The sequence below is a fragment of the Callithrix jacchus genome, chromosome 21, assembly GCF_049354715.1.
Source record: "Callithrix jacchus isolate 240 chromosome 21, calJac240_pri, whole genome shotgun sequence".
Classification (NCBI taxonomy): Eukaryota; Metazoa; Chordata; class Mammalia; order Primates; family Cebidae; genus Callithrix; species Callithrix jacchus.
This window is the reverse complement of record NC_133522.1, coordinates 38673609-38961966: the sequence shown is the minus strand read 5'-3', so window position 1 is coordinate 38961966 and position 288358 is coordinate 38673609. Positions and strand designations below refer to the sequence as shown.

The 288358-nt window shown below is 40.9% G+C and overlaps 4 protein-coding genes, 1 long non-coding RNA gene and 2 other non-coding genes across 62 annotated transcripts; 5 read left to right on the top strand and 2 right to left on the bottom strand.

The window, feature by feature from the left end:
- Positions 1-54224: 54224 nt before the first annotated feature.
- LOC118149997 (small nucleolar RNA SNORA70) lies at positions 54225-54359 on the top strand. The gene has a single exon (XR_004737766.1). It is a non-coding gene; the product is annotated as a small nucleolar RNA SNORA70 (small nucleolar RNA).
- Positions 54360-68938: 14579 nt separating this feature from the next.
- On the bottom strand, positions 68939-116464 carry LOC128930367 (uncharacterized). 5 transcript variants are annotated; one of them, XR_013530560.1, is made up of 6 exons: positions 116327-116464; positions 112255-112314; positions 111351-111465; positions 110076-110124; positions 104652-104741; positions 68939-69067 (listed from the first exon to the last, which is right to left on the bottom strand). XR_013530560.1 is itself a non-coding variant. In XM_078358499.1 (5 exons), exons 3-5 carry the CDS (start codon positions 111372-111374, stop codon positions 96648-96650), a joined length of 384 nt encoding a protein of 127 aa, XP_078214625.1. In that variant the 5' UTR covers positions 111375-111465; positions 112255-112314; positions 116327-116464; the 3' UTR covers positions 93969-96647. The 5 variants fall into 5 exon arrangements, 1 of the variants encoding a protein (XP_078214625.1); XR_008478327.2 differs by lacking the exon at positions 68939-69067 and adding an exon at positions 93969-96917; XR_013530561.1 differs by lacking the exon at positions 110076-110124.
- EPCIP (exosomal polycystin 1 interacting protein) lies at positions 78686-104152 on the top strand. 3 transcript variants are annotated; one of them, XM_017967130.4, is made up of 3 exons: positions 78686-78780; positions 93167-93345; positions 99324-104152. In XM_017967130.4, the coding sequence occupies exon 3, from the start codon at positions 99388-99390 to the stop codon at positions 100045-100047; it is 660 nt and encodes a 219-aa protein (XP_017822619.1). In that variant the 5' UTR covers positions 78686-78780; positions 93167-93345; positions 99324-99387; the 3' UTR covers positions 100048-104152. The 3 variants fall into 3 exon arrangements, with proteins under 3 accessions (XP_017822619.1, XP_078214624.1, XP_008984841.1); XM_078358498.1 differs by having other exon boundaries at positions 93151-93345; XM_008986593.5 differs by lacking the exon at positions 93167-93345.
- A 4056-nt stretch (positions 116465-120520) lies between the features above and the next one.
- Positions 120521-159474, top strand: PAXBP1 (PAX3 and PAX7 binding protein 1). Its single transcript, XM_002761372.6, has 18 exons — positions 120521-120922; positions 122655-122783; positions 128300-128476; positions 130147-130368; positions 131212-131315; positions 132348-132565; positions 133077-133266; positions 137303-137426; positions 141299-141398; positions 141486-141601; positions 143890-144089; positions 146874-147018; positions 147571-147692; positions 148728-148804; positions 149481-149547; positions 154190-154336; positions 155728-155882; positions 158307-159474. Exons 1-18 carry the CDS (start codon positions 120580-120582, stop codon positions 158422-158424), a joined length of 2754 nt encoding a protein of 917 aa, XP_002761418.1. The 5' UTR covers positions 120521-120579; the 3' UTR covers positions 158425-159474.
- A 1426-nt stretch (positions 159475-160900) lies between these two features.
- LOC144580636 (uncharacterized) lies at positions 160901-165236 on the bottom strand. The gene is made up of 2 exons (XR_013530559.1): positions 165011-165236; positions 160901-160938 (listed from the first exon to the last, which is right to left on the bottom strand). It is a non-coding gene; the product is annotated as an uncharacterized LOC144580636 (long non-coding RNA).
- On the top strand, positions 165148-253356 carry SYNJ1 (synaptojanin 1). Of its 50 annotated transcripts, none has more exons than XM_078358471.1 (33): positions 165148-165561; positions 166602-166747; positions 189745-189831; positions 191306-191573; positions 195431-195656; positions 196381-196464; positions 199583-199644; positions 200863-200959; positions 202103-202272; positions 204216-204297; positions 206567-206719; positions 209512-209668; positions 211942-211965; positions 214942-215133; positions 217934-218018; positions 222098-222238; positions 222534-222726; positions 223284-223442; positions 224906-225062; positions 225662-225779; positions 225880-226095; positions 229700-229778; positions 232713-232875; positions 235866-236075; positions 236691-236837; positions 237479-237517; positions 239021-239068; positions 240332-240367; positions 240498-240568; positions 242376-242484; positions 243037-243254; positions 247179-247199; positions 250311-253356. In XM_078358471.1, the coding sequence occupies exons 1-32, from the start codon at positions 165479-165481 to the stop codon at positions 247194-247196; spliced, it is 4038 nt and encodes a 1345-aa protein (XP_078214597.1). In that variant the 5' UTR covers positions 165148-165478; the 3' UTR covers positions 247197-247199; positions 250311-253356. The 50 variants fall into 50 exon arrangements, with proteins under 50 accessions (XP_078214597.1, XP_078214596.1, XP_078214595.1 ...); XM_078358470.1 differs by having other exon boundaries at positions 247176-247199; XM_078358469.1 differs by having other exon boundaries at positions 209503-209668.
- A 413-nt stretch (positions 253357-253769) lies between these two features.
- On the top strand, positions 253770-269648 carry CFAP298 (cilia and flagella associated protein 298). The gene is made up of 7 exons (XR_144559.6): positions 253770-256348; positions 260266-260433; positions 262560-262627; positions 265922-266080; positions 266915-267046; positions 267795-267890; positions 268186-269648. It is a non-coding gene; the product is annotated as a cilia and flagella associated protein 298 (transcript).
- The last annotated feature ends 18710 nt before the right edge of the window (positions 269649-288358 follow it).

Genomic DNA, 288358 nt, shown 5'->3' with positions numbered 1-288358 from the left:
CAAAGGACAACAGTTCATTCACAGGTAAAGTCAAAGACAGACCTTAGCGCCTGTGACAGGAATGCACCTACAACACACACTTAGATGCAGCTCTGGGAACGACACATCAGTGGATGACACACTATTCTGAACGACAAGTTGTGGTTCCCAGCCTGAGCAGTCAAGGGAGAAACAGCAGCAGGGATTATGGAAGGTGACTCAGCTGTGCTGTACCCATCTACAGCCAAAACAGTATTGCATTCAGCCCCGATTTTTTGGGCCACCATATGGTTTCTGCACATTTCCTCCAAGCTTCAGTGCATATCACCAAATTGATTTTCCAGGATTTAGGACTTTCAGTGCTAAAACCAGGATAATCCCAAGCAATCTGAGATGATTGGTCACCCTACCAACAAGGAACAATTGTAGCTTGGAGGGCAGGAAGAAAAGAACTTAGAGCTCGCTCCCTGATGTAGGCTGGCTTCATCCCTTAACCAGAGCACCCAGGACCTGTCAGGTGGCTTTCGCTCTGTCTCCATGTTCCAGTAACTGCTCTTTCCCTCTGCACTTCAGGCCCAAGGATTATAACAAAGCTCTGCTCTTTCTAGATCCAGAAAGCTTCACTGTCCTTAGTGATTCCTCTAGACCCTACCCACTCTTAACTTGTAATTAATTATTAAATCAATTATTATTTATATTTTATAAATTTTATTATAATAATTATATTGTTTATATGTTATAATATTTATATATAATATATACTTTCATATATAGATGAAATATAATATATTCTATATATATTATATATCATATATATTAGATATATTTATAATATATTATAATATATCTAATATAATGTTATATAATTATAAATATATATTAGTAAATATAGCATAGTTATATAACATATATAATTTTATATAATTATACTTACATAAATAACATAAATAATTAAGTATTTATATAAGTGATATAAATAATATATGTTATTTATATAAGTATAATTATATAACTAATTGTATAATTATATAATTTATATAAGTATAATTTTATAATTAGCAGGGTACTTATATAATTAATAAGATAATTCAGTATATAAGTTATAATTAATTTATATGAATGCATAAATACTTATAAATTATAAATATAATTTATGTATAATTAACTATGATATAAATTTCATAAAATATGCAACTTACATATTTTATACAACACAATATATATTTATATAATTAATTATAATAAATGTAAATAATATATATTATATAATATATATGTTATACATTGCATATATTATGCATTATAATTAATAATTATTAAATTAAATAATAAATAATTATACTATTCGTAAATAATTACTTCATTAAAATTTTCTCAAATTACTCCCTATTAGTGGGAGACCTATTTTTTGCTAGGTCCCTGACTGACACAATCATGAGTTCTGGGAGTAGCCCCGGGGAACCAGGCCCTCAGAAGGCAATTTGAAGGTTGAGGTAGTCACGTGGTGTGCTGGAGTCAGCCAGCGCTGGCTCACAAGAGCTGATCCTACACATCTCTTTCCAACTACATGTTCAGTGAAATTACGTTTAGATTGAAATCAGTCATATGCCACAGAGATTTGCAAATTCTACCAATTAGGGCTTTTTTCTTTTCTCTTGTTTTGTTTTTCTTTGTTTCCCCCCTCCCTCTCTTTCTCCCTTCTTTCCTTCTTTATCTTCCCCCTTTCTTTTTAAGAATCAGTTGTTTAACACTTCCTAGCAAGCCAGTAGTTGCTCATCTATTTGCATTGCCCAGTGACACCTATCTTGCCAAGGGGAGATGGCACACAGGTCATCTGTGGCACACTGTGATGTGTTATTACTCAAATTATGAACAGTGCTGGTATGAGATAAAGTGCAAGTTGAGGGCAAAGTGTAGAGAGACTTCGATCCTATGGTGATTCTAAACATTTGGGAGCCAGCTGGCTTCTGATGGTCCTGGGGCACATACTTCGGGGAATGGCCAATTGAGAATGTGAGTGGGAAATCAGAAGCCATTGATGGCAGTTTGGAATATGTGCTTTACCACGTGTAATCACAGGGCAGGAATAGCTGATTGTAAGGGTTGCAGGGCTGCCTCACCAATTAAGTGAACAGCCCCATCGGGTCTCATTGCTAAGGAAAAGACACACTGGTGGGGAAAGAGCAGACCCCTGAGACATGAGACGGGGACATCAGGCTTAAAACTCTGGAACCCCCAGTTCTCCTGAATCGCTCCCTTTGCCTGTAAGAGCAGTTCTGCCTTATCACACCAACCCATCTACAGGACAGCTTCCTCTCTTCGAAGCCTTTCAATGCCTTCACTTGGGCGCAGTTATCACAAGGGCTAATGCTAGTTCTCTGCAGTATTCACACACACACACCCCTGACCCTTCATTGCTTCCATGGCCAAAAAAGAACCATCTCACGCCAGTTAGAATGGCGATCATTAAAAAATCTGGAGACAACAGATGCTGGAGAGGATGTGGAGAAAAAGGAACACTTTTACACTGTTGGTGGGAGTGTAAATTAGTTCAACCATTGTGGAAGACAGTGTGGCGATTCCTCAAGGCCTTAGAAATAGAAATTCCATTTGACCCAGCAATCCCATTACTGGGTATATATCCAAAAGACTATAAATCGTTCTACTATAAGGACACATGTACACGAATGTCATTGCAGCACTGTTTACAATAGCAAAGACCTGGAATCAACCCAAATGCCCATTGATAATAGACTGGATTGGAAAAATGTGGCACATATACACCATGGAATATTATGCAGCAATCAGAAATGATGAGTTCGTGTCGTTTGTAGGGACATGGATGAATCTGGAGAACATCATCCTCAGCAAACTGACACAAGAACAGAAAATGAAACACCGCATATTCTCACTCATAGGTGGGTGATGAAAAATGAGAACACATGGACACAGAAAGGGGAGTACTAAACACTGGGGTCTATTGGGGGGAAAAGGGGAGGGCCAGTGGGAGGGGGAGGTGGGGAGGGATAGCCTGGGGAGAAATGCCAAATGTGGGTGAAGGGGAGAAGAAAAGCAAAGCACACTGCCATGTGTGTACCTACGCAACTGTTTTGCATGCTCTGCTCATGTACCCCAAAACCTATAATCCAATAAAAAATTAAAAAAAAAAAAAAAGAAAAAAGAACTAGATTCCAACATAGCACTGGGAAGAACCTAGCTAATGAAAAATTCATAGTATTTCATCCATTATAATCAGCACGAGTCTGAGGAATAGGTATAGAACTTGATTCTAAATTGTTAGACCAAGAAGAAAAAAAATACAAGGTAGCCGGGTGCAGTGGCTCATGCCTGCAATCCCAATACGTTGGGAGGCCAAGGCAGGAGGATCACTTGATCCCAGGAGTTCAAAACCAGCCTGGGCAACACCGTGCAAGCCTTTCTTTAAAAAAGGAAATTAGCCAGCTGGGGTGACTTGCACCTGTTGTCCCAGCTACCTGGGAGGCTGAGGTGGGAGGATCGCTTGAGCCTGAGAGGTTGAAGCTGCAGTGGGCCATGTTCATGCCACTGCACTGGGTGACAAAGCAAGGCTTTAGTATAGCTTGAAGTTAGCAGTATAATGCCTCTAGCCTTTTTTTTTTTTTTTTTTTTTTTTTGCTTAGGCCTGCTTTGGCTATTCTCAATCCCTTTCTTTACCCCCAAACAGTTTAGTGTATGTTTCCCAAGAACACGGCATGGAGATTCTCCGACATAATCATAGTACAATTAACCAAACACAGAAAAATGTAATGTTAATATGATGCTAGTATCTAATATATAGCCCATATTTAATTCTTGCCAATCATCCTAAAAATATCCTTTATGACATTTGTTCCCTGATCCAGACTCCAACCCTTATCATGTTTTGCAGCTTGTTGCCCTGTCTCTTTAGTGTCTGTTAATCTGGAAAAGTTATTAGCCTTTCTCTGTCTTTCATGACATAACGTTCTTAAAGCGTGCAGGCCAGTGGGTTTGCAGACTACTCCACGATGTGGATTCGAGCTGCTTAATTGTGCATTTGGTGGGTGTATTACATAAGCAAAGTTGTGTCCTTCTCAGTGCATCATAGCAGGAGCCACATGATGTCAGTTTGTCCCATTTTGAGTGGTGTCGACTTTGATCACTTGTGTGGGATGGTGTCTGCCAAGTGTCTTCACCCGATGACCATAATTCCCTTTGTAATTAATAAATAATCTGTGGAGAAATACTTTCAGAGAATTTAACACCTTGTTCATCTTCAAACTCTCATCCACTAGTTTTCACATCCATCAGTGATTCTTGTCTTCATCCCCAAGCCTTATTGCCACGTCAGTCTTGGAGCAATTCACCTTCCCCAGTGAAAAGTTCTTCTGCCACTTGCCCCTGGGGGAGGAAATCACTGCTCCCGTTTAACATTTGATTCATGTATGGATACAGGACCCACCCCCTCATCTGCTCTAGGAGAACTAAGTTGGTGGGATTAATCCAATCTTTGTTAACGGGCATCACAGAAGAAAGGAAAGATGAGTGTCTGATACAATTCATCAGAAGCCACCTTTCTCCCGTCACCTGGGACTGCCTGACTTGGACCACCCTCTCTAGACTCTTCAATATGACATTCTAGAGAGAAAGAAAAGGTCCCTGATCTGGAGGAACTTCAGTCCCAGCAGAGCTTTCCACTGTTCTTCAATGACAACAGTGGGCTTCAGTCCTTTTAAGGAAGGTCCCCAGATCCATGGGGTCCAGCCTCACTCTAAAGCCCTCCACAGTATATTGACTATCTTGACTGGGAATGTTCCTGCCCCATATGCACATGCAGTATGTGTGCGATGTCCATGTATTGTGTACGGGCTGGGAGAAAATGGGGAGAAGCCACCTTATAACCAAGGACTTAAAGTGAGAATTTAACACAAATAGCTGTTAACTAGTCACAAATTTGTTTAAAAGTTAACTGGAAGGTCACAGACAGATGGAAGTAGCACTACAAGAAGCAGCACCACTCTTAGGGCTGGCAGAAGCAAAGGGCAGAGGCATTTCTGAAATGTATAATTTAACGACTGAGGAGAAGAAACTCAGACCTCAGAGGAAGGGGCACTGCCCAACTGCTGATATTTCTGGGCTAGCAAGAGGGACTTTGGCCATGTGTGGTGGCTCACATGTGTATTCCCATCACTTTGGGAAGCCATGGTGGGTGGATCACAAGTTCAAGAGATTGAGACCATCCTGGACAACCTTGTGAAACCCCGTCTCTAATTAAAAAAAAAAAAAAAAAAAAAAACTTAGATGGGCATGGTGGTGGCACATGCCTGTAGTCCCAGCTACCCAGGTGGCTGAGACAGGAGAATTATTTGAACCCAAAAGGCAGAGGTTTCAATGAGCTGAGATCGCGCCACTGCACTCCAGCCAGGCAACAGAGAGAGACTCAGTCTCAAAAACAAACAAACAAATAAATAAAAGACGGACCTCGTGGGGCTGAAATTCAGTTCTGTGAGGAAGATGCTTCTGCCAGCTTGTGCTGGTTCTCAAGGTGGGGGAGTGGAACAATGAGGTAGGATCTGTAACAGTTGGAAAATCCGCTCACTGGATGCAGCTCCTGCCATGTGAAGGAACTACTCCTGCTGGGGCGAAGAAGCTTGCCTGGGTGATGCACAGCGGGACAGGAAGCAAACAAGAAGGAGCAGGTTCTTTTTTTCTACTCCAACATTTTAGCTTCTCTTCAGTGCACCCTCTTAGCAGAACCTAACACAGAGCCTGCAGGGAAAGTGGATATGTGGTTCGTAAAATCACTGCTCCAATCCAATAACACAGAGCAGAATTTAGAAGGGCGAGTCTGGAGCTGAAAAACAACAATAAATAGCACACCTTAAAATTTAAAATGACAGTGCCCCTCAAAAGGATATAGCCCATGTGGATTTACAGTGGGTACAAAATAGCAAGAAAGATGGTCTCTCAGGAAAATAGTTTTATTTTCTATATGGCCGTCTTGAAGGGTGGACTCCCATCTGAATGGAGGCCAGGACAGACGTAGATAAGTTGGGTGTGGCCAACTCTTACTCAAGCCTCTGTTTGAGCAGCTTTGGGGAAGAGGAAGGGAGGGAGGTCGAGCTGAGGATAGTATGTTTCATGTCAAAAGACAATCCCATGAAAACAACCCAAGCATCCATCAACAGATGAATTCATACAGAAAATGTGGCATATCCATACAATGGAATATTATTTAGCCATGGAAAGAAAGTTCTGGGCCTGCTACAACATGTAACATGTTGAAAATATTATACAAAGTGAAATAAGCCAGGCACAAAAGGACAAATGTTGTATGATTGTATTATTCCACTTGTATGACATATGTAGAATAGGTATGTTTCTAGACAGATAAAGTAGGTTAGAGGCTACCAGTGGCTTGGAAGAGGAAGAATGGGGAGTTAGTGGCTAATGGTTTTAGGGGATTCCCTCTGCTTTCCGCTCCAGCTCTTTAAACCCTCTTATAAGCATTATTCCCTATATCGAATGTCTTTCTACATTTCAGGGTCCTATACTGATCCAGGTCCCCACTTTGAGTGGGACAGTGACACTGCCCGTTTGTTTAGAGTAGTTCATATATTCACAATGACTCACCCTTCATTTTAACTTATTTGCCCTCCTCAGAGGCTCATAGTCTTCCCTTGCACCTCCCCGGCTCAAACATTTGTCTCAGTAATAATGTCATTCCCTGAGCCTCAGTTTCCTCATTTAGAAAATGAGGATAATAACCCCTGATGTGCAGAGTTGTCCTGAAGATAAAATGAGTTATTATCCCATGGAAAAGCTGTGTGATGGATGCATAAAATGTTAGATCCACAAAAACTTGATCAATAAGCATGACTTCCATGAGCTGGTGAAGAAATGACAGTATTTGCCTACTTTTAAAAGAAACCTGTGTTTATATGTATTGGTATAAATGCTATACATTCATCTATATATTTTTCAAAATATGTGTGCAATAATATATACAAAGATCTAGAAATTCTAAATGCAGGGTGATTGCTTAAATGTCAAGTTTAAGTCACAACACAAGGTCTGCAAAGTGTGGTCATAATCATTTAAGACATTATGACTCACTCAATATTTATATTTCCGAAGTAATTTATTTTATAGCAACCACTAATAGTCAAATGAAAAACTTTTAAAATTCAAGATAAAGTTTCCGTGGCCAAGTCCACGCTCTGATCAGCAGCCATTCTCTCATTAACACTTGTGGCCCCACCGATTTCTGCTCTCATTTGCACTGTGTAAAAGGCCTCTGACAGCCTCCTTTCCACTCTGTTCAAACAAAACAATAGTCTTTGGAGCAAAGAAGGAAATTTGTAGCAGGTGAAAGTTTAGTTTTAATGATGGAGACACCAAATTGTTTTTAAACTTGAAATATATAAAAGACTCCAAACCCACTTTAGTGTTTCATTTCTCACAATTACCTCATTATAGTTTACCCAGTATTTTACTTTGAGTCCCAGGATCTTTGAAAGAAATTCCAAAACTAACCTTTGCACATACGTAGCTTATTAGCAACAGAAAAACTACTTTTCTCTCTGACTGTGAATTTTTTTCCTTTCCAGAACATAAAATAGAGACATAAACTTATAGGGCTTAGAGGTTGTGACCAGCGACATTTTCACATTTTCTTGAGGAAAGAAAATCTAGCTTGAGAGGGTAAAAGAAAAAAAGAAAGCGTAAAATTTGTCATTTGTATCTATATGCAGCAAAGGAGCTATTAGTCACTGATGAGCTGCTGATATCAGAATCCCAAGGTTGTTGTCGTTTCTCTTCATGCCCTGCAACCATTGAATCAGGTTATTTAATTGGTGTATAAAAAATCACCTTAACACAGTTCATGGTCACCTTTCCCTGAAATCTTCGTGACAAAGGATTTGTGAAAACTTTTCTAAACAAACATAAATCTCGCCAGTGTTCAGCTATAGATAGGAAGAAGAAGAATGGCAATGTTCATATACAGAATCCCTTTTTGTGAGACCTCTTTCCTACTGAAACCCAGAGGTAGCATGAGGGATAGAAAGACCAGATACGACCTGGCAAGGATGGTAACAGAGGATATTTGTCAGGGTAAATTACCCAACCTGCAGTAGCAAATATCTCCCAAACCTCTGTTGCTTAACACATTACCAGTTTGTTTCTACTTGTGCCACAATCCATTTCGGATCGAGACGTTCCCTCCCAAGCAGTAACTCAGGATCCCAGACTCCTTTCATCTTGTAATTGCACCAATTTTAACACGTGGCCTACACACCTGCTGTGAAACAGAACGCCTGTGGAAAGCAGACATTCAATTGTCTAAGTTTGGTCAGGGTGCATATTTCTTTGGCTAAACTAGTTTTATTGCCCCGTCTAAACACAAGGGGTCTGGAAAATTAGTGAAAACTGTACATGAGAAAGGGTCAGTGAGTCTGCTAGAATAGTAAAGTGATCTTGGTTGGAGGAGGTTCTAAAAACTGGACTCCTGGATCCCAGAACACAGTATAACACCAATGAGTTGCACTCACCTTAACAAAACGAGTTACTCTTCAGTTTGGCTCAACAAATTCTATTCACTCCCAGTGATATGGTTTGGCTGTGTCCCCACCCAAATCTCATCATGAATTGTAGTTCCCATAATACCCACAGGTCATGGGAGTGACCCAGTGGAAGATAACTGAATCAGGGCAGCGGTTACCCCCATGCTGCTATTCTTATGATCGTGAATGAGTTCTCACAGGATCTGATGGTTTTATAAGGGGCTCTTCCCCCTTTTGCTCAGCACTTCTCCTTCCTGTGACCATGTGAAGAAGGATATGTTTGCTTCCCCTTCCGCCATGATTGTAAGGTTCCTCCCCAGCCATGCAGAACTGTGAGTTAAACCTCTTTCCTTTATAAATTACCCAGTCTCAAGCAGTTCTTTATAGCCACATGAGAATGAACTAATATACCTGTTTATTCTGACATGTCCCTCATTTTACATGATTAGACATGAATGCATTAAATCTGTAAGTATTCTCTAAAATTTAGCAAAGTCCAATGCATTATCAAGTACCATTAAAAAATGACCAAGCTGGCCTGACATAGGTGCCAGTTGAGGATGAGGGCTGAGTTTTGCTGCTTTTGCTGTCACCAGAAGGTAGGATATGACTGACACTCAATGTTTGTTGAACAAGTTAATTAATGAGCAATGTTGCTGACATATTTAAATCTCAATTTTTGAAAATCTGTATCTATCCTAGGCTGCTCCCGTAATCGTTTTCCAATTTTCCATCCTAACTCCTTTCACAGTTCTAGCCTAAAGGCTTTGCCTCCTCTGTGGAGATGCTATAGAACAGTGAGTGATAAGCCACACAACTAGATATCGCATCCTGCAAATGACCCCTCCCACCATCACCAACACTGTTTCCAACCAGAAGAAGATGAACTTATCCACTGATTATTGACCCATCAAAAAAATTCTTGACCATGCAATGACTTAACCTCCTTCCCTCCAGCTAAGACTTAGTAAGCCATGAGCATGGGAGCCTGATTGATCTCGTTCCAATGATACTAACTTTAGACTTCATTTGCTCATTTAATCCTCATGCTGACACCAAGAAGAGGCAAGTTTACAGATGAGGAAAAGGAGGCACATAGCTGTTGAGTAACTTGAACAAGATCATACAGCCTGGAAATGCAAGAACCGGGGTTTGAACTCTATAGTAATTATATATGGGCCAGGCATGGTGCCTCACACTTAGAATCCCAGCACTTTGGGAGGCTGAGGCAGGCAGGTCACTTAACTCAGGAGTTCGAGAGCAGTCTGGGTAACATGGTGAAACCCCATCTGTACTAAAAACACAAAAATTAGCCAGGCATGATGGTGTATGCCTGTAAGTCCCAGCTACTTGGGAGGCTGAGGCAGGAGAATCACTTGAACCTCAGAGGTGGGGTTGCAGTAAGCCTAGATCCTGCCACTGCACTCCAGCCTGGGCAACAGAGTGAGACTTCCTGTCCATGTGTATATTTAATTTCACAAGGCCAAGAGGGATAGGGTGAAATTCAAATTTAGTTGGGTCAAGCATTAATTTTAAGAAGATTCTTACCTGAAGGGGGTGGGCCAAGATCCGATTTCTAGAGTTCTGAGCAGAAATAGCTTTTGCCAAGTAAAGCACATTTTCAGCCATGGAGCCTGGAGAAATGACTAGCAGCATCCAGGTGGGGAGCAGATTCACCCACCTGCCATCAGGGCTCCAGGGCTGTGCTCCAGAGTCACCTTTTCCTAAAGGCCTCAAGGATGTCCTAGAGGAAGAGAAGGAAGTTAGGTCCAAGGCTGGTTCTGCTCACCATCAGAACAGGAGACCTTTGCTATGCTGTTCTTAGTACTTCTTTCTGGCCAGAAAGGAGCATCTAGATATCTTCTAGGCTGAGATTTCCTGGTCCACCAGACACAGCAGGGCTAACAGAAGCCAGGCTGACAGTGGAGGAGGAGAGAAAAGGAAAATGCAAAACACTCACCCCTAGCTCCCTAAAGAAAAAAATGGGCCAGGCAGGGTGGCTGTAATCCCAGCACTTTGAGAAACTGAGGGAGGAGGACTGCTCGAGGCCAAGAGTTCAGGACTAGCCTAGACAACATAGCAAGATCCCACCTCTACAAAAAATTTTAAAATTAGTCAGGTGTGGTAGTGTATACCTGTAGTTCCAGCTACTCAGGAGGCTGAGGTGAGAGGATCATTTGGGCCCCAGGAGTTTGAAGCTGCAGTGAGCCAGGATTGCACCACTGCACGGTAGTCCGGGTGGCAGCACAAGATCCATGAAAGAAAGAAAAGAAGAAAGAAAAAAAGAGAGAGAGAAGGAAGGAAGGAAGGAAGGAAGGAAGGAAGGAAGGAAGGAAGGAAGGAAGGAAAGAAGGGAGGGAGGGAGGGAGGGAAGGAGGGAGGGATGAGAGAAAGGAAGAAAGAGAGAAAGAGAAAGAAAGAAGAAAGGAAAGATAAAAAGAAGGAAGAAGGAAGGAAGAAGAAAAAAGAAAGAAGGAGGAAGGAAAAAAGAAAAGAGAAAAAAGAAGGAAGGAAGGGAGGGAGGGAGGAAGGGAAGGAAAGAGAGAGAAAGAAGAAAGGAAAGATAAAGGGAAGGAAGAAAGAAGAGAGGAAAAGAAAGAAAATACAAAGAAGAAGGGAGGAAGGAAAGGAAGGGAGGAAAGAAAATACAAATAGTGTAAAATTTTGAAATTTTTATCCAAGTGAGATAACATTAAGTCGACTGAAGACTGTTCTTTACAGGAGACACCTACCACATTAGTATTCAGGTGATTTGTGCTCACTCAGACACACACCAAAGCCCTCAGTCCCCCAGGCCTGAGACTTGCAGCCGTCAAGCATCCAGTAGCAGCAACACGTGGGAAGCAGAACTGATGTCTCAGAAGGAAATGCCCATTAGACAGAAAAGAGAGCCACAGTGTGAGTCCACCGAGCTAACTGACACTGGAGTTGTACAGCTTTGTAAATTCTTTTTGAAGAATTTACAGAAGGCAGATGGTGCTCACCTTGAGACAGGTTAGAGAGAGTGATCACAGTCTCCCTTGAAAGGAAACAGGAAAGTTGTCAAACTGATGGCAAAAACGAACCACCCGACAGTGCACGAACTGCATCTGGGGCTCGTGGTTAGGACATCCTGGAGCAGAGAGGAGCAGGGGCAAAGAGAAAATCCCCAAGCCTGCACAAGTCCACGATCAATGTCCTTAAGCTGAACCGTGCTCATTTTAATGCTAAAAAACACACCCCTGGATAGAGACTTAAGATGCTAATGAGACATGGGACGTATGTGCTGGTGTGTACAGCAGTAGTGCAAGGGCACCCCCACAGCATCTTAACAACAATGCCCATTCCCACCCTTCCTGAGTAATCATGTAAGTCTCCTATAAAGGGAGCTCCCCCAGCGTCAGTGGGTGCTGTCAGCCTGCTCCAACCCAGCTATCGAAGTGTACTTTCGCTTTGCAGCAAACTCCCTTACCTACTGTCACTTTGGACTCGCTCTCAAATTCTTTTGTGCAGTGAAGTCAAGAGCCTGAACCCACCCACCAACCACAACCTCACAGATGTGGGTTTCTCCTTCCTGGGTACTACACAGCCATAAATGCAACTTGCTCCCTCTCGTCCATCTCCAGTCTCCTCCTCTTGCGCCTGATAGCTTTGACATGGGTTGGTCTGGTTAATGTGTTAGCTTTTCCCCTTTACCAAAACACCTAGCAGATAACTCTTGTAGACAGGGACCCACTGTGCTGAGCCCCATGAGCCCCTGGCATTCTTTTCCTGCATTCTGTGCAGTCCAGGAATGAAGGCGGCATTCCACTTCTACTGTTAATGATGAAGAAGACAATCGCAGATTTGGAAACAAATCATCGGCATTTTGGTGGCAGCTCACCAACACCACAGTTCACTGTCAGCATTTCGGTGGAAGAGAGTTTGGTATACATGGGTTTGCTCATCTGATCAGGTTATGAAACCCCACACTTTTCCAGGAACTAACAGACAGACTGAAACAGGTGCACAGCCAGCCAGCTGTCCCCAAGCCAGCCTCCCTGTGGTGATATCTCAGAGCGAGACCTTTGGGTATCATAGTGACCTCTGGGCTCTGACCATGTTGAGAAGCTATTAGTTAAACCTCTGCTAAAAGAGCAACAACTTCTCTGTGAGAAAAGCAGGAGAATCATTCACATTTTCCCTCAGAAATGGGAGCAATTGTTGCGTCTAGAAATGGAAACCAGGAAGTAATGGAAAAAGTTTTTCAATGAAAGATGCTTATCAAATCCTGGGTCAAAACAAGGAAGGATGCTAAGATTTGCAAATGCAATGTAATTAGTGTGACCACATCCTCCCCCCACCTCAGATGTCTTTTTTCTGTGGTGGATTAATTGGTCCTCCACACCCTTAAAAAGAAACATGCAGGTTTTGAGCCAGCACATGTTCTAAAGATCTTATTAGAACACATCGTGGGAATTTGCAATAATGTGTAGACGTTTTGTATCACCCAATACACACACACCCACGTGTGGACAAAAACACACCCTCCTTTGTGAGCTATTGAAGGGAGACAAGCATTGCTTGATCCACCCAAACTCCCACTTGTCTTGGAACTGCCCTCCAAATTCCTGGGGTACCCATGGGATCTGCCATGTTCTTACCTTCCCAGACCTGTCAGCCTCAGATGCTTCTCCCAGGGTTGGCTCCTGACCCACCTGGACCTGTGCCTCCCGGTCCCAAGATGTACAGACCTGGGACATAAAGAGTTGGCTCATAAGTCTCAACAGCCATAGCTACGAGGTGTGACAACAGCATAGATGCTGTTATCTACATGAGGTAGACAATGGCTTACAGCTAGACAGAAGCAACACGTGGAGACAAGAGGCAGAGAGAGGTTCTTGATAGCTTTGGAGACCCTGGATGCAGGTGCTCCTGAGGCCAAGCTCTGTCCCCTCCTGCACCTTGATTGGGCAACAGTTCCTTAGATTTGATGAGATTTTCCAGGTTTCTATCTATTTTTCTGTATGGCCTGCAAGCAAAGCATTCACATTTTTTAATGGTTGAAAAAAATCAAGGCCGGGCGCGGTGGCTCAAGCCTGTAATCCCAGCACTTTGGGAGGCCGAGGCGGGTGGATCACGAGGTCAACAGATCGAGACCATTTTGGTCAACAAGGTGAAACCCCGTCTCTACTAAAAATACAAAAAATTATCTGGGTATGGTGGTGCGTGCCTGTAATCCCAGCTACTCAGGAGGCTGAGGCAGGAGAATTGCCTGAACCAAGGAGGCAGAGGTTGTGGTGAGCCGATATTGCGCCATTGCACTCCAGCCTGGGTAACAAGAGCAAAACTCCATCTCAAAAAGAAGAAAAAAATCAAAAGAGTAAAATGTTTTGTGACGTGTAAAAATTATGTGATATTCAAATAAAGTTTGATTGGAACAGAGTCATGCTGATTTGTTTATATATTGCTGTGGTCGCTTTTGTGTTACAATGGTAGAATGGAGTAGTTGTGCCAGAGACCCTAAAAATGCTAGAAAAGCATAAAATATTTGACTCTTTACAGAAATCGAACTGGCTCTTTATAGAAACAAGAGACTGATCCTAAAGTCAGCAACAATGAAGGGCCTTTCAAGAAGCCATAAAATGACATCAGCTCTTTGAAATGTCACTCATTGCTGCGAGATCTCTAGCACTTGTGTATTTGGGAAGAGGTTCTAACTCCATTATCCTTTAGGAAAAGAAAAGAAGAAGGGAACACATAGAAGCCACCTCCAGCCTTTATACACACAGAAGATCCTCAGCTATCTGTATGTGTAAAATGAGGGAAGACCAAGGCCTGCCTCCCCTCCCTCTCAATGCAGTCCAGAAACTATGTAGTCAAGACTTATATCGTTCCAGGAACAGGAAACTCACTCTACAGCCTTGTGAAGAAACTGATTCCATCTTCGGACACTTCTTTTTTTTTTTTTGAGACGAAGTTTCGGTCTTGTTACCCAGGCTGGAGTGCAATGGCGTGATCTCGGCTCACCGCAACCTCCGCCTCCTGGGTTCAGGCAATTCTCCTGCCTCAGCCTCCCGAGTAGCTGGGATCGGACACTTCTTTATAATAAACCCCAAATCTCTCTCCTTAGAACTTGTACCTAGTGACTCTGTTTGCTTCTCTTGAGGTCATCAATATCAAATCTACCTTCCTCGTGACAGTCTTTCAAATATTAAGAGACACTGTCATATGAAATACTGTCTGTCATATGTTTGTTGTCTCAATTTTTCATCCCAGTCCTTACAGCTGTGTCTCTTGTAACACAGGGTCTTATTCCCCTGAGCATTCCAGCTCCTCTTCTCCGAACGTATTCCTTTCCTTTCACATCCCCCTTCAGATGCATCCCTTAGCACTGGATGTCACACTCTGATCTACACAAAGGAGAGGAAGACCATCACTGCCCCTTCTTCTAGATGTTGTCTGCTGACTTCCACTGATAGCTTTGAGTCACAATTTAACTTAAGAAGTTACAATGGCCTGGGTGTCCATTGGAAGAGTGTGATGTTAAGGTCCTAAATAGTTCCCAAGCGTGGACTGCAGTGTAAGTGCATCTTGCACCTAGAGAAAAGGCAGCCTGGAATAGAATTCTCTTAGGTAGGTAAAGAGAACAAAAGACTAGGGCTCCTCCATAGCAATTTATGGGGTACGCCTAATTTTATACCTGCTAGAGGTAGAGGAAAGATGCCCCTGATCCCCTATTTGTTTATATATTGCTGTGGTTGCTTTTGTGATACAGTGGCAGAACTGAGCAGTTGTGGACCAAACACTCATTGGACCAAACACTTTTCCTATTTGTTAGAAATCCTTTTGCAATCCCCTAGGCAGGCAAATAGCCAACCAGTAAAATCTATAATTGTCAGAGGTGTTTGAACCAGATTGGCTCCATCTTAAACAGGGGCTGGGTAAAATGAGGCTGAGACCTACTGGGCATCAAGGTTGCTGAAGCCCTTTGCAGTACAAGAACATATCTGTGGGAGGTATCTGAAATTTTAATCCCCTAACTTTGCACAGGTTTTTAAAGCAGGTGACAAACAAATATTCACCCTTGGGTGCAATTAGGTCATCAGGCTACAGTCAGTGGGGCATTGTTGAGACCAGATCTTCTCTTCCATTAATTCATGGTGTTATGTATTACTGTGGGTATTCTTTAGGAAAGCACATAGCCTGTTTGTTCCATTTTGTTTGGTTTGGTTTGCTTTAAGGCAGGCTGGCCTAAATGATCTCCACAGTCATTTCTGGTTCTCAGACTCTGCTTCTGTGATTCCTCTTCTGTCTCTGCTGTCTGTGGGGACTTGTACTTGCAAAAGCCTTCCAGACAAGTTCTCTGGCTGGGGCATAAATGCAATTGTCAGGAGGGAGCATCACACAGGTCGTGCTGGATTCTGTCCTGGCCTGTTTCAGCAAAGCTGGCCGCCGGTACTTATCCACCTCCACTGCGGCATTTATCTACACAGTGAAAATCTTGCTCCAGGAAGTAATGTTGAATCCCACAGAGGCTTGTCCCTGGGACTCATCAGGGGACAAAGACAGAGCCACATAATCCATGTGGAAATAAAAAAGAGTAAGCAGCATAGACACTATGGCCACTGAGAAAATGACAAAAATAAAGATCATTATGTGCATCTGGTTTTCCAGGGGAAAGAAATGGAAATAAAGCCTTAAGTCTTTAATAAGGCTAGAAATTAAAACTGGGATTAACAACAACACGAAGCATTTATACGAAGCTGTCCATGACATTCCTGCTTAGGTTTTGCTGGCCTGGTTTCTGGAACATTTTCTATCTTGTTCATATTTATCACCAACGTTTTCTTTAGTTGAAAAAATGTGACTGCCCACTGGTTTCAGGTCCACAGCCTTCTCTCTAGACATACTAGACCTGCTTCAAGATGATACTTCTTTAAAACCAATTATTCAACACCATTTTCATGAGGTTTCTATAGAGATAGGGGAGTATGTATTGCTGAATCTCAATGAAGTTTTGAGGTCTGGGTTTGCCCTGCGATACACAGAGAAAACAGCTTCCCAAGAGAGCTGACTGTGGGCCACACATCTTAGGCCTGGGAAGGAGGAGGGGAGGATGGTCTACCCCCACAATCAGACACCCCAGAATCTTCTACCAGAGATGCAGTGGACATCAGTGCCTATCCAGGAGGCTGTGTTAAAATGTAACTGTGCCATTTGGTTGAACTGTGTGTCCCCTGTGCCCCCACACCCCCGCCGCCAAATACACTGGAATCTTCACCCCTGGGACCTCAGAATGTGATCTTGTTTTTGAACAGGGTCTCTGTAGACCTCATCAAGTTAAAATGGGCTCATTAGTGTGGGTCCTAACCCTATATGACTGGTGTCCTTATAACAAAGGACAATTTGAACACAGAGGCAGACATTCACAGAGGGAAGGTGATGTGAAGGCACACAGAGAAACTATATGAAGACCTAGGATGGAGTGACACATCTTTAAGACAAGGAACATCAAAGATGGCCAGCAACCCCCAGAAGCTGGGAGCGAGGCCTGGGACAGATCTGCCCTCACAGCCTCGGGAGGAACCTACCATGCCAACACCTTGATTTTAGACTTCTGGCCTCCAGAACTGTGAGAGAGTCAATTTCCATTGTTTAAGCCGCTCCATCTGTGATGCTTTGTTACATAGTCCTAGGAAACTAATACACTGACATTTCAACAAATTATTGGTGCCTTAACTGTTATCATCTAGCAAAGAAAGAATTTTAAAGGACTGAGAAATGTGTCGAGAGGGAAGGCTGGTAAGATGCAGAGAGGAGTTGGTGATAGCAAAGAGCATATCAGAGGGGAGTGCTGCCACCAGGGCTGTAGGAAATCCAAGACTCACTTGAGGGCACTAAGACTTCAAGGAGTTGGGGGCAGAGCCAACACCAGAGGTCAAGAAGGTGTTAAAGATAAGCTCTTCTGGCTGGGTGCAGTGGCTCATGCCTGTAATCCTAGCACTTTGGGAGGCCAAGGCAGGTGGATCATTTGAGATCAGGAGTTAGACACCAGCTAAAAATACAAAAATTAGCTGGGTGTGGTGGCACATGCCTGTAATCCTAGCAAATTGGGAGGCTGAGGCAGGGGAATCACTTGAACCCTGGAGGCAGATGTTGCAGTGAGCCAAGATGGCACCACTGCACTCTAGCCTGAGCAACAGAATGAGACTCCATCTCAAAAAAAAGAAGAGAAAAAGAAAAAGGATAAGCTCTCCTTATCTAACAGTTTGCTGAGGTTTAGGACCACAGGATTTATCCATGTTTGAACTAGTGGCTAATTACAGATTCTCACAATTAAACATGCCTAGCAGCACAAGATTGTCTGAGCTCTTCACCCAGGACATTAACCATTAACAAGACCCATGGCTGAATCTTCTATTAGCTCCTGTTGCATGCCAATCAAGGCTGCCGAGTCTGGTCAGGTGTTGTTATACCTTAGCTGCAAGGGATCCTAAGATATGGTTGCAGACAGACTGGCGCTGTACAAAATGTGAAAAGCCTGGCTATAGAAACTGGTCCTGCTCCAGGACAACCCCTGCCAAAAAAGATGAAAGCTGTGTTCAGCCCCCTTCTGTTTCTTAGCCCATTTTTACTTTATTTTTCTTCTTTCCCATGTGCTTCCCTGGCCTGCTCTACTCCTTTCCAATTCAGCCCCTTCAGGAGTGTAGCCCCAACCCAACATGGCATGGCAGATCCCAGCAAACAGAACATTTCAGAGTACAGAAAGTGGGTGCAATGGTGCACTGCACTAATGAGAATTAAGTTGAGCTGCAAAAAAAAAAAAGAAAAAGACATAAAACAAGAGATGAAACAAGACTGTACTAGAGAGGTCATAAGTAGGCAGTCTGGGGAAATGCTACTCCGCAGGGTCAAGAACTCTCTTCCTCACTGCTCCACACTGAACAGCTCCAAAGTTATCTCTTTGTTCCAGGACAGTGCCAGAACTCCAACCAACACGATTACAGTCCAGCCATGAGGAAAGGGAAGAGGGCAGAAGAGGGGCATGTTTCCCCTTTAAGTACTCTTTAAGGACAGCTCCCAGAAGTTGCCACACCACAGCAGCTGTGTCCCACGATCTAGAACGTAGTCACACCCAACCACTAGGCCGGCTGGAAACGCTGCATTCAGTGTAGTTCAAACACGTGTTGTCCAAGAGTCAACCGTATTTCCATACTAAACCCACATTTCGCTTATGATAAGAAAAAACACAGAGAACACCAAAAAATAGATTATCTTCCAACTATCAAGACTTGGCAAAAAAAATAATAATAAGCACGGTATTATCTATTCCTGGAAAGATTTGGGGAAGTGAGTACTTTCATTCCTTGCTGGTAGAAATATGAATTGTTCATATTTCCTTTCTGAAGGGCCATTTGCTAATATATATCAAAAGCTATAAAATGTGTGTATGTGTAGACCTAGCAGTTACACTTCTAGGAATTTATTTTTTGAAGATTTATTCTAAGGAAACCATTAAAAACATATATAGAAACTTATGTAAGGATGTTCCTAGAACTTTATTTGCATTAGCAAAGCACTGGAAATGTCCGACTGTCCCATTATAGAGAATTGATAAAGAAAGGGTATTCCATTCTATGGCTAGCAGTTACACTTCTAGGAATTTATTTTTTGAAGATTTATTCTAAGGAAACCATTAAAATCATATATAGAAACTTATATAAGGATGTTCATAGAACTTTATTTGCATTAGCAAAGCACTGGAAATGTCCAACTGTCCCATTATACAGAATTGATAAAGAAAGGATATTCCATTCTATGGAATGCTATGTGGCCTTTAAAACTCAAGCTGCAGGATCATATTTGTCTGTGACATATTGCTAACTAGATTAGGCTACAAAACTGTAACTTTAATGTGTTCGATCAGCTGTGATATTACTGCAAAACAAAACATCCCAAGACTCAGTGGCTTCCCACAAACTCTCGCGCTCATGGTATGCAGATTGCCCGCAGTTCCACTGATTCAGGCTGGGCTCAGTTGGGTGCCTCTTCTTCAAGCTGGAGGTAGTTGGGCTGGCCTCTACGCTGCAGATTGGGTTAGGGTCTATTCCCTTTTTCTCATTCACAACTACGTTTAAAGCTTCTGCTTCATTATATGCCCAAGCATTCCATTAGCCAGAGCAAGTCACATGGCCACACCTTGCATCAATAAGTCAGGAAAATATTTGCTGCTGCCGTAAGTGCAAGGAATGGCCAAGCAGCATAGCAAAGGGCACAGACACAAGGGGGTAAGGAATCTGAAATGAGATTGCTGTCAAGGCCGTTTTAAAAACAAATAATTTAATGCCTGCCTCTTTTATTTATGAAAGAATCTTTTTTTTTTTTAGACGGAGTTTCGCTCTTGTGCTAGAGTGCAATGGTGCCATCTCGGCTCACCACAACCTCCACCTCCTGGGTTCAGGCAATTCTCCTGCCTGAGCCTCCTGAGTAGCTGGGATTACAGGCACGCACCACCATGCCCAGCTAATGTTTTGTATTTTTAGTAGAGATGGGGTTTCACCATGTTGACCAGGATGGTCTGGATCTCTTGACCTTGTGATCCACCCACCTAGGCCTCCCAAAGTGCTGGGATTACAGGCTTGAGCCACCGTGCCTGGCCTCTGAAAGAATCTTTTTAATAAGGAATGTGTTTGGCAATGACAGAAATCTGGACTACATCTTAACTCAGGAAAATGTTAATTTTTCTCATGAAACAAGAAGGCCAGAGGCAGGCTGACTGACAAGGTCATCAGGGAGGCAGGCTCTTCCTGTTACCCTGATGCCCATCATTAGCATGTGGCCTTCATCCTTAAGTCGCAGGAAGTCTGACCTTCAGGTGTGTGTGCCGCTCCCCAACCCTCGAATTTTTTGGCAGCAACACTTTTGTTTACACGAATTAATATATAAAGTTTGCCTCTACCTTGGTGAGCACAAAGAGATGCTCAGAATTGGACATTTTCATTCTCATTTCTTTTTAAAGAAATGTTAATAAATACCAGGCTTCCAGAATTAATAATAAGAACTGTTAAGCAATGCATTACCTAGAATCACCTAACATTTTTACCCAAATCTGATGCCAAATTTTCTGAATGCGTTACCCAAACCATTGGTTTCCCCTTGTAGCAATCGCAGCACAACCACTACACAATAATCATGGTTATCATAGAGGTCAGCCACAAGCAGTCCTTCTTCAAAAACAAAACACAACAGAAGGATATATCCAATATGCTTGTAATGGAGTTCAGGACACATTACCCAGAATATGGCACCTCGACATTTGGGAAAACAGCAGAAGCAGGAAGATCTCTCCCACCTTCCTCCCAAGCCCCTGCCCTTCTCCCATGAAGAAGAGTCATAAAACTTAGGAAGGATTTTCTGACCCTTTCCTAGAGCCAATCACAGGACCCTCATTCAAGGGGTGCCTCCTCTATATCTGCAGGAAAAGAACATTCATATCTCTGAAGACACAGGAACACAGAGATGATTCTGAATAGGGCTTATTAAGTTCCTCAAGTTTATTACCAGTAGGTCATAATTTTCAGTCCAATCATACTTCTCCATGACTATCCAATTCTTCATCAAACTTGGCATAAAACAACACAGGTTTGACTGGGCATGGTGGCTCGTGCCTGTAATCCCAGCACTTTGGGAAGCCGAGGTGGGTGGATCACCTGAGGTCAGGAGTTCAAGACCAACCTCACCAATATAGTGAAACCCCATCTCTAATAAAAATACTAAAATTAGCTGGGCATGGTGGCACATGCCTGTAATCCCAGCTACTCGGTAGGCTGAGGCAGAAGAATTGCTTGAACCTGGAAAGGTGGAGGTTGCAGTGAGCCGAGATTGTGCACCATTGCACTCCAGCCTGGGTAACAGAACAACACTCCATCTCAAAAAAAAAAAAAAAAAAAAGGTTTACCCATTTCTTTGGGTCATTTCCTTATGAATGCTCCTATGTAAACTTATATTAAATAAATCTGTATGCTTTTGTTTTGTGGGTCTGTCTTTTTTTTCTTTTCATAGCGGTCCCAGCTATGAACCTAGCAGTAGGTGAGAAAAGGTATTTATCTTCCCCCACGTTTGTGATTTTATTCCTTGCTTGAAAGGACCTAGCTAAATGCCGCTTGTGGTATAGCTGAAACAGAGAAGAAACCCATCAGAGGTGGGCAGCCAAGCAGGGGTGCAGACATAATTTGTTTCCAGCCATTTGGGCTGTCAAGTTAAGGAAGCTGATGGTGGTGAGTGTCTCCTTCGCAGAACCAGCAAGTTTTTCGAGGTGCTCCGGGGACTCTGCATAGGGGAGGTGGTCCCGAAGATTGGAAACTCTTGCATTGACTTGAATTTAGTATTGCTTTTGACTGGTTTTTACCACTATGATCATCATCATTCCCTAGTTTACCTTTTAAAAGAAAGTTAATGCCATCTAGGAACCAACAGTCAGGATAAAACCTTAGAATTTTGCTTTTTGTGCTGATAATCTGAGGGGGAAAACAGCTATTTACATTTTCCATTCGTTTGTTAATGCAGGAGCTCATCCTCCTGCAATACAGTGCTCTCTCTTTCTCTCTTCTATGCTGCCAATACTTCTTCATGATGTAAAATATCCACATCTTAAGTCTACTGCTTTGTCACTTAATGACAAATGTGAACCCAGGGCAAGATATGAGAAAATTTCCCTATTTTCCAGAAAATTCCCTCAGGCCCCAATTCCAATCAATCAGCACTATTGTAATTACCATAGATTGTACCTATTTATTTCACCAATGTTAGTATTGCCTGTTATTGTATTCATTTTACCAGAATTTTGTATTAATAGAATTTAAAAAACAAATTCTTTTGTACTTAGCTTCTTGTGCTCAATATAATGTTTTTCAAATTAATTCATGATGTTGCTTGTATTAGTAATATGTTGCTTTTGATTGGTGAGTAGTAATCCATTGCAAAAATATGCCAATTAGCTTATTGATTCTCTTGTGTTTTTAGTGTGGGGTTACTATGAATAAAGCTATCATGTACATTTTTGGACACATCTTTTTTGTGGGCATTTTTCTTTGCTATATACCTAGGAGTGGATTTTCTGGGTCATAACATGGGCACACATTCAACTAAGATTATGCTAGTTTATACTCCTGCGAACATGGTACAGTTGTCATTGAAACCATCCTCACAAAGAATTACATGCTAGGCTCACAAAAATTACATGCCGGGCTCCTGACAGAACTGTAGTCATAATTAAGCATCAATAAGGGTGTCCACTGGCCACTTCCTTGTAGCTGCTTTCTAACCAAAAGTCATGTCGCACTAGATGTAACCACTTGCCCATGCTGTATCATTCCCACAGATGGGATTTCTGACCTTACAATCATATAGCTTTTGTTTAAAAATTGCTTCAGAGGTTTTTCAGATTCTGATTGCCAGCAAAATTGCTGATGCCAACCAGTTTGAAGACCCACAAAGAGGAAGCGAATTAGCATGGGAATACTGTCTCTTCATCTCTCATTACCACGACTTCACCCTGCTTTCTTCAACCAATCAACAGCCCCCACGCCTCAGACTACTCCAAACCTCTTAAAATCCCTATCTCCAAGTTCCTCAAGGCGGCAGATTTGACATGTCCTCTTGTCTCCTCCTTTGGCTGCCCTGCAATTACCGAACTCTCATCTGCAGTGTCTCAGTATATGGACTCTGCCCAGCGCCTCAGATATGGGCTTGCTATGCACTGGGCAAAAATCCCTACTATGCCAACACTTGGTATTATCAGTCTTTCTTCAGTTTTAGACATTCTGGTGAGTGCATTGCCGTAGCTTATTGCAGTTTTAATTTGCGTTTACTTCTTGCCGAATGATGTTGACCGTCTTTTCATGTTTCTTAGCTGCTCAAGTATCTTTCTTTGAAAAGTGGTTACTCAAATTTTTTGTCCATTTTTAATGAATTGTTTTTTATTACTCATATATAGAAATGTTCAAATATATTCTAGGTGAAGTCCGTGTGTGTGTGTGTGTGTGTGTGTGTGTGTGTGTGTGTGTGTTGAATATTTTCTCCCAGTCTGTGGCTTGGCTTTTCAGTTTCTTAACAATGTTTCTTTTGATGAAAAGTATCTAATTTTGATGAGGCCCAATATGAAAACAGTTTCTTTTAATTGTTAACACTTCTTTTTGATTTTCTAAGAAATTTTTGCCTGTCCCCAATAGTGAAGATATTCTCTCTTGTCTTTAATTTTTTTTTTTTTTTTGAGACTGTGTCTTGCTCTGTTGTCCAGGCTAGAGTGCAATGGCACGATCTCAGCTCACTGCAACCTCCACTTCCTGGGTTCCAATGATTCTCCTCCCTCAGCCTCCCAAGTAGCTGGAATCACAGACACCCACCACCACGCCCAACTAATTTTTGTGTTTTTAGTAGAGATGGGGTTTCACCATGTTGGCCAGGCTGGTCTCAAACTCCTGACCTCAAGTGATCCACCCACCTCAGCCTCCCAAAGTGCTGGGATTACAGGCATGAGCCACCACACTCAGCCTGTCTTTAATTTTAATTTTGTTAATTTATATTTGTGGTATGATGTAGAACCTAAGGTTAATTTTTTATGTCAATATCTCATTTTTCTACCATTTCTCCCTGCCGTTTGCTGACATGTGATTTGTTTTTGTTCTCACGTTAAATTTCTATGGCATTTTTGTCAAAAATAAATTCGCCATGGGGCTACATGTTGTCCTGTGGGTCTATTTCGAGACTCACTGGTTTATTGTTTTTATCCTTATACTTGGGAAATAATCCTGACCCCCCTCATGGATTAAGTGCACCCCTTGGCTTAAGACATCCTGAAAGCTAAGAAAAAGTTCATTGAGTTGCTGGCTAGGGCAGAATGGGAGCAAGTTATGCCTCAATATACCCCGTCCTTATTAACCTTTAACCAGAATTCTTTCCCGAGGAGTTAGCAGAAACCAGCCGTGAAAAACAAGAAATGGACATCTCATTCCTTTATCACCTTTGGCCAGTCATCTGAGGCTGCAGTCAGACTCCCCCCACACCACCACCCCCATCACACACCCCCTTTTCAGTTGTGACATTGACAGTCACCAGGTTCGCAGCACCTCCTTTCCTGATAAGAAGCCACCAGCCATGCTGGTTCCGGGCAGTTGACAGAGGATGCACAGTGACAGCGTTTCTGTCCTCTGCTTCACCTTTTGATGTCATGGGGCTGAAAACTTGACCCTTAAATCATGCTAATGGTGCCATTCTTTCTGTACATGTGACACACAGAGAGGCACACAACTCAGTTGTACATGTGCGTGTTTCTTTTGTGCATATTCAGCACTCCCCGTGCAGCTTAGTAAATATGTATATTCAGCCACCTCACTCAGCATAAATTCCTGTTCCTTTCACTCCTCCCTTGAAGCGCTGTTTTTCCAGCATCTGCCAGAGTCTCTGTTCCCTGCCTGCAGGTTGTGACACCTTTCAGGAATAAAGTTCTCCATTTTAAATGTATACAACATTATGACTATATTGGTCAACATACCAATACCACTCTGTCTTGATTCCTATAGCTTTTTAATAAGTGATATGGTTTGGCTGTGTCCCCACCCAAATCTCAACTTGAATTGTGTCTCCCAGAATTCCCATGTTTTGTGAGAGGGACCCAGGGAAGGTAATTGAATCATGGGAGCCAGTCCTTCCCGTGTTATGATAGTGGATAAATCTCATGAATTCTGATAGGTTTATCAGGGGTTTCCACTTTTGCTTCGTCCTCATTTTCTCTTGCTGCCACCATGTAAGAAGTGTCTTTCACCTCCCACCATGATTCTGAGGCCTCCCCAGCCACATGGAACTATAAGTCCAATTAAACCTCTTTTTCTTCCCAGTCTTGGATCTGTCCTTATCAGCAGCATAAAAATGGACTAATACAGTAAATTGGTACCTTTAGAGTGGGGGCATTGCTGAAAAGATACCCAAAAATGTGGAAGTGACTTTGGAACTCGGTGACAGGAAGAAATTGGAAGTTTGGAGGGCTTGGAAGAAAACAGGAAAATGTAGGAAAGTTTGGAACTTCCTAGAGACTTGTTGAATGGCTTTGCACAAAATGCTGATGGCAATATGGATGACAAAAGCCAGGCTGAGGCAGTCTCAAATGGAGATGAGAAACTTATTGGGAACTGGAGCAAGGGTGACTCTTGTTATGTTTCAGCAGAGATTGGTGGCCTTCTGCCCCTGCCCTAGAGATTTGTGGAACTTTGAACTTGAGAGAAATGATTTAGGGCATCTGCAAGAAGAAACATCTAAGCAGCAAAGCATTCAAGAGGTGACTTGGGTGCTGTTAAAGGCAGTACGTTTTATGAGGGAAGCAGAGCATAAAAGTTCTGAAAATGTGCAGCCTGACTATGCAACAGAAAAGAAAACCCCATTTTCTGGGGAGAAATTCAAGCTGGCTGCAGAAATTTGCATTAAGTAGCAAGGAGCCTAATGTTAATCCCCAAGACCATGGGGAAAATGTCTCCAGGCCATGTCAGAGATCTTCATGGCAGCACCTCCCATGATAGGCCTGGAGATTCAGAAGGAAAAAGTGGTTTTGTTGCCCAGCCCAAGGTCCCAATGCTGTGTGCAGCCTAGGGACTTGGTGCCTTGTGTCCCAGCCTCTCCAGCCATGGATGAAAGGGGCCAATGTATCATCTCAGGCTGTGGCTTCAGAGGGTGGAAGCCCCATGCCTTGGCAGCTTCCACGTGGTCTTGAGCCTGTGGGTACACAGAAGTCAAGAACTGAGGTTTGAGAACCTCCACCTACATTTCAGAGGACATATGGAAATGCCTGGATGCCCAGGCAAAAGTTTTCTGCAGGGGCGGGGCTCTCATGGAGAACCTCTGCTAAGGCAGTGTGGAAGGGAAATGTGGGATGGGAGCCCCCACACAGAGTCCCTACTGGGGCACTGCCTAGTGAAGCTGTGAGAAGAGGGTTGCCGTCCTCCAGAACCCCAAATGGTAGATCCACCAACAGCTTGCACCACGCACCTGGAAAAGCCACAAACAATGCCAGCCCATAAAAGCAGCCAGGAGGGAGGCTGTACCCTGCAAAGCCACAGGGGTGGAACTGCCCAAGACCATGGCAACCCACCTCATGCATCAGCGTGACCTGGATATGAGACCTGGAATCAAAGGAGATCATTTTGGAGCTTTAAGATTTGACTGCCCCTCTGGATTTTGGACTTGCACGGGCCCTGTAATCCCTTTGTTTTGGCCAATTTCTTCCATTTGGAACAGCTATATTTACCCAATACCTGTATCCTTATTGTATCTAGGAAATAACTAACTTGCTTTTGATTTTACAGGCTCATAAGCAGAAGCGACTTGCCTTGTCTCAGATGAGACTTTGGACTATGAACTTTTAGGTTAATGCTGAAATGAGTTAAGGCTTTGGGGGACCGTTGGGAAGGCACGATTGGTTTTGAAATGTGAGGACATGAGATTTGGAGGGGCCAGGGTCAGAATGATATGGTTTGACTATGTCCCCACCCAAATCTGAACTTGAATTGTATCTCCCAGAATTCCTGTGTGTTGTGGGAGGGACCCAGGGGTAAGTAATCGAATCATGGGAGCTGGTCTTTCCCGTGCTATTCTCGTGATAGTGAATAAATCTCATGAGATCTAATGGGTTTATCAGAGGATTTTGCTTTTGCTACTTCCTCATTTTCTCTTGCTGCCACCATGTAAGAAGTGCCTTTTGCCTCCTACCACGATTCTGAGCCCCCCAGCTGTGTGGAACTGTAAGTCCAATTAAACCTCTTTTTCTTCTCAGTCTCAGGTATGTCTTTATCAGCAGTGTGAAAACAAACTAGAACAGTAACTCTTCAAATCAGCTAGTATAACTTTGCTCTTCTTTTTCCATAGTTGTTGTGGCTATTTTAGATCCTTTGTATATATATTCTAGAATCAGCATGTCTATTTCTACAGTTGGATTGGGATTACATTGAATCTACAGATAAATATGAGGAAAGCTGACATCTTAACATTCTAAGTTGTCCAATGCATGAACATGGCATATCTCTCCATTTATTGAAAACTTCTTTAATTTTTTCCAACAATATTTTATAAATTCTCATGTAGTTACCTTGCATCTCTCTCACTCAATTTAAATGTATTCTGAATATATGATACTTATACTATTTTAAGTAGTACATTTTAATTTTGTTCTCTCACTGTTTGTTACCTGTATATAGAAATACATTTCAATCTTTGTACATTGACCTTTTATTCCCCAACCTTGCTGAATTTATTTTTAAAATTCTAGTAGTTTGTTTGTAGTTTCCTTTGGACGGTTCATGTACACAATGATGTCATTTGTGAATAAAGAGAGTTTCACTCCCTCCTTTCAGATTTTTAGGCCTTTAATTTCTTCTTCTTGCCTTATTGCACTGGCTTTGCCCTCTATTACATTGTTGAGTAGAAGTGATGAGCAAGGGCATTCTTGCCTTCACTGTAGGGGAAAAGCATTCAATATTTAACCATTAAATATTATTTCAGTTCTGTGTTTGGTAGATAGCCCTTATTAGAGAGGAAATTTCCTTGTATTTCTAGTTTGCTGAGAGCTTTTTGTCATTGTTTTGGATTGCTTTTTGTTTGCTTTTTAAAAATCCTGGATGGATGTTGAATTTCACTGAGGGATTCCCTTGCATTTATTGAGATGGTACATTTTTCTTCCTTAAGATATTATTGTTTTTTGAATGTTCGACCAATATTCCATACCTGTTATAAACCCACTTTGCCAAGATACATTCTTCTTTTTATACATTGCTGTACTCTATTTGCCAATATTTTGTCTAGGGTTTTGGTAAATTTCAGGAACTAGTCTAATGTGAACAACGAACTGTTCTCATTGTGTCAAAAGGAAGGTCTTCACATCCAAATTCAATAGCTTCATTGTTGCCATACAAGCCTTTCATGAAATATGGATTTTTTTAACCTCTCATTTTTACTCTTCCTTGTGAAAAACTTTTTTAAAAAAGTAAAACTGAATCGAATTTGCCACGGCACAAATAAAAACGTATGACTGTAGACATTTTCTGTGAAATAAGGATTGTCTAAAAACTACAACAAAAACAAAGTCTATTTGAATTAGCAAAGTCAGACCAAACCAGATCCTACTGTCACTAACTGAGTGATGCTGAGAAACCTGGCTGTTGTTCCCTGTAACGACACTTGTCTTTAGCAATGTGCAAATCCCACAATGACCAATTTTATCCTGGGATTAAGAATCATCCTTTTATAACTTGGGAATGAAAATTGTCTATAAAATATGTGACTTGATTTTGAGAGAGGATGAATCCCCAGAATCTCTCAAAAATCCTCAGAAATTGTCTCCTGATGCCACCCCCAATTCCCACCCCAGGTCCAGCCCACCCACATCGTTTGGTCTTCAAGTTAAGCCAATGATTGTGTGCAAGAGTAGACTTAGCTCAGACCATCTTCCTGTGCAAAAGTAGAGTCCCCTCCCCCACATCAGGGAATTCCAGTCATACAAGACCCCAGTAGCCATTCCCTGAGAAGCCATTTCCTGACATGTCCCCCAGAAATGCTTGGAAAATTGGGTGAAGTTCTCATCTCACTCAGCCCCAAAGTAACCTACCTTAGGAAATGAAGTCTCCCAAAACTGCTCATAAGAGCAAGGACTGTCCAAGGCCAAACTTCTCCTCTGGACTGACCTGGGGTGGAACCTGCTCCCAGACAACCTGCATCTAAAGCCATTCCTCCACATTTACCCTCCGGCAACACTGGTTCTAGGCTCTGTGGGGTGGAGGTGGTAGCCTCTGTGCCCGTCTCCAGCCTTTCCTAAGAGCAATCCCTGAGTCCTTGGATAAACCACCCTTACTTTCCACTCACACTCCCTTTGTCTTTCTCACAGTTTCTTGAGTTTGTATTTGGCATTTGCATCCAAAAGAGGCTTGGCTAGGTCAGGGGAAGTCACCGTGTATAAAAGTGAGGGAAACAAAGTGCTGTAAGTTCCCTGCATGAAACAGGGTACAGGAAAGCCATGGAGGAGAACGCACCAAGCCAAACATGGGACAGGTCAAGACTTCACAACCAGGTGACCCACCAACTGTGCAGGAGCGGAGAAAACGGAATCACCTTCAGCGTGGAAAGCTGGTAGAGGATGCTCTTGAAGACGGTTTCAAGCCATGCAGTGAGGCTGGAGGGTGTGGGTCCGCAGGTCTGGCCAAGAATAAGAATATGGCACAGTATGTGGTTCCCGATGAGTTGGAGCATCAGTAACAAAAGAGCAATGACTCAGGTACAGTGTTTCCAAAGGCAGAGGAGAGAGGCTTGCGGGTCACCTAAGGCTTGTTTCAGCCCCAAATGGATGAAATTCCCGTGGAAACTGCCAACTCCAATCCTCACATGTGGTAATCACTGTCATTCCTTGTCATTCCAGGCCTTGTTTTAGAAGCTGAGTGCCTGTAAGTGAGTCAGTCAAGGTGCCTGCCCTCGAGGAGTTCATATCCATTCTATTGTTTTTTTTTAAGACAGAGTTTCACTCTTGTTGCCCAGGCTGGAGTGCAATGGTGTGATCTTGGCTCACTGCAACCTCTGCCTCCTGGGTTCAAGCAATTCTCCTGCCTCAGCCTGCCAAGTAGCTGGGATTAGAGGCATGTGCCACCACGCCCAGCTAATTTTGTATTTTTAATAGAGATACAGTTTCTCCATGTTGGTCAGGCTGGTCTTGAACTCCCAACCTCAGGTGAACTGCCTGCCTCGGCCTCCCAAAGTGCTGGGATTACAGGTGTGAGCCACCACGCTTGGCCACATCCATTCTATTAACTGCGCACCTATTGCATGCTAAGCACTCTTCTAAACACTGCACTTGAATTCATTCCTTCACTCCTCAGAGGAACCCTGTGAGGCAGGCTCTGGTATGGGCTCCACTGTATTGTTGGCAAAAGAGGTTCTGAGAGACAAGGCCACAGGACACAGCTGGTAAGTGGTGAGGGTAGGACCAGCAGCTGCCTGGCTCTAGAGCCTGAGGCCTTGGCCTCCATGCAGGCAGGTGTAACCGTCTACACTCATCCCGCATCCAGCCCTTAACACACACACACATTGTTCTGCTGGAAATGCTCCTGGGCCCTGGGGTACAGTAAGAAAGGAACCCTCAGACCAGCAGAGATGCAGCCACGTTTGGCTCTCGACAGGCAGGAGCTCTGAAGAAGGAACCACTCACGCAGCAAGATGTGGGCCCAAAGAGAAAAGCGGTCTCAAGAGGAAACCACAAGGATGGAGGCCAGAGCCGGGGCAGGGACACAAGACTCTCGTGGCCCTGAGTGGCTCTGAGACCAGGCCCTGGAGGGATGGAAATCAGGGGTAGTGATAGGGGAGGTGAGGCTGGTTAGTGGAGAGGGGGTGGGAGGAAGTACAGGACACACTGTACCTAGCACAGTATCTGTCACCTGTTGTGGGGAGTGGAGAGGGAAGGAGGAGGCTAAAAGGCCAAGGTGAAGACAGATTGTGAGACTTTCAATCCTCGTTAGAAGTTCAGATTTTTGTTGTCAATGCGAAGTCATTAATGGTTTAATCAGGGAAGTGATAAGTGGTACATGACAATCTGTTTCTGTGTTACACAGATAGATAGATGGTAGACAGTAGAGATAGATAGACGGTAGACAGTAGAGATAGACAGACGGTAGACAGTAGGGATAGATAGACGGTAGACAGTAGGGCTAGATAGACGGTACACAGTAGAGATAGATAGACGGTAGACAGTAGAGATAGATAGACGGTAGACAGTAGGGATAGATAGACGGTAGACAGTAGAGATAGATAGACGGTAGACAGTAGAGATAGACAGACGGTAGACAGTAGAGATAGACAGACGGTAGACAGTAGAGATAGATAGACGGTAGACAGTAGAGATAGATAGACGGTAGACAGTAGGGATAGATAGACGGTAGACAGTAGAGATAGATAGACGGTAGACAGTAGAGATAGATAGACGGTAGACAGTAGAGATAGACAGACGGTAGACAGTAGGGATAGATAGACGGTAGACAGTAGGGCTAGATAGACGGTACACAGTAGAGATAGATAGACGGTAGACAGTAGAGATAGATAGACGGTAGACAGTAGAGATAGATAGACGGTAGACAGTAGAGATAGATAGATGGTAGACAGTAGAGATAGACGGTAGACAGTAGAGATAGATAGACGGTAGACAGTAGAGATAGATAGACGGTAGACAGTAGACATAGATAGACGGTAGACAGTAGAGATAGATAGACGGTAGACAGTAGAGATAGATAGATGATAGACAGATAGGCAGAGATGGCAGAGTAGATAAGTTATAGATAGATAGTAGATACAGATAGGCAGATAGATAGAGACGATAGGTAGATAAGCATGATAAATAGAGATAGATGATAGAGAGTGATGTGTATCCTTCCATTTCCACACTGCTACAAAGAAATACCCGAGACTGGATAATTTATCAAGGAAAAATATTTAATTGACTCACACTTCTGCATAACTGGGGAGACCTCAGGAAACTTACAATCATGGTGAAGGAGGAGAAGCAGGCAACCTTCTTCACAAGGAGGCAGGAAAGAGAGAGCAGGAGGAACTGCAAACACTGAAACTCACTCACTGTCATGAGAACAGCATGGGGGAAACTGCCCTCGAGATCCAGTTGTCTCCCACCAGGTCCCTCCCTCGACATTGGGGATTATAGGGATTACAATTTGAGATGAGATTTGGGTAGGAACCCATGGCCCAAGTATATCAGATAGATTAGATAGATAGATAGATAGATAGATAGATAGATAGATAGATAGGGAGATAGATGTAGCAATGATAGAGATAGATATGATGGATGGATGGATAGAGAGAGAGAGAGAGAGATTAGATTGAGTGAGGTAGAGGTGAAGGTACAGAGAGGTGGAAATGGGAATGGGGATGGAGATGGGAATGGGGAGAAGGGATAAAGATAGGGATATATATTTCCAGGTGGGGTGTAGAGGGATTAGAGGTGTAGGAGGCACTAGGAGTGGGCAGAGACCAGAATTATATGTCACATTTCTCCTCCTCCCACTGTTCTGCAAATACCTTGGGCCAAAGTGTCTCTAGTGATCCTGGCTAACTTTGCAGGCTGGTGGTCATTGGATGAAGGACACGCAGGAGACAAGCCCTGGGCTGAAAGAACAGCTACTCCTCCTGATGGCTGCTCAACACCCAGGCTTCAGATCCCCTGACGGGACCTGCTGAGCACATTGTCACTAATCTCTGCAGCAAAGTTCCTCCCTGAAAATTAGGGGTTTTGTTTCTGTGTATTGCCTCCGGCAGTCTTGTCCAAATTGGCCTCAGTTTCCACCCCTCATCGTGACCACCTGTTGGGTCTAAATGTTATTAGGAGAGGACAAATCCCGCAGGTAGCTGCCACCTCACCCACAATGGCAGTTGTTCGGAAAGCCAGGCTCCTGCTGCGAGGGGCCAAGCCACCCTGGGAGGGAAATGACCAAGGTCAATGTTGGGGACGCAGCATCTGCAGTGAGGCATTTGCCCATTCTCCTCCTGTGGTCATTGTTACTTTCCACTGACCAGCTGCCTGCAGGCTCCAGGCACAGCCGCCATTCAGCGGAGATTAATGCCTGAAATGAGCCACACCTCTGAACAATTGCTTCCTATGAGAGGGACAGCACTGAATGGCCAGGGAGCCCCATTGATGACTGTTATAAAAGAGGTGAAGGCTTGCAGGGAGCGAAAGAAAAGTTTAACACGGCCCCTCAAACCTAGCTCCAATTCTTCCTTCTCTCTCCTCTTTTCCCTTCTGATTGCCCATTTTGGCCACATTGCCTTCATCCAGAATCCTCTTTTCTGTACAGGACTTGGGCAGCAAGCTTAAAATTTGTGAATTTGCTACTGTAAGTCATATTGCTGTGTGCCGATCGCATTAATACTATCATCTGTGCAACTTTCCGACTTGACAATTAGTTACTATCATTCACACTGTGCAATCAGCTGTTAAATCCTCATTTATGCTCATTTGAATATGAATGTGCTGTTCAGTAACATGTTAGATTGCCATGTTTACAAATATACTCCAGGTATTTAGAAATTTAGATGATGCAAAACATACTGTTTAAGTTACGCTCTGTGCCAGTTTAAATAACTTAAGCCTATTTATCAGTTACTTAGCAATTCTTCTCACATACTTCTGTTTTCCTCTGTCCTGCTCTTCCCAACCAAAACTAAAATATACCCCCTTTTTGCTTGTTTTTTCGTTGCTGTATTAAACTAATCATCTTCAGATGGGACTTAATTAGCAGTCACCTCAACGTGGGCCTTCTTTTCTAATTCCTGCTGATCTAATTCCTCACTCTTTTAGAAGCAGATGAAACAGCAAATAGGAAAAAGAAAGAAAAAAACGATCTCTGCAGCTGCAGTGTTAAATATTGACTTCTAACCCAGTCGTTGAAAACAAATGATTTGTATGTAGCTTAGAAAGGAGAGAAGACAAAAATTTTTAATGAAAGTAAAACTAAAGAGGGCAAGGTACTCGTGATGGTAAACTCCTGGAAGGAAAGCAGTGTGAATGCAGAGCAGAGCTTCTCAACCCTGAGCGTGCACCTCAATCACCTGGGGATCCTATGACTCGTACACACTGATTTAGTGCCCGTCGTGCACTGACTGAGCTGCTATGTGTCTAACCATCTCTCAGGTGCTGAGAATTTGGCGGCAATGTGGCTGCCAGCCTGGGTACCACACTGGGCAGTCCAACTCTAAAGTGTGCATCATCCAGCTCCGCTGGAAACAAGAAAAAGTAAAACAAAATAAAACACCTATCATACATCTACCTTCAACTATTATTTTTACAATAAAAACACACTTTTCCACTAAGAGATTTAAAAATCAAGCTTGACAATTTCACTTCTGAGCATTAATCCCAAAGAACTGAACTCAGAGCCTTGAAGAGATATTTATGCAACATGTTCATAGCAGCATTATTCACAAGAGCCAAGAAACGGAAGCAATCCAAGTTATTATCCAGTGATGGGTGGGTGGAAAAACGAAATGGGGGTAGACATCCATACAATGGAATATTACTCAGCTGGGCGAAGGAAGGAAATTCTGAGACATGCTATAACATGGATGGGACTTAGAAATATTATGTTGAGTGAAATTTGCCGATCACAGAAGGATAAATACTGTATGAATCCACTTATAGGAGATCCCTGGAGTAATTAAGTTCATAGAGACAGAAGCCAGGGGCTGGGTAGAAGGGGAACTGGGGAGTTGTTTAATGGATATAGAGTTTCACTCTTGCAAGATGAAAAAGTTCAGGAGATGGGTTACACAACAATGTAAACGTACTTGGCACTACTGAATGGTACATTTTAAAATGGTTAGGACGGGAAATTTTATGTTACGTTCCTGTATTTTGCCACCATTTTTCTCAACATTTATAAAATAAATTAGACAAAAATTGGTTTTAGGGACGTTGTAAAAAAACATTTTTTTTCTGCAAAGAAAGCTATATGTTATCCAATTCTTCTCAATTCTTCAAGGAGCTGGTCAGATATCACCAGCTCTGGCAGTAGTCAGGAAATAATTAATCCATGTCTCTTCATAGTCTCACATCTTTTTATGGAAACTCCATGCCAGGCTGGGCATGGTGGCTCACACCTGTGATCCTAGCACTTCGGGAGCCCAAGGCAGGTGGATCACTTGAGGCCAGGAGTTCAAGACCAGCTTGGACAACATAGGGATACCCTGTTTCTACAAATAATTGAGAAATTGATTGGGTTGGTACACACTAGGGCTCCCAACTACTCAGTAGGCTGAGGCCCAAGCATCGCTTGAACTGGGAGGTGGAGGTTGCAGTGAGCTGAGATGACACCATTGCACTCCAGCCTGCATAACAAAGCAAGATTCTGTCTCAAATAAAAAAAGGTTTTAAAAAGAAACTCTGTTCTGCTCATTATAACATTCTAGTTGATGTTCGGATTCCATGTGACTGTCTCCACGTCCCTCCCTACAGCATGAGGTTTTGAGGACAGTGGCTCCATGTCTTGCAGAGCTGCAGTCTGCTGTCAGCTGTCTTACCTCAGGCCGTCTTCTCTCCTTTTTCTTGACACAGTCCTAGATTTGCTCGGTGAGTCTCCTTCTCCACTCATTCATGTTGGCACCAGCCTGAGGATTAAGCCAGTACCGGAGAAAGACAGAGTCAAAGGACCTACAGAGGCAGAGCCAGACCTAGGCCACCCTCACTTTAGATGTCCCGCCATGTGAAATATAAAGTGACCTCAACACGCCAGCTGGTTGAGGAGGAAATTTCTGTTTCTTACAGCCAAAACCACCTTAACTGAAACCTTAATCTTAAAAGATTAAGATTAAAACCACCTTAATCTTCTACCTGTATTTTCCAGGTAGAAGATCTTCTGAAATTTGCCAGATTGACTTTGAGTAGGAAGATGGGGCTGGTTCACGGTGCCCAGAGACTCAGCAGGCAGTGTGACAACTGTCCCCATGCTAAACAACATCACACAGGAAACGGTATTTCCAAGGAGAAAGGTAACGGTGTTTGGGGGATTTTGTTTGCTTGCTGGATTTTTAAAAGGATTTTCTAAGGGCTACTTTTCCCAGAAAACATTTAAAATGCTTTTCCGTTTACAAATTTTTATTTAGTTTTACCTTTTTACAAACCTGTGTCTTCTAAGAGCAAGATTCGGGAATAGGCGGTAACAGCGGCTGGAGCTTCCTGAGCACTTACTCACGCTCTTATGCTCAGTTAATCCTCATGACAGCCCTTGGGTGATACTACCTTCATTCTCCCTTTACAAATAAAGAAATAGAGGCACAAACAGTTGAAATTGCTTGTCCAAGGCCACATAGATAATAACACCCAAGGCTGGGACTGGAACCTGAGCAGTCAGCTCCCACCATTATACTCTGCAGCTATGCTCTGGTGAGGTGCACTGCAGCATTCTATATAGAAAAGTCTTCTTAAAACCATTACAACCTCCTTAAGACTTAAATCACGTTAACCTGCTACTCAATGCCCTTCAGTGGATTCCAATGGATGTTCTCGATGATATCAAAGTGATTATATACACAGCCCCTGTCATTTCCAGCCCTGCCCAGCTCCTACTGACCTTCTCTCAGCTCTTCTAAGACGTTCTGCTTTTTCCATCCCAGAGCCTTTGCATGCGCTTCTCCACCTGCTCCAACACACACACCACACACGCACACACACATACACACATATACGCACACATGCACACACGCACACGTGCACACACGCACACATATGCACGCACATGCACGCACACATACACGCACATGCACATATGCGCACACACGAATATAGACAATGCACACATGCATGCACGTGCACACATATACACACATGTGCACACGCATGCATCCACGCACAGGCACACACGTACATACCACACACTCCTTGGTTCTCGATAACTTCTACTTATCCTTCAAGTCTCATTTTAATGTTTTATTTCTTCAGAGAGGTCTTCGCTGACCATCAGTCTAAATTAGTCCCCCATTAGACCCTCTCCTCGCCATCTTTGTCATAGCATTTATCAGAATTTTTCACTTCATTGGTCTGTGTGGTTATGTGCTTTGTCTCTGTCCTTCCCAAGGCGAGGATCAGCTGCAGGTGTGTGATCTCCTGCCTCATTGTCACCACTGTATCCTGAGTGACAGGCACATTGTAGCAAATAGCAGGGAAATTGTTGGGGAATGGGGGAAGCAACGTTGAAAGGAAAAGAAAGTATTGGAGGGAAGGAAGGGAGGTGAAACTGGGAGAGCATCGGAAGGAAGGAAGGTACTGCAAGGCTCGTAGGAGTCGCCAGGCATTATTCCCCACTCCAACAAGCAAGAGTCGCTGATGGAACAATAGCTAGCTTGTCTCTTTGCTTCATTCTTCTTTCTTTCTATACCTTTCTTCCTATTTCTTTATTCTTTTTTTGTTTTTGTTTATTTTATTTATTTATTTTTGAGACAGAGTCTCACTTTGTCACCAGGCTGGAGTGCAGTGGTGCAATCTTGGCTCACTGCAGCCTCCGCCTCCTGGGTCAAATCGATTCTGCTGCCTCAGCCTCCCGAGTAGCTGGGACTAGGTGTGTGCCACCATGCCCAGCTAATTTTTGTATTTTCAGTAGAAAATGGATTTCACCATGTTGGCCAAGATGGTCTCCATCTCCTGACCTTGTGATCTGCTGGCCTTCGCCTCCCAAAGTGCTCGGGGATTACAGGTGTGAGCCACCACGCCTGGCCTTTGTTTGTTCATTTGTTTGTTTTGTTTTGTTTTTTTGAGACAGAGTCTCCCTTTGTTGCCCAGCCTGGAGTGCAGTGGTACAATCTCAGCTGACTGCGGCCTCCACCTCCTGGGTTCCAGTAATTCTCCTACCTCAGCCTCCTGAGTTGCTGGGATTACAGGTGTGCACCACCACACCCAGCTAATTTTTGTATTTAGTAGAGACAGGGTTTTGCCATGTTAGCCAGGCTAGTCTTGAACTCCTGACCTCAGGTGATCCATCCTCCTCAGCTTCCCAAAGTGCTAGGATTACACGCATAAGCCACTGTGCCCAACTTAGAGGTGTGACCACTGCGTCTGGCTATTCCTTTTTGAATTTCCATAAAACAAGAGTAAATGATGAAATAAAACTGGCAATTAAAAATTAAATTATCCTTAAATTTTAAGGTAAAATATGTGCTGGGCCAAGACGATACTTTTATCATTGTTGGATAGAGAGCCACGGGGCTCTCTCTTCACTCATTCTCTTCCTCTTCACTAAGATGTATCCGTCGATATCATGTGCATGAGCCTTCACAATCACCTCTACCTTTCAGTGCAGTAACACCAACCAAGCTACTATGCTAGAATTGAGCATATAACTTTTAGAAAATCCACAAGGCAAATTGGTGAATTTCTCACTTCTAGGATTAAGTGTCTGTCAAGAAATCAGCATGAGGTCAAGAGAGTTATAGCTCAAACACTTTCTTTTGAATAAATTAAGAGACAGCTAGTGAGAAAACTATGATGGCTTAAAAATACCCAAGCAACCAGAAAACCATTAAAGGTGAGAATCACCAAAATATAATCTGGGGAAGCAACAGAAATTCTAGCTCTTTAAGCCATTTTGAAAGAGACAACATCAATTCATTTTGGAACATGTCTAACTACTCAGTAAATGTGATTCTCATCAGCAAATTGTCTTAAAATTTATTTTGTAGAGCATTACATTGGTAATTCTAACTAAGATGATATTGACCAACAACATTCTAGCTATACCACTGAGGCCGTATATTCAAGTTTCCCGAAATTGGAAAGCACAAGTCGCTTTAAATCTGGAACAACTAGTGAATGTCCTGTGTCTTTTTTTGTTTGACAAGCTTTCAAAATCATTTCACTCCTGGGGCCCATTGCCACCTGATGTGGCAATGAAACTGATGAAAGGAAGGAAGAAGGGAAGGAAGAGAAGGAGCAACAAAGAGAGAGGGAAGCTGTGCTTCTAAATTAGCAGGATCCTTCAGCAGCGCTTCCTCGAAATTAAACATTTAGTCTTCAGTGCCCCCGTTACTTACATGTTTTGGGGAAGTTTCCACTTGGAACTGCCTTTTCCATAGTTGTTCTACCTTGTAGCAGGCGCACAGATTAGGCCATCCCTTACCTGTGTATCACATACCACGAAAGTTTAGGGTTTGAAGGGATTTTAGGGTTTAGCAAGTGTTTATTTTTTGGTTAAGGAAGCTGCAATTCAGATAATTAATTTAAGACACTTAGCAAACTCACAGAAGTGAGAAAAGGGACCCACTTTGACATTATTCAAAGTTATTCTATTCTTTTTTTCTGCATCCAAGTATATCAGCTGTTGTCATTCTTTCTTATTAGATTCTCTCATTCATTTATTCCACAAGTATTTACTCCGTGCCTAGAAAGTGACAGCTATTGCTGAGATGGCAGTGTACAAAACAGACAAAATTCTCTACCCTCGTGGAGCCCATGACCAGGGATTCAGTGTGATTTAAATTCCTGAATCTCTTTTCCATTCAGAGGTTGCTGTTTTAACAATTCTCAGGAACCACTTAATTAAAATCAAAAGCGTTGAGCAAATCACTTACAGGATTAAGTGGCCATCGAGAAATTATGTCCTACTGACATCACTTGATGAGTATGGAAATTACAAATATGAGTCCACTCTTTCGATCACAAAGGGAAATGGAAGCAGTGTCCATTCAATTTTTAAAGAGAGAGAGAAATTAAACCTCATGAAAAAGTAATGTCCCAACATAACATCCAGATTCGTCAGCCACCGCTCCTGAAACAGAGGGCAAGACTCAGAAGTAAGACAAAAGACAAACCAAAAGCATTTTTACAGGCTTTACATACAGGATAAGAAAACATTAAACTCTTGGCAAACATCCTAGCAGCTTGCAAAACAAAACCACTCCCTGACTGTAAGTATTTAGCCCACAGCTGTTGGAAATGAAGAATATCAAAATACGCAAATGTAAGAATTCATGCACGGGCATCAAAGAAGCAAAGCTCCAGGGAAACTCCAGGGTTGAAGTCAGACTAGGATGGATCACTGGAGCACTGGAGAAGAGGCAGGAAAGGGAGGTCTGGATCATGCAGAAGACCAAGCCACAGCCGCAGCTCTGGGCTGTGTTTATCAGCCTCCTATACCATCATATGGGAAACTTATCTCCATCATTCAGAAATGCATTTTAATAGCACACAAAGCCTGCTTCAGCTGCTCCATTTTCGCATGGTGCCTCAGTTTACTCAGTAATGAAGTCATAAAAACATAGACAGGGCTCCCTTTTTGCTTTGTCTTTTTTTCTTTTAATCAAATCTCATATTTAATGTACAAGTAAAAATAGTTAATTTTGAAAAGCAAAACAATCTTGTTTATAAAGAAAAAGCATTGTATACTTTTGAGAAGCCAATGTTCTGACACTTCATAAATCCCTTTATTTCTTGCTTTAAGTAAAAACACCACATTCCAGCCATAAAAGAGAGACACATTCATGAATGGGGCCAACCCTTGTGTGGCCTTATTAATGATGGTTATGAAGATGAAGTCATAACTTAGATAAATTATTTGTGATGTGTTTTATTTTTGAATTTTACAAATTTGGTGGAATTTGACCATGTTAGTTTAATAATTTCAACCAACAATTACTAAAAATAATATAGAGGGAACCTGTACTATGCCTAGAGGTGAGAGGCATGTCCCTGGATTTGGTCCTTTCAGATATAGTGACACAGAAAGGCACCGAAACTAAAGAAGGCATGGAAAGATGATGCAGAGGGCAACTGAGTTAACCAACACATGAAATGCAAGAATAAACATGCTTCTCTTACATCACCACTTTATTCAAATAATTCAAGAGACTTTTGTAAGCATTAGGAAATTGGTCCCTAAAATAGCATGCGTTTCTTAGGTTAAAAAAAAAAAGAAAGGGAGAAATTGGAAGATATATTGTAAATTGCTCTGATGAGAACCAACAGGACATACTCTAGTTTCAAGGCATGAGAGCTACAGGCTACAAGAAGCTGAATTAGTACAAGTGATAGTGACAGGAGGAAGCCAAATGCCTATGCAGATAGGGGCAGGTCCCTGGTTAAATCCCACCTCCAAGCTGAAGACAGTTTAAAGCCTAAAAGCCAAGCTACAAGTCAAATCCACAGACTGGATTGAGAACCTGTCTTCCTGTTTGGCATGCTTTTCTCTGATCGATCCCTACCTTTCAACTATTTTACATATGTATCCTTTCCTAATTGGCTTTCTGCACTGCTGTGCTTGCCTTTGAGTGGTGCTTTTGCGTTAGTCTTTCTTTGCCTACTCACAAACAAATCAGCACACACTCCCCTATTCTGAGACCATAAAAGCCCTGGACTCAGCCACACTAGGAGAGAGAAACCACCTGACTGCTGGGGTGGGGGACCATCCCCTGTGTCCATCTCTGCTGATTCCATCAATCATATAATCAATAAAATTATTCTCCACCCATCTTCACCCTTCAATTGTCAGTGTATCCTCATTCTTCTTGGACACAGGACAAGAATTCAGAAACTGCCCAATGCAGGCAAGCTATAATGTAAGCAGAGGCTTGGGGCCAAGTGAGGCCTGGGTTGCAGGGCATTGCTGGCCATGGAGGTCCTTGGTTGGCAAAGTGGCCCAGAAAAATCCTGTGTCATATCTGGGGGCTCCCCAGGGATTTGTTAGAAGGGCAAGTGAGTGCAAATCTATGACCCATCACTTCTTTTTTCCCTAGGCTTCTTGTCCTCAGACTTTTTCTGCAGACAGATAAAGCATTTTCCCAAAATAGCACCCACTGTCAGCATGAAGCAGTTAAGATCAGTCACCATTCTTATCCTATTGGCAGTTAGATGTACCTCTTCAGAGGGGGACAAATGTCTAGGCAGATATGGATGGGTCTACAGTGAAACCCAACCTTCAAGTGAAAGTTTAAAGCCTGAAAGCTAACCTACAAGTCAAACCCACAGACTGGATTGAGAACCTGTCTTGCCATTTGGTACACTTTCCTCTGATTGGTCCCCACCCTTCACTATTTTACATATACTTACCTTTTCCTAATTGGTTTTCTACATTGCTGTGTCCACCTTTGCATGGTGCCTTTGCTTTAGCCTTTCTTTGCATACTCACAAACCAATCAGCACACACTCCCCTATTCTGAGCCCATAAAAGTCCCAGCCTCAGCCACACTGGGAGAGAGAAATCACCCAACTGCAGGGGTGAGGGACCACCCACTATGTTACCTCTCTACTGAAAGCTGTTCCATCACTCAGTAAAATTCATCTTCACCCATCCTCACCCTTCAATTGTCAGTATATCCTTATTCTTCTTGAATGTGAGACAAGCGCTTAGAAACCACCAAACTCAGGTACAAGCTTTACCACACAGGCAGGCCAAGTGGTCAGGCCCAGGGTTAAGTGAGTCCTGCATAGGGGGGCATGGCTGGCCAGGGAAGTCCCTAGTTGGCAAAGTGGCCAAGAAAAATCCTGCATCACAAGTAAATATGGCCTCCCTGCCCCACTGCATTCCTGCCCCTGAAAAGCAGCTGACAGGATTAGCATTATATGATAGGTTTCCAGAGGACAGTTTAACTTCATATGTGAAAACATATATATCCTTTGACCTAACAATTCCTCTTTTAAGTCTTTTATCTTAAACAGCTAACCAGAGAAGTACACCAAAGGTATTTGTACAAGACACTGATTTCACCTTCCTTTCTAACAAGAAAAAATGGGCACCCCCCACCAAATGGCCCACCAAGGGAATTATCTATATGATGAACTCTGATGTGATCTTTAAAAAGGAACATGGGCCAGGTGTGGTGGTTCATGCCTGCAATCCCTGCACTTGGGGAGGCTGAGGCGGGTGGATCATCTGAGGTCAGGAATTTGAGACCAGCCTGGCCAACATGATGAAATCCTGTCTCTGCTAAAAATATAAAAAATTAGCTGGACATGATGGCAAGTGCCTATTATCCCAGCTACTCAGGAGGCTGAGGCAGGAGAATTACTCGAACCCAGGAGGCACAGGTTGTAGTGAGCTGAGATTGTGCAACTGCACTTCAGCCTAGGCATAAGGGCAAAACTTCATCTCAAAAAAAAAAGAGGGGGAGAAAGAGAGAGAGAGGAAGATATAGAGTCAATAAAATGAGAAGAACCCTTCATGACAGATTGTTGGTTAAAATAAGCGATTTATAAAATGGTATGCATAGGTGGCAGAGGGTGGATGATGAGAAATTAATTAATGGGTACATTATTGCTTATACACTAAAAGCCTCGATTTCACCACTACACAGTCTACCTATACAACAAAATTCCACTTGCACCCCGTAATTCACACAAATACAATAAAATGGTATGCATGATACGGTACCATTGTTTCTGGACAAGATGTACAAATGCAGAGACATCCGGAAAAGCAGTCTCCTGCTTACCGGCAATGGTATTGCTCAGTGGTGAATTTAGGATGACTTTGACTTTGATCCTTGCTCTAGCCAGTGTTGCTTGAACATCCTACAAGAGGAGCTGCGGACTTCATCTGGTGCTGTGAAGAGGCCTCTAGGATGAAGCTGACAGAACTTGAGAAGTCCTGGGGAGCCCCAGCATTGCGACCAGCAGAGGTCCCAGGGATGGGCTGACTGGAGGGCGGGCAGAAATGCTTAAATGATGTGGAAGCAAAGAGAGAGCCCAAGCAGTTTTACAGCAAGAGAAAGGACTGTGACGAAGCAGAGTTTCCAGGTGATTAAGCTGAGTCCTCCCTGAGGCTGCACGGGATTGCGTGTCCCATTATTATTCATGAAATTCTTGCCATCATGGAACTCAGTGGTCTGTTGGAAAAGCCTGGCTAACTGGTTTGTGGTTTTTGTTCTGTTTTGGGGTGTGTGTGTTTGTTTTTGTTTTTGTTTTGGTCAGCTGGGATCTGTTGGGGAAAAGCAAATACCAAGCTAACTTTCTCAAGGAATACCATAGTCATTGGAGGTGGGGGAGAAATTGTTCCACAGAACATGTGAAATAAATCATCAAGGTCCACACATAGGCTGCAGACTATCTTGATTGGCAGTTGCATTCAACACAGTGAAATACAGTACGTTTTTCTTTCCTACAAAATGGTGCAAAAGAGGTAAAGGGTAATGAGTCTCTTCACATAACAGGAATCTAGCAGTATAGAGTGAGTGTAGAATGTCCTGCAATGGTTCCATTCAGTGTTGAGATCCTCATATACCAAAGATATAACTACCAGAACGTATAGAAGCTCTAATCCTGCAAAAGTTTCTGGCAAAAGAGGGAGAATAAGAAGCATTTTTGGCCTAAGTTTTAGTTTGCCTGGTTAAAATTCTCTATAGAGTAGGGGGAGCTAGCAACAGAAATCAATAATATTCAAAGAATTTTTATAGTGTTGGTCCAGCAGAGAAATATTGCTCAGTACTTGAATAACATATTTTGCATTACCTAAATCCAAAAAAAGGATTATAAAAATATAGCCAAAACACTTATTTTCTTTTCCATAAGACTCTGCTTGATAGAAATACTTATTAAAAGGAAAATGTCTTCAAACTGATTGCCCAAAATGGCTGGAGTTCACATGTCTGGGAAAATGACATGCGAACATTCAGAGGACGGACTTTCCTACTTGATCATTTTAACGGTGGTCACTTGAAAACTTCACACTAGATTTGTACACTGTACCAAATCAAAAATTAAACAGCCAAAAGAAATAAAAATCAAAACCATTGTGCAAAACCACGCTGCAGCAAAGAGCCCTCAAACATGTGAGGCTGTTTAAACATTTTAGAACATCTCAAAGTGAAAACAAACTTCTCTGCTCAAATCTAGTAAGCGAATTTTTGATGTTACGGCACAGATTTTCTCTCATGCACTTTGAGTTAACACAGAGATACAACTTAAGACAATAAGCATGGCTGGCTTCTCCTGTTTGGGATTCTTAAATCGTAAGAAATACAGCACGCTGGCTGTTTACTCTGTTTGAATTAACAGCAATGTACATATAGAATGTTGTTAAGATCAAGTCATTCTATGACCATTTGCTGCTTAAAATTTTTCCATTTAACAGAATCCATACACTGGTCATGTTTAAAATGAGACTTTTCTGTGACCAGAATAAAAAGAGTATTTGTGTAATCTTCAAAGTGTTTAGTTTGTATTAAAGCTAAATCCAGAGGCTCTGAAACCTGAGGGGCTCTCGATGTGGATTTTTGTTCTGGTTCACACACCTTGAGACAAAGGCTCATAGTCAAGATGTGGAGGAAAAGACGTTTTTTTGTGTGTGTGGGATGTGGGGCAAATTTATTCCTGAGGCAGCCTGGAATGGGCGTCAGAAAATGGATAGAGTGTCTTCTTGGAGAAAGGGCCTCTAAGTAAACTCCGCTGCCATTCAAAAGATTTGCTCTGACACTTAACAAGTGGTGTAGGAAGAAAGGAAAATCTGTTGTCAGGTTTGGGGTGTTTATCAGCTCCCCTCGAGACACTTGACCTAATGCTGCGGTCCCCCTAATCCGCTGATCTGCATGCGGTGGCCTCACACGCCTCAGCCCACAACTGCCGGCAAAATTGCCTGGAACACTTATCCCAACACATTGATCCCTCAGTATATTGTGTGCCGCTCACCTACTCCCCCTCCTCCCCTCCCGCCCCCCTTTTGCGACTCCCCCGAAATTTAATTCTGCTCACAAATTGTGAAATAAGTTGTTTGGGCTGGATTTGTCGAGTGAATTGTCCCACTAATGAAACAGTCTGTTCATTATACAGTGGTAGGACAGAGGATTTAGCGCTCCCATACCCCGGGACCCAGGCAGGTTCACGTTTTTAGACTGACAGTTGACAAAGGAATGAATAGCTCTCTCCTGTCAAATCAGGCTTACAAACAGCTTGGCATACAAACAGTTACTGCTTGCATGCATGAGGATTTAGGGTCCCCGTCTGCTAATGCCCCAGATTTGTAAGTACAAATTGGTTAGTCTTCAAACTGTTTGCAAAAGGAATAAAATGACCAAAAATTAGTTTGTTTTAGCCTTTTTCCCTCCCCTCCCCACTCCTGCAAGTGAAACATTAAAAAAAGGAAGAAAGAAAAGGATAAAATAGTGTGTAATGGTCTCATGGAATATTGCTGGGTTTTTACTTAAGGCATCAAATTAGGCAGAACCATTGTTTGGCAGGAAACATTCTGTTCTGCTCGGACACCCTGCTTCTCAAAAAGCAGCTGAAAATCTAATGGAATTAATTTCAGATGTGTGATTTTCAAAAACAGGGAGGAGAGGGGAAAGGGGAGAGATCAGAAACATTGATTTCTATTCATCTTAGTACCTGTTGCTTAAAACAGGTTACAATAACTCGTGTCCTTTTGACGGTACCGGTCGTTGGTCGTTTACAATGGGTCACTGAGATTTCTGAAAGTTTCGTCGGCAGTTATGTGTAAATTAGATAAAAACCATTTTATTTTTTCTTGTTGGTTTGTCATTTGTATTACTAAAGTAAACTAATACAAAAATCACTGAGAGAGAATGCTCTGTAGGAAGGAAGGATAATACTTCCACCATGCGATTTCTCGATGTGATAATATTTAGTCTGGGTTAGGTTAAATAACTCTTTGCTGTATTATAACTGAGGCACAGCGGTAGACAGGGACAAGAGTGACAGCATATATTTTTATTGATTTCTAGAGAACAAATGAAAAAGGCAATAGACAATAATTTTTTCAACCTCAAGCATGACCCAAAGTCTTTGAATTAAGAGCTCTTTTCTTCTTCATAAAGTACATTCCCAGGGTAACCAAACTCCTTGACAAACTAGGAGTTGCTCTCCTATTTCAGTGAGTTCGTGATCATGTCTTTCTACGCACGCTAACAACAATTTTTTAAAATCAGACCTTTTGGAAACTTTGCAAGTAGCAGTTATGAGTGAATTCCAACATTCCTTAAAACCTTTTCTCCTATCAGTGTTTAAGTCTTGCAGGGGTAATTTGCAGCATTAAGTGTTCCAAACAATAAGCATAATCTTAATGCATAAGCGTACAAAGTCAATGACAGTCGGCTATTGGAAATCTGAATAAAGCAAGAGCGTTAGACTACGAGAGAGAATAAGTGGGACAGCCTTCGTCCCAGATATGATTGAATCGTTTTTTTATGACGTCGTCCAAGCCTATAGAATGTTCTGCACCTGTGAGTCCTTATGCCAAAATTGGTCATTTAAATCTGAGGATGGGAATGGGAGAGAAAGTTACAAACAACTCCATAGCAAACAACACCGCGGCTGCCCACAGAACAGATCCAAGTGGTCTCTCTCCATTTTCCATTTCTCCTTACCACTCCCAGAACTTTGCAAACATCTTCCTCTAAAATTCATTCCTTTCCCATCAAACCTAAATTTTTTTTTTTTTTTTTTTTGCTACATCATCATATTTTGGGCATGTCAAAGACAGAGGCCAGGAATGATGAAAAACTTCAGCTTAAGAAAATGTATGTGTTTGGTGAGATCTTTTTGGAGAAATATGCTTCGAGAAGTGGCATTTTCCTATGGATTATACAGTGCAGTGATTCCCTTACAAGGGAAAGCCATAGAAAATGCAGGGGTTTCAATAATCAGGTCATCTGTTTGGGGCAGACTTCTCCATACAATCCACAAGATTATAAAGAACGCAGAGGGGAGTGAGACTAAAGCCGACCCAAGTTCCATGCAAGAGTTGACGAGAAATGAATCAATACTTTGGGCTCTTTATTGTCTCACTCCTTATGAGAAAAAAAAGGCTGCTGATGGAAAGCATTGTTTAATAGCATGCTATAGGCTAAAATACAAAGCTTTCCAGCTCTAGAAAAGAGCTGAGGCTAAAGCAAGCTAGCAAGCTGCATCATTAGTGGGAAGGGATGGGCGTGGCGCACAGGTCTCTGTGGAAGGAAATGCTGTTGACCTACATGCATAGATTTTCATGCTGGTAAAGCCTCAGCCTCCCCGTGACTATGGGCAGGTCTCTTAACCACTTTGAGCTTCCCCACCCCATCTGTAAAATGGGGAGAACAGTATCTCAGGCTAATACTGTAATGGATAATTTATGTGTCACACAATGCCTAGTCCAGCAATCAAATATATGTAAATATTTTCCTTACTAAAAAATATACAAATAAGTAGAGGCCAAGCACGTTGGCTCATGCCTGTAATCTCAGAACTATGGGAGACTGAGGCAGGCAATCCCTTGAGCCAAGGAGTTTGAGACCACTCTGGGCAACATGGTAAAAGCCCTTCTCCACAAAAAAATAGAAAGAGTAACCAGTCATGGTGATAAGTGTCTGTAGTCCAAGCCACTTGGGAGGCTGAAGTGGGAGGATCAGCTGAGCCCGGGGAAGTTGAGACTGCAGTAAGCCCTGATTGTCCCACGACACTCCAGCCTTCGCGATCCTGTCTCAAAAAAATAAAAAAGGAATATGTGTGTGTGTGTGTGTGTGAGCGCGCACATATATACATTCTTATGAGGTTTCTAAGCAATTGCAACTGGCTGAAGCAGAAAAACATAGTGTTCTATGACGCATCTAAAAAGCCCAGTTGAAAACTGAGGGTAACGGTTGTGGCTGAATGAGCTACCCGATCAGTAAACCTCAGGCTGATGTTGCATTCCCCACTGCCGCTTAATTCACCTAAGATCAGGTCTGGATGTCAATCTCCCTTATCTTACAGATGAGGAAGCTGAGGTCCAAATTAACATAACGTGGGGTTAAAACTCAGGCAGCCAGATCACCAGTTAAGTAATGTTCTTCCCCTTCAGCACATTCATTTTAAAGGAAATGCTGTAATGCTGTAAACTGGCTTATCTTTGACACATATTCTTGTTTCATTTGTATGAAATGGGGCATTTGTGTGGGTTCAGTGAGTTTTCTGAACTGACATTAAGGAAGTACTTTTTGCCTTGTAGGCATGTTTATGAATCTATGTATTAAGATCTATTTTAGAAATTGATTACCAAGTCTACCTTTCTTCCAGTTAAATCCCCAGGTAGTAGTTACTGTTGTTTTGTTACTTATGAAGTCAAATAAGCAGAAAAAAAAACCTATTTGTTATTTTATATCATCTTTTAAAATATAACATCAAAAATACATCTTTCAGCTGGGTGCAGCGGCTCACACCTGTAATCCCAGTACTTTGGGAGGCCAAGGCAGGTGGATCATGAGGTCAGGAATTCAAGACCATCCTGGCCAAGATGGTGAAACCCAATCTCAACTAAATATACAAAAAATTAGCCAGGCTAATTACAGGTGTTGGTGTGCACCTGTAATCCCAGCTACTTGGGAGGCTGAGGCAGAAAACTGCTTGAACCCAGGAGGTTGCAGTGAGCTGAGATCATACCACCACACTCCAGCCTGGGCAACAGAGCGAGACTCTGTCTCAAAAAAAACAATACGTTTTTCACATTAAAAGATCTATTGATTTGAGAAAATTGTACTTAAACCATGGCCCCAGGGTGAAATGAATGGCGAGCAGAAATGCCAATTACAGCAGATGGGAGGAGAAGCATACTTGCCTTAACTTACACAGGTTTTCCAGGATTCCCTAAGGCCCCCCCAGAAACCTCTAGAAGATATTTGTTTTCTTTCCCTTCTAGGAAGGCTGCCAGAATCCCTTCACCCAGAGCACCCGTTCGACATAAAGCACCAGAGAGGCCAAGAAGGCTGCCACTACCAGGCAGCGCTCAGGGTAGGACAGTGGCCGCTCACATCTTGGCTACATATTGCTTTATTCAGCATTTGTGGCACCCCGGTGTGATAAAGATGATCTTTTAGAGGAAGGGATCCAGAAAGAGAAGTCTAAAGCCTCCAAGATGAATTTCATCATTTTACCCAGTACAAGCCCGTGGCAGATCTATACAAAGAGCCGCCATTCTCTAACTAAAAATGGGTGCTCTAAGAACTATGTGAAAAGGAATGTAATGTAGAGGTTGGACCAAAAAGAAAAGAGGCTGTGCAGTCAGGGGACATGGTTTTGGATTTCATTTTAGCTACTTATAAGCTGTATGAACTCAGCTCAGTTGTTTAGTTTACTGACTTATTGATTTATTTAATTCTCCATCTAGAAGATGGAGGTAATAATAACATCTCCCTCATGAGGCTGAGAGTAAAAATTCAATAAGCAAACACATATAACACACGCATGCAGTACTTACAGCACAGTCAGTGCGGTTCATAAGTGTTAGCTGCTGTCACTGGATATTCACAAGATCCTCTAGCGAATGTTCCCGAGTGTTCAAAGTGTGGGCTTTGGACCAGAAGAAAGGACATCAACTTGTCAGCAATACAGACTCTCGGACCTCGTCCCAGAACTGCTGAATCAGAATCTGCACGTCCGTACAGCACTCCGATGATTCGTGCCCCCATGAAAGTTGGAGGAATGCTGACTTAGAACACACGCTCCAGACCTGTCCCTGGAAGCTTTGGCTGGGTGGCACTGAAATGAATGCTGAAGTCTTCAGCTAGGATCTCCCATATGCTAACACACTACTCAGTAGTGTGGGCTGCCAGGCTGGTTATTTAATGAGTTTTATGATACATTAAATCTTCCAGACCTCACGGCAATTTGACCATTAAAGAAATAACTTTTTTTAAGGTAGCCCAAAACAAGCCAACTCAAGCGAATAATGGGATTAGCGCCGTGATATTGAAATCAGAGTCAGACCACGTGAGTCCCTCTCCATCAATCACGGCTGCTGTCCTCACAGCTGATTGTGGCACATTGTTTCATCAAATTAAACACCAAAGGGATGTTGTAAAGGCAGCATACGGTCCTCTTTCAAAAGTAGTTAGCCTGGCATTGCACAAGTGGCCTCATGGTGGCTCCCCTGAAAACTTCTAAATCAACATATTGAGGGTATTTGCTTTTGCAGAACAATGACTCATAAAAGTGGTTGCTTTTAATTGCAGGCTTGCTGCCGTTGTAGTCGGAAGCAAGGCCAGGATGTGGGATGGGAAGGAAAGTAGATGGACTCATGATGAGAGGAAGGAAATTAACTGCCATCTTTTCCTGTTCTCCCATCCCAGAGGCAGTGACCACAGAGGAGAGACGCCTCCCACCTGGATGGATGCTGAGCGCTTAGAAATTGACTTTCTGGTGTATACAGAGTCCTATAGTCCCAGAATTTTGGGAGGCGGAGGTGGAAGAATTGCTGGAGGCCAGGAGTTTGAGGCTGCAATGAGCTTAAGACTAGCCTGGGCAACATAGCGAGGCCCTGTCTCTATAAAAATAATTTTAATAAAAAGTTTGCTGGGTATACAGACATGTACCTGTAGTCCTAGCTGCTTGGAAGGCTGACATGAGAGGCTGAGTTCAGGAGTTCAAGATTGCACTACTTCAGCCTGGGTGACAAAGCAAGACCCTGACTCAAAAAAAGGCGAGGGAGAAAAGAAAAGAAAGGAATAGACTTTTCTCCCTCTCTATCAGGCAAAAGCAGAATGGGGACAGTTTTAGAATCAAGGCAAGAATAATGACATGTGGCTAGAAGACCTGCTGAAGGGGAGAGGATGTTCTCAGGAGAGGTGGAGGACAGAGCTTCATAGAGGAGCCAGTGAAGGGCAGCTGCGTCAGCCTCTGGTGGCTCCAGTAGGACCCTCATCATTTATGATGCTTCAGTTAGATGACACTGGAAGGTGAGGCCAGCCCAAGTCTGACTTTCAAGAGAAAGTCATTAGGAAATATTAGGAGTGATGTCTGGTTGCTATTTTGTATGTATGTGGCTGACCTTTCCTCCATGAATGTGATGGATTAGCCCACGTGATAGCAAACCTCCCAGCACCCCTGTGAGCTCAGCATGGAAGGAATAAGGTCACAGGTAGCAGGTCACCTGAACCATATTCCCGTCTTCCAACTCCAACAGGTTGTTCCACCCTGCCCTCAAAGTGCCCCCAAAATAAGAGGACTTGACCAGCCATGGTGCAGGAGTGAAGATTGCCACAAGTCACCTCCCACCCTCTGGTTTGTATGTGACCCTTTGTCACTTCTGACCACACTGTGCTGCCACTCCTAGGGAGCACCCCTAAGTCCCTAGCCCACTTCTATCTCTGCTCAGAGGTAAACACAATTAAGAGAGCTAAGGGGACATTTGAATTACAGCCTGAATAAAGATATTATTATTGGCTGGGTGCAGTGGCTCATGCCTGTAATCCCAGCACTTTGGGAGGCCAAGGCAGAAGGATCACTTGAGCTCAGGAGTTCAAGATCACCCTGGGCAACGTGGTGAAACCCAGCCTCTACTAAAATAAAATTTTAAAAATTAGCTGGGCATGGTGGCAGGTGCTTGTAATCCCAGATACATGAGAGGCTGAGGCACAAGAATTGCTTGAACCCAGGAGGCAGAGGTTGCAGTGAGCTGAGTTGGCACCGCTGCAATCCAGCCTGGGCAACAGAGCAAGACTCTGTCTCAAAAAGTAAAATTACATAAAAGATATTACTATCGTTATACAACAGCAAGATGTGACTTTCATTTTTCAAAATCTACTGAAGGGGATAAAAATAAAAGTGAAAGTCTTGTCAGCTGATCCCATTACCAACCTTTCCCTTCTCTCCAAGAGTAGCCACTGGTGCTGACACGTTTTCTACCCTGAAAGGGGTCTTAGATGGTGCCTGGTCAGCTTCCCAGTGGATACAGGAATCTCCTCAGCAGCACTGATAACGGCTGGGCTCAGTGGCTCACACCATTTTGGGAGGCCAAGGTGGGTAGATCATAAGGTCAAGAGATTGAGACCACCCTGGCCAACATAGTGAAGCCCCATCTCTACTAAAAATACAAAAATTAGTTGGATGTGGTGGTGCACACCTGTAGTCCCAGCTACTTGGGAGACTGAGGCAGGAGAATCACTTGAACCTGGAAGGCAGAGGTTGTGGTGAGCCGAGGTGGAGCCACTACACTCCAGCCTGATGACAGAGCAAGACTCCGTCTCAAAACAAACAACCAGCACTGAGAATGAACCAAAATGCCTTTGTAAAAATCATACTAGTGATAATACTTCAGAAATAACACAGCCTTTTACCTTGAGAGTTGGGAGATACTGGTTTTCACCCTAATTCATTAAACTCTGGTAGGATAATACAGTATCGTAGGGGTGCTATTTTACCCTTCATAAAATAGACATGAGTTCTACCACGTAGAAGCCTCAGAAAACTTCCAGTGATGATGGTGGAAGGCAGGCACGTTACATGGCTGGAGTAGGAACAGGAGAGAGAGGAGGAAGGTGCTGTACACATCTTTTGTTTTTTGTTTTTTTGAGTCAGAGTTTCGCTCTTGTATACCAGGCTGGAGTGCAACGGTGTGATCTTGGCTCACTGCAACCTCCACCTCCCAGGTTCAAGTGATTCTCCTGCCTCAGCCTCCCAAATAGCTGGGATTATAAGCGCTTACCACCTCACTCAGCTAACTTTTTTTTGTATTTTTAACAGAGATGGGTTCTCACCATGTTGGCCAGGCTGGATTCAAACTCCTGACCTCAAGTGATCCACCTGCCTCGGCACCCCAAACTACTGGGATTACAGGAGTGAGCCACCATGCCCGGCCAGTGCTATGCACTTTTAAACAACCAGATCTCACCAGAACTCACTATCCTGAGGACAGCATTGAAGGGGTGGTGTTAAACCACTGATGAGAATTCATGAGCCAATCACCTCCCACCAGGCCACACCTTCAACATTGGGAACCTCCTTCCTAGCAGTGTGCAAAAAGCAATACATCACTAGGTAGCCAGGACAATTCAACCCACGAGTAGCAATAGAAGTGACCTCAAAATTTCAAGTTATTTTTCTTAACCAAAGGAAAACTTTAAAACTTCAAATAGAGGAAGTTGTGTCAACAATCACTAAGGTCATTATCTGCTGAAGAGATTATTGGTAAAAGGAAGATTTTATAAGAAATGGAACTCATCTACTGGTCTGATTAAGAAAATTCACCATGGAAAGACTTCACCAGAGAAGTGAGAGAAGTATTTCATTCCTGCCTGAATAACAGGGCCATTTTAATGGAAAACACGTGTGCCACAGAGTGGAGAGCGAGTTCATCCAAGGCAACACTTAGATCATGTCCTTAGCAGTGGCAGGACCAGGTGGCTTCTGGTACAGGACTCACGGGGGTTGGCCACGTAATTAGTCTGTGCTCACATTGCTATGAAGAAATACCTGATCTGCAGCCAGTTAAGCTGACCAAGTTTCTTTCCTCATGGGGGCCCAGTGTGCAGTGGCTGCAAACAGCAGCTTCCTTGGTAGTGTACGCAGCCTGTTTCTTTTATGGGTTGCTCTAAGGGACCTTGGTGACCAGCCTTTCAGATGTATGTTCATGTCTCTGACCTCGCACCTGCCCCAGTGTAGGCTCCAAATAGGTGTGCGAGGTGCCTCTGGAAGGCCCCAGGGCACTGTGGCCAGTGTTCACATGGCACCATAGATATTATGTCCCTCTGCACCAAGCTGCAGAACAAGGAGCACGTGATTGAGCCCCTGTGCAGGGCCAAGTTCAAGTTCCCTGGCCACCAGAAGATTCACATCTCAAAGAAGTGGGGCTTCACCGAGTTCAATGCTGATGACTTTGAAGACACGGTGGCTGAGAAGTGGCTCATCCCAGATGGCTGTGGGGTCAAGTACATCCCCAGGTGTGGCCCTCTGGACAAGTGGCGGGCCCTACACTCATGAGGGCTTCCACAGTGCTGCCCCCTCTTAATACTCACCAGTAAATCCTACTTCCTATTAAAAAAAAAAAAAAACACCAGAGACTGGATAATTTACAAAGAAAAAAGTTTTGACTGGCTCACAGGAAACATGATGCTGGCATCTGTCAGTTTCTGCAGAGGCCTCAGAAAACTTCTAATGATGGTGGGTGGTGGAAAGCAGGTGGATTACACACTGGAGTAGGAACGAGAGAGAGGGGAGGTGCTGCACACGTTTAAACAAGTGGATCCCACTAGAACTCACTATCCTGAGGACAGCATCCTGGGGCTGGTGCTAAACCATTTATGAGAATTCATGAGCACCCATGATCCAGTCACGTCCCACCAGGCCACACCTCCAGCAGTGGGGATTACAATTTGACATGAGATTGGGTGCAGACACAGCTTCAAACCATATCAGTGATCGTGTACGATCTTAACCACTGAGCTAAAATAATGGCTACATGTAACCAATGTAAATGACCTTAATAAACTCATAACCCTGCTGTTTGGGCCACCTTGCGATCTGCTGTAGCTGAAGCATACCAACCAACCAACCTGCTGCGGGAAGGTGAGACTCAAAACACACACCTGTGGTGAGTTATTTTTTGATATCAATTTAAAGCCCAAACACTGATGTGATTTGGTCCTCTTTAGAGCTGGGCTTCATCAGGCACTCTCCCGGTTAATTAGCTGAGCTGTAAGATGTTGCTAATAGCTACCCATCTTGTAAACATGTTGAGCAGGCCCTGCCCCTGAAGAGCCCACACTGTTAAGTGATATCTCAGCTGGGGCTGGCAGAGCCCATCTTCCCACCAGGGAGCAGTCGCAAGGTGTGCAGCCTCCGCTCAGCATCAAAACATCATGCTCTGAGAGCTTCTCACTTGGTTGTCGTTCCCCTAGAGGTGACTGCCTTTTGGTATTAATGATAATAATGAGAAGGAGACTAAAAACTGAAGAGGAGAGGAGGAGTGGGAGAAGGAACTTGCCTTTACATTCACTAGAGAGACTAGAGGTGGTGAGATTGCAGACATTCTGCTTTCTTCCCAAGGTAAACAGAGACATCAACCCTTGCAGAGAAGAACATCTCTGTGAGTGTTCCATAGTCTGCTGAGATGGCTGACTGGCTGCTCTCTGGCTAGCTACCAAAACTAAAACCCCAGCAATGGATGATGAAAAACAGTTTCGCAAAACAGCCCTCAGGTAGGAAACTGCAAAGGCAGAAGAAGGAATGAATGAGGAAGTGGAGGGGCCACACCGCAGCAGCTGTGTTTGCTAACTTGATGTTTGAATTCTTTTGCAGGATTATGTCCAATCTTAGGTATTCAGAGGCATATCAGGGAAGCTGACAGTATAAAGACAGAAGGATTCTGGAGTTAGGGTGAGCAACCATCCTAGTTTTCTCTGACTCTCCCGGTTTTAGTACTGAAAGTCCTTGTCCAAGAAACTGGATTTGCCAAGTCCCAGGCAAATCAAGATGGTTGGCACCCTGCCTAGAGTCACAGAAGTGCATGGTTGAAAGAGACCCTGGACCCTCATCCAATGTCTTCATTTTTGGCCCAGGGAGGTCAAAGAGGCAACGCGGCACAGCGCTCAATGTCTTCTGTATAAATCAGGAATAAAACTGACTGCTTTTCTCCTTTTTTTTTCTTTTTTTCTGAGGCAGGGTCTCACTCTGTTACCCAGGCTGGAGTGGAGTGCAGTGGCACAATCATGGCTCACTGTAGCCGTGACCTCCCAGGGCTCAGGTTATCCTCCCATCTCAGGCCCCCAAGTAGCTGGGACTACAGGTGCGCCACCACACCCTGCTGATTTTTGTATTTTTTCATAGAGGTGGGGTTTTGTCATGTTGCTCAGGCTGGTCTTGAACTCAGCATATATGTTATAAACAGAATTCCTCTGATATTAAGGATAATATATGAGGGCCTACAGTCCTAGGGGCTTGGGGTTTATGGGTGAAGCTTTATATCACTTAGATGCTCTGTGGTCCTTAAACTAGCTAGCACTTGAAAATGGTACTATCATACATATCTTCAAATATGTATATTTGACAGTGGACAATAAAAAAGAATAAATCACATAGCTTCAAAAATAATGTCAAATACAGCTTCGGACTTTAAAACACATTTTAGAGGAAAAAATTAACTGTTATACAGAGTTAATCGTAATAAAGCAACTTCTTAGGGTTGACAGCAGATCAAAAGTAAGCTTAAAAGGAATATATGGTGTTTAATGTTTATGTACAAATTTAGTGGTCTGAGAAATAACTTTCCAATTGCACTGCCACTCTGTATTGGATGTGATACTAAGATAATGATGGAATATGTTCCTTTTATGGATACAAGAGGTCTATTACCATAAAGAATCAATTAAATCTGTGACTATATCAAGAAAAACAGTGCACAAAATACTAATGCTACAGAAAATGTGTCTCAGCCGGGTTAACAGATGGGTGAAGCGTGAAGCCAGATAAACTCTGCTTCTTTTGGCTTAGTCTTTATATCTCCCTAGAACTATGACTAATCCTCTTTATTTGAACAGCTTCAAAGACTCTAATTTGACACACATGGCATGCATACAACAGACACACTTTTAGTTCCTGCCAGCAGGTAATTAGAAGCCACAAAAAGGTATGTCTTGATAAAGAATTGCCTCGCTGCCCAAGCCACCACTTCAGTTGATCCAACAGAAATTCATCCTGTTACAGACCACTGCTCAGAGGCAGAGGAGGTCTGGTTTGCAGAAGATAAAAAAATCCCCCAGCCAATCAGACTTGAAATTGACCAATTTCATCCCATTATACTTGTGTATGGAAAAAGCCTGTTAATTTTTGTATAAGTAACTTTGTAACTGGGTACTTTACTTAGTCATATTGTTTCCAACAGCTTTTCAATTGATTTTTATGGATTTTATAGGTAGATAATTATACAATATGCAAATAATTTTCTCCCCATATTTATGGCTTTTTTTCCTCCTATCTGATTGCATTGGCTAGTATCCTACAACAGTATTGAAAAATAGTTTCCCTGGTGATCAGTTATATCTTTAATAATGGAAAAAAATGGTTTTAGCATTTGGACATTTAGCATCATGATGGTTTTTCAATTAATATGTGCATACATGTTTATGTGTTAATTTATTGTGTCCAGAATCTATTGCTAGTTGAAACTTTTAAAATGAAGAAATAATTGTAAATTTTTGACAAAAAAGCTCTTTGGGTCACAAAAATGTAATTATGGGGTTTTTCTTCCATTATCTATTAATATAGTAAATTATAATAATATATTTCATAATAGCAAGCCATCCTTGCATTCCTATGATTTTTGCATTTTAATAAACTTCTAAATTCTATGTGCTAGTATTTTCTTTTAGAACTGTACTTAAGGACATACAGTATAAAGAAATAATCAGGGCCAGGTGCAGTGGCTCACACCTGTAATCCCAGCACTTTGGGAGGCCAAGGCAGGCAGATTGACTGAGCTCAAGTTTGAGACCAGCCTGGGCAACATGGTGAAACCCCATCTCTACTAAAATACAAAGAATTAGCCCAGCGTGGTGGCATGCACCTGTAGTCCCAGCTACTTGGGAAGCTGAGGCAGGAGAATTGCTTGAACCCAGGAGGCACAGGTTGCAGAGAGCCAAGATCACACCACTGCACTCCAGACTGGGCGACAGAGTAAGATTCTGTCTCAAAAATAAAATAAAATAATCAGAATTCTCCCTGTCTGTACTGGCATTTCTATATTCTTTGGCTCTGTAGGAAAGTTGCTGATGCTAATACACCTCTCGGGTTTATTGCTGTAAACAAGTAATAATAATAATAGCTCACACTTCTTATAGCATGTATTGGATAAAAGATGATGATCTGGCCGGGCGCGGTGGCTCAAGCCTGCAATCCCAGCACTTTGGAAGGCTGAGGCGGGTGGATCACGAGGTCAAGAGATCGAGACCCCGTCTCTACTAAAATTACAAAAAATTAGCTGGGCACGGCGGTGCGTGCCTGTAATCCCAGCTGCTAGGGAGGCTGAGGCAGGAGAATTGCCTGAACCCAGGAGGCGGAGGTTGCGGTGAGCCGAGATCGCGCCATTGCACTCCAGCCTGGGTAACAAGAGCGAAACTCCGTCTCAAAAAAAAAAAAAGATGATGATCTAAGAGCCTGTTGCATAATGCTTTCAATCCTCAGAACAACCCTGTGAGGCAAGTACTATCATTATTATCATCATCATTATCTGCACTTTTCAGACAGGGAAACTGAGGTTGTTCAAGGTCACATAGGTAGTATAAGTCACAAAGTCCAGGCAATCTGGCATGACAGTCTGTGTTCTGATTTCCTAAGTCACTCGTTTATTGCACCTGCAACATGTATTTACTCACCTCCTCGTATTTTGAAGATTCTTCACAATATTTTCCTTTTAAAAAGCTTTGATGAATATCTAGGTCTCTGTGGTAGTTCTAAAATGTTTGTATATATTTATTCCAGGCACTATTCCCTTACAGCTCTCTCCTCAACCTTTCAACATTTCTGTCCAACATGCTGTGATCCAATATGTCAGGCTGAGGGAACATTAAGCTGAGCCCAAGACACTAGCCTAGTCTGATGGCATCCTGGCAGATTCTGTGTGGATGCTCCTGGAAAGGCAAAGACTTAGTAACAAAGGAGAATGAAGCATCCATGTCAGTTGGATGACCAAGCTGTTGAAATGACGCTACCCAACATGACATGCCATGTCTGGAAAAGAAGGAAAACTAGCTAGACTAAGATGTACAGCAAGACATAGTGCCTGGCTAGCAGAAGGCACAAGAAAATCATCGAGTGCCAACTATAGGTAGAGTGTGAGAAAGGGGCAGCGTCTGGGAGGTGCTTTTCACACTCTATGTCTTTTCCTTTGCCCTAGACCCCCTGTGGCATTCTTCAGGGGTTAGCCTTTGGTTTCTCCTGTTGCCTGGTTTTCATTAGCCTCCTGAAGCCCCTTCGTGTGAGTTGTAGTGTCAGGTGTGAAGGTGATAAAAAGAAGGCACCCTGTCAATATTTTGGGGAAGGAGTTTTGTGAATGGGCCTGATGAGCTGAGGTTGGGGGCTGAGGAGGGTGGAAGGAATGTTTCCTCTATAATCCTGCATTCAATCACTGGCGCTGAGGACAGCAGAGGCTCCTCCAGCCTCCCAAGGGCTGATTTCATTTGGCAAGCCCAGCCCTCTTTTGTCAGCCTCCCAAGGAGGTCCCACCCCTCCATGCTCCACACAAGGTTCACTTTCCAAGTGTCATGGATGAAACGGTCAGAACATGGGCTTGGCACTGCTGGGCTCAGCCTCTCTCTGCCACCAGCACTGGCCCTTCCCTCATAGGCCTTTGTGACTCTCTGAATCTATAATTTCAAGAACTTTTATATTTAGTGTTCTCAAAGCAAGTGCAACCTGGTGGAATGTGTTTCTATATACAGAATTTTTCTAAGAAAATTATGATTCCATTCAAGAACCAAAGAGCACCACATCACGCACAGCAATATGAAATGATATTGCTGAGGTACTGAGATGAAAGGAAACCTATCAATGACTTTGGTTTTTTCCTTCTCTTCCAGTCCTTAAGTATTATGGCTATCTAATTTTACACAATAATCAAAGCAAAGGTGAATTTTTTGGTACTTTTTTTCAGCCAAGTACTGTTTTTGATATTGCTATGTTGCTTTCAAAATAATTATGTCAATGCTAGATACTTATATTCTTGTTCCTTTATTCACATTTACCCTGTTGCTGGACACAAATAGAAAGGAATGTCATACCGCAGGATCAGCCCTGGAATCAGAAAACCTCAGCTCTGTTCTGCTTCTATTCCAACAGCATGAGCTGGGTACCTTAACCACGCCGAACACATTTCTTCATCTATGAAGCGATGATCACAACCGCACCTACCTCCCAGGGCCACCGTAAAATCCAAGGAAAGGATACACGTGACAGCTCCTTCTGAACGGCAGAGCTAGACAAGTGGTAGTTATTACCATCTTGTTTCCAAGTTTTCAATGCTAAAAATAAAGATTATAGTGAACATTTTCAAACACAGAGCATTCAACTTCCTTTAGAAGCTTGGCTTAGGATAGATTCCAAAACACAGGACTATTTGATCAAAAAAAAAAAAAAACATTTTTATGGTTCTCGGATCAGAAGTACTACCTGCTTTCCAAAGAGCTGAACCAACTTACATTGTAACTGGCTACATATGGATGTTGCACTTTGCTGAGACCTCACCAGCGTAGCGAAATTTCATTTTAAAATATGTTGGCTAATTATGTAAGTTGTGGCCATTTGCATTGTTTAACTATCGGTGAAGTCTGAACAGGTTTTAAGACCATTTTAAAATAACACTAATTTCCCAAGGTATGGAGAAGAAGACCATAACATGTGGAGAAACAACTTGACCTTTATATACTTATTCCAGGCACCACTTTAAAATGACACTTAAGTACCAAAGTGTTTGCGCAACTCTGTAGTCAGCGAGCGCTCCAAAACCAAGAACCCAACTTCCATCTTTTGTCCTGAAACATATCTGGCAAGATCTGGGGCCCAATCCTGCCTCTTCGATTCTTTTCTGTAGTGTGGATATTAATTAGCTTGTGAAGGCAAGTTACAGAGCTGGGGATTGACATTTTACCACTGAAACACGGAGGCTTAGGGGGCTAGACTTCAACTAACAGACTAGTCAACAAATATGTATTAGGTGTAATTAAGCACTTACTAAAGCATGGCTTCTATTCTCAAAGAAATACTAAGACAAAAGGGTTAACAACAGGAAACCATCATAGAACACGGAACATACTCGAGAACCTGGTGCTGGTGCCTCCCAGCAACCCGGCAGTCAGGAAATGAAGAAATCATGTTGCCTGGAGTGAGATGGAAAGTCTTCAGAGAACAGATAATAAATTGCTCTGCCGGCCAGGCGCAGTGGTTTACACTTATAATCCCAGCACTTTGGGAAGCCGAGGACGGTGGATCACCTGAGGTCAGGAGTTCAAGACCAGCCTGGTCAACAGGGGGAAGCATGTCTCTACTAAAAATATAAAAAATTAGCCAGGTGTGGTAGCATGCACCTGTAGTCCCAGTGACTTGGGAGGCTGAGGCACAAGAATCACTTGAACCCAGGAGGCAGAGGTTTCTGTGAGCCAAAATTGCACCACTGCACTCCAGCCTGGGCAACAGAGTGAGACTCTGTCTCAAAAAGAAAAAAAAATTGCTCTGCCTTGGATCAGGGCAGCAGAACAGACAAGAGGAGTCACCTAAAGTCAGGTCACCTAAAGTCTTTAGTACCCAGTTGCTGTGAAGAATTTAAAATTGTGACAACTTTTTGGTCATGCATAGAGAAAAATATTGGTATAGAAATGTTGACAATTGTACCTGGGAATGGAAGTTGGGGGGATTATAATATCTTTCTCTCTACGTATATTATTTATTTATTTATAGAGATAGAGTCTTACTCTGTCACCTGGGCTGGAATACAGTGGCATGATCATAGCTCACTGCAGCCTTGAACTCCTGGGCTCAGGAGATTGTTCCACCTCAGCCTCCTGAATAGCTAGGACTACAGGCCCATACCACAATGCCAGGCCAGCTTTTCAATTTTTTTCTGTAGAGACCCAGCTTCACTATGTTGCCGAGGCTGGTTTCAAACTCCTGGCCTCAAGCGATCCTCCCACTTCAACCCCCCAAAGTGCTGGGATTACAGATGTGAGCCATTGTGCCTGATCTATATTTTTTATGATAACCATAGATGACTCAAATGATAAAGGAGTATGATAAAATAGGAAGTAATATTATGGGATAACTCAGAAAGCTAACTGCCATGTAAAACATTTTAATTAGAAAATGTATTTTGAGATCCAAAAATTTAAAAGTACAACCCCTTTATACAAAAAGGGGTTGGCAGTGTCATGTTTTATGATCCGCTATGATTATACAGCAATCCGTGCTTCTTCCCTACCCACCAAGTACTTCTCTGTACCTACTGAGAGGCTAGAATGATTTTTTGAACATTTGTCTCCATGCATATCTACCCATAAAAAGAGTCAATACTAAAAGAGGTCTTCTGGGAAGCTGGGGGGTGGAGGGATGTTTGTTTTTTAATTATTCATTTGGTGCAAAAGTTACTGTGGTTTTGCAATTACTTGTAATGGTGCAATGACATAAAGGGAGCATCTTGTAAACTGAAGAGACCTAGAGCAGCACCGCCTACTAGTCACATGCTTTCCAAGGCGAGTGGATAAAGGAAGAAGGAAAGAAAGCTCCATTTCAAATTCTAAATTAGGTTTCAAGATACTCCTTAGGAAAGGCATCCGCTTCGGGTGTGTTTTCACTGAAGTGCTTGCGTGCTGGGAACACCTTCCTCCTATTTCATCCGCTCGCTTCCCTAGTTCTTAGCCACAAGGCTCAGGGGACCCTCAGCACCTCTCCTTTCACCAGGTAAGTAGAAGCTGGTACCACGTCTTAGGTGGCTCCTTGGGTCAGGAGCAGGTGCTGCGAGCTCCGGGCGCCCCCTGGGGGACATTGGCTGCCTTGCTGGAGAGCCTGCACATCTGGTCGGTGTGCAGAGAAACACTGCCATCTAGTGGAAGAGAAAGCGACGCTCTCATTTAAGCTAATGGTGTGTAACCATGGATTGAATGTTTACAGAGCCATCTCACTATTGGGCTGATCACATTTAAACTTTCCCAGGAACGTTTTTGTTGCTGTTGTTTTTGTTTGTTTGTTTGTTTGTTTGTTTGTTTGTTTGTTTGTTTGTTTGTTTTTGAGGTGGAGTCTGGCTCTGTCGCCCAGGCTGGAGGGCAGTGATGCCATCTTGGCTCACTGTAACTTTTGCCTCCCGTGTTCAAGTGATTCTCCTTCCTCAGCCTCCTGAGTAGCTGGGATTACAGGTGCCCACCACCACAACCAGCTAAATTTTGTATTTTTAGTAGAGACTCTGATCACTATACATTATATGCATCGAAATATCACTATGTGCCTCATAAATATGTACGATTATCACATGTAAATTTAAATACATATAGCAATAATTCTAAAACCAAGAGATTTTAAAATTAAATGGAAACAGTGGCTAAGAGTAACTAAGGCAATCTTGAAGAACACTTCCGGTACTATTAAAATGGTTAAAAGACCCTGCCAGGCGTGGTGACTTACGCCTGTAATCCCAGCACTTTGGGAGGCAGAGGTGGATTGATCACTAGAGTTCAAGACAAGCCGGGCCAACATAGTGAAACCCCATCTCTACTAAAAATACAAAAAAAAAAAAAAATTATCCAGGCATGGTGGCATATACTTGTAATCCCAGCTACTCGGGAGGCTAAGGCACTCTTGCCTCACTTGAACACAGGAGGAGGAGGTGGCAGTGAGCAGAGATCGCACCATTGCACTCTAGCCTGAGCAACAAGAGAGAAACTCCACCTCAAAAACAAAACAAAAGGAAACAAAACAAAAAAAACCTATCATAAAACTATAGTGGTCAAGACAGTAAGGTATTGGTGCCAGAATGGACAAACCAATAGAACAGAATTGTGAGTCAAGAAACAGATCACGTAGATACAGTCAGCCAATTTGTAAGAAACTGATAATCAGACAATTAAATTTGTTTAAAATATTGACCTCTAACTCTCACCAAACATGACAATCAATTCCAGACAGATCTTAGGTTAAATGTGTTGGGTTAAACCACATGAAATTGCTATTTTTAAAGTTGACTATTAGTAATTTCATATAGTTTAATTTAATAAAACAGTAAAACTTTTGTAATAGAGCATGGAAAAATATTTTCATGAAATTGAAGTAGCCAAAGGTTTGTTTAATCAACAGATAAAATGTGATAATCATAGAGAAAAAAAATAAGTAAATTAGAATACGTTAAGATGAAAAACTTTTGTTCATCAAAAGACAGTGTTAAGAGTGAAAAGTTAAACCACAGAGTGGGAGAATACATATAAAATACGTATATTCAACAAAGGACTCATTCAGATTATATAGGGAAGCCCTACAAAATGATTTATATTAAATGTCAGACAACCCAAAGGAAAAAAATGGGCAGAATTATGAGCAATTGTGTCACTACACGAAGAAGATAGCCTTCAAATTGTTATTAAGAAAATGTCACCAAGGACCACAATTGTGTACACAAGAATGACTAAAATGAAGAAGACACTATCAAGTGTCAGCAAGAGTGAGGAACAACTGGGACCCTCACGAACAACTGGGACCCTCACATACTACTGGCGGGAGTGTAAAATGGTCCACCCACCTTAGAAAACTGTTAAGCAATATCTACTCAAGCAGAGACATATGTACATTTTCAGCAATTTCAATCTTGGATGTATACTCAACAGAATGTATGTACATGTTCACCGAAACATATTTATGAGAATGTTCATGGGTTCCCTATTTGTAATCGTTAAAAAAAAAAAAAAAAAAAAAAAAAAAAACTAGATACAACCTACATGCCCATCAATAGAATGGGGCCAGGTACAGTGACTCATGGCTCATGCCTATAATCCCAGCACTTCCACTCAAGGTGGAAGGATCACTTGAGCCCAGGAGTTCAAGACAAGCCTGGGCAACATAGCAAGATCCCATCTATTCAAAATATACACAGGCTCAAAATTTAAAAGCATTCATGTACTTCTTGGTTTTTTAAAAATAGTCCTTTAATTTTACAGTATTTTCCTTTTATGTCTTTCCCCCATTAAAAAACTGCACTGTACAGGACTCTTCTCCTGCCAAAACAAACAGCATATTATTGCAGCTGTAACATTTATGTCTTTGCCACAATAACTGGTTTTCTGCAGTAATTTTGCTATTATGCTATGATTTTTATTGGAAAATATATTATGGCCATCTTAATTTTCTTAGCCAGTTTAACACATTTACAGCCTTTCTGCTTTTGCAAAGTGGTATTTCAAATACTGAAGAATAACTTTTTTTAATCCTATAAATCCTGGGTGACATTTAAGCCATAAATTTCATTTCTGAATAATCAAATCACAACATTACTCCAACTGTTTTATCACCTACAGCCAGTAAAGTTCCATGAGTTTGTAAAAACATTATTTTGGGCAAGTCACACAAGGGGTAGTTTAATTATCTGAAAGTTCCAGAGTTTGCTATTTTTCACCCAATAATTTTTTTTTTCTTCTGAGACAGAGTCTCACTGTGTTGCCCAGGCTGAAGTACAGTGACACAATCTTGGCTCACTGCAAACTTTGCCTCCAGGGTTCAAGAGATTCTCCTGCCCCAGCCTTTCAAGTAGATGGGATTACAGGCGCCCACCACCACGCCTGGCTAATTTTTGTCTTTTTAGCAGAAACAGAGTTTCACCATGTTGGCCAGGCTGGCCTTGAACTCCTGACTTCATGATCTGCCGTCCTCCACCTTCAAAAGTGCTGGGATTACAGGTGTGAACCACCAAGCCCAGTCTCGTCTCCAGTATTCTTGAAGAGGTTTATAACACCAAATCTCAGATTTGATGGCTTGTTGGGAGAAATCAAGGAATAAGGAAGAGGTTGAATGAGGAATGCAGGTGACCTTTCTCGCCATCCTTTTGCCTAGCGAGCCCCCTTCTCACCAAGACAAGAGGCTGGTTTTTGTTTCTGTTTTCATCACATCAAACTCTGGCTCATAACAAAAGCAGTCAGTCTCCTGTTGCTGCTTCATGGATTGCGCCTCTAACAGGCATTAGCTTTTTGTTGGTGGTGGTGTTAATAGTCTGAAATTTCTAGTGGTAATGGGATGGAGTGTAAGCATTCACTCCAAGACAGTGACAGTCAGGAAAGTCTAACAACACAAGTGTTACTGGTAAACCCTAGGGACGTGAGAATCCAGCACCACCAGCAGGTGGAGGACTTGATCAGAAATGCACAGGCCTTGGGGCCTGTATGGAGCTGCCTGCTCAGCTATGGTTTGAAGCAGAATCTGCGGCCATGTTCATGGTCCGGATAGTTTGGCAAATGTCAGGGTGTGGGTATTTAGATGAGGCGCAACGCTAACTGGAGGTGTGGGACATAAGTGAAAGATGGCACCAGGAGGTTGAAACTGTCCCTCGAACTGAGTCCTACAGGCACCCTCCCTTGGCTGATGGAGTCCCAGTTATTCCTGTGCACCCTTGTCGTCTTCCGAGCCAGGGCTCTCTCCCCAGCTAGATGGCTGATGCCCCAGAACACGCCATATGTGAAACTGTCAGTGGATTGCAGCCACCGGTCCTTTCGTAGGCAGCTAGCAGATCCCCAGCTTAGCGGAAGACACAGGTTTGGTAGATTCAGGATCTAAGCCCAGCAAGTTCCCGCATCACTGTCTCTCCACCCGGATACGTAACAACCTATTACAGCGGTTGTTTCAATACCAGGGCCAGTTCGTCTCCCAGGTCTCCTGAGAGTCCTCTCCCTCTTAGACATATATTTTACACACTGAGCTCTTTGCTCAGTCAGGGTTAACAAGCAAATCTGGGGAGGAAGGGTGAATCGTCTCCCTCTGCTTCAGCCGGGACATCCATCTTCTTCTGCTCTTGGACATCAGCTCTCCAGCTTCTCGGGCCTTTGGGCTCAGACCTAGAATCACATCATTGGTTCCTCTGGGTCTTAGACTTTTGGGCTTGAACTGAAACTATACCATTGGCTTTCCTGGACCTTCAATGTGCAAATGGCAGACGGAGGGATTTCTCAGTCTCCCTAAGTATGTGAGCTAATTCTGTACATCTATACATAGCCTATCGGTCTGTTTCTCTAATACATTTCCTTTCTGACTTCAATTACTTCTCCTCTAACAGCTTTAATGAGGCATAATTCAAATGCTACCCAATTCACCCATATAAAGTGCAAACTTCATTGGTTTTGGTATATTCAGAGAATTGTGTAACCATCACCACAATCAATTTTAGAAACTTTTCATCGCCCCAAAAATAAACCTCTTGCCCATTAGCAGTCATTCCCCATTTCATCCCGCCTCCAGCCCTAGGCAACCACCAATCTACTTTCTGTCTCTATGGATTTTCCTATTCTGGATATTTTATATAAATGGAATTGTACAATATGTGGTGTTTTCGGACTGGATTTTTGTGCTTAGACACTGTTTCGAGGTTTGTCCATGTTGCAGTATGTATCGATACATCATTCTTTGTCAGTGCTGAATAATATTCCATTGTGTGGATATATCACATTTTATTTATCCATTCATCAGTTGATGGACATGGGTTGTCACCACTGTTGGGTTATGATGAATTACATTGCTATGAACATTCATGTACAAGTTTTTGTGTGAACATGCATTTCCCTTCTCTTGGATATATACCTCACAGTGGAATTGCCCAGTCATATGGTAACTCTGTCTTCTACCTTTCGAGGAACTGTCAGACTGTTTTCCAAAGTGGTTGCATCATCTATTACAGGTTGAACATCCCTAATCTTAAATTTTAACATCTAAAATACCCCAAAATCTGAAACTTTTTAAGAACCAACATGATGTCACAAATGGATGATTTCTCATCTGACCTCATGCAATGGGTGTGGGAAGTAAAAACAGTTCCTCTTTAAAGCTTCCTTTCTTGTTAAAGAATAAATTTGCTAATAACTCTTTGTTAAGCCCTATCTTATGTAGCTGTTAAACATACCATGCTTACAGGCAAGTAGCATATTCGGTATCCTTGTACTTTAACCAAGATATCTAAGCTGGATGTGCTTACAGGCATGTCCCAGCTCGCAGCCTATGCTCCTCACCTCTTTAGAAAAGTTTTAAGTTGTTAGCCAATCGGGTTTGAGTTTAGATTGTGAGGTCTGGCTCCAGCCAATGGAAATCAGACACAGCAGTAAGGACAACCCAAATGCCTAAGGGATAAATAGGTGCGCGTTTTCTTGCTCATTATACTCTCCTGGCAAGATGGCAAGCCAGGGTACCCTTCTGCAGTCCAGGAAGTAAAAATGGCTTTGCTAAGAGATCCTTTGCTTCATTGCTAATTTTTCTTTGCAGCACAGAGCATCTGTTCCTACAACGGGTCACAGTCAAAATGCAGGTGCACAATGATGAGGATACCATTGTTAATGCAGAAAAATAGCCTCTAGACAACAAGATGAAAATGTATGATGGACTCATTGAACGACTAGAGCATTCATAACAGAACAAGAAATCATGTCAGGTTTCTAAGTCAAAGAGAGACTTCTAGACAAGGACAATTTATGCTTGACATTTATGCTTTAATGAGGCAGATGATTCTGGAGGAAACATCTTTAAAAGCCATGGGCAGCAGAATGCCTCCCAAGCCCCAGAATGCCCACTTCCTGGTCTCTCAATTGCTTCTGAAGTTTCTTCTCACCTACAAAAATAAAATACAGTGCACAATAACCTTTTAATCAAAACATAGCATCGTAGGTGGAGACAGGAAACCTGCTGTTGTTTGTTGCTGCTGGATGCGGCTAGTCCAGGAACGCTACTGAGCAGCTTGGTTGCCCTGAACGCATTACGTTTTCACTGTATTGATGGCATGCCATGTTTTCTACTGGTCAGTACTCATGTGTGAATAAGTGTAAGAAAATTATCCTTTATATATATACATATATATGCGTATATATATACACATATATATATACATATATATTTTTTTTTTTTTGAGCCAGAGTCTCGCTGTATCACCCAGGCTAGAGTGCAGTGGTGCAATCTTGGCTCACTGCAACCTCCACCGCCTGGGTTCAAGCAATTCTTCTGCCTCAGCTTCCTGAGTAGCTGGAACTACAGGTGCACATCATCACGCCCAGCTAATTTTTGTATTTTTAGTAGAGATGGGGTTTCACCATGTTGGCCAGGATGGTCTCAATTTCTTGACCTCATGATCCTCCCACCTCAGCCTCCCAAAGTGCTGGGATTACAGGCGTGAGCCACCACGTCTGGCCTGGTTTTATATTTTTTAATTTATTAATCCCGTATAGACTTAATTCAACATATAGTGACAATCTATATTTGGATTTTCCTCCAAATTCATAGCCAGTGATTCCAGATTATTGCTGAGTAATCCTTAACTCCTCAGTAATGCGTATTTCCTTCTCTTATGTATCAATTGAAAACAAAATTTTTTAGACACAAGGTCTCACCGTGTTGCCCAGGCCAGCCTCAAGCTCTTGGGCTCCAGTGATTTCCCAAATAGCTGAGGCTGCAGGTGTGCACCACTGCCTGCATTCCAGTCTGTCTGCGTTTGTGTCAGTACCACACAATTTTAATGACTGTCACTTTGGTTTTTGCATTTTAGGGGTTTTTTTTGTTTTGTTTTGGGGTTTTTGGGTTTTTTTCATACAGAGCCTTGCTCTGTCGCCCAGACTGGAGAAAAGTGGTGGATCTCAGCTCAGTGTAACCAGATTTCAGTGCTTCAGCCTCCCGAGTAGCTGGGATAACAGGTGTGTGCCACCAGGCCGAGCCAATTTGTGTATTTTTAGTAAAGAAGGGGTTTGGCCATGTTAGCCAGGCTGGTCTCGAACTCCTGGCCTCAAGTGATCCACCCACCTCAGCCTCCCAAATTATTATTTTGTTTAATTAAGTCAAACGACTAATCCCCTTTATCATTCTTCATTTTTTGGATGTTTTCTTTATTATCTCATTGAACTTCAGAACTTGCTTCAACTCCTTCTATGCTTGTATCAATTTCCATTGAATTTCTAAAATCCCTATTGAATTAGCTCTTTAAATTAATGTGAGAGAAGTTGTTATTTCTGGCTGAGTGCAGTGGCTCATACCTATAATCCCAGCACTTTGGGAGGCTGAGGCAGGCAGATTGCTTGAGCCCAGGAGTCTGAGACGACTATGGGCGAAATAGCAAAACTCTGTCTCTACAAAAAAAATATACAAAAATCAGCCGGGCACGGTTGTACACACCTGTGGTCCCAGATACTTGGGAGGCTAAAATGGGAGAATTGCTTGAGCCGAGGAGGTAGAGGCTACAGTGAGCTGAGATAGCACCACTGTACTCCAGCCTGGGTGACAGAGTGAGACCCTGTCTCAAAAAAAAAAAAGTTATTATTTCTACATGTAATTATTACGCCTTGCTGTATCTGCAGGAGAAATTTCAAACTACAGTTTGCAGTACTTGATTATTTGTTCACTTCATGGGTTAAAGAAGGAATAATCAAAACATTTCTGAGGCTTTGGGTCTAAGAGACTTTGGGGCTAAGAAAGCTTCATAGGAGCCAAAAGAGTGTTGCTAAGGGTTATCGGAAAGAAGACAGAAGATTTTGCAGCATTGCTCTTCAGGGAGGGAAGACAGCCAATGTCTTAAAATTTCCAGGAGATTCAGCCATCCATAAGAAATTATTTTACATACTAGAGCTCTCCAAAAATGAGAATAGCTGCCACGTGAGGGAGCAAGCCTTTCACCTCTGGCTGCATTCAAACTGAGGATAGATGACCTGTAAGTGACAATAAGACAGCCATCTTATTTCTAATAGTGTGTGTTGAGTTTATTCTCCAAGCAGCGGTGACTTTCATATAACTGAAAGAAGTGACTAGAACTCACAAAGAAGAGCAGGGTTAAGGACAACACTTTAGAAAGAAAGAAAGGAGAAATAGGCCGGGTACAGTGGCTCTCACCTGTAATCCCAGCACTTTGGGAAGCCAAGGCAGGTGGATCACTTGAAGTCAGGAGTTCAAGGCAAGCCTGGCCAACATGGTGAAACCCATCTCTCCTAAAAATACAAAAATTAGCTGGTGGTGTTTGCCTGTAATCCCAGCTGCTCAGGAGGCTGAGGCAGGAGAATCACTTGAACCCGGGAAGTGGAGGTTGCAGTGAACTGAGATGGCACCACTGCACTAAGCGACAGAAGGAGACTCCATCTATTAAAAAAGATAAAGGAGAAACAACAGCCCAAAGGAGAGAGGGAAGGAGAGAGAGAGAAAGAGGGGAGGGCTGTGACCAGTAAAATAATATAAGCACCAGGAAAAAGTTACAGAATCATGGGTGACAATGAGGGACCAGTGGATGGTTGGCTAATAGGCAGGTACCACAGAGAAGGGAAGTACAGTAAGGCCAAGCAAGTCATTAGAGGACTTGGAGAATGAAGTTCCCGTAGATCTAGGCAACAATAAAATGATAGCTAAGTGGCACTAGAGGGTCAAGTGATGGTTTATGCGTTTCAGAATGAGGAAGTCATGCACATCTGAGTCCAAAGAGCAGACAGCAGGGATTAAGAGAAAGTCCAGGAGATTCCTGACATTTAATATCTATGGTTCTTACCATTTGTCGTCGACCTCTACGATCCAAACCATGCTGTAATGTTTACATTTTGCCAAGGCACACACAGGAATCACATCTGCTGAGAAACGGCTGCACAAAAGTGAGTCACTTATTTGGAGAGCATGCCTAGCTGGCTGCCCAACATCTGTGTCATATCATGTCTTTGTTATTCTCTGCTAATCTCCGTACATTCTGTAACTATCATGAAGTGATAGGGACCCCCTGCTTTTTAGATTCAGATTCAGTGCATGGGTAACGTCTCCACTAAGATGATGTATGATGACGAGTGTAGTCCTTTAAAAACCATCTAAGGGACTGAAGATATCACTTTGATGCTTCAGGTATTCTTCCTATTATTTTATGGAGGTAACTCCATAGGAGGGGTACTCTGAAAAGCCGAATTTTCAAAGCTCTAAGGATATGTTTCTTAAAACTATCAAAATCAAGATTCTGCTTGTTGGAAGAGGTGAGGCCATCTCTAGAGAAGAAACGCAGGAGTTGGGAAGGGCTGTTCTTAGCTCACAGGTAGAAAAATTTATTTTCGAATCTGGAGAGAATAAAGAATGTGGCTTAGCCTGATTTCCCCAGAGAGTAGAACATACATATATGCAAGCGCTTTACTGGGAACTGCCATCCCTATAAAGTAAGAGTGAGGGAAAGGGAAGCAGCAAGAGGCAGTACAAGGTAGGTTATTGCTTGATTCCATGAACCACCTGAGAAGTCACATAGCGCACGTCTCAGGACTGCCTGTCTGGGGTGAGAAAGGAGGGGGCATTTATCCATCAGCCTGAATCCCCCATTGGTCAAAGGATCACTCCATGGAGGCATTAACTCCCCGAAACTTCAAGTTGCACCCATGAGACTACTAAGGAGTGTTTGCAGTGTCTGTCTCAGGCTGCAGAGATGACAGAGAAGGCTTCGGATGGGAGGTGAGAGGTGCTTTAAAGTTGGTTCTACATGCAGCTGGTCGACTCATGGCAGAAATGCCACTACAGTGGCGGCTGGAATCAAACGGGTGTGGCTGAAAGGAGCTGAGGCGGTGCTTACAAGGTGTCTGATCCAAGATGTTGGTGGTTTAAGAAGTATATGGGTGTGAGCAGGATGGGTCTGGTTCCTGGCTCCTCTTAGATGCAAGGCCTTCTCACGAAACTGGGGATGCTGTGACAGGAGTGAGTATCTGATACGAGTGGAGAAGTATCACAGCCACTCGGCCGGAAACGGCGGGAGGACTTCCACGATCACATCCGAGTTCTCAGGAAGCCGAATATCAGGAATTCTTAACTCTCTGCATTTTCTCCATGAGTGCCTGCAACCTAGAGTGGATGCTGAGAAAGCCGACCATGGGAGGACCCCGAGTGGACTGGCGTGGAGAGGAGGGCAAAGGTCATAGGTAGGGGCCACCTCAGTAGGGGTCAGGATGCAGCAGGGCAGGGAGCAGAGGGTGGATGGAAGAGGTAAAGCCAGAGGCTCTGTGAGGATGGAGCAGGGAGAAGGAACACACGCAGAGCCCTGTGCAAGGTCTGGAGCACAGCGAGGCCATGAGGTGAGGACATGAGCGCTGATATCCTGCAGCCAGCTGAGAATACAGATGTTGAAGTTGCCGAAGAAGGAAGGGGAATGGAAGTTGGGAAGGACAGAGAGACCCTGACATGACTCCTGAAGCTGTCCAGGATGGAAGAAACAGTAATGGAAGACGCTGATAGTGATTTGGAGGCAGTTAAGTAGGGGATGGTAGAGAGTCCAGAGGAAAATGCATGAAGAGAGGGGGTCAGAAACAGTGGAATCTGAGGCCTTGTGGTAAAAGATTTTTTCCCTTTTTCAGAGACAGGGTCTTACTCTGTCACCCAGGCTGGAGTGTGCTGTGCAATCTTGGCTCACTGCAGCCTTGACCTCCTGGGCTCAAGAGATCCTCTAGCCTCAGCCTCCTGAGTAGCTGGGACTATAAGTGGGCACCTCTACACCTCACTAATTTTTTATTTTTTGCAGAAACAGGGTCTCATTATGAGACCCAGGCTGGTCTCAAACTCCTACCTTCAAGTTCTCCTCCCACCTCAGCCTCCCAAAGTGCTGGAATTACAGATGTGAGCTACCATGCCTAGCTCAAGGCAAAAGATTTTAAAGAACACCTGTTAATGAACAATCAAAGCAATTGCTAAGTTTGAAAACAAAGAAAGATTTGCTTCATGGCAGACTTCACCAGACGGTATTTCTGCAAATCAGTTTCAAGGGAGCGGGGGTGTAGATTTTCACCTTAATACCCTGGATATTATCTGAACGTGCTATCAGAAACCTGCATTGGTTTTATGATGAAAATAAAAGGAAGAAAGAAAACAAAATTGGTCAAGGACAAAGCTAGAATTCAATCGCATCATGAACAAACACTTGTCCACCACCCGTTGGCTCCACAGCTGAACAAAACAGGCAGTCTGAGGTGTGGCTTTATTAACCTTCCCAGTACTCATTGCTGCTAAATCAACTTAAACTATGTGACCCAGTTAACACAAAGAGCCAGTGGAAGTAAATGCTTTAAAAAAACAGGGAGATATAAAACCTTGGGTAAATGTTTAACACGCCATACGCAGAGATCCAGCCACATTCCATCAGCAGCTGCATGTTTGGCCTTCAAGTTTCCAGGGAAGTACCTGGCTCTTCACACTATTTCCTTCAGACAGGAATCCCACTAAGCAAGAGGTCCTGGAAGGCATTGGGTCATAAATAGAGAAAGTGACAAAAGGTAATCAATGTAATAGCTACCATTACCGATGCCTTCTCTGTGCTCAGTTCACACTAAATACCTTGTGCTGTTTATCTCAGTTAGTTGTTAAAATAAAGGAGTAGAAAACAATATTAGTAAACTCCTGCTTACCTTGTGTTTTAGGCCATTCTCGCCTTGCTATAAAGAAAGACTGGACAGGGAAAATGTGACACATATACACCATGGAATATTATGCAGCCATCAAAAATGATGAGTTCATGTTCTCTGTAGGGACATGGATGAACCTGGAGACCATCATTCTCAGCAAACTGACACAAGAACAAAAAATGAAATACCGCATGTTCTCACTTATAGACAGGCGTTGAACAATGAGAACACATGGACACAGGGAGGGGAGCACTACACACTGGGGTCTGTTAGGGGGAATAGGGGAGGGACAGCGAGGGGTGGGGAGTTGGGGAGAGATAGCATGGGGATAAATGCCAGATATAGGTGAAGGGGAGGAAGGCAGCAAATCACACTGCCATGTGTGTACCTATGCAACTATCTTGCATGTTCTTCACATGTACCCCGAAACCTAAAATGCAATAAAAAAAAAAAAGAAATACCTGAGACCGAGTAATTTCTAAAGAAAAGAAGTTTAATTGTCTCATGGTTCTGTGAGCCATACAGGAAGCATAGCAGCAACTGCTTGGCTTCTGAAGAGGCCTCAGGAAACTTACAATCATGGAGAAGGTGAATGGGGAGCAGGCATGACCCATGGGAAAAGCAGGAGTAGGTGTGGGGAAGTGCCACACACTTTTAAACAACCAGATCTTTTGAGAACTCACTATCGTAGAGACAGTATCAAAGACAGCATCAAGCATTCATGAGAAATCACCTGCGTGGTCCAATCACCTCCTGCCAGGCCCCACCTCCAACACTGGGGATTACAATTCAACATGAGATTTGGGCAGGGACACAGATCCAAACTATGTCACCTCGCATTGGCCAGAATTAAGGCACTAGTGTATAAGTCAGAGTTCTTGGTTATAGGCAGCAGAGTCTACGCTAGCTGGTTTAACCAACCAGGAATTTCTTAAGATAAACAGATAGTTCCTTGAGTCATTGGAAGGACTGAAGAAATGGATTCTAGGCTGAACTCTGAAAGTCACCATAGAATTGGGCCATCACGGGAGCTACTGCCTCTTCCACAATCAGGAAGTTGCTGAATTAAGAGGCTATATTCTCCAACAGGAAGTTAGTGCCACAGTCCTCAGCTCCTGAGCCATGTCACATCAGCCACAGCCAGTCAACAACTCAGTCAGAAGGCCACCCCCACAGCAGACCATGCCACATCTGCTGAGACCCTGTCCAGCAAGAGATTCCCAGTACTCTCCTCTCTCTCCTCACCTAACTCAATTCCCAAACAAAGTCTCAGGGTCATCTCTCCACGTGACTTCATTCTGAATCAAGTATAAATAATAAAACTTAAATCCCATCTGAAATCTCAGCTTCAAGAGACTCTGGTGTGTTGAATGACAGAACTCTCCAGTCTCTACACTAGAGGCAGGCAAGAGAGAAAGATGTTGAAACAGAGGTTGAGTATGCTAAACCACTGGATTAGCCACAGTTGCTCCAGAAATTTGGGGCACCCAGTGTATCGTTGGCCAGCCTTTCCCTCCCTCATTTTCAGGCATCCAGTCCACATATATTACCTCATTTTTTCCTCAGCTCCACCTTTCAACAAAGTATTATTATCCCCACTTTATAGATAAGGAAACTGAGTCTCATAAAGTTTAAATAATGTGCAAGAAGGTAATAGACCCAAGGTCTGAACCAAGATCCACTTTGCTATTCTCACATGGTAGAATTTCTACATGTGCTTTGCTGAAACTGATCACCCAACAATAGCAGCTTCTCTCTATTCTCAATTCCCTTTATCCTGGCTGTGATTCACTGGCTTTCCAAATGGCTCAGTAGGCCTGGGACTCCTCCACCTCCAAACCTTTGCTCCAGCAATTTTCTTAATTACTGAGTTTCTTTATCCTGTGGGCCACCTGAGAAGCCATGTGTGTCAGACTGCTTTGGCTCAGAAAGGAGGAAGAATTTATCCATCAGCTTGCATCAGCAATTGATCAAAGAATCAGTCCATGACAGATCATTGTCCTTTCCCCACATCTGACCACCCAGATCACAGCCATCCTTTACTTTGTGTAGAAATCCAAAACTACCTCTCCACAAGGACTTCACCAATCTCCCTGGAAAAGGCCGACCTTCACTGAGACTCCCCTGCATTATGTCTGCACCTCCCTTCAAACATTTCCCAGATACAACTTATATAATAAGTTCAACCCCTTCTATAGTATAACTTCCTTAAAGACAAGAACCATGACATTGACCTCTGTGCCCCTATATATCCTGGCACAGTGCATGTATGTGGTAAGGATTCACGAGATGAATAATAAATGAATGAATGAATTTACCTACTGAGGTGCAATTACAAATCAATTTCTCCAGTCTCCCAGTGCTTTTAATTAGCAAGATTTTCCTTTTTCTCAGCAGTTCACAACCTTCTTGGCACCAGAAACCAGTTTCATGGAAGATAATTTTTCCACAGACAGGCAGGTTTAGGAGACGGTTTTGGGATGATTCAAGTGCATTGTATTTATTGTGCACTTTATTTTTATTATATTGCATTGTAATAGATAATAAAATCCTTATACCACTCACCCTAATGTAGAATGAGCTTGTTTTCTTGCAACTAGACAGTCCCATCTGGGGGTGATGGGAGACAGTGACAGATAACCTGGCATTAGATTCTCATAAGGAGCATGCGACTTAGATCCCTTGCATGCACAGTTCACAGTAGTTCACCATAGAATACCATTCTCAATGTGCTCCCATAAGAATCTAATGCCACTGCTAATCTGACAGGAGGCAGAGCTCAGGCGGTAATGAGAGTGATAGGGAGCAGCTGTAAATACATATGAAGCTTCTCTTGCACACCCACTGCTCACCTCCTGCTGTAGCATGGACTGATACCAGTCCCTGGTCTGGAGGTTGGGAACCCCTGTTTTATCTTTTTCTCCCATATTTAGTGAGACCTCATCAGTTGTTAAATCCCAGGTATTTATCTTCCCTTAAAACACAAATACAGAAACCTAATCCTCAATGTGATAGCATAGGAGGTGGAGATGTTAAAATGTGATTAGGTCACAAGGGTGGAGCCCTTATGAATGGGATTAGTGCCCTTGTAAGAAGCCAAAGAAACCACAGTTGTCTCCCTTCCACCATGTGAGGGCTCAGCTAGAAGGTGCCACCTATGAACCAGGAAGCAGATCCTCACCAGAAAACAGATCTGCCAGTGCCTTGATCTTGGACTTCTCAGCCTCCAGAACTGTGAGAAACAAATGTGTTGTTTATAAGTCACCCAAATAATGGCATTTTGTTGTAGCAGCCCAAATGGACTAAGACATCAGTTAATGTATATAAAATATTTTTTACATATTTATTGGTTTTGTGGCTTCTAACATTTTTTAAATGAACTTAAAAAGAGATAGAGAGAATAATGTCTATCTTTGGAGTTGAAATGAGTTCATTTTTTCTTTGGAACAACCACAAGAGGACACTTTTGACACCAGTGCAGGCATTTACCATAGGTAATTAATCAGGCCAAAAAAGGTGGAATAAACAATGAAAGTAAAAGTATCAAGGAGTCTCCACGCCCTACATTTAATCCATTCAATTTCCTGCTAAAGTAGAATTTCTTCCGTGTGTGTCAATCCTTTGGGATCAGCCTACAGAAACAGTCTCCTCAGTTTCTTTTAGAAACTTCCCAGTTTAGAACCCCGAAAAAGAGTGGCCAGCAGTCACCAAGTCAGGTTCTCTCCTGTGTGCAGCTAATGAGACTGGTAGGCCAGCCGCTTCCTCCTGGTTGCCATGGAAATGACCAGGCCGCTGGCCTTCTGAAGACGGAAAAGAACAGCACGTGGAAGACCACGCATTCCACCCTGGCTTGCAGATTAACCCAGCTGTCAAGCCAGGGTGAAGGATCCGCGGCCAGGCAGAGGTCTGTGGAGTGGAGAGGCGAGGCCTCACGGTGGAACTCTGAGATGTAAGTACTTTCTCTGTTCTTTTTTAAAAAGCATGTCTAGTCTAACAGACAGTTTTTAAGAGCTTCAGAATTTCTGCTGCATGGCAGGAACTGTGACGTTTGGAAGAGCCATTGGCAGGGTCACCTTCTAGTTGCATTTGCATTTCCTGAACCCATAACATACATGTATGAGTGGCTTCCACTGTGAAACACGTTTTAGGCTTCCAAGCATATAGATTCCTCTTTACAGAGATCCTGCCTTTAAAAAAGAAAGATTTTCAGTGCATTAAGCAAAGAATGAAATGGTCTTCTCATTTACACCCTAAAAAGACAAACTCAAGGCTAATCCAACAGATATCTCCTTGAAATCTTGTCTCTATGTTAAAATATCTAACTAGACTTTTCTGTTAGTCTTCAATGGTAAATAACAAGGAAAAGAGATATGACACGTAGCTCTTTTCCTTATTGTGATCACAAAGAAAAGTGGGAACTCCCAAAACATTGGCTTGATATTGTTTCTTTGCTCTGTTTTGTCTTTTAATAGTATTATATTTACTGCCTATTTACACACCAGGCTTTATAGAGTTTGCTGATTAGAAAACAAAGAAAGAGAAGAAAGTAAGTTTGGATGATCATTAACATTTGGATTGGATAGTTCTCATTTTTTAAAAAATTGGTCTTTTATTCAAAAGTGAAAAAGCATGATAAATAATGTAGCAAAAGGCAAGACGAGGAGGGGAATGCTTTAATTCAAAATTTGTAGACCATACGCAGTCCTGCATATATTTCTTTGTTTAATACGCAGATTTTTGGAAAGTTTTTAGCAAAAGTATGTTGGAGTATATTGAGGACAGGAAATATTTCAAAAACATTGTACATGATATTTATTTAAAAAACCCATCCTTAAAAAATACCCAAAAAAAAGACCTCATTTGCTTGAAAAATTTTTTTACTGAGAAGAGCCATCCCTGAGAAGCTTTTCGCTTTTTTTTTTTTTTTTTAGGCTAAAGAATGCACTATGTTTGGAAGAAAAAAAAGACTTTTCATTACTTTTTTCTGACGGAAATTAGCATTTTCTGAAAATAAGTTTCAATAAAGTATTTATGGAAATGGGTGCTTTTCAAGAGCTGACTCGGATTTCTCGGCTTTCTTTTCCACACTAATATTTTTCACTGCTTAACTGCTTTTAAAATTCATTATCAGCTTTTAAAATTCAGTGCCCAGTGGCTTGTGTCTGAGTCTGTGGGAGCTAGCAGGTCAATAAGCCCCAGTGGGAAGAACAGGCAGACCTCACGGTTCTGTGGGCGTGGGACCAAGGGCAGCTGTGCAAAGCTGCGGATGTGAACCCCGGTGATGCAATTAACTGGGTGTCTACCAAGTCACTCAAAGTAAAAACTCGGAGATTTGCATTCATTGCCTAATTCACTCTCTCAACGACCTGTGTCAAGCAGAAAGGTACAGTTGCCATATATTTTAGTTAGGACTCCTTGGTTAGGACTTCTGAGAATTCCTTGTCCCACATTCCATACCTATGTTAGCAGAAGCAGCACTCTGCTCATATTGTCCTCTATTCTGATTATGAACTTAAGAAGAGAGATTTATTTCTTATGGTTCTGGAGACTGGGAATTCCAAGGTCAAGGAGCCTGTGGCCAGCAAGGGCCTTCTTGCTGTTTCACCCCACGGTGGAAGGTGGAAAGGCAAGAGAGCATGTACATGCACGTAAGAGAGAGAGAGAGAGACAGACAGACAGAGAAGAAGGGGTCAAACTCATCCTTTTATTTGAAACCTACTGTGAAGATGACCAACGCACTCCTCAATAACAGCATTAATCCGTTCATGAGGGCACTGCCCTCTTGCAGGTATCTCTTAAACCTCCCACCTCTCGACACTGTTGCACTGGGGATTCAGTTCCAACATGTGAACTTTAGGGAACACATTCGAACCATCGCAGTTAGCATGAGGGTTCTATACACATTTAGGTTAAAGGCCACAGCATCTAGTAATAGAATACAATGCATGGATTTTCACTTGAATAGACCCAAGACCCTGGAGTAGGAAATAGCACTGTAATTTCCACCATGACTCTTCAGAGTATAGTTGACTGTCTGGGTTCAAATTTTAGCCATTATTAACTGGTTCCGTGACCCTGGACAAGTTATTTAATCTCCCTGTGTCTTCATTTCCTGATATGAAAATGAAACCATATGTGGTGGCTCATGCTTGCAACCCCAGCACTTTGAGAGGCTGAGGTGGGTGGATCACTTGAGGTCAGGAGTTCAAGACCAGCCTGGCCAACATAGCAAAACCTGGTCTCTACTAAAAATACAAAAATCAGCTGAGCATGGTGGTATACCACCTGTAATCCCAGCTACTTGGGAGGTTGAGGCAGGAGAATCTCTTGAACCTGGGATGTGGAGGTTGCAGTGAGCTGCTGAGGTAGTGCCAGCCTGGATGACAGAGCAAGGCTCTGTCTCAAAAAAAAAAAAAAAAAAAAGAATGGGGCCCTAATATCTACCTGAAGTATTACAGAAAGGATTTAAAATAACATAAAACATGGGAAACACTTAACAGTGCCTGGCACAAAGGAAGCACTCATTAAATCAATTCATGAATAAAAATATGGATAGTTCCTGATTTCATTCAGTTTTCAATACACAACATACATGTGTCACGTTTTCTATTTTCAAGTATGTTGCCACTTTATCGGTGACCATTTGCTATGTTTAGCTAGCTTAGCCTTGGGAACACAGGGCTGAAGAACAGTGAATTATTGATGCCATAATATTTCTCATAGGAGTCTGAACTTTCTTGGAAATCAGGAGCTATGTATTTGACGCGTTAAGTTGGAGATGTCTGCTAGACACTGAGAAAGAGCTATCAGAAACAATGTGAGGCATGTGAGCATGACGCGGTCAGGATCTAGAGACCTATCTCAGCTCCCCGTCAGCATCTAGCTGGTATTTAATGTCACAGGACAACAGGCAGGCACCAAGAGAGTGGACGCACATACAGAAGACAGCCATGCACTGAGCTGGGGACATGCAATAATGACAGGTAAGAAGATCGGATGCCAGCCAAAAGACTGAGAGGGAGTGGCCTTTGAAGTAGCCAGAAAACCAGGAGAACATGACATCATGGAAGAACAGAAAGGAAGGGAGGAGGCAACTAAGTCAGATGCTGGTGGGAAGTCAAACGAAATGAGACCAGGAAATTAATCACTGGATTTGGTACGGGGTGGCGGGGGGTGGTGGGATTCAGTGGGAACCTGATGAGAATGGTTACAATAGAATGATCCCAGCAAAAGTCTGGTTTTTTGAAGTGGCTTAAAAATCTAACACAACTAGGTATTAGGCTCTATGTGATAACAGACTGGCTTACAAAAGCTCTTTTTAAAATTTATTTTGTAATAGACTGATACAGCACTCTAAGAAAAATAGGGTTGAGTCAATTAAGAACTGTCACGTATTCCCCCAACCTAATAAAATGTCATGAAAGAGGAGAGATTGGAAGACAGTGTAAGAGATAAAGATGGTTTCTCAGTGGATAGAAAACAGAAATCATCCCCACATACAGAGGGAAACATAAGCAGATGAGGGGAATGGGGCCCAGATTGCAGAACGAGAAAACACAATGGGGCCATGCGCAATGGCTCACACCTGTCGTCCCCACACTTTGGGAAGTGGGAAGATCTCTTGAGGCCAGAAGTTGTAGGTCAGCCTGGGACTACAGTGAGACCACGTCTCTACAAAAATTTAAAACATTAGCCAGTGGTACGCACCTATAGTCCTAGCTACTCAGGAGGCTGAGGCGGGAGGATTGCTTGAGCCCAGTAGGTCAAGATGACAGTGAGCTACTGCACTTAGCCTGGGTGACAGAGCAAGACCTTGTCTCAAAAAAGGAAAGAGAGAGAGAAGAAAGAGAAAGGAAGGGAAAGAAAGAAAAAGAAAGATGGAAAGAAAGAGAGGAAGGAAGGAGGGAGGGGAGAAAGAGAAGAGAAAGAAAGAAAGAAAGAAAGAAAGAAAGAAAGAAAGAAAGAAAGAAAGAAAGAAAGAAAGAAAGAAAGAAAGAAAACCCAGTGAGATATCACACATACACATACTTTCTCTCTCTCTCTCTCTCTCTCTCCTCAAGGCTTATCCCCACAACATGCCTTGGTGCCTCTCCTTTTCCAGTTTTGATCCATTTCCCATAAAAGGATTACTTCAAATTTGCATCTCTAAAATGCCTGGTCTCTGGGTCATTAAAAAGAATCTTCTCTGTGGCCAGGAGGTCTGAAGAATTCATTTGGAATTGTGCCTAGACACTATTTCATGGGCACTCGGTTTAGCCCAAATTGTGATGCCAGATTATCTACTGGAGCTCTGCTGCTGTCGCAAAACTAATCTTCGAAGAGTCATCAGTGAGATCAGGACTCACTCTTTTTAAATAAAATTCTTATTTTGCAATAGTTTTAGGTTTACAGAAAAATCATGAAGATAGTACAGAGAGTTCTCATATAGAGTTAACATCTTACATTAGTGTGGTACATTTACTGACACATTATTATTATAAAATAAAGTCCAGGGCTGGGCACAGTGGCTCAAGCCTGTAATCCCAGCACTTTGGGAGGCCGAGGCAGGTGGGTCACGAGGTCCAGAGATCGAGACTATCCTGGTCAACATGGTGAAACACCGTCTCTACTAAAAATACAAAAAATTAGCTGGGCATGGCGGCGCATGCCTGTAATCCCAGCTACTCAGGAGGCTGAGGCAGGAGAATTGCCTGAACCCAGCAGGCGGAGGTTGCGGTGAGCTGAGATCACGCCATTGCACTCCAGCCTGGGTAAAAAGAGTGAAACTCCGTCTCAAAATAAAATAAAATAAAATAAAGTCCAAACATTATTCACATTTCCTTAGATTTTACCTATTGTCCCCTTTTTTTTGTCCCAGGTTCCCACATTACCTTTAGTCATCATTTCTGGGAGGCATTTTAAAACTCTGAAAAATCTTCCAAGAAAGAAACAAGGTTTAAATGTCCATTGGTTTCAATATTTGTAACTAAAACCAGCAAAGAAAAATTTAATTCTTATTTTTTTCCCAACATGGATGGTCAGAACTATAGCTTGAACACAGTTGAAAGGAAAAAAGCCTAAGGCTTATATCTTAAGGAAATAGTTCAAGGTCCTTTGCTGGAATGTAGGAAGGAACAACTCTACGTGGAAGATCTGAATTCCCTTTTACTGTTCTTGTTCTGGAAGCAGGTAATTAAAATAGTAAAGGTCTGCCAGCTTTTTTGCTTTTTTTTTTTTTTTTTTTTTTTTTTTTGGTTTCTCATCTCCTAGCAAAGGGATTAGTGTCTGACTCATTTTCCTTGGCAACTTCACACTCACATCACACTGGCCCAGTAATTTGAGCGAAGTTCTTCCTGAGTTAGCTTTGCAAGATTGGACTCTGAAGGGTTAGGTTGTGGGGGAGTTTTTCAGCAGGAGCTGTTGTAATCTCTCAACCAAGAGCGATTAGGGGAAGGGCTTTGTGATGCTCACAAATATCTGTGAGACCAAAATATACTAACTCTCTTCATGTTTTCCTTAGCTCCTTGGAGGGTGTGTGGCATAAGATGGAAGGGCAGTGATTAGAGGCCTGACTTGGGGCTCACAGTCTCCACTCTAGGCAAGTGTATTTCACCCTCATCCTCATTAGATTCACAGGGAACTTGTAAAGCAACCAGGAACCTACACCAGGCCTTTGGTAAAGTCACAGGAGGTGAGAGGTGACTCCTGGGATTTGGCCGGATGTCATTCAATGGCTTTCAAAGATGATGCACAGCTAGGCCAAAGGAGAGAAAGCTCAAATTCCCACCCTGTCACCCACACACAGAAACTCATTCTGGTTTCTCTGCCGTGGCTGGGCCATTCAATGAAAGTCGCTGAAGAAATGGATGAATTTTGCTTGCTAATTTGGTAATACTTGACAATCATAGGAGGTAAAAGGCAAAAGAGAGAGTCAACGATCAATTACATGCCTCACTGACTTAGCCAATGCAGGGACTCATTGGAAAATATAAATAGTCGTGGAGTGCTGCTACGTGCCAGGCCCTGTGCTAAGGACGAGGGAAACTGCCATCAGCAAGAAGGCATCAGAAATCTGACACCCCTGATAAGGTTTGGCTGTATCCCCACCCAAATCTCATCTTGAATTGTAGCTCTCCTAATTCCCTCGTATTGCGGGAGGGACCCAGTGGGAGATTATTGAATCATGGGGGCGGTTTCCCCCATACTGTTCTCGAGGTAGTGAGTAAGTCTCACGAGAGCTGATGGTTTGAAAAATATCCCTTTTGCTTGGCTCTCACTCTTCTCTTGTTTGCCACCACGTGAGACGTGCCTTTCACATTCCACCATGATTGTGATGCCTCCCCAGCCATGTGGGACTGTGAGTCCATTAAACTTCTTTCTTTTGTAAATTGCCCAGGCTTGGGTATGTCTTTATCAGCAGCATGAAAACCAACTCATACACCCCCACAGTAAACCAAGAGCAAGGAAGCCCGGCACCCAGGCAGCAAATTAGTGGGTGAAATTAACACCCAGGTGAGCTCAGGGCTTTCCAAATAAAATATCCGCTTTTCAGTCAGTCGGTTCTTCTAAGCTCCTGATCACTTTAGTCTGTTTCTATGATTCAATCAATTTAATCTCAAACCAGTAATCCAGGTGATACCTGAAGAGCTTCTGGCTTCACCAGCCAGCAGGCACAGATGAGGTTAAATGAACACGAATAGCTTGTATTCTGCTGGCTTGCACTCCCACCTACCTGATGCAGGTCCTTGCCCCCTTGCACCACTATGTCTACAAAATAGTCTCCTCCAGCTGTTTCTTAGAGTCCCCAGGGGTGTCTTACCTGTGCAACAATCCTTTTGTCTTCTCCTGTCCCCTGCCCCCACTGGATGCTGACTATCCCTTGCCTTGGCCATGGGGCTCCCTGTTGCTTGATGATGTCCAGGGGCGGCCCCAGTCTGCTCTTGAGAAAGGGTCAAATGGTGCCACTGGTCTGTCATTCCTCACTGTGCTAGAGCTGAGCTGTACTCAATACAGAAGTGGGGAAAATGCCTCTGTTCACCACTCAGTGTCACCCTTTCTTGCCCGGGCAAGGGGCCACTTGTGCCTCATATATCAGAATTTTTTTTTTGTTTTTTTGAGACGGAGTCTCATACTGTTCCCCAGGCTGGAGTGCAATGGTGCGATCTCAGTTCACTGCAACCTTTGCCTCCCAGATTCAAGCAATTCTCCTGCTTCCGCCTCCCGAGTAGCTGGGATTACAGGTGCCCGCCCCCATGCTCAGCTAGTTTTTTGTATTTTTAGTAGACACAGGGTTTCACTATGTTGGCCGGGCTGGTCTCAAACTCCTGACCTCATGATCCACCTGCCTCAGCCTCCCAAAGTGCTGAGATTACAGGAGTTAGCCACTGTGCCCAGCCAACATCTCAGAATTCTTAAAAGCACTTCTTGCAGCTTCTGCTTGCTACCTGACAGGGCATAGGTTTGGGCTGGAAAGACACAAATGCCACGGTCCCATGTCTCTGCTCATCCCTGCCCCGGGACCTCACATATCATCTTTGCTTTTCTTTCTTCTTCAACAATTCCACTTATGCAATTAACCACCTGAGGACAGCCACCCCCTCAACTCATAAGATGTATCCAGATGTATCCGTTTGGGCTTGGATGGGTCCAATATAGTGTGACTATTCCACAGGAGTATTGAGCTTTACAATGAGAGCTTATGATCCAGGCTAATGAGAGGAATAAACCACGTCATGTAATTAGCAAACACTGCAGGGCTGTGAATACAGAAGGGCTGGTTTGGTTCAGAGGGGTGGGATGTTGTGGTTTAATTTCCTCATCATCTCTGTAATCATTCCCTATTGCTGCTATCAAAAATTTCTACACACTGGCCAGGCGCAGTGGCTCACTCTTATAATCCCAGCACTTTGGGAGGCCAAGGCAGGCAGATCATTTAAGGTCAGGAGTTTGAAAGCAGCCTAGCCAACATGGTAAAACCCCATCTCTACTAAAAATACAAAATTTAGCTGGGTGTGGTGGTACACACCTGTAATGCCAGCTATACAGGAGGCTGAGGCAGGAGAATCGCTTGAACCCAGGATGTGGAGGTTGCAGTGAGCCAAGATCATGACACTGCACTCCACCCTCCAGCCTGGGTGACAGAGCAAGACTCCATCTCAAAAAAACAAAAAGTCAGAGGCGGGCAAATCATGAGATCAAGACCATGCTGGCCAACATGGTGAAACTCCATCTCTACTGAAAATACAAAAATTAGCCATGCGTGGTGACATGCATATGTAGTCTCAGCTACAGGACCCTGAGGAGGCTGAGGCAGGAGAATTGTATGAACCTGGGAGGTGGAGGTTGCAGTGAGCTGAGATCACACCATTGCACTCCACCCTGGTGACAGAGCAAGACTCCGTCTCAGAAAAAAAAAAAAAGTCTACAAATTTAGTGGCTTTAAACAACACATCAATATTCTTTTACACTTCTGGAGGTCAGAAGTTCAAAACCAGTCTGACCAGGCTACTGTGAGGATGTCAGTAGGGCTGGTTCCTTCTGGAAACTCCAAGGGAAAAATCCATTCCTTGCCCCTTCCAGCTCCTAGAGGCTGCTGGCATTCCTTGGCTTGTAGCCACATCACTCCAATCTCTGCTTCGGTTGTCACATTGCCTTCTTCTCTATCTTTTACTGTGTCTGTCTTATAAGAACCCTGTTATCACGAGGTCAAGAGATCAAGACCATCCTGGTCAACATGATGAAACCCCGTCTCTACTAAAAATACAAAAAAATTAGCTGGGCGTGGTGGCGCACGCCTGTAGTCCCAGCTACTTGGGAGGCTGAGGCAGGAGAATTGCTTGAACCCAGGAGGCGGAGGTTGCGGTGAGCCGAGATCGCACCATTGCACTCCAGCCTGGGTAACAAGAGCGAAACTCCGTCTCAAAAAAAAAAAAAAAAAAAAAAAAAAAAGAACCCTGTTGATTACATTGGGTCCACCCAGATAATCCAGGGTCATCTCCTCATTTCAAATTTCATAATTTAATCATGTCTGCAGAGGCCTTGTGGCCATGCAAGATAATGTATTCACAGGGCCCAGGGATTAGGATACAGGCACCTTTAGGGATCAATATTTGACCTATCTTAATATCCATTAGGCACAGTAGGAGATCAGAAATAAAGTGTTTGATCACATCCCATATTCCTGCCATTCCTTTAAACATTTTACGCACATTTAAATTAGTAGAAATTGAATCAATTAATTTGTATTTTCCAGATCAGCTCACTAGTAATTTCAGGACCTCACAATCCTCAGAATTCACAGGGGGACAGCTTACCTGGGAACGCCACTCCTGTGACATCCACTGTGAGCTCTGACAGCCATGAGAAAAACATAGCTCATTTTCTCAGTTAGGAGCCTCTGGGTGGCTTCATCAACCTGGCAGCAAGCCTAGCTGCTGGTGAGGGCTAGTTCTAATTTATATAATGATAAATCTGATTTGATTTGTTACAGGAAAAATCACACAAAGAGGCCTTTTTGTTTTATGCTGCACCTGTTTTCTCTCTAATCAAATGCTTGATACAAGTAATGCATTAAATGTACCAGTTACTTCAGATTTCTTTGGGGTGACTTTTGGGATGCCCTCACAGAACATGCTAATATATATATATATATATTATATATATATAATATATATATATATATATTTGAAAGAAAGAAAAAAAAGGAACGAAGGAGAGGAAGACAGAGGAAGAAAAAGAGGGAGAGAGAACAGGAATGTTGTTTTATTCTAAAAATGGGTATTAAAAACCTCTTTTATGCCAACAATTGTGCTTAATAATGGCTGATCAATATTTCATTTAAACCTATGAGTAGGTGTGATGTGGTACTGATAAGAATGTATATTTTGTGTATTTAAAGTGGAGAGTTCTATAAATGTTTATTAAGTTTACTTGTTCTGGATCTGAGTTCAAGTCCTGGATATCCTTATTAATTTTCTGTTTCATTGATCTATCTAATGTTGATGTTGAAGTCTCCCACTATTATTGTGTGGGAGTCTAGGGAGTCTAAGTCTCTTTATAGGTCTTATGTATCTGGGTGTTTCTGTATTGGGTGCGTATATATTTAGGATCATTAGCTCTTCTTGTTGCATTGATACTTTTACCATTATATCTTTATTGCTTTAAAATCTATTTTATCAGAGGCGAGAATTGCAACTCCTGTTTTTTATTTGTTTATTTATTTTTGCTCTCCATTTGGTTGGTAAATCTTTCTCCATCCCTTTGTTTTGAGTCTTTGTGTATCCTTGCATGTGAAATGGGTCTGGATACAGCATACCGTTGGGTTTTGGCTGCATCTTTTGATTAAGGGATTTAGTCTATTTAAATTTAGAATTACTGCCACTGGATGTTGGCTGGCTGTTTTGTCCTTTCGTTAATGTAAATTCTTCATTATGTTGATGCTCTTTACTTTTGGTATATTTTTGGAAAGGCTAATACTGGTTGTTCCTTTCTATGTGTAATGCTTCTTTCAGAAGCTCTTGTAAAGCAGGCCTGGTGGTAATAAAATCTCTGAGTACTTGCTTGTTCATAAAAAAATTTATTTTTCCTTCAGTTGTGAAGCTTAGTTTGGCTGGATATGAAATTCTGGGTTATGCTAATATATTTGTTTTCACTATCACTCCGATATTACAAAATATCATTGTCGGTGAATAGTACTATGTATATTGTAGTATATCTATGAGTACTTATGAGAACTACAATATACATAATGATATAGAACTATTCAGGCTGGCTGTGGTGGCTCACACCTATAATCCTAGCACTTTGGGAGGCCAAGACAGGAGAATCACTTGAGCCCAGGAGTTTAAGACCAGCCTGGACAACATAGTGAGACCTTGTCTCTAAACAAAATAAATAATATACTACTATTTATACACACACACACACATATACATATATAATCACATGCATCTACTTTGCTCTTGTAACCTGTGTAGTTGGATTATCATCCTATGCCATGTCAAGAGAAATAAGACTCAGACAGGCTCTCTGACTGATCCGACTATATACTAGTGAGTTCAACATGAACAGTCACAAATTTTTTTTTTGAGACGGAGTTTTTATCTTGTTGCCCAGGCTGGAGTGTAATGGTGCAATCTTGGCTCACTACAACCTCCACCTCCCAGGTTCAAACAATTCTCCTGCCTCAGCCTCCCATGTAGCTGGGATTACAGGCATGCACCACCACGCCTGGCTAATTTTTTTGTATTTTTAGTAGAGATGGGGTTTCTCCATGTTGGTCAGGCTGGTCTCAAACTCCCGACCTCAGGTGATCCACCTCAGCCTCCCAAAGTGCTTGGATTACAGGCGTGAGCCACCGCACCCGGCCACAAAAGTATTTTAAAGTGTGTCCTCTTAAAACCCAAATTGTATCCTTGAAGCTAATTTTGCCAGAATAATTCCAACTTATGGAGACATGAGTTTTACTTCCTTTTTTTCTAGATGAGCAAATATATCAGCTGATAGCATATAGTTTAGATCCTACCATATAAATCAAACGAGATTCTGAACACATCAGAATTATCAGGAACTCATTTCCTGCCCCTCACAATGAACTGTGTAAACCGCAATGAAAGAGAAGTGATCTTCACCCACAGAGGCTGCACAGAATGGTGACCTCAGCATTAGATCCTTGTAAGGGCCTGTGAAAATTCAGTGGCTCATACCAAGGATGAAGATGTGCTGTTGTGGAATGCAAATAAGAAATAAAAGGCAACACGTATCACAGTAAGAAAACCTTGGGGAGGGACCCAAATTAGCTTTCAACTTCATAAGCTTCAAAATATTAAACAAGGAAGATATCAAATATCATCTTACGTAGTGTTTATCTCTAAACTACCTCCTGCAGTGCATTCGTGAGACAAAGCCAAAGAAAAGAAAAATGCTAAAAATAAAAATCCCTTTTTTCAAGAGCATTTCAAGGTCCTACACCTAAAGCCCTCACACAGTGCCTGTGTGGGCATCTCATCCACATAGCAGAGTAGCCAACACCCCTCCTTGACCTACATGGGAGGAGGGTTTGCACAGCCCTGGATAAGCAGGCGCTGGACCTGAGAACAGGTGACCACTCGTTTCTGGAGCCCTAGTGTGGAGTCTCTGCCCCACACTCCTCCCATACTTTCTATTTAATCCTTGCAGTCTCTCTAATGAGGAACAAGGTAGCTGTAAGGCTTACCATGCAAATACCCTTGGGCAAGAATGTGTTGTTTGAAATTCTGATTAAGGCTTAACCAACTGGTATCAGACCCCAATCTGTGAGCAGGTTTTCAGCACTGGCTCCTGGAAAGAATGGATGACCAGGAATTAAGAGAAAGGCACCTCCAGGGGAACTGGGGATTGGAGAGACGCTCTACCGACTCATAGCCTGCCATAACTAGCCCACACTAGCAGCTGGGCTTGCTGCCAGGCTGATGAAGCCACCCAGAAGCTCCTAACTCTGAGAAAATGAGCTATGTTTTTCTCATGGCTATCAGGGCTCACAGTGGATGTCTCAAGGAGTAGTGTTCCCAGCCAGACAGCGTTGGGATGCTAAGAATGAGACAATGATGGGAGGCTGAGGCAGGAGAACTGCTTGAACCCAGGAGGGGCAGGTTGCACTGAGCCGAGATTGCACCACTGCACTCCAGCCTGGGCGACAGAGTGAGACAAATGCTTTCCTGTGCTGTCCACTGGGCTCTCCTCCTCCCTGTCTTACTGGTTCCCTCCCAGAGGTCCTAGCAGGTGTCCCAACTGCATGCTTATAGGAGGAAGAGAGCCTCATCCTCATCCCAGCCTTCTCAAGGATTCCAGATGTTGAAACAGATTTACCCAAAGAGCCTGGAGTTAGAAGGAGTCAACAAATGGAGAGGTGGAAATCGTTAGAGAAAATACAAAAGAAAAGTGTTCCCTCCTTAGAACTCATTGTCCTGACTCTAGTATCTTCTCCTCCAATTCAGTCTCTCCCTGGCAGCCTAGGTTACCTTCCTTAAACAAGATCTAAGCACATGTCTCCTGCTGCAGACCTTTACTGCCTCATTTGTTGTCTCTTGCAGGAGACTCTCCCTCCAAAGAGGGAGTCTACATCGCAGGAGGTTTGCAAGCCAAGCTAGTGGGGTAGAGCTGAAAATATTCAAACTTTCATTTTTATTTCTTTTTCATCTCAAATTTTTAGAAATTCTACTGTTTGTGCATTGTAGATAATACAGTTGATATGTAATTATGGTAGTACATGAATGGCCTTTATAAATTAACAGAGACATCTATTGGGGAGGGTTTTTTACTTATTTGTAGATGGGGTGATGGTCAGAAGAGTTTGGAGACCAAGTCACCGCCAGCAGAAAATCCAAACCCCTTAGCTTGACCAGCAAGGCCCTGTCTAACCCTGTCCTCCTGCCTACATCCCCCTCATGGACCTCAAGACGTTTTATACTTGCCCTAAACATATGGAGGACTTTAGTCATTCTGACCTCTGTGTCAATGACTGCCTCTCCTTTCCTAACCTGAACCCCTTCTCTGCCTGGCTCAAAGAGCACACCTTTGGGAGTCTTTCCATTTCTTCCTTCCCACCACTCCATGTGCAATTTTTTTTTTTTTTTTTTTTTTTGAGACAGTCTCGTTCTGTTGCCAGGCGCCAGGCTAGAGTGCAGTGGTGTGATCTCGGCTCACTGCAACCTCCACCTCCCAGGTTCAAGTGATTCTCCTGTCTTAGCCTCCTGAGTAGCTGGGATTATAGGTGCACACAAGCACACCCAGCTAAGATTTTGTATTTTTAGTAGAGATGGGATTTCACCATGTTGGCTAGTCTGGTCTCAAACTCCTAACCTCAGGTGATCCACCCGCCTTGGCCTCCTAAAGTGCTGGAATTACAGGTGTGAGCCACCGTGCCCAGCCTCCATCTGCATCTTTAAGAACTACCAATCACATTGTCTTCTAATTTCAGTTGTTTGTTCCCAGAGTACCTTCCAAGTTTTCCCAGCAACGTTCAAGTCCCTTGAGGCTGTGGATGATATCTTCTTCATTTTTGCTTCCCCATGACTGAGGCCATTTGCCTAGCATCCAATAAATGTCCTCTAAATGTTGATTTCTCATTTTCTTTTGAGAAAAGTGGATGTAAAAATCATAAGTTGCAAAGTAATATTAGCACCTGCTGTATTGTACCCAGCTAGCAGGGTAGGCTGGCTGTGTTGACAAACTTCAAGATATCAGTGGCTTAGAGTAATTGAGATCTGTTCCTCCCTGACATCACAGACTAATGCCGTTAAGTGGTAAGAGGGGTGTGCTCTGCTCCATACAATCATTCGGGGAGTCAACCTTTTGCCTACAGTTCTGCCATCTTCTAGGACCATCAGTTCCTTCGTGGAATCTTCCACCACATTCCATTGGCCAGAATTCAAGCACATGGCACCACTTCACTGCCAGAAGCTCAGAAATAAAGTCCAACAGTGTGCCAAGGAAGGAGAGGAGAACATGGCATTCATGGGCACTAGAAGTCTCTGATACACCTCGATTGTAAGACACAGTAAGTAGCTTGATGCAACCATGATAAAACTCAGGGCATGTGTATGCATCCAAATTTTTCAGTCAAGATGCTAAAAACTGTGTATGGCTATTAAAGCTTTGAGCCTTTAAATCACTGAACATGTTTAAAAACCGGAACTACTATTCAGAATCAGTTTGAATATTGTTTTTCTACTGCAGCTGAAGAAATCTTAAGAACAATACTAGCAAATAGCTACATAAAAGCAGAGTGTTCTGAATCGAGGAGATCAGCCATCAGTTACTTCAAAACAAATTCCACAGATTCCTTCTCAATCTAGGATTACAGCTAATGTTAAGATAACGTTTATACCTGGCTTCAAAAGGAATGTTTCAAACCAGACTAGTTCTGCTTGTAAGAAGATATTACTAGGAAGGAGATATTGCGTCCGTGGGAGGGCAGCATTTGAAGCATTTGCCCAAAACAAATTTGTAATGTCATAAATAATAACGTTCTAAACTCTATAGTCCTAACACAAAAGACGAATAACTCTAATTGCGGAAAAATCAGGTGACGCTCTCTAAATCCTTACAGCATTTAAAAATCAAAAGCAATTTGAAATTTTAATTTGGAAGTCAGTTCAATTTGAAATCAAAAGTGGTTTTCATTTTATTTTTGAGACAGAGTCTCACTCTGTCGCCCAGGCTGTAGTACAAGCTTGGCTCACTACAACCTCTGCCTCCTGAGTTCAAGGGATTCTCGTGCCTCAGCTTCCCTTGAGTAGCTGGGACTACAGGTGTGCACCACCACACCCTGCTAATTTTTGTTTTTTTAGTAGAGACAGGGTTTTACCATGTTGGCGAGGCAGTTCTTGAACTCCTGACCTCGAATGATCTGCCTCCCTCAGCCTACCAAAGTGCTGGGATCATAGGCCTGGCTGTGATTTTCATTTTTAAAGTGGAAATGCAATTAGGGCAAAGACTCAAGACAAGAAAGTGTGAAAGGCTCAAGAGTCAGAAGCTGATGAGATGCCTTGGCAAGAAGCAGTCTCAAGTAGAAATCTGAGTTATGGCTCTGGGGTTAAAGGTGGAAGAAAGCCAGGCCCCGGGCACCCCAAGGAACACAATGTGAAGCCAGGACGTGGAGAGATAAGCAAGTTTATCTCCCATAAATGCACTCCCCAAAGGCTCTCCCTGCAAAAGTCCTTGAAGATTCTTAGAAGGTAAAAACCAGGGGCCTTCCAGCAAAGGAGACAATTTGAAATTCTGAGTATATCCCACAAAGTCAGACAGACACCTGCACTCCTAGAGTGCGTTTTATCAAAGTGGTGCTTTGGCGGCCGGGCACGAAGGCTCAAGCCCGTAATCCCAGCACTTTGGGAGGCCGAGGCGGGTGGATCATGAGGTCAAGAGATCGAGACCATCCTGGTCAAAATGGTGAAACCCTGTCTCTACTAAAGATACAAAAAAAAAAAAAAAAAAATTAGCTGGGCATGGTGGCGCGTGTCTGTAGTCCCAGCTACTCGGGAGGCTGAGGCAGGAGAATTGCCTGAACCCAGGAGCCGGAGGTTGCGGTGAGCCGAGATCGCGCCATTGCACTCCAGCCTGGGTAACAAGAGCGAAACTCCGTCTCAAAAAAAAAATGTGGTGCTTTGGCATTTGCTGAGACTGAGAGGAGCAGAGTTGCTCTGCTCACGCATGCTCACCCCGTGGGTCTTGTGGACACCCACTTTTCTGGTTGTCTACCTGGCCCTTTTCTAATAGTCCCTCCCAATTGCCCTTTGCAGAACCGTCCTTCTTACCCTCAGTCCGTTGTTTGCAATGTGGCTGATCCCATTCATTGGCTCCGGAGCTGAGCATGTGACTCAGGAGACCAATGTATTTTTGCCTTCTAATATTTATTTATTTCTTTACTTATTTGTTTGTTTATATATTTATTTATTTATTGGTGGCAAGGTCTTGTTCTGTCACTCAGGCTGGAGTGCAGTGACACAATCTCAGCTCACTGTAACCTCTGCCTCCCAGGTTCAAGTGATTTTCCTGCCTCAGCCTCCCTGTAGCTGGGATTACAGGTACATGCCACCATGCCCAGCTAATTTTTGTATTTTTGGTAGAGACAGAGTTTCACCATGTTGGCCAGGCCGGTCTTGAACTCCTGAGCTCAAGAACTGCCTGTCTTGCCCTCCCAAAGTTCTGGGATTACAGGCCTGAGCCACTGCACCAGCCATAATTATTTATTTATTAGAGATGGAGTCTTGTTCTGTCATCTGGGCTGGAGGACAGTGATACAATCATAGCTCACCACAGCCTTCAATTACCAGACTCAAGTGATCCTTCCGCCTTAGCCTCCCAAGTAGCTGGGACTATAGGTGCGTGTCATCACGTCCAACCAATTTATTCTGTTTGTAGAGATTAGGTCTCACAGTGTTGGCCAAGCTGGTCTTAAACTCCTGGTTTTCCACAATCCTCCTACCTTGGCCTTCCAAAATGCTGGTATTATAGGTATAAGACACCACATCCAGCAGCCTGGTCCTATTTAAAGAGATTTTTTTTTTTCTCTTCTTGAGAGGTTGCTCAGCTGATAGAAAGTAAACCTGGATCTACTAGTGACCATCTTGGCCCCAGAAGGAGTGATCTTGTCTGGGAATAAAGCCCACAAATGAGAAAGAAAAACTGAAAAACAGAGAGACATTTCTGACAACTTCTTTTTGAGTAGCTGGATCAAGCCATGCCTGAAATCCTTCCTTAATTTTTCAAATAAGTAAGCAGATTTTTTTTCCTCAAGTCAGTCTTAATTGGATTTTTATAGCTAGCAGTTAAAAGAGTTTGAGTACACTGACATTTGGTAAACTATGTTTTTTCATTCATTCAATGAAATGTGTTGAGTCCTTGCTACATGCTAGGCACTGTGCAGGAAATTGGGACTATGTAGCCAAGAAACTGCTCTGTCAAGGTGTTTACCCCAGTGAACAAAAACCTTGAACTAATCATCACAGTATAGCTGGCTGTGGTGGCTCAAACCTGTAATCCCAGTACTTTGGGAGGCCGAGATGGGTGGATCACCCTGAGGTGAGGAGTTCAAGACCAGTCTGGCTAACATGGTGAAACCCCATTTTTACTAAAAATACAAAAATTAACCAGGCATGGTGGTGTGTGCCAGTAATCTCAGCTACTTGGGAGGCTGAGACAAGAGAATCGCTTGAATCTGGGAGACAGAGCTTGCAGTGAGCTGAGATTGTGCCACTGCACTCCAGACTGGGCAACAGATCGAGGCTCCAACTCAAAAAAAAAAATCATGGTAGACTGAAGGAGGAAAATGTCCAACTGGCATCTCTGTGGCAGTCCCTATAAATGGGTTGCCAGGGGTATTTGCCCCACTCTTTGCCCTCTTAGTGAGACTTCCCCCACTGGGTGCATGTCCTTGTTCTGTCCTTGGGGCTTCCTGATGTCCAGGAGCCAGGGACCATCCTGAGGTCCAGCCAGGGCCTTGACTGTTGGAAAGTTGCTCACAAATCCTTTTGGGAAATTCTCGTCCCACACATTCCAGCAAACCAATATCCTTTTCTCTTCTGATCTCTCTCCTCTTCCATGGCTGCCTCTGAACAGCATCAGCACCTGAAAGAGGGAGGCAGACACTTTTCTCACCAGGTTCCGGGCTGATGAATAGACCTCTTCTCTCCCTTTCCTTTTAAGGCTGGGGTCAGAGTGGGGCAACGCTGTTGACGGTATTCCTGGTTCTGGGATGACAAGGTTACTGGGACATGAAGTCCCAGAGGCCTCCAGTGGAATCTGGGACAGCTGATTGTCTAAAATTATCTTGTAATTAACAAATTATTCACTGTTCCTAAGGGGGGTAGACTCTTGTTCTCCATGTTTCTCAAAGCTCTTTCTTCCATGACAAAATGTACCTATTAATAAAGCCTTTAAGAAAATCCTGTGCCAACTTTAAAATAGACACAAAGCACCATAAACAGCCTTATCCAGTCCCCTATGTAGAATCAAATCACTCTCTCTGCTGTGTTCTCATAACTGTCTCTATGTTCAGCACAGCTCTTCTCAGTTCAGCCTTATTTGCCTTTTTTCTTTGAGGATAAGTCCTGGAGGATTGAGCTCCAGGTCTTTTGTATCTTTGTTTCTTCTGCTTGGCCTAAGCCAGGGCCTGGCACACGGCCCAGGCTGGGCCCTGCCCAACGCCTGCGTTTTGCCCTCCTTCTGCCTCCTCCCCACTGCTGCAGCCTCTCTGCCCTCACATGCAGGACTGGCCTGGCCTTGGGCTCTGATGCCCCAGCCCATTGGAAGCAGAATCAATTTCATTGGGACACAAGTTCTATGAGGGGTGGGCCCTGCGTTGTCTTGTTCTGAGTTGTACCCCCATGGCTAGCAGAAGGCCTGCCATGTTTCAATAAGCATTAGTTGAAGGAAGGAAGGAAGGAGGGAAGGAAGGGAGGAGGAAAAGAAGGAAGGGAGGGAGGGAGGGAAAGAGGGAAGGAGAGAGGGAGGGATGAAGAGAGGGAAAGAAGGAAGGAAGGAGGGAGGGAAGGATGAAGGGAGGGATGAAGGGATGAATGCAGGAATGTAGTCACAATTGCTGTGAATCAATGTCTCAACCTCTTCAGGTTTACGTGGCAGAGCTGACTTCTGTCCTCCTGGCACTTCAGCCACAGGGTTGTGGCCTGTGTCTCCTGCCTGTGTACCTGATCCCTGGCATTCTCAACTTTGGTTCCTTTGGATTTCTAATTGCCTTGTGACCTCATCTTACACCCTAATTGCTGCTTGTCTGCCTAGCCTCTTTCCTGCTGTCACCATACTCTTTGGACGCGTCCAGCTCCTATGAATGACCTTCCCTCTGTTGCTCCCTGACCCTTACTGTAGTGGCCCTGCCGGAAGCTCTGGGCCCTCCCACTCAGACGTCTCATGCCAAGCATCCCACCACACCCACGGAGCTCAGTACATGGAGAGGGACTGAATTCTATTGTTTGGTTTCTCTCTTCAGTCACTGGGGGAATATGATTACTTGTCCCAAACAGAAATGTGGTGCACTCTGCCCTAACATTCAACTCACTTCGTTGCAGTCACACCGCAAAGGAGGACCGTGCATCTATCATATGCCAGATGCTGCAGGGCATTTCCCCGCAAACTGGACATTGTTGCTCTTTAAATGACACATGCATCCCTACCTTATTCAGATTTTTTAGAAGTTCTTATACATGGTTTTGTTTTGGAGCCCTGCAATAGTGGTGTGCTTGGAATGAGATGAGATGAGCATTATGGCAGAGCGTACCACATTTCAGCCACGTATTCATAAATTTTTCTGGCAGAGTAGTGAAATCAAAATAACTGTGATTAAATGGCGGTTGATTAGTATTTGTGTTGTCTATTATCACAGTTACCTAGGTACATTTGTAGGAGGGGCTGAAAAGGATGAATGGACCCATGAACATTAATGTGATGGGGACAGGAGGCATGTTTATCTACTTAGAAATGAGAATTTACCATTAACTAACTGCTTCATTGGTATTCATGCTATGCTGTGTAATAGGTAGCACTTGGATAGATGAATCCAACAGAGAAGTGTTTGTCTCCTGCATTCCAGGAAGCCAGATATTGGGGGGGAGGAGAACATGGGTATGTTTAGGGGTTTTTGGGTGCTAGATACTGGTAATTGGATGTTTAGAGAATGTGCTCTCTCCACTCCAAATCCCTGCCTGTAGATAGGATGTGGTAGGTCTCCCATCTGGCATCTGCTTTGGCATCGCTCTAGCTGCATTGTTGGCACGTTGGTCTCACTGTGAGCCAACATCGTGGGGAGTTTTATACCTTGGATGAGCAGAGCTCAGAGGTTTGGCTGCTGTCTCTGGACGAGGTGCTGAGAAAAGAGCTTTCCCAGTGCTGGAGCTGCAAGCAACAGTTACTAGAACTGCGAGAAAGAAATGTTTACTATTTGTTTCTTCTGGGGTTCCTTTTCCATAAGTCGTGTATTTCAAATGAAAGGTTGTAATAAAGCTGCCTGTTTTCTTTCAGGTAAGTTCCAACAAATTGGCTCACAAAGGTGGGGTACGGACACGCTGGCTCACACTGGGCAAGAATGGCCCCACCTCCCAGGCCCTGTCTCCTTCTCATCAGCGCTCTGGGCGTCTTTGCACTTGACAGCTTCACCAAAGGTCAGAAGAACAGCACGCTCATCTTCACAAAGGAAAACACCATTCGGAACTGCAGCTGCTCTGTAGACATCCGGGATTGTGACTACAGTTTGGCCAACCTGATGTGCAGCTGTAAAACTGTCCTGCCCCTCACTGTGGAGCGAACCAGCTACAATGGCCGTCTGACCATCTGGTTCACGGACACGTCAGTGCTGGGCCGCCTGTTGAATTTCACACTGGTCCAAGACCTGAAGCTTTCCTTGTGCAGTACCAACACTCTCCCCACTGAATACCTGGCTATTTGTGGTCTGAAGAGGCTGCGCATCAACATGGAGGCCAAGCATCGCTTCCCAGAGCAGAGCTTATTCATCCATAGCGGTGGGGACAGTGACTCCAGAGAGAAGCCCATGTGGTTACACAAAGGCTGGCAGCCGTGTATGTACATTTCATTCTTAGATATGGCTCTTTTCAACAGGGACTCGTCCCTAAAATCGTATAGTATTGAAAATGTTACCAGCATTGCCAACAACTTTCCTGATTTTTCTTACCTTAAAACCTTCCCAATGCCAAGCAACAAAAGCTATGTTGTCACATTTATTTACTAATATAGTAACTGTTCAGCCGCCTCTAACTTTGGCAAACAATGGATAATCTGCAGAAGGAATCTGGAAATAAGGCCATGAGATAGGTATCCCTACCCACAGCTGCACCTCTCTCCACTGGCTCCATGCAAAACAAAAGAAAAAGAAACCAAAACACCAACGTGATTCTGTCCAGGGACAGGTCTTGCAAGCCAGCTAAGCTACATCTCCACAACCAGGAGCCTGCAGGGAAATGTCCCACCAGAAATGGAGAAAGCAATATACCCTAGAGACTGCTTAGTGGAGCTCCACCTAGGAGGGGACCCCCAAGAAACATATCTTCTTTCAAAATACTACCTTAAATTTTTTTCTGTTTCATTTTGTGACATTGCTTGGAATGCCCTTAAGTAGAGAATAATCAATTTCAGAGGTTTGGGGACTATGAGTTTTATAAAATGATTAGGTTCTGTGAAACTGATCTTTTCCAAATACGTTGCTAAGAACAGATGCATTGAGAAATAAGAGTTCAGAGACTGCATTTGTTGGGGTGGAGGTAACACAGGCATGGATAGGGTGGGACCTTAGGACCCAATGAGGGACCAGGGTTCCAGGAAGAGGGATGCAGAAGTGAACAGTGGAGGACACAAAATGCATTTGCATCTATCTCAAAATTTGGCTTAGAGCATGGCTCAACCGAGAGGAAAGTTCTTCACTTCCAGCCTTTCACGTTCCTTACCTTTCTTTGCATCTTCTGTCTTTGCCCCTGCTATACCACTTTCCCTATTTCTTTTCTCATTTTCATCTTCTTTCTCCTTCTCCTTCTCCTTTTCCTCTTGCTCCAAAAATCAGAACTTAGATGAATACCATTAACCACATTAGGGGCTAGCCTGGGAATCTACTAACCACTTACAACATTATTTCTATTGGTAAAAGTGCTCAAATTATTAACAGATAATTAACAAAAAAACTTTTAAGTCTCAGTTCTATTTGTTTAAGATTGCAAAGTGAAGACATTTTACATGACATGGTTAACACAAAATGTTTTTATGTGTGCTCATATAAGGAACCAAAGCAACATACTGTTTTAAAAAATTAAATGGACTCATTATTGTACCAAGAAAATTTTCACTCATAAAGACCCAACTTGACATAAAAGTGGACTATAAAGAATCCATGAGGCCAGGCGCGGTGGCTCATGCCTATAATCCCAGCACTTTGGGAGGCCAAGGCGGGTGGATCACGAGGTCATGAGATCGAGACCATCCTGGTCAACAAGGTGAAACCCCGTCTCTACTAAAAATACAAAAATTAGCTGGGCATGGTGGGGCGCGCCTGTAGTCCCAGCTACTCGGGAGGCTGAGGCAGGAGAATTGCTTGAACCCAGAAGGCGGAGGTTGTGGTGAGCCAAGATCGTGCCATTGCACTCCAGTCTGGGTAACAACAGCGAAACTCCGTCTCAAAAAACAAACAAACAAACAAACAAACAAAAAAGTATCCATGGCAGGATGGGCGCAGTGGCTCATGTCTGTAATCCCAGCACTTTGGGAGGCTGAGATGGGTGGATCACCTGAGGTTGAGAGTTTGAGACCAGCCTAATCAACATGGAGAAACCTAATCCCTACTAAAAATACAAAATTAGCCCAGCGTGGTGACACATTCCTGTAATCCCAGCTCGAGAGGCTGCGGCAGGAGAATCTCCTGAACCCAGGAGGTGGAGGTTGCAGTGAGCCGAGATCGTGCCATTTCTCTCCAGCCTGGGCAACGAGAGCAAAACTCTGTCTCAAAAAAAAAAAAAGAATCCATGGCAATTGTGATACAAATGTCTAAACCTGGAGTGCAATGACGTTGAAAGTTTATAGCATTCGTGATACCATGATGATACGAAATAGTCCATATCTTAACAGGATGTCCTGAGGTTGATGACTTTAGATCACATACATCATGTTTTTTTTTTTCTCTTAACGTAGAGTAACTGAAATAACCTGCAATTTCTACATTAGCTTAATTGGTGGGGGATTTAGCCATTCAGGCTAATTAGCATGAGTCCATGTCAGTGTTGAAATTAGGCCAAAACATAGATGAAAGTATGAATTTTAATAGAAAAGTGTGACCTCATTCCTGACATTGTTCTTCAGAGATAATGTTAAAGTGATAGAAAAGGATAAGGAAAGGGGGAAAAAGGAGGAGAAAGGAAAGCAAGAAATGACAAGTGAGAAGATTAGTAATATATTCACTGTCATTAGTTACTGAAAATATAACAAATTGAATTTGAATGAATTTTTATTAATAAAGCATAAAATTAAATGATGTTAGAAAGTATATGTATCCTATAAATATCTTCCATTTGGTAGCTTTTAATAGTTTCAAATCCTTTTCACATATGTTTTAAGTGAGTCTTTTGAGAAATAACTGAGTTAATGGAACTTGAACCAATAGAAAAGGAAAGCTAATCTAGTTATAAATCAAGCCTGAGGTTTCAGATTTCTGGACTAAACACATGGTTCTGTTTGTGCTGCTACATGATCAAGAGTGGGCAGAGAACATTCCCGGCACAGGCATGGGCATAAATGGCATTTGGCACTTAGCTGCAGGGTTTTGGGGACAACAGGGAGTGGTGGGACGGTGGGTAAGTAAGGGTGTACTCCCACCTGAAGCTCTACAGTGGCTCAGCTCCAACCCAGTGCTGCCATGGGGAAATTTGATGGGGCCGTTTCTCCTCCTTCAAGAGAATGAGGAATTCCAGGTTGCTTTGTGAATTCTCACAATTTGTAAATGTCAGCATGCCATTCAGCATTTTTGTTTGTTTTAAATAATTTAATGTGGGTCGAACAAACTATGCCAATGGTACCCATCTGGCCTGGGGCTAGTAGCTTGTTGCCTCTGGCCAGTGGTGGGCTGATATTAATTTAACCACCAGCTCTCCAAAGCTAAGCTGGGTGGGGTGGGCTGAGCTGCCTGCAGAGCAGCCATCTTTTATTCCTTTACTTTCTTAATAAACTTGTTTTCACTTTACTCTATGGACTCACCTTGAATTCTTTCTTATGTGAGATCCAAGAACCCTCTCTTGGGGGCTGGATTAGGACCCCTTTCTGGTAACATCTTTATGGCAACTGTGAAGGGATGATACTGAGGAGACCCCTGACCCAAAGGAAATAGACCAACACTGATGGGTTCACTCTGGAGTCTAATAAATGTTTCTTTTGAGCTATTGACAGCTTTCAACAATTGAGTAAATGATGCTCCTATGAACAAAATTTGAAGCATGTTTGTTTCTCTCTACCTAATTTCACCAAAGTGTGGAAACTAGTTATATCACCTTTAGTCAGAGCTTGGAATGGCCCTCTCCATACTGACACCTTCTCTGACTGAACTCGTCTCTATTCTGGATATGAGACCCTTGGGTTAGGCAGGAATATCATTGCCCCATTCAGCCTGCAGAAGCTATAAAGATGGACCTTCATTTCTCTACAACCCTTAGGATTAAGGGTTCTCTTATAAAAAGGAGAGTGGAAATGTCAGAGCATTTAAACCAGCGTGACTCCATCTTGTATAGAGGATAGGTAAACTAAGGCTAAGACCTACTGGGCTGCATTCCCAGCAGGTCAGGTATTCTTAATTACAGGATAAGATAGGAGGTCAGCACAAAATGCAGGTCATAAAGACCTTGCTGACAAAAATAGGTTGCAGTAAAGAAGCTAGCCAAAACCAAGACGGAGGTGAGAGTGATCTCTGGTCATCCTCACTGCTACAACTCCAACCAGCACCATGTTAGTTCCTGATGTCACAGCAACATCAGGAAGTTACATTACATGGTCTAAAAGGGAGAGAAACCCTCAGCTCTGGGAGTTGCCCGCCCCCATCCCTTTCTTGGAAAACTCATGAATAACCCATCCCTTGTTTAGCATGTAACCAAGAAATAACTGGAAAAATAAGCAACCAGCAGCCCTCAGCACTGCCCTGCCCATGGAGTAGCCATTATTCCTTTACTTTCTTACTCAAGTTGCTTTTACTTTACTCTCTAAAAAGTATGTAGATGGGTATGTACAAAGTTTGTCTCAATTTTCCTAATGTAAATGATGTGTAGTGCACAATTTACAAATGACAATAAATGATTACAGGTGGTAATAAACCATAGACTATTCTTTACTCTTTGTATGTCATTAGTTCTCAATGAATGCTTTCATTGATTTTTGACAAACTCTTGTATACAAAGCCGACCTAGGGTCGCAACTGATGAGCATGTATAGTCTTGGTATAAGTATTGGTTGATATTTTCATTTAAGTTAGGAGTAACAGGACAGTTAAATAACAAAGATATATGTTAGAATGTCACTTGTTAGTCAATGACGAAAGGAACTTCTTTGCTGAATCAAATAATTGTTTTCAAATACTGGAGGAGTATTTTCTCAAGTGTGGGGACTATGTAAGGGCTATGGACATGACACACAATCAGCTCTGACGAGCCAGTACAAATCTATGCACTACCCCGCTGACCGGGAGAAAAAAAATGCTGGAGGAACTGAGTAAAGACAGTGAGGTTAGAGTATGGAAGATGCCTTGCAGCATTGAAATGCCCAGTTTTCCACTTTCCAGAACCAGAGGTGGAAATGTTAGCGGTTTGCACCCACCTTCCATGCAGTAGCCCGCTCTTCAACATTGAGAGTTGCGATTCTGAAAGCCCCAAAGGTGGTCAATGGTAAGCTTGTGGAATTTAAGGCCTTATGAGAAAAATAAGTTAGGGGTTAAAACTCTTGAATGAACCTATGAAAATCCCCAAAAGGAAGGCAGGAACAAAGAAACGAAGAAAATATATGGATAACATTTTATACACATTAAATTAGTAAAAATAGGAATTGGAACATCCATTTCCATTTCCCAGACTTGCTCACCAGTCACTTTAAGACCTTTGTTCCTCTAGAATTTACAGGAGAACACTTGATGGATGAGACTTGTTACAGGAATAATGACGTGCAGAGGCCTTCTTGTTTTATGCATTTTACATTTAACAGAGTCTGATATGGTTTGGCTATGTCCCCACCCAAATCTTATCTTGAATTGTAGCTCCCATAATTAATTCCCACATGTGGTGGGAGGAACTCAGTGGAAGGTAATTGAATCAGTGGGGCAGGTCTTTCCCATGCTGTTGTCATGATAGTGAGTTCTTATAAGATCTGATGGTTTTATAAAGTGGAGTTCCCCTGCACACTCTCTTGCCTACCGCCATGTAAGGCATGACTTTCATCATTCACCTTCAGCCATGACTGTGATGCCTCCTCAGCCATGCGGAACTGTGAGTCAATTAAACCTCCTTCCTTTACACATTACCCAGTCTCAGGTGTGTCTCTATTAGCAGTGTGAGAACAGACTAACACAGAGTCACAACTCAGAATGATGCACAAGATTGTGTTTATCCTACCCAGACTCTAGAGAAGCAATTAGGGGGAGCTGGCTCTACAAAGAGTATGCTTCTCATAAAGCCAATCATAGGACAATATAAACGGCACCATAGATAGGCAAATACAGTAGCAAGGATGGCTCAAAGACGAATCCCAAACTTAAAAAAAATTAGTACATGCTAATAGTAAAATCATGGAAAAATAGAAAAGGAAAGGAAAATTAAGTCAAAAAAAGGTGTTAGAAGCACACACACACACACACACACAAAATAAAAAATAAAAATAAAAAGGCTGGGCATGGTGGTGGCTCATGCCTGTAATCCTGGCACTTTGGGAGGCTGAGGTGGGTGGATCACGAGGTCAAGAGATAAGGATCATCCTGGCAAACATGGTGAAACCCTGTCTCTACCAAAAACAGAAAAATTAGCTGGGCATGGTGGTGTGTGCCTGTAGTCCCAGCTACTCGGGAGGCTGAGGCAGAAGAATCACTTGAGCCTGGGAGGCAGAGATTACAGTGAACTGAGATCACACCACCACACTCCAGCCTAGCAACAGAGTGAGACTCTGTCTCAAAAATAAAAATACTAAAAAAAATTAAAAACAGACTAGGATGCACACTAAAAACAGTATTGTATGTGGTAATGGTATTGGGGGCAGTTTTTATTTTCTTCCTGAGTATTTGGGAGGAATATTTACTTACTGGGAGAACTATTTGTTTTTTGAATAAGCACATAATCAAGACTTGAAATGGGCAGGGGGTAGATGATGAAAAATTACTTAATGGATACGAGATACATTATTCTGGTGATGAGCACACTAAAAACCCTGACTTCTCCATTATGTAATATATCCATGAAATACAATTATACTTGTACCCCATAAGTTTATACAAATAAAATTTAAAACAATCACTTTCATAATAGACAAAACCCAATAAGAGTATTTTTACATAAATCTTTTATTTTTATTTTTTGGGGACAGGGTCTCACTCTGTCACCTAGGCCCAAGTGCAGTGCTGCATTCTTGGTTCACTGCAACCTCTGCCTCCCTGGCTCAAGCCGTCCTTCCACCTAGGCCTCTTGAGTAGCTGGGACTACAGGTGCACACCACTATGTCTGGCTAATTTTGGAGAGACTGAGTCTTGCCCTGTTGCCAGGCTGGTCTTAAACTTCTGGACTCAAGGGATCCATGTGCCCCAGCCTCCCAAAGTGCTGAGATTACAAAGTGCATGAACCACCGTGCCCAGTCCATTTTTACATAAATAAATAAATGATGCTGAAACAAGTGCTAACTGCTTAAAGGTACAGTCTTACCCCAGGATGAATATCATAATGTTACTTAGATAGTGCTAAAGTGAAAAACAAAGAGACTAACAATCTAATAGAAAAACAATGAAATAATCACGCAACTCACTTTAAGATAAAGTAGCCAATAACTGAACAACAAAATAATTACCTCTACCAAGAGGAATGCAATAGGAAACTAATATTTCATCCATTAGATCGGCAAAAAATCAAGTTATTTGATATTCCATTTTGTCATGCCTGTAGGCAAGTAGATATTCTTTATTTAAAAGAATAAACTGGACAGTCAGTTTGAAGTACAATTTAGGAATGTGTCTTTAAATTTGCACAAGCTAGAAAACAACAATTATATTTTCATATATCTACATAGAGAAGCACCCCACACACACAGATACACACATGTCAATTAGTAAAAATTCACTTAGCTCACTGTAACATCTAATTCCTGGACTCAAGTGATTCGTGAGTAGCTGTGACTACATGTGTCACCACATCAAGCTAATTTTTAGTTGTTTATTTTTTATATATAGTGATGGGGTCTAGCTATGTTACCTAGGTTAGTCTTGAACTCCTGGCCTCAAGAAATCTTCCTGCCTGGGTCTCCCAAAGTGCTGGGATTACAGACATGAGCCACCATGCCATCCTCTTGCTTGTTTTGAACATTTGAATTTTGCCAAAATAAAAAATTGGGAAAACAAATGAGATATATTTATACATACTTAAAAGGAAAGAACTGCAAATCCCAAGCTGAAAGGAAAAAGCAAGTTATAAAATAACACATAGAGCATGATATCATTTAGTTAAAATAATCCACAGAACATTACTATAGATAAATAGATGCTGTATCAGTGCAGAAAACAGAAAACAGTCTAGGTGTTTTGAGCAGAGAATGAATAAACATAAGCAATCAATTTGTCTGCAAAATCTTGAGAACGGCTGAAGGAGCAGAAATTGGGGGCAGCCACTGCAGTAAGTTGCCCTCATGATACTCTGCTCACCAGAGATCAGGAAGCTGCCTCTGTTGACATGGCAGCCACTGCTGTCACCAACACTTCCTCCTTACCCTCAGAAAGCTAGGGACGAGACACTGACTGTTAGCCAAGCATCCTCGATTGCCACAACTTCTCTTGGATACCTCATGCTTCCTGCTGCTGCTGCCCTCTCCCTGGTCTCCTGTAGCCTTCAGCCAGTGAGTCAGCTGACCAAGACTCTTTACCTGCTGAGATAAACCAAAACCTGATTCCTGAGAGGTGTAAGCTTTTAGCAGTCCCACCTTGGTTGGATTGCAAGAGTCTTCCATTGAAATTTTCCTCTATACATGGAAATATTATAGGAGGAACTTCAGCATGAAGGGTTTTGAGAAGAGAGGAGGTTATATAGTAATCATTTTATGATATGGGAAGTAAACTTACCAAGAAACTGGATACATTTGTTTAAATAGTTCGTGTGTGTGATCTCTTAATTGCCAAATACTTAGACACTGTAAAGCCTTTACCATTGTTTTGTTGGGGTGATGACAGGAAGAATTGATTTTATTAAAAGTGGTCATTCCCACATTTTTTTTTTTTTTTTTGAGACAAAGTTTCACTCTTGTTACCCAGGCTGGAGTGCAATGGTGTGATCTCGGCTCACCACAACCTCTGCCTCCTGGGTTCAAGCAATTCTCCTGCCTCAGCCCCCTGAGTAGCTGGGATTACAGGCACGCGCCACCATGCCCAGCTAATTTTTGTATTTTTAGTAGAGACGGGGTTTCACCATGTTGACCAGGATGGTCTCGATCTCTTGACCCCGTGATCCACCTGTCTCGGGATTATAGGGGTGAGCCACCGTGCCCAGCCCATTACCACATTTTTAACCCGAAGTGTATTTACCTCTTACTTAAAAATCTTTCCTGCTTCTTATTCTTCCAAATGGTCCGTTAAGAACCATTAGCAATTCTTGAGTCAGTTTTGTGTGATTTGAATTGTGCTAAAAAAAAAATACATTTTCTGTAGAATTTCCGATGTATTGTCATTGGATTGTACATTATGTTCTCTCATAATTTGGCCTCTTATGTCTAGTTAAACCTAAAGTTGTGGGAGTATGCATGTGTGTTGTGTTGTTCCTTTCTTAGGCTAAGATTCTCTTTTAAATTCCTGTGTTTTGGTTTTTATTTAATTATTTTACAATTTACTTATTTCAGTCTTGATCTTCTGACCTCGTGATCCATGCACCTCAGCCTCCCAAAGTGCTGGGATTACAGGTGTGAGCCACCACACCTAGCCACTTTGCTGTTTTTAATCATCTGTGAGATTGATTACATTGTTATGTTATTATTAGCTTGAAACTATACATTATTCTCTAAGTGTATAATCTATTCTCAGAATATACAGCTAAATATATTATGAATATATATTCTCTATTTAGTTATATATCACATTTTATATAAAATATTAATTTTCCATCAATTTCTAGAGTTTTAAAATAATGTATATATTTTATTTCCTCTTCGACTCAGAGATTTAATCATTAATTCCCATATAATTAAGCCTTTTTGGCTGATTTTAATTAGGAAAGGTTGCTCAATGTTTTGGATTTGGTTTCTCATTTAACTTTTCCTCAGGTGGGATAATGTGCCTACAAAATGTTACTTTGAAAAATGTGTCAGTGTTACAGAAAAAAAAAAAAAGGAAAATGTGGCAGTTTTTAAAAAGATGTGTACCAGGTAGACAACTTATATTCATAAACATTTCATGGATAAAGCAGTGTCTGTTTGGAAAGTACAAAATTGTCTCTTCGTATTTATCAATCTCTATGTATCTAATTACCTACATGCATTTGAGCTTATGGATTATATTATTAAGATCTCATATAACTTTACATATTTTGACCAATTCAGAGAGAAGCCTATTAAAATATCCCACTGTGAAGAAAAAAATATGCCAATAATATTTAATGTCCCTTTGAAGTTTGTAGTTACAAATTTAAAACAGAGAATGTTCATTCATCAGGGACAAATATGGAGGAGGCCATTTTCTGGCTCAGCCCTGGCTGGGGTTTTGCTAGGGGAGTACAAGAAGAAGTGGCAACAGAGTTGATGTCTCAAGGGAGTAATTATAATCTTGCCCTATGAGATCTAAAAGAGATAAGGCAGGAAACTAAAGAAGGAAGAAGAGGGTGGACAGGAAAAGTGACGGGCTCACTGAACTGGAGGTAGAATAAGCAGACTGCAAAACAGGAGTGATATAGTTATGGAGAAGACTGTAACTCTCTGGTAACTTGGAGAATCATTATGGTAGGTGGCTGAGGTCGAGTGGAGATATGATTATTAAAGGTAAGGCTAGAGAACTAGGGGTGAAAGAAGATAACCCACCTGAATGCTAAAGCCACTCAGAAGGAAGGAGTGAATTCCTGAAGCAATTCTGGAAGGGAATGCACCAAAACTAACATTTAGTCCCTTTTAAGATTTAATTCTTACAATTAGTTTATAAGTGATTCTTATTTTCCTCTTTGTATTGTTCTGTATTTCCTAAATTTCTAAAATGTGCAAGCAGTACTTTTATAATTAGGAAAAAGTTACTTTTTAAAGTCCATTTGTAGTTTTTAACGAATTCAAAGCAGCATGATTATTTGTCATGTAATTATAGTCTAATCTTACCTAAGTTTATTGTATGACTTTGCTGCCCTCTAGTAACACTAAACAATACAGAAAAAAAGAAACATCAATTATTCTATCTTTTATATCCAGAGGGCACGTAACTGTTGTCTTCTATAATGTATCTGCTTCACATTTTTTTCAACAGGGACAATAATGTATGAGTGATACTGACCCAACAGGTGGTAAGTGGGTTCTTTCAGAAAGGGTGCATTGATTGCCATTTTTGCCTTTTCGTTGGTTACACTGTCCTCAGATGTATAATATAAAGTGTCCATTGTGAACGTAACATGAGTGTCTTGTTCTCCTATGGTTCTGAATAATACTCTTTCACATAGTAACACTAGAAGATACAAAATACTGAACTGGATAAAACGATTTTAACTGTTCATTTTACATGAAATGTTTGAAGAAAAATTTACTGCAGAAGACACCTTGGAGCTGTTAATTGTAATTATCTTGCAGGAAAACGTTCTGCCTCTGCCCTCAAAGTCCTTACACATTTTCTAATGAGAAAGACACTTAAATGGCCATTGGCACTGTTAGGTCTCACGATACCCCAAAGCATGCCACTTTAGCATGCTGAGTACTTGGAACTAAAGAAGATTGGAAAACCACAGAAGGAGCCTCAGAACCAGAATCTCTCTGACCTGCTCCTGCCCTCCTGTCTTTGGCCCCTCTTTCTCTCCCAAAGCACAGGGAGAGGTTCTCTGAACTTCATATGTCTGCATAAAGGATAGATTCCCCCAAAAGAAATTCAATTGTCATGAGTCTCCTCCCCAGGAATCTCATCAACCAAGGAAGATTGACAGCACCACCGAAGAGATTGAAGGTCAAGACCATGACCAGACAGACTTGGCACAGGCTCGATCAGCTATTCATCTTTCCCTTAAATTATTTTCTCAACCTTAAGTTGCCTACATCCTTCCTTCTCTCTCCCCTTTTAAGAAGGTATACAAGCTTCTAAATTTCATTCAATTATTGGGTACTCACTTTTTCCCATGATGCCCTGTGCATATCACAAATTTGTGTGCCTTTTTTCGTGTTACTCTGTCTACTGTCAATTTGCTTTAGTCCTTCAGAAAGTCAAGAGAGTGTTTCTTGTCCCCTACAGCACACAGAAAATATAAACTCAAGTTGAAATTTCTATCATTTTGTATCAGTTCTTAAGATGTAGTACCCTATTGATTTCATTCACAACTATAATCACGATTAGCAATTAATTTTTGTTTATTTACTTTTTACATCACTAGCTGCTGACTACAGTTCTAGGACAAAGAACACATGTGTCTTGTTCACTACTGTATCCCTACTGTCCAGCACAATGCCAGAACATCAAAAATGTTCAATAAATGTTGTTGAATGAATGGATAAAAGAAATACCTGGTCTAAATAGAAGATGCATTTTAAAAATAAACTAGGATGAACAAGGTAACCTTCATTAAAACATTTACTTTTGTTCCAAGGTTGAGGGGTCACCTCTGGTGAAGGCCTTAGTTTGGATAGAGAAATTTCACTAATTTCCTTTTGGTTGAAGAAAGTGTCATTTTAGAAAATGAAGAAATGACCATTATAGCTGAATTGCCAAAACATTTATAATAGCAGAATACATTTATAAGAGTTGAATCTCCACTGGGGATACTCATGTGCTCAATAATTTTTAAAGTAACAACTTTATTTAAAAAACAAACAAGAAACAATCTCGGGATCTCTTAAACCTGGAATGAGTCAAAGCTTTGGTAGAAACGATGATTTCACTCAAATAGAACCAATGGTTACATTTTAATAGAGTTTGATACAAAGTATAATTTTACTAACAATTTAAACTAGGACCATTTACATGCTCTAAATGGAGGTACTTATCTCTATTAGCAAGTTACTTGCAGTTACTCTGTACCTGCAGGAGAGCGCATTCCTCACTTTCACCTTCTGCTTAAATGCCTGCTTGTGGGGACATCTGTGTGTATAGTTTTTAAAAAGAAAGAAATGAGAAAAAGAACTCTGTTGAACAAAAGCTATAAGTGAAGAGTTATTAAGCAGGTGAACTTTTAAAAACAATTGTATAATGTACACACACAAAATTTACCCTACTATAAAATGAAAATAACTCTTTAAGCAAATATACACAACACAAATAAAACATTGTCAATACCAACACCAACAAGGAAATTTATTATAAGGATTCCAGGGAGATCAAGGGAACTCACACTGGGAGTGCAGTCCAGCTTCTGGAAAAGTCAAGGACCTGGAAAGGTACTGGAAGCCCGCCGAGTATCCTCTCTGTCTGCATTCTTCTCTCCTGCTACATTGACTAGTTTTCTGGCTCCTGAGTTGACATGTAATTTAAGGCTTTCCTGTAGCTTTTGAGTTCATTGCAATTCCAGCCATGAGCAGGGACTCACTGTCTCTGTTTCAAGGGCAAATTCTTGGAAGATGCTGATCAACCCACTTTGCATCAGCTAGTACAATGTAACGTGGTATCTTAGTCCTTTATTTATTGCTATAAATAAATACCTGAGGCTGGGTACTGTATTTAAAAAAAAAACAACAAAAGGTGTATTTGGCTCATGGTTCTGCAGGCTGTACAAGAAACATGGCACCAGCATTTTTTTCTGGTAAGGGCCCCAGGAACCTTCTACTCATGGCAGAAGGTGAAGGAAAGCCAGAGTGTCACATGATGAATGAGAGAGGAGTGAAAGAGAAGAGGAAGTACCAGACTTTCAAACAGTAAGTTCTCGTGGGAACGAATAGGGCAAGAATACATTCATTATGAGATAACACCAAGCTATTCAGCTTTGCATCTGCCCCCATGATGCAAACACCTGTCACCAGGTCCCACCTCCAACACAGGAGATCACATTTCCATGTGAGACTCAAAGAAAAAAAAATACTCAAACCCTATCACCTGGCTTCCTAACTTGCCAGGGTACCCTTTTCCCTAGAAAAGGCAGTTTCCCAAAGGTGGAGGGGAGATGTCTATTACGATTTTTTTTTTTTTTTTTTTTTTGTGAGACGGAGTTTCACTCTTGTTGCCCAGGAGTGCAATGGCGTGATCTTGGCTCACTGCAACCTCCACCTCAAGCAATTCTCCTGCCTCAGCCTCCCAATTACTACTTTAAGAACTAATCGCCAGGTGGTGTGTGCCTGTAATCCCATCTACTCTACTCAGGAGGCTGAGGTGGGAAAATCGCTCGAACCTGGGAGACAGGTTGAAGTGAGCTGAGATCCGCTATTGCACTTCAGCCTGCATGACAGAGCGAGACTCTCTCTCTCTCTCAAAAAAAAAAATTAAATTAAAAATAAATAAATTGTTGTTACCTGTAGAAAATGTCCATTTACATCAACATAAGGTAAAACATTTATCACTAATTAAACAGATAATGTCTAATACCATTCAGTCAACAAATATTGTCTATTGTGTGCCAAGAGCTATTCAAGGTACTGTGAAAACAGCACTGAACAAAACATAAAAATCTCTTCCCCTATTGTGTTAGTACCTTTTGGGTTGCTGTAACAGAATACCATAGCTTAATTAACTTATAAATAACAGAAAATTATTTATTGTCTTAGAGACTGGAAAGTTCAGGGTTAAGGGGCCACATCTGGTGAAGTCCTTGCTACACCACATACCATGGCGGTTTGTGACAGGGGAAGAGAGTACAAGAGAGCAAGAAAAGGGGCTGGACTCATGCCTTTTATGAGGAAGTCAATCCCAAGATTACTAACCCACTAATCCAGTGACAACACCAGGAATCCATTCACAAGGACAGAGCTCTCATGACCTAACGCCTCCTAAATGTCTCACCTCTCAATATTGTTGCATCGGGAATTAAGTTTCCAACATATGAGCTTTGGGGGATACATTCAAACCATGGCACCCATGAGTTGACATTCAACTTTAAGTTACTGCAGAACTGCTTTCACCAAAGGAAGGACTAAATCAATCTTATAAATAATTAAATTATTTCTTCAGCCTTTTTCCAGAATAAAATTATCGAGATGTCCAGAGTTATAGATTTTTTAAAAAGGAAAATCCTAGATCAGGAATTCCTAGGCTATTATATTTCCCCTGCCAAATAAAATTTTTAGAGATAAAATAAAAAACTGAGGAGGGCTTATAGCTTTTACTACTTTTTAGTTTGCCAAATAAGGGCATGAAGACAAACTCAGAGATTACCATATATTATCATCATTATATATAGAAATAAAGACATTTTTCTCTTCTTATCATGAAAGAGAGAAGAAAAGGCACATAATCTCAAAATAAAGGACTATTTCTTCCAAGAGAGGACATCTGGCTACTCTATACACACAGGCTATCCTTCTTATTTTCTTTTGGCAGCTGAATAGGGAAAACTTTTCACAAGTTCACAGACCTGAATTTGGTAGTCATTGTTCTAGACTACATAGTTTAAGACTGAGTTGACAAACGAAACTGGTTATTGCCTAATTTTTCTGAATCTATGGGCCAATTAATCCATGTAAAGTCACAATTTCATGGGGAAAATACTAACCAGAATTCTTGCTTGGAAAGATGACTTTTTTTTTAAAGGAACAATTTATTGATTGAAACAAAATCATTGATGTAATATAGTTCTTTGTCTTCCCAGGATACTAAAGGCATTGCAATATTAACTGGTGATGACTTACTATATGAACAAACAAATTAGTATGTCTGATGCTCAAAGCACAGACATACGTTATCAAATAATTAGTTTCTGATAGTATACCAGCTGACAGGCAATTAAGGCAGGTATTCAATATCAGGAATTTAATTCCCACAATTGCCATAATTTCTGATAAAAGAAACTTTTGCTTGCTTGGGCAGCAAGATAACTTTTAAATATTTCACTTTGCCCTTTAATTACATAAGTAGACTGGCAAAGTTATAAATAAATTCATTGTATCTGAATATAACCATACACTGCATAGTCATGTTCTGATCAATGATGGACCACATACATAGTGACCATCCTATAAGATTGCAATGCTGCCGGGCCCCGTGGCTGATGCCTGTAATCTCAGCACTTTGGGAGGTCAAGGTAGGTGGATCACCTGAGATCAGGAGTTCGAGACCAGCCTGGCCAAAGAGGTGAAACCTTGTCTCTACTAAAAATACAAAAAAATAGTCATGTGTGGTGGCATGTGCCTGTAATCCCAGTTCCTCAGGAGTCTGAGGCAGGAGAATCACTTGAACCTGGGAGGCAGAGGTTGCAGTGTGCTGAGATTGTACCACTGCACTCCAGCTTGGGTAACAGAACTAGACTATGTCTCAAAAAAAAAAAGAAAGAAAGAAAAGAAAAGAAAAAAAAAGGATTAAAAAATGGAGCTGAAAAATTCTGATCACCTAGTGACAACATAGCAACCCTAATACTGTAGCATATCATGTTACTCACCTGTGTGGTGAAGCTGATGCAAACAAACCTGTTTCAGTGGTACAAAAGTATAGCACGTACAATTACATATAGTACATAAACTCGATAATGATCATTAATGACTATGTTACTGGTTTATGTATATACTATATTATCGGTCCCCAACCTTTTTGACACCAAGGACTGGTTTCATAGAAGACAATATTTCCATGAACCGGGGGGTGTGAGATAGTTTGGAGATGATTCAAGTGCATTACATTTATTGCATACTTGATTTCTATTATCATTACATTGTGATATATAATGAAATAACTATACAATTCACCATAATGTAGAACCACTGGGAGCCCTGTGCTTGTTTTTCTGCAACCAGATGGTCCCATCTGGGGGTGATGGGAGACACTGACAGATCATCAGGCATTAGATTCTCATAAGGAGCGCACAAGCTGGATCCCTTGTGTGCAGAGTTCATAATAGGGCTCGTGTTCCTAGGAGGATCCAATGCTGCTGCAGATCTGACAGGAGACGGAGCTCTGGTGGTAATGCGAGTAATGCAGAGTGGCTGTAAATACAGATGAAGATTTGTTCACTCACCTGACACTCACTTCCTCTTGTGCATCCCGGTTCCTAACAGGCCACTGACTGGTACCAGTCTGTGACCTGGAAGCTGGGGACTCCTATTTTATCTTATTTCTCCCATAGTTAGTGAGGCCTCATCAGTTGTTAAGGCCCAGATATTTATCTTCCCCCCAAATTTATATATTGAAACACTAATCCCCATTGTGATAGCAGAGGGGATGTTGGAATGTAATTAGGTCACAAGGGTGGAGCCCTTATGAATGGGATTCGTGCCCTTGTAAGAAGCTGAAAAAACCACAGTTGTTTCCCTTGCACCACGTGAGGGCTCAGCTAGAAGGTGCCATCTATGAACCAGGAAGCAGACCCTCACCAGAAAACAGATCTGCCAGTGCCTTGATCTTGGACTTCCCAGCCTCCAGAGCTGTGAGAAATAAATGCGTTGTTTATAAGTCACCCAATTAATGATATTTTGTTGTAGCAGCCCAAATGGACTAAGACATCAGTTAATGTATATAAAATATTTTTTACATATTTATTGGTTTTGTGGCTTCTAACATTTTAAAAATAAACTTTGAAAAAGTGAGAAACAATGTCTACTTTTGACCACTCATCTCCTGCATAGGTAGGAGGTGGCTGGAGATGCCTGTACTATATTATACTTTTTATTGTTATATTAGAGTGTACTCTTTTTATGTGCGTGGGTGGGTGGGGTAACTGTGTAAGAAAAAGGTATTGTTTTCATAGAACATGACAGTTCCATATTTGTTATTTTTCCTGAAGACCTTCCATTGGGACAAGATGTTGAAGTGGAAAACAGTAGGAACTGATGATCCTGACCTTGTGTAGGCCTAGGCTGATGTGTGTGTGTCTGTGTCTTAGCTTTAAAAAGTAAAACAAAATAATAAAAATGGTAAAAATAGAAGATATTTTTGTGCAGCTGTAAATGTGTATTTTAAGCAAAGTGTTATTACAAAAGTCAAGAAGTTTAAAAAAACTGCTGGGCATGGTGGCTCATGCCTGTAATCCCAAAACTCTGGGAGGCTCAGGTGGGCAGATCATTTGAGGTCAGGAGTTCAAGACCAGCCTGGCCAACATAGTGAAACCTCATCTCTACTAAAAATACAAAAGTTAGCTGGGTATGGTGGTGCACCCTTGTAATCTCAGCTATGTGGCAGGCTGAGATGGGATTGCTTGAACTCGGGAGGCAGAGGTTGCAGTGAGCCGAGATTGTGCCACTGCACTCCAGCCTGGGTGGCAGAGTGAGACTCCATCTCAAAAAACAACGACGACGACAACAACAACAACAAAGAAGTTTGAAAAACTAAGAAAGCTATAAAGCCAAAAAAGGTATAGTAAGCTATTTATTACTGAAGAAACAAATGTGTTTAAACGTTTAGTGTGGTCTAAGTGTACAGTTGTTTATAAAATCTACAGTAGAGGATGGGAATATCCGAGGCCTTCACATTCACTCACGACTCACACCGAGCAACCTCCAGTCCTGTGAGCTCCATTTCTGGTAAGTGCCCCATACAGGTGCACCATTTTTTTTTTTCTCCCAACTTCTTGTTGATTTTCTAGGTGCACCATTTTTAAAGCTTTTATGCCATATTTTTACTGTATCTTTTCTATGTTTATATACACAGATACTTACTGTGTTACAATTGCTCCAGCATTCAGTACAGTGACATGCTGCCTAGGTTTGTAGCCTAGGAGCAGTAAGCTGTGCCATACAGGTATGTAGCAGGCTATGCTACTAGGTTTGTGTAAGTATGTGTATGATGCTCACACAATGATGAAATTGCCTAACGGCATATTTCTCAATGTATCCCATCCAGTGACACATGCTTGTACTGCGGCTGACTTTAAAATGACAGGTGTTCTTCCCCTATCCACATCCAATTATCACTTTTACAGTGAGAGAAATTTTGAAATTTCAGGCCAACATAATAACATATTCTGCTTCTGGACCTTATCTTTGCTATGGCTACCCTAATCACTTTACTGAAAATCTTTCTCAGGTGTCTGGAGGCTGACCAGGCACAATTTGAATTTTCTATGATTAGAAAAGGGAGTTCAATTTCAGTAGTGAAACATTCTGTTGGAATCAGAACTTACACCAATGCTGAACAGCCAGAATATAAGAACTGAAAGTAATATGAGTAGAATGGAAGCCAAACGTTATTAACCCTTCCTATTAACTAGAAGAAAACATTAATGTTACAGAGGATGCTCTTAGCTCCAAAACTGAGTCCTAGTTGTGTAAATGTCAAATCCAATTAAAGAAAATCAGAGAAAAGAGGGAATGTGTGTGCCAATGGAAATGCATGGAGGGGGCAGGTGCAGTGGCTCACGCCTGTAATCCCAGCACTTTGGGAGGCCAAGGTGGGTGAATCACGTGAGGTCAGGAGTTCAAGATCAGCCTGGCCAAAATGACAAAACCCCATCTCTACTAAAAACACAAAAATCAGCCACGTATGCCTGTAACCCCAGCTACTTGGGAGGCTGCGACATGAGAATCACTTTAACCGGGGAGGCAGAGGTTGCAGTGAGTAAAGATCATGCCACTGCATTCCAGTCTGGGCCATAGAGAAATGCTCCCTCTCAAAAAATAAATAAACAAACAAACAACTGCTTGGAGTGCTTGGGATCTTCTGCTTCAATCTGGAATTTAAATCTTACTGACATTTTGACAGGATGGTGTGGGTAAACAGGCATCCTAATGTTCACTGGTGTAAGTACAAACTGCATACCTTCTAAAGAGAAATTTAGAATTAGCAGAATCATAAATGCATATATTGAGATCCAGCAATTCCAATTCATCCTACAAATGTGACAGTTTTTCAACGCTTTTCATTACAGCACTGACTATTACTAAGACTAGAAATAATCTAAATATAAAAGCTTATGGGACTGGTTAAATAAATTATGGTATATCCCAACAATGAATCCCTATGCAGCTGGGTTTAAAAAAAAGAATGAGACAACCCTTCATATACAGATATGGGCCGATCTCCAATTTATGGTAGGCTAAAAATGCACTGTTTACATACCATCTGTGTAAAAGAAGGAAACACATTAAAATATGCATATTTATTTGCTTTTATGTTCACAGAACATCTTTTGAGGCTCATAATAAACTGTTAACATTGCCACTGAGAAAGTGAACAGCCTTCAGGACATGGGTGGATTTTTTTCACTATACCGAATACCCTTTTAATTTCTAAACAATCGAAATGATTTCGCATATACAGGCGCTCGCCAGAAGGAAAAACTTCAAGTTCGGTGATGAGATAGGGAAAGCCTGTGAGTGCAACCTCAGGCGCAATCACCCTTAAAAGTATTGCCAGCCAAGGCTTTGTAACGCAAGTCTGAGAAATGTCATAACTTTCCCAACTCCTGGCTCAACTTTTCTTCCGTTTGTTTCTGAAATTCAGTATGCTTCTGAAAGTATTTAGCCATAGAATTGCTAGCAAACTTGCAAACCTGACATTCTTACGAAAACACTTTTGCTTTCCTTGTAACTGAGGAGAGACTGGGGAACAGGGGACATCAAGCCAGGTAACATTGTATCACAAATGAAATTCAACGTCTTTGAAGTAACATTGTATCATAAAATTTAATGTCTTTGAAGTACCATTGTTTCATAAAGAAAATTCGATCTTTGAAAGAGCGCTGGAGCCATAAGGCTGTCGAAATACAAATATTACTACTCAAGAGCAGCTAGTAATTACCAGAGTCACACCTCAGGTCAAAGTCTGGAGAGGACTATTCCACCTCCTAGACCACACTTTCCTTCCCCAAAGCCAGCTTCTCTCGCTGGCCCCTCCCTTTCTCCCCCTCCTTCATCCGCGTGGCGGGAGGTTTCCACGCACGACCGCTCCGCGGAAGTGCAGAAGACGCACTGCAGCAACACGGTCTGAGGGACAACAGGGCCTACTCTTTCTTCTCATCTCTATGATCCTCTTTGTGACCTCTCAAACAACACCGGAATTCCATGCTAATAGTCCTCCACAAGGACAGAGGGCGATACAAAGAGCTGGCGCTCTCGTGATAAGCGTGGGGCTCGCTCGCTCTCTCTTCCTTTCTTTCTCCAAGTATAGAGAGCGCGTGGGAGCACAGGCGCATGCGCGCTCCTAAGGTGCGCGGTAGCATCAGGGAGGACTCGACCGGGCTGGAGCTGGGGAGAGCGCGCGTGCGCTGTCACGAGCTAGGCGCAGCTGGGGCCGCGGTGTGGGAGCGGGTGTGCGACCGCCGTGCGAGCCGCCGGGATGTTCCGAAAGGCTCGGCGGGTGAACGTGCGCAAGCGGAACGACTCCGAGGAGGAAGAACGGGAACGCGATGAAGAGCAGGAGCCGCCGCCGTTGTTGCCGCCGCCGGGTACAGGAGAAGAGGCGGGCCCCGGCGGCAGCGACAGGGCCCCCGGGGGGGAGTCGCTGCTGGGCACCGGGCCGCAGCCGCCTTCCGCGCTGACCCCGGGCCTCGGGGCTGAGGCCGGGGGCGGCTTCCCCGGCGGCGCGGAGCCCGGCAACGGGCTGAAGCCGCGCAAGAGGCCTCGCGAGAACAAAGAGGTGCCCCGGGCCAGCCTGCTCAGCTTCCAGGACGAGGAGGAAGGTAAACTGCGTGCTTCGGGCGGCCTTAGACTGCCGCATTCCCGGCGCAGGTCCCAGCCCCCGACCCCGTATTTTCTGGACGCTCAGTCTCTGAACCCTGAAACGGAGCCCCCGGTCACCCGACCGGCTGCGAATCTTCCCCCGCCTCCGGCCTTCTGCTCGGGCAAGGGACGCGTTCCCGCGCTGCCACCAGCCTGTTCTTTACAACCGCCCCCTCTGCACCGTCTTCCTGTGCATTTGCTACTCCACGGGGCCATAGCTCAGATCAGGCATTCCTAGTGTTTCAGGGGAAATTCGGTGTTCCCCGTCCTGCCTCTTTTCTGCCTGGCATGTTTCAGGGCCAACTTGATGTGGGTCTCCTGACTGCTCTTGGCATGCTCTCCGAGGTCTCTGCGCCCACACTTCTTGGATGCTCTGTCCAGGCGTCCTCGACCGAAAAGGCCGGGTTTGTAAAAAGGAATACTGGGAGAGGGAACAGAAGCCTACAGTTGCATGCAGCTCTGGTTCTCAGTGACTTTGGGCCAGTCCCTTGCAGTCGCTGAGCCTCGGTTTACCCATAAAAATAAATAGGGGTAGCAGATACCCAGCCTTTTTCGCACTGGCTTTGGGAACAGTGAGGCGAGACGGTGTAATACTAAAAGCAAGGTAGTTTCTCCAATTCCCGGTGGGAGGCCAGGCTGCCGTGGATTTGAATTTCTGATCTTAAATGAACCTTTAATCTTTTTACTTCCTGACCATTTGAATATGGATAACCCAATAAATTCCATGTTACGAAAAAGAAATTAAAAGTTTTGGAAATCTTACTTGCATTTTTATTCGAGAGGCTTTCAGGTTTCCTGTGAGGTAGCCAGTTTATCTTTGGCGTTGCTGTTGCTTTTTGTTTGGTTTGAGAGGAGTACAGAAAGATTTTTGTTTTTGAGATACATGAGCTATTTTGTAAAGTGTTGAGTACTTTTAAAATTTCAAATCGGGCTGGGCGCGGTGGCTCACGCCTATAATCCCAGCACTTTGGGAGGCAGAGGCGGGTGGATCACGAGGTCAAGAGATCGAGACCATCCTGGTCAACAAGACGAAACCCCGTCTATACTAAAAATACAAAAATTAGCTGGGCATGGTGGTGCGTGCCTGTAATCCCAGCTACTCGGGAGGCTGAGGCAGGAGAATTGCTTGAACCCAGGAGGCGGAGGTTGCGGTGAGCCGAGATGGTGCCATTGCACTTCAGTCTGGGTAACAAGAGCGAAACTCCGTCTCAAAAAAAAAAAAAAAAAAAAAAAAATTCAAATCAAAGAAAAATGATTTGCTCTTACCTTAGTCTTCAAAGAACTATGTCAGCTTGTGGTGGATGTAGTTACTCAGAATTGACAGCGCCTTTTGATTTTAGATATTTCGTTTCGGGTTCCTTAATGACTTGATGTGCTTTTTCAAAACTATTTCGAATGTTTTTTTCCCCCTTCTTCAACTAGATGATTTAAGGAAGACAATAATAGGAAAATTTTGTGAAATTACATGTGCTATTCCTTTAAAAAGTCTCAAAATCTCATTACTTCGATTAATTTATGAAGTTGACCTGTTTTTGAGAGTCTGTGACAGACTTGAAATGACTTAATTATATAATGATTTTGGCATATGCGTATATATTTGGGAGAATTTGAACAGCTCATAAGATCTTGTGAAAAAGGGAAAATATTTTCAGAAAATAGTTGCTACAGACTTCATTTAATTTCTTTTTTAAGAAAATGAAGAAGTTTTCAAAGTGAAGAAATCAAGTTATAGCAAAAAGATAGTAAAATTGCTCAAGAAAGAATATAAAGAAGATCTTGAGAAATCGAAGATTAAGACAGAACTCAACTCATCAGCAGAAAGTAAGTGCCATACTGATTGAATTCTTTTGAAATGACAAAATGAAAGCTCTTTCTCACAGTGATTTGCTGTATATCTTATGAACTCATTCAGTGGACCCTGTGGTTGTCAAGGGCCCTCACTGAGTAGCAATACTATTCTGTTATTTAATTGTAACACGGCTGCTTTGTAAATTTATTTTTTAAAAAAGACATAATTGTTACCACTGCAGCATTTCTGTTGCAATGACTGGATTCTCTCACATCTTTTCTGTTTGTGTGCAGACTGCTGTTGAACAGAGAACGGAAGTTTCTCATTTCACCGTAAGACACAGGTTTAATTTCTGTTTGAAGCAGTGTTGTGCAAATTCCTGTACTTACTTTACAGAGGCAGATTTTCGATATCTCTGGTTGTATTTCCACAGTGGATTTTATTCTTAGAGAACTTTTAGGAATGCCCTAAGTTTAATATTGGTAATATTGGTATGACTCCCACTCAGCAGCCTTATCTGATACTAGATGAAGACTCCTTAGAATAATGAAACAGGTGTATTGTACAGATATCTCCAGTATCTCTCAAAACCTGCTTTTTTTTTTTTTTTTTTTTTTCCTCCTGAGACGGAATCTCACTCTGTGGCCTAGGCTGGAGTGCAGTGGCATGGTCTTGGCCCACTGCAACCTCCGCCTCCTGGGTTCAAGTGATTCTCCTGCCTTGGCTTCCCTGGTAGCTAGGACTATAGGCACCTGCAACCACGCTCAGTTAATTTTTGTATTTTTAGTAGAGATGAGGTTTCGCCATGTTGGCCAGGGTGGTCTTGATCTCTTGACCTTGTGATCCACATGAGCCACCATCTCCGGCCAGTTTAAAAAATGTTAAGCAGTTATTTTGTTTTTAGGAAAGTGGATCCAGTATACTATTCCATGGTCTGAGTTATTCTCATGCAAATTCTATTTTATTTTACAGAATTAAAGGGAGAATCATGATTTTCCAGATTCTCGCTTACAGGCTTAATGTGAAAAAGTATGACATTGTATCTCAAATTTACAATCTAGTTGTGGAGACAGTATCTTATAAATGTGTGAGAGGACTCAGCATTTGGCAAAATGCTTAGTCAGTGGTCCAAAGGATGGCTGGCTACACTTTCTTTTTTCAGAGGAGGGAGGACTGCTTTATGGAAAAAGTGGGACTTAAAGGTGGATCTTTAGTAATTAAAATTCCAAAAGGAAAGGTATGGGGGTATGATCAAGGATTAAAACTACTAAAGCCATTTTGGAAAAGACTAAGTACACCTGACCAGTCAGAGTAGATGATTTGTGAAGGAAGTAGTTAGAGGTTTCATGTGAAAGACACGTTGACAGATTGTAAAGGATGTTCAGTGTCCAGTAAGGGTTTAGAATTGCCAAAGTGGCTTGCCAAGATGGTGACATGATAAATGTAAATGCTGTTTGAAACTTTACCCTGGGATTAACATGTGGCATGAGGAGAGATTGAAGGCCTACAGCAGTTTAAACTCCAGGGCCAGCTTTGATCCATTAATAGTGGGTTTTAAAAGGTCTCACAGTTGAGCAAGAGTAAAGGCTTCTACTGACTTAGTAGGAAATTATGGATGAGTTAAAAATGTTTTCTGTTGTTGTAGGGGGAGAAGTGGAAAGAAAAAATGATTTTAGAACCATTCCAAGGGAACAGTTGATAGGCTTGATGTACACTTTGCCATAGTGGATTTAAAAGAAACAGTCAAATTTGAGCTTTTGTCCTGAAGTGTCTTAATCCATCTTCTGTTCCTGTAACAGAATACTACAGACTGGGTAATTTAAAAACAATAGATGTTTATTTGGTTTACAGTTCTGGAGGCTGGGAGAGCCAAGAGCATGGCACAGGTGTCTGCTAAGGGCCTTTATGTTGTGTCATAACATGGGAGAAGGGCAGGTGAGCCTCGAGACAGAGAATATCCTGCCAAACTCATCCTTTGATCAGGAATCGACTCCTGGGATAATGGCATTTAATCTCCTCAGGTTGTAACTGCCATTTAAAGGCCCCACCTGTTAATAGTGTTGCAATGGCAGTGAAATTTCAACTTGAGTTTTGGGGAGGGGGAGACTGAAACCAGAGGGTGTCTTGGTCATGGATAATTATATACAAGAATAGGGAAGGCAAGTGGAAGGAAGAATGTTTTTAGGAGAACTAATTATTTTGGAGTCTAGGAAACTGCCTTATTTTCCTCAGAATTCTTGAGACCAACTATGTATGATGAGATAGTAAAAGAAAGGTCAGGATAAGAGAGAAACTGAGAAAGGCCTGTTGTCATGGTTGCTGTACTAGTTTGTTTTCACGCTGCTGATAAAGAGGTACCCGGGACTGGGAAGATGAAGAAGTGTAATTGAACTTACAGCTCCACGTGGCTGTGGAGGTCATGGCAGGAGGCAAAAGGCACTTCTTACATGGCACAGAAAGAGAAAAGGAAGAGAAAGCAAAAGCAGAAACCCCTGATAAAGCCATCAGATCTCGTGAAACTTATTAACTATCATGAGAATAGCGCGGGAAAGACCAGCCCCCATGATTTAGTAACCTCCCCTGGAATTCTTGGAGATACAATTCAAGTTGAGATTTGAATGGGGACACAGTCAAATCATATCAGTTGCCATTTACTGTTGGGTTTAGAAATTGAAACACGTGTGAAGTTTATGAAGCCATCTCTGTGACCTTTTTCTTCCTTCTATCCTCACATAATTCTGATACTCCACTCACCAGATAACTCCAGTTAATGTCCTCCCTGAAGGCGGAGTCTGAATGTATTATAGATTGTCACTGTAAACACTGAAATAAAGGTCTGTCGTTAATCAGTTGACAAGCTAGAACTCTTCCCATCTTCAACCCTCTTCAGTAGGCAGAGACAATTAACTTCAAAGTAATGAGTTCACTTTTTAACCTGAATTTTAGTGGAAGTAGCTAGTGAATAGTTAGAAATGTAGATTTGGGGGTAGTGCTTATTGATAATTAAAGGGGAATGCAATTGATGAGGGAGCCACATATAAAGGAAAAGTTACTGAAGACCAAGACTTCTACTCTGTAGTAAGCCTACATGTAGAGGAGATTTACCAAAGAGAAAAGAATCAGAAAGGCCAGAGGAAAAGGGAAAGTTTCAGGAAGATGATGGTCACTTGGGCGAACTAGTACAAGAAAAGTCAGGAGAATTGAGGACCAAGGAGGGACTGTTGGCAGGATTGCCAAGCTTTTAACTTGAAGAGGGCTTCTGACCAGATGGGAGTGGCCCATCAGCCAGATGCAGTGCCCTCAGAGCTGTTTGGAAGAAGGAATACCTTTTGCTAAATTGGTCAGTGATGCTGTCATTCATGGATTAGCTGCAGCCATTGGATTAGCTGCTGAGCTCAGGTGGGGTGAAATCAAAGGCCGTTTGTAGGGTCAAGGCGCCGAAAGTTGATGAGGAAGTAGAAGGCAACAGGTCCACACTGCTTCCTTGGGAAGTCTGGCAGAGAGAGAAGTAGATACTAGAGGGACCAATGGAGTCAAGTAGGAAAGCTCTTTTGATAAACAGAAGCCCGTGTGTCTTTGTAGAAGAGGAGAGGGAGAGCTTGACCAGGTTTAAGGTGAAGCAGATAATAATTGTGAGAACAAATTTCTTGAAGTAGTAGTAAATGAAATTGAAGACATGAGTGGAGCTTTGAAAAAGATTATTTAGCACCTGTATAGAGACATCTGAAAGGATAACATGCGACTACTAACATTTGCATATATATCACTTGCATTTGCTCAATCATAAGCAAATACTTGTGAATTTGATGTAACTTTGAACCTAAAGTTTGTAGGAATCATTCATTATCTGAGCATATCTGATGTGGTAGGCCTTTTGCACTTTTGTTTTTAGTTTGTTAAAAGCCATTGGTTTAGCATGGGTTTGTTTTGTTTTGTTTTTGAGACGCACTCTCATTCTGTTGCTCAGGCTGGAGTGCAGTGGTGCAATCTCAGCTCACTGCAACCTCTGCCTCCCGGGTTCAAGCAATTCTGCTTCAGCCTCCTGAGTAGCTGGGACTACAGGTGTATGCCACCACGCCTGGCTAATTTTTGTATTTGTAGTAGAGACAGGGTCTCACTATGTTGGCCAGGCTGGTCTTGAACTCATGATCTCAGGTAATCCACCTGCCTTGGCCTCCCAGAGTGCTGGGATTACAGGCGTGAGCCACTTTGCCTGGGCTAGGAGATGGGTTTAGAACAAAAGGAAACAGGTAATTTTTTACTCCATCTAATAATGTGATAAAGTGAGCTTTAAAATCTCATAGCTTCAGAATCGACTTAAAAAGGAAGTCTGGCTAATGAGAAAATAGTAAATTAAAAAAGAATAAATAAAAGAACCTAAAACAGGTGACTTAAAATCTTCTTGGTAAAGTTAAAAAGGGGAGAGATGTTATCTCTGGGACCGTTATTTAAGGGAGTACAATATGGTTTGAGAAGAAGGAAGAAGTGTGAAGCAGTTTTGGGGGCAGAAACATTCTAGGGAATGACAAAAATATCTTTGATATTTATCATAAACTTTTGCTTTATTCTTTCAGTATATTTCTTGTGCCTGTTGTGAGCATTACTAGGTTCAGTGCTTCAAGGGAAACACTTTGATTTTTGCCTGGGACAGAGGCTGTAGTAGAGCTATTTATTTATAAGCAATATAAACCAGGGTAGTTTATCATAAAGATGTAGTGGTGCCTCCTGGACACCAATGGAAGGAAAGCAATCTTGAAGTGGGCCTCAGGAGTGGATTATAACCGAGAATTAGGGAACTCTCTTTTCTGTCCAGCTGGCAGAATGCGGCCATTCCTCAGCTCCCTTCCTAGTTTACATATCATAGCCTTTAGGCTCAGACCTGATTCCAGGTTCCTGGAAAGACAATCAGGTTATTTCCGCTTCATTCAGAAGTCCACACTTAAACATTTGGTCATGGCAGTGGGGTCGGGCTTGCACAGTGTAAATGTGACTGCTGGGGTCTTACCTCTTCAGGTGATAGCTGACAAGTGGTTTTTGAGCTGAGAAGGTATTCCATGTGAGTGTCCATTACTAAGAGACTTAGCTGGACTGTAAATGTGCTTTGTTCGTAACAGAGTTGCCTTGAATGGGCTTAGGGGTTAATGAAATACTGACATAAAGTGAAGTAATGCTTCAAAGAAGTCCAAGCAGTTCCTTGTAAGAGTTTAGAGGAAAAAACGGTTAATTTTGGTAAATTGCTGGAATTTTGATAAAATTTACTGAAGCTGGGATGGAGCAGGGCCTCAAATGCATCCTTGAATCCTCTGTATTATTTTTACCTAATTTTGTCTGTTATGCTATTTCATAGTCATGCACTCAAGAGTTTTTAGTTTTTAGTAAATAATTAAAAACAATTCAAGCTTTACTGGTTTGATCCCATAATTGAGAATGAAAAGTACCTCTTTTTTAAAAAAATTAAATCTTTAATGATGTCAATACCATGGAAATATACTTTTTCTTAATTTATGAAATTTATTTTACTCATATTTTAATTCTTCAAAAAATTTAGGTGAACAACCTTTGGACAAAACAGGACATGTTAAGGATACAAATCAAGAAGATGGAGTCATCATCAGTGAACATGGTGAAGATGAAATGGATATGGAAAGTGAAAAAGAAGAAGAAAAGCCAAAGACTGGCGGAGCTTTTTCAAATGCTTTATCTTCATTGAATGTTCTCCGTCCAGGTGTGTACTCAAAAGAATTTCTCAGAACTAAACTAAATCCCTCAAGAATGGGGCCATCTTTAAAGATGATTATTAGGAAGGAATTAGCTAAGTGGTGTTTACTATGACATTGCTGTTTGAAGAGGGAGTTTTTCCATTTGCAAATACAGAAAATAGGAGAACCAGAAGCTTCCCACTTTTTCAAGTTTATTCACAGACAGGTAATTTTATTTTGCAAATGAGTCTTCAAGTAAATGGAAGACGGTCCCATAGTCCCAGATTAAGACTGACTTAACCTCCTTCTAAACTGCTGATAAATGCAAAACTAATTTCTGTTAGTTTTATGTTCACACTCCTTTTTACTTTTCTGCAAAAAATAGTTTGCAGCTCTATCCACTGGCTAATCAGTTTTTGAATAAAATAAGTGCTTAGTAGCCAGATTTAAATTGTGAAGAGTTACCATTTAACTCCTGTTAATGTTTATACAATTTTCTTAAAAAATGCTACTCTGGGCTGAGAAAAGTTGGTAAATTCTCTACATACATCCCTAGTGGTGGTCTAATTGGTTCAGTCATTATGGCAATATGAATCAATAGATTTCAAAATATTCTTACTCTTGACAAGGTAATTTCATATCTAGAAATGTATCCCAAGGAAATCATGTTTTTACTGTAACACTTGCAAAGAGCAACATTTAGGAAAAAATGTCTAGCAGGAGGGGGAAGGCTTATTAGTAAATTACAGTACATGTACTTGCTAGGATATTATGTAGCTGTTAAAATGACAGGCAAGTAGTGAGGCATTAATTTTTATTGTAGTCAAAAGGTTAATTTGTGTGGCAGATTATGCCTTATCCATTCAGAAAGTGTTAAGCCATTAAAAATTATGTTTAGGAGAACAATAACATGGAAAAAAGTGTATGATTAATGTGAGAAATAGGTACAAAATTAAATATTCAGTATGATTACAGGTGAACTAAAAACTATCTACAAGAGCAATGTACTATATATGAAATAGTGCTTTTTAGGGTCATGAGATTATGTTATTTTATGTTTTCTAGCATAGTAATTCAGTTTCATCACTTTTCTTGCTGGAGGGCGTGAGAAAGGGGCAGGGAGTGGAGAGCAGTGGTGTGATCTCGGCTCACTGCAACCTCCACTTCCTGGGTTCAAGTGATTCTCCTGCCTCAGCCTCCTGAGTAGCTGAGATTACAGGTGCCCGCCACCATGCCTGGCTAATTTTTTGCATTTTTAGTAGAGATGGGGTTTCACCAATTTGGGCAGGTTGATCTTGAACTCCTGACCTCAAGTGATCCACCTGCCTCAGGCTCCCAAAGTGCTGGGATTACAGGTGTGAGCCATCATGCCCGGCCACTTCTATTTCTTAAAAATGAAAAAAAAAAAAATTACAGTTAAAATAAAACTGCTTTGGTGAATTTTTCCTTTTTACCCCATCCCACTCTTTCCCATATGTATTACGATATGTTCTTTTTAGTTTCCTCAGTGACTTTTAGATTCTGTTTAAACTCAATTAACAATCTTTCAGTTTGTAGACACAGTTTGGGAAGGAGGTGCCAGCAGCTGAAACATCACTGTGATTAGGCTATCTTGGATTATTTTACCCTTCATATTTTCAAGAAAATAGAAACTTTGCGCCTCTCATACTGCCATATTCTTACCATTTGTTTCTAGGAGAAATTCCAGATGCAGCTTTTATACATGCTGCAAGGAAAAAGCGCCAAATGGCCCGAGAATTGGGAGATTTCACTCCTCATGATAATGAGCCTGGTAAAGGCCGCCTTGTTAGGGAAGATGAGAATGATGCCAGTGATGACGAAGATGATGATGAGAAACGCCGGATAGTTTTTTCTGTGAAAGAAAAGTCACAAAGACAAAAAATTGCTGAGGAAATAGGTAACTTGATTTAATTGAATAGGAAGTCTATTGCATTGCCTTTTTTTTAATTTTTAAGGCAGGGTCTCATTTCATCACTTAGGCTAGAGTGCAGCTGTATAATCATAGCTCACTGCAGTGTCTTGGCTCATGGACTCAAACAGTCCTCCTGTCTCAGCCTCTTGAGTAGCTAGGATTACAGGTGTGTGTCACCACACCTGGCTAAATTTTTAATTTTTAATTTTTCTCTACTTTTGGGTCTTGCTATGTTTCTCTTAACTCCTGCCTTCAAGAGATCCTCCTGCCTTGGCCTCCCAAAGTGCTGGGATTACAGGTGTGAGCCACTATGCCTGGCCTCCAATGCTATTAAATGTGATTTGATATTATAGTCAAGTAAAAAGCATTTGCACTTATTAAATTTTATGTTAGAGGACTGTTCTTCCTTGGGTACAAGTGTCTTAATAGAATTTTTAAAAACTGTAGCATCATTGTGATAACTAATGTTTATTGAACATATATTGTGTGGCTGGTATTGTGCTTAGCAGTTTACATGCATAAATTCATGTAATTCAATATTCTTAGGAGGCATTAGGTTTTGTTCCCTTTGTTGATGTGAAGTTCACAGAGATTAAGAAATGTATCTAAGATTTTAACTATTACATTAATACTGCCTTTAGTTTCAAGGGATACTGTGTTTAAAACAGGCAAAGTCAGGACTACCAAATTAGAGAGGAGATCATACTAGACATTTTAGTAAGATTGAGTTAATAGTTTTGCTCAGTTCTTGTGAAATGTCAGGATAGCATCTCTTACCTCTTTGCTCTCTGGGTGTTACTTAATTTTCTTTGTTGCTTATGGCTGTAGGAATTGAGGGGAGTGATGATGATGCTTTAGTAACCGGAGAGCAGGATGAAGAACTCAGCCGATGGGAACAGGAGCAGATAAGGAAAGGAATTAATATCCCTCAGGTAAGACTAAAGAATTAAACCAAAAGTTAAAAGATTAAAAAGCCTTTTTTGTTTATTTTGTTAAAGTAAAAACATTCTACATTGAATCTTTGTCATTCAAGTGACATGAAATCCCATGAGGTTATGTATATACACATAGGCTTTTAGAAGAAACTGTGTCATGTTTGGCTTTTCACAGTCAGAATGATGGAAGGATTTCCAGTTTCTTAGATCAGTTTTTCTCAAAGTGGTGCTTTAATTAGCAGCATCACCTGGGACCTCATCAGAAACAACTTATCAGCCCCCTGAGACCCTACAGAGTCAGAGACTTGGGGTAGTGGGGCCAGCAATCTCTGTTTAACAAGCCCTCCTGGTGATTCTGATGCACGCTAAAGTTTGAGAACCATTTCTTTAAATAGAGCTTTTTTGTTTGTGTAGCTTATTTTTTGGACTTTAAAAATTATTTTGAAGAAAATGGATTTCTCAATAATGCAAAAACTTGAGATCGATGAAAAAATACCTTACCAAATAGTTATAACAATTTGTTTTATAAAAGTAAGTAATACAGTGAGAAGAATTGCATAAATGTAAACCTATTTTTGTTAATGGTGTTTTTAGGCAGAATTGGTATACATTTGGGTGAAGTTAAGAAAATGGCACAATAGAGAAAGTCTTGGCCTGGATGTCAGGAGTCTTAGATTCTAATCCCTGGTTGCCCATTGATTCTGTGACCATGGGCAAGGCATTTATCCTCTTTTGTTGATCAAAGGTAGCCTTAAATGATTTTTGATGCCTCTTCCAGCTCTGAACTTTTCTGATAATCTGTTTTTCTGAAAATTATTAGAAATAAATTCAGTGATTCCACCAAGAGTTAGGACATTCATCCAAACCTGCTTTTATCTAATTTTGAAGAATTCTGCAATTATTCCATAATGTTTGGCAAATGGGTATAATTTTTGCTGGTTTTTTTTTTTTTTTTTTAACCCTAAAGGCTTATTACTGTTTTCAAAGTTTTAACAACTAGTTTTCATCTAAATCCCATTTCTTTTCTAGGTTCAAGCCAGTCAGCCCGCAGAAGTGAATATGTACTACCAGAACACTTACCAGACAATGCCTTACGGCTCATCCTATGGCATTCCTTATAGTTATACGGCCTATGGATCATCAGATGCCAAATCTCAAAAAACAGATAATACAGTCCCTTTCAAAACTCCCAGTAATGAGATGACTCCCGTTACTATTGATTTGGTAAAGAAACAGCTTAAAGACAGGTAGGGCAGATCAACTTCTTAAAGACCTGTCCGCTAGCTTTCTGTTCCCTCAGGCAACATGTAGTCTGGGGTAGCAGATGCAGAATATCAGCAAAGAAGATTCACTGGTCCAGCTTCAAAAGCTAAACAGAAGATGACTTCATACTTTGTTCTGCTACCTTCTTGGATTACTTCTGTGGAAGCCTCGAAAAGTTATAAAAAATGCCACTCCATGATCTTGTTGAAGACATTTCTGAGTTTGTACCTCTTGGACTCTGAAAAAGTGTAGTCACGCTGTGGGGGGAAAAGCAAAACAGTGAGATTTTGGTTAGCCCACAAAATAACTACGAAATCTGTAAACTGCCATTTTTTTGTTTTTTGAGAAAAAAAGCAGTACAGATGAAAAGATTCCATTCCAAATATTTTTATGTTCTAATAGTGGAACTAAATGCATATTATAATATTGCAAGAGTCCTGACAGCATAGACCTTTGGATGTAAATGTGTCATATTTATCCTTTTGTGTTCCTAAGGTTGGACTCCATGAAAGAATTGCACAAAACAAATCGACAGCAGCATGAGAAACATCTGCAAAGCCGAGTGGACTCTACCAGGGCTATTGAAAGATTAGAAGGGTCTTCTGGGGGTATTGGTGAACGGTATAAATTTTTGCAAGAAATGCGAGGGTATGTCCAAGACTTGCTTGAGTGTTTCAGTGAAAAGGTAAGAATGCAAAAATATTAATCTCTTTGAATAAGGCAAAATTAGGGAGGTCTAGATGGCCTTGTGTAGAACATTCTGTAATTCTCAGAAAGTACCCACTAAACTCAATATTAGAAGTGATGAAAAGTCATGCTTCATTTTTCTTCACTTCATTAGTGACATTATCTCTTAGGGACAGTATAGTACCTTTATTAAAAACAGAAAAAAAGAAAATAAAGCACATTTAAGTAAGACTTTGGCAAGTCTTATCTCAATATGGTGGTAGATTATTATTGGCCTGTGCTGAATTCTTAGAATATAAGGGACTCATCTGATGAAATTTTTTTTTGTAGTTCAGGTTTAAACTTACTTTTAAACTATTTCTACAAGTAATTCTAAATATGCATAAAGTTGCGAATTTTTAAGTTTTTTTTTTTACCCTGGATGATCACCATTGTTGCTAATAGTTTTTATCTAAATAAGCCTATGCTTGATTCATTTCAGAAACCATTCATTGGATGTCATTTTTTCTAAGGTTTCATTTCTCCCAAGTTTATTTTTTTCAATGGGATAGTCAGTTGCCAAGATTTTTTGCATTCTCTTATACCATTTATTGTTTACATTTAAAATTAGGTGTACACAGCTAATTTCTTAAATGACCTCATAACTGACTTTTTTCTTTAAAATAAAATAATTGTTTGAGGCACTGGTTTATAAGCATTTGTGGACTTTGCAGCCTTATCTTTCAAAAAAAAAATTGAAACTGTGGTTCTTCAATGTCCTGTCTGAACTTTGGATTGGAAGGCACATTTCCTTTATTGGCTGTGTAGATTAGCATAGAATCTGTAATCATATAGTGTGGTTTAATATTGTCTCTTGATTACTTGAATACCCTAGAATCAAGGGCTGACAAAAGAACATTGCCAGACTATGTCTTCCTGATGGGTCTACTTCTTCCTTATGGGTCTTAATGGTTCCAGTTAGTCTGTGGCCAGATTCAGGATGAGATTCACCATGTCCTTTCTGTAGGGTTTGCCATGTTTTGTATTCACCTGGTTTCTGGAGAAGCAACTGCAGAGTGAGTGATGATACCACTTGTGGTGTATCAGTTGCTTAGGGTGAGGAAGCAACATAGGCTTGACAGGCTTGACTGTATTCCTCTGTGCTGGGAGCTGAAGTCAAGATTGGAATTGGGACCTAAGTGTCAGAATGTCAGAATTGACAGTTGTGTCCTCAGGCAAAATTCTTCTGAGCCCAGTGGGCACGGTGGAAGCTGGTTTCATAACCTTTGTGACTAGAGAAAGGATCTTTTTCTTATATACTTTGTGAGTTTGTCCCTGGAGGGCTGCTGCTTGAAGTATCTTTGCGTTAGCTTCAGAACTTAACTTGAGTAAATTAAGATGTTCATAATTGCAAACACAACTCTACAAAAGTTGACAGTAATATGATTAGCTAGCTCATACCCTTCTTGAATTAAAAAGTAGGACAACCTACTTTTTTTTCCTTTTTACTTAAGTTTGTAGTTCTTAATTGTTGAATTATTAGTGTACTTCAGCTCTTCTTGATTACCCCGTTCCTAGAGAAGTCTTCTTCAGATTATGCTTATGTGATTATACAGAGTCACTTAGATTTTTTTGGAGCAAATCTTAAACCTTATAGAGTGACTACATTTTAATTAAAAGAGAAGTAGATATACCTTCTTTTAAAACTTAGTATTATATTTTATTCTAACATCTTCATATGTATTTCATTTTATTAAGAGTACTGCTCAGCTGAGGTCTTTAGAAGATAACCTTAAAAATAAGGAAAAAACAGCCCAGACACAGTGGCTCACGCCTGCAATCCCAGCACTTTGGGAGGCCATGGTGGGCGGATCACTAGGTCAGGAGATCAAGACCATCCTGGCTAACACGGTGAATCCCTGTGTCTACGAAAAAAAAATACAAAATTAGCTGGGTGTAGTGGCATGCACCTGTAGTCCCAGCTACTTGGGAGGCTGAGGCAGGAGAATCGCTTGAACCCAGGAGGCGGAGGTTGCAGTGAGCCAAGATTACGCCACTGCATTCTAGCCTGGGCGACAGAGCGAGACTCCATCTCAAAAAAACAAAAAAGAAAGAAAGAAAATAAAACAAACAAAAGACTACTGCTGAGTTGATAATATAAATTGTTACATTGGAAATACTTAGAAATAATTGAATAGTTTGAGTATTTAATTTTACTGTAAGATTATATTTCAGAGTAAACCATAAAACGATCCCTTTGTTTTTTTCCTCTTTGCTTGTAAAGGTTTAAGTGGTTTTTAAACTTAAGTTTTAAATATTTGTAAATCATTTTAACTTGCCATTGTTTTTGTTTCCTTGTAATTATCTTTCTCATGTTCTTTGCCTTAACTTTGGTTCTAAAATAGTAATAATCCGCAAGAGTTTTGAGTTTGGCTAGGATAAAGAAATTGACATGGTGTAGACTCTGGAGATAAATCAGTATTGTAAGAAACTTGAATGAAAGCTGGCAGTCTGTTTAGGGCTTTTATTCTCAGTAGAGTTTTTCCCTGTACCTCCAGTAAAAGGCATTCCAGTTAACCTAAAGAGAAAAGCTACATTGTCAGAATCTTAACTATACATTGCAGAATTGTATTCTGTATGATGCCAGCTTAGGTGGATAGTTCTTAGAGTACAGGAAGATTAACAATCTCTAGGACTAAACGATAAAAGAATGTCTCTTAGGTTTATTTATCTTCAGTACTTCATGGTTTTTTATAAAATGAGGATGTGGGAAAGTGTAAATGGCAACGATATGGCAGTAATTGCTTTAAAAAATCAGATTATAGTAAATTTTAATGATAGAGTCTCTGGTCTTAGCTATCAAGGATAATCACTGCAGATTTGGGGACATTGTTGCCCATGGTGTGGCATATTAAAGAACAAAGTGACTCCGTTAGTTTGACCTTTCTGTGAACATTTGCTACTTTTGCAATGGAATTATGCAAGTATGTAAAATTGCTTTTATTACAGACATCTTTGTATTCCACCTACCTTTTTTTATTTTCCATTTGCAGTCTGTTGAGTTCAGGAAGCTGCTATAACACTTGGTGCCAGTGTTCCCAAACTCTAAATAATGTGTTTTCCATTTGCACTAACCATCAGGAAACTAGAATTTCTGGTTTCCTCAGGTATGTGTAGTGGTCATTAGTGTTATGTGAAAGTTTCTTAGCATTTGCTTTTAACATAAGGTATTTATAAAGAGAAAGTTTTTGGTTTTAAGTTAGCTGTCATGTTCTTTTGTATTCTATATGAATCAAGTAAATGCTTTGACTAGGGATATACATCGGGAAAAGTTTATTGACTTTGTAAGTTCATGACTCATGTAAAGAATTTTTTATAAAATATAGAAGAATGTAAACATTTGACAGAACAGCTTTCTAAATTTGAGATATATTGATTTCCAGGTAGCTGGAAATTTTAATTCGCCCTAGTAGTTATTTTGTTTACATTAAAAATGTGTTATAAAGCTGCAGGATAGTTTAATCGATTACCATAAAGTACTTGGTACATGTGAGCGGCAGAGCAGTTTAGATGTACGAAATTGGAGTCGGCAGACTCTTGTTCTCACCTACTCATAGAGCCATTGCACTGTTTTTGGTATTGCACTGTGATCACATTTTACTTTGAACTACAAAACTTGCAATGCAGGTAATGCTGCTGGAAAATTAAAAACACACATTTAAAAGACTTCTAAGTACTGAAATATTCTCTGAAGGAAAAGCTCTAAAATTGTTGACATTTCTTTATTGTTCTATGAATACTGAAGTGTTACATTTCTTAACTAACATTTGCTCCAATAACTAGGCACTGGACATTATAGCTCTGTGCATGGATTAAAAGAAGAAGTTTGTTTCCCAAATGTAAAACTCAATTTGCTACTTGTGTACTCTTGGGGATTCAAGATTATTCTGTCCATAGAGAGGGTACTTTTTCAGAAATCCGGAAATAGTATGGAACCCTCAAATAAGTAAGCAGCTGAGGAGTTTGGTGTTACGGAGTGTGTTGTATTTTTACAGGTGCCACTGATTAATGAACTTGAATCAGCAATACATCAGCTGTACAAACAGCGAGCTTCCCGCCTTGTCCAAAGACGACAAGATGATATTAAAGATGAATCTTCGGAGTTTTCAAGCCATTCAAGTCAGTCCATCTTGAAGGTTTTTATTATTCATTAAACAACCTTGTTTACTTAGTGCAGCCTAATTGAAAATTAGCGATCTTGGAGCATTTTTTTTTTTTTTTAAAGAAACAAGTGCTCTTGTGTCAGGTAGATCTAAAAATTGTAACAGCATGTATTTGAATTGTGTTTAAGAAAATAGAGCTTCACAGAGGAGCTCAAAAACATGCTAATATTCTGTCAGTCTTATTCTTCCTTGGGCATATTTTTTCATTCTCCTTTAGAGTATAAAAAAGACATTATCAGTATTTTATGTTAAAACCACTATCTGTTTGGCGCTAATTGGTTATTTCCCCCATTTTCATTCAAAACACCAATACAAATGCTTTTGTTGGTTACAGTGAAAGACTTTGAGTGGACATTTTGTGGGTAGGGGGAGGGAAGCTGTAACTTAACAAATGACACAACTCCAGGATTAGGAGAGTTTTGAGATTCATCCTTTGGATAAAGCAAAATTTTTGTATTTTCGTTTTAAATGTTTTCTCTAGTTTGCCTTATATACTGGGTTTTTTTTTTGTTTTTTTTTTAGTAAGTCAATTGGTGCATAGAATTCTTGAAATTTTGTATAAAAATGTAGAAATTGAATTTATACTTCCATCATTATGATGTACACTTTGGAAAACCAGAGTAATTGGAAACCTCTTGTTAAATAGTTTAGTGGAGGTCCTTTAACTAGATGTTTTAAAACTTTTAGTTCCTTTTTTCCCGTTGCTTTCTTTTCTTTTCTTTTTTTTTAGGGGGGGCAGAGTTTTGCTCTGTTGCCTAGGCTGGAGTGCGGTGGCATGATCTCGGCTCACTGCGAACTCCACCCCCCAGATTCAAGCGATTCTCCTGCCTCAGCTTCCTGAGTCGCTGGGATTACAGGCATGCACCACCACGCCCAGCTAATTTTTGTATTTTTAGTAGAGACGGGGTTTCACCATATTGGCCAGGCTGATCTGGAACTCCTGACCTCGTGATCCACCCACCTCGGCTTCCCAAAGTGCTAGGGTTACAGGTATGAGCCACCACACCCGTCCTGCCCTCTGTATATTTGAGTGCACTAATTGGAATTTTCCTAGTGGAAAATTCTTTGTGGTTTCTTTTGTCATCTCTCTGTTCCCTTTGTCAGCATTTCTCAAATGGAAGTGTGCATTACAATTACCTAATACTCATTTAACATACAGGTTTTCTGGTCCTATCCCCAGTGATTCTTACTAGGTCTTCAGCATCCAGAAATTTGCATGTTAAACAACCACTTCAGGTGATCAAATGCAAAGAGCTCTAATGTTATTCTTTCAGAAAGCAATGCTTTGCTATACAGGATCTCCTCTAAGTCAGAGAGACAGTGGATCCCTGAAAAAGCATCCTCTTATATGTCAGATGGGTTTTGGAGAGACATAAACAGATGGTAATACAGCCCTCATAGCTCAGACAGACTCAGCTATGAGCCCTATAAATGGCTGTGACCTTCTGTTTTTGCCACTGAAGTTTAAATTGGGTTATTGACATTAGCCACCTACATAACTAATGCATCCCTCCCAGATCACTTTTGATCCAGACAGAACCAGATTTCTGGGGCAGATTACAGGTAACCATTATACTACAAAGGGAGGTAATTTTCTTTTAAGTTAGATGGTTTTTGTGAGCTGTACATTTCATCAAATGCCTTTTCCCACCTGTAATTCATTCTTGAGAATACAGAGCTATTTTACTTAGAGGGAATTTGAAGGAAGAGTTGAGTTGTATATATTAATTTGATTGAAAGTGGAAAGAAATGAAAAGATACTGGGAAAGTGAAAAATACAGTCCTAGACGGGTATACATTAATTGCCAAAGATTTGAGGAAAATTACATGGGACACTGGAGAATCAATTCGTTTTCTGATCTGTTTTTTAAAAAGGCAAAGAAATAGTGCTAAATTCATCTGTTTAGTAGATTTATAAGCATTTATCTGCAATTACTGTGTATAATTCTTACAGAAATGGAGGAGGCTGTCACTTGAGTCATGTTACACACACCTGTCTCCCTCAGTGCACATTTTACAAAACCCGTGCATGCAGCAATGTTTTAAGTATAATAATATTTTTAATAATATTTCTTGAACGAAAGAAAACTCTTGAGTCAGGAATTATTTTTATTGTCTAGGATATTGTAGCTAATTCATCTAGGGTATGTAGTGAACTCACAGCTAGGACTGGGACATCTTTCTGATTTAGTAATTTTTCATTGTAATTGGTGTACTTGGGAATGTACCTCCTTTCTAATTTCAGAGCTATTTTGAAGTATGAATGAAAAACTCAGTAAAAAAGTCAACTTTTAAAAATAGTAGAATCTGGGATAGTTAGGATACTCTGCAGTAAGAGCTTATTTTTGCTTTTGTTTTTTCTGTTGCTGATTTTGGTGACACATCTCTGATATCAAGTAAAAAAATATGCAAGTCTTAACTGGATGTTTTTTGTCTTGCGTGTGCTCACCTCCCTCCCCTCTCACCCAATCCCTTGGGTTGCTTGCCTCCCCTTACTATCCTGTATTTTCCAGAATATCTTCATAGCGTGGAACTAAAATGTAGAAATGAGGGAAGTATAGTGGACAGATGTTTCCCCCACCCAGGCAAGAGATTAGAGGAGTCTTTTCTGATTAAAGAGAATAGTTCCAAAATAAAGACCCTGAGACACTAAAATCTGGGGGTCCCCATCAATAAAACTGGCTCTGTACCTAGTGATCTGATGGAGACACTTGTTAGCTCCTGCCCACACACACACACACACACACACACCCAAAAAACTGGCTCTGTACCTAGTGATCTGATGGAGACACTTGTTAGCTCCTGCCTACACACACACACACACACACACACACACACACACACACACACACACACACACACACACACGGCGCTTCCAACAGGCAGTTAGTGATGATCATAAGGACCAGCCTGAGCAGTAGAACCAAAGGGACTGAGGAAACAGAAGTGCTGGTGCAAGTATACAAGTTTTCTGTGAACAGGATACTTTCAAACAGTTGGGAGTCCCAGGGAGATAATAGGAGATATCCTACTCAACACGAGTATAGAATGCTATAGAAGAGGACTATTGTAAGGACAAGAACCGTCTCTTGAAAACTAAAAGCATGGTAACTGAAATATAAATTTAAATAGAAGGGTTGGAAATTAAAGCTAGGAGATTACCCTAGAACTTTTTTGAGAAATGGAAACTAGGAAGGCAAAAAAAGAAAGAAAGAAGGAAATTATGCTGTGAAAGAGAAAGATGAGCGTTTAAGAGGGTGCAAGTTGGTTCTGCTCAGATACGGTTTTCAGTCTATAGTGTTGCCTTTTTCTAAAAATAGTGATAGAAAACAAATTTCTACAAAGCAAAATCAAAATCGTTTATTGAACTCTTGCAACAAAGCTGTTTTCTTATGTCTTTCTATCTGTGTTTTCTTGCTGTCATATTCAATGTGATGCTTAAGTTCTTCCTCCTTAAAAACGTAATGTTATTTTTCCCTTTGCACAGGTAATTTAGAGTTTTAACTTATTTGGTCATCATGATAGCTAGTCCTGATAGCTGTCCTGTTACTTAGACATAAAAATAGTGAGTAAGCCCAATTACATATCTGTAGAGTTGTTGAACTCTTAAAAAGAAATCACTTCTTTAATTTTTCTACTTTTTAGAATGGGAACGCAGAATAATACTGAAGTTGGTTCTGAACTAAAAACCTACCTGGTTCAGCAGTTATTGCAGAATCTTGCCATTGAGATTAGCAAGCAGTCTGTCGTAATGGCTTATTCTGTGCAAACTCTTTCCTCAAGATTGTTGAAAGATGGCTTTTAATTTTAACTGTTATTGTTTTGCAGACAAAGCTCTGATGGCACCAAATCTTGATTCCTTTGGACGTGATCGGGCACTGTATCAGGAGCATGCAAAACGTCGCATTGCAGAGCGGGAGGCCAGGAGGTAATTCTCAAAACCCTTGCTATTGGCTTGTTTGGGAAGGGAGGAGTCTCTTTTATCTAGTTTGGGAACTTGATGTTTATTATTTAGGACTCGTCGTAGACAAGCCAGAGAGCAAACCGGTAAGATGGCAGATCACCTTGAAGGCCTTTCCAGTGATGATGAAGAGACTTCTACAGATATTACTAATTTCAATCTGGAAAAAGGTTAGACATTTATTGGAAATAAGAGTCATCATCAATTTAGTTTCTATTTGGGTATGGTTTTTACCATGAAATGGTTTGAATCTTCATGGCCTCTGCATTAGAACCAGACACTTTTTTTAATTGCAAAAATTTGCATGCCTTTTTATTAGTGAATATCATGATGAATTCTCAAAAATAGGGGTAACACCTTCTCATAGGGTGTACTTAGTACTTGCATAATAAATGTTGTTACTCTTCCAAATGGTAGAATTTTAAGTGACTAGAAATGTGTCAGGTCCTGAGGGCAGCTCTCATTGCAGCCTGTCTGGTCCAGAAAGGTAAAGCTTGGCGGTAGAGCACTCAAGAGTTTACTGAAAGAAACTCTTGATTTGGGGAGTCATGAGTAATCACACCCTAGAGGAATGGTTAGTATTGTTATGTGTCAGGCATTTTCAGAAGGATCCCAAATAAAAGTCTTCATTTCCACCATCGGCTATAATTGGAATTATATCAGCTGCACACCATTTGGAATTTAGTTGGAGAAGCTTCTTTCTCTCACTTTTTTTTTTTACGGTGAACATTTCTAAACAGAAAATTTGAAAGACCAAAAAAAAAAAAAAAATAGAAAATTTGAAAGACTAGCACAGTGATCAATCACCCACATCCCTGTCACTCAGACTGCACAGTGCTTACGATTTCACCAAGTCTGCCTGATCTCTTTATACGTGGAGATGTGCATGTTTCTGGAACCATTTGAGAGTAACTTACAGACTTCGTTACTCTTCACTCCCTTAAATTTCAGTGTGTGTTTCCTAAAAATGGGTATATTTTTCTGCATAATCACAGTACCGTTGTCTATTTTCTTTTTTTAGATGCCTATTCTGATTATTTCTTTTTTTTTTTTTTTAGCACACAGTACTATTATTATACATAAGAATGTTAACGCATTTCTTAATATCATGTCCATATTTAATTTTCCTCAATGGCATTCTCAAAAAGTACCTTTCTAGGAACTGCTTTTATGGGTTATTTTGTAGTTTTTGAAACCAGGATTCACCTAAGTTTTATGCTCTGCTTGGTTGTTACATTTTTTTAACCCAGAGTACTTGAGTATCCCCAAGTACTCTACACATTCACACACCCACTCCTATTATTTGTTTAAGACATTAACTTTTCAAAGAGACCAGGCCACTTCTCTTATAGAATATCCTATATTCTAGACTGGTCTGTATGTTTCCTCATAGCATTGTTTAACTTGTTCTTTGATCTGTTTCTTGTAAACTAGAATATAGATCTGAAGGCTTAATTAGATTTAAATTAAACTTTTTTCCCCCCCCCAAGAATAATTTATACAGGATGCTGTTTCATACTGCCTGAAAGCTCATGACAAATGTTAGACTGTCTCACTATTAGCAATGTTAAGATTCATCTTGCAGTGAAGGGTCTCAGAACTTGATCTCTCCATCATAAACATTTCTTTTTTCCCAAGTAATCTGAGACATCGTAAAAGTATCTTATTCTTGGTCAGGCACAGTGGCTCATGCCTGTAATCCCAGCACTTTGGGAGGCCGAGGAAGGCCGACCACTTGAGGTCAGGAGTTCGAGACCAGCCTGGCAACATGGTGAAACCCCATCTCTACTAGAAATGCAAAAATTAGCTGGGCATGTTGGCACATACCCATAATCCCAGCTACTTGGGAGGCTGAGGCAGGAGAATCACTTGAACCTGGGAGGCAGAGGTTACAGTGAGCTGCGATAGTGCCACTGCACTCCAGCCTGGGTGACAGAGTGAGACTCTGTCTCAAAAAAAAAAAAAAGGAAAAATCTTACTCTCAAATAACTTTTCCCTTAAGGTTCCTAGCATCCATTCAGCTGGTAGTTGACTATGTCAGTTATAATCACCAACAGAGTTTGAATGAAGCAGTCTGATTAATGACTGATTATGATGCACAGCTGTTAATCTGTGCATTGGTCTGTGGACCAAAATGCTAGCAGCACGATTACTCATGGCTAATATACCGTGGCAACTGGAACTTGAACCGTCTTGATTCAGCAGGTGTTATTTAGCGAAACTGGTAGAAAAATTTTACACATTAGAACCGCAAAATGAGGACTGGCTGCACCTTAGTTTACATAATAAGACAGATTGAAACAAATTTATCTTTAAATTGTGACTAACAATTGGCCCTTTGTTAACGAGCCTATCTTATTCTGATACTGAAGCTACAAAGAAAACACTGAAAATATTGGGCTTTTTTTTCCTCCTTCATACTAAAGTATGGTTCTCTGTGGGGTTTTGTTGTTTTTAGATCGCATTTCGAAAGAATCCAGCAAAGTTTTTGAAGATGTCCTTGAAAGTTTCTATTCAATTGACTGTATTAAATCACAATTTGAAGCATGGCGTTCAAAATACTACACATCCTACAAGGATGCTTACATTGGCCTTTGTTTGCCAAAATTATTCAACCCCCTGATACGACTTCAGCTCCTCACTTGGACTCCTCTTGAGGTGAGTGGCTTCTGTCACTATTAGAAAGTGTTACAATTTGATATCTGGGTAATTTTAATCTCAAAGCTAGAGATACAAGCTTAAGCAAGATATTTTGCAGGGGCAATGGGGCATAGGATGTAATTGATACAAATTGTATCTGGTTATGATCTATGATCTTTTAAGTTTCATCCCTTCCCAAAAGAGCCATGTGTGTTTTTTTTTGTTTTTTTTTTCAGTTTACATATAATTTTTTTTTCAGCCAGCTAAAATTATATGTAGTAACACTGGGATATGAACGTGAATAGTAAGAACTTGGTCCTTTGATCCTAGAGGAACTCAGAACCAGATGGGAAAGCACAATGAGGCAGGTGTGAAATGAGGACATGAACCAAGTCAGTGGTCATGGTGAGGAAAATTGATAGGCCAGGTATGGTGGCTCATGCCTGTACAGTTTGGGGTGCAAAGGCAGGAGGATTGCTTGAGCTCAGGAGTTGAAGACCAGCCTGGGCAACATATCAAGACCTTGTCTCTACTTAAAAAAGAAAAATTAGCTGGTGTGATGGCATGTGCCTGTAGTCCCAGCTACTTGGGGGGCTGAGGCAGGATTGCTTGAGTCCAAGAGATGGAGGCTATAATGAGCTATGATTGTACCACTGCACTCCAGTCTGGGTGATAGAATAAGATTTGTCACAAGAGGAAAAAGGTAAATTGAGGAGGAGAAATCAAGAGGACCTATTGGTCTGGCATAAAAGGGAGGGGGTTAGAATTGACTATGGAGGTCTAGTCGTGATGTTTACATTGTGGTTTTGGAAGTTACCAACATATGGGTGAAGCTGTAGACATTGTTGAGATTGGCTAGGTTGTATTTGTGAACTATAAGGAAAAGAGGCTGAGGTTGACGCCCTAGAAACACAACTGAAAAAAATATGAGCTCTGAGAAGCATTCAGCTCATAGCTTCTAGTTCCCGTGTGCTCTTTGCTAGAACTTCTGAAGTTTCGCTATGTGCGTAAGTGTCTTTGTACACAGCAAAGGCCCAACACTGTATTTTGGAGTTGTTTTTCTGTGTTGCCCACTCTTCTGCCCCACAGCTTCCAGCTGTCTTGGCCTTCCTGAACTCCACCCCCTGTCTCCTCCACTCAGCAAAACTGCTTTGCTGTCCTGAACTAGCACCTCACCTCATTTGATTCCTTTCTTTCAGGGGTCATAGTCTTGTGCTCCCTGTGGTCCATTGTTTTTTGTCCAGTTCTTTTTTTTTTTCTTCAACTTTTAAGTTCTGAGGTACAAAGGCAAGTTTGTAGCATAGGTAAACATGTGCCCTGGTAGTTTATAGCACAGATCAATGCATCACCTTGGTATTAAGCCTAGCATCAATTAGCTCTTGATGCTTTCGCTCCCCCAAGTCCCCACACCCACCTCCACCCCTCAACAGGCCTCAGTGTGTGTTGTTCCCCACTATGTGCCCAAATGTTCTCGTTGTTCAGCTCCCACTTGCGAGAACATGTGGTGTTTGGGTTTCTGTTCCTGTGTAAGTTTGCTGAGGATAATGGCTTCCAGCTCCATCTATGTTCCTGCAGGGGACATGACCTTGTTCCTTTTTATGGCTGCGTAGCATTCCATGGTGTATATATACCACATTTTCTCTGTCCAGTCTGTTATTGATGGGCATTTGGTGTCTTTGCTATTTGAATAGTGCTGCAGTGAACATACATATGTGTGTATCTTTATAAAAGAATGATTTATATTCTGTGGGTATATACCCAGGATTGGGATTGCTAGGTCAAATGATATTTCTGCCTCTAGATCTTTGAGGAATTGCCACACTGTCTTCCACAATGTTTGAATTAATTTATGCTCCCATCAATAGTGTAAAAGTACTCCTTTTTCTCCAAAACCTCACCAGCATCTGTTGTTCCTAGACTTTTAAATAATTCTCATTCTGACTAGTGTGAGATGGTATCTCATTGTGGTTTTGGTTTGCATTTCTCTAATGATCAGTGATGTAGAGCTTTTTTCATGTTTGTTGGCCACGTGAATGTCTTCTTTTGAGAAGTGTCTATTCATGTCCTTTGCACACTTTTTAATGGGGTTGTTTTTTTCTTATAAGTTTATGTAAGTTTCCTATAAACTCTGTATATTAGACCTTTGTCAGATGGATAGATTGTAAAAATTTTCTCCCATTCTGTAGGTTGCCTGCTTACTCTCATGATAGTTTCTTTTGCTGTATAGAAGCTCTTTAGTTGAATTAGATCCCATTTGTCAATTTTTGCTGTCATTGCAGTTGCTTTTGGCTTTTTGTCATGAAATCTTTGCCCATTCCTATGTCCTGAATGTTATTACCTAGATTTTCTTCTAGGGTTTTTATAGTTTTGGGTCTTACATTTAAGTCTTTAATCCACCTTGAGTTAATTTTTGTATATTGTTTAAGGAAGGGGGCCAGTTTCAATTTTCTGCCTATGGCTAGCCAGGTCTCCCAGCACCATTTATTAAATAGGGAATCTTTTCCCCATTGCTTATTTCTGTCAGGTTTCTTGAAGATCAGTGGTTGTAGGTGTGCAGTCTTATTCCCGAGTTCTCTATTCTGTTCCATTGGTCTATATGTCTGTTTTCATATCAGTACCATGCTGTTTTGGTTACTGTAGCCTTGTAGTATAGTTTGGAGTCTGGTAGCCTGATGTCTCCAGCTGTCCAGTTTCTAGTTGTTTACAAGCAAAGGTTAAATTTGGTTCTTGTTTCTCTTATAGCTGGAAGCAGAAATAGCCACTATTTAAAATATTTAGGTAACCTTTTAAATATTCTTTTAGGCAAAATGTCGTGACTTTGAGAATATGCTGTGGTTTGAATCTTTGCTGTTTTATGGTTGTGAAGAACGAGAGCAAGAGAAAGATGATGTAGATGTTGCTCTACTACCTACCATTGTGGAAAAGGTGATTCTTCCTAAACTAACAGGTAAATCTCCTATTTTCTGAATTAAGCATTCAGACATGCTGGTTTTCTCAAATCTATTTTTATGAGTTTTTAATTCAGAGCACATTTCCTTATAGTTACCACCTGGCCTAGAGATGGCTAGAGGGCAGAGGGGTTCTTATCCTGGTACTTGAAGACCACCTGAGGGTGGGCCTGTAGTTGAGTGCAGTAATTGCTTGCTTCATAGGTGAGGCTTAGAAATGCAAAGACTGACTGAAGCAAAACTGTACGTAGTTTGAGGGAAGATATGCATTTATGTGGGGAGAAATTAGGAATCACTGATTTCTACAGAAATCCTCTTTTTTCCTAATCTTTATTTTCCCGGAGTATCAGAAATAGGAATCTATCCTCTCTCCACATCCCTATCCCTCCAAATTCCCACAGTTAATAGGACAAAGAAGATAGAAGCTTATATTGTAGAGAAAGAGGAAAAATAAATTAGGATTGGCATTAATAGAGAGAGGTCTGCTTGATATAAAGTGTAAGAAAGCTGCAATTGACTTCTATGGCTCAGTCCTCTGTTTTTCTTCATAGTGATAGCTGAAAATATGTGGGACCCTTTTTCTACCACACAGACTTCAAGAATGGTGGGAATTACACTAAAATTAATCAGTGGATATCCTTCAGTAGTGAATGCAGAAAATAAAAATACACAGGTAATTTAGTATCTTTTGAAGACTTTATTTTTTCCTTTTATTGAATATGAGCAAGTATTGAGAGAATGAGTGGTTATCCTAAGCCAGTCAGAAATCTGGTTCTCCTACATGGGCCGTCAGGGCCATTAAAGCCTGAAATACACAAATTTGAGATGTTAGGTTTTTTCTTTTTTTTAATACCTAGTCCTGCAGAGAGATGCTAGTTTTCAGTTTAAAAAAAATTGATATGGAAAGAAGATGTCATCAGTTTAAACAGCCTTTCATCATTATGATTTCTTACTCCCACACCCCCGTCCCAATCCAACTAATCAAATGTCCTTTTAAGAACTGAATTTTTTGAAAGGGGAGGAAACGGGAAACTAAAATGTTAACAACTGACAATTAACTAAGCTTGTCCCACCCATGGTTTATGGGCCACATGTGGCCCAGGCCTGTTTTGAATGTAGCCCAACACAAATTTGTAAACTCTTAAAACATTATGAAATTTATGCACAGCCCTCCCTCCCCCCACCTTTTTTTTTTTTTTTTAATCTCATCAGCTATCTTTAATGTCAGTGTATTTTATATGTGGCCCAAGACAGTTCTTCCAGTGTGGCCCAGGGAAGCAAAAAGATTGGACACCCCAAAGCATGTATACAGTGTATAAAACAACCAGATACTATATTATAACTAGTTTCCAAACTAAAGTTAATGCTCTTCAGGGGCCATTCATAGGAGCTATTTAAATATATAGAAGGTGGGTGCTCTTTGTCATTGTTGAATTTTTACTTTGAGAACTAGATTATGTGTCTGGTCTTAAATCTTCATGGAGACTAAGGGATTGAAAGATTTTTAAAGCTTTATTGCTCGACAGTTATTGAGGAATGAACTAATACATTATTTAGTATTAATTACTTTAGGGTCTTCAATGAGGAAAATTACAAATTTGAGAAAATGGTTCACTCAGTTCAATATTCAGTTACACGACTTAGAATATGGCTTAGTTTTCTTGTCATAGTCCTTATTAAAATGTGTGATGTACTTTTAACTCTTTAGGTATACCTAAAGGCACTTTTACTGAGAATGAGAAGAACTCTAGATGATGATGTATTTATGCCCTTATATCCCAAAAAGTAAGTAACTCTGAAAACCATTAAAGATAATCTTCATTATCTTTCAGAGAAGGCTTATAAAATTCTGGAAAACTAGCTTGAAATACAAACTTCACCCATGTAGTGTTTTACAGAGAGACTAGATTAGTGGGGAGAATGTTCCCTTAAGCAGAACAAAGCAATTAATACTCTTATGTTCTCCCTGAGTGTGTCAGAATAAACTTCTATTGCCTTTTAAACAAATTATCTTCCAGAATGCAATTATTTGAAAAATTAAAAAATTAGGCCAGGCACAGTGGCTCACGCCTGTAATTCCAGCACTTTGGGAGGCCGAGGTGGGCAGATCACCTGAGGTCGGGAATTTGAGACCAGCCTGACCAACATGGAGAAATCCCATCTCTACTAAAAGTACAAAAAAGGGCGTGGTGGCGCACACCTGTAATCCCACCTACTCGGGAGGCTGAGACACTCCTGCCTTGCTTGAACCCACGAGGTGGGGGTTGCGGTAACCCGAGATCGCAACATTGCACTCCAGCCCAGGCAATAAGAGTGAAACTCTGTCTCAAAAAAGAAAAGAAAAATTTAAAAATTAATTATTTTGTTTGCCTGTGTAGTAGAAAAATATTTTGTCTAGGAATCATAGGGCACCTACGTATAAAATCTCTGATCATGATATGTTTCTCCTTTTTTTACTTAGTGTCTTGGAAAATAAAAATTCTGGGCCTTACTTGTTTTTTCAACGACAGTTTTGGTCTTCAGTTAAGGTGCGTGTCCATAGACTATTTAAATGACTCAGATTTTGTTTGACTTCATATATTATATTTTGCAAAGTGTTTTGTTTTTTATTGACTGCACAGGCTTAGATCTATTTATATATACCCGAAATCTCTATTTTAGAAACTAATTTTATTCCAGAAGTTCATTCCAGTTTGATATTTTCAGAGGAAAAAATGAATTCTTCTAACTTGATCAAGACAGTTGCAGGTGGGCAAAAAGAAAATGAATTCTGAGTTCCAAAGTAAGGTCCATGGTACTCAAAAAAATGCCTGACTAAGCCACAATGTATTTTTTCAGCAAATAGACTACAGTAGTCCTCCCGTTATCCATGGGGTATACGTTCTAAGATGCCCAGTAGATACCTGAAACCACAGATAGTACCGAACCCTATATATGCTGTTTTTTCCTCTACATACACATCTGTGATAAAGTTTAATTTATAAATTAGGCACAGTAAGAGATTAACGATAATGAATAATAGAACAATTATTAACAATATATTGTGTTAAAGGTTATATGGGTGTGGTTTCTCTTTCTTTCTCAAAATACCTTTATTATATTTACCATAGCTGACTGAAACCATAGATAAGGAGGACTGCTGTAGCAGCTACTCTTCTGAGGTTTGGGGACATAGCACTAAGTAAGCTAGAATTAGAATCTTTGTGGAGTTCACAGTCCAGCACAGTTGACAGCAAATAGGTAATCGCAGGTGTGATGAGTTATCAAAGGGGAAATATTGTGGAACATGTGATAAGGGACACAGAGACTTGATTTGCCAGTCCCAGAAGATTTCCTTCCACCCTCAGGAAGTGATATTTAGATCATTATACTTGGAGAATAAATAGGAGTTAGCCCTGAGGTGAAAGAGAGCAGGCTATACTGGAGGAGCTGAAGAAAGCCTAGGACTGCTGGAGTCAGCGAGGAAGTCCGTAGTCCAGATGATGGAGAATCTAGTGGGTCATGTGAAATACTTGGGTCCTTATCCCAAAAGTTGTAGGAAGTCATAGAAAGATTCTTCAGCTTCCATTAAAAAAAAAAAAAGAAGGTATAATTTACATACAGTAATGAGCAGATACAGCCTCGTTATCACTGCCAAAGTCAAGATATGTAAAACTTTTATTGTCCTGAAAAATTCCCCATTCCCTTTTGTAGTCAAGGTCATCACAAGCCCCTGGGCCACCTCCTGGTCTATGTCCTTTGAAGGGAAGGAAATTACATGATAGGCAGACTTTTGAGACCAACTGCTTTCACTGAACACATTTGAGGTTTGGCCTTTCTGTATAGGTGCACCAGAGTTAGGTTTTGGTTTTTATTTATTTTCTAATTAAGGACATTTGGGTAGTTTCTCTTGGGACTCAGAAAACAATACCAGAAAATGAAGGCCTCAGAAACAGCCTCAGAAGAACTTTTTCTTTGACCTTCTCCTGCCCTCCTTTCAGTCCCAGTCTCTCCTGAGGGTTGCCATAGAAACTAGAATTCCTGTTGCCTAGGTGGGTCATAGAAACCAGAACCCCTTTTCCCCAAAGCCAACCATAAAACCTAAATATATTACTCTTAATTTTGCCTCTGCCTTTCTGTGTGAAAACTGGCCATTATGAAGCATCTGACCTACCTTGTTTGACTATAGGTCATAAAACCCCCATTCCAGAGAGGGTCCTTACCCAGAAAGAAAGAATGCTGCTCAGAGGCCAAGAAGAATCTGGACAGACAGGCCTTGCTGTGTCCTCTCAGTCTGATCATACCTTTTTGTCCAGTCATGCTTCTGTACAGCCGTACATCTTTTGTTAAACATAGAGGAGAAATTGGGAGAAATTACAATTTCTCCTCTATCTTTGGGTCTTTACTCTGAAGGCTCCCGTGTCACATAAAACTGTGATCAAATAAATGTATATGCCTTTTCTCCTGTTAATTTGCCTCTTGTCAGTAATTTTCAGCAAAACTTCATAGGGCAAAGGGGAAGCTTTCCCTTGGCCCCGACATTTCCAATTTGGGGTAATTATGAACAAAACTTCTATAAGGGTATTCTGAATATGTAAGTTTCATTTCACTTGGGTGAAACAACCAGGAATCTGTCTTCTGAAGTGGCTGTATCATTTTGCGTTCTTACCAGTAGCCTGTTCGTGTCCTAATTATTCCCTACTCCCACCATGCTTGCTATTGTCAGTGTTTTACTTTTTAAGTCATTCTGTGGGGTAGAGTGGTATCTCATTGTGGTTTTCATTTCTATTTCCTTAATGACGGGGTTGAGCATGTTTTCATGTGCTTATTTGCCATTTGTTTATGTCTTTTGGTGAAGTGTCTTCAGATCTTTTGCTTACATTTTAAATTAGGCTTTCTTCTTACTAAGCATTGAGTTCTGTATTCTGGAGAGAAGTCCTTTATCATGTCAATAATTTGCAGATTTTTTTTTCAGTTTGTAGCTTGTTTTTCTATTCTGATGGTCTTCCATGTGCAGAAGTTCTTAATTTTGATGAAGCCCAGTTTATCTTTTTTTTCTGTTACGGATTATGCTTTAGATGTGATATCTAAGAAATTTTTGCCTAACATGAAGCCACAAAGGTTTTCTCCTATCCTTTCTTCTAGAAGTTTCATAGTTTTAGGTTTTACATTTAGGTCTGTGACTCTTTTTTCAAGTTAATTTTTATTATAGGGTGTGAGGCCTGGATTAAAATTTATTTGTTCCAGCGCTTTGTTGAAAAGGCTATCCTTTGTCCTTTGAACCCTGAAAATTTGAGACAGGTCTCAGTTAATTTAGAAAGTTAATTTTGCCAAGGTTGAGGATGTGCCTGTGACACTGCCTCAGGAAGTGCTACTGTCATATGTCCAAGGTGGTCGGGGCACAGCTTGGTTTTATACATTTTAGGGAGACAGGATATCAGTCAATATGTAAGAAGTACATTAGTTCCATCCAGAAAGGCCGAGACAGCTCAAAGCAAGGCCTCTCCCACACCGGGAGACTTTCAGGTCACACTGAGGTGAGAGAGAGAAATGGTTGCATTCTTGGGAGTTTCTGATAAGTCTTTCCAGAAGAGGCAATCTATCCCTGTGAGCAGAGAGATAACTTTGAATAGAATGGGAGGCAGATTTGCCCTGAGTGGTTCCCAGCTTGAAGAAGCCCAAGGTAGTTTCCTTTCACAGTCCATTGAATTGCTTTTGTACCTTTGTTGAAAACCAGTTAACTATAGATGTGTGGATCATGGAAGGGTTTTTAGCGGGAAGGTAAGTAAACAAATTGCCTTTTTTTTTTTTAAGAGAGGAGGTCTTGCTGTGTTGCCCAAGCTTGGTCTCAAACTCCTGAGCTCAAGTGGTCCTCCTTCCTTGGCCCCTCAAAGCACTGGGATTACAGGTGTGAGCCACTGTACCCAGCCATAAATTGCCAGTTTTAATATTACTCTGTCTGCTATGTGGAGATAATAGATTGAAGTAGGTATGGATAGTAATAATGAAAATGGGAACTGATATTTATTGTGTATTTTAGGGGAACTAGTACTTACTGTGTGTTGACTGTGTACCAAGCAGTATGCCACACCTTTTATATAGATTATCTTGTTGAATCCTCAGAATGGCTCAGTGAGGTATACATAATTTTTCACTTTACTGATGGGGCAGTGAGGCACAGAATAACCTGCCCAAGGTCATTCCATCGGTAATGGTAGAGATGGGAATCCAGCTCAGGCCAGTCTGACTCTTGAGCAGCTCTTCTCAACTGGCTTCTGTGGGAGACCTAATACCTAATGCCTTAAGGCCTCTATGATCTATAATGAATTCTTTCTTTCCTATGCGTCTGTAATGGTATTAGCTATGTATCATTCTTGGGAAAACTTAGTAAAGAGCCACAAAATCATTTTCTATAGGTTTAGAATTCTTGCAGAGCCCTGCTTGAGAAAGGCTACTCCATGCTGTTGCTCAATCACTTGAGTAACTGCAGGCTTCCGAAGAGATTAAGGTGGGTCAGATTCGGGGGATGGCAGCAGGAACTGAGGGAAATGGACAGACTGGATGGTGGTGGAGTCACACAACTTTAGAGAGAGGTCAAGAATGACATCCAGACATGGGACTTGGGCAGCTGCTTGAATGGTGTTACCATTTACTAAGTTGAGAAACAACTGGGGAACTAGAAATTTTTACGGTGGGATGGGATGGGGCTTTCATTTTATGATGATAGCTTTCATTTTCTGTGTATTGAGCTTGGGTAGCTTGAGATGCACAAGTGATATAACTTGGTCCTAGTTCATGATTTGTGGTAGCCAGGCAGGGTTGTAGTCAGATTCTTCCATCTTTTGCGGGAGGCGGGGGATGCATAGAACCAGCTCGAGTGTAGCTTTGAAGGGAGGACACTTATCTAAGAATCAGTACTCCCTGTCACGTACTACTGTCATACGATGATGGAACATGTTCTGTATCTATGCTGACCTGTGCTGTGGCCACTAGCTACATGTGGCTGTTTCAATTTTGACTAATTAAAATTTAATATTTAAATCTAACCATTCTAGGAAATGTTTGTACCTTTGAAAGTATTAATACTTAGTAGTTTTGGTCTGCTGTATTTTATATGGTGTTTTACTATGTAACTTACTTACTTTGTACCTAATCTGTTTCACATTACTTAATTTTTTTTCTTCTTTCCAGCTATTAGGGAATTTTCTTCAGTGGTATGGCATTTTCTCAAATAAAACTCTACAAGAGTTATCAATAGACGGTTTATTAAATAGATATATTCTCATGGCTTTTCAGAATTCAGAATATGGAGATGACAGCATCAAAAAAGCCCAAAATGTGAGTTAAATGATACAGTATAGTTTTTAAAGCACATACGTTAAAATGAATTGGTTGTTTTTGTTTGTTTGAAGAGGGATTTGAGAATTTTATGAAACCCCTGTGATTATTGGACTTGCAGGTAAGGTTGACAGTGTGACTGCCTAAGTAGCTCCAAACCCCTGCAGCGTTTTAACATAACAATGTATACTATTGGCCGGGCAGGGTGGCTCACGCCTATAATCCCAGCACTTTGGGACGCCAAGGCGGAGGGATCACGAGGTCAAGAGATCAAGAACATCCTGGCCAACATGGTGAAACCCATCTCTACTAAAAATACAAAAAAAATTAGCTGGGCGTGGTGGCGTGCACCCATAGTCCCAGCTACTTGGGAGGCTGAGGCAGGAGAATTGCTTGAACCTGGGAGGTGGAGATTGCAGTGAGCCGAGGTCACCCCACTACACTCCAGCCTGGCACCTGGTGATGGAGTGAGACTCTGTCTCAAAAAAAAAAAAATGTATACTATCATATGTATCTCTTCATCTATTTATATCCATATTTTTATAGATAATGAGTAAAATTTTAATATTTTGTAGGTATTAATAAAAGTTTTAACTTCAGGATAATAATAGCCTTATCTTAACCCCAGTCTGGGCCAACTCGACTCTCATCATCAACATGCACCAGTGCCTATTCATGGAATTATTGGGGGTAGAGGGTGCTGTAATTTCATTTTTATGTGACTCATAGTTTTACATCAAAAGCTGCTGATAAAGGAAACTCAGCTTATTTTATTTATTTATTTATTTGAGATGGAGTCTCACTCTGTTGCCCAGGCTGGAGTGCACTGGCACGATCGTGGCTCACTGCAACCTCTGCCTCCCAGATTCAAGTGATCCTCCTGCCTCAGCCTCCCTAGTAGCTGAGATTACAGGCATGAGCCACCATGCCCGGTTAATTTTTGTATTTTTAGTAGAGACGGGGTTTTGCCATGTTGGCCAGGCTGGTCTTGAACTCCTGCTGACCTCAGGTGATCCATCTGCCTCACCTCCCAGAGTGGTGGGATTACAGGTGTGAGCCACCATGCCTGGCCAGAAACTCCGTTTATTTAGGCCATCCTAGAAGACTAGAAAATGAAGCAGTTGGTTGTCAGTTTTATGTTACTAATTTACTTAAATATTGGACAGATAATTTATCTTTTGCTTTGAGTGCCTAAGCTATTGGTTGGGGCAAAAATTCGGGTATATTGGTTTAGTTAATGTAGGAAGTCAGATTTAAGAGAATATTACTTCAGAGTAATTGCTGTAGCTCAATAGCAAGTTTTCTGGTAAAATACATTTATACCCATTATCTAGACTGCTTTTCATTTATTCTGTCTTAACTATTTTATTTTACACCTTTCTTCTCTGCAGGTAATCAATTGTTTCCCCAAACAATGGTTCATGAATCTGAAAGGAGAAAGGACTATTTCTCAGTTAGAAAACTTTTGTCGATACCTTGTACACTTAGCAGATACAATTTATAGAAACAGTATCGGGTGCTCTGATGTGGAAAAAAGAAATGCAAGGTAATTTTGTAATTAATGAAATGGTAATCTAGAGTTATTTTAATTAGTTGCCAGATTTAGCATTAAAATGCTTTAAGTAGAGATGTTTATATTTTAAATTATATGCTCACTTAGTATTATAAACCTACCAAAAATGCACATAATCTTTTATTTTTGTGGTTTTTACTTTATCTTTTTTCAGTATGTTGTCTATGAAGATACTAAGGGAAGATTTCTAGTAAGCACCAGCCCTCAGGGGAGCAAATAAATGGTGGTTTTCTGTATCTTCCCTCCTTGAAGAACTAGAGAGGTCTCAGACTCTTGGGGGTAAATTCAAGGTTTTTTTTCCCAGTTTGGGGAGGTTTTTTTTTTTTATCCATATTATGGGCTAGAGGTTATCACTCATGGTTTTTTGGGAGCAACTTATTTCTAATTTTCAGCAAAGGTTGCAAGAAACAAGTGAATGAACCATTAGCCTTTCTGTGGACATTAATTTGTAGATGGTCAGGTAATTTGGGGATAAATCTCTAGCATAAAAAGTAAATAATAACACTAGGGCAGTTTGAAGGGATTTTCTTTTTAAAATTTTAATTTCATGTGTCTTCGTAATGTCAAAGTTTCATTTTTGTTTAGCTCACACCGTTAGTCCTACCCCATAACAAAACCTCTCTCTGTTCCCTCATTCCCCATTCTTGAAAAAGGACCTTATTTTCCTGTGAGAAAATTGGATATTTTTTCACAATAAAATTAAAGTAGATATTAAAGATTTTAATGGTGAAATTCTTTGGAAGGTGATTTTGGTTTATTTAATTTTGTTCTTAGGGTGTGCCATTTTCTTATTTGTTAGTACTAATTTTTTTCTTAGTGTGTTGTTTTGTACTAGATAAATATTACCAAATTTTAAACTTTGATTTACATATATTTAACAGTGTTTCTGTGGGAGTTAAATATCAACAAATAGTGTTTAATTTTCTTTTTTTCTTTTTTTTTTTTTTTTTTTTGTGATGGAGTTTCGCTCTTGTTACCCAGGCTGGAGTACAATGGCGTGATCTCGGCTCACTGCAACCTCTGCCTCCTGGGTTCAGGCAGTTCTCCTGCCTCAGCCTCCCGAGTAGCTGGGATTACAGGCACGTGCCACCATGCCCAGCTAATTTTTGTATTTTTGGTAGAGACGGGGTTTCACCATGTTGACCAGGATGGTCTCGATCTCTTGACCTCGAGATCCACCCACCTCGGCCTCCCAACGTGCTGGGATTATAGGCGTGAGCCACCGTGCCCGGCCTCAGTATTTAATTTTCTACAGAAAAGTACTTTATCAGCTATGTAAGCACTTGGTTTGTGCAGTGCACAAAGCAGGTTTCACACGTGCTGCAAAATTTTGCAAATTCTAATCTTCCCTAATAGGTGCTTACTACAATTCTGTAGATAAGACAGTTACTAATGTCATATTATGTCTTGTTTCTCATGAGGGGTTCAAGCTTAATGTTAAAACAGTCATTCTTAAACGGTCCCTGAACCAGCAGTATCAGCATGGCCTGGGAGTTCGATAGACTTGCAAGTTCTCAGAGGCTCCACTCTGGGCCTACTGAATAGAACTCTTGGGATGAGGTCAGGGGTGATCTGTGTTTCAGCAATTCTCTAGGTAATTTGAGGATTACTTCATAATAAGAAAGCAGAATGACTTCTAACTGGGGTGATAAGGAGTCAGATTATGCTTTAGTGAATTTTGGCAGAGTGGAAATTATGCTGGATCTTGATGGTATTTAAAGATGGAGTCCCACTCTGTCACCCAGGTTGGAGTGCAGTGACTTGATCTCAGCTCACTGCAACCTCTGTCACCCTGGTTCAAGAGATTCTCCTACCTCAGCCTCCTGAGTAGCTGGGATTACAGGCTTCTGCCACCGTGCCTGGCTACTTTTGCATTTTTAGTAGAGACAGGGTTTCACCATTTTGGACAGGCTTGTCTTGAACGCCTGACCTCATGATTCACCTGCTTCGGCCTCCCAAAGTGCTGGGATTACAGGTGTGAGCCCCCGCACCCAGCCAAGCGACACAAATATCATTTGTGTTCCAGGTATACTCTAAAAGAGCCAGGACTCCAGTTTGGAAGGAATGAGACAGGCCTCTCAAGTAGTTTGAAAACAGATTGCTTTCTTTTCTTTCTCGATATTAATGAAACACATTGATTTGAATGAATTCTCTGTTTTATTTTTTAAAATGAGTCCCCTGTCTCTTGGTTAGTCATTTAAACATATGTAAGTTTTGTTTTATATGGATAAATCTAGAATTTTTTTACATGCTGTAGCTTACGTATGTTTCCCTTCTTGCAAATGTGTGCTTTAAAAAAATTGATTGCAGAAGGTGTAATATGCCATTAAATCAGTAGCAAATTTTCTCTTGGATGTACTAATTAATGAAATGCTGCTACATTTTTTTTTCTTTTAGGGAAAACATAAAACAGATAGTAAAACTCCTTGCAAGTGTTCGAGCTTTGGATCATGCTATGTCTGTTGCAAGTGACCACAATGTGAAAGAATTTAAGTCTTTGATTGAAGGAAAATAGATCTGTGAGACTGAAAAGCCTGCTTGCTTGATTACCATTCCCAATGTGTAAATTTTGTATATATGTAAAGTTTTTAAACTGTAAAATAGCGATTCTTGTTTTAATACAAAACACATTATATTCAGTACTGTGTCCTTAAATGAGATTTCTTCAGAATGAAAGGAATTCAAATTATTTCTAGGCGTCTATGAATGTTTTCTTTACTGCCCATCATACTTTGTTTACAGAAGTATTTTGTATGGTCATTCAAATTAACCCTCCCAGTTAATTGTCCTCTGTAAACGATGTGTGCAGTGTAAATTGTGTAATTATGCATATACATATTTATACCACCATGGACTTACTTTAACACTGGAAATTTGTGGTGTTTTTCTATAGAGGAAGTCTTTTAACAGCAGAAAATTATCCGGTAGCAAATTGTCTTAGGGAAATGACTACACTGTTGTAACAAAAGAAAGGGCTGGCAAGTGGCTAAATGTTCATTACCTTTTGGTTAGCGTTGCTGTCACTGTAGCTGTGCTGCCTTAACATTGAGAGTTGAGTTGTGGACTTAGTCATTGAGTGAATGTTGAACTTTCTTCCTTGAATCAGCGTTAGAGTCAAATGTGGGTTTAATATGAACGCTAAATGATATCTGCAACATAGTTTCAAATGGAACATAGAAATTTCACTTTTGAAAATAATAAACCCACAACCTAATGCATGGTTATGGGCTGACCATCCTGTCTCATTCATGATTTTACTCCCTGCCCAGCTTGCAGATACATGCATTTGAATTTTAGTAGTCTGTCATATTTAAAATCCCACATATGTGAGTTAAATATGCAATAAAGAATACGCCTTGCTGATTAGCCACACCCAGGCAATTTAATATCCATGGTCTTCTACAATGTTTATACCACATTGTAAATATTCAGAGAACTTGTTTTAAAGTTTATGCTTTCTCATTGTGTGATTTTCAAAAGAGGAATTTTTTGGAAATTAAGGACTATCGTTTGATAATTATAATATGTAATTAAGCTTTAGCCAAGCATTAAATTTTTAAATATATCCTTTGTTGTATTTTCCTAATGATTAATTTTGCAGCATTTCAAATGATTCTAATCAAGTGGGGCTATGAGCCAGTCTATATGTACCCTTGATCAGGACATAATATGTAGAACAGTGTCATGCCCTCTGTTTGTTCTGTCGATTTTATCTCATCCTTACACATTATAAATTACCTAGCCTCGGGTATGTCCTTATAACAGCATGAGAAGGACATACCCGAGGCTAGGTAATTTATAATGTGTAAGGATGAGAAACTGTTAAAAGGACATACCTGAGACTAGGTAATTTATAAAGAGGTTTAATTGACTCAGTTCTGCATGGGTGGGGAGGCCTCAGGAAACTTACAGTCATGACGGAAGGCACCTCTTGACAGGTTAGCAGGAGACAGAATGAGTGCTGAGGGAAGCAGGAAGCCCCTTATAAAACCATGAGATGTAGTGAGGAGTCACTATCAGGAGAACACCATGGTGGAAACCACCCCCACCCCATTCATTTATCTCTACCTGGTCCCACCCTTGACATGTGGGGATTATTAACAATCCGAGGTGAGATTTGGGTGGGGACACAGAGCCAAACCAAATCAGTTATTCATTCCAGATGAATTTTTTTGTTACACCTTACTGGACTACTAAGTAGAATTAAAGTCAGAACACCTATTCTCATCTTAAATAGAATAAAACATATAAACATGTATATGTATCACATGCAGATCAGTTGGGCCTTAAACTGCATGTTAATACCAAACTCATTACACTCATTGCTCTGCTTTTAAGAACTCTTAAACTCAGACTTTTTATCCTATGAAATCTGTCAGGCTGTATTGGTTTTAGGAATGGGTTTGAACATCACAGTAGGAATTTGATGTAGGCTACATAAAACTGATGGTTTTTCTATCTCAGTCAGAACATTTTTATTTCTGAAATAGCTTAAGGATATTTCTTATGAAAGGAATTCTGAAAAGACAAATCCAGAGGGTTACATTTTAATAAAGTTGGTTTTGCTTTTCAGTTTCTTTCTTCCGGACCAATCCTCTGAGATTAACTGCAAAACAAGTGACAAACGTTTTTGAAAAGGAAGGCAACTTTATTGAAACAACATAAACCGCAGTCAAAAGAGTGATTAGTACTACTGTAGCCAATGATGTCAATGTCTCGCCATGTCCCTGTTTTTGCCACTGGTGTCCTCTTGCAAGCACCTGCTCCTCTGCCCGAGGGGTTTTCCTTGGCGGGTGCAACAGGCTGGAGTGTCCTTGAGCTATTTCTTGGAACAGACCTCAGCCAAGGGAGGAAAGGAATTGGAGGTTAAATGATCCAGTGTGTCAGTCAGGGACCTCCTGGGAGCAGACACAGAGATGGCATTAAATGTCCAAGAAGTTTATTGCGGGGGAATGCATATAAGAAAAAATGGAGAGGAGCCTGCAGGCGGCTGGGAAAGCTGTCAGACAACAAGGCAGGCAGGCCTGACCTGTGTGAAGGAAGGAGGGAAGGATGATCTTAGACACTGGGACAGTTCTAACGTTTCAGCAGGGCCAGCTACAACAGTTACGGTCCACACTGCCTACAAGAGGTCTTCAGTTGAGTAGAGCCACAGTTGCCTGCAGTGGTAACATTAACCAGCACCCATACTTGGCCAAAATATTGGAAATGCTAGTGATCATTCTGGAAATCATGAAACCCTTATAAAAATGGTTAAATGTTACAGAGCTGCAGTATACAATAGAAAACCGTAAGTTACTATATTGTAGCGGTTGTTTATGGTTACAAGAGCTCTTCTCATCTCTAACATGGTAATACCTGTGAAATAAAGGGAGCCTTGCCATTCACTGATTATGACAAAACATTTGATCTGTTTCAAGTAAATGAAAATGAGAAAAACAGCACGACATGTAGGAAGAACAATTAAATATATCTGAATGTTTGGGAGGTCTTGTATTTTCCATAAACGTTTTGAAGACTGCCCTCCAGAACTGAAACTGTGGATACCGGGTTCACCGCTGCTAAGAGCTGCGTCAGATCGCCCAAACACAGGCTGAATTTTGTTATATGGGATTAGAATCGATGTGCACCTGGCCTGCTGCTGGACTTCAGCCCCTAGTAATTTGTGCTGGCTTCCTGTCAGTCCTAACTCCAGCAGAGGCTTAAAGGATACAGTGATTCATTACAATGAGAATCCCTAGCGCATGACTCTTAGGCTCTTGTTAAATATCTTTAGGAAAATGTACGAGAAAAGTTTTGACAGAATACTGCAGAAATCATTTTGATCATGAAAGCTTACCTTCTGTGGGTAACCTTAGTGAAACTGCTGTTGCTTACGGACCCAGAGCCAACTGGAACAGTGAACATCCCCCAGCTCTAATCTTGAAGGTTAAGCCCTGTTTCTGGCTCTGGCACTTTGATTTCTACGAGAATCCTTGTGGGTCATTAAAATAAACCCCCTACATTTGATCTCTCTTCAGTTGGTCTCTTGTTCCAAATTAAAACACTTCATTTTTATTTATCACAAGTTCCCTGTTTGCTCTAGTGGCAATTTCCTGCCTATGGTACCTGCAAGTTATTTTTCAGTCTGTTTTTTTTCTTTTTTCCACAGGGATTCTGCTCTCAAGCTTACTAGATTTTTATTCATAGGATTTCCATTTTTCTAATTTAAAATCTTATCCTTCACTGGTTACAATGAATTTCTTAAAGAAAAAGCCAATGCTATTTGTAACCTGCTGTTGTGTTGCCTTTCAAGACCAGTTTTCTCTCTTTTTTTTTTTTTTTTTTTTTCTTTTTTTGAGACAGAGTCTCTGTCATCCAGACTGGAGTACAGTGGTGAGATCTCGGCTCACTGCAATCTCTGCCACCCGGGTTCAAGCAATTCTCCTGCCTCAGCCTCCGGAGTAGCTGGGATTACAGGCGCCTGCTACCGCTCCCAGCTAATTTTTGTAGTTTTAGTAGAGATGAGGTTTCACCATCTTGGCCAAGCTGGACTTGAACTCCTGACCTTGTGATCCACCCACCCCAGCCTCCCAAAGTGCTGGGATTACAAGCGCGAGCCACCGCACCTGGCCTATTTTCTCTTTAACAGTGAGCCATTCCTTTCACAGTCATTAGTGGGGAACATAGCCAGCTACAACCAGGGTCTGCAGATCCTGCTATACTATACTATATCAGGATCAGGATCTGCAGAGCACTATTGCTTTCCAGATCCTGATCTTGATATAAAAGCCTGTGTAACCTGAAAAGCTGTTAAAGGTTACTGAATCAGACTACTAATATTTCCCTGATTTTCCATGTTATCTAGCATTTTTAACAAAAAGAAAAAGCCAAGAGAAAAGCAGGTGCTGCTACTAATTCACATAATAAACACCTGTCAAAATTTGTAGCCATGTACCTGATATAGTTTTTCAATGTCATTGTTTGGGATAATCACTAGTCATCTATAAATAAGTAAATTCTTATATACTCTGCCTGAGACATACTATTAGGTTGGGCTATATATTGCCACTATGTGAGTGTTTTTCCTATGAAAATAACAATTCCATGTTTCCACATAATCAATTGCATATTTCAAGTAGAGTTGCTCATAGGAGAAATAACTTGGTCACAAATCAGCAACTAAAATTGCGGGTGTTTGTCTTCAATTTGTTCTATAAGATGCGATATCTGAAACACCTACCTGAGGCTGTCTCTCTCCTGATAGAAAGTTACATCAGCCTTGTGTTAATTTCTTGTAGCTGGTGTAACAAATTGCCATGAACTGGGTGGTCTAAACAACAAAAAGTATTTTCTCGCTGTTCTGGAGGCCAGACTCAGCAGGGCCATGCTCCTTCCAAAGGCTCTAGGCTCAAATGCTTCCTTGCCTCTTCCGACTTCTGACAGCTGCTGACATAGCTTGGCTATAGCCACATTACTCCAATCTCCGCTGCTGTCTTCACATCACCTCTCTCTCTGTCTCTGTCTCTCTCTAGTGTGTGTGTGTGTTTAATTTTACTCTGCGTGCCGGTTATAGGGACACTTGTGATTGCTTAGGGCCCATCTGGATAATCCAAAATAATCTCAAGACCCCTTAATCAAATCTGCAAATTAGCCTAAATTAACATTCAAGTTCAAGAGATTAATGTAAGGATATCTTTTTTGAAGAAGTAGCATTTTTTTTTTTTAGCTTCCCACAGGCTCTTCACTGCTCAGTTTCAAGGGTCGAGTTGGTGTCAGCCTGTCTCTGCAGGCACTTAGGATCTCACTAAGAAGTTTGTGTATGCCACTTAACCTATATTTTTAAGTCAGCCTACCCCAAAGACATTTCAAGGTCAGTGAGAATTTTCTCCAGCTATTGTCAAATGCTGTAACAGACGTAGAAGTATAAATAGGAAAGAGGGACAAGATGAAAAAGCCTCTAGTAAAATAGCCTTATGTTTTTCAAACTCTGGGCATGTGCTTTTTTCATGACTAAAATGAGATGTGGAAAGGCTGTGGCCTTCTAAGAAGTCTAGGAATAAGAGTCTTGCTACCCACCCCCCTCTCCCCAGTTTAATTTGAAGAAAAAAGCAGGAATTCCAAACCAGAACCCAGAAATTTTGACCTAAATCTCCTTAGTCCAAAATGAAAAGGGATCAGGAATATGCAGAACACTTGTTCCTAAGAGAGCTTAGTAGCTTAGTACCCATGCTTCCCACTATAAGAAAGGAAGCGTTTCTAGTAGCCTTACAGACACACAGGCATGATGGAAAGGATTTTGGGTTTTGGAGTAAGCATGTCTGGTTTCAGGCCCCCGTTCCTCTTGAAACTGAGTGATTTCAGTTGTCATAAAAGCTACCTCCCAAGCAATGCATTTGATAACAACAGCTTTTCTGAGACAGTACTGAGATAGAAATCCCCTCCAGTTCTTAGAACTAAATCCAAGAATCTTTGTATTTCTCCCTCATGATTGAAGTGGCTTCTTTTCTAATAAATTATAACTAGTTCAGTGTCCTGAAACCAGGGTGGGTGCAGCTTCTCTAAAATGGATGAAAAAATCAAGTCACATGACAGGGCCTGAAGGGGGAAATGATTTTTGCAACATGACCAAATTTAAATTCTGCTTTGGCTGTTGAAAATCAGAAGGGGAAGAGGTAAAGAAAAAGCAAACGCAAGTGGAAACAGTTTGAGTGGGGGGTTCTTCAGGTTTTCAATTGCTTTCTGCCCTGTGGACTTTGACCTCATTCTTATTAGGTCTACTCAATGGAAACAAATAAGAAATCTGTGGGACACGCTGATATTAGCCAGGAAGCACGATCTGTTGAAAAATAAGGACGAGATAAAACAAGTACCTTTAGTTACCAAATTCAATGGTAGGCAAAAGCTATTCAAAAGTGGCAACCACAGCTGTCGCTATTGTGGCCTCCCTACAGCCATGTTTTGTTGGACTCAGCCTTGAAATCGTGGTTTGTGACTTCCCACTCTCCATCGAGTACACCTAAGCACTCTTCCGTAGAACCCTGTGAGCTCCAGAACACACAAGAAAAGGCACCGAACAGAACTGTTCCAGAGCAAGCATTAGTTTTTCTTCTGCTACCTACCCAGAGGCTGAGACTAGGAACTCGGTGCCTTTTGCTGGGCGACACCATGGACAGCTCTTCAAGCGCCACCTGGTTGGCTCCGCGAGCCGACCGTCCCGAGCCCTCCCCTCCTTGCCCGTCAGGCCCGTGGGGGCGGCAGGGGGTGGTCCTGACGCCCAGCTTGGGCAGCAGCAATACGCAGCCCCCCAGGCTCTTCCCCGGAGTCCCTCCCCGGCGCTCACGCTCTGAAGAGCCCACGCGAGGGGACCAAGGAGGCCGGATCTTCCCTCTCCCTGCATCCCCGGCGGTGGGATCCGCAGCTGCGGCCTAGGGGGCGGCAGCTGGAGGCGAAGGTCGCTGGAGGCGAAGGTTGCGGCAGCCCGCTAGTGCTCGGCCCGGCAGGTCGGCCCAGAGTGGGCGTGTCCTCCATCCTGACGCCCCGCCCCTTCCCCCGAGAGGGGCGGATCTTCCGTCCCCGCCCGCGGCGCAATGCGGAAGAGATGGGCCTGCTGGAGCGGAAGTGACGCTTCCGGCGGCTGTGGGAGAAGGAGGAGGAGGAGCCGTAGGAAGAGGTGAGCAAGCCGGCGGGGGGCGGGGAGCGGTCGCGGCCAGACTCACTGGCAGCCGGGCGGGCGGGCGGACGTCTCGGAGATCAGCCGCCGCAGCCGCACCTTCAGCGGGAGCGGTGAGGGGCGACCTCGAGAGGCCGGGGTGCAGGAGGGCGGGCGGGGTTGTGAGGAGACCTCGGGTGTGCCGGGCGCCGAGTGCCGAGTCGGGCAGGGAGCTTTGGTGACAGCGGCTGTCAGCCTGCCCGCGGGAACGAACCGAATCCGCCTGGGAGCCGGGGTAGCTTTTCTGGCGCATAAATGGAGGGGCTGGGCTGCTCCGGTCCTCCGTCTGTCTGAGAAAGAGCGGTTTTCCTGGGCGGTCGACTGCCCGGGACCCCTGAGGAGCCCGAGTAGGGTCGGTGCCCCGAGTCGTGACTCTTCCCGGGTGGCCATTCGTATTTTTCAGCCCCGCCTGCCGTCCCCCCAGCCGGCGGTAGCCCGGGGCAGGGGAGGCGGCGGTAACCTGTGCGGTTTCCCTTGCCCTTCCTCGCCACCCCCAGGAGAGCCTGTCGCGTAGGATAATCCTTTACCTCCTCCTGCCCCCTAAGGAGCTTTGAACCAGCCTTGTCACCCTTCTTACCCACCGCCGCTCCTTTCCCCTCTAAGGAACTGCTTGAAGTTTCCGAATCGGTTCCCTTTCAACGTAATGACAGATCTTGAAGCAGGAAGCTGATTAAACAACTCCGAACGAAATACGCTCAAAATTTTTCCTTTCAGTAAGCATAAATTAAACAGGAAATTCATCTTAACCAAACCGTTGATGGACTTACAGTGCTAAAACCTTGTCTTGCCTTGGTGTGATAATTGGTAGCTTTTCCTCTTGCTTTTTGGTAAAATTAAGTGACGACTTATCTTTTGGAATAAGCCATTTTCTCCCTGAGCTGTTTTTCCCCACCCCAACCCCCCATCAAAACCTGGCAGGGAGGGACTTCTGGATGCTTTGCAGTGCTTGCTGCAGAAGGAAACATCAGCTTCATTTGCTTTGCTTTGCTTGATTTTCACAGGGCTGCCTCCGAAGAAAGGAGAATGGCGTTCAGTAAAGGATTCCGGATCTATCACAAACTGGACCCCCCACCTTTCAGCCTCATAGTGGAAACTAGGCATAAGGAAGAATGTCTCATGTTCGAGTCTGGGGCTGTTGCTGTGCTCTGTAAGTCATCTGTTAGAACTCAACTTGTCATGGTCTCTGATTTGATTTCAAATAATTCAGATTCAACCATTTTTTAGAAAAGAGCCTGACAACTTTTTCACTGTATTTCCTCTAGCAGATTATGCTTATATTTCCTTTTAATCAACCTTATTTTCCTGCAAACTTTTTGTTAACAGGTTTTTGTTGAGGGGATGCAGGGAGATGCAGGTTTTGGTTGCAGGATTTTGCTTTCTTGGGTTCTGCTGCTACTTCTAAAAGTAAATGTTTTTTTCAAAGAAATATTGTTGCAGTTTGTATCATATCACATAAACCCATACAAGATCTTGCTTGACATGTAGGTTAGTTATAGTAGTAGATATGATCTAATATTATCCAGTATTGTTGGGGTATGTATGTTATGGCTGTTATGTTTTCATTAAGGGAATTGTAAACAACCTCTGGGATTTCATGTGAGATACATGATTGATTTCATATTATTTTTAAAAGTATTTTGATAGTCTTAATTTAAAGAAAAAGACTACCACACACAAAAAAGGTAGGTTAGTGAGATTGAGTTACCTTGTGGGCAGATGGATGAAATTAAAATTAATTTGAATACTATGTTTCTTTATGTAAGATTCGCCAGGTGTGGGGGCTCATGCTTGTAGTCCCAGCACTTTGGGAGACCCAGGTGGGCAGATTGCTTAAGCCGGGGAGTTCAAGACCAGTATAGGCAGCATGGTGAAGCCCTTTCTGTACAAAAAGTAGTCTGGCCTCGTGGTGCGCACCTTTAGTCCCGGCCACTCAGGAGGCTGAGGTAGGCGGATTCACTGAGCCTGGAAGGTCAAGACTGCAGTGAGCCTTGATCTCACCACTGCACTCCAGCTTGGGCAACATAGTGAGACCCCATTTCAAAAATTAAAAAGAAAAAAATATGTATATGATTTTATATATATTTATATAATTATATATGATTTTATATATATTTATATATAAAATATATATATGTATGACTTAGGCAGATAATCCCAGTTTGGGGTTATTTCAGATGTGATAATATTTTTTAGAGGCTTGCAAGTGTTAATTACTTGTTCTTTATTATGGTTTTGCTGTGTTAGGATTAGTTTACTGATTATATCTTTATAAATTAAAAATAGTATTTGAAAGACATACTTACAAATATAAGCCCTTAAATACCTTAAACTAGTAAGCTTTCTCCAGCCTCAGTAAATGAAGCACGTAAGACCACACTCTTTACATTTAGAATATTAATATCAGTTAAAGTGTTAACTTGACTAAAATAGTATAATTGCATCTTGATGGGGAAAAAGATAGTGACATAGTGAAAAGTCTTAAGCAAAGAACAGTGTATAAGAAATATATATATTTGGTACACATATTTTTTGAATGAAGGAGAAGGGGCTCTAGGTCTTCTAAGAAATAAGTGTAAATAATATTGGCTATCCTCAATCAGTACAAACTTAATTGCTTTTTTTTAATATTTAAACCAAACTATACCTTGGTACAGTATTAATTTCCATTGCACATATTTTTATACTATAAGCGTAATTCTTATATTGATGAATTCTTATTAAAATATTGGGGAGTGGATGGGGCGAACGTTTGCTTTCATATGGGAAGCATTTTTCAGCTGCTTGTGTTTTTTGGTGACATTACCTGACTTGTAAATCTTGTATAAATTATAAATGTTTCTTTAATTGTATTTACTCATAATAGCAAGTCAAATTTTCAGCTACAAACTATGTATTACCTGTAGTTTTTAGGATTATTGCTGTACTTTACTTCAAGGTTAGGAAACCTAAGAATAACCATATTTCCAAAACCTCCAGCAGCCATCTTTTATGCCAAATAATGAGTTTGTTTTTACCAAAAGGCCATAAAACGTTCATTTTGGCATTAATATGCATTCTGAGGAGAAAGAATATTAAAATATTGTCTTAAGTATTCTATTTTCTTTAGATTTAGACTGTGGATAATTCAGAAAAAAAAAATATATCAGGGCTGGGCATGATAGCTTACGCCTGTAATCCCAGCACTTTGGGAGGCTAAAGTTAGGGGAATCATGAGGTCAGGAGATCGAGACCATCCTAGCTGACATGGTAAAACCTTATCTCTACTTAAAATACAAAAAAATTAGCTGGGCATGGTGGCACGCACCTGTAGTCCCAGCTACTCAGGAGGCTGAGGCAGGAGAATCGCTTGAACCTGGAAGGCAGAGGTTGCAGTTTGCTGAGATCCCTCCACTGCACTCAGCCTGGACAACAGAGCGAGACTCCATCTCAAAAAAGAAAAAAAAGTAGTTGGAATATTGCCTCTTTCCATAAAGCTAATATAAATGATTGTCTAATCTCTTGGAATGTCATTATCTTTCCTACTATAAACTTTATAGTAATACTTAATATTTAAAAGCTAAGAAACTTTCTTAAGCCATTTGACATTTTAAATTAATTTGGCCTTCAGTTTGCAGTGATACCAAGGTTTCTTCCTCCAAGATTGGAGTGTTGCCTTTCTAATCTAAGCCCATCTCAAAAAATAAAAGCAAAAAGGAAGTATGCACCTTGAGATACAAAGTAAGTTCTGGAGAAATGAAGAGAAGGTAGAGACAAAGGTGACCAGGAGTGGGTGGGGCAGAGTCTCATGAAGAAAGAAGGCCTAAGTAGGACCTGAGCGGGACTAACAGGCTCAGTGGCATGATCACGGCTCACTGTAATTGAACTCCTTGAAACTCCCAGGCTTAGTTGATCCTCCTGCCTCAGCCTCCCAAGTAGCTGGGACTACAGGCACACACCACTATGCCCAAATAAATTTTTTTGGTGTTTTTTGTAAATACAGGGTTCCCCCATGTTGCCCTACTGATCTCAAACTCCTGGGTTCAAGGTATCCACCTGCCTCAGCCTCCCAAAGTGTTGGGATTACAGGCATGAGCCATTGCTCACAGCCAAGATGCATACTTCTTAGGTGCTGGCTTTGTTGTCTAAATGCTCATATGTAGGTGTTTTTCTTGAAAATAGGTGGTGAAAGTGACCCTAGCAGGATTTGGTCTTTTTTTTTTTTGAGACGGAGTTTCGCTCTTGTTACCCAGGTTGGACTGCAATGGCTCGATCTCGGCTCACCGCAACCTCCGCCTCCTGGGTTCAGGCAATTCTCCTGCCTCAGCCTCCCGAGTAGCTGGGATTACAGGCACGCGCCACCATGCACAGCTAATTTTTTGTATTTTTAGTAGAGACGGGGTTTCACCATGTTGTCCAGGATGGTCTCGATCTCTTAACCTCATGATCCACCTGCCTTGGCCTCCCAAAGTGCTGGGATTACAGGCTTGAGCCACCGCACCCGGCCCGGATTTGGTCTTTATGTACTGAAAGTTCCTGATTTCAGGTCTCTAGTTATCCTGGCTTTACTTTAAAGCATAAAGTTTAAACAATTTAAACATTTTAGTCAGCATACGGTGTTGAGGATTAGCAGTCACTTAATTTTCTTGGCTTATGCCAAAGTGCCATGAGATACCAGAAATGAAATTTTATCTTTCATGTTATTAGCACATACCAAAAGGTTACAAGTGAAAGCAGTCTCAGACCATGGATCCCCTTAGGGACCCAAGTGTTCACTAATGCAGCCTCAAGACTGTCTTTAAGTCGATAGGATTCTAAGCTTGAATCAGTCATGGTGCTGACATCATGAGTGTTATAGTCACCTGGGCAGCTTTTACAAATAAATACTGATGTCTGAGCTCCAGTCCCCTGGATATTCTGATATAATTAGATTGTGATGCTCATTACTGAGCAAAGTTTATATAGGCCTTTCTATGATAGGTTAGGGGATTGCTTTTTTTTTTTTTGGCTTGCAGATTTTACCCAAATTAACCATGTTTTCGGAATTTTAATGATGCTGTCTTTTATGGGGCTACTAAGTAGTTTTCTTGAAACTCTCAGGCTGAACCAAGTGCTGATACTCTCGTGGCACTTTGAGTACAGTCCTTTCATATCATAAGGAATTGTGCTTAGGTTTCTGTGTCTGGATGCCAATAACTGTTACCTACATTGTTAAGATTCTTCTGAAATGCCAATTTGAAATGTGTATGATAAATGTCATTTAAGACTTCTATAAGTACTATTAATTTGCTTCAAAATTACTTTTTTTAAATAGAAAATACTTTTATTATTGATTTATTCTGTTGCATTAATTTATTTAAAACACCTTCTAAATAGTTCTTACCCTTAGATAACAGTTAATATGTTTTCTAGTAGTGTACCCATTTTTAGCATTACTCAGTTTTGAAAATTACTTGTACAGCAAATGTTTGATTAAATTGCAATTTGATGTCTCTGGAGCAGTGGTTCAGTGTAGCAAGTGAGCTCTGTGACTAGTTTGCTGCATCTTCACCAGTTTAAGCAGCTAGTGTGATGGTTAGCAAGTTATAAACAGTACATACTTTCTTCCTGGAAGCAATTTATTAAGAGATAAAAGATCAGCTTTGTGTACAATTCATTGTTCTTAGTCTTTCTACAGTTTATACACATGTACACAAAGACTCGCAGGGGAAGGACGAGGCATCACTCTGACATACATGCATTCAGTTCACACTGTCATTATTTTACAGCCCATCTCAGGCTTCAGTAAAGTGAATGATTCATTTTCTAGTTATATCCTAAATAGAAAATGGAGTAAAGAGAAGGTCAGCATATGGGAAATGGAGGATAATTCTAAAAACAAGTTACGAATCTCTATGTAATACATGGGGATGTAAGGTGGTGCTATAGATTCCTAACTCTTAAGGTTAATGCTTTTGCTTTTTTCTGTATTACATGCTAGCATGGGAGTAAGGATGAATTGCTTTTATCTGTCTAGTAGTAAGATTATTTTCAGGCTTTTCAAGTAGCATAATTTGAGTCAGATTAGGATTCAAATCATGCATTTTATAAATAGCAAGGCCATATCACTGGACCTGGTTTTCCTCCAGGTTGTCCATATGAGATTTTTTGTCCACCTAATTTTTTCTTACAACATAAGTCATAATACTATATATAATACTGAATTTATGTCATAAGACAACATTCTGAGATCTTTATCAGAAAATGAAATATACTCTCTTTTCTATAAACTGCACAGTTTAAAGGACTAATCATAGTGAAGTAATAATGGTTACCATTTACTGGAAGTTTACTCTGCCAGTCACAACATTAAACCAGAGGTTTTTAAAGTTCATTGTTTCATGGCGGCCTTATTATCTCATTAAGTTTTTCACAACACCCCTAGGCCACAAACAATACCTCTTAGTTCTGTTTATTAAATAGTTAGGTCCAATAATTTTTGTGTCCCAACAACTTTTGCAGCTGTTTGGAAAAAAATAATACAGAAAAAATAGGAAGTTTATTTTCTTCATAAATAACCACAGTTTACTAATGAGATGTGTGTGCCTGTTGAGCACTGAATAGCTTTTCTTTTTTTTGTTTTCTGAGATGGAGTTTCATTCTTGTCACCCAGGCTGGAGTGCAATGGTGTGATCTCGGCTCACTGCAACCTCTGCCTCCTAGGTTCAGGCAATTCTTCTGCCTCAGTCTCCTGAGTAGCTGGGATTACAGGCGCCTGCCACCACGCCTGGCTAATTTTTGTATTTTTAGTAGAGATAGGGTTTCACTGTGTTGCCCAGGCTCCTCTTGAACTCCTGGCCTCAGGTGATCTGCCCACCTTGGCCTCCCAAACTGCTGGGATTACAGGCATGAACCACTGTGCCTGGCCTGAATAGCTTTTCAAACCTTGGAACAGATTGAATACTGCCCTCCTCATTTCCTGTTCCACACTGATTTTCAAGTGACACTTGCTTTTATTTATCACAGCAACCAGCAAAAACCCAGTTTCACTAATATATATCATCCAAGGAATGCACTGCCATCTAATATGACAACTCTGAAGCACCTCAGGTTAATAGTTTGGCTGGTTTCCAACATATGTTGAGAATCTCAGTGTTTCCTTCTATTTAAAATATGCAGCTTCCCTGGGAGTTTTCTGTAGTGCCATGGGGCATCTCAGCACACAGTTCAAGAGCGGTGGCATTTGACACACTTTATTTCATTGAGTTCAGATTTTGCTTTTATCCACGTTTCAGAGATTTGGAAACTGAGGATTGGAAACATAACTACTCCAGTGACGTAGTCCTACCATTTGATTTTTTTTTTTTTTACTGTAATTATTGTTTGTGCTGTTGTGAGGCTATTATTGTATTACTGTATAATTCGTGGCTATTATTTTCAGGGGTGGGGAATGAAGAGTGAAAAGAAGGAAAGGCATTAAGGTTAAGGGTATAACTGGTAGCATTTTCTAATGGGGGAACTATACACTTGTGTTTTTCCTTACATATTAATATATTAGAGGAGATATGGTTTAATTTACAGTTAAGTCATTAAAAACAAAGTTTCTTTGCTGGGCCAAGTTAAATGTCAGGTTCTCAAATTTTGGATAAATGTAGTAGGTGGAAATGCCAGTGCATATAGTTTGTTGTTGTTGTTTTTTTAATTGCCAAATGCTCTCAGCATGATTGCCCTTTAGTTAAGTTGCAGTGTCCTGTCTCTTTTTAAGAAAAATTTGCAAGTTGAGGAAAGAAGTGACTTTTTATAGTTGACTTTTTCAGGAGAGAATTCATGAAATCTAGACTTGTTATATATCATTTTATGTTAGGGTTGCAAAAATTCATTTTCTTTTTATAAATACGTTTGGAAGGTGCATACTTATTTTTTTTCTTACATGCCCCTGTGTTCTGAGAAATGTACATATTTAATAGAAAGTAACTTAAATGTCAACTCTTTAAAAAGAAAATCAACTGAACTTTTAAATTCTGGGTTAACCTAGAGCCAAACCAGTAGTTCTTAAGTGCTTTCATTTCTTCCCCACTTAACTTTTCTATGAGGAAATAAAAAGGAAAGGCAGAACTTCCACTCTCGCTGGGTAGTAAAACTTTGTGACTATATACATCATCTCAGGTCTATCAGATGCTCTAATTTGTCCTATAAAGCATAAGTAGCTCAGGACTATAACAGGAGCTTCTGACCATAGTGGAGTAACAGGGACTAGATTTACCCTCCTACCTTAATTAACAACAACAAAATAAACAAAATAATTGGAATGATTTTCAGACAAGATGTTGACCCCCAAGAGAAGGGAAACTAATGAGGTGGGCCTTATCAATGCTCCATCTTATTGCCTGGAGAGCTTCCAGGCCTTAGTAGCTGAAGAGTCACCCAAACAAAGCTTGATAGGCTTCCTGAGTAGGGAATATGGGGAGGCCAAAGCAGCCAGAATCGCAGGATTATGTACTAGAGACAAGACAGCTGCACAAAGAGATCTGTAGAGGGCTCCGCTTGAGACTTCAGCTGAGTACTGATCAGTGCCAGTGTGTAAGGAAACCATTTGAGGCAGGGAAAGAATCACCAAAAAGGGAATAAGCAGAAAAATTTCTGGAGCTAGCACAGGGCTGGGAATAGTTCATGTTGAACAAGAAGTCTTGATGGAGAATTGGGTTGAGTAATGAAAAGAGTATACTGCTTCAATAAGGGCAAAGTAGTCCTAGACTAAATTCTACTCCAGTCTTCTGTAACAAAGCTTAAAAGCAAGCACTGTTTCCAAGTAACCTAATTTCCAAAGAACTGTATCCCAGAACGAAGTTTAAGGATATTTATTGGAATATAGGAAAATACACCTCATAAGGAGAAAAGTCAAATGTAGAAACAGATGCTAAATTTAATAGACAAGGGCATTAAAACAGCTATTATAAATACACTCCATATGTTCAACAAGTAGAGTTAAAAATGAACTTGTTAAGAAGAGATACAAAAAATGTGAAAGAGGCCAGGTGTGGTGGCTTACACCGTTAATCCCAGCACTTTGGGAGGTGGGCAGATTGTCTGAGGTCAGGAGTTCAAGATCAGTCTGGCCAGCATAGTGAAACTCATGTCTACTAAAAATACAAAATTAGCCAGGTGTGGTGGTGGGCATCTGTAATCCCAGCTGCTTGGGAGGCTGAGGCAGGGAGAATTACTTGAACCCAGAAGACAGAGGTTGCAGTGAGCTGAGATCATGCCACTGCACTACAGCCTGGGTAACAGAGCAAGACTCTGTCTCCAAGAAAAAAAAAAAGTGAAAGACCCAAATTAGACTTCTAGACATGAAAATAACAATATTATGAAAAAATTACACTGATAGGGATTACTGTATTAGACTTTGCAGAAGAAATGATTGACAAACTTTAAGACATAGTAATAGAAACTGTCCAAAATAAAATACAGAGAGAAAAAAAGCTAAAATAAATAAATACTAAGAGCATCAGTGAACTCCAGGGTAACTTCCAGTGGCCCAGTATACATGAATATGTGGATCCCAGAAAGAAGGTGGTAGGGAAGAAAAATACTTGAAGAAACAGTAGCTGGCAGTTTTACAAATTTGATGAAAACTATGAATCCACATATCCAAGAAGCTAAATGAATACAAAGCAGAACTCTATACCCAAATACATGATCAGATTACCATTTACCAGTGATACAGAGAAGATCTTAAAAATAGCCCAAGGATGAAAAAGACACACATACAGAAGAGTGAAGGTAAGAATGATAGTAGACTTTTCTTTACAAGCAGTCCAAGCCAGAGGACATTGGGAACGTCTTTAAAGTATTGGAAGGAAGAAACCAAACCAAACTATCCACCTAGAGTTTTGTGCCCAACCGCAAATGAAGATGTAAAGACTTTTTCAGACATTCAAAGGTTGAAAAAATAAAAGCTAATTATAATGGCTAGCCTTTTAATATTATAGCATTACCTTTCTTAGCATCCAGCACCAATATTTTCAAAACTTTTGAGATCATAAAGTCTGAATCAGTGGAATTTTGAAAGAAGCATACGAAGTGAAAGAAGCAATAAAGAGTGGAATGAACTAGTGCAATTGGTTAGCCTTGTAATTAAGAGTATCAAAAGGAAGTATAGTTTTAAAAAATGCATATTGTATTTTTACTGGTGACAATTTAAATTTGCTTGAGTGTTTTAATGGTTGTTAATAAGAATCTGTATTTTATCTTTTTCCAGCTTAAATAGATTTTATAAGTATAAGCCATTGCTGATCTGTAGTGTTACATATGTGAGCATATGCATTCACATTGGGTTGCATTTCATAGCTACTGAACCAGTGAAATTACTGACTAATTCGGCACGTAGAATAAATGTGGTACTGGGAGAGACATATAAATTCTTCTTGGTTGGATACTCATTACTTTGTCAGTTCAGATTGAAAAAATTTTAGACCCTTGAAATTCCTGGATAATTTTGGGTGAACTGAGTCAGTGAAAAGAAAAAAAAATTAAAAAAACCTTTGTTGTCTCAAAACATTAAATATTTTAATATGTTAAATGTTATTAAAATTTTGTTTCTATTTCATTATAGTCTTATATAACTTTTCATATATAAACATGTGTTTACTTATATAACTAGCTCTTAGCAGTAAATATTATGAGTCGTGTTACACTCTGTTCACTAGAAGACCATAGGATTGCTGTAGTCTGTTGAATGGGTTGCTGAAATATAGATAAACAAAGTCATTTAATATCCTGTGGACCATGTGTGAAGTATAGGTAGAATGAATCTTCTTTTATTTATTTTATTTTATGTTGTTGCCCAGGCTGGAGTGTAGTGGCACCATCTTGGCTCGCTACAACTTCAACCTCCTGTGTTCAAGTGATTCTCCTGCCTCAACTTCTTGAGTAGCTGAGATTACAGGCACACACCACCACGCACAGCTAATCTTTGTATCTTTTTAATAGAGACAGGATTTCATCATATTGGCCAGGCTGGTCTTGAACCTCTGACCTCAAGTGATTCACCTACCTTGGCCCCCCAAAGTGCTGGGATTATAGGCATGAGCCACTGCGCCCAGCCTCTTTTTGTTTTTACTTTTAAATTTGCAAATCTTATAATTAAATTTCTAGTTGGTTGTCCTCATTAGTTGTCTGTCCTAGGTTAGCATCGGGAATGTATCTTGGCCTATCTTGTTTCACAGTTTTATCAGTTCTCTTGTAGAATGGGGTAGAAAGTAGAGTTTTCAGATTTGTAGTTGTAGCAAAGTGATGTGGGATTGATGCAGAGCTAAGTTGAATAATTATATTGGATGACACAATTGAGATCCAGCTTTTTGAAACTAAGATAATGGATTAGAACTTACAAAATGAAAATGCACTTCCCCTTACACTGGATTGTTTATTCCTGAACCAAAAATGACTATAGGGATATCATGTGCTGTTTGGATGAGGTAGATCATTGGTAGAAGAAGGTAGAAGGTTCTGTGATTGGCTAGGTTTCCATAGTATCACAAACTGGTAGCTACCAAATAAGGAAGAGTTGGAATAGATACTGTGTTGTTGGTCTTATCAACCACTGCATACTCTCAAATCTGATATTCCTTCAGTCTCCCTTATCTCAATAGATTGCACTCCGTCTACCCAGCTGTTTCAAACAACAGTCATCCTCAACACCTCTTCCCCTCACGTTTCACACATTCTATTACCAAATCTAGTCAACTCCTCCTCTTAATTTCCTTGTGATTCCATGCAATTCTCACCATTTTAGCTGGTTCTGTTTCAATCAAAATGCTGTTGTCTCTTGCATGGATCATTATAATTGCCTCCTTAACTGGTCCCTCTGCTTCTACTTAACCTATCTACCTCCCAGTCTTTTAAAAACCACAATTTAGATCTTATTATTCCCTTGCCTAATACCTTTCCATGATTGGCCACTGAAGTTAAAATCTGTACTCTAAGATGACCTATGATAAATTCAAGTTTCTGCTATTGTCTTCAGCCTGTTACTACTTTAACCTCTTGGTTTCTGTGTTCTAGCCTCATTGGCCTTCTTTCAGTTCTGAATGTACCAAATTCTTTCAGGTATCAGGGTCTTTACATATGCTGTTTCTGCTCAAATGTATATATATTTTTTAAAATAATAAGCCTTTAAAATTATAGCATGTAGAAAAGCATATAAATCTTAAACATACAGCTTCATATATTATTATAGAATGACCATACCCTTAGTACCACGACTGAGTTGAGAAAAAGAACATTATTGCTAGCATACCAGAGAGTAATCCCCTCATGCTCCTTCCCAATTATCTTTATCATGATCTGCAAAGATAATCACTGTTCTGACTTCTTACATCATAGAATAGTTTTGAATGTTTTTCAACTTAACATAAATGGAATCATTCTCTGTGTATTCTTTGGTATCCAGCTTCTTTCACTCAATGAAATCATCCATGTTGATATCTGGGAAATCATCGATGTAGCAAGTGGCAGTATTTATTCATTTTTGTTGCAGTGTCCATTTCATGAATATTAAAATATTTAGCTGTTTTGTTGACATTTGCTTTATTTCCAGTTTTTGCTATCATACATTATAAATGACACAAGTATGAACATCCTTGTACATGTTTTTTGGTACATATACATACACATTTCTGTTGGATATATTCGTGGGAATGGATTTGCTGGATCACAGTATATATGTATGTTGCCTGAAACATTTTTACCTCCACTCTTTATTTGGCTAGGCTTCCTGTTTCACCATAAAGGTAACTTCCTCAGTGGGGCTTATTCTAATCACTGTCCTCCTCCAGCAAACAATTTTAAATTAGGTTCTCCTATTGTAATCTATTGGAACTCCATCATAGTACTCACTATAATTTATAATTTTGCATTTGTATGGTTATATAATACCTGTCTTCCTAATCTGATTCCTAAGAAGGTGTCATAGTTCTGACTGTTTATATTCCTAGAACTTTGTCAGGGGCCTGGTGTGTGGTAGGCATTCAGTAAATACTTGCTCAAATAAATGAAAGGGTTTTTTTTTTTTTTCCTTAAATGTCACCAAGATTGGAATGTGCCATTTAAATAGGACATTAATTTGGATAGTTTAATGTCTTTGAGCTGGAATTTTAAATACTTTTATAAGGGGAACCTTTTCCTTTTAAAATAACTTTTCTCTTTATGTATGATGAAATGGAAAGAGGCTTTACTGCCAGCTAGTTATGTGATCCTGGGTGAATCATCTAACCTCTACTCTCTTTCTTCTGAAAATGAGAAGCTTGGATTACACGATCTCTAGGATCCTTACATGGGAGGTTCTCTGGTTCTTTACCAAAGTGCTGCCTACATGCAAATAAACTCACCACAAAGTGCAGTGCATGTAACCACAGGCAAATTGTGGTTCTAGAAAGATCATTTTAATTTGCAGTCTTATTTTTACATTCTTATTGACTTTCTTTAGCTTACTCTTATGTATCAACTGGGGAAGAACAGTGTATTCTTAGTCTGGAAGGTTTGAGCCACAGCAGAATGTTGACGTTGGATAGTAGGCCTTTCATTTGGATGACTTTATTATTTAGCTTAAATTATTATAATTCATCAGAAGTTAGAGAAAGTTACATTTAAATTTAATCCTCAAAATACTTTTAATGTTAAATGAAAGTGACATTTAAGTTACCTGTTGGTGTTGGATAAGAAGTTAATGTTGTTTCTTTCCTGTTCAGATGTGGAGTTAGCAAAACAGGTGTGACTATCATGTGATAACTATTCTATATTTAACAAGCTTCTCTTTTAGAGCCACAATTTATGAAAATTAAGAAATAAATGTTTATGTCTTCATCTGAATTTTTATAGCTTGATCCTAATACTTTATTATTTGCCTTAAATTCTAATTTGAGAAATGAGGTTGTAATACAACAATCCTGAATAATGCCAGTTATTTCACATGACATAATATTATAAAAGTAAGTCACTCCGGAAAAAAAGGTGAAAGATGTCAAATAATGTGATAGAGCACAATTGATATGTTAAATTTGGATAGAGAATAACTGATACATTTATACTGAGTGTTTTTTATAGTCTATAAATAGGCCACCTCTACAGTTTCTATTTTTGTTACCTTCCAGTAGCTTAAAGAGGAAAAGTTATAGGTTGGGCCTCTCTTCAATCATGCGTGAATTTGTCAGGTAAAAGAAGTTTGAAAACATGCATAGAGCTAAAATAATGAAGGAGTTAAGTTATCTGAATAAAGTTGTAGGATATTACTACCTCCTGGCTTTATGTAGGTTTAAATATTTCCTAACTAATTTTGTGATAATGAGCAAGAGCAAAGTTATTACTTTCCAAGAATAGTTGCAGTTTCAACAGGGTAGAATATTAAAACTAAATTATTTAGGATGAATGTAAGGAAAACATTGATGGCAGGGTATAACAATATTTACCCTTCCTGAGGCCTTCATTTTGGAATTAATCTCTTTTCTTAATTTATTATATATTTATTATTTGATGAGTGTTTGAGAGCCTTGGGAAGAGTGGGCTATGGGGCCATTCTAAAGGTTGTAGGACTTATTACTCCCTTTGAAGTTTTTATAAAAGCCCAAATTGATCAAGTACCATGGCTCACACTTGTAATCCCAGCACTTTGGGAGGCCGATGAGGGAGAATCACTTGAGCCCAGGAGTTTCAGGTTACAGTGAGCTCTGATCATGCCACTGCACTCAGGCTTGGGTGAGAGTGAGAAATCCTGTCTGGGAAAAAAAAAAGTTCAAATGCTTATTGAACTTTTGGCTAATGCACTTCTGGTCTAGGGTAATTAGAGAAAAGTACTTCTCTGATCCCTTAGGGATCCAGTAGCTTCTGGCTCTCTCAAGATAATTGGCCAGAGTTATCATCTCTCCTTTCTGAATTTATCCAGTATTTCAAATAATGTAGTGAGAATAATTTTTTTTAACATTTTATTTGGAGAAATATGTCACCTAGCCTCCACAATCAACAACTCATGGACACTTTTGTTTCTCTGTATTTCTGCCTACTATCTCTCCCTCTCATTCATTCATTCATTTAAGGCATCTTGCTCTGTCACCCAGGCTGGAGTACAGTGATGCAGTCTTGGCTCACTGCAACCTCAGCCTCCTGAGTTCAACCTCTTATGCCTTTAGCCTTCCAATTAGCTGGGATTACAGGTACCCATAACCATGCCCAGCTAATTTTCATATTTTTTATTTTTTATTTTTATTTATTTATTTTGAGGCGAAGTTTCACTGTTGTCACCCAAACTGGAGTACAATGGCACGATCTCGGCTCACCGCAACCTCCGCCTTCTGGGTTCAAGCAATTCTCCTGTCTCAGCCTCCCAAGTAGCTGGGACTACAGGTGCGCACTACCATGCCCAGCTAATTTTTGTATTTTTAGTAGAGACGGGTTTCACCTTGTTGACCAGGATGGTCTCGATCTCTTGACCTCGTGATCCACCCGCCTCGGCCTCCCAAAGTGCTGGGATTATAGGCGTGAGCCACCGCACCTGGCTAATTTTTGTATTTTTTAAATTAGAGATGGGGTTTCACCATGTTGGCCAGGCTGGTCTCCAACTCCTGACCTCAAGTGATCCTCCTGCCTCAGCCTCCCAATGTGCTGGGATTACAGGGTGAGCCACCACGCTCCACCTGATTTCCACTTCTTTCCCATGAAAACATGGCAGTGAGAATTCTTTAAACATACATAAGTACATGAGTTTTATAGGCAGTGTTTTTGGCTGGAGACCATGGCTCACGCCTGTAATTCCAACACTTTGGGAGGCCGAGGAGGGAGACTTACCAGAGGTCAGAAGTTCAAGACAAGCCTGGCCAAAATGGTGAAACTGTGTCTCTACTAAAATTATAAAAATTAGCCAAGTGTGGTGGGTAGGTGCCTGTAATCCCAGCTATTTGGGAGGCTGAGGCAGGAGAATCACCTGAACCCAAGAGGCAGAGGTTGCAGTGAGCCACGATCACGTCTCTACACTCCAGCCTAGGTGACAAGAATGAGACTCTGTCTCAAAAAAAAAAAAAAAAAAAGGGTGAGGGCAGCGTTTTTTTCTTTTTTTGAGATGGAGTCTCACTCTGTCACCCAGCCTGGAATACAGTGGTGTGATTTTGGCTCACTACAACCCCTGCTTTTCAGGTTCAAGTGATTCTCCTGCCTTAGCTTCCCAACTAGCTGGGTCTACAGGAATGTGCCACCAAGCCTGGCTAATTTTTGGATTTTTAGTAGAGACAGGGTTTTGTCATGCTTGTCTCGAATCCCTGACCTCACTGATCCATGAGCCTTGGGCCTCCTAAAATGCTGGGATTACAGGCGTGAGCCACTGCACCCAGCCGGCAGTGTTTTTTTCTTAGGTCAGTTAATACAAATTTTACTCTGTCTAAAAGCATGTCGGATCCATGAGTGAATTGAAATATATTTCTAATACATAAGTTAGATTGCTTTTTATGTAGCTTTTAAATTTTTCTGTGATTAATGGGCCACTGAAAAATGAATGTTGTTAATTGTTAAAATTTTCTTGTTGTCTATATGTGGCAAGTTTTGGTTATCCCTTACTCATTACATATTATTCCACTTTTATTTTTCATGGAGAAACGAATCTTTTTTAAATTTAAACTTTTTTTGTTTTTGAGACGGAGTTTCGCTCTTGTTACCCAGGCTGGAGTGCAATGGCGCGATCTCGGCTCACTGCAACCTCTGCCTCCTGGGTTCAGGCAATTCTCCTGCCTCAGGCTCCTGAGTAGCTGGGATTACAGGCACGTGCCACCATGCCCAGCTAATTTTTTTGTATTTTTAGTAGAGACGGGGTTTCACCATGTTGACCAGGATGGTCTCGATCTCTTGACCTAGTGATCCACCTGCCTTGGCCTCCCAAAGTGCTGGGATTACAGGCGTGAGCCACCGCGCCTGGCCAAATTTAAACTTTTTTATTTTTTAGAGATGGGGTCTTGCTATCTTGCCCAGGCTGGTGTTGAACTCCTGGGATCAAGCAATCCACTTGCCTCGGCCTCCTAAAGTGTTAAGATTATAGGCATGAGCCATTGCACCCAGCAAAACTATTCTTTTTTGGCACAAAGAAAGTTTATTACATTTTCTTTCCTAATAAAGAGTTGGTATCAAATTGAAAAAAAAAAAGGTACCTAAGAAAAAGGTATGAATGAAAGACGTTGAGTATGACATAGGAAAAAGAGTCTTTTCCTTTAAAATAAGCTATAGAGGGAGTTAGGTACTATTTATTCCTGAGGTGTTATAGCAGTAACTTTAGAAGTTGGGATATGCTTTAGCTCATGTGTTCAGTATGTGAACTAATGAGGCCACCTTACCTTAGCTGAACTGCTGTACATCTTGATGGGCTCAGAATCACTCCTAAAGCAATTCTCTTCTGGGACATTCCCACCTACTTATGGTTAGAAGTCAGTAACTTACAAAGAAAGGTTTGTTTTGCCTAGCATCTTGTTTATTTAATAACTACCATGAATAGGAGGGGAAAAATACCTCTTCACAAAAGGCAGTTTATTCCATTCATTGAAAGGCAGTGGATACCTTGAAAGACTGCACTAGCAGGAAAGTGACCTGGACTTCCCTAACACTGTATCTCTCAAATGTATTTCCACTCATTCTTTCAGATTGTTTCCTCTGAGCTCCCCACACACCCTGCCACTTCGGAAACTTCAGTATTTAAACCCTGATTAGCAGTCATTTAACAGTGCCTGTATTTCCCACCCTTACCTTGCTACTGCCTCCCACAGACATACACATTGAAAGTTTCCAGACATAACTGAGGAGTTGTTGAATGTGAATCTCAGTAATGAGGGCATTCAAGCCAGGTGTGGTGGCTCTGCCTGTAATCCCAGCACTTTGGGAGGCCAGGCGGGCGGATCACCTGAGGTTAGCGGTTTGAGACTAGCCTGGCCAACGTGGAGAAACTCCATCTCTACTGAAAATGTAAGAAATTAGCTGGGTGTGGTGGGCATGCGCCTGTAGTCCCAGCTACTCAGGAGATGAGGTGAAGCACAAGAATTGCTTGAACCCAGGAGGTGGAGATTGTGGTGAGCCAAAATTGTGCCACTGCACTCCAGCCTGGGCAACAGTAAGACCCCATCTCAAAAAAAAAAGAAAAATTAAAAAAAATTAGGCATTCGGATACTTTCAATGATCAAGTAAAATGTTGTATCTTTTCATACATTACTTTGAAATTAACAAAACATTTTCTTTAAGGCACAACTTCTCAATTTGTTTTTGTTTATTAGATGAATATTTAGTCAGCAGCTGCAGTGTTCATTCAGAGTCTCTGTTAGGTAGGTATTGTGTTGAGATATAAGGAAGTGAGGCTAGGTGCAGTACCTCATGCCTATAATCCCAGTACTTTGGGAGGCCAAGGCAGGAGGATCACTTGAAGCCACAAGTTTGAGACCAGCCTCGGCAACATAGCAAGACCTTGTCTCTACAAAAAATAAAAATTAATTGGGGATGGTGGCACGTGCCTGTAGTCCAAGCTACTCAGGAAGGAGGCTGAGGCAGGAGGATCACCTGAGCCCAGGAATTTAAGATTATAGTGAGTCGTGATTGTGCCACTATATTCCAGCCTAATACTGGAATATAGTGACAGAGTAAGATCCTGGCCTCCCATCCCCCACCCCACCCCCACCCCCACCAAAAAAGGAAAAAGAAATAAGACTTAGTTTCTGTTGTTACTAGGTTACATGTAATTGTAATATAAAATGGGAGAAAGATTTACTTCCAATTAGAGCAATGAGAAAAAGTCTTTGGGAAGGGAAGTGGCATTTTAGTTTGGGACTGAAGGATGGGTAATATTTGGAAATACAAAGGTGACTAAAGGTTGGTGCAGATGAAACAACACTACGAACAAAGGGAGAGAGGGAAGAGAATGTGGAACATGTGGGCAACAAAACTAGTCATTTTGGCCGAAGCATGGGAATCAAGGGGAGATTATCAAGGGAAAAAATGATGACGATGATTGTAAAGTATTTCTAAGTGCTGTATTTGATCTCAAGATTATACACATTATCTTATGTAATGTTGTTTAGCCTTTCTTATTTTAAATAATCTCTTTGTTGCAGAAGATTTTCTAAAATTATTTTCTAGAATTAAATTTAACAGAGAAGTGGGGCAGTAATTTAAATTAGGTTCATCCCCTTTCCATCAGGTATTCTTGTGAATTTTATGGAGTCTCATAAAATAAGGAAATCTTTTTCCCCCATTAAAAAATGTACAGGGAGGGAATAACAAGGTATTTATAAGAGTTTACCTTATTAATATCAGAGATAAAAGCTTCTTTAGGAATAAGTATATATACTTTTAAAATTTATTTCTGTTGGTTACGTTGAAAAAAATTTTAATTTTGAAGCAATTTAAAACATACAGAAATGTTGAAGTATGGTACAAATAACTTTTTTCCTCTGGACTTTTTTTTTTGCCCCAGAACTGAGCAGATTCTCTGTACTTTTTTAGAATACGTTGACATGATGCCTATCAACCACAAATGCTTTGCTATGCATTTCCTAGAAAGACATTCTCGTATAACTGTCATAAAATTAACAGTGATGTGTTACTACTATCTAATCCTTATCCTTTCTACAATTTTTACCAATTGCCCCAACAATGTTTTTTATAGCAAAAGGGTCCAGTTCAGATGTATACATTTTATTTTGTTGTCATGTCTCTTTAGTCTCCTTAAATGGAAAAGCTTCTCAATCTTTGACATTTATGGCCTTAAACATGTTGAAGGTGAAAGCCAGTTACTTTGTAGACTGTCCATCACTTTAGGTCTGTCTGATGGCTCCTCATGGGTAGATTCAGGTTATTCACCTCTGGCCAGGAGTATTGCAACAGTGGTGCTGTTTTCTTTTCACTGTGTCTTGACAGATGGCTCAGTTTTGACTTGTCCTCTTACTGTTGGTGTTCACTTTGTTTGTTGTTGTTTAGACAGGGTTTCACTCTGTCGCCCAGGCTGGAGTGTAGTGGCATGATCTCAGTTCACTGCAGCCTCGACTTCCCAGGCTCAGTCAGTCCTCCCACCTCAGCCTCCCATGTAGCTGGGACCCCAGGTGCATGCCACCACACCTGGATAACTTTTGTATTTTTTTTTTTTTTTAGAGATTGGGCCTCATCATATTGCCCAGGCTGGTCTTGAACTCCTGGGCTCAAGCAGTCCTCCTGCCCCAGCTTCCTGAAGTGCTGGGATTGTAGGCGTTAGCTACTATGCCCAGCCCCTGGTGGTGTTCACTTTGATTGCTTGATTAAGGTGATGGTCTGCTAGGCATGTCAGGCAGATGTTTTTTCCCCTTATACTTGTTTTGCCGATTCCTCATGGGACTTTCAGTTCATAGCCTTATAATCTATATTACTCTTATTATTTATTTTGATGTTCAAATTGTCCTGGATTTCACCAGTAGAAGCCCCTTCAAGCTGCCTTCTGCATGTTTGTGACATATCTCCGTTATCCATTGAACACTTCTTTACTTTCTGGCACAATACTACGTTTCAGGCTCATTTCGTCCCTGCCTTTGCCCTGGAATCAGCCATTTCTCCAAGGAATCCTAGTTCCTTTTAGTGGAGAGTGGTATGTAGAAAACAAAGTATGCTAGGTATGTGCATTGCTGTCAGAGTATTGTAGATCCCAGGTCCACTCAATCGATAGAGCTAAGGAGTATATGTAACTATGTGGGTATGTGACATGTATACTTATACCTATGTTTCTATATCTTTTTGTCTTTTTCAGTTTATCTAGAAAACACTGGTAACTCTAATTCCAATCAACACTGTTCTTTCTAGTTTCTCTCTTTCCATTTGTACCTTCTCTAACAGTGAGAAACCTGGCTCTCATTATCCTTAATCATTCCCCATAGATAACCACTCTTCTGTTATCAATGTATCCTCCTCCACCACTTAGGTTCCCTCTTTACTCCACTGGCATTCCAAAACCCTGCCTTCCCCATTCCTCAAGCTCCAACTTACCATGCCAGGATGCCCCTAACATCCCTGGGCGGACAGTCCTCTCCTCAACCTAGTCAGACTTCAGGAACTCATGCCAGGCTGCCCCTCCCACAAAGGGATGCCCCTTTTCCCCCTGCCTCTAGCTTCAGCTTCATGCCCAGGCCATCCTCCTAGTGGCCCGTACTGGGCCTCCCTCCACTCTACCCCAGACCTTGGAAGCATATATCATAAAATAGGGAAACATCTATTGTCCTTCAGATAAAAATATATTTAGGAAGAAGGTAATATTTTCTCTTCTGAAATTGGAAATGGCTGAAGTTAAAAGTACATGTGGCTCTAAGAATATGCACTTTCAAGTGTGTGTTTGTGTATCCTGTTTCCTGAGTCTCAGAATAGAATACAAACATGTAAATAACTAAACTGCAAAGCATTTGTTTTCATGTTTGAATTAGACAATAGTCTAAAAGATGGGCCTTCGTTGGGCCTGAGAGACATATGTTCGTGTATTTGGAGTATAATTAATGAGAAGATTATTATGCATTATTAGAAGAGAGAACATTTTGTTTTGTGGTAATTTAAGTTATAGAATGACTTTTTCTGGGTTTTTTTTTTTTTCTGTTTTCTAAAGGAAGGTGGTGACTTAATGTTAATAATTTATTTTTTGCCAGGCATAGTGGCTCATACCTATAATCCCAGCACTTTGGAGAGGCTCAGGCAGGAGAATTGCTTGAGCCCAGCGGTTCCCAACAGCCTGGGCAACATAGAGAAACTGTATCTGTATAAAATAAAATTAAAAAAAATTAACTGGACATGGTGGCACATGCCTATAGTCTCAGCTCCTTGGGAGCCTGAGGTGGGAGGATTACTTGAGCCCAGGAGGTCAAGGCTGCAGTAAAGTGATTGTGCCACTGCACTCCAGCCTCTGTCTCAAAAAAAAAAACCCAAAAATAAAACTATATTTTCTCCTTAACTTTCTTACTGACTCTTGGCATTTGAACCCAAATGATGATTGTTCCTGAAATGCATATATCTAGTATTTTCTATATTACTGTATTAGTGATGATATTTTAAATGTATATAGCATATAACTTGTAAAACTCTGTAATATTTATCCTGGAAGTCATGCCTTCTGTCCTGAGAGCTATAACAAGTCTCTCTAATGTTTGCTGTACATGTGGTACTCTTAATGAGGCAGTATTTAGAAGGCAATTCTATTTTGATTTATAAAATATAAAGTTGATATTATAATGTTTTATCTTTGGGTTGCTTGTCATGATTAACTATTGTATAAACATAAGATGTAATAATAATGCAAACTCAAGGAATGCAGAATGAAATAATAAATCCCCGTCACTTTAATGGGTTGGTGAAATCTTCTCCGCTCCCTAATTTCATACTGGGTGGTTTGATAAAGGCCCACATTTAATAATAAACATGTTAGAGAATTGCGAAAGTATCAGCTAATTGAGTGATGAGTCATTTAGTCTTAGCCTGTGCTGCAACTAGCAGAGCAAAACTCATCAGAAGCCAGAAGCCAGATCTTCCTAGGAAGAAGGCTTAAGCCTGCATGGTCTGAAAAGAGGCAAAGCAGAAAGGGAAGGTGTGATGTTCTATAGAACTCTGGAGAAGAGATTCCAGGCAAAGCAAAAGATCTCTATTGCAAAGTACAAAGGAGTATTAGGCAAAGCAGTAGGCTGAGAAGAGCCCTTTTGCTGGCAATAAAGATGGACAGGAAATGAGAGAGTCATAAGGATCTGCTTATGTGATTTTCTAATGTGGAACACATCAATATTGCTAAACATCAGGTATCATAGATAAATAAGGTAAAGGAAAGAGGATAAGTGTAAGAGATAAGAAATAAATACCACGAATCAGTCAGCCAGGAGGTGAGTTGAGGGTGGGATGGAGAGTGGAAAAGGGAGAGCAGTAAAGGAGGAAAGAAACCTGGAAGGAAAGAAAGGTATCTTTCTCAAGGATCAACTGTAGACTGTGGGATGTATTATTTGTATTTGTCCATTGAAATACTGATTGTTGGGCCAGGCACGGTGGCTCAAGCCTGTAATCCCAGCACGTTGGGAGGCCGAGGCGGGTGGATCACGAGGTCAAGAGGTCGAGACCATCCTGGTCAACATGGTGAAACCCCGTCTCTACTAAAAATACAAAAAAATTAGCTGGGCATGGTGGCTCACAACTGTAATCCCAGCTACTCAGGCGGCTGAGGCAGGAGAATTGCCTGAACCCAGGAGGCGGAGGTTGCGGTGAGCCGAGATCGTGCCATTGCACTCCGGTCTGGGTAACAAGAGCAAAACTCTGTCTCAAAAAAAAAAAAAAAAAAGAAATACTGATTGTTAACATTTCTTTGGTTCTTTGTCAAATTTTTAATGTGTATTTGCCAAGAGCTAGAAAGGGTTTTCCTTTAAAGTTTCAGGATTTGATTTTTGTTTTTTTTTTCTTCTCGATAGAATAATAGCCAGTCCTAAGAAAATTATTCTGTGGTTTATATACATTAGCAAGATAACGATAACTTTATAGCAGAAGAGATAAGTCAAGGCAAAGACCAGGCTTTTGTCCTTTCAGAATCAGGTTTCTCCATTCTTTTATTTTTTTATTTTTGAGCGGAGTTTCATTCGCTCTTGTTACCCAGGCTGGAGTGCAGTGGCGTGATCTTGGCTCACCGCAACCTCCGCCTCCTGGGTTCAAGGAATTCTCCTGCCTCAGCCTCCTGAGTAGCTGGGACTACAGGTGTGCACCACCATGCCCAGCTAATTTTTGTATTTTTAGTAGAGACGGGGTTTCACCTTGTTGACCAGGATGTTCTCTATGTCTTGACCTCGTGATCCACCCACCTCAACCTCCGGAAGTGCTGGGATTATAGGCGTGAGCCAGGCAGATTTTATCATTTAAATGTTTTGTCAGTTTTCTAAGTGTCAAGCACTATTGTGTCAAGAATAAAACTCTTCTTAGAGTTCAGATCAGTGGAGAGAATGGATTAATTAATAGATGATCCTGGAATAATTTATTAACTCTTTGGGAAGAATACTTATGTTACTAGTTGAAAAAATACTTTATGCAGTACATTTATTTTAAGAATTTTAGATTCAGAAACTTTTGGTTGAAACTCTGGATTTATATTTAGCTAAGTAGAATCTGATGTTTCTGGTCATTTTTCTTAAACTAAAACTTTTTTTGTAGCATCTGCAGAAAAAGAGGCAATCAAGGGTACATACTCCAAAGTACTGGATGCATATGGACTCTTAGGTGTTTTGCGGTTAAATCTTGGTAAGTTTATCATTCAGTAGACTTCATCAATATTTTCATTTCTATTTTTGTAATCCTAAGGATTTGAGAGGGACTACCTATGAATTATTGTAGACTCCATATTTAAACTACACATGTACTAACATCTTTTAAATAATAATTTAGCTGATGTGATAATGTTTGTTCCCGAAAGGCATGCTACATGCTCAAACTCATGTAAGTCTAAGTTCAGAGACAGCTCTGGTTTGACAACTTGAAGAGGTAAGTGTCAGTTGTCAAAAGAGAAAATCAGAACATTTTCCCTTTCATTGCTTCAGTGCATATAGGAAAAAATGTCTTCATGAGAACCACACTGATTTTTCTTGGTTTATAGTGTAAAAGACATCTGTTTTGAATTGAGAAGCTCTCTGCTTGAGCCTTTTTTTGCCACTTTCACCATGAGCTGCTGAGTAATCTTTGCAGTTACTAGTTTATCTATAATTGTGTGGCTCAAAGTATTGCTTCTAGATTGGTACTGGTCCATAAATTACTTCGTTACTAATCTTTGATAAGACAAGGAGCTGCACCATGATACAAATCAACACATAGCTTCTTTCATTGATAAAGTCTTACTAGAAAAAAAAGTCAACTAATCTAAAGGGTTAACTTAGTGATATAGTTGATCTCTATTCTGGCGTAAGCATTCTTTCTCATTTTGAGCTGGTAACAGTTCATGGGCCATACTTTGAGTAGCACTGGCCTATAAAATGGAGATTCGTCATTTGTTATGAATCTATCACATATAAAGCACTGCACTTAGGTGCTTTACCTATTAGTCCTGGGTAAGCCTCACAGTGTTATGAGGTATTTGTTTTAATCTTGTTTTGTAAGAGATGATATCTCAGGTTGCTTATGCTACATACTGAAATTGATCCTGGTAAGAAGTAAAGGAGCCAAGATTCAAGGCTGCTTCTACCTGTGTCAGAGCCCACGCTCACAGTATACTGTTGCTGAATTTCAGCTTTATACTAATTTCATAGGCTTTTTATCACAATTACGTGAAAAAATCTCTATGAAAGTTTTTATAAATCAGTGTTACCAGAGACTTTTGCCCATATATCATCAACATCCTTATCTCACAATAATATGCCATTTTTTCAGCTTTACTATTTGCAAGGAACTGGTAAAAATGAGTGTGAATTCATTCTTATCTGAATTTTCTGACAATCATTAAACAAAAGTAGAGAAAGTAACACATACTTTTTTTATCTGATAAAGTTTTTGTAGCTCAGAGTAAGTTCAGGAACAGTTTCCTGTGAGATTAGCCTGTTAATGTTTAAATGCTTTATTATAGTTAATATATTTTTAAAGGATTTTTTCAACAAAAACATCTAGTAAATGTAAACACATCCATGATAAGTTTAAAATAATCACAATGTCAGGTTTAAAAAATAGAGGTGCATGAAGAAAGTCAAAAGAAATGGAATAGCTTGAAATGTATCTTTGGGTTTTCCAGGTGATACTATGTTACATTATCTGGTCCTAGTCACTGGATGTATGTCTGTTGGAAAAATTCAAGAGTCCGAAGTTTTCCGAGTTACTTCCACTGAGTTTATATCACTGAGAATTGATTCTTCAGATGAGGATCGCATTTCAGAAGTGCGGAAAGTTTTGAATTCAGGAAACTTTTATTTTGCATGGTCTGCATCTGGCATCAGTTTAGATTTGAGTCTTAATGCGCATCGTAGCATGCAAGAACAGACAACTGATAATAGATTTTTCTGGTGAGTTCATTTTTTCCCTTTTGGTGATTTGGGACATAATATGTTCAGCAGTTGTTATGTCTAGAGATAACAAGGGATAGACATTGCTAATTGAGTGTGCCCCTCTTTCCTTCTCTGGAGTCCTCAGCAGAGCATAAAACCCCTGTGTTCCCCTGATCTAGACTGAACTTTCATTTCCAAATACATTCCAAAATATATTTAAAATAGTTGTGTAAATTTAGAAATGAATTTAATTGTAACAAAACTGTGTTACTCATATTTTCTATTCTTGGTTTTGAGATCTTGTCTCTGGCAGTATTCCCTTTCTAAGCCAGCATTCCCTCATTTTTCTAAATTTTAAGGTTATAAGTAGGTGGTCTTGATTCAAGAGCAACAGACTGTGAAGAAGTAGTATACTGGGAGAAAGTCTAGTACTATAATAAGATAGGACTTATGTAGGTAAGTGTGATATATTTCATGATTATGCATAACTATGTTGTATTCTAAGTAGGCACAAATGATGAGCAGAACACTTGAAACTATAATTAGTAGTGCTGTATTGCAGCAGACTAGATTTCTAGTATAGTGGTTCTGTTGTTTACAGCCAGCATTGATGTTGACTTTTTCCCTGATATCATATGCAAATTATATTTTATTCTATTGATACATGTTGTAAGGCCAAAGTTCAGGTCTCTGTGCTCTTGGCCTCTCTTAACAGTTTAGATTCACAGTGTTCCCTCTTGTGTACTTTTTCTCTCACTTTCATTGTCACTTATATAGTCCTTGAGTAGCACATTCAAGTGTCACCCATTTGTCCTAGCTGTCAGAAGACTCAAAGTCAACAACAACTACTTTAGAGCAACAGCTTGGTCACATTGTAGCTCACATGGACATGTTTTGGCCCAGAGTAGTAGCATCAGGAAGAAGAGTGGACAGAATAAAAACAGGATTTAGACCATTATGTGTTAGACACTTGGGTTTAGCAGAGGAAGAGACCATGAAGGAGGGGGAAGGAGAGAGAGGATGCAGGGGCTAATAGGACAGATGACTGGACATAAGTTCCTGTCTGCCCAAAGAGCTAGTAATGATGGAATGTACTTTTGTGTAACATTCAGAAGAAGGCTTCCAAGAATTAAAACCATGTCAACACTACACTTTTTCTAGTGGAAGAGGTTAAAGTTCCTTGAAAAGGTAAATGTGTTGCAGCTGTGCTTAGGGCAGCTGTCCTTACATTTTTTCCCTCCTTTTTACCCAAAGTTTTAGATTAAGAGATAAAAGCTTTCATACAATTATAAGTCCAAGAAGATGCAGATATATTGCCTAAATTTAATCTATAGGAAATGATTTATTTATTGATTATTATTATTTTTTGAGAGAATCTCACTCTGTTGCCCAGACTGGAGTGCAGTGGTGCTGTCTCGGCTCACTGCAACCTTCACTTCTTGGGTTCAAGCATTTCTTCTGCCTCAGCCTCCTGGGTGGCTGGGACCACAGATGTGCACCACCATAATGGCTAATTTCTTTGTATTTTTGATAGAGATGGGACTTTACCACGTTGGCCAGGCTGATCTCCAACTCCTGACCTCAAGTGATCCTTCCACCTTAGCCTCCCAAAGTGCTGGGATTATAGGCATGAGTCACCATGCCTGCCTCATTTTTTTTTTTTTTAAATTCAGTTAAGAGTGGAGATGGGGGCAAAGTCAGATAAAAGAAAGCTTGAAGTTTGTCCAGCAGGAGACAGGTTGAACAAAGGGATGGTTAAATCATCAAAGGTGAATTTTGCTCATTTTACAGTTTTGCTAAGGATTGGCATTCTTGAGCTTCACTTTGTATAGAAATATGGAAACTTTTGGAATTCATTGTACACTTAGTAGAAATATTTTCCAGGATACAACTATGCAATTTTTGTAGCCAAAGAGTGGCAAATACCTATCACAAAACCCAGATAGCTTTACTCATCTAGAAATTCTAAGCTGCTGCCAGTCAAAAATCTTGTATAAATTTAAATGCTAAAACAGTGACACATTGACAGCAAAGAAAAATGAAAATGGACAGCACAGACACTCTGCCTGCCCAGAATGCATAGGGTTTAAGGTCTGTTTAAATGGGGACAAGTAAGTTTCTTATAACTTTGCTGTGGCATAGGTCTCAGCTATGGTGTTTGGACATATTGGGTCACAACCAATTTGAACTTTGCCTCAGACCAACGTGGGTCATATTAAAGTATGGAAGTTTAATCTGATTTTTTTTTTTTTTTTTTTTTTTTTTGAGACGGAGTTTCGCTCTTGTTACCTGGGCTGGAGTGCAGTGGCGCGATCTCAGCTCACCGCAACCTCCGCCTCCTGGGTTCAGGCAATTCTCCTGCCTCAGCCTCCTGAGTAGCTGGGATTACAGGCACACGCCACCATGCCCAGCTAATTTTTTGTATTTTTAGTAGAGACGGGGTTTCACCATGTTGACCAGGATGGCATCGATCTCTTGACCTTCGTGATCCACCCGTCTCAGCCTCCCAAAGTGCTGGGATTACAGGCGTGAGCCACCACGCCCGGCCTAATCTGATGTATTTTTAAAATAAGTAATGGTCATCAGATTTAACATTATCCCTGTAGTAGTTTCATTTATATTCCCATGTGCTTTCCTGGATACATAAGAGAGGTCGGAATCATAGCTGGTTTTCCAGAACTGCATTTTATCTCTATTGCAACCTGTCGTCATCTGAGGGGTAGGCAGGGAGTTGAGGGCTATTGCTGAGTCTTCAAGAGAATGCTACCTTGTTTAAGACAGGAAGAGAAAGAGTATGGATCATTTAAGAAGAATTCCACTTAAAACCTGGAAAACCAAGCTTCAATAGGATAGAAAACTCACTTTTGAATTGATATAGTTTTTCCACTTAACATTTCCTTAGCGGTATGTTGTTAGAAGCTTCTGTATGTGTCTGTGGAGGTCTAAGGTTCCAGGAGACTCCTGAGGGGTAATCAGGGTGCGAAGGCCAACTCAGCAAGCCTCAGTCACAATCTCCACTTCAGCCATAGCTGCTTTTTTTTTTTTTTTTGAGTTGAAGTTTCACTCTTGTTTCCCAGGCTGGAGTGCAATAGAGCAATCTCGGCTCACCGCACCCTCCGCCTCCTGGGTTCAGGCAATTCTCCTGCCTCGGCCTCCTGAGTAGCTGGGACTACAGGCACGCACCACCATGCCCAGCTAATTTTTGTATTTTCAGTAGAGACGGGGTTTCACCATGTTGACCAGGATGGCATCGATATCTTGACCTCGTGATCCACCCGCCTCGGCCTCCCAAAGTGCTGGGATTACAGGCGTGAGCCACCGCACCTGGCCTTATACCTGCTTTTATCTGTATCATAATCATTGGGCTTCCTCATGTTTGAATAAAATCTTGTTTTCTGAAAAAAGTTTGAGCACCAGGCCCCGTCTGTTAACTAGAATGCTAAAAGTTTTTGGAGTGATGCTAAACCCTATGCCTGCACTATCTAATATGGTAGCCACTAGCTACATCTTGCTATTTAAATTTAAATGAATTAAAATTAAGTAGAGCTCCATAAACTGGGGTGGGGACATGCATATGTTATCCTTTTTTGGAACAAGTTAAGTTATAAACACATTATATATAAAGACATAACAGAAATGGGCCACAGAAACTAAAAACACCAAAGTACTACTTTTTTGTGGACCATAGATCACATGTTGAAGGATCTCATTGCATAGCCCCATCTTCTGATCCCTGGCATGGTAAATGTAAATGAATTGATTTGGTTTTTATACCTTTAAATTTAATAATATTAATGTTCCAGGAGATAATTTTAAAAGTCATACTTTGTTATTTAGTATTCCATGAACTAATGATTTATTTCTTTTCCTGTTAGGAATCAGTCTTTGCATTTGCATCTCAAACACTATGGTGTGAATTGTGATGACTGGTTATTACGTCTTATGTGTGGAGGTGTAGAAATCAGAACAATTTATGCTGCACATAAACAGGCAAAGGCTTGCCTCATTTCAAGATTAAGCTGTGAACGAGCTGGGACCAGGTTTAATGTTCGGGGAACAAATGATGATGGTCATGTTGCCAATTTTGTAGAAACAGAACAGGTATATATAGTGTTTTATATTTCTTAATTAATGTATTATAGGAGAGGCGCAGAAAATACTAGAATAACAGATTTTTATTTGATTCAGAACTTATTTTGATATCTATTAATGTTGTTTTATGATTGTTCTTGGTTACCTATGGGCCTTAAAAAAAAGGCTTCCTTAAACCTTAGTTTGGTATTACTCTTCATATAGGTAACAAGATGTCACTAATGACATATTCAATGTGGTATTGAATTTTAAAATCCTCAGTTGTAGAGCTAGACAACTTGCTTTTTATTTCTGTGAAGTTAAATTAAACCTGGCTCTTAATGGCAAATATATATACTGTCTAAAAATCAGAAATTATGATACTTTGGCTATGAAACTCTATGATTATAAATTCAGGCCATGAACCCAGCCCAACTCGGATCTTCAAATTAGGTTGTAAGGAGCTAAACAAGATGAAATATAAAGATATGTGTGTAAAATACTAAGATTTAAAAGGAATTCATTTTTAAAAGTTGTGAATCCTATGTTTATATTTTTACTAATTCTTTTTTGGTTAACATCACTAACAGAAAAAGTCACATTTGTTTAGTGGCCTGTTTTGGACAATTGTATATGAGAGCTAGATCATAAACTATAACTAGTATGCAACAGATTTTAGTAAATTTGTTTTTCTACAAATGTAGCAACCTTTACATGGAAATAGTTTATACATTATGTTTTTTTGTTTTTGTAGGTTGTGTACTTAGATGACTCTGTTTCTTCCTTCATACAAATCCGAGGATCTGTTCCATTGTTCTGGGAGCAACCAGGGTTGCAAGTATGTGTTTGACATTTAGTTTTTATTTTTATTTTTTGAAAAATTTTTATATTTTCTAAACTTTCAGGATAGTTTATTAAGTCATTGATAGTTCCATTATTTCCTCTAATAATGTTAACTATATTTACAAATAAGGATCTGAGTACAAAGTTTCTGGGATTATCTTAGATATTTTTTCTTTTAATGCTCTTTCAAATAGTCATTGAAATTCAGCTGCGTATTTAGTATTAAAAATTTTCAGGCCTTTATAGCACATTGATTTTCAAAGTGATTTCATATTTATTATTTTCTTATCTTAGTATGTAACCAGTTAGTCTATTTAGGCAAAAAGTGTAGTAGATAAAACAAAGCCTGGGAAACCAGACTTCTCAGTTGGGATCCTTACTCTATCACTACTAGCTGTGTGATCTTGGGCAAATAATTCAACCCTTCTGTGTCTCAGTTTCCTTATCTGTATGATGGGAATAATATGAATAGTACCTACTTCATAGGGTTGTTGTAAGGATTAAATAAAAAGCGCTTAGAATAGCATCTAGCCCCCAGTCAGCACCATGTAAGGGTTAGCTATTATTGACATTTGATTTTTTTTCAAAATTCATTAGTCCTTAAAGCATGTCATATTTACTTTAGGCCTCTGGGTATGTATAGTCTAGTAAGTTTGGTGCCTCAGCCTATAGTACTGAGAAAAGGGAACGAAAAAAAAATCCTGCTTCCTTTATTTGACTGCTGGAACTCTTATATCATAGAATGGTTATTATGGAGAAAAATTACAGACCACTTGAACTGTTTTAGTAACATTTTATTTAAGAGAGCCCAAGAGTTAACAAGGATTAACACTTGTACTGCTCTGCAAAAATTCTTGAATTCTTGTCAAGACTAGATTTCTTGTCTTTGTAGAGATAACTTAAATAGATATATCTTTCCCTAAATCTCCCTTGGGAGAGAATCTCAGCAGAACCCCATTTCCCCTAAGCTTTCATGATCAACAGTGGGTGTTTGGAGGATTTGCTTTTAGAACATTGCTGAAACCCTGATATGATGCAAGTTGAATGCTTTTGTTTAGGGGCAGGCTAGTGTTAGAGCTTCTAATAACCAGTTTATGAGCCCTATGTTACACTGTTTTCATGTTATTTTATTATTTAATTTCTATTTATTTATTTAAGACAGGGTCTCACTGTGCCACCCGGGCTTGAGTGCACTGCTGCAGTCATGGCTCACTGCAGCCTCCATCTCCCAGGCTCAGGTGATCCTCCCTCCTCAGCCTGCCGCGTAGCTGGGACTACAGGCGTGTACAGTTGTTTTTTGTAGTTACAGGGTCCCATTATATTGCTCAGGATGGTCTTGAACTCCTGGGCAAACAATCCTCCCGCCTTGGCCTCCCAAAATGCTAGGATTACAGGCCTGAGCCACAAAAAAAAAATAAAAATCATCCAGGCATGATGACATGTATCTGTAGTCTCAGTTACTCAGCAGGCTGAGGTGGGAGGATCCCTTGATCCCAGGAGGTTGAGACTGCAGTGAGCTATTATCGCATCACTGCACTCCAGCTTGAGTGACAGAGTGAGACCTTGTCTCTAAAAACATAAAAACAGAAATCTAATCTATTCTAGCCATTATATTGCTGTGAGAGCTGTGATACATAACTGGATGTATATATGTGTTAGGGAACTGAGTGGTGGAAAACAACCACAGGTATTACTTGGAAGACATGAAAAGCATATGTTTTTCACCATATGTACAATTGTAGTACTATACAAGATAAGCGTTAATCAATAAACAAAATTCTAAGTCTTGAACTTGTATAGAGTTATAGGCAGTTAATCTGGGATTACTCCAAAGGAAAAGTATCAACTTCTGAGTTTTCTGCAGTTCGAAATGCTTAATGTCCTGGGACATATATGTTTCAAATTTTAAACTTTTATGAAGATTATTAAGTACTACAAAATGAAATTGAATACAGATTTGAAATTAGATTAATTGATTTCTTATTTAAAAATTAAAGAGAGAATCCCTTGGTTATCAGAACAGTCATTAGATTATCTAACTTAGTGCAGTGAGGGTTATAATAATGCTTAATGACTGATACTGTACTGTTAATTCAGTTTTGGAATTGGATGATCATATTTATTTTCTGGTTTAATTGTCAAACTGCATGACTGATTTGACAACCCTCCTTCCCCACCCTCTTTAAAAGCACTTTGTTCACAGTTTAGCAAGAATGAATTTTGGGCAACTTTTTTTTTTGCCCCACCTCAGTGATCCTTGTTCTGATTGGACAACCTTCATGCCAGAGTCTCAGAGAGAAATGTTTAAATTGAAGTTTGGGGAAATAATCTGGTCTCACCCATATATTTTTTTCTTGGCATGTTACATCTTTGTCAGTTATGCCTCATCTCTCTGCTACTCTTCTATGTAAGAAAATAAACATTATAGCAATATACAATAGGTGGATATTTTCTATCTTGTTTAATTTGCTTAACCCAAAATTCCTGATTCTGCAAAGTGTGCAGTTACTATAGTCAACTATAGTAAGGTTGACTTGGAAAGTCTGCTTTTCGAGGAAGGAATGATATTCTCAATTTGGTGAAACTGGTGAGGGAGAGTTGAAGAGTATTCAGCATAGCAGAGAAAAAACACATATACATTTATACTGGTAGGTAGCTTGGAAGAACAGGAATTTAGATTAGAGACATAAAATTTCATCTGAATCTCTTTCAGAATTAGTTATATTGATCTCAGAGGGCAAGTTATTTTTCCTGTTGGTATTTCAGTTTTTTTAAATTACCCCAAATGGTAATACTATCTGTTACACAGGGCATGTAGTTTGAGCTTAAAAGAAAGTAACATATATGAAAGCACTTTTAAAAATAGTTTAAATCAATAAAAATTCCTGTTAGTTTAGGAGTATTTCATAATGATGTAACTTGTAGTTCTTTTTTTGATGAGGTTGTTTTTTTAAAAAAAAATAAAGAGGGGGGTTAAACGCATATCATGAATGAAAGTTTTTTTGATTAACAACTGTGTGTTTAGCAAAGAAATTGTTAAATAGTGTAAGCAGTGATATTTCTTTCGTCTGTATGTTGGTTTTTGGTTTGAAAATATATTTTTCTTGTTTAAGGTGGGATCTCATCGTGTCCGTATGTCAAGGGGATTTGAAGCCAATGCACCTGCTTTTGACAGGTAAGACAGTTTTTCCATAGTGCTTTAAATTTTGTTATTGCTAAGCAGTGGGACTACTTATATTTACTGATTTATTTCAGACTTTTTTGCCTTTAAGTCAAATTCCTTCTGACTCCTAATTCAATTGGAAGACAATGACACCTAGTGTTATGACTTCTGGGTGGCAGTGCTGGAAGTGTGGGTCTTGATCTCTTGGCCTTAAAACTTCCTCTGTGGGCGCATTGTCCAGTATAGCAACCACTAGCCACATGTAGCTGCTGAGCACTTGAAATGTGACTGGTCCCAGTTGAGATGTGCTGCAAGTATAAAATGCACACTAGACTTCAAAGACTGCCTTAAAAAATAACAAAGAATGTAAGGTATCTCATTAGTACAATCATGTTAGGTATACTCAGAGTATTGGTTCTACCCTCACACACCAAAATCTGTGCATACTGAAGTCCCACAATCGGCCCTGTGGAACCCATGCTTATGAAAACTCATCATCCATATTCATAGGTTTTGCATGCCAGGAATACTGTAGTTTTGATTCTTGTTTGTTTGAAAAAAATCCATATATAAGTGGACCTGCAGAGTTCAAACCTGTGTTGTTCAAAGGTTAACTGTAGTTGTTTTATATTGATTACATGTTGAAATGATATTTTAGACATGTTGAGTTAAAATATATTTAATTTCATGTTTATAAATGTGCTTTCTTGAAATTTTAACATTATAGGCGTGGTTTATGTTATATTTCCTTTGTGTGGCATTACTCCACATAGCTTTTGGAATGGTTAGAAGCTGGAAAGAAAAAAGACTCACATGTGGGTCCCATTTTTCTGAAGACTGGCTAGTGAGGAGGTCCCTCTGTATACTCACAGAGCTTGTGATGTCCTCACATGTGAGCTGCAGCCCTTTGCCATCTGACCTAACCACCTTCCCAGCCAAGCCAATAGCTGGTACCTGTCTTCTCTGGTGCCAGCCTCACAGAGTGGGCAGAAGCTAGATGCCTCCACAGTTCTGGCAGGGGTGGGACTCTGTACCCATAGCTCAGAGAGGAAATTGCATTCATGAGTTTTTGTAAATTTAGCTTTGAGACCATGTACAATGAATTTGCACCCAGTTTTCCAATTGTGTGTTTAAAATACTGCCATATAAGTTCTATTTAATAATGGATTCTTGTTTATTGAAAAAAATAGGCTTCTTATTTGACATGTGCTTATTTCCTTTTTTAAATAGGCATTTTAGAACACTTAAGAACTTATATGGTAAACAAATAATAGTAAATTTGCTCGGATCTAAGGAAGGTGAACATATGCTAAGTAAGGCTTTCCAGGTAAGTATGGTCATTTCTTATTTCATTCTGGCCCATGGACACCTAGAATGGTATTTAAAAAATAAGATAATATAGTAATCAAATTCTTCCAGGAAGTAAATTATTTCCAAGAAAAAGATTGGGTACTTGTTGGAAATTTTATCTCTTTGGGTCTGTTAGGAAACAATTTAGGCTGATGTTGCTGAAATTGAGATTCTAAAAAGCTTTCAAGGCAAATGACCTGCTTTCTAATCTGTTTTTTTATATTGTAGAAAAACAGAAAGATACCCTCCTTGCCAAAAATGTTTATTCCTCACTAGTAGAGAAATATCAGTTTCCTTCTTTATCTGTTCATTGCTTTGCCTGCTTCCTAGAATGGTAGTCATTGTTTTTAACTTATGAAATTGTGAATAATACATTTATTTACATGCAACACTATACCTTCTTGTATCGATGAGAGAAAACTTGAGAATTTCATGTCAAAAAGAACCCCAAAATTGCCTGACTTGTAAAGAAAAAATATTTTAATAAGAACTTGCTGAATTAATAATTAATATATATTATGGTGTTACCTAGATTAGAACCTTAAGATCATTGGAAAAAATTTTCTAAAGTTCAATCTCCTAAGTCCAAAAGTATGCTAATTACATAGCTATTTTTTAACCTTATGAAATAGTTATTGTTAATAAACAGATTATACTTTACAGAGTAAAATGGTAAACTTAAAAAATACTTGTCTGTATTGAATGAAGTTGTAAAATATGACTTTCAGTCTTTGATAGGCTTTGTCTTAAATTAGGTAACTTTGAGATTCTATAATAGTATAAGACGCTATTAAATTTGTGTTGTAAAAATAAAATGCTGACAGTTGGAAATAATTTTTTATTTCCTAAACCAGATGAAAATATTATTTAAGTACCCGGATGTTAATTATGTCACCTAATCTCTCAGGGATAGTATGTGAGGCTTTAGGAAAAAGATGTCATTAGATATCCTCAAGTGATTTTCCATTTTACTGCCAATGTCAGTGAAATGTGGGATTAGTGAAATCTCAAGGAACCATGTTGGGTTTTAATTTTAAATGTAAGGTTTTATTTGTAATGCCATATTGCTAAAATCTTATTTAGTTAACATTTAGATGAATATTTGCCTTTTTACTTTCAGAGTCATTTGAAAGCTTCTGAACATGCTGCTGATATCCAGATGGTGAATTTTGACTATCATCAAATGGTTAAAGGAGGAAAGGCAGAAAAATTACACAGTGTTCTTAAACCTCAAGTCCAGAAGTTTCTAGATTATGGATTTTTTTATTTCAATGGAAGCGAAGTTCAAAGGTTTGACTGCTCTGTTTCTCAGTTCTTTGAATTGGAACATTGCTATAATTAAAAATTATTCTTAATGTTGAACTCTTTTTTTTTTGAGACAGAGTTTCACTCTTATTACCCAGGCTGGAGTGCAATGGTGCGATCTCAGCTCACTGCAACCTCCGCCTCCTGGGTTCAGGCAATCCTCCTGCCTCAGCCTCCCGAGTAGCTGGGATTACAGGCACGCGCCAGTATGCCCAGCTAATTTTTTCTATTTTTAGTAGAGACAGGGTTTCACCATGTTGACCAGGATGGTCTCGATCTCTTGACCTCGTGATCCACCCACCTTGGCCTCCCAAAGTGCTGGGATTACAGGCTTGAGCCACCGTGCCCGGCCTAATGTTGAACTCTTAAATTTTATTTTTAAAATTAAAATTTATAATTAAATAAAATATTTTTTAATTCTTTTTTTTTTTTTTTTTTTTTGAGATAGGGCCTCACTTTGTTGCTGAGGCAGGTGTGCAGTGGCACAGTCAGCTCCCTGCAGCCTCTGCCTTCTGGTTTCAGGAGATCCTCTCACCTCAGCCTCCTGAGTAGCTAGGACTACAGGTGTGTACCACCACACCTGGCTTTTTTTTTTTTTGGTAGAAACAGGGTGGGGGGATCTCCCTATATTGCCCAGGCTGGTCTCAAACTCTTGGGCTTCAGCGATCCACCTGCCTCAGCCTCCTAAATTGCTAGGATTTCAGGCAGGAAATATCTCACCCATCCTATACTTGATTTTAAACTTGTTTTTCTTCCTTTCTTTAGAATTCACCAAATAATAATGAGAGGTTACATTAGTGACACATTTTATGGAGCAGGCAGTGTACTTAAGTCTTAACATGTATCAATAACAATTAGAGGGATAGGTTCTTTTATTATGCCCATTTATATCTGCTGCAAGTCTCATAATTAACAAGTGTTAGAACTGGGATTCGTCTGGCTCCATACTTCATGCTGTTCTATATGAAACTGTTTTGCTTCACTTTTAAAACTTATGTTTTAATATTTCTTGATGTCAGTAAAAACGATTAAATGCAAACAGAAGTAAAAGACATTATTTACTATCTGCTTTAGTATAATTTAAATATTCAGTTTTTGCATGTGAAATAGAGGAGAAAAGTAAATGTTAAAAGAGTTAAGTTAAAAAAAAAAAAGAGTTGGGCCAGGCGCGGTGGCTCACGCCTATAATCCCAGCACTTTGGGAGGCCGAGGCGGGTGGATCACGAGGTCAAGAGATCGAGACCATCCTGGTCAATGAGGTGAAACCCCGTCTCTACTAAAAATACAAAAATTAGCTGGGCATGATGGTGGGCGCCTGTAGTCCCAGCTACTCAGGAGGCTGAGGCAGGAGAATTGCTTGAACCCAGAAGGCGGAGGTTGCAGTGAGCCGAGATCACGCCATTGTACTCCAGTCTGGGTAACAACAGCGAAACTCCGTCTCAAAAAAAAAAAGTAAGTTTAGAATACAGGTTAAGGGAAATGTCATTGCACAAAGCTCAAATTTTTAATTTTTCAATTTATATTTTATTTAGCATTAATGCTGTAGACACAGTCATTAGAGATAACAGATCTTAGGTTTAAAAAAAAATGTGTTCCATAAATACTTTTCTTTTATGTGCAAAGAAGTTGAGAGCATAAATCTGAATGTATATTTAGCTTCTAATTGTTGGGCCAATTAAAAATAAGTATGTGATAGATATGTAATGAAGAATATGTGACAAAATATTAACGGTCGTTAAATTTAAATGGTGGGCATATGGATGTTCACAATCTGTTTCTTAATTTTTTTTGTATATTTGGATATTTGAAAACTGTAATAAAAGTTGGAGAGGGAAGGTGGGTGCTACATTTTAATTACCTTGATTATTCACAATTTTTTTTAGCTTTATTTTTGTTCCAAACTAGATATTTGACCTTATTGGTTACAGATGCCAGAGTGGTACAGTTCGAACAAACTGCTTGGATTGTCTTGATAGAACAAATAGTGTGCAGGCATTTCTTGGCTTAGAGGTAAAAAAATAAATTAAAATGTTTGTGCCTTGTATCATATACCTCTTTAAGTGCTTTTGTAATACATATGTTTCTTATTACTTTTCAGAATATATATATAATGTTATGCTTCATTTTTTATTTCTAGTCTGTCTCTTTTTTTTGGCCAAATTTTCTTTTGATTTAAATATTTCCTTTACCTGATCTTCATATTCTCTTTAGGTAGCTGTGTAGCTATTCTTGTTGTTCCTTAATTCTCCCATTTTTAAATCTGCTATTTATACTATTTCAACAATTTTTTCCCTGTCTTTTGGAGGAAATATATACGTGTGGGGCAGAAGGGGGGTTTATGTGTGTATTTGGCCTTTTATTTTCTGTGTTGTCTTTTAAAAATCTATTTTAGGATAAGAGTCTATTTTTACATATACAATTCTATAGGACTATATTTTTGACAATTTGTAACCCAATCCAGTTTGTTTGGTATTTTCAAATTAGTAGCTATAAAAAAACAGGGTCAGATGAAAATGCCATAGTTAGTGAGAATGAAAATGAATGTGATTCTACTTCTCTGATAAGGTCGTTGTTTACAAGATTTTTTTTTTCTTTACTACTTATCCTTCAGATTCAGCCTAATATAAACATAGTCTCAACTATTTGACAAACTATAGCGATGCTGAGCTTTCTAAGTCTTCCCTATTCTGCAGGTTAGGGTTATGAGGCAGTGGCTAAACTTCATTTAGTTCCATCAGAACGACATAGTTCTCAAATGCTATTAAAAAACAAAACAAAAAACAGCAATAGGAAGTTACATGTTCTTATTTCCTCTATTTAATGATCTTAAGCTTGACCTGAATATTAATTAGTTGCTTTGCAGCAGAGGTTCTTTCTGTCTCAAAAATGAAAGTACAGTGTATAAAATTCTCTACTACAGAATGTATTTTTCATTCTGTTTGGATTTACTTTACTGTTTGGATTTTTTGAAATATATAGGTTTTCTTGTAATTTATTTAGAAAATATGACAGAAACAAGAAAATGAAAGCAAGCACATTGGTCATTTAGATAAGAGTTTATCACATGACTTGGATTTGTTTCAGGTTCTGGTTTTAAGTGGCTGAATAAATGTACATGGATTCTGATAATAAGCTTATTAAAATACTTGGGCCTTTTCATCAAAATTGTAACAGTTTATTTTTCAGGATCTGGCTTAGCTGATTCTCCACTATTGATAGGAATTAGAACACTCCCTAGGATAGCAATGAGTTGACTGGTTACTAAGTTTGCCACTAAGAGGCAAAGCCAAACTAGTATAGAGGGGTAAGATCAGCTTTGCCCAGTTCCTTGAAGAGAGAAAGATTTAAATGATACAGGAGGCCCTGGGGCTCATTTTGTTTTATTCTCCATGCTGACAAAGAACAGCTGTAGTGTATGTAAGTGTCTAGGTAATTATATGAACCCAGTTTAAGGTTTTTTAATATTTGGTTCTTCTATATGGATCATAACCATATTTATATAAGATAAAATAAAACATATATAAAAACACATATGACTAGATTCCAAATAAACAGACTGGATAAAGATTGAACACTGCTTTGACTCTGTCAGATTTCAACGCTGGAATTCATGCATATTAAGATCAATAATTTTTTGGAATACTTTTATTGTTTTACGTGATAAGGACTTGTAGAAGCCCAGAGGTGCTTGAATTCCTTGCATGCTATTTCCCCTAGTTCCATATGGAAGAACTATATTACTATATAAATTACTATATTACTGATACAGATTTTATGCATAAAAACTGTCATGACTGTTATTCAGAGATTTTACTTATTTTCTTTATTTTGTGACAGTTGAAGAGCAACTCCTTTTTTTCATATGTTTTTGCCTTAATTACTTAAACTTATAACACCAGTCCAAGAATTATAGAGACCTAGTTATTTATATTTAGGTAAACTAAACACTTTTCTCAATTCTAATGCAGGCTGTTGATTGATGAATTCTTTTAGGAGGGCAAAATAAACAACTATGATTTATAGGGATACTTTAATAAGTTTTTATCATTCAACCAGAAAGAAGTCCTTATCAATACTTGTACTTTTCATTGATATAGCATTTATTTTAAAAATTGAAATGATGGGAACTAACACAACCTAGTAAAGTGTTGTGTTTTCAGAATCCAGTCCCAAATAGTGCTATAATGATAAATTTTCATTTGATTCTGGTGGTTCTTAAAAGCCATATTACAATTAATTTATTAATGTACTTATAAAAATGTCTCTTTTGCTGTTTTAGATGCTAGCAAAACAGTTGGAAGCTCTTGGTTTAGCTGAAAAGCCTCAGTTGGTGACTCGCTTTCAAGAAGTTTTTCGGTCAATGTGGTCTGTGAATGGTGATTCAATCAGTAAGATATATGCAGGAACTGGAGCTCTTGAAGGGAAAGCGAAGGTAGATCTATATCTATCACAACATTATAGAATATCCTCTTTTTCCTCTCTTCATCAAACTTTTAAAAGGCCTTTTAAAAATTAGTAGACGGTTTAAATTAATAGATGTGTTTTAGAATGCTGTTTAATGTGCTTTTATGCCTTCTTTGATACTTCCTTTCACAGTGGATACTAATGAATAAATGGAAGATAGAGTTCCCTAAGTTTGTCTAGTCATTTAGTGATAATCCACCATATTTCTCTTTTTTTCATGATTTTTCCCTTGTATATCTGTTTTACTTTTCGTATTGTTTGTTTTGATTACAAATATGATTTTTTTTGAGACAGGATCTTGCTTTGTCATCCAAGCTGGAGTGCAGTGGTGCGATCTCGGCTCACTGAAATTTCCACCTCCCAGGTTCAAGCAATTCTCCTGCCACAGCCTCCCAAGTAGTTGGATTGCAGATATGATTTTTAAACCATAGACCTCTTAATAAAGGGTTCTCTCTTACTTGGCTTTCTGTTCCCTGCACTTGACACAGTGCCTACTGTTAATAGATGTGTGACGTACGCCACTTGGACAGATAAGTCAATCAACAGTTTATGCAGTGCTTACCATGATCCCAATGTTAGGGCATAATTCATCTTTACTTATCTTACCTTGGGAAGGCGGCTAGCAAGATATGTCAAAGAAGTGCGAAATATGGGCTGGGTTTGGTGGCTCATGCCTGTAATCTCAGCACTGTGGGAGGCTGAGGCAGGTGGATCACTTGCACCCAGGAGTTCTAGACTAGCCTGGCCAACATAGTGAAACTCCATCTACTGAAAATTGAAAATACTAGCTGGGTGTGGTGGTGCACACCTGAAATCCCAGCTATTCCAGAGTTTGAGGCATGAGACTTGCTTGAACCCAGGAGACAGAGGTTGCAGTGAACCAAGATCATGCTGCTGTACTCCAGCCTGGGTGACAGAGTGAGACTGTCTCAAAAAAAAAGAATGGACTTAATTATAATTGTCTATTTCATCATTACTTTTTGTTTCCTAATATTATCTACAGACTACCTTCTTCTCGAATATTTGGTCCTTATTGATGGAGTTTGGAACAATACTTGAGATAGTTTTCATTATTTTATCTACTTAAATATTGTTTAACTTTTTAAGGATCCTGGCCTTACTTGAATTTATCAACTTTCTAAATCTCCACAATTCCTCAGATTATTTCAGAATAGAAATGAGAACATTTATCACTTTTATAGTTCTCATTCAGCTTCTTCCATAGAACAACTGAAATTCTTTAAAGACCATTCATGATCTCTAAGTCTTCTTTTAATTTCCACATCTTCCTCTTCTGTGTCTCATAATATGCCATGCCTCTGCCCAGAGGCATTAGCCTTACCTGCAAAGTTTCTTTTGTTCAACTCATAGAAATAATTTGTATTGACTTTTACAAATATTTACTTCTTAAATGGTCCCTATTTTTATAAACCTGAAATTGTTAAACTTTGATTTATTGCTTTTAAATTAAGAACATAATTCTTGCTATTAAAAGCTGATTCTCAAACTATTGCTTAAAATATTCTTTTATATTCTTCTACCTTATTATTTCTGCAGTGACTACAATATATGTACAGAGGTTACATATATTTTCAGTGGTCTTTTATCTTTAACATAATATAAAATTTTATACGTTAAATATGCTAGTCTGAATTGAACTAAAATCTAACATCTGAACTGCTCTTTCTTTTCCTTTCTCTGGGTTCCTTATTATTGCCTGATAATGTGAATGGTGAGTGTCTTTTCAAATAATGTTATTTGCATATGTTATTATGTAGAAAGAAATAATATTTAATGCCAAACGTTAATTGCTTATTAAATATAGTGGCATCATTTAACAGCATTCAAGAAAGCTTGTTCTTCATTTAGTGGAATTTAAGAAAATTGGCTCTTTATTCTTAAAAGAAGCCTCAAGTTACTGTTATTTATTTAAAGAATAAAAATCACATATTGCCAACTAAAGTTACTTTCTAAAAGGTGCAAGTTTTTTTGTTTGTTTTGACAATCATCAAAATCTGTAAGATCAAAATAAATCATTTTATGGTACCTAACATGCATAAGTAAAATATATATTCATTAAAAGTTATAAACAGCTCTCACTATAGGAATAAGTTTATTAGTTTATGATGTATTTTTGCATAGGCAATAAAATGACTCAAAATACACAAACTGTAGTTTACATGTAATATTTGTTTATGAACTGTACTTGTAAATTTCTTTTGAGAAGTAGAATTTAATTTCATTCTTAGATTTAGTTTTAATTTTAATAATGTAAGCTATTTGGGAGCAATTTCCATTTTCTTTTTCTACTACCAAAGTATTTTGAAGTTTTTCTAGGGGCATTTAAGCTCAGTGTATCTTCTTTTATCTCCCATTTCTCCCTACCAATTTTTTCCTTAAGTTTACAAATTACCTTATAAGAAGGAATTTTCTTGTTTTAAATAAGTTCACTTCAGTTTATTTCCTTTGTAATAAGCAATTTTAAACATTTGTTGCTCTAGATCTCATTACTGGATGTGGTTGTAGCACTGAGCTTTTTCACTTCTTTGCGCAGAGCTTTAATCCAAAAGAAGAAAGGAAGCAGTGACATGTTGGAGGCATTTTAATTGTCATGATTATATATTCAAAATAGAACGATTAGGTCCTTTTTATACGAAAATCATATAAAACTGATTTAAAATTTGAAAATACCTACTGAGTAAAATCAGTAATATTTAAAATCAAAATATATGCTCCTTTTTTTCTCAACAGGCTGGAAAGTTAAAAGATGGTGCTCGTTCTGTTACCAGAACAATTCAGAATAACTTCTTTGACAGCTCTAAGCAAGAGGCCATTGATGTTTTGCTACTGGGAAATACTCTGAATAGTGATTTAGCTGACAAAGCTCGAGCACTTTTAACTACTGGAAGTTTGCGTGGTATGTGCACTTTATATTTTATTTACTTTGTTATTTATATTCCTAAAAGTCTACTTATTTATACAAACAATTTTTAGTTGGTTAAAATAGTTTCGAAGGGATTTCTATAAAGGTAATTTTTGAAAATTACAGTCTCCAAGGAAGTTTGTCTGTTTTAAAATGTTTGTACAATCAGTGGTGTTACTAAGCTGTAAATTGAGGCCCATGCATGGTTTCTTCTATAGATTATAATTGAGGGGGTAAATAATTTAAGCATTGTTAACTTTGTACATTTCATAGAATATTCAGCTAGTACTTTTAATAGAGCATTTAATAATTAATTATATGGAAAAATGCTTTACTGGAAAAAGTAATGCCTATATTGGTTATTTTTTTAATCACCACCCCAAAAGTTTCTGTAATTTGGTCTTAGCTTTTAATTGCTGTTGTTTGAATAAGTATTAAATCATATTAATAATTTAAAGTAGTGCTAATTATTAGGTACTAACTGCTATTACCAGTTTTAATATTAGAAATAAATATATGGCCTTCATCGTGGGTTTTCACTTTCCATTGTATCTTTTATTAAAATCAAAAGAAAGCTTCTGTCAGTGAGCACATAAAAGCAGTATAATGGGAAAACTCAACATTCATTGAGAACTTAATAGATTAGACTTGCTTATGCTTTCTCTAAAATGTATTGAGGTATAATTGACAAAATAAATTAGACTTTCTTAATTGTACTTTTTTCGACTTTAACTTTTTAGCACTCTGAAAAAAAAATTTTTGTTAGCCCTAAACCAAACTGTTTAATGTTCCCTGTTCAAGTGGGAGAAAATTGTTTCTGCATCAAGTAATGTATTCTTGGGTAATTACTTGGTCAAATAGGTTATGGATTCTTTCAGAATTCTGCATGGTATCTAAAGGTAGTTAATCATAGACAGCTCCTCAGGGATCTGTAAGTGGGCTGAGGAACTTCAACCTACTAAATCTCCAAAACATATCTGATCTTAGCTACTACTTTCAACTTCAGGCTTTTTTCCTGGCTTCCAAAAGTAGAGACTTGACTCATTTGTGTTTTGTCACCTCTTTCCCCCTGTGCCTACTTGGATGTGGAGGCATTGATAAGCAACAGTTGAAAGTAAATGGTTGAAGGAAAGAAGAGGAGAAGCAAGGGACCCATGTAATCCTCACACTTCAGCATCAGTGTTTTTAGTTTCTTGCACATTTTACTATATGTAAAATCATACTTTTTTAAAAAGTACTTTCAGTTCTGCTGCAATGCTTGTTCTGAGAATGGGAATTTGTTCCAATATAATTGATATATTAGGGAACTATTTGAGCATAAGGCCAATTTTGCATGAGCTTATGTGTGATTTTGTTGGCAAGCAACACTAGTTAAATGCAGAAAAGTGCACCTAGCAGAACTAAGATGGCTAGAAATATATACAACCACATACACATATGCACACCTACCTCAAACATCTTCCCCCTGCCTCAGTTCACTGTGTGTCATGAGCCATATCCACCCACATCTGTTGTTTCAACTTTCCATCTAATTTCAGATATCCCTTTTTCCATTATTCACATTACAAGCTGCACCATGTTGATGCCCATTTCTGCAAGCCAACTTTATTCAAGATGAAGTGCATTATTAATGGTTATATTCATTCATTTTATAACCATTTAACATGTGTAATGTCATGCTACTGTTTTTATGAGGTTCCTATCTTTTTTGGTGTGTCACTGTTGACGTTTTTGAATGTGGTACCCCACCCTATTTTTTCCCATAAGCCCTGTGGCTATGGGAATTTGCACAATTTGCATAGCATAGTGATGTTTTTAGAATTCATTTGTCTTGTTATAGCTAACTGATTGTACTTATCAACTGCTAAGTCCCAGAAAGAATACTAAAAGATGTATATTAGAGCAGTATCTTCCATATCCTCAGCATCCTCTTAGATTTTCATATTCATATTCATAATCTCACACGTGCGCACATGCATGCATAACATACATGCAGGAGCAGCCAGAAGAGCAGGCCTAGGAGCTTCTGATGGTGTAACGGTGGACATCGCTGAGTCACTGTAGGATTTTTCTTAGATGCAGAAGGTTTGTATCAGTCATTGTCATTTATTTGTAACCTTTGGTGTTCTATAGCCATCAGAAAAATAAGTTATCAGATTGACTTAAAATAAAAAAGTGAGGTCATCTCAAAATGTTTGTCACTATACATTTTAACTGTAACTTGTTTTTACTAATGATTCTTTGTTTTCTTCTTGATGCATCCATAGTTTCTGAACAGACATTACAGTCAGGTACAGTATAGAAAATCAATCTATAAATAAAAACAATTTTTTCTTAATTTTTCTGAAGTTGATACTGTAAACAAATTAAGCCGTATAATTGGAAACTTTCTTATTTTGCCATCAGATTCTAACAGGATAAATTGATATCTTGTTTTAATCTGAGAAAAGAATTTCAAGCTTGAGAAAATTAAATACTTCATTCTGAAGAAAATGTGCAGTGCTCTTTGTCTTCCTGTCGCAATTGCTTAATCCCAGTTAAAGATAATTCAGCTAGTTTTAATTTCACTCTTACATTTCATTGAACAAATATTATTAGTGTTATGCCTTACTCTTTTTTTGAGACGGAGTCTTGCTCCATCGCCAGGCTGGAGTGCAGTGGCTTCGTGCCCCCACGCCCAGCTAATTTTTGTATTTTTAGTAGAGACAGGGTTTCACTGTGTTGGCCAGGATGATGTTGATCTCTTGACTTCATGATCTGCCCACCTCAGCCTCCCAAAGTGTTGGGATTACAAGCGTGAGCCACCGAACCTGGCCAGTGTTACGCCTTACTCTTAATAGGCTAATGGAAAAAAATCCAGATGTAACTACTTTGGATTAATTTCTGAGTGCCATCTGTGATATTTATGACTATGCAACAGCATTTCTCACACTCAATATTTAAGAAAGATAATGTCTTATTTCCTTATTGTGAGTGAAATAGTTTAAAAACTACAGACTTGCACTAAAATATGATCTGAAGTCTTTTAATTTTAAAAAGTGCCAAGATTTCTAACAATAATAGTTAAGTGTGTAAGACCTAAAGATTATTTTTTTTCTTGCCTATCTATTTTTAGAAATCTCATGCTTCATTCTCTGGACGAGGATTATGATCTTGTCTTTAAACGTGAATCTGCGGCAAAAGAAATGAAGCTTAACTCTTGCCAAATACTTAGTTGAAAAGAATTTGCTATAACTTAAAAATTGCTTGGCTTAGTTATTGTTCTGAATATTTTGAGAAGCTGTTGATTATTTTTTTGAGAAGGGTAGAGGAAGGGAGCACCTGTATATATTTTTGAATTATATAATGAACACCATTCTCTGAAATGGTATGGTATTTAGGGATGGACATCTGTTGTTTGAACATAGACTCATTGTTTCTTTCTTTAAATTTTTTATTTTATTTCAACTCATTGTTTCTTTAAGCACATTAAGGTGCCACCAGTTAAGAGTAAACTAGGAATATTTTATTACCTTTTTATTTCATTTAAAAACTGACTTGATTTTATTCGTTTATTTAGTATGTGAGGCAGTACGTTTTTGTTCACACAGTTCGTTGTCTTGCTGAATATTTTAAGCTGTGTAATTATTATAGAACTTGGGTGTTGATATAGAACGGATTGTGGAAGCGATGTTTGTGTTAGTAACAACAACAGTGACTTCAATTTTAAAGACCAATGATAAACTGTAATAGTAGAGAATTATTTTTATCTAGGTACAGTCAGCTTTGAATTAACCATATCAACAGGCCAAACAATCTGTTTTCATTACCACCCAGACACCTCTATACAAGCAATCAAAGCAAACAGCAAGATGGTGAGACATCTGCATATCTGCCCCTGGAAACACTGGGGATATACTTACCTAAATCAGCCATTCCACAGGTCAATATTAGTTTTGCAATAATACTAACAGGTTATTTGCCTTTTTCACTCTCATTTCCTCGTAAGACTGCTGTATCTTGGTATCATAAGGTAATATCATAACATAAGAGCATGTAGTAAAAGGTGAAAATAGTTTTGGTGTCCTTTTCCTGTTACCGGTTAGCTGCCAATTAAATGCAGATTCTCTTTTTAGGTCGAGGTGCTTTTAAGGTTGTATGCTGATAATTTAGAGAGGGACAAGACAGGTTGTAGACCAAAAAAAAAGGAGAGACTGAGGATTCAAAATGTATTGATCATTCATTCATTTAACAATTATTTATTGAGCACTTACTGTGTACTAGGTAATTTTTTAGTTACTAGGAGTATTGCCATCAAGAAAACAGACTAACATGTCTGCCCTTGGATCTTTATTCTCATGAGGGGAGACAGTAGGATAAGTAAATAAAATAATAGTTTATAAATGTGATAAATGCTATAGAGAAAAATAAAGCAGAGAGAGGATAATGGAAAGTTAGGCAGAGTGCAGTTTAAATAAAGTGGTCATAGAAGGCCTCATTGGAAAGTAAAGACTTGAAGGATATGCAGGAAGAACATTGCAGGCTATGGGCACAGCCAGTGCGAAGACCTATGGTGGAAGCAGGCCTGGCATGTTTTTGAAACAGCAGGAAGGCCAGCATCTGAGCAATGAGTTCACTAGGGAGAGTGGAGGATGAGGGTGGAAAAAGAAGACAAATTGTTTAGGGCCTTTCGGATCATTGTTTAAGCACTTTGGCTTCCACTCTGAGAGTGAGATGGGAAACATTTAGTAGTGATTTCATTTTCAGAAATATCATCTTGTATTTTTGTCAAGGAGACATTATTCTTCAAGCTGCCTTTCATAGCTAGAATCTTAAATGTAAATGTTCTTAAATGTTTTTGTTTGGAGAAAAATCAGATTTATATTTTTATCAGACTCTTAATGAAAGTTGTAGAAAATTGCTATCTTCCTAAAAGTGTATATTTTTTAGGATTTGTGCAGTATAAAATAATGTACCATTTCACTGAAACAGAACTATTTGTTCTGCATGTTTTATATTGCTGCAGTAATTCTGTATCTGTAATAGTTTTTTTTTTTTACTTTGGCTATAGTATTTAATGTTGACTTTTTTTTTTAAGATGTATTGGTTAATTGCCTCATGCCAGGCTTTGCATTGAAGGCTGATCTTTTTTTGTGCCTGTGCATGTATCTTTTGCTTGTTCATGCTTGTGATAATTGTACTTTCCAGAGTCATACTTCAGTTATGAAAATCAATTTTTATAAATACTTTAATGCAGCTAAAATTCTGTTGTGTCTTGTCTCGTTTAGCATCTTCTAAAGTACTAAAGAGCATGTGTGAGAATTTCTACAAATATTCAAAGCCGAAGAAAATTCGAGTATGTGTTGGAACCTGGAACGTGAATGGTGGGAAACAATTTCGCAGCATAGCTTTCAAGAATCAGACACTCACTGACTGGCTTCTTGATGCACCCAAGTTAGCTGGCATCCAGGAGTTTCAAGGTTGACTTTTTATAATATGGACTTAGTTAATAAATCCTGACTGTGATATATTAATCTAGAAAACAAATAACACCACTTTAGAGTATGCATTAATTTATTTAAAAAACTTGGAGCTATACATTTGAAAGCCAGCATCTTTAAAGATCACATCTATTAAAATCTTACCATTTTAAAATTTCTAGACCTTTAGTTTCTACTTCATAAAAATACACAATGATAAAACAAAATTTTTTTCATAGTTGATTTTCAGAAGTAGGAATTTACACATAAATAGATTTCTTTGAAGGCAGCCATACATAATAAAATCTAGTTCTGTTTTTATTTTAAATGGACATAAACCAAGATTATGTCCCTTTAAAAGTGTTCATTTATTAATTGTAATTAAAATTACATAATTAAAATATAATTGATCATTTGAGTTTTATTTTTCAAACCTATATCCTGTTTTTCAATTCTTAATCCTCTAGTTACTAAGATAAGAAATAGCAGAGTGGGTCTTGAGCAACCTTATAAAACTTGTGATATTTATTGGTACTTTACATAATAACTTAAGAGTACTGGTTTATCCTTGAAAAACTTTGTTGGCATTCAGTTTGGGTACTCTGCACCAAACTGTTAAGAGCCAGAACCAAACATTGAGCAGAGGATACTTTTATTAAGATTTTGGGCTGGGCATGGTGGCTCACACCAGTAATCCCAGCACTATGGAAGAGGGCAGGTGGCTCACCTGAGGACAGGAGTTCCAGACCAGCCTGGCCAACATAGTGAAACCCCGTCTCTACTAAAAATGCAAAAATTAGCTGGATGTGGTGGCAGGCACTACTACTCAGCTACTCAGGAAGCTAAGGCAGGAAAATCACTTTAACCCGGGAGGTGGAGGTTGCAGTGAGCCAAGATCGTGCTGCCATTGTACTCCAGCCTGGGCAACAAGAGTGAAATTCCATCTCTTAGAAACAAAAAAAAAAGATTTTGATTAGAATCATGAATTTGATTTTCTTCCAAAATTAGCTTTAATTCCTTTTTAAAATAGTATATAAATACCAAGTTTTATAGTGAGAGTGTATAGGAAATGGTGTGAGATACAGATTTTTCTTTTTTAGTTATTTTTCATCAGTCCCATCTTAAACCCTGGGATTTTCCCCAAACTTTTTATTAAAATGCTCTTTTTTTTTTTTTTTTTGAGATGGAGTTTAGCTCTTGTTGTCCAGGCTGGAATGCAGTGGCAAGATCTCAGCTCACTGCAGCCTCCACCACCACAGTTCAAACAATTTTCCTGCCTCAGCCTCCCGAGTAGCTGGGATTACAGGTGTCTGCCACCGTGCCCGACTAATTTTTTGTATTTTTAGTAGAGACAGGGTTTCACCATGTTGACCAGGCTGGTCTCAAACTCCTGACCTCAGGTGAGCCACTGGACTAAAATGCCCTTTAGGTTTTAAGTGAACTTAAAGTTGTAATAGTAATAATAATAAAAGCTAACACTATAATTCTGTGTACTTTACATATGTTCATTTAATACTCAGAGTAGACCTATTATTACATAGACACCATTATTCCAATTTTACACATGAGGAAACTGAGACATAGAAAGGGAAGTAACCTGCCCATGTTTGTGGAATAGTGGCAAAGCCATGATTTGAACTCAGTTTGACTTTAGAGTCTGTGTGCCAGGCTACATTTTATGTGTGAACTTGCACAAATCTCCTGTCTGTGAATAAAAGACAAAAAATAATCTCTCTTATAAGGGGTTTATGTGGCAAATTAAATGAGGTGATGTATGCATGAGCCGCGCACATAATAGCCGTCAATGTACATTTTTTTAATTCTCAGTGTTAGTTCAGACTATTTATAGGCTCTTTCTGCCTGCCCCCCCTGCCTTTTTTGAGACAGGGTCTTTTTCTCTATTGCCCAGGCAGGGGTACAGTGGCCATGTCATAGGTCACAACAACCTCAAACTGCTGGGCCCAAAAGATCCTCTCTCCTCAACCTTCTGAGTATCTATGACTACATGCATGCCACCATGCTAAGCTAATTTTTTTATTTTTATTTTTTGTAGTGATGGGGGTCTTACTCCGTTACCCAGGCTGATCTCAAACTCCTGACTTCAAGTGATCCTCTCACCTCCACCTTCCAAAGTGTTTGGCATTATAGGCAGGGGCTGTCGCATCTGGTCATATAGGCTCTTTCTAGCTATTTGTCATCATTTCTAGAAACTTGGGGCACCCAAAGTCTCTCTGGGCTGCTTTCTCAAGCAGCTCTGTTCTCCTTTAGTCCTTAGTATCTAGACAGAGTAATGTGTCTCAGTTTCTGGATCTCTCCTAGTTTTTCTGGACTTATTTCACCCAGAAAATAGCGAAAAAATCAAGCTTACGTTTTTCACATTTTAATGTGAAAAATTCCTCCCATTACCTGCAATTTGAGGTAGTTTCTCAGTCGCTTTATTCCTTGTGCCTTTTCTGAATAATTTCTTTCTCTCTCCAGTTTTATGTGAGATTTTGATTTGAGAAATGCTTTATTTCTCTGCCGTCCCTGGTAAAAACTTTAGCAAGAGTTTTTTCAAAGTGAATTCTGAAAGGACCTAAGAATCTTCAAGGATAACAAACAAAGAAGCAAACTTAGGACACCTGAATAGAAAGTAAATTTTAATTTATTCCACTCAAGAGTTTTTGCATTTAATATGAATTTGGTTAAACTCAAAACACAAAAATCAATTTTTATGAAATCCGGTGTTATGTTGTGTTGGGTGGGGTTGCCATTTGCCTGAGGCTGTGTTTTAAAGTATTTCTTGGATGCTTAATTTTAGATAAAAGAAGTAAACCAACTGATATATTTGCAATTGGTTTTGAAGAAATGGTAGAACTGAATGCAGGAAACATTGTGAATGCAAGGTAAGCTAGCCACATAATACACTGAAAAATTTGCCAGTTGAGGGAAACTATGGAGGACAGATAATTAAGTAATTGTTATAAGGATAGCTTGAAATAATAAATGGAAAGGTGCTTGTAAAACTGTAAAAGAGCATTTTTCAAACTTTTGGGTCTGAGGATCTCTCTACACACTTAAAAATACTGAGAATGTTAAAAGAACTTTTGTTAAGTTTATATCTCTTGATATTTATTATATTAGAAATTAAAAATGAAAATTTTAAAGCATTTAATTCACTTAAGAACAATAATAAACCTATTACATGCTAACATAAAATAATCTTTTTGAAAAATAACATTTCAAAACAAAAAATTTACTGAGAAGGGTGGCACTGTCTTATAGTTTTGCAAATCTCTTTAATGTCTAGTTTAAGATAGCCAGATTCTTTTTTTTTTTTTTTGAGACGGAGTTTCGCTGTTGTTACCTAGACTGGAGTGCAATGGCACAATCTCGGCTCACCACAACCTCTGCCTTCTGGGTCCAAGCAATTCTCCTGCCTCAGCCTCCCGAGTAGCTGGGACTACAGGCACGCACCACCATGCCCAGCTAATTTTTGTATTTTTAGTAGAGACGGGGTTTCACCTTGTTGACCAGGATGGTCTCGATCTCTTGACCTCATGACCCACCCGCCTTGGCCTCCCAAAGTGCTGGTATTACAGGCTTGAGCCACCGCGCCCAGCCTGGATAGCCAGATTCTTACATCTGCTTCTGTGTCAGTCTGCTGCAGTGTTTCGCTTGAAGTATATGAAGAAAAGTCACATAAGTATGTAGTTTCAAAAGAAAATATTTTTATAACCTTTCCAGATAATTTCTTCTTTAATACTATACCAAAACAGATAATTTCTCCTCTGTTGGTAGGGTAGATAACAGAGAAGTGTTATCTTGGTATAGTGTAGATAAGACACCACACCAAATGGTAATCTTAAAAGTTAGTTGCAAAATGGAATCTGAAACCATATTGATAAACTTTGTGCTCTATTAGTCTAAAATTTATCGATCTTTTACCTTTGCATGATTTTGTAACATTGTGTATTAGTCACTTGGGGTAATACTAGTTTCCTAAGTTATGTAGCTCTTCCAAATTTTAACACATTTCATTATATAATATCAAAGCATCATACTGGTTAATTACCATCACTGGTAATTGTGTCAGAGGGTAAGTGTTGGGAAGCTGTAAGGATCATGGTAGCAGATACAAGTTTTCCAGAATACTAATTTTTGCCTGAAAACTCAAGCTTTGCCATTGAAAACAGATACTCTTGGTTGTTTTTCTTGAAGAGACAGACTTAGTTGAAAAAAATGCCAAATAATGTAAGTCTGAATAACCATCATCTGTCATTAGTTCTTTTAAGGAAAAACTGTATTCCAAAGAAAGTGGCAGTTTGACTCACAACTTAAAGTATTTTCTTTTTTTGAGATAAATATCATAAGTCAGTATACCACACAAGTGCTTTTTGTGTATTTCCTGTGTATCAGACAGAATATTAAAAAGATGTGACCTAGGATGAGGTTTGATCAAATGAATAATGTTGAGTGCTTCATGAAGGACATTCTTAGGTGAAGTGGCATTTTTTTTTTTTTTACTGCAAGTGTATGGCAGTGGGGATTATAATGATGACTAGTATAGTTTGGTACCTGGATTCCAGTGAAAGCACCAGCACTTTTACCAATGGTTGCTTTTGCGCCATCAGTGCAACTGTCAGTCAACACAGTGAACGTTGCCTTAATAGTATTATGAAAATAGTTGTGACCCCATGAGCTTTGGGAACCCTCAAAGATATCCCCAGACTGCACTTTTGGAACTGCTGCTCCGAACCCATGTTACAAATACAAATTATATTTGTGAAGTTTAAAGTTTGTATTTTATTTTAACAAAGTATGCTTGCTTTTAAATTTCAGCAGTTTCCCATCTTTTGTGACATTTTTAAAGATGTTTCAGGAGGAAATTATGGGTTGAAATAGTCAATTTTGCAAATGACAAATATTTTATTAGCCAAAATGAATAACAGTTCACATCAGGAACATTGGAAAGAAATTAACTTCATTCATTTTGTTGTTTGATTATGTTTTGTGAAAAACATATTCAGGTCTTAAACTAGAATATAACTCTGAGGGTTCCTAGTACCAAGTGCATTGATCAGTTGTTTGTCTAAATAGAACTTGATTAAATTATTCTTTAGGCTAGGTTTAATCAAAGTCTTCTTTAGGCCAGGCACGGTGGCTCATACCTGTTACCCTAAAACTTTGGCAGGCCAAGGCATGTGGATCACTTGAGGCCAGGAGTTCAAGACCAGCCTGGCCAACATAGTGAAACCCCGGCTCTACTAAAACTACAAAATTTAGCTGGATGTGGTGGCACATGCCTGTAATCCCAGCTACTCAGGAGGCTGAGGCAGGGAGAATCACTTGAGCCCTGGAGACGGAGTGAGTGGAGATCATGCCACTGCACACTCCAGCCTGGGTGGCAGAGCGAGGCTCCTCACCCCATGTATATGTATGGAATATATATATTCTTCTTTAATAAAGTAGTGAATATTTATTCATTTTATTTATTTAAGCAGTATCTACTGAGTACCACTCTAGGTACCTCCAATGAATAAAACAGACAAAAATCCCTATCTTCGTGGACTTCGTATTCTAGTGGGAAGAAACAGACAGTGAACGATAACTACAATAAGTAAACTATATAGCAGGTTAGAAAAGTGCAGTGGAAAATAGAGGAAAAGGATCAACTCTAGGGACACAGAGAAGTGTTGGCAGTCTCAAATGAATAATCAGGATAAGGTTCATTGAGAAGATAAGGAATGAATTTCAGCTACTTGGGAGGCTGATGTTGGGAGGATCGCTTGAACCCAGGCAGAGGTTGCAGTGAACCAAGATCCTGCCACAGCACTCCAGCCCTGGGTGACAGAGTGAGATCCCATCTCAAAAAATAAAAAAGAGATTAGGAGACATAACAGGCAAATGCAATATGTAGACCTTGTTTGGACCCTTTTAAAAGAAACAAACCAACCGTTAGAAGATTTTTTTTGATAAATGGGGAACTTTACTTATAAACTACTAGATGATATTAAGGAATTAATGTTTAAATGTGATAATAGTATTGTGAATATGTAAAAATAAAAATGTCTCATTGCATTAGAGATACATATAGAAGTATTTGCAGGTGAAATTGCATAAGTCTTAGATTTGGTCCAAAATATTCTAGGTTTACCAAAAAAACAAAGGTGAAGAGGGATGGAAGAAAATAGATTGGCAAAATATTGATAATTTTGAAATGGGTATATGGTGGTTTATTTAATAATTATGTTTTCTAATTTCCCATAGCAAAATTTTTTTAGAAGACATTATAATTTAGAAAAATAAAAGTAGGGAAATGTATCTGGAAGCACATATAGTTGGCTCTCCATGTCGATGGGTTTCACATCTTTGGGTTCAACTCATCAGAATATTAAATATGTTTAAAAATTGTGTCTGTACATGTGCAGGCTTTTTTTGGTCTTTTTTTTAGCCTTTTTTTGGTATCATTAATCCCTAAACAATATAATATAACAGCTAGTTACCTAGCATTTACATTGTATTAAGTATTACAGGTAGTCTAGAAATGATTTAAAATATACGAGAGATGTGCATGGATTATCTGCAAATACTACTCCATTTTATATAAGGGGTTTGAGCATCCTTAGATTTTGGCATCCACAGGAGCTGGAACCAGCCCCCCACAGATACTACTGTACTTCTCTGTGATCTTAATGAATACTTAAGGAAAAAGTAAAATGTATAAGTTTGAGTTTACTCACCCAGCGAGGAGTCATTTAATGTCTTTATATTTTCTTCATAAAGAAATAATAGATTAGATTTTGAATTGTGGTTTTCTTTTGTCTAAATTGTGAGTTTTCTTTTTTAAAGGAAACAAAAACAGCCTAAGCTTCCTTCAGAGTCTTAGGAAGTTTGGGTAGATAAAGGTATGATTGACAATTGTCATAAAATAGGCTGTTGTCATTATCTTTTTTAAAAATCCCTTTTTAATATTTTCTTGTAGCACAACAAATCAGAAGCTCTGGGCTGTAGAACTTCAGAAGACAATCTCCAGAGACAACAAGTATGTGCTGCTGGCTTCTGAGCAGTTGGTGGGCGTCTGTTTGTTTGTTTTTATCAGACCACAGCATGCTCCTTTTATCAGGTCAGTAAACAGAACACTCTCCTAAGGCTACTTCCTACCATTAAATAACAAGAAAAAAGCCTAGAATATTTATTATTTCTGTTCTTCAAACAAAAACTATCCATAGTTCTTGTTTTAAAATGGTTTTGGGGGTTTTGATTAAAGACTCACTAATAGCTTCACTGTACTCTTTCATAGGCTTGCCCTCACAGTAGCATATTATGTGTTACTTGTATGATTATGTATATTCCTGATTTCCTATGCACGTGGCATTCTTGAAATTTCAATCTGTGATTTAGAATTCTTCATTTCAAAGGGATGTTGCAGTTGATACTGTGAAGACTGGAATGGGAGGTGCAACTGGAAATAAGGGAGCAGTTGCAATCCGAATGCTGTTCCATACAACCAGCCTTTGCTTCGTCTGTAGTCACTTTGCTGCAGGGCAGTCACAAGTCAAAGAAAGAAATGAAGATTTTGTAGAAATAGCACGAAAGTTGAGTTTTCCTATGGTAAGCTTTTGCTGCTTGTTCTTGAAGATAAAGCTTTGAAATGTATTTTAATTTGCCCCAAATTCTACATCAGTGTTTTTGAAAATTTAAGATAGTTCCTAGAAACATTTAGAAGTCCTAGATCAGCCTTCCACTGAATACACAATTTAGTCTGGGTCAGTGAATCTGCGTTTTTACATAAACAGTAGGCTAGAGGAAGCAGTCAGATGTGCATTTGTCTCAGGTGAGTCTGAGAGGGATGTCTTTGAGTTCTGTCTATCCTTTGTCCACAGGGAATTTCTTTGGGCAAATTGTGACAGAATTACGTAGCTTCTTATCTTTGGACCTGTGAATAAAATGAGAGGCAGGTTTGCCTGCCATAGTTCCCAGCTTCATTTTTCTCTGGGCTTAGTGATTTTGAGGTCCTGAGGTTTATTTTCCTTTCATGTGTATTATTACTGTTGGGTTAAAGAAACAGAACATGGGAGGAAACAGGCATATCTGAGGCAAAGAAATAGTTCTAAAACATTTTGAACGTTGATTGTTTTGAATTTAAAATTCTGTCTCATTGCTTTCAGGGAAGAATGCTGTTTTCCCATGACTATGTATTTTGGTGTGGTGATTTCAACTATCGAATCGATCTGCCTAACGAAGAAGTTAAAGAGCTCATAAGACAGCAAAACTGGGATTCTCTTATAGCAGGAGATCAACTTATCAATCAGAAAAATGCCGGACAGGTATATTCATACTTGAGAAAATACTTGTATTAAGAAGATTTTGGGTCATGAAACATGACTTTTTTAATCAAGATGTTTTAAAATTTTCTTGGGGTCTTTTTATACTTATATATCTGCAGGTAAATAGATAATAGAATTATCTTTCCTTAAAGTAATAAAAATAGGAAAGAGAAAACCCATAATAATTCCCAGAAAGAAAAATATATTATGTATCTATAAGATTCATTTTCTAATAGAAGGATAAACTTTTTTTTTCCTTGGTAATAGTTTAGAATCTTAGTCTTTAGGGCTGTTTTTTGGGTTAAGTCCTATAGTCATTGACTCTTTTTTCTTTTGTTTCTTATGTCATCTGACTTTTGAAACACTTCTTAAAACTTACGACCACAAAATTTGGGAAGAATTCATTAAATTTTTTTTTTTTTAGGTAAAAGGATCAGTGGCCATCTAGTATGGTGTCTGGTGACCACCAGACTTGAATTCTAACACTTTGGGCACCACGTTACCTTTTCAGGCCTCAGCTCCTTATTTGAGAACAGGATATCAGGCTAGATGTTTCCAAAATCCCATTTCCAGTTCTAAATGTCTCCTATAACACAAAGATTGGGCAGAATTCCCTTATTCATGTTTTTGTAGTTAGTTTAATCAAATGTCAAACAAGTGGTCTTGACCGCTTCACAGGTGGGAAGGTGTACGTGGGTGCTAGTGGGGGTGGACTCTGCTCACTCAGCCCACTGTGCTCCATCCTTTGTGGGAGAGGGAGCACTGGTGAGTGAGTGCAGGAGCTGGGGTGAACGCTTTTGGGCACCAGCAAGAGCTAACTCTGTCAGCCCTGTGGCAGTGTCTAGGGGACAGCTTAGTTGACGGTCAGCACGACAGCCTTATGCGCCCACACTCATGGCACCTGAGTTCTTGTCCGGCATTCAGGAGGAATGAGGTTGTATGAATGAATTGAAGATGGTAAATGTGGGGGGTTCTATTGCTGATGAAAGTGGCTCTTGGCAGGAAGGGGAGCGGAAAAGGGGACAGAGCGAGAAGGTAATCTTTCCCTGAAGTCCACCCAGCCATCCCATGGCTGTACTCCTTTCCATAACCACACCGCCAAGCTGTCCCTTTGAAGTCAAGCTGCTTCTCTCTGACATCCAGCTGCTTCTCTATCTGCTAGCTGAGCTGGGGTTTTTATGAACACAGGATTGGGGCAAGGCAAGGCAGGCCATGTTTGGTTTTGGTAAAGGCAACATTCGGGAGGGAAAACAGGAATATAAGTTCTCACTTGGGGCTGTTACCACTTGGGTTGAGGGTGGGGCCCTCACTGGGGACCCACTAAGCTTTGTTCCATTCAGCTAGAAGTGTTCATTAGATGCACACGGAGTTCTTCTGAGAGCATCCAGTATGTAATAGACATTTAATGGATGGCTGCCTTATTGCTGTTTGGGAATAACTCATTTTGTATATGTCTATTTTAGATTTTTAGAGGATTTTTAGAGGGAAAGGTGACCTTTGCTCCAACATATAAGTATGACTTGTTTTCTGATGACTATGACACCAGTGAAAAGTGCCGCACCCCTGCGTGGACAGACCGTGTCCTTTGGAGAAGAAGGAAATGGCCTTTTGATAGATCAGGTTGGGAAATGGACTTCTTTATTTAAATGAACTAATGTAAACTTATGAGGAAGCAGGGAATGACATAATATCAAATGAGAAGAGGAGAACTATTGTTTTTCAGCAAACGTTATCCAGAATAAAATAAATGAAATTTAAGTGTGTCAGATTTTTAAAAATATTCTCAGATCTGTTTATAATAACATTTAATTTTTCAGCCTGTTTTCATATAATTTTATGTAAAGAGAAGGAAACATTTTTGTGAAATTTTTCATTGAAGCTAATTTAGGTTTTTAACTAAAGTAACTTTAGTGATTTGCATATGTTTTAAACTGCCACTTGTCTCTTGAATTGTTTATGAAACACCATTTGGTCACAGTCCTTTAATCTCAGAAGTAAAGCCACATCTTAATTTTTACTAAGTAAAGAATAAAACAATAACTTTACCAAAAACCTTTCTAATGTAAAGGTATTTAGGCTGCCTACCTATTACCAAGTATTTCTGGCATTCCAGCCTCAAACCACTAAAGCTCATGAAAGAAAAGGGGAAGGCCTCTTTGCTCCACACAATATGTCTGCTCATACAGCTTCTCTTGTGTTTTTTTTTCCTCTGACTGCAGCTGAAGATCTAGATCTTCTAAATGCTAGTTTTCAAGATGACAGCAAAATCCTCTACACGTGGACTCCAGGCACTTTGTTGCACTATGGAAGAGCTGAGCTGAAGACCTCTGACCATAGGTTTAAGCAGTCTCAGTTTTTCTAATGGTGCTTGAAATTTGTTTGAAATACACCCTTTTTAAAACATTTCTAATACATTTATCTTCCTTTATGCCTTAAGGCCTGTCGTTGCCCTGATTGATATAGATATATTTGAAGTTGAAGCTGAAGAGAGGCAAAACATTTATAAAGAAGTAATTGCAGTTCAGGGTCCACCAGATGGTACGGTATTGGTCTCAATCAAAAGTTCTTTACCAGAAAATAATTTTTTCGATGATGCCTTGATTGATGAGCTTCTGCAGCAGTTTGCAAGTTTTGGTGAAGTTATACTTATAAGGTAATATGTTTATTATGCACAAGTAACTCATGATTTATAAATAATCATTTCTGTATTAGAAATCACCTTATTTGGGGAAGGAGATTAAAAAAAAGATACCATCTTATTTAGTGTTTGACTAGTGTATGAGTATTTTTATTTCCAAACTAAAGAAAAATCATACTGTGGATATTATTCTGTAGGTTTTAAAACTGAATTCTCTACTTAAAAAGCATAAATAAATAGTGAAACTTTTTTTTTTTTTTTTAAAGACAGGGTCTTACTGAGTCACCCAGGCTGGAGTACAGTCATGTGTTCATGGCTCATTGCAGCCTCAACCTCTCGGGCTCAAGTGATTCTTCCACCTCAGCCTCCCAAACAGCTGGGTCTACAGGTGCATACCGCCATGCCTGGCTAAGTTTTATATATTTTTTGTAGAGGCAAGGTTTCACCATGTTGCCCAGGCTGTTCTCAAACTCCTGGCCTTAAGCGATATGCCCAGCTCAGCTCCACAAAGTGCTGGGATTAGAGATGTGAGCCACCAAACCTAACTAAATAGTGAAACTTAATGTGAACAAATGAAGACGAAAATAGGTGCAAGTTCAGGTATGCATGATTCCTATACAGTAGAACAGATAACAAAACCCTATAGCAAAATAAAGCTGTGGTTGTATTTTTTTTTAAGGAGAGATAAGAGTAAAGTGACTTCCTTCCCACCTCTGTTAAAGAAAGTTGGGTCATTTTAAGTATGTTTAGCTTCTAACAGAGATGTGATGAATAGTCCGGAGTTGTTCATTTCAGTCTTGGTTTCCCTCATTGACTTAGCCAACTGCCTTTTGCAGAACCAGATGCCTCTTTTCTTATTTTAAAAATATTCTCTTCCAACTATACAGCAGTTTTGAGAGACTAAATAACGTGCATGTGTGCATGTGTTTGAATTCCATAGGGAAAGATGTACTATTAAATCCTTTTAAATACTGTTCATTTGCTTCGTTAGGTATGTTTTATAGCTATTTGGTGGGCAGATCTCTATACTAGTTTCTGTAGAAGAGCAGAGGAGAAATTGAAGATACAGCTTCTGCTTGTAATCTAGTAGGGAAGATCAGCATGTGTATGATGGCACCCCCAGATCCTAAATGTCGTAGTCCACAGAATTAAGATGGTATGGCTTCTACAGAGTGAAAATCATGCCTAAGACACCTCAAGTCCTTTCAGAGAGTAAATGAACAAATGGAAAAGAAATTGTGTTTAGACTTTCTTCAAATCTTTTGACAAAGATCTATCCCAAAGCTTTCAAATTAAACAAAACAAAAAATTTCAAAAATCTTAAGGTTCTAGAAAGTACACAGTGAAATCTCCAAGTGTACAGATGACAGTATACTTTGCCAAGTACAGAAATGCCAAACCACCAGAAGCATGTGGACTGTGTGAGTGGGCAGCAGAGTCACAGATAAATATCTTCCTGAGCAAATGTAAAATACTGCACTGAGCTAGAAAGAATCTAAACTGTATAAGGGATGAAAGACTCTGATACAGGAAAGGGACCTGTCTTTATAACCCAACCTCTAAAGAACTTGTTAACTGAAGCTGAAAGCTTTCCCCCAAATGTTTGTCATTAGGAATAAGTATTGGTAAGAAACTGAGGCATGGCCGGGCGCAGTGGCTCAAGCCTGTAATCCCAGCACTTTGGGAGGCTGAGGTGGGTGGATCACGAGGTCAAGAGATCGAGACCATCCAGGTCAACATGGTGAAACCCCATCTCTACTAAAGATACAAAAAATTAGCTGGGCATGGTGGTGCATGCCTGTAATCCCAGCTACTCAGGAGGCTGAGGCAGGAGAATTGCCTGAACCCAGGAGGCGGGGGTTGCGGTGAGCTGAGATCGCGCCATTGCACTCCAGCCTGGGTAACAAGAGCAAAACTCTGTCTCAAAAAAAAAAGAAAAGAAACTGAGGCATTAACCTAACATTATAAAGCCATGGGTTGTCTCCAACCTGGATATTCTGGTTGTTAAACCCCAAGATGACTAAGTTGGAAAAGAAAAAGCAGACACTGAAAGTCGACAAGGAGGGGATCACTACAAGCAGTGAGATGAAACTGATTATTACTTTTTATTCTAGATTAAGACAGCCATTAAGGAGTGAGTAAAGCCTGTAAACCCCTTTATTTTTAAATAAGACGTTCCCTGGAAATGTGTATGGGATATATTTAAATACATATAGTTACTTATTTAATTGAAGGAAAAGTCTAGATGCTCTTGCTATAGTGAGTGAAAGCAGGAAGAAAATACAGCTTCCAAAAAAACTTACATCAATTAATGGATATAAGAACCAGAATCCCTTGTTAAAGTTAGAAATGTGTAAGGGGCACATTGCTGATTCACAGTAAGGACAAAGGTATTAGCCCTTACCCAGGACCACAAACGTGTTGGTATCTATCAAAGAACAAATAATGTTTGGGGCTTTAGGGGACTGGTGTGGCGTAAGTGTATCCTTACAGTGGTGATCATAACCTTAGGAGAAGGGATATTCTCGATCACCAACAATTTGAAAAAGATACCTTCATGTAGTTAGGTAAGAATGGTGTGCCTGTATATTTCAAGGGGTAGCATCCTGCAACTTAGCTTTATGCCAAAGAAATTGAGTCAGTTACCTCAGTCATATCTGTGGAATTATAGAAATCTGTCTCAGGTCCTCCAGGGCCTTGATTTTACCAGGGTGAAGTACTTGTGCACACTTTTGTTTTTGGCCTTTTCCTCTTAATATTCAGAATTCATTCTTTGGAATCCTAGTTTAAGTAGGGGGCTAAGGGGAGAGTGATTGTGTGTGTGTGTGTGTGTGTGTACATGTTTTCCCCACTTTCATCTTGAAAATATCTGTAAAGATTCCTGAACTCGTGGTTCAGCTTGCCAAATTATTTCTGTAATAAGATTGATAACATCCTAATTTGTTCTTTTTTGAATAATAACTTCATTATATCCAATGACCCTCTTCAGAACTTGTTCTGTCCTTTTTATTTTTTCCTCTTGAGAGTTTTTTATTTCAAAAGTAGAAACCTGGAATCCTATCACAGACCACTGCAGTGCCAAAAGAGTAAATCTTTATCAATGACAAGGAGCACAACCTAGGGCTTCTTGGGGCCAGTCTGGTTTGTTTTGTTTCTTTGACAACTTGCATCTTTTTTGGTTATAGGAAATTTTCTTCAGGGAAGTCACTGAGACTGAAAATACATAGTACTGGGTTGTGGGATCTGGAGACTTGGATCCCAGCCCTGTAACTTATTCTCCATATAGAATCACTTTGAACAAGCCACTTAACCTCTGGCCCTTTTTGCCTTCTCCATCAAATGGAGGATTGTTAGATTGGCTTAGCAGTGATCACAAATGGAGGTGCACAGACCCATTTCTTCTGGCTATCCATTAGCATAATATCCTAAAGAAATTGGGGTTAAAGTGCTTTTAGGGGAAGAGTGCCCTCTCCAGGTCACCACAAGCCCTACCAGCGTTCCCTCCTTTACTTTGTTACTTCCTGGCCTCTGCAGGCCCAGTAATCATGGGAGTAGTCACTGAGCTTATTATGGCTATGGTATTAATTATGGTTTTTCATTGTTTTTCTCTTTCTTAAAGATTTGTAGAAGATAAAATGTGGGTTACATTTTTGGAAGGAAGCTCTGCCTTGAATGTTCTGAGCCTAAATGGTAAAGAGGTAAGGTAGCATTTGTTGATTCTAAACCATTCTGCAATTAAGTGTCTGAAGATTATACGATATTTTTATAGACATGCAGCAAGATTATCTGAATGAGAGGTGAAAAGACTTTATGGTATGTTCGAGGAGTTAATATTTTTTATTTAGACTGGATTTCTAACTAGCCTAAGCTTATTTTGGTACCTCCCCAGAGATACTAACTGTTGATATAGACTAAGAAGGAAATATGTTTAGCACCTAATTTGATTTATCTTATTACATTTTAAGATGCAAAACGTTTCAAAATTTTATTTGGGGATAGATAGTCTGGCTCATCTCTATAGTAGAAAAATATTCTATCAAATGAAGAAAATGCTCTATTTACCAGAAAACAAGGAAAGGAGGTGCTCATTATTCCTACGAATTTGTTTTATTGGCTTGGTTTGCCTAGTTTTCTTCTTCAAATGTAACTAATTGCCAGAGATAACAAATCCATCCCATTGAAATATTTTAGAAATTTTTAATGAATGAAGATATTCCTAACCTGTGATGTGAAAAGCCACTGATGAGGGAAACTTACATTGTTGGCCTGGAATAGTTTTACTCCTCTGAAGTGTTGAACCCGTCATTTTTTTTCTGAACTCTTTTAGACGAATCCTAAATGTCTAAGTATATGGTCACTGCACAGGATGGACTGACTGCGTTCTAGGCCTGAGTCCTGCAGCAGTGAGCAACTCCTTGAGCACTGTCTTGAGCTTCCTCTTCTGTCAGATCAACTTCTTTGGAGAAAAAAATTGTTTATGTGTATTAGACTGGGTGTGGTGGCTCATGCCTGTAATCCCAGCACTTTGGGAGGCTGAGGCAGGCAGATCACTTGAGGTCAGGAGTTTGAGACCAGCCTGGCCAACATGGTGAAACCCCATCTCTACTAAAAATGCAAAAATTAGATGGGCGTGGTGGTGGGCACCTGTAATCCCAGCTGCTTGAGAGGCTGAGGCAGGAGAATTACTTGAACCCAGGTGGAAGAGGTTGCAGTGAGCCAGGATCGCACCAGTGTGCTCCAGCGGGGGCAACAGAGAATCTGTCTAAAAAATTTTTTTAAATAAAAAAATTCTTTGTGTGTATCGCTTTTGAAATAGGTTTTGTAGAGTTTTGTTTGTTTTCTTAAATGTAATACTAATATACTTTGTAAAATCATTTATCAGGAAATACGAAAAAGAATTAAAAATAAGACCACTCATGATCCTATCATTCTGAAATAATTTCTCTTAACGTTCATATTAGCATATACATATATAAATACAAATGGGATTTTATATACACACAAACACATTAACACAAATGGGATATGCATATATGCAAACACAAATTGAAATCATGTTATAAAGTTATTTTCTTACCACCTCTTTACTTGTGACTGTGTCATGGACATCTTAAACAAACAAGTCATTTTTAATGGCTTCATTAATTTCATTATGTGAATAAATACATACATTTATTAAACCAAACTCCTATTCACAGACATCTAGATTATTTTTCATTTTTTAATTATTAAAACCAATATTCCAGTGAACTTCTCTATCTTTTTGAGTATTTTTTGGTCATCTAAATTTCTTCCTTTTTGTTTGGCCCTGGTCTCTACCAAGGGGATATTCCTAAGGAATTACATCTTAACTGGTCATTATGGTGACAGGTATTTAAGAATGCTTGTTAGTATTTTTTGATGAATATAAAAGAATTTTGTTGACTTTAAAAAGTAATGTATGGCTTGTATAGCATGTTAAGTTCTGAAATTGGAGTGATTTTAGAACTCATATCTAATTAGCAAGTAAAGGATTATGAATTCTTAGGATTCTGACTTTAAAGCTCAGTGCGGATGCTAAATTACTAATAAACACAGCTGTGTCACTCAGCTCAGCAACTTTCAACCTCTGCATTATTATGCCTTCAAGGAATTCTAATATCTGTAACACTGGGAGCCAGGGAAGGTGCCTGGCTCTTCCCACAAAGGTGCCAACTCTCAGAACAGCATATTGATCACAGCTACACAGTTCATTTGCAAATACCAAAAATGTTCACATCTTATTCACATTAAGAAACTCTTCAAACAAAGGAAGTTGAAACTATGTGGGAGAGAGATTTAATTTAGAAAGCAAGTTTGTTACAGGGATATGAGTTTTAAATGAGAATTCCTTTCTAATGCATGATTTATCCTTGACCAAAGAGTCTTGCTGTTATCAGCAATTTTTTTGAAATAATTTTTTTAAACACATTGGCAGGATGTGTTATAACTTAATTATAATGTCTTCGTTGTCTTGGATTATACTTTAGTCTAAAAGACACTCAAATTTATAGAGATGGCAGAGTGCCAGCTTCACAGGTAAAAGTCATTCTGTTTTTAGAATGGTTAATTTCTGTTGAAAATTTAAAATGGTGTTCGCTTCTCTTAATAATCTTCTGGCATTTGAAATGTTAAACAGTATAGGTTAGCACTTAGCAGCTGACATATAGCGGCTCTCAGGACCATATGCCAAGTTAGGAAAGACCAAATAAACAGGAACAGGGAATGCATTTTAAAGATTTTCTACCGTCTTTTCTGTAGTTGTTTCACATGGGGACAGTTATTTCATCTGTAAATCAAAATAAAGTATGAAGTTATGTAGCAAAGTTGTTGGTGAATTTACATCTGGCCAGGAAAACATACTGGCTGTAGCAATGGACACTTGCATCTCTGGGCAGCCTAGAAAAGACCTTTATTTATCACCACAGGCTTTTACAGGGAGAATTGGGAACAACCATTAAACTAGTTAAAAGTATATATGAAAGAATTATGCTGAATTGTCTAACTAAATTAACTGTGTATACCACTGGATAGTTTAATGACGTCAGCCTCTTTATTCCAAAATAGTTAACTTTCATGTTAATCTTTATTATATATCTCTTTTACTCAACTAGTTATTGAATCGGACTATAACTATTGCTTTAAAAAGTCCAGACTGGATCAAAAATTTGGAAGAAGAAATGAGTTTAGAGAAAATTAGCATTGCATTGCCATCATCAACCAGCTCTACCCTGCTTGGTGAAGATGCAGAGGTTGCCGCAGATTTTGATATGGAAGGTTTGTTTCTTAAACACACCTTCTTTACTTCTTGTAATTCTAGATATGTTTTCTTCCCATCTGTAAAGTCTTAGTTTCCACGTCTGTCTATCTTCTTCTTGGGACATACATAGCACTGTTAATTAGAATTTATTTTGGCCGGGTCTGGTGGCTCATGCCTGTAATCACAGCACTTTGGGAGGCCGAGGACAGACTGCCTGAGGCCAGGAGTTCAAGACTAGCCTGGCCAACATGGCGAAACCCCTTCTCTACTAAAAATACAAAAATTAGCTGGGTGTGGTGGTGCATGCCTGTAGTCCCAGCCACTTGGGAGGCTGAAGCAGAATTGCTTGAACCTGGGAGGCGGAGGTTGCAGTGAGCCGAGATCGCACCACTGCACTCCAGCCTGGCAACAGAGCCAGACTGTCTCAAAAAACTAATTGATTAATTAATTTATTTTGCATCATATTGTGTATATTTTGCTTATACTTTAAATGTGTTTACCATTCTTCCATTCAAGTATTAAGGCCTTTACAAATGTTAATTTATATTCTTATTGGATAAAAAAACCCAAATTGGTATTTTTGGTGTATAATAAAGTGACAGTGAATGGTGCTGTGGCAGCATTCATGGAAAAGTTGCCTAACCTGGATTTGGGAAGTTTGGCAAGGTTTCCCAGAGGAATTGAAATTTAAATTGAGAATCTACAGACTCCCGGAGAGAGATCCAAGAAGGCACATGCACAGCCTAAGTGGGGAGGAAGAGGATCCCAATGGATTATGCAGGGATTTTAGTGAGGGAGTAGTGAAGAGAAATGCAGAGGGAGAAGTAGGTGTGGGATGGAAGATGAATTCTGTTTTGGATATGTTGAATTTGAGATGTTCATGGAGTCAATCAGACATGAGTCTGGTGCTCAGGAAAGAGCTCTGGATTTAAGGCAGCTCTAATGGCCTCCAAAGTCATAGCATTTATTACTATAACTTTGGGCAATAGGATTATATAGAGATAGGAGAGAATGAATCGAATATGGAGAAATACAGTCTTGGATTGAATATGTGGAAACACAGAGTTTAAATATACACAGAAGAAGGCTGCCCATGAAAAGAACATGAGAAGAAACAGTGAGAAATGTCAAGAGCCAAGAGAAATTCCTGGCTTAAAAATCAAGGAAAGAAAATGGAGTGTGGAAGGGGAGTCATTAATGGTATCTTGTGCCACAGAAAGATGAGAAGAAATGAGGATAGGAACCTGTCCTGATTTAATAACAGGAAGGGAAGCTGTTGGTGACATTTCATGAGAATAATCTCAGGAGTGACAAAGTCAGATAGTGATAAATTGGTATGGATGGTAGGTGAAGAAGTGGAGAAAGTGTTTGTAGACAACTCTTTAAGGAAGTTTGGGAGAAAAGAGAGAAGAAGGCAATGGCCCCAGGGAGATTAGAGGTCCTATGGTGGTGTTTTTTGGGTGGGAGAGGCTTGAGAATGCACAGTGCTAATGGAAAAGTAGAGGAGAAAGGGCTGATGGTTTGGGGGAATGGCAAGGCAGAATAGTAGAGCAGTGTCACTGAGAAAACTAGCCTGGGTAGGGCCCATTTGTTCCATCCTCAAGTACCCAAGTGACGACCATGTAATGAGACTTCTCTGTGAAGTGTTGAAGTTATCTGCTGGGATGGGACAGCCCACAGTTTCAGGAGGGTTGAGGAGTTTTGCAGTAAAGCTCCTGAATAACAAAGTGAGGGGAAGAGCAAACCAGAATTGCCAGGCACTTTAGGAGCCCAGAAGAGACTGAAAAGCACAATTTCAAATGTGACTGCAGTCATCAGGACTGAGTGGTTTTCTTTAGCAGAGGCAGTCAGCTGTCCAAGTGCTACCACGGAAAGATTAAACAGAGGGGTCAGTGCAGCGACAGGGTTTTGTCAGGCATGTGCAATGGAAGAAGAGTGAAGTAGGGGAATGTTTGAGATGAAGAACCATAGAATCTGAAGCTAGGTACAGAAGAAAGCAGAATCAGATGGGGGTAAAAATTAGAGGAATTAAGCTAGGGCTTCTGAAGAAATCAAAAAAAGAAAGTAGCCAAGGGAGAGAACTGAAAAGCTGGGAGGCTGTAATCAGAATGAAGCTTTTGAGTCATTTCAGACGAGTGCAGTTCTGAGGGGTGTGAATTAGGAGTGGAGGTGAATATCAGTAAGGATAGGACCAAGGCATTTCATTATTGAACGAGTTATCCGCATGGACTTTGATGTTATACAGAAAGATGGTGCAGGATCTGATTACTGTCTTCCTCTCTGCTTAGTCCTCAATGAGTGGGTTCAGGAAATGGAAGAATAGAAGTTGGAGATGACTGTAGCAAGTGGGGGTAGAGGGTGTTACATAAATTCTGGATGACCTAGCCTCAAAGCAGTAGTACCTTTTGTTCAGAGTTGGAAGATTAATGTTCTGGAATGGCAGTTAGGTTGCAAGGGTTACCTTGGCCCCACTTTCCTACCCAGAGATACGTGGAGATGAGGATACCCTGGGGGAGAACCAGTATTTAGTTAAAGTAAAGAGGGTCTTTGTGGGGTGAGGGTGGCAGGGAGGAGACTTCTGGAGGAAGGGTGTGTGGCTGCTTGAGAGCTAGTTGACTCTAAGGCCGGACCTGGGTTGGGCAAGGGAGTGGGGCAGGTCCATAGAGCACAGTGAATAGGTTTGGAAGGAGAGCAGGAAACTTGAGTTGGCTTGCACTGAGAAGCTACTCTGGGGCATACTGAAAGCCCGTTGGGTCACCTCAGCTCCAAGTGGTTGGTCACCTGGCATCTTATTGCTCAGAGTCAGTAGATATCTTTACATCCTCTGAAAGAACATTTCTACTAATTCTGGTTTTCTACATGCCTTCATGCTTAATATATGTATGTTTGCAATGTTATAATGTTCACATTTGTTTTGTGTATTTTAACTCTTTGAAACCTAAGGTGAAAAAACATCTCTGAGCAAGTTAAAATGGAGGTATCTCTGATCAGCCCTGCTTTTCCTTAGGTGATGTTGATGACTACAGTGCTGAAGTGGAGGAGCTTCTTCCCCAGCATCTCCAGCCATCTTCAAGTTCCGGTCTTGGCACTTCCCCCAGCTCTTCACCCCGGACTAGTCCCTGCCAGTCACCTACAATATCAGAGGGTCCTGTACCTTCCCTTCCCATAAGACCAAGCCGAGCACCGTCAAGAACTCCGGGGCCTCCAAGTGCACAGAGTATGCATTTTACTTGAAAGTTTTGTATGGTTCCTGCAGCCAACGTACTTGATGTTGGAGAGTCATGATTGTTTTACTTTTATACCTAGGTGCTAAAGTGCGCCCTGTTTTCTCCAGCACAGGAGAGGAAAACTTGTAGATGATAAGTTCGCAATGGAAAGGAAACTTGTTACAACTGTCACTAGATGAAAATAGTTTTTAATCTTTTTTCTTTGTGGTTAGGTTTGTCTATGTCTTAGAACTGATGATTTTCTATGGTATGAACCCATAACTATTTGGGCTTTTTCTTCTCTACTGGCGAGACTGCAAAATGACTTAACCCAAACAAGATTTGTGCCATATCAATAGGGCCACTTACTAAATTAGCTTTCAGCTCCTGAGGCCTAGGTAATAAGTCAGCACAGAAGTAGCATCATTGCTGCCATGGTACCAGAGGGCAGTTTAAGGGTAGACTGCTTTTCTTATTCATACTGAAAATACATGCCCTTTATTTACACCATTGTGCACATATTATAGAACATACATTTCATAGAACATATATATGAAGGACCGATTGTTCCCTTCTGACAACAGCTACTTGGAACCTGATCTTCTTCCCTCCTGTGCGGTTTTTAGGTTCTCCTATTGACGCACAGCCAGCAACGCCGTCGCTGCCGCAGAAAGACCCCGCCCAGCCCTTGGAGCCCAAGCGGCCACCGCCGCCCCGCCCAGTTGCTCCTCCCACACGCCCCGCTCCCCCACAGAGACCTCCTCCGCCTTCAGGTGACAACCTTTTATTTCAATTTCTGCTAGATGTAAAATTCTCCACTCTATTTTAAAATGTTTTGCTTGTTTTCCAGTCTCTTAACTTCTGAATTCTGCTGTTTTTCTATCATTGCTACTTCTTAGCTTTTCTCTAAAGAACATGGTAGGCACAGCAGACCAGGTAGAGTGTTTGCAGAGTTGACTCCTCTAAGGTGTTTTCACAGCTGCCTTTAGCTGCTTTCTCACCAGCCTACCAGAGAGATTTGTTTGGTTTTTACTAATTCGATGTAGTTAGGCATATCTACTGTTCTTAGGTAAAATTAGGTTTAATTTTTTTCAAAATCCTCATTTCTGGATGATTTATAAGAATAAAATCATTAAAATGTACTAATTTCTGTAAAATACATAATTAAAACTGGAAAGCCTATGTATTAATGTACAATGTTATATATTTGTTTAATGTTCTTTTAAATTAAATGTAGTGTTGGTACTTCAGTTGCAAGCATATGCATTGAATAATAGTTTTTTTGTAGTACCTAGATACTAATATGTAATTCCTGCATGATACTTGACATCACGGATACTATAGTAATCTGACATTTCACTTCTGTATTTAATGTAATTTCCTTTCTGCTGCCTATTTTCTTATGAACTATAAGGGGCTAGAAGTCCTGCACCCGCTAGAAAAGAATTTGCAGGTAACCATTTACATTTGTTAGCATGTGTGAATGATGGTTCATTAATGTTTTGGAGTTTGCTCCCTACAACTGAAAGACATTTTAGGTTTGTTTGATAAAAGTCAAAATGAATGACATTCAAGTCTAAAACTAAATCCACAAGTAAAACTAATATGGGCTTTCATTTCCCAGATAGATTGGGATTGTTCGTCAGGCATGATAATTTTTTTTTGTCAATTATTGACTAATTTGGTCAATTACTGACCACATTAATAAATGTGGTCAATTCATTTACAAAGATTTAATTCCCAACAGTTCAATTAATTTTAAAAATCATTCAGGTACAGTAAATACAGAACATTTCCCAAGTATTTGATTAGTGATACATTTATTTTCTAGTGGAAAAGCTTGTGGATTAGCAAAGAACCGTATGATTTTTCTTTTCATTTCTTCAGTAAGGAAATTTTTATTCACAGTGGGTCACTCTTTGTTTGAAGTATAGTTTATTTGGTTTACATGAAAACTCACAGAGCTCAGTTGGAGTTATACATTTGACAAGTTTATTTAATTCTCAAGAAAAGATGGAGTTTTCACAATTCCTCAGAAGAACTTTTGCAAATCCAATGTTACTATGACGAAGGCTCACCGTACATGTGTAGTTGGTCTGTTTCTGTTGTAGCTTGCCTAGTGACATGGCCGAGTAATTCAGGTTATACTACAGACTGGTTTTTGCCTGGGTAGATCTTAATGACTGCATGTGATAAGGATACCTAAATTATTTCAGCATTACAGTTTCTGCAGCATACAGCTAACTGAACATTTTTCCATTGACCTACATTTAAGTTTTCCCTTTTCAAGCTGCTGCTTTTATTTAAATTTTCATGATAATTTTTACTTCTTCAATTAGGAAAATATCCCGTAGAAAATAAATTTAAAATTAATCTGTGAAGAGTTATATTAGCAATCCAGTAGATTACAACAAAATCTTTCTTAATTTTAAAAATTGCTCTCCTTCATAATTATTTTGTAAGAAGTGTTAGCAACATGTTTTTTTATCCTATAACCAATAATTCCTTTACATCATTCATTATACTTTAGAGTTTTTTAAAATAATGCATTAAAAACTAACTTTAGAAGACTTATGTGGTCTCAGAAATTTATGATTTCTTTCCTTTTGACTCTCAAATATCAGTTTTTACTTGCTCTGGATATGAGTAAGATGATTTTTAAAGCAAAGGCCTTCATTAAACGTATTTTAAAATTCCCTACTGCTTATAATTGCATATATAAAAAGAAAACTGTTGGCCTGTTTCTACTCTTCTGTTTGAGTAAAGGGAGGATTCAGGTTTGGGCCAGGCTTCTAAAGTCACTTTGGTCTGTATTGATATCTTTGAAGAAATTTAAAGCAATAAAAGAGCCTTTTTTCTAAAGGGAATTTAATGTGGAAATTGTCTTATGTGCCTGCCTTTCGTTCTGTGCTGTGGGCCCTGAACAATATATAGCTTCTGTTCTTTCTCTGAAAAGGTATTGGAGCCCCTCCCAGTCCTGGGGTAGCTAGGAGAGAGATGGAAGGTAACAAGACTCTTGCATTATAGAAATGGTTCTCTCATTTTATTTCTCAGTGTCAGCACCCCACCTCCCCACTCCCTAGTGTTTAAAGGCATACTAAATCTTTTCTTGGTTCAGCTGTAAACTTCTCTTTCCCCTCCTTATGTACCTTGTATTTTTTCTCCCTTCATTCTATGTCACCTATAGTTTCTAATGGATATATTTAATTTCCCTGAGATCCTTAGTGTTGTTTGTCCTCTGTTTAATACATAGTTTATATATGCCTAGGTTGTGAAATTACTGCTTAAGAATGTCTTAAATTCTTTTCAGAATAAGTAAAATATTTAGAAATGTACTTTACTCACCTAAAGTTTTAAATATTAGTGATTATAATTAAGCATTATTAATTCAGATCCAAGAATATAGTATTTTGTGGTTGATTTCAGATAACATAGCTGTTTATGTAGATTGGTACTAAGCCAGATTTGTTAAGAGTATGAAGACTAGAGGCCATTTGTTATAACTTTAGTTATTAAAAGAGTGATGTATTTCTTATAACAATTGTACTTGAATTTCTTTTCAAAAAGGAGAGTAAATCTAACAGGCTGCTCTTCACAGTCACTCCTACTCCTTTTGGCCCAAGAGTAATTTATTTCATTTTATCCTTCAGCTACCTTTCTAATGAGTTTGAACATATTATTAACACTGTCTTCCATAATGCAGATATTTGGTAATAACATATACCTGTCTTCTGTCTTAATGACAAGATTTTCTTATAGAAATCCGAAAGACCTTGTCATAAGATAACCTTATCCACAGTGACATCCACAGCGTGAAGCCCTAAAATAGTGCTATAGGAGCTTCTTGTGTAACTGGACAAATGCGGTCCTGTCTGTTGCTCAGGAGCCATTTGTCTACCAGACTCTTAAGGGGTATCAATGCCACATCTTGTGACCATTCACACAGCTGACTGTATGTTTTCAAGGTTCACAAGAGAGAGCTCTGTGGGGAATGCCACGCTAGAAGTGGCCTCATGTGTGAGATATCAAACTAAGGTCACCGCTTGTCTCTCATAAAGGTCTCTCTAAATATTATAATTTTTCTCTCTTGGAGTATTTCATTCAGGACTGATAATACCTTTCATCATTATCCAAAGCATAGTGCTTTGTTTTGTTACCATCTCACGCCCACATTTCTGCTGGTAATATAGCAGAACAGCAAGCTGATGTTATGCAATATTGCTTGTTTACTTACAACTAATATTTTTTTTCCCTTCCTGCTTCAAAGCACCCAAAAGCCCTGGAACAACACGGAAAGATATAGGTAAAAACACTTGAATGTAGCTGTTTACCCTTAAAACTGGATTATGAAATAGACATTTGGAATATAAGTACATGGTTTCTTTTTTTTTTTCTTTTTAATTTAAATATATGATATGATGTCTTTGTTCCAGGACGCAGTCAGCCTTCACCTCAAGCAGGACTTGCAGGCCCAGGACCTGCTGGATACAGTACAGCCAGACCGGTAGGTAAAACCTTGCCTGGGAGCCAAGGGGGTGTCGGTTCTAAGTCCTGTTTACTACTTGTCCGTTTTGTTACCTTGGAGAAATCATGTGATCCTTCAAGGCCTCAATTTCCTCAACTCTAAAGTGAGGAATTGCACTTGATGATCTTTCAACTCTAACTTTATTTTTACATACTCCTCAAAAATAACAAACTTCATTATTTGGATAAAAGTGATACACTTAAAACAATTATGGTCACTAAATACATATCTTAAGAGTCATAGAATATGAGAAGATGATGGATTTGGGCAGCTTTTTATCATTTTACCTGAGTAATTAATGAAGATATAAAGTAATCCTTCATTAAAATGATTTTAATTAGATTTTAGAAAAAATAGTGGTAAATTCTGCATAGTAAAACTGGTTCTAAAGGTTTTGTTTTGTTTTCTCTTTTTGGCTTTTTACTTGATCAGGTTCACATATTCAATAAAGGTATTAGAAATAAGAGTGTAGATGGTGTTTTTTTTTTTTCCTACCTGATGAATGTGTGTTTTCTATATGTTTATATGTTCTCTTATATACATAGTTTTTTTTTTTTTAATTATTTGAAAACTTTCTCTGGACTTTAACAGGTAATCAAGAACAGAGAGAAAGAGCAAATGGAAACCAGTAGTCAGTGACTTAGGCTAGTCCAGTAGAACCTGGGACTACCGAGGCCCATGTCTGAAGAGTAGGAAACAGAGCTGTTACTACACCTAGAAATTAAGATTGTGAGAACTGAAGAAACCACTTCCTATGTAGATAGAAGTTTTTTGTCTTTTCTGTTGTAGCTGTCCACTTAACAATCTGAAGGTTCTTTTTTATATGTAATATTACTTTTCAAATATTTATCCTCCTTTTTTCAAAAACAGGAAAATTTGCCATTCACTGATTCCACTACCACACTTGCCACAAGAACTTTTTTTATTCTGTTGAATACCATAAGTATAAGGAAAAGAAAGGATTTTTGTGAGTTTAAAAGTTCATATTTTGCTCAAAGTAAATATTGTTAGTTTATGTCCTTCAGCAGACATGAAAATAGAAAAAATATTTTTCACTGTTGAGTCTTTCAATGTATTTAATTTTGAATATTAGCCATTCAAAAGTTGTTGTACTTCTATGTTAAAAAACAAACAAAAAACCTAGCTGGCTGGCAGTGGCATGTACCTGTAGTCCCAGCTACTCAGGGGACTACAGTGGAAAGAACGCTTGAGCCCAAGAGTTCAAGTCTAGCTGGAGCAACACAGCAAGACCCCATCTCTTAAAAAACAAATCTCAGGGTGTTTGTTTTTTTTTCCAAAGTCTCCTGGTTGATCAGGTATATATCTCTCTCTCTCCCTGTGTACTTTAAAACTGTCCCAGTTTTTTCCATGAAGACAGCATTGCACATGGTTAAGAACCCTAGCCCTGCAGCTAGTCAGACCTGAGTTTGGATCCTGGCTCTGCTTTTTGTGTGGCTTTGGACAAGTTGTATAAATTTCTTCATCTTAATTTAAAATAGGGATGATAAAATAATGCCTACTTCTGAGGGGTATTTTGAAGATGAAATGGAAATGCCTATACCATGCTAATTAACATAATGTCTGGCACACGGTAAACAGTCAAAAGTGAACAGGAAGATTTTAAAATTCATCACTCTATGGCTTCAAGTAGAGATCACTTAAAATGACAAGATAGGGATTAATACCATTAGACGAGAGTAAATGATATGCGAAAGCAAACGTTTTCACAGAATCCTACCTGTGGAAGGTAAATAAACATCTCAGGTGTTATGTTTCCCATCTTCAGACGATTCCTCCTCGTGCTGGAGTTATCAGTGCCCCACAGAGCCAGGCACGGGCATCTGCTGGAAGACTGACTCCTGAAAGCCAAAGCAAAACATCAGAAACATCAAAAGGTAGATACTATTTGGGAGGTTGAAGCAGGAGGATTGCTTGAGCTTAGGAATTTGAGACCAGCCTGGGCAACATAGTGAGACCCCATCTGTTAAAAAAAAACTTTTCAAATTAGCCAGGTGTGATGGCACGTGCCTTTGGTCCCAACTACTCAGGCGGCTAAAGTGGGAGGATCACTTAAGCCCAGGAGGTTGAGGTTGCAGCGAGCCGTGATCATGCCACTGCAATCCAGCCTGGGCAAAAGAACAAGACCCTGTCTCAAAAAATCAAAAATTTTTAAAAATTGAGAGAAAAGAAAGGTAAATACTGTATTAGAAATACTGTACTGGTTTTTTTGTTTATTTTTTTTCTTTTCCCTTCTGTTATCTCCCACCTTCTACAACATATTCAAATAGATATATCCTTCCTTCATTATACCACAAGAAATGAGGCTACTTGTGGGGGGAAGAAATAACTAAATAATTAAAATGTTTTCCTAACATTTTACTAAAGAAGGAAAAAAAAACATAGTTTTCGTGAATTCACCTAACATCTGACAACCACTGGTTTTTTAGGTTCAACTTTCCTTCCTGAACCACTGAAGCCTCAGGCTGCTTTTCCTCCACAGTCTTCTTTGCCCTCACCTGCTCAAAGGTTGCAGGAGCCCCTTGTCCCTACGGCAGCACCTATGCCTCAGTCTGGCCCCCAGACAAATTTGGAAACCCCACCACAACCACCACCTCGAAGCAGGTCATCTCATAGCTTGCCCTCAGAAGCTTCCTCACAACCACAGGTAAGTCGCATTGTTACACAAAGTATTATCTTTGATGCATATGGTTTAGTCTTTGAACCTATTTTAATTATTACCTATTTAAATTATTTAATTAATTTTAAAACAGGTATGTTCAAATTATTTAATTTATATAAATAAATAATTTGAACATATCTATTTTAAATATTACCAGTAAAATTGTTAAAATGCAATTAATACTTAATAAGTATATTTTTTGTTGTCTGGCTGTGTATAAAATCTTAACCTGAAAAGACCATCAAGGCCAAAGAAGTGTGTGAAGGTTTAAAAGTCTGCTTTTTGGCCAGATGTGGTGGCTCACACTTGTTAACCCTAATGCTTTCAGAGGCTGAGGTGGACAGATCACTTGAGCCTGGGAGTTTAAGACCTGCCTGGGCAACATAGTGAGACCTTGTCTCTACAAATAATTTAAAGAGTTATCCAGGTGCTATGCCATGGCTACTTAAGAGGCTGAAGTGGGAGGATTGCTTGTACCCAGGAGGTCGAGGCTGCAGTGAGCCATGATCATCCCGTGTACTCCAGCCTGGTGACACACTGAGACCCCGTCCCTCCAAAAATAATAAATAAATAATCTTATTTTATACTTTCAATATATCTGAAATACAGAAATAATACATATGGGCAATGTCCCTTAAGCATATTTATAAGTAATAGTTTACATTTATTTTTACAGATATATGGGTATGTCCAGCTAGTTGGCAGAGAAAACAGTTTCTTAAGTGTCTACAGGGTAAAAACAGATATTTAAGTAAATATGACTCATTGCAATATGAATAATGTTAGCAGTTAGCATTTCTTAAGTCACGTGTGTAAAAGTTGAAGGAAATGTTCTCTTAATGGTTAATACCAAAAAGCATTCTACATTTTTTTTTAGTTTAGAAAATTGAGGATGAAGGCCAGGCATGGTGACTCACACCTATAATCTCAGCACTTTGAGAGACCGAGGTGGGTGGATCACCTGAGGTCAGAAATTCAAGACCACCCTGACCAATATGGTGAAACCCCGTCTCTACTAAAAATACAAAAATTAGCCAGGCATGGTGGCATGCCCCTGTAGTCCAAGCTACTCAGGAGGCTAAGACAGGAGAATTGCTTGAACCCAGGAGGTGGAATTTTTAGTGAGCTGAGATTGCACTGCTGCACTCTAGCCTGGGTGACACAGCGGGACTCCATCTCAAAAAAAAAAAAAAAGTGAGGATGCTGAAAATATATAATAATGGTAGAACTCCTTCAAAGAATGAATTTTTTTCTGCCAATCCATTTTCAGTGAATCATGAATTTTTCTTATTTTCTTATAATGTATATATAATATTGTATTTTTAAAAATGTAATTGGGGCCAGATGTGGTGGTTCATGCTTGTAATCCCAGCACTTTGGGAGGCCAAGGCTGGTGAATCACAAGATCAGGAGTTTGAAACAAGCCTGATCAAAATGGTGACACCCCATCTCTACCAAAAATACAAAAATTAGCCGGGTGAGGTGGCATGCTCCTGTAATCCCAGCTACTCAGGAGGCTGAGGCAGGAGAATCACTTGAACCCGGGAAGGGGAGGTTGCAGTGAGCCAAGATCATGCCACTGCACTTCAGCCTGGCAACAGAACGAGACTCCATCTCAAATAATAATAATAATTAAAATGTAATTGGAGGGCAAAAAACTTTTTCAACTAGCCACTCTGAGCTTTTATGACTGTTTTAGGGTATCCATCTCATTGTAGATGTGTGCCATAATAAATGAAACTCTCTGATGGTTTAAGTAGTATCCTTAGACAATATGAAAGTAGATAAAGTACTCTGAAAAACTTCGGGAAGTGCACACTGTCAGGTGAGATTGTAGTTATCATTATATAATCACCTTAAGACACATGATTTTCTGAGAAAACGATTGTTTTGATTTGTTTTTCCTTGAAGGGAGTATAGCAGTGTGGTGGCTGACAGCACATGCTTTGTATGTGCCCCATCAAACTCCTTAACATTCGATACACAGACCCACTTTCCTTTCTTGGAGGGTGAGGGTCTTGTTTACATGCAGACTCTCATTGTGAGGGATCACAAAGCAGTTACAGTTAACTCCAGGGAACGCCTAGTGCTGGGTGGTCAGGAGGGAGCTGAGGAGGAGTCTTTTACCTTTTTGTACCTTTTGAATTTTGAACCATAAAATAATGCCTATTTTAAAAATAATAGAAAATTTTTAAAATTATGTGAAATAGCTTTAAATTGAAAAATATGCAAGATTTTCATACCTGAGGTGAGATTTTTAAATATGACAAATTTGATATTTTGTAATGATATGGAATAGTTTTAGAATTGAACGTTTGTAATTTTTACAAGTCTTTACTTATCCTGTTCAAAATCTACAAGTTATTTAAAACATAAAAATGTATATGACCCAATTTTACTTTTTATTATTTGAATATTCTTTGATTTTATATAGAAGAGACTCATTTAATTCAAGTGATTATATAACATGTCATATATCCTTTACAAAATATAAAAAATCCTCATTTATCTGTCTGACTTCCAGCACCTTAGTCATCTTTATCAGCTAAGAGCCAGAAATAAGGAAATGTAGCTGCAAGTAAAGGAACCGAAGTCACTGCTGTACTGTTACTATGAGACCTGGTAGACAAATCGCAGGTCTGGAATCGCAGCATTCCAGAATGGAGGATACAGCAACCTTGTACATCTCAGTATAAACCTATTCCTGATCTCCTTCCACTGCCAGAACTGACACACAAAACTCTGAGTGTTAAACAAGAGTCTCATGTTTACTAGACAGGAAATTCTAAAGTACTTAGTATATTTCAGTCTCTCTGAATTGTCAAAATTAGTTTTGCTATTTAATAATAAGGTAAGTTTAGGTATTGGAGAAGATTTACCTCAAAACTGTTTGAGAACACTAGATTTTAAAAAATATTATAGAGGGATTATGATTTCATTTTTAAGCAAAGGTCAATTCCAAGTTTCTTGTGAGGTAAAAGTTTCTTGTACCTTCCAACTAAACGTTATGAAGTGAATTAATAATAATAAAAGCATCATCCTTCATAAAATTTGAGTAAGATAAAACAAGCTAGATCCTGACCATTTTGTTAAAATGAATACAATTTTCAGTGGGATAGTCTTTTTGCAAAATAGTTGTGTACCATTTTGTACGTTTTCTCTAATAGTGATATCCCTAGGCTATCCTAAGGCTGTATCTTAGTCTGCTTGGGTTGACATATGAAATACCATAGACTGGGTGACTTACATAACAGAAATTTATTTTCTCACAGTTTTGCGGGGCTGGAAGTCCGAGATCAGGGTGCCAGCATGGTTGAGTTCTGGTTGAGGGCACTCTTTGTGGCTTGCTGACAGCCACCTTCTCACTGTGTGTTCACCCGGCCTTAGTGCATGTGGTGCCTGGAATGAGAGCATGCACACACCCTTGCACAAGCTGTCTGGTATCTCTTCTCATAAGGACACTAATCCCATCATGGTGTCCCACCTTCATGACCTCATCTAACTCTAATTACCTCCCAGTGGCCCCACCTCCAAATAACCGTTGCACTGGAGCTTACAGAATCAACATATGAATTTGGGAGGGGAGAGCACCACAAATATTCAGTCCGTAACAGGTTGCATAAAATATTTTTCATTTGGAGTATTATTTTTGGAATAACAAAACTGAACTGGTTAGTCATCAGTCACAGACAAAAGTAAAGTCTGGACCCTAATTCAAAAAAAATTACAAAAGGAATTAGAATTGTCTTTTTGAACTTGTGTTATAACCTGCAAATATTGCTGCTCTTGGATTCTATATGTAACTTAGAACAGATAGTATTTTGTTGACTGAATTGTTAGGGTTGCTGGTTGATCTCAGATTGTCCTCCTAACTCTTTCCTTTGATGTCTTTTTCCTTTCTCAAAGCAGGAGCAACCATCAGGGTAACAGGTATCTGACTGTTTATCAATCTTACATGTGTTTTCATCCATCTCAACACATTAGATGTATGAATCTCTCCTTCATACATCTGAAGTTTCACCCATTTTTAAAACCACCAGTCCCCGTTAATAAATTTTATCATACCATAAAACCTGCTTTCTCTTTTTCTTAGTATTTTGGATTTTAGGAGCCATTTAGTTGTTTCTTGTTAATGCTTTACCACTTTTTGCTTCATTTTTTAATGAAAATTAACAAAACTAAAAAGTGTTAACTCCAAGAAAGTTAAGATTTAGGTATATGAAAGCTCACTTGGCAAAACCAGATTGGTTCTTGGTTTTAACAATGGCATTTATGTAATTACATAAGCACAAATTTCAGTATTTTTTTTTTTTTTTTAGGAAAAACTATTTGGGGGAAATATTTTTTTAAACAGTTTTAGTAGCGATTGTTATTGGCAAGGAAGAATTGATGGTTTAGAAAGATGAAAGTAACACTATAACAAGAGTATTTAAAGGTCCTTCCAACAGCCTTCTCTGTAAAAATAACACCAGTTTTAATATTGTCATCACACGTCCTGCTTAGATTACAAATTAATTCTAATGTTATGAATGGCGATGTGGCTGTCATTGTAATTTCAAGTCTGATTGGGGAAAATGATCCTGATTCTGTCACATTAACTTATTTTGGAATAAAAATTTTCTTATATATGAAAATAAAGATATTTAAATGTATAGCATTTATGCAGCAGGTGACTTCCATTCTAAGCCGGCAGAGTACAAAATTCTCCTTTCCTATAATGTCTGTATTGTGGACAGTTCTATCTACCATAGGAGAATTTTGACTCAGACACAAATATTTCCATTTTGTAATAACTATAAATAGTCCAAAGATTTTTGGTAATATAGAGTTAATTTTATAATGTCTACATAAATTTCCTTTTAAGAACATTTCCATATATAGGTCTACTTACCTAGGACATTTAGAATACAGCTTAAAGTCTGGACATGTTTTGTCTTTAATTTTGTACAAAGTCATCATATTAAATTTGAAGAAAAATATATTTCTCAACCAATTGTAAAGCATTTTCTAGGAGAGTTCAATAAAAGAGATACTTGAAAGTGACTCACTGATGAAGTCATCCACACCATTTCCTTCTACAAGTGAACAGCCTTCCTACTCGTAAGCAGTAACTAAGTGTTCCACATTGTATTGGGACTGCTGCTCTTTTCTTCCAATATATTTCATGAAAGTATAGTTATTTTGCTTTAACAGCTAGCCAGATTCCTTCTGGGCAGTGCTCATTTTATTACTTTGCCAGTCTTGAACTGAAATTTATTTTCCCTGTCCTATCCAACCCTGAAGTTTCCTTGAGTTAGCATAAGTGTTCATTAAGTGTATAATTCTTAAAACCCTAGTTGAAAACACTTAACCCTATTATATACTTAATAGACATTCAACCCTAGTTTTAAGAATTATATAATTTTTTTGAAAATTAATGATGACTGTCTGAGCTAATTTGTTCATGAGACCAGAATCATAGTTCTTTCCCTTCATCTGATCAGTTGGCTGTGTTCAGTCCCGTGGCTATGCTCCACTCCAGCCAGCTTCTTTATGGACTAGGGACCAAGGAATTTAGGGCAAGAGTGCAAACTTGTGGCCATGAAGGAATTCCAAGCACTCTTCCTACTGATAACAGTTCACAGCCAACTCTGTCACACAGAAAGGACCAGGCACCACTCTAGGCACGTCTTTACTGTGGTTGTAGACATGTACAGGTAAAAAAAAAGAAAGAAAGAAAATGGGATTTTTTTTTCCTCTCTGGTTTTAAGCAATGGTTGTATTTGGTCACTAATAGGATATCTGTTTTGGAACATTTTTACAAGACAGGAGGGTCACTTTTTTATGGAAAGTTGCCACATTACTCAGTTTTTTTGTTTTGTTTTGAGACAGAGTTTTGCTCTTTTTGCCCAGGCTGGAGTGCAGTGGCATAATCTCAGCCCACTGTAACCTCTGCCTCCCAGGTTCAAGCGATTCTCCTGCCTCAGCCTTGGATGATGGGCACACGCCACCATGCCCAGCTAATTTTTTGTATTTTTAGTAGAGACAGCGTTCATCATGTTGGCCAGGCTGGTCTCGAACTCCTGACCTCAGGTGATCCACTCACCTCAGCCTCCCAAAGTGCAGGGATTACAGGCATGAGCCTCTGTACCCAGCATCACATTACTCAGTTTATTCCACAAAGGAGAGCTTACATTAAAAGTCAACTGTGCTGGACACAATGGCTCACGCCTGAAATCCTAGCACTTTGGGAGACTGAGGCAGGTAGATTCCTGAGCTCAGGAGTTCGAGACTAGCCTGGGCAACATGGTGAAACCCCATCTCTACTAAAATACAAAAAATTAGCTGGGTGTGGTGGCACACACCTGTAGTGCCAGACACTCAGGAGGCTGAGGCACAAGAATAACTTGAACCCAGGAGGTGGAGGTTGTAGTAAGCCAAAATTGTGCCATTACTCTCTGGCCTGGGTGACAGCGTGACATGCGGTCTCCAAAACAAAAAAGGCAAAGAACTCTCAAAATTTATTTTGCCAAGTAGAAGAGGGAAAGATGCAGTCTTCATCTTATGAATAAAATATGCTAATAGAATTAATTTTATCTATAAAATTAAATTTCCATGGTAACATTAATTTGAAATAAAAACATACTTAAAAGAACAATGAAACCACATCATCATCATAGATGGGTGTTGGAAGTTTATAGATTTAGCGTAAGTTCTAAGTATGGATTTAAATTCATGCTGAAATGTGATAGAACTGGGCATGAACAAATTTGTTAATTCTGTACAATTCTCCTTACCATTTTCAAACCTTGCATGAATGAAATAAGCTGTATCTGATTTTGAGGGATTTAATTAGAAAGGATTTATTTAGAAAGAAGTTTTTAAAGATTTTAGCAGTTTCATCTTATTTAAACCACCGGAGTAACAAACTACACAAAGCTACTTTTTAGTTTCTAAATTAACTGTTTGCCCCTAAAATGGGAAGAATAACTGAGACAGGAAGAATAGGGGGTACTAAAAGTAAATATAAACTGATTTTTCAGTGCTTTTTTTCTTTTGCAGGTAAAAACAGATGGAATCTCTGGTGTCACACGAGAATCACCATTAAAGATTGACCCATTTGAAGATCTGTCATTTAATCTGCTTGCTGTATCAAAGGCTCAGCTATCTGTTCAAATGTCACCTGTTCCAACCCCAGATCCACAGAGGTTGATTCAGTTGCCTTCTGCAACACAAAGTAATGTTAATACTTTGAGTTCTGTAAGTTGCATGCCAACAATGCCTCCAATTCCAGCTCGGAGTCAATCCCAGGAAAATATGCGAAGTTCTCCAAATCCATTTATTACTGGCTTGATCAGGACAAATCCTTTCAGTGACAGTACTGCTGCTCCTGGAAACCCATTTAGAGCCGAGTCTCAAGAATCAGAGGCAACTCCATGGTTCTCCAAAGAAGAGCCCGTTACTATCAGTCCTTTCCCTTCTCTTCAGCCTCTTGGTCATAACAAAAGCAAGGCTTCATCTTCACTTGATGGGTTTATGGACAGTTTTGATCTACAGGGCCAGTCTACATTAAAAATTAGCAACCCAAAAGGATGGGTAACCTTCGAGGAAGAAGAGGACTTTGGTGTGAAAGGGAAGTCAAAGTCAGCTTGTTCAGACTTACTGGGTAATCAGCCAGGTTCATTTTCTGGCTCCAACCTGACATTGAACGATGACTGGAATAAAGGTACAAGCATCTCTTTTTGTGTGGTGCCATCAAGAAGACCTCCTCCACCTCCTGTCCCTCTGCTCCCACCCAGCACCAGCCCTCCCGTAGATCCTTTCACTACCTTGGCCTCTAAGGCATCACCCACACTGGACTTTACAGAAAGATAACACCACACGATGGAAGACAGTGGGTATTTGCTTTTGGCAGGGTAGAGCCAAGAGAATTGGGCATTAGTATTTCATTATGTGCAATAAGTCATTGTTAAGTGCACTGATATCTTCACAATACACCACTATTTGATGTGTACAGAGTTGGAATATGTGTATATTGGAAATAAGGAAAAAACCCTTCTCATTGTTAACTGGAGTTTTGATGTATTTCTCTTTGGATAAATAGAAGACAGTAGTAGCCATAAAAAGTGCTTAAAAGTACTTTAGAAAACAACAATCCTTATTCAGAAATTTTTTTGGTCAGTCTTCAGAAGAATCTCAAAAAGCCCACCCAATTTTCAGCTGACATTTCCACCAGCCCTCTCATACTTGTTGACAATTGGTATCTATTTACCAAAGAGCTGCCGAGGTTACAGTGAACAGAGTGTTGAAAGGCATTGCTTAAAAAAAAGTATACATATGTGTACATACATAATACATAGAAACACATGTACTTCTATATACATTTACATATTTTTACAATTCATAGTTTAATTTCTAGGATATAATTTGTACCAAATTATACCTAAAAATTCCAACAATGTCCCCTTTTCAATATCACATTATCAAAAAGACGGCTGCAAATGTAATTTGGACCTTTCATTATTTTTTTTTCAAGACTAGAATAATCTCAACCACAGAATCAGAATTTTCTACTATTCCACACCCAACCCTTTCAAATACATACAACCATGTTACTTTTCACTCCAGCACCTTCATATGCTTTTCGCCAGGAGGAAGTTCTTGCAGCCAGAAACAGCCTATTTTGTGGTCACTGTCAAGTAGATGAATATTCTAGCACTCCCAAAAAAGCACTATGGCCTTATATGGAGGGAAGATACATACCACCAAGTTCAGTGAGAAATACTAGAGCTAACCGTACTCTCTTCTCTGCCTACATTCAAGTATATGTTGCTCATATCCCTCCCATTATTTTCTTTTTGCTGCTTTTGCTCTGGAACTTTTTAGCAGGGAAAGCAGCCATCCCGAGTGCTTTGAATTGGGGTTATACCCAGTGTGTGTTATCCCCCCTCCCTCTTAAGAAGCTACATAACATCTATGATGCTGCTTTAAGTTTTTAGAGGCTATACCTCAAATTAGCTGTGGATTTCATCTCCTGCACTGCCAATATGCAACTGATCCTGCTTTTGTTAATTTTATGAAGTATACAGAATTTTTACAGAATGTAGTATTTTGATATCATTAAGTAAACCAATCAGAACACTCCTGAGCAATAGTTGTTTCTTTGTCAGTTTAAGTTACAATCATCTTTACCCATTAAGACTTACTTATATTAACGTTCCTTTTATATAGAGTTGTATACGTCCACCTAAATTCCTGTGTCCACACTTCACCTTTAAAGATGTACATTGAGGGAATATCAAAAAAGTAACATTCATGGCTACGAATATGTGAAATGTTAAAAGCACAGCAAACTGCACCGCACTTACAACCTAAAGCAAATCTATTAGAAAAAAAGCATTTTTCTAAATGCTCAAATGTTATCAAAATACTATATTTATAGAAGTAATCCTCTCTGCTAACAGCCAGGATTTGCTGTTAGAAATAACTCTTGTGAGTTTTATATTGTGCTTTTAGGAGGTTCTAATCATTTCAGTAGTTGTCTTTTAAAAAGCAGTATTACTATAAGCAGTGTGCTTCAAAATGTGAATTGTTGAAACTGTGGCTGTAACATCCACGTGACTAGTGCATATGGTATTTGCTCTCCATTAGCAAAATAATTCATTGTTAGGTGAACTTCACTAGTGCAAATTGCAGTTCTGTGAGCAATGTTTCCTATTGAATATAAACTACTGTCTAAAATATACATATCAGCAGCCCAGCCTTTATCAGGAAAATTATACTTGGCAAGTTGCTGAAAATGCACAAAGTTATGAAAGTTAAAGGTATGCTGCAAATAACTTGCCATTATTCTGAGTATTATTAAATATTTACTAGTTCTGTTTAAAGCAGAGCAGAAGTTAGACACTAAGGATCTCTTTGTGAACTCTGTTCTATAGTAGATTGCTGTTTATATGTAAGAATTTTATTGCTTATGTGGCATACAATATTTATAACTATAAACTTTATAGAAATACAGTATTAAAGTCAATGGTACACAGACATTCTGTACATATCCTGTGAAATGTGCTGTCATATGAAATAAATATATCTGTCTTTACCATGCTGACTTCTTGCTCAAAAGGGAAGAATTTTTCTCAGCCATTTTCCCTGTACTTTACACATAGACAAGTTTAGTGGCATTCCAAGAAAATAAAAATAAATAAATAAAAGAAAATAAGCTTAACCCTTCTTGCCAACTCAGGTATTTTAATTCAATACCTTATTTTCATTTCTCAAGATAGTGCTTCCTCTAAAAGTAGGAAGAAAAATTTTCTGAGATTACTAATCATTATTAAAACTCCATCCCTTGCCTAAACATGGTGAAACCCTGTGTCTACTAAAAATACAAAAAAAATTAGCCGAGCACGGTGACTTAGGCCTGTAATCAAAGCTACTCAGGAGGCAAAGGCAGAAGAATCGCTTGAACCCAGGAGGCGGAGGTTGCTGTGAGCTGAGATCGTGCCACTGCACTCCAGCCTGGGTGACACAGCAAGACTCCATTTAAAAAAAAAAAAAAGTTCATGCACTTATTTGATGAGAGCCCCTCATTCAAAATCATGCTGACTTGAAAATAACACATGACATAAATGGTGATATTTTTTACTCAAAGTAGATGAAACAACTGGGGGGCAAAGAGGAATTGGGACACAAACAACCAGACCAAAAAAGGGACTGCCTAAAAAGACCCAAATTAAAAGGAAAGGCTAGGCAAGGTGAAATGGCTCATGCCTGTACTCCCAACATTTTAGGAGGCTCGGGCAGGAGGACTGCTTGAGCCCAGGAGTTCGAGACCAGCTTGGGCAACAAAGACTTATCTCTGGTAAAAATGAATTACCTGGGCATGGTGATGCATGCCTGTAGTCCCAGCTACTCAGAATGCTGAGGGAGGGCATAACTTGAGCCCAGGAGATGAAGGCTGCAATGAGTGAGCTATGATCACACCACCACACTCTAGCCTGGGTGATGGACCAAGCTCCTATCTCAAAAAAAAATTTTTTTAAAGGCCAAGGCTAGTATTGCCTTTTTCAGTCCTGATTGATATTTCAAATTCTTACCTTAATTCTTAGTTCGTGTTAACTTTTATTAAGAACAGAATGATTTGGCTTAAAAATATTTTAAGATACTCCTAGGTTAATACAGTTTTAAGAATGCAGAGATCCCACGTACCCCTTTACTCACTTGCCCCCAGGAGTCATGTATTGCAAAAACTACAGTACCAGAGTATGATCAAGACACTAATGATACAGACCGCTTCCATCACCATAAGGAGCCCTCATGTTGCCCTTTTCCCACTGCCCTTTCATCCCATTTTCTTTTCCCCTGCCCTTATCCTCTGGCAACCACTAATCTGATCTCCACATCTATAATCTTCTCACTTCAATAATGTTATGTAAATTGAATTATGGTATGTAATCTTTTGGGGTTGGCTTTTTTCACTCAGCATAATTCTCTGCAGATTCATCTAGGTTGCGTGTACTGTCTGTTGTTCCTTTTTATTGCCGAGTAGTATTCCATGGTATGGATGTACTGTTTATTTAACCATTCGTCCACTGAACGACCCCGGGGTTGTTTCCAGTTTGTGGGCTATTACAAACAGAGCTGCTGTGAACATAAGTTTTCATATCTCTGGGATAAATGCCCAGGATTGCAATTGCTTATTTATTATTTTTGAGACACAGTCTCACTGTCGCCCAGTGTAGTGGCACGATCTCGGCTCATTGCAACCTCCGCCTCCCGGGTTCAAGCGATTCTCCTATCTCAGGCTCCCTAGTAGCTGAAATTACAGGTACACGCCACTACGTTCGGCTAATTTTTGTATTTTTAGTAGGGACGGGGGTTTCACCATGTTGGCCAGGCTGGTTTCGAACTCCTGACCTCAGGTGATCCGCTCGCCTCGGCTTTCCAAAGCGTTGGGATTACAGGCGTGAGACACAGCGCCGGCCTGTCCATTTATTTTTGTTTTCTCTTTGTCACACTAAAATATAAGTTCCATGGGAGCAGAAACTCGATCTGAGGCTCCCGGAAGAAACAGCGACTGACGCCAATTGCCTTCAACAAGAGACCGCTAGAAGATAGCTGGTTATTTTGGAGAGGGTCGCTCTGGAAGGAGCCGCGGCAGCTACCCTAGCTACGCCATCCAAATCAGCCTGAACGAAGAAGTGCAGACACTCGCCCTGGCCCCTCCGTCCTGAAAAGCAGACTAATGCAAACAGCAGAAAACAACGCCACAGAGGTCCAAGTCACCGCGCCTAACTTTCCCAGGCCGGAAGCCGCGTGGAGGCGTTGCCGGAAGTCGAGACCGAGGGCGGAGAAAGGGACAGTGGGATGTGGAGCGATTGTGTGTGGCAAGGCAGCTGCGGAATTCCGAGCCTGTGGTACCCGCTGTCCTTCCCATTCCCCATCTAGTAACTCTCAGGCTCAGCCCACGTATCTCCCTGAGTGGAATCTCGGGCCCCAGACCAATCGACTGGGCGGTCCGCCCTCCCTTTCAGCGGCTTGATCTGTGTTTGGAAAGTCGCCCCGACAACAGCCACTTCCGGGAGGGCGCTCCGCTAATCCCGTTCCGCCGGTTGGCCAGAATCAGCTGCCCTCTCAGGTTGTGTGGATAGTTGCCCCGGCAGTAGCTACGTACGGGCGTAGACTGCTGGGCCTCCATGCACCCCAGCCTTCCCCATTCGGGTTCAGAGCTTGAACTGGCGGCTCCCCTGGCTCTGTTTCACTGTTGCTCCTAGCAACAGCTACTTCCGGGAGTGAGTGCGGTTTCCCTCGCGCACCGCGGACGCGGGAGCCTGAGGTTCCGGCCTCTGAGCGGCGGTTAGTGCGTCGTGGCAGCTCGCCATCCAGCGACCCTCGGCCGGCAGGACCCGCGGGCCAAGTAGCTCGGGGCTTCTCACAGCCTCAGCGCCTCGGCGGGACTGCCATGGTTCTGCTGCACGTGAAGCGGGGCGACGAGAGCCAGTTCCTGCTGCAGGCGCCTGGGAGCACCGAACTGGAGGAGCTCACGGTGCAGGTGGCTCGGGTCTACAATGGGCGACTCAAGGTGCAGCGCCTCTGCTCAGGTGCGGCCCGGGACAGACCGAGAGACGAGCGTGGGATGGAGAAAGAGGGGCAGGCTGGGGCGAGGGGTGAGGTTTGTGAAGATTATCGAAGAGATTTGCAGCAGCCGGGGGTGAAACGGGACGCCGGGGTGAACCGGATAAGGTCCGGCCGGTCTGGCATTCCCGGCGGGGAGGCAGGCCAAGGTGTCTCTTGGAGCCAGCATTTGGGGTGCTGCTAATAAGTGGAAACTGGCTGGGGAGGGAGGAGGGAGCCGAAAGGACAGGCCGAAGAGCAGATTTAGTGCAATTAACCAGTGTGAGAGGTGAGATGAGAACTGGGTGGGCTTTTAAAAGCTGAATTTCCTATTTTGCGTCGTTCGACGTAAAGCGGCGAGCCACCTGGCTTTGGGACGGCCCCTTACAGTTGGAGAAGCCTTGGTGATCTTTCCCCGCCCTAAAAACGGCCTGTTGCTCGCATTGCCGTCTCCCTCCCGCGCAGGTTCAGGGCACCGCTGTCCCGCAGAACCTCTCCGCGGTGGAAGGGCCTCCATCTGTGCTATCCCACTGGGCAGCCGCCGGCCACGTGTGGCCATCGAGCATTTGGAATGTGGCTACTGCGGCCAGGCAACTGAATTTTATATTTCGTTTTAATTAAGAGAGAGAGAGAGAGTGTGTGTGTGTGTGTGTGTGTGTACTGAATTTTACATTTCGTTGTAATTAAATGTGTGTGTGTGTATGTGTGTGTGTGTAGTGACAGGGTCTCACTCTGTCGCCCAGGCTGGAGTGCAGTGGGGCAATCTCAGCTCACTGCAACCTTGGCCTTCGGGTTGAAGCCATTTCTCCTGCCTCAGCTCCCAAGTACCTGGGATTACAGGCTCCTGCCACCACGCCCAGCTGGTTTTTCTATCTTTAGTAGAGACAGTTTTACCGAGTTGGCCAGGTTAGTCTCGAACTCCTGACCTCAGGTGATCTCCTCCCCCTCACCCACAAAGTGCTGGGATTACAGATGTGAGCCACCGCGCCCGGCTCATTTTAATTAATTTAAATAAATTTAAATCACCAAGTGCATTGAGTAGCTACTGCATTAAACGGATAGCTTTTGAACTTGACAGGATGATACTTCCTGTTGTGGTCTACGATATTACTAAGTGTTTATACAACTGTCATTATGTACATATAGAAAATATAAACAGCTGTTTATATTACATGTGTAAATAGTACATTTATTTATGTGATTTATTAAATTACATGAATATGTGATTTATTATTAAATGTATTTATTACATTGCATGAATATGTAATTTTTGCACCGTGGAGAAATTCTTGAGGGTCATGGTTCTTTTCATGAAACTTATGTGTAGTTTCTTAACTGAGCTTCCAGCACAAACGCAATATTAAATGTTATTTTTAAGTTAAAGTATTTGAGGAGAAAAGGAATTCGTCTTCTTTTTCTAGAACATTATAAATTGGAAATGTGCTGAATGCTTAGAGTCACATTAGTGAACTTAGAATTCATTGATTTTTTTCTGCGGTCACCAGTGTCAGCTATGACTCAGGCAGGCACTAGTGCTCAGCCTTCAGAAGATAAGGATGGGGCCAGGCACCGTGGCTCACACAGGTAATTCTAACACTTTGAGAGACTGAGGCAGGCAGATTCCTTGAGCTTAGGAGTTCTAGATCAGCCTGGGCAACATGGTGAAACCCTGTTTCTACTAAAAATATAAAACAGAGCTTGGCACGCTGGCACATGCCTGTGGTCCCAGCTACTCAGGAGGCTGAGGCAGGAGAATCGCTTGAACCCAGGAGGCGGAGGCTGCAGTGAGCTGATATTGCGCCACTGCACTCCTGCTTGGGTGACAGAGTGAGGCCCCGTCTCAGAGAAAAAAAAAGACAAGGATGAATAAGACCAGTTCCATGTTCCCATGTCAGAGGTCCAGGCACATCGCAAGTGGCATATAAATGTTTGTTCCATAACATAGTGAGCCGGATGGGCAAGACCCCTGACCCCCGGAAGCTTACATTCCAATGGGGTGTGAGTGTTATAATGATGACTGTGATAGATGTTGTCTAACCTCCCTTTACTTTTAAGAAATAAGTAGCTTAGACTGCAATGGGGAGAGAGACAAGAAACATCCCATTCAGTTATACCATTTGTTCATAATGTGTTCTTTCAGGTCAGGTGATGTCCTCACACAGTGTTATGGGAACACCTAGATCCAGGTGCCTCCTTCACAGGAAGGAAGGAAGAAAAGAGGGAGAAAGCAAGGAAGGTGATTTTGCAAGGTTAAAATATGGACTGGTTTTGGGGTGAAAATATAAGGATTAGGAAAAATAGAAAGCCATGTTTTTGAATAGTGAACATGATACTAGAAACCCAGGTCCCTTGTCCCGTCTCTGCTACCTTTGAGGGAGGTAAGCTGCTTTAAAACTTCCCCACTGATTTGTATAAATTATTTATGAAGTCTTGACATGAAGTTTTGTAGAAGGTCTCAGACCAGGTTCAGTGGCTCATGCCTGTAATCCCAGCACTTTGGGAGGCTGAGGTGGGTGGATCACTTGAGACCAGGAGTTTGAGACCAGCCTGGTCAACATAGCAAAACCCTGTCTACTAAATACAGAAATTAGCTGGACGTGGTGGTGGACACCTGTAATCCCAGCTACTCAGGAGGCTGAGGCAAGAGAATTGCTTGAACCCAGGAGGCGGAGGTTGCAGTGAGCTGAAATCGCGCCACTGAACTCCAATCTGGGTTATACAGTGAGACTCCGTCTTAAAAAAAAAAAAAAAGACATCAGCTGCAGCTTTGTTATCTGAGCAAGCCTGACATGATACAACCATAAAGTAAGGAATGTGCTTCTCCTGCCTCTGCCTCCTGAGTAGCTGGGACTACAGGTGCACGCCACCATGCCTGGCGAACTTTTTTTTTTTTTTTTTTTTTTTTTAACTATTGCTTCTGGCTTTCTTTCAAGTCTAGAGCAACTTGCCTAGACTGCTGTCTCATTTATGAAAAGGGAATTTTTTTTCTTTTGAAAGGAGAGAAGGAAAGAAAGGAAAAAAAAGGAGTGAAGGGGAGGAAGAAAGAGGAAGAAAAAGAGAGAACGGGAATATTGCTTTATTCTAATAATGGGTATTATTAATGGCCGATCAATATTTTGTATATTTAAAGTAGAGAATATATATTTTGTGTATTTAAAGTGGAGAGCTCTATAAATATTTATTAAGTTTACTTGTTCGGAATCTGAGTTCAAGGCCTGGATGAACTTCCAGTTCAAGCAGGAGAATCACTTGAACCCAGAAGGCAGAGGTTGCAGTGAGCAGAGATCGTGCCACTGCACTCCAGCTTGGGTGACAGAGCAAGATTCTGTCTAAAACAAAACAAACAAACAAACAAACAAAAAATGGTTAATTGCAAAGCAACCTCAGGCAGGTCCTTCAGGAGGGATCCCAGAAAAAGGCATTGTTATCATAGGAGATGACAACTTCATGAGAAAAAAAAAAGGAATGTGGGGGATGTTCATAACTGCCTTGCCTAATGTACAAGCTGAAATTAAAGGAGGCAGCCCCTGCCAGCGCACTTGGAAAACTATAAAACCCATGTGAATATATATTCAGGTGTTCAATGAGTAGTAATTTTGCCCCTCCTGGGTTCCACGAAGCACAAGATAGCACAAATGTTTGGAGCACAGAATCTACAGGCTGACTGCCTGGGACAGGTGGCGAGTTCCTGAGCTCCCTGTCCTGTTGGCTGAGGATGGGTGGATCAGTGACTCTTTGTCCAGGGTCCAGGCCAGGTCTGGCACTTAGCAAGTGACATATAAATGTTTGTTCCACAAAATAGTGAGCCAGATGGGCAAGACCCCCAGCCCTTGGCAGCCTACATTCCAATGGGCATGAGATGTTATGGTGATGACTGTGATACTGTCTTTTGCTTATTTTTAAGAAATGGAAGAATTAGCAGAACATGGCATATTTCTCCCTCCCAATATGCAAGGACTGACCGATGATCAGATTGAAGAATTGAAATTAAAGGATGAGTGGGGTGAAAAATGTGTACCCAGCGGTGGTGCTATATTTAAAAAGGATGATATTGGACGAAGGAATGGACAAGGTAAGTGAGCATTTCTCTTCTATGTGCATGCTTGATATATCCGTAAGTATGAAAACAGTTCCTTTTTTTTTTTTTTGAGACAGAGTCTTGCACTATTGCCCAGGCTGGAGTGCAGTGGTGTGATCTCAGCTCACTGCAACCTCCTCCTTTCAGGTTCAGGCAATTCTCCTGCCTTAGCCTCCTGAGTATCTGGGACTATAGGTATGCACCATCACGCCTGGCTAATTTTTGTATTTTTAGTAGAGACGAGGTTTCCCCATGTTGGCCAGGCTGGTCTCAAACTCCTGACGTCAAGTGATCTGCCTGCCTCAGCCTCCCAAAGTGTTGGGATTACAGGTGTGAGAAAGCCGTTCTTTTCTTTCAAAAATCGACCTCATCACTTCTCCATAGACTTACAAAATACTGTACTCTGTAGCTCCTGTGGCAAAACTCTAATCTAGGATGAATTAGGTAGATAAAGGAAGTTTGTCTTGCTCTTAATAAATTGCAGCTCACTTTTAAATATATTCGATGAACCAGATGAAATGACCCTTTCCCTTCTGTAGGTCAAAAATGGTTGAGTATTGGCAACTTCATATGGTTCAACCTAATAATTGTTACTGAAATGTATTCAAAGTTGTGTTTCGTTACTGTTTGCAGAGGTCAGGATATCTTTAGAGATAGTGTGGGAAAGAGGAAAGGGAAGGAATGTCAGCACGGGGACTTCACTCATCAAGGACGTGCCTCTCTCTGGGGCTGAGCACTTTAGTACGTGGCAAAACACTGAAGAAATTCTTCCCCTTTCAGTATTTGGCTGATCATGTGGAATTGATAATAATCCTTTTTGATAGCTTATTCTTTTTAACCTGCATTCAAAGCTCCATTTAAAAAGCTGTAATTGATCAGCCCTAAAACACTGTTAGGAGCAGAAGGACAGGGTCCCTGGAAGTCCTTTACAAGCTTAAAAATACATTTTTTAAAATATCAGGGATAGTAGGAATTCCTAGTATTATTTCCTTTGAATATTGACCTGAAAAATGGTTGTCTTCCATATCTTTCTTACCTAAACTCATTCTCAATCTAGAGAGAGTCTAATTTTCAGAAGGAAGGATATCAATGAAGAAAAAAAATATGAAAGCCAGTTCAGTATTCATCTTTAAACCAATATGTTTTTGTTTTGTTTTGTTTTGTTTTATTTTGTTTGAGATGAAGTCTCACTCTGTGGCCCAGGCTGGAGTACGGTAACATAGTCTCAGCTCATTGCAACCTCTGCCTCCCGGGTTCAAGCAATTCTCTTGCCTCAGCCTCCAGAGTAGCTGGGATTGCAGGCACCTGCCACATTGCCCGGCTAATTTTTGTATTTTTAGTAGAGATGGGGTTTCACCATGTTGGCCAGGCTGGTCTCGAACTCCTGACCTCAGGTGATGTACCCGCTTTGGCTTCCCAAATTGCTGGGATGATAAGCATGAGCCACTGTGCCTGGCCTAACCACTTCTATTCTAATACAATCTTGAGTTTCTAATATTTTCAATGTCTAATTAGTTGTATTGTTTATTAGGAATATATGCTTTCAACTTACCCCATTTTCCCTATATTTGGGCATTTCATCTTCATTTTTTTGTTTGTTTGTTTCTAAGCTTTCGAGTTATTATTTCTTCCTGATCTAAGGGTCAGCAAATTATGGGCTATAGGCCAAATTCAGCCAGTTGCCTTTTCTTGTAAATAAAATTGTGTGGGGATGCTGCCACCCCATTCATTTAAGTACGGTCTCCTTTTGTGCTGCTAGGCAGAGCTGAGTAACTACACCCAACAAGACTGTAGCCTGCAAAGCCTAGAATATTTTACTATCTGCCCCTTTCCAGAAGAAGGTCACTGACCCTGTTCATCCAACGACATGCGTTTCTGGTTTTTTATAGCCTTTGCCACTTTGCAGAAAGCACACTCCAGGTCTCTGCTCTTGGGAAGAGATCTTCACCTAATTTCCCACAGCCAAGTATTTTGCCTCTCTTCCCTAAATGCCACACTGCACTCTCTCAGTTCACTTACCCCTGACTCAGGCAGAAGGGACTGAGATATTTCAGAAGAGTTTTAAAGAGGCTATGTATTTGACAGCTCTGTCTCTCCCTCTCTCCTTTTTATTTTCATAGCTCCAAATGAGAAAATGAAGCAAGTGTTAAAGAAGACTATAGAAGAAGCCAAAGCAATCATATCTAAGGTTGGCTTTTTAAAATGATGCTCTAAAGCTTGTCTTTTGAGATAAAACTCCAACTGTGGCTCCCAGAGTTACCTCTCAGCCAGCTTCCCTTTTGGTCTTCCTAAGGCAAAGGAAACGAGCATCTTTGGGGTAGGCCACAGCTTTTCCTTTCATAATCCTGACAGTTGGCCAGAGTCCTCTCAGTTCCTACAGGCAGACACACATTTTTGTTGGCTTGTGTAAATGTAGGTTCATATGTAATACAAATGTGTATAATACAGATGTTGATTTTATTTCTTTTACCTTTCGGAAGAACTTAACAAAGCTAAGTAGAGGCCATAGAGTAGCTGTCCAGACCATAGAGTAGCTCTCCAGACCATAGAGTAGCTGTCCAGACCATAGAGTAGCTCTCCAGATGCTTGATTGACTTAGTGTGTATTTGATACAAATCAGTTTTTGTAATCATCTTCAGTATTTATATAAAGGCTATTTTATAGAGGGAGAAACATACATTTATACCATTGATAATGTGTATCTGGAGGAAAAGAATTTAAGGCTATTAAAAGAAGTGGTATCTGTATCTGTTGCTTCTATTTGTGTGTTGGTGATTTTAGTTGCTACCACCCTCAACTGCAGGTCTCTCAATTGATAACCACTTTTCCTTCTGCTTCTCCTGACTTGCTCAGCAAAACTGTTATTTTATTTGTTTGAGACAGAATTTCACTCTTCTTGCCCAGGCTGGAGTGCAATGGCGTGATCTTGGCTCACCACAACCTCCGCCTCCCAGGTTCAAGCAATTCTCCTGCCTCTGCCTCCTGAGTAGCTGGGATTACAGACATGTGCCACCACGCCCAACTAATTTTGTATATTTTTTAGTACAGACGGGATTTCACTATGTTGGTCAGGCTGGTCTTGAACTCCTGACCTCAGGTGATCTGCTTGCCTCAGCCTCCCAGAGTGCTGGGATTATAGGCATGAGCCACCGTGTCCAGCTGAACTATTATTTTTAAACCAATATTTCTCAAACTCATCAAGCTCTTGACTAATCTTTGAAGAGCCTCAGCAAAGGCTGCCCTGAAGCTCTGTGCCTGTTAGTATAGTAAAGGCTCTATGAAGCCTTACAGGAAAAGCCTTGGTTGAGTCTAGTGTTTGCGTGGTGTTGGCATCTGGGCATGTGAGCACATCTCAGGCCATGGCAAGGAAACAGTGGTCTGCCATTGTTCTGCACCTTTTGCCGCACATACTTTGTATGTAGAACTCCTCTCTGGGTCACTTCACTTCTTCCCTTTGCCTGTGTACTTCTCAAAGTACTCTTTATCCTTTGCCCTCTTCCTCCCTTGGCATCTTATCTACTCTGCCAAATGCATATTCCACCCTCTGCAGATAGCTGAAGCTTCCATCCTTTCCCCCGACATCTTGCTTCACTTGCAACCTGAATTTCCAGCTGGTTGCGAGATGGTTCTATCTGAACACTGGTCAGCACTTTGAAGTCCAGTTTTCTAGAAATGAGCTCTTTGCTTCCTCCCTTCTCTCCCTCTGAGTTTTGTCCCTGAGAATCAGCACCTCCTACGAGCTTCTCTGTTTCCAGTGAGAGAACTACAGTGTCTTGGTTTTATAGGCAAATCCTCAGTGTCATCTTCAACACTTCCTCATTCTGTCACCCTAGGTTTGAAGTGGGGTCCTGTACTGTCTGCTTCCATGATGCCTCTTAAATCTCCACAGCTCTGGCTTTCTTTAAGGCTCCCCTGTAGCCTTTTGCATTCGGATGCCCACTAGGGTCCTGACAGTCAATTCAATTCCATTCTGACACTAACTACTCAGACATAGTGCAGACCCCACAGGTCAAGGGCCAGTCCTTCAATTCTGACACTGACTGCCTGGAGTTAGCATCAGACCCCACAAGTTAAAGAGCAAGATCACCAGCAAGACTCCCCTTATTTCAGACTCCAGCTGCAGATGAGGTCCCCAAGCTGCCATACATGTGTCCAGCTTGACTGCAAAATTGGAGCTTCCCATAACACCCCCATTGATGTGCATCATCCAGCACATCAGCGTCTTCACCAGTCAGGAAGCTTCACTGAGCCGTAACATCCAGGATTTTTGTGGAGTTTTTGTTCAGTAGGCATGATTGGTTAAACCACTGGCCATGTGTTTGATGCCAACCTGTAGCCCCTGGAGGTGGAGGAAGGGGCTGAGGCTGAAAGCTCCAACCCTCTAATCACGTGCTTGGTCTCCCTGGCATGGCCAGCCCCTTCCTTGAAACCAAGTTACTATATTAGCACAAACTCGCGTATAGTGAGAAGGAGCTCGTTATAAATAACCAGACACTCCTGTCACTCAGGAAATTCCAAGAGTTTTGGAGCTCTGTGCCTGGAACTGAGTAACAAAGACCAGATATATTTGCTATTTATCACACGGTTCTCTGTATTCTTCAGAGCCTACTACCTGGTCTCCCTCCAGTTAGGTATGTTCTTTTTTTTTTTTCTCTTCCTTTTTTTTTTTTTAATTTGAGACAGGGTCTTGCTCTGTTGCCCAGGCTGGAGTCCAGTGGCATGATTTTAGTTCATCTAACCTCCACCTTCCGGGTTCAAGCAGTTCTCCTGCCTCAGCCTCCTGAGTAGCTGGGATTACAGGTGCCTGCCACCACATCCAGCTAATGGTATTTTTAGTAGAGACAGGGTTTCACCATGTTGGCCAGGCTGGTCTCAAACTGCTGACCTCAGGTGATTCGCCCGTCTCTGCCTCCCAAAATGCTGGGATTATGTAAGGCATGAGCCACCGTACTTGGCCAACTAGGTCTGTTCTATACCAACTACAAGATAAATCTCTCAGCATTACCACTCCTTCCCAGAAAAGGCAGTCAACTGCCCTTGCCTAACAGAGGAAATGTGAATTCCTCAGCCTGGCTTTTGTGGCCATTCAAAAACAAACTCCAGCACAGCCAGCTGGAGCTGGCCTCATCTTCTCCTCTCCTTCCTGCTCCAGCCGAGGGGCTGGCGCCTGCTTTTCTTTGTTTCAGCTTGTCCTGAAGCACCCTGCTGCCGTCTCCACCCCTTCCATCCGTCTGCACGTCGAGGTCCACCTGCAGTGCCTGCTCCCTCTGCCGCTCTTGATCCTCGCTCCCATCTGTGCTCTATAATGTAGGCCGCGGTGTGCTTGGCTCAGTCCCTAAAATAGATAGTAGTCACTTTGGGAGCAAGAACTGTTTGATTTCTTTTTGTTGCTCTGGAAGTCTCTGGCAGGGGTCTTGTACAAGATCTTGGTTGAGTTTACTGTATTTACTAGCCACACTGTGATAACAATGACTTTCTGCAGAAACAAGTGGAAGCCGGTATCTGTGTTACCATGGAGATGGTGAAGGATGCCTTGGACCAGCTGCGAGGCGCAGTGATGATTGTTTATCCCATGGGGTTGCCACCGTATGATCCCATCCGGATGGAATTTGAAAATAAGGAAGATTTGTCAGGAACGCAGGTATGTAGTTCTTGGGTGGGCACTCAGGAGGGTGAGTTCATAGCCCCCCAAAAGCCCTTCGGATTAGATGCCCCTCTTCTGGATGTAGTGTGTAGCTCCCTACACAGCTTTCAGGTTTGTTATGCCCCGCTTCAGAGCAGAGTTCTGAATTCAGGAGTGGCCCCTGACAGTGTGGTACTCATGGGTGAGAGCTTTGGTTCCCCATACACAGGAGGCAGTGGACACAGTTGGTGAGGCTGCCCTTCAGGAGTAACTGAAAACGTTTCTGCTGTCTTTGGCCACTAAGAAGCCAGCTACCCAATTTCTTCCTATTTCTACCCAAATGCATCCGTCCCTTTGCATGGAAGTTTGTGTTTCTAGTCTTCCCTATTGCTTCATGTTATTTTCTGACCCCTATGTTCCATTTTCCTTGGGTTTTCTCACTTCTTTTCCTGTTGGACAATATTCTTTGTCTAAGCCATCTTAAATAAATGGAATACGCAGAGGTACACAGGCAGCCCCATTATACCTCGATTTAAACACCCAGCATGATGCCAGTGTCCTTCCCTGGCAGTGGCCTACAGATCTAAGACGAACTGTGCAGATCAAGGTGCAAAAAAGATAGGGTTTCCTTGTTGCCCAGAGGAGGAAGTTAACTGAGTCAGGGCATAAATGGAAATTTAACAGGGAAGGTACTGAAATGAGCCAGGACTTTGAGTGAGGTGGGGCTGTCAGGCCCTTCCATGGTGAGCACAGGGAGAAATCTGTCCCCTGCCCCCTGCTGAAACGGCTCAGCGGGGCTCTGCCCCCCAGGTGGGAACACACAGTAAAGCCAGTTCTTACGATTGGCCCCAGGCAGGGCTCAGCGTCATTAAAGAGTCAGAGGCTCAGCTGTGGTGGGCAGCCAAGGAGCTGAGAAGAACAAAGAAGCTTTCAGACTACGTGGGGAAAAATGAAAAAACCAAAATTATCACCAAGATTCAGCAAGTAAGTGCTTTCGCTTTAACATGTCAGTATTTTTTGTTATTTCCCTTCAAACTGATAAAAATGTGCAGTGAATCTGAAAGATTTAAACTACTGGCACAAATATTTTAATCCTATTGGCTCGAATTTAAACTGAAAATATCCTCTTTCTGCACATGTGGACTGACTGGCAATATCTAGAGTTTGTTTTAATATGCGGGGGAGAGGAAAGATACTATGTTAATTTCAACCTTAAAAATAGGGCTGCAAGTAAACAAATATTTTCCTTGAAATGTAAAGTTTAGCCCGACACTGATTCCAGGCTTTTTCAAACTGCGGATGCTCTGTACGGGAGGAGGAGGAAAGGCTGGAGACCTTTGAAGGACATCATGTAGCTCTGTCTACCTGCAGTGCCTCCTACGTCACCAGGCTGTGATTTTGGGGAAATGGGGCTGTCCACCCTCTGTAGATCCAGAGTCTGTGGTTCTGAGTGTCCTCCCTTTCCCACTGGACCTGCCTGCAGTGTCTGTCTTGGGAATGACGGAGACAGAGATAGCTTTGTGCAGCCTTTGGTCTCCACACAGTGAGTCCAGGGCTCAGGGCTGCTCCAGATCAAGCCTTCCCTTGATGATTCACTTCAGCTGACTAGACCTGGGGACCTGTTTATTTTTAGTAGTTGGCAAAGGCAATTGTAAAACATTTGTTGTAACTTTAAGGATTGTCTCTGTAAGAACACCTTAATCCACAATTTGCTCTGCTCTGCTCTTTGCAGAGAGGACATGGCGCTCCAGCCCGAGAGCCCATCATCAGCAGCGAGGAGCAGAAGCAGCTGATGCTGTACTATCACAGGAGGCAAGAAGAGCTCAAGGTAGCGGGGGCAGGTGGGCTCTTCGCAGAGCTGGCGCCCAGGCATAGCCTGCATGCCTTACCTGGAGCTGGTGAGGAGCGGCGAGCTCTACAGGGTGTCGGGAGGAGTCTTTCTAGAGCTTCTGTCTGCAGGGTTGTCAGGGTTCTGCCAGGTGTCCCCCAGCATTAGACTTGGACGTGTCCTGCTTCTGGAAGGCAGGGAGAGGGGAGGTCAGTCGCAAACTCTTTCTGCAGTCTCTTTATGTGCAAAACACTTTCCTGAAATGCCTGCCTGAGTAAAACATATTTATTTCCAGAGATTAGAAGAAAATGATGACGACGCCTGTTTAAACTCTCCATGGGCGGATAACACTGCTTTGAAAAGACATTTTCATGGAGTAAAAGACATAAAGTGGAGACCAAAATGAAGTTCACCAGCTGATGACACTTCTGAAAAGATGAGCTCACCTTTCTCCTGGACACAATAGTTACAATTTAAAAAGCCACTTAGCACTCTCTGTAAAAGATGTTAAATCTAGTTTTCTTTAGTGTGAATTTTTAAAACGGCAGTTATTCAAGGTTTTAGAACTTAATAAATACGTAGTCGGAAGAAAATGTGTAAATCATTTGTTTCAGGACAGCTATTTAGTATGTGAGGGTTTTCTTTGATAAAATACTAAACTTTTTTTCCTCCTGATTGTTTTGTATTCTCGTGACAACTGGTTGTATTGGAGGAAAGCTGATGACCAGCAGTGACCACTAGAGGCCGCCAGCCGCTCAGCGAGCCTTTTTCTCTGGGCCCTCTTCGTAGATGTATTGGAGGCCGGACGCCCAGCCTTGCTGGAGAGAGAGACTTCTCTCACCCTGCGGCGGGGTCTAACTAGCCAGGCGTCTCCCAGTCTTGAAGGTGAAGTTTGCCTCCTAGTTGATGCCTGTCAGGCCTTGTATTCTGGGAGGGAAAGCTACACCTGTGATGGAAGTTGAGTAGCAAACTCATCCGACCTTGGAACTTAAATTCGTCTGCAGTTTCCCAGCTTCTCAAGTCTCCTTCATCAGAATAGATCCTGGAAACAAATCTAGATTCTGTGAAGGGTGATGTCTCCCCGTGGATGCAGGTATGACTGTGGGCTCAGCTTCATAGGCGGCTCAGTGACCAACCGTGGGATGAACAGGGTTGCCATCATCCTGGGTGTCTAGGATGCCTTTGAGTTTCAAGACTCTTAACTCATCATGACTGCAAACCATCCAAGTAGCCTGAAAACTCTGGCACTTTAGCATCCGCAAAGACGCCTGTCAGACCGCCGGTGACAACCAGAAGTGGCCCAGACGTTTCCTCGTGCTTGACTTTTGGTGCCTAGGGTCCTGTTCCCTTGGTTAGAGGGAAAACGCACTGAGGGGAAAGTGAAGGGCGTGGGGCATCTCCCTGCCCAGCCCTTCCTGCCTTGGTGCCTGTGCTCCCCACCATCCTGTAAAGACGAACCCTGGGAGCGAGTGGAGGGGGCATGAGAATGGGTCCGCTTGCTGCCAGGCAGCCTTGCCCAGGGCGTGGGGTCCCAGACCCGATAGCAAAGCCCTGTTGTCTAAAGCGCGTGTAGCTGACTGCGTCTTGTACCTTACTCTTTTATTTTCAAATTTTGTAAAAGCAAAATTGCATCTATTTCCCTTTTTACTCAGTTACAGTTTTAAATGTCTCTATGAAAGAGTTTTGACCTTGGATGATGTAGTGTGTGCAATAAGATGCTGTGATTTTTATTTCGGGAACATTCTGGCTTTGTCAACGTATGGCTTTGTGTGTGAAATTCATGCTCAGACTTGTAAGAAAAACTGAACCGAGCCATGTGATCATAGTAGCTCTTTAGGGAACTACTACTTCAGTATCTTAGAAATTCTTACTGACCTGCAGTATGAATACTCTCTTGGCAGTGGTAGTTATTCCATTGCTTCATATGATCAGCAGAACTTACCCCAAAAGTCACTCACCCCCAACACTACGCTCCTTAAATACCCAAGTGAGAAGAACCGTCCTCTCTCCCTGCCCCTGTCTGCCTCAGAAGCCTCTCTGAGCTTGGTCTGTTTGGATACAGCAGATCTTAGGAAGTATGTGAGTAGCTCATTTGTAAGCCATCTGTGACAGGGGAGGCAGGTGGTCCCTGGTGCCTGCTCCGTCACCATGCTGTGAGTGTTCGCTTCTTCCATTCACTGACTCATCTGAGGTCACAGCTAGTGACAGTAGGACCGCAGGGTCACCTCCAGGAGCTTGCCCAGGATTTCCCAAGAAATCAATTTATCAACACATGTCATCTAGCCAGTGTTAGACTACTGATCAGCTTAAGCATGTGGTCTTGCTATTATTCTTTTTATAATCCAGTCCCTCTTTGAGTCAATATCAAAAGGAAACCACGTGCCTGTTACATGCATGGTGCCCATCTGGGTCTGTGGTTTTGTCCTTTGACATAACTTGTCTTCTTACATGATTCTTTCACGGAGACCAGGAATGCTAGTAATAAAATTTGACACCACCTAAAACCCTGTCAACCAGCAAACTGACAGCATCAGGCAGTATTTGTCACAAGATTACTTCGTTCCTTGGCAACTGCTCAGCAAAGAATGTGCATCAAGCTTGAAATGAATTCCCACATGTTGCAGCACAGTAGCCTTGAGGGGGTCTGAGCTCTGCCAGTTCCCTTCCAGAGCCTCAGCAACCACCCGCTTGGAGAAGTGATGATCAGCAGCTTGTCCCCACCTCTCGATCCTTGCAAGATAGGAGTTGCCCCTCTACATTGCTGAAAGCCCCACTGGCCCTAGAGAGGGTTCAAGGAGAGAGGTGGCTGATTCCTAGAAGTTAATGCTAGACATGACGGTAATGGCAGCTGGCACCTATTGAGACTTATTTCCCAGACAGTTGTGCTGTGTGCTTGGCACCTGCATTCCCCACCATGCTTTGCCTATACATTTTTTTTCATTTATACCTCTTAACAGCCAAATTAGAAACTACTATTGTCATCTCGCGAGTTAGGAAACCAAAGTCCAAAGAGATTAAATGGCCCCAGGTGAAGCATCTGGAAATAAACCTGCTTAATACACAGTAAGTTTCAGCTTGTACCTAATGTAGAGACTAAGTCTCTGGTGGACAGTGATGAGTGAACATCCATGAGGGCACAACTGATGGGCACAAACGAGTGACCTCTCTAGTGTGGACCAGTGACAGCCTCCGATGATTTTAACATCTAACCCCACGGTGGTGAGCCTGTGGATCTTTGTTCTCTTCGGTTTATGTCTTTTTTTTTTTTTTTTTTTTGAGACAGAAACTCACTCTGTCACCCAGGCTGGAGTGCAGTGGAGCGATCTTGGCTCCCTGCAACTTCCGCCTCCCGGGTTCAAAAGATTCTCCTGCCTCAGCCTCCCGAGTGCCTGGGACTACAGGCACATGCCACCATGCCTGGCTAATTTTTTGCATTTTTAGTAGAGATTGGGTTTCACTGTGTTAGCTAGGATGGTCTTGATCTCCTGACCTCATGATCTGCCTGCCTCGGCCTCCCAAAGTGCTGGAATGACAGGCGTGAGCCACCACGCCCAGCCCGGTTCATGTCTTAATCCATTTGACAGAATGGATGACAGAATACCATGGCTTGGGTGGCTTATAAATAACACAGATTTATTTCTCGCAGCTCTGGAGGCTGGGAAGTCCAAGATCAAAGCACCAGCAGAAGAGTGAGGGTCGGCTGTCTTTTCACTATTACCTCACATGGCAGAAGGGCTGAGGGATCTCTCATGTCCCTGTTATAAGGGCTTTACCCCCCATGACCTAATCACCTCCCAGTGGCCCACCTCCTAATGCTGTCACCTTGGGGTTAGGTTTCAGTGTTTGAATTTTGAAACACACAAACATTCAGTCCACAGCTGTTCACCAGCCACGGTAAGGGAAATAAATACCTGAGCCCACCCTTGAGATTCCTGAAGCAAAAACAGACACTTGGCCCAACTCTGAAAATCACTGCCCCAAATGATAAAAGGTTGCATCCTCGCTGGAGGAGACCCCCACTCGCTTCCAGGTCGAGTGCAGCAGGTCATGGGATGCTTTGACCTTAGGATACTGGGTTACTCTAGCCCGATTCAGGGGTTAGTGGATGGAGTCCCACGGGCTACGCCCTGGTCTATCATTACTTTGAACAGGTTGGCTTTTAGATATGGATGGTTTCTTTTACAATTTTTTGGCTGTATGATGGTGCAAAAGCAATAGGCATTTAGCATCATCATTGGCTGGGCTCAGGTGAACAGAGGTTCAACTTTTCCTGCAACGGTTTCCAGGGCCCAGCTAGCAATTCTAGAGGTAATTTGCGATCATCTGCAGAGGGAGTTTTTGAGTGGCATGGCCTTTGAATTTTTTCCTTAGGAAGTAAATGTGATTTCAGTTATCAGATAGAGGATTTTCACAGATTTGTGCTAAAGGAACTCACAAATTGGTGAACACGTCTAGATTGATAAATGCCATAAATGGACTCTTCGCAAATATGATTTCACCTGTCAAAGTCTGACTGCAGCTGTGTATACTGCAAAATTCGCCCTAAGCTGAGATGGAGGAAGTGGAAAGGAAAGCTTACCTGGCTTAAAAGAACAATTCGTTTGGAAAGAGAGAGAGAGAATTTCAGGATCCTTTCTGAAACTCTTATGGACGGATGTGTGTCCCCACTAAATTCATATGTTGAAGCCCTAACGCCAGAATGTGACTTTGGAGAAAAGGCCTTTAAAGAGATAATTAAGATTAAATGAGATCATAAGGGCGGACTTCTAACTCAGTATGACTGGTGTATTCGTCCGTTTTCACATTGCTGATACAGCCATACCCAAGACTGAGCAATTTACAAATTGAAAAAGAAAAAGAGATTTAATGGACTCAATTCCACATGGCTGGGGAAGCCTCACAGTCATGGCAGAAGCTTATATGGCAGCAGGAAAAAGGAAGAAGTGCCAGCAGGGCAAATGCCAGATATTTATAAAACCATCAGCTCTCATGAGAACTCACTCACTATCACAAGAACAGTATGGGGGAAACCACCCCATGATTCAGTTCTCTCCACCCGGCCCCACCCATGACAAGTGGGGATTATTACAGTTCAAGGTGAGATATGGATGGAGACAAGACAAACCATATTAACTGGTGTCCTTATAAAAAGAGGAAGAGGCCAGGCATGGTGGCTCACGCCTGTAATCCCAGCACTTTGGGAGGCCAAGGAGGGCAGATCACTTGAGGTCAGGAGCTCAAGACCAGCTTGGCCTACATGGAGAAACCCCGTCTCCACTAAAACTACAAAAATGTAGCTGGGTGTGGTGGTGGGTGCCTGTAATCCCAGCTACTGAGGAAGCTGAGGCAGGAGAATCACTTGAACCCGGGAGGCGGAAGTTGCAGCAAGCCAAGATCACGCCATTGCACTCCAGCCTGGGCGACAAGAGCAAAACTCCGTCTCAAAAAAAAAAAAAAAAAAAAATGAAGAGAAGCCAGGCGCTGTGGCTCACACCTGTAATTCCAGCACTGTGGGAGGCCAAGGTGGGTGGATTGAGGTCAGGAGTTCAAGACCAGCCTGGCCAACATGGTGAAACCCCTGTCTGTACTGACAATACAAAAATTAGCTGGGTGTGGTGGTGCATGCCTGTCATCCCAACTACTCAGGAGGCTGAGGCAGGAGAATCGCTTGAACCCAGGAGGCAGAGGTTGCAGTGAGCCAAGATCTGTCACTGCACTCCAGCTTGGGCAACAGGAGCAAAACAAGTAAATAAATAAACAAAACGGTGTAGTAAAACATTCTCTCCTGACACCCCCATCTTTCTCTCAATGCTGCCTCACTTATCCGTGCCTCTTCATAGAGGAATAACTTTCATAGATGACTCTAGGACAGTTGCCCACACCTGCTCTCCCCTCCCGTCTTCTCTCGACGCTCCCCCAGCTGGCTCTGGGCCACACCACCTCACAAAAGTGGCTCTCACCAAGGTCACTGCTGGCTTTCGAGCTGTTGGATCCAGTGGTCCCTCATTTGCGTGAGTTCTCAGCAACACTTGAGGCCTCCCAAAGTGCTGGGATTACAAGCATGAGCCACCTCACCTGGCCAGTTTGTAGCAATTTGTTACAACAGTCACAGGAAACTAACACAGAGCCCCAAGTCTAAGTCCTTCACGGGGACCCACCCCTACCCCCAACCGTCTCCTCCCATGCTCTTCTGCAAACATGCCGGGTGCGTTCCCTCCCAGGGCCTTGGCATGCACCTTCCTCTTCCTGGAGCTCTCTTTCCTCCCCTTCTCGAGGCTTGCTCCTTCCCTTCCTTCTGGTTTCTGCTCAAATACTGTCTCATTAAAGAGACCTTCACTGGCCATTTTGATAAAATAGCGCCCACCCCACAAAAAAGTGCTCTATGTGGGCAGGACTTTTCCTGTTTGGTTCACTTTCTAGGACAGCACTTGATATGGACATACCCTCCCTCCCTCCCTCCCTCCCTTCCTTCCTTCCTTCCTTCCTTCCTTCTTCCTTCCTCCCTTCCTTCCTCTTTCTTTCTTTCTTTCCTTTCTTTCTACCTTTTGAGGCACTGTCTTGTTCAGTGGCCCAGGCTGGGGTGCAGTGGCGCAATTATAGCTCACTATAGTTCTAACCTCCTGGGCTCAAGCAGTCCTCCTGTCTCAGCCTCTCAATTAGCTGGAACTACAGGTGCAAGCCATCATGCCATGATAATTAAATTTTTGTGTGTGTGTGCAGAGATGGAGTCTCACTATATTGCCCAGGCTGAATTCCTGGCCTCAAACAATCCTCCTGACTCAGCCTCCCAAAGTGTAGGGATTACAGGCTTGAGCCACTGTTCCTGGACCCTACTCAAATTTTTTTTAAATCCATATTGGATAAAGGATTGGCATTTAAAAAATATAAAGAATGCTTAAAACCCCAACAGTAAGAAAACAAATAATCCAATTAAAAAATGAGTAAAATATCTGACCTCATCAAAGAAGTTGTACAGATGGCAAATGAAAAAAGTATTTATTGAATGAACAAATGAATGGGATTTGATGAGTTAGGACCCTTTTTCGTGTCTTCAATTCTTTTAGGGCCTTAACTGGGTCCTTTTATTTTTGAGGTTTTACCTATCACACACTTTCCGTGTGCTGCGTCCCTGTAAGACAACACCACATGCCTCATTTAACTTGGTCTGTTTTCCATGGATGCTCGTGTGTATCCTGGGTTTTCCCAGGGTGGCCTCCCTGCAGGGTGGGAATGAGTGAGCAAATGAAAAGGTGAAAGCCCTGTGCATGCAGCGCTGGTGCAGGATCGTCTTTGTGAGCACGAGAAGGTGGCGCCCTGTCTTGGCGGGTGAGGGCTGGAATTTGAAGGTGCTGATGGATCCTTCCACCCCAGCCTCTGTGAATGCATCCTCTGTGAGATCCAGACACCTCCTCATGCTGGCTTCAGGATGGGGAGACAAAATTGGAACAAATGACAGCTGTGCTTGAGAAGGAAAATGTAGATGCCCCTCACCCACCTTTCGGTAATGAAGATGCGGGAATCTGTGGTTTCTTGGACTGCGAGCAGGAAGAGTCACCTGGGATATGGTGGGAGCCCATGGGCTGAACCCTTACGGAGCCCATGGGCTGACCCCTTCCAGAGCCCAGCCAAGTTGGCTGACAGGCCTGGCCACCTCTAGGAGTGCCACATTCTCCTTTCTTTCTTCTGGGTCACATTCCTGGAGGCACTGAATATGTCAACCTGGCATTTCATAGTTCAGCCGTCCAAGCGCAGCAAAGGGCACGATCCCAGGCTGAAAAGGTGTATTTTATATTCACACACTTGACTTTATCAAGACGCGGAATGAATTTTGCTGAAATAAATATTCACCTTTGGGTTTTGTCCAACTATGTGAAGTTTCAGTCCCAAGAAGTCTTTTCTCTCTTTTTAAAAGAATATTAAAAGTGACTGAAAAGAAGGATTTAGAAATGAATGGCTATTTTTCAACATGTCTTACACAATGAAAAGGAGTAAATGTTATAATATTTCTTAGAGAAACGGATTTAAGGAAAATGAGATTTAGAGCCCAGTGGCTGTTCATTGCAATGTGAGACAAATGTCCTTGCAGGTCACAGTTTAACGTCCTTGCAGACCTCAGTATTCAAACTTGAGCGGTAGAAGGGAGGTGAGCATTAGGATGGCTGCCCATCCCATATGGCCTGAGAGAGACCACTGCCCTCGTTGTAGCACTAATCCCATCATCTCTCACAAACCAGAATGATTGGTGCCCCTGGTTGAAATTACTATAGCTATAAGAAGTACTCACAGGAACCCACGTAACCCAGTCCAGGTGACCAGTCCTTCCTTCCTTCCTTCTTTCCTTCCTTCCTTCCTTCCTTCCTTCCTTCCTTCCTTCTTCCTTCCTTCCTAATTCCTCCTTCCTCCTTCTTCCCTTCCCCTCCCCTCCCTTCCTCTGTCCCTCCTGCCTCCCTCCCTCCCTTCCTCTCTTCCTCCTTCCTCCTCTCCCCTCCCCTTTCCTTCCCCCTCCCCGCCTCTGCCCTATACCCACTCCCTTCCTTCCTTCCTTCCTTCCTTCCTTCCTTCCTTCCTTCCTTCCTTCCTTCCTTCCTTCCTTCCTTCCTTCCTGTCTTACTCTGTCACCCAGGCTGGAATGCAGTGGTGCAACCTTGGATCACTGCAACATTCACCTCCCAGGCTCAAGCAATCCTCCCACCTCAGCCTTCTGAGTAGTTAGGACCACAAGCAGGTGGTAGCGCTCAGCTAATTTTTTGTGATTTTGGTTGAGACAGGGTTTCACCATGTTGCCCAGGCTGGTCTCAAACTCCTGAGTTCAACCGATCTGTTTGCCTTGGCCTCCCAAAGTGCTGGATTTACAGGTGTGAGCTGACATGCCCAGCCTACCAATTTTCACCTGACTTCATGCTGCATCCACATCGTGAACGGTGTGCGACGTCAAATGCAGGTATTTGTGAGGGCTCCAGAAATAACACTGTTTCCCATCCTCTAGCTCTAAAGGGAACCACCTCTCACCTTCAGGATGAAGAGGGCTGACAATGGAGACCAATGCTGAGAAGATGGCAACGAAAGGCTTCCTTAGATCAGCCGCAGAACGAGACACAGGCAGCTGTGGCCAATCACAGGCCTCACCAGCTGATGGAAAGGCCTGGGCTTTCCCTTCTTCGTGTGAATATTTCTAGTGCCTGGCCTGGTCCCTGACAGAAAGCACTCCAGTAGCTGCTGTAAATCCCATTACTGGTATAAATCATCCTACTATAAAGACATGTGCACATGTATGTTTATTGTGGCACTAATCACAATAGCAAAGACTTGGAACGAACCCAAATGCCCATCAATGATAGACTGGATGAAAAAAACGTGGCACATATCCAGCCATAAAAAAAAGGATGAGTTCATGTCCTTTACAGGAACATGGATGAAGCTGGAACCCGTCATTCTCAGCAAACTAACACAAGGAAACCAAACATCACATGTTCTCACTCATAAGTGGGAACTGAATAATGAGAACACATGGACACAGGGAGGGGAACAAGGGGTGGGGGCCTAGGGGAAGGATAGCGGGGGGGGGAGCTGGGGAGGGATAATATTAGGAGAAATACCTAATATAGATGATGGTTGATGGGTGTAGCAAACCACCATGGCACGTGTGTACATATGTAACAAACCTGCACATTCTGCACATGTATCCCAGAACTTAAAGCATATTAAGAAAAAAGTAGCTGTTGTATTGAAGGGAACTGTCATGGCAAAAATGCGAAAAGGAGCTGTATTAGTCTGTTTTCACCCTGCTGATAAAGACACAGCTGAGACTGGGTAATTTACAAAAGAAAGAGGTTTATTGGACTTACAGTTCCACGTGGCTGGGGAGGCCTCACAATCATGGCAGAAGACAAGGAGGAGCAAGTCACATCTTACGTGACTTGCAGGCAAAGAGCTTGTGCAGAGAAACTTCCCCTTATGAAGCCATCAGATCTCGTGAGACTTATTCACTATCAGGAGGACAGCCAGGAAAGACCTCCCAAGATTCAGTTTTCTCCCACCCGGACCCTCCCACAACACTTGGGAATTCAAGATGAGATTAGGATGTGGACATAGCCAAACCATAACAGGAGTGTGTTTGTGCATGTGTGTGTGTCTGCATGTGCAGGTGTGTGTGTGTGTGTCTATATGTGCATTGTATGTGAACTGTGCCCACCTGCTCCTGGCTTTTTTGGTGCCATCTCCAGGAATCTCTGCATCAACTGAGAGCTCACAGTTGGAAGCTGATGTAGCTGGGCATAGTCACTGACTGGGTGCAGTGGCTCACGCTTGTAATCCCAGCACTTTGGGAGGCCGAGGTGGGCAGATCGTGAGGTCAAGAGATCAAGACCATCCCGGCCAACGTGGTGAAACCCAGTCTTTACTAAAAGCACAAAAATTAGCTGGGTGTGGTGTTGTGTGCCTTAGTCCCAGCTACTCGGGAGGCTGAGGCAGGAGAATCGCTTGAACCCAGGACCTGGAGGTGGCAGTAAGCAAAAAAACAAACAAAACAAAACAAAAAAGTTCAGGAGCCCCAGGGTAAGAAGTCAGGAAAGGAGAGCATCTTCACAGCTGATGGCCATCTTCTGGCAGGCTCCCCACTGGCTGAACCCAGCAGAAAGGCAGGGGGATCCTGCCTTTTTACTAAAAATACAAAACATTTAGCTAGACATGGTGGCACATGCCTGTAATACCAGCTACTCAGGAGGCTGAGGCAGGAGAATTGCCTGAACCTGGGAGACAGAGGTTGCAGTGAGTCGAGATCCCGCCATTGCACTCCAGCCTGGGCAACAAAAGTGAAACTCTGTCTCAAAAAAAAAAAAAAAAAAAAAATTAAAAGGATTGAAATTATTCAATTTATGTTCTCTGACCACAGTGGAACTTGATTAAAAATCAACAACAAAAAGAATTTTGGGAAATTCACAAATATGTGGAAGTTAAATGTACTCCAATAAAAAATGGGTCAAAGAAGAAAGCACAAGAGAAATTAGAAAATACTTTCAGATGAATAAAAACAAAACCAGCACACTAAAACATATGGGATGCAGCTAAAGCAGTGCTTTGAGGAAAATTTATACATATATTAAAATGAAAGACCTCAAATAAACTAAGCTCCCACCTTGGGAATCTATGAGGAGAAGAGTAAACTAGTGCAGAGTCATCAGAAAAAGGGAAATAATGAAGATTAACGTGGAAATAAATGAAATAGAGACTAGAAAAGCAATAGAGAAAATAAATGAATGAAATCAGAAGTCGATTGTTTGAAAAGATCAACAAAATTGACAAATTAATAGGTATATGAACCAGGAAAGAAAGAGAGAAGACTCAAATTACTGGAATCAAGAATGAAAGAGGAGACATCGCTACTAACTTATAGAAATAGAAAGGACTATAAAGGAATACAATGAACAATCATATGCTAACAAATTAGATAACTCAGATGAAATGAAGAAATTCATAAAAGACACAAGCTATTGAAGCTGACTGAAAAACAAACAGGAAATCCGAATAGATCTATAACAAGCAAAGGGATTGGATTTGTGACTTAAACACTTCCAGAAACAAAAGCCCAGGCCTGGCTCTATTGGTGATAGCAATGAACACTCACTCGGTCCTCAGTATCTGTGGGTTTTGCATCCAGGAATTCAACCTCTCTGGGCAACAAAGGGAGACTCTGTCTCAAAAAAGAAAAAGAAAAATGTGATACATACACACCATGGAATACCACTCAGCCGTTAAATGAAATAATGTCTTTTGCAGCAACTTAGATGGAGTTGGAAGCCATTATTATAAGTGAAGTAACTCAGGAATGAAACCAAACAGCGTATGTTCTCACTCATAAGTGAGATCCACGGAGCAAACAAATATTTTTAAGTTCAGTTTTTATTGATTTCTTTTTCTTTTTCTTCTTTTTTACTTCAACAGTTTTGGGGGTACAGATGCTTTTTGTTAAACGCATAAGTTCTGCAGTGGCCATTTCTGAGATTTTAGAGTACCTGTCCCCAAGCAGTGTACAAGGTATCCTCTGCAGCCTTTTATCCCTCACCTGCCTCCCAACCTTTCCCCACAAGTCCCCAAAGTCCATTATATCACTCATGCCTGTGTCCTCGTAGCTTAGCTCCCACTTTTTTTTTTTAAGACAGGATCTTGCTCTGTTACCCAGGCTGGAGTCCAGTGGTGTGATCTCAGCTCACTGCAACCTCTGCCTCCTGCACTCAAGTGATCCTTCCGCCTCGGCCCCCAAAGTAGCTGGGACTGCAGGTGCATGCCACCATGCCTGGCTAATTTTTGTATTTTTAGTGGAGACAAAGTTTTGCCAGGTTGCCCAGGCTAGTCTTGAACTCCTGAACACAAGTGATCCACCTACCTTGGCCTCCCAACGTGCTGGGATTACAGGTGTGAGCTACTGTGTCGGGCCGAGCTCCCACTTATGAGTGAGAACGTACGATATTTGGTTTCATTCCTGAGTTACTTCATTTACAATAACGGCTTTCAGCTCCATCCACGTTGCTGCAAAATGCATTATTTTATTCCTTTTTTATGGCTGAGTAGTATTCCATGGTGTATATATACCACATTTTTCTTTTTCTTTTTTGAGGCAGAGTCTCCCTTTGTTGCCCAAGCTGGAGTGCAGCGGTGGGATCTCAGCTCACTGCAGGCTCCACCTCCCAGGTTTAGGCGATTCTCCTGCCTCGGCATCTGAGTAGCTGAGATTACAGGTGTGCGCTATCATGCCCACCTAATTTTTGTTTTGTTTTGTGTTTTGGTATTTTTAGTAGTAATGGGGTTTTCCCATATTGGCCAGGCTGCTCTCAAACTTCTGACCTCGGGTGATCTACGTGCCTCAGTCTCCTGAAGCGTTGGGACTACAGGCGTGAGCCACTGTGCCCGGCCTACTTTATCCACTCATTGGTTGATGGGCACTTAGGTGGGCTCCACGTCTTTGCAATTGTGGATTGTGCTGCTATAAACACGTGTGTGCAAGTATCTTTTTCATATGATGACTTCTTTTCCTTGGGGTAGATACCCAGTGGTGGGATTGCTGGGTCAAAAATATTTTTAAAAAATAAAAATAATTATACTAATAAAAAACAAATACAGTTTAAAATTATGCTGATGTGCACATAACAGTCACATTGTATTAGATATTTTTTAATTTTTTTTTTTTTTTTGAGACGGAGTTTCGCTCTTGTTTCCCAGGCTGGAGTGCAATGGCGCGATCTCGGCTCACCGCAACCTCCGCCTCCTGGGATCAGGCAATTCTCCTGCCTCAGCCTCCTGAGTAGCTGGGATTACGGGCAAGCACCACCATGTCCAGCTAATTTTTGTATTTTTAGTAGAGACGGGGTTTCACCATGTTGACCAGGACGGTCTCGATCTCTTGACCTCGTGATCCACCCGCCTCGGCCTCCCAAAGTGCTAGGATTATAGGCGTGAGCCACCGCGCCCAGCCCTGTATTAGATATTTTAAATAATTTGGACACAATTTAAAGTATATGAGGATATACATAGGTTATATGAAAATACTGCATCATTTAATCTGAGACTTCAGCATCTGCAGATTTTGGTATCCCTGGGGGGTCCTGACACCAATCCCCACAGATACCAAGGGACAATTGTGTAAGGATGACCACAGTCCCTGGCCGTAGTAAACACTCAAAGGTTACCTATATTGGCCAGGCACGGTGGCTCATGCCACCTACTACAAGCTACTCGGGAGGCTGAGGCAGGAGAATCACTTGAACCCTGGAGGTAGAGGTTGCAGTGAGCTGAGATTGTGCCACTGTACTCCAGCCTGGAGATTGAGCGAGACTCTGCCTTAAAAAAAAAAGAAGTATCCATGTGTATGAACTGAGTAACACAGGCTCATTTACCAGAAACCCGGGCGGAGCAGAGCTGGGCTTGGCTGTCCCTGTGATTCCCCCTCTGCTGACCAGCACAGGCCCCTCTCTCCCAGAGCCCAGGGTTTTATAATCAGAGGTCAAGTTCTAAGGAAGGAAGTTTGGGAGCTCAGAGTGGGGAGGCAACTTACTGGGTTTGCAAATTCTTCCTAGATTGCAACAGACTTTCTTGCTAGTTCATTGTTAGTGAGTTGGGAATGTTTTCCTTCTTCTCTTTTAGTGAGGTAAGGTCATTATTTTACACATGCCTCTAATTGGAGCTCCCTCCCTTCCTCAAAAACTAATAGAGCCTTTTCCAGGTCAGATTGGTGCTTAGTCATCTGAACACGAGTCCCGTCCTCTTCCCTTAATCTTTCCCAGGCTGGATTTCGTGTCTGAAACAATAGGAAATGACAGGCTCTATTTTCTTTTCTTAAAAGGACTCAATCCATGGAGTCATGAGTTTGGAACAGGGAAAGTGTGGGGAATTAATAATGTCCTCCCAATCAGAAGTGACCAGCTTTCCTCTCTTTGTTCGGCTGAGTCTCTGCAGCCTGAGCTCATGATATCACAGGCAGTTCAGTTAAAAGCAGGAAGGCAGCATTTTCACCTGAAGATAAATTTCCAATTGGATTTTCTGTTGGACTCACCGGAAGGAAGTGCAATTAGACAGTGAGCAGTCTTGGGGCAAAGACTGGAAACTTTTCAAAAAAGAACTCTGCCAGAAATAATTTGCTAGGCCCTTGAGATCTATTTGCATTGGTGATATTAACTGCCTCTTAAAGTGTACACGCAAGTCGGTCACCGGATACTTAGGATAATCACTCTTAAGATGAGAGTGATGATTTTAATTTCTTCAACAGAATTCAGCTGTAATTTGGTCATTTCTAAGATATTGAGATTAACTGGATGGTGATCAGCGGTCTTAAAATCAGGAGCAAGTACTATTCCAAGAGTCAGAAGGTCAAGGTTAGAGGCCAGGCCCAGGCTGCTCCTAGCTGCAGGTTCCTTATCTGTTCAGAATCCTGAGGCAGAAGACAGTATTAGGAGCAGGTAATGGACCCAAGGCCAGGAGCAGACTGAGTGATGTCACCCTAAGTGGGTAGTGTTGTTCCTTTTTTTGAGATGGAGTTTCGCTCTTGTTGCCCAGGCTGGAGTGCAATGGCGTGATCTTGGCTCACCACAACCTCTGCCTCCTGGGTTCAAGCGTTTCTCCTGCCTCAGCCTCCCAAGTAGCTGGGATTGCAGGCATGCGCCACCACGCCCAGCTAATTTTGTATTTTTAGTAGAGAGGGTGTTTCTCCATGTTGGTCAGGCTGGCCTCGAACTCCTGACCTCAGGTGATCTGCCCAGCTTGGCCTCCCAAAGTGCTGAGATTACAGGCACGAGCCACCACACCCGGCTGGTAATGTTCTTACAGCCAGGACACAGGCATGTGCCAAAGCCCAAAATAAAGACATCCTCCTGGTGCCCTTCACCCTTTTTGCCTCATTTTCCCTCACTCTGGCTGTTCCCTGTTTTCAAACATGCTGTTGCTGTTCCCACCTCCTGGCCCACTGCAGCTGCTCCTTCCCCCACCTTCCTGCACCTTTGGAAATTCTACCTGTTCTTTGAGGACCGCACTGAGTGCTCTCTCTAATCCAGAAGCCTCCCCTAGTCCGTTTGGTGGAATCATTTTCTCTGAGCTCCCAGGGCCACTTGGTTTGGCCATTTACTGTCATTCTGTGTCGTTGTTTGTTTTTATAGAGTTGGAATCTCGCTCTGTGGCCCAGGCTGGAGTGCAGTGGCCCAAACTCGGCTCACTGCAACCTCTGCCTCCCGGGTTCAACAGATTCTCAAGCCTCAGTCTCCCGAGTAGCTGGGATTACAGGCCTGCAACCACATCCAGCTAACTTTTGCATTTTTACTAGAGATGGGGTTTCACCATGTTGGCCAGGCTGGTCTTGAACTCCTGACCTCAAGTGATCTGCTTGCCCCAACCTCCCAAAGTGCTGGGATTACAGGCTAGAGCTGCTGTGCCCGAACTGCTGTCATTCTTACACTCTGTCTTGTGCAACTAACCCCTGAAGGATAAAGAAAGGGCGTCTGCTGAATCTGCTGATGGGCTCAGCAGAGAGACGAAGAGATGAAAGGGAAAGAGAAAGAGGAAGGCAGGAGGTGCAGTCCCTTCCTTGTGCACCCAGGGGCTCTGCCTGGAGCAGGGGGCAGGCAGGGCCCTGATGTGAGAGAAAGTTCTGGCCTGAGGCTGCTTTCAAATGTTCCTGGGGTGCTGGTGCCAGCAGGGTCAGGAAAAAGGAGCCCTTTAGGCTCTCCAAGGTGGTCACGCCCTTTTCAGGGCACAAAGGAAGGGAGCTAACAGCAGCAGCAGTGCCCAAAGAAGTGATGCCACAAGACCACGGCCAGATTGTGTGTGAGGAGCAAAAAGGAGCAGTGGGCTCAGTGTGGCCAGGGGGGGAAGGGACACAACTCCTGTGGTCGTGGCTCTGTGGGGGGGTCAGAGCTCACGAAGGTGAGGCTGCAGCCCCCGAGGGACCAGGGTCCGTGCACTGAGTCTTCAGGGTTTGCAGACAAGAGCCACACAGGGGTATCCACAGGAAGGCGGGCAGAGGTCGGGTAGGGTGGAGCTGGGTTCCCACATTTCTGTGCCTGGGATTTTGATATTTGGTGATGTCTCGGTTGGTGAGGGCAGGGAAATATCTGTTCCATGTTATCAATGAATCGAGCAGGCGTCTCCAAGCCCGACTTCATACACTAGCTCAGCATTGTCCAATCCAGCCATCTGCACTGTCCAAGGCAGTAGCCACTGGCCATGTGGCTGTTGAGCACTTGAAATGTGACCAGTGCAAAGGAGCAGGTGACTTTTACATTTTATTAATTGATTTCAATTTCAAAGTAAATGATCGCATGTGGCTAGTGGCTCAATCCTGGACAGCACAGCCCACAACTGACAGCATCTGCAATTAGCTACTCTCATTCATTCTCCAGGGAGCCTGGCGCTGTGCCACACCCAGTGGAGGTGACTGGTTGATTTGAAATTCCTAAAAAGGACGCAGTGGTCCCGGATTCTGAGCTGGCTTCCTACAACCTCCCTTATGCGCTGATGGTTATCGTGGCTGTTTCCTGCCTTCTCTTTAGCTATGGACCAGTGAGGCTTCCAGTCCACAGAGCATTTGTTGGATTATTTAGGATTTAATCTCCAAGGCTACCATCCAGTCTTGGGGTGGAGTGTGGCCAACTCCACACTGGTGGTCAGGCTTACAATGGGTTTTTAAAACCAAATGACCATAGTTCCGGGTTACAGCTACCCTGCCAAAACTGAGCACTGCTCAAGCCTGTGTGCCGGATACTTGACAATGAACTTGGCTGCAGAATCCAAAAAAGTTCAGGCCTTGACACTTTTCCTCTGAGCTCTGAAGATGCAATTATTTCTCCTCCACAAACTCATCTCTATAGCAGGGCCGAAGGAGGCTGGCTTATTCTCTCCGTCAATGACTCGTTCTTATAATGCTTTTGAGTTTTGCAATGTGCCCTTAGTGTGGTCTAAATGGTGCGACCTCGGCCACACTGGATGCTGGATGCTGCTTCTTATGGGGAGACGTCATCAATGATAAAAGCTGAAATGTATAGTTGTCGTTACGTGTAAAACATCATGACCCTCAACACCACTAGGAAGTAGATCTCATTATTATGCCCATTTTACAGGTGAGGAAACTGAGGCACAGATAAGTCACCCCAAGACACAGCTAGGACTAAGTCAGAGTGGAAGCTGGGAGACAAGAGTAGCACAGTGATCGAGGAAACCCTGAGTCCAGAGCCGAAGCAGAGTCACGTCTAGTCTGGTTGATGTCAGTGTTCCAGGGGTCCAGGGTGACAGGCAGGAAGTGGGGTGGAGCTTCAGGGCCGTGGTGCTTTTCAGGAGGTCCTGCTGGACATCTGAGGATGCAGGGAGTAGCGCCAAGACCCAGGGAGATGGAGGAGAGGCTGGCTTGGCTTCCCTGACTGCCTGGCATTGGGCTTTGGTTCCTGGAGCAGGGACTGCTTTCCAGGGACTCATGGAGAAGGCTGGGGGAGGCTAAAAGGAGGATCTTGTGGGTACCTCTTTCCAAGACTCCCCAAATGCCAGGTGTATGAGTGACTGACTTTCCCCGACACCACAAGCTAGTGGGGAGGGTCACTGACATTCCTTCGGGCCCAGCTCCCACCCACTGAGGTTGCAAGTGATGCTGCCCGGTATTGCGGCTTGGCAGGGGCCGGCACACTCCCAGTCCACAGACCTGTCACACTGAATGCTATAAGTCAGTTTCCTGAGACAGAGATTCGTGTACAAGAGATTGATCGAAGGAGTGCTCTCCGGGAAAACACCTGTTAGAAAGGAGGGAGGACTAATTCTCTGCAGAAGAGGACAGATGTGGGCCATTCACAACCACTCCTCTCAGCAGCTGAGGGCTGGTGCCTGGGAGTGGGGCACCAACATCACAATGGGCCCATTTGTGGGGTCAGCAGTGGAACTGCATCCAGGCTGCCCAGAGCCTGCTTGGTCCCTGGGCTTCTCCCTGAAACAGCATCAAATGTCGTGGCTGCTACAACAGCATTAGCAGCCCCTCAGACAAGCTCGAGTGTGTTCAGAAGAGTAGAGTTTCACAGCAGGCGGCTCATGGATGGAAAGTCAGCATTAGCAGCAAGTAGCTGAGGTAGGGACGTGTAAACCTCCCAGGGGGACAGGGACCTGTGCACTGAGCCTTCGGGGTTTGTATTTTTAGTAGAGCCAGGGTTTCACCATGTTGGCCAGGCTGGTCTTGAACTCCTAAGTGACAGAGTGAATGAGACATGTAGGGGTATCCCCAGGAAGGTGGGCAGAGGTCGGGTAAGGTGGAGCTGGGTTCCCGCCTGGGACCTGTGAAGTGGTCACAGGTACAACTGTGAATTCTGGCTTTCTTCACAGGACTCCTGGAACCTCACAGCTTGGAAACAATGGGGTCTCTGCTGCATGAAAGCAAGAGGTGGCAGCCGCGTGAGCCCACATGCCCTGGGAGGACCCACCTGGGAGCTTCCGCCCAGTCACCGCGATCCATCAGCAATCCCTCATCCAAATCTGCTCTGGTCATTTCCCCCTGGGCTTTGTGCCCAGCCAAACGCAATCTCAGCAGGACCTTCAGACTCCTTCCACAAGAAGAACATGGCATTCTTCTTGGAGGCTGTGAAACTACAAAGAAATATCTCACTGTATCTGCACAGACCAAAGACTGACCCTCGAGTTGGCAACCCTGTTGACCAGCTGCCTCTGCAGGGATACTGGGAGGGTGTGTGTGTGTCTCTGTGTGTAAGTGTGCATACTGCTGGCAGCTGATTCAGATAAGGGAAAACCTATTGGTGGAATTCAAGAAAAGCATATGACTGAGACCAATATGGGCACAGCTCTTTCTTCAACTGGTAAAGTGACCATCTGCAGCCCCAAGAAGACAGTCATCAGCCATCAGCTGGATGGCATTTGTGTTCATGGAGAAAGGGAGGACGCTGCCTTCAAACTGAAAATAGAGGCAGACAGCTGCTCTGGGAGCCGGGACAATATCAAAGCGCTCCTTGCTGAACTCAGGGCCATGAAAGAACAAAGATTATCTTTGATTAGAACAAAATTGTTATGAAGCAGTCGGACAATGGAATTCACTTCATTCTCTGCTATGACGTAGAATAGATTTCTCTCCAGGCCAGGCACAGTGGCTCATGCCTATAATCCCAGCACTTTGGGAGGCTGAGGCAGGAGGATCACCTGAGTTTAGGAGCTCGAGACCAGCCTGGCCAACATGGCGAAAGTCCCATTGTTTCCCTGTGTTTGCAGGGTTAGTGATGATAAAGTAAGAAAATGCAGAGAGAGCTCTTTGGTAGTAGGGATATGAAAAATGCAGTCAGTTTTCTATTCCAAGCCCCATTAGAAAAAAAAAGAAAAAAAAAAACTGTTTTGTTTGATGCCGCAGCTATTAGCCTCCTGTCCACCAGGGGGAGCCGTCTGCAGAAACTAATCATCAGTTCTCCCACTGGAGTGTTTTTGGAACTCTTTTCTGCTCCACCCGGCCCTCCCGCAGTGGGGTAGGAGCCCGTTGTTTGTGCTTTTTGAGACCGAATCTCACTCTGTCTCCAGGCTGGAGGGCAGTGGCACAATCTCTGCTCACTGCAACCTCTGCCTCCCAGGTTCAAGCGATTCGTCTGCCTCAGTCTCTCGAGTAGCTGGGACTACAGGCGCCCGCCACCACACGTGGCTAATTTTTATATTTTTAGTAGAGATGAGGTTTCACTATGTTAGGCTGGTCTCGAACTCCTGACCTCATGATCCACCTGCCTGGGTCTCCCAAAATGCTGGGATTACAGGCGTAAGCCACCACGCCTGGCTGGGACCCAGTTTTGGGGGAGATTTTGGAGCCAGCTCCACTTGATCCTGGACAACTGCATTGTTAGGTACCCTGTTAATGGCTTATACGACCAGGAGCTCTGCTGTTTTCAACTCTAAACCGGGAGTCAGCAACCTTTTTCAATAGAGGGCAAGAAAGTAAACATTTTAGGCTTTGCAAACCATACTTT

Coding starts and splice junctions, on each gene's coding strand:
- EPCIP (XM_008986593.5), top strand. CDS start 99,388: ATGGCCCCACCTCCCAGGCCCTGTCTCCTTCTCATCAGCGCTCTGGGC.
- LOC128930367 (XM_078358499.1), bottom strand. CDS start 111,374: ATGCACAGGGCATCATGGGAAAAA. Junction 104,742..111,350: donor ACAGGGCATCATGGGAAAAA/GTGAGTACCCAA, acceptor TTTTCTCATAAG/GCCTTAAATTCCACAAGCTT. Junction 96,918..104,651: donor AGCGGGCTACTGCATGGAAG/GTGGGTGCAAAC, acceptor TCCCTCTTTCAG/GTGCTGATGCTGTTCAGAGG.
- PAXBP1 (XM_002761372.6), top strand. CDS start 120,580: ATGTTCCGAAAGGCTCGGCGGGTGAACGTGCGCAAGCGGAACGACTCC. Junction 133,267..137,302: donor TTGAGTGTTTCAGTGAAAAG/GTAAGAATGCAA, acceptor GTATTTTTACAG/GTGCCACTGATTAATGAACT. Junction 147,019..147,570: donor GATTCTTCCTAAACTAACAG/GTAAATCTCCTA, acceptor TTTTCTTCATAG/TGATAGCTGAAAATATGTGG.
- SYNJ1 (XM_008986574.5), top strand. CDS start 165,479: ATGCGGAAGAGATGGGCCTGCTGGAGCGGAAGTGACGCTTCCGGCGGC. Junction 222,727..223,283: donor GAAAGTTGAGTTTTCCTATG/GTAAGCTTTTGC, acceptor CATTGCTTTCAG/GGAAGAATGCTGTTTTCCCA. Junction 237,518..239,020: donor CGCTAGAAAAGAATTTGCAG/GTAACCATTTAC, acceptor TTCTCTGAAAAG/GTATTGGAGCCCCTCCCAGT.